The 288358-nt window shown below is 37.5% G+C and overlaps 3 protein-coding genes and 1 pseudogene across 12 annotated transcripts in view; 3 read left to right on the top strand and 1 right to left on the bottom strand.

Moving 5' to 3' along the window:
* Window positions 1–21375: 21375 nt before the first annotated feature.
* LOC114498460 (60S ribosomal protein L4-like) lies at window positions 21376–22690 on the top strand. Its single transcript, XM_036020685.1, is given in 2 exon segments — window positions 21376–21821; window positions 21824–22690. Coding segments are annotated over 2 exon segments (831 nt in total). The 5' UTR covers window positions 21376–21737; the 3' UTR covers window positions 22571–22690.
* Window positions 22691–33905: 11215 nt separating this feature from the next.
* LOC118499521 lies at window positions 33906–34410 on the bottom strand (annotated as a pseudogene).
* A 7073-nt stretch (window positions 34411–41483) lies between these two features.
* On the top strand, window positions 41484–194233 carry DMXL1 (Dmx like 1). Of its 8 annotated transcripts, XM_036020679.1 has the most exons (46): window positions 41484–41614; window positions 62823–62948; window positions 66114–66185; window positions 70619–70697; window positions 76799–76931; window positions 80773–80839; window positions 82460–82638; window positions 86323–86512; window positions 87716–87884; window positions 90716–90928; window positions 93331–93584; window positions 93690–94365; window positions 94451–94572; window positions 97007–97096; window positions 97177–97279; window positions 102860–102979; window positions 103266–103484; window positions 106396–108081; window positions 109346–109453; window positions 115043–115212; window positions 115938–116035; window positions 116980–117145; window positions 118084–118345; window positions 120220–121301; window positions 121766–121957; window positions 124789–124865; window positions 127237–127364; window positions 127824–128069; window positions 128440–128553; window positions 135850–136028; window positions 141443–141579; window positions 142500–142585; window positions 143692–143893; window positions 144902–145019; window positions 148705–148767; window positions 155025–155111; window positions 158502–158623; window positions 159257–159398; window positions 162884–162934; window positions 163181–163241; window positions 166046–166173; window positions 174131–174223; window positions 175813–175904; window positions 177627–177679; window positions 189907–190124; window positions 191893–194233. In XM_036020679.1, the coding sequence occupies exons 1-46, from the start codon at window positions 41528–41530 to the stop codon at window positions 192115–192117; spliced, it is 9285 nt and encodes a 3094-aa protein (XP_035876572.1). In that variant the 5' UTR covers window positions 41484–41527; the 3' UTR covers window positions 192118–194233. The 8 variants fall into 8 exon arrangements, with proteins under 8 accessions (XP_035876572.1, XP_035876573.1, XP_035876574.1 ...); XM_036020680.1 differs by lacking the exon at window positions 162884–162934; XM_036020681.1 differs by lacking the exon at window positions 148705–148767.
* A 14257-nt stretch (window positions 194234–208490) lies between these two features.
* Window positions 208491–288358, top strand: part of TNFAIP8 (TNF alpha induced protein 8) — a 115469-nt gene continuing 35601 nt past the window's right edge. The window contains exon 1 of one of the 3 annotated variants that reach the window (XM_028530416.2): window positions 208491–208621. In XM_028530416.2, coding sequence (XP_028386217.1) covers window position 208621 — 1 coding nt within the window. In that variant the 5' untranslated portion in view covers window positions 208491–208620. Of the gene's footprint in view, window positions 208622–264178; window positions 264882–287232; window positions 287507–288358 lie in introns of those variants that run through there. The other 2 variants (XM_036020686.1, XM_028530407.2) reach the window with 2 other exon arrangements.

The following is a 288358-nucleotide window of genomic DNA, read 5'->3' on the forward strand; positions in this document are numbered from 1 at the left end:
GTGAATTACGTTATTAGTTCTATAACAGGGTGCAGCCAAGAGGGGAGCCCCAAATAGGGATTTGTAATAGGGTCCAGAGACCCTGGAGATAATTGGCTCCACACCACAAGGCCACACCTGCCCAGAATGCTGGCAGCTGTGGCCAATTGTGAGAGGAGCCGGAAATGGGGCTGCAGAGGAAGATTAGCGTTGGGACTTAAACGGAGGCACGGCAGCCATTAGGCATCTCTCTTTTGGGGACCGCGCGTCTGTTTAGGACCACAAGGCTTTGGAAGTGCACCTTTTTGCCACGTGGAGGGTGCTGGAAGGACTGTGTGCATTTGTGGGGAACTTTAGTTTGTGTTGTTTCAAATGAATGACAAATTCCTTTCCTTTTCACTGCTCTCTGGTATGAAGAGACATCTTTCCTCAGGCACGGGCAAAACCAACCCAGATAGGAGGGGAGGAATGCCCTGTAGACTGTAACAGTCTTTGGCGACTCTGGTGGGATTCTAACTGTCCGTGGCAGACCGACCCCCTCAGGTGTGAGAGGGTGCGGCTTCGGAGTTTCCCCAGTCTCGAGAATTTCTCTGCACTCCTGAGGGCATCGGCCACCTCTCACGCCTGGAAAGGTGAAAAGGAAATGAAATGGGGAGGGAGCAGAGGCGTGAAAGTGTTTTGGTTGAAAACTTGGTTTCTGAGAGGGTTTTTTTTTTGTTTTGGGGGTTTGTTTGTTTGGTTTTTTTTTTTTGAATAATGGTGCTGGGAATACCTGGTCTTTATGGCATCTGTATTGTTTTTGCTCTGAACTTTTGCTCGCTTTGTTGGAACTGTAAGAATAGTTCCGCGCCGGTTCCTAAGGGGAGCCCTTTGGGTAGGATCCTAAGGGATTGGGAGAACTACCGGGCTAAGTCGACATCCAAGAATCCCTCGATTGAGCAGTTAATGGTTTATTCTTGTAGTAACATGGTGTGGCCTACTTCTGTTTTGGGTGATGAGCTGAGATGGCCCATGAATGGTTCTTTGAGTTGCTGCATCATTGCTAGATTGAAGCAGTATTGCTAGTGGTGTGAACTGTCCGAAGAGTTGCACTCCCTTAATGTGTTTATTATGTTGCACAACAGCCTTGGGCCAGAGACAGAGAAGCGTGTAATGGTCCAGAAGGGAAAAGTGGCCTCAGAACCCCTCCCTGATAGAACACAGGAAGAGAGGGAGAGGGAGAGAGAGAGAGAGAGAGGGAGAATGAATGAGGAAATAACCCTCATTAATGCTCTGAACGCAGGGAATGGGGGCTCCCAGGCAGGGGGAACTCCAGTGGTGCAGCTGTCTCCCCAAGAGGTGGGGCCCGCCACGACTCCCCCCTCCTTGCAGGTGGGAGATGTCTCCACCATGGATTCGCACCCTCTGTGAGCTGGCTCTGCTCACCAGCCCGTACAACAGGTGGGAGGGCTCTCCTTGGCTCCCGACACCATAGCCGAAGGGCTGTGGCCACCTTCACAGCTGGGCGCAGCTTGTGTTCTGCCCCCACCTTCACAGGTGGGCGGGGCCTGCGCAAGGCCTCTGCCAGGGTGGCATCCCACCCCCAGTGGGTTGGGGTGGGCTCTGGAGTCTTGCTGGAGAACAGAGTACTGGTTTGCTGTTCTGATCTTAGTTGAAATAATTTTAGTTTTTGCCCCCTGAGTATGATGGTAGCTATTGGTTAGTCCTATATGTCCTTTATTATGTTCAGGTATGTTCTCTCTATTCCCACTTTCTGAGTTTTTATCATAAGTGGTGCTAGATTTTATCAAATGCTTCTTGTGCATGTATTCATATGGTCATGTGATTTTTATTTTTCATTTTTCTGTGGTGTATCACATTTAATGATTTGTGAATATTGTACAAGTCTTACATCCCCAGAAAAAGTCCCACTTGTTCATGGAGTATAATCTTTTAATGTATTCAAAAGCATATTTTTAAAAAAACCTTAACTCAATAGCAAAAAAAAATCTAAAAATGGGGAGAACTGGATAGGCATTTTTCCAAGAAGACATACAAATTTAATTTCATTAGGTACATGAAATGGTGCTCAGCATTACTAATCATCTGGGAATGCAAATAAAAATACTGAAATATCACCTTATTCCCATTAGAATGGCTATCATCAAAAGACCAGAAATAACGAATGTTGAGGAGGATGTAGAGAAAAGGGAACCTCTCTGACCTCTTGTTAGGAATGTTGGTAGGATTATAATTGGTACAGCCACATGGAATACACTATGGAGGTTCCTCAAAAGATAAAAATAAATAGAACTACCTTATAACCCAGCAACCCATTTCTGAGTATATATCCAGAGGAAATAAAAACAGGATATTGAAGAGATATTTACACTCTGTGTTTACTGGAGCATTATTCACAATATCGAAGATATAGAAAAAATGTTAATTATTCACCAATGAATGAATTAAAACCAAAAAAATGTGATATATAAATATGTAGATATATATAATATTCCTTTGTTTTTGCATATATGCAGTGTCCAGGAGAAGTAATGCCTGCCTGAGTGTGGTTGGTAGGATAATGATATGGGTATAATAATTCATAGTTTTAATTTGAACATTTCACCTAAAATATCATATGGTATGCTTGAGGGTGATGTTGTTATGTTACAGAATTACATGCTTATGATTTTGTAATAAGAGATTTTGTAATAAAAAGGGTGCATTATTTGTGCCAGACCCTGCATGTGTTATTCAGCCCTGTTAAAAAAAATTATACCTTGCCATTTGGAACATGGACGGAACTTGAGGGCATTATGTTAAGTGAAATAAGCCACACAAATATAGCATGATATCATTTATTTGTGGAATCTAAAAAATAAGAATAATAAATATGTGAAGTGATAGATAAAGTAATTAACTAGATGGGAGAATACTTTCAGAATATTCAGAATCTATGTATATCACACCACCACAATATGCATTTTAAATAAAAGAAATTAAATGAACTTTAAAATTCACTGACTTTCTACTATTGCAATATGATAAAGGAGGCTGCCTTAAATATTCATGTACACATACATATGTGACATGTATATAACTACTATGTGCCATTTTTCAGTAAAGCAACTGTTACAGGAAATGGAATATAAAAAATAGGAAACAGAAAGTGGAGGTGGTTTATAATGGCTTTAATTTTGCTTGACACAAACACTTGCAGACAGCTTCGAATACTATGCATGTGCTAATGATTCCCAAAATTACCACCACTTAAAAAAATCTCTTCTCTTCATTTCAAACTTCATTTTGCTTGTTCCTTAGATCTCAGCCTAAATGTCAATTCCCAGAGTTGTTTTTCCTGAGTCCCAAGGCTAGGTCAGTTTCCTTTAAGGGATGGGCAATCAGCCCACGCTAGCTTATGATATGACATGTATTTTTATATCATAATCTGCACATATGGGTAAATATTCATTCTTGAATAAATAATTATCTCTATGTGCCAGTCACTGTTATAAAGCACTAGGGACACAAAGTGAAAAGCAGTTAAAAACTCTTGCCCTGATGGAGCTTATGCTCTGATGTTCCTGCATCTGCCTTTTCCTCTCTTTAAACTATTCTCAGTTAGGCAGCCAGTGGGATCCTACTAAAACATAAGTCAAATCACAGTACTCCACTGCTCAGCACTGTCCAATGGCTTCCCATCTCACTCACAGAGAAAACAAAAGCACCTACTCAATACCAAAAGGTCTTACATGATCCCAAACCACCCATGGCCCTTTTTCCTCACCTGCTGCTATGCCTCCCATTCACTCCCCTCCAGTCACACTGGCCTTGCTTTTCTTCAAACTCATACACACCAGGCACACTCAGGACCTCTGAACTGGCTATTTCTCTTCCTGATATGCTCCTGCAAATATCCATATGGCTCACTCCCTCAATTCTTTGAGGCCTTTACCCAAAAGGTACCTACTGTCTCTAAAATTTCACCCCCTACCTCTGACATTTGGTATACTCCTCCTTGCCTTTTGTTTTTTTTTCAGTTTTGTCACCTTCTAATGTAGTCTAGAACACTAATTTTTCTTGTTTATTATATATTTTTCTTTTAGGATTTGGATGTTTATCTCTTTATTCCTGATAATGTAAACTGAAAAAAAAATGTTCCACAAAACAATGCTTTCCCTTGCTAAGTGTGCTTTACTCCCATATTTTGTTATTTTTTATTATTAAAATTCAGCCACTACACTGATTTCATGACCTACTCAAGAGTTATGACCAAGTCTATATTACACTGATTTAATGTATGCTCTCATTGTATCCTATCTTTCACAGCATATTTTTTCACCCTCCCTCTTCTCCTCCCCCTCTTCCTTCTCCTCCCCCCCTTCTCCTCCCCTCCTCCTTTCTCCTCCCCTCCTCCTCTTTCTCCCTCCCCCTCCTCCCCTCCTTCTTCTCCTCTCAGTCCTCCTTCTTCCTCCTTCTCTTCCCCTCCTCCTCCTCCTCTTCTCTCCTCCTCCCCTCCTCCTTCTCTTCCCCCTCCTCTTCCTCCTCTCTGTCTCACTGTCTCTTTGTCTGTCTGTCTCTCTCTCTCCTCCCTGACATATTATGAGTCCCATGAGGGATCAGGGCCATCTTACTTACTGCCATATTTCCAGCACCTAGAATAGTAGCAAAAAAGATTGCAAATCATGTGCCAAGTAGAAGTTCAAGCAGAGCAGAAACTGTAAGCAGAAGTTAGCCACCAGGCAGATGAAGAGCAAAACACAAAGGGAAGTTGAAACTATGACCCATGAAAGACAGAGCTATAGTTCACAAGTATCTTTAAAAAAATTTTATTTCTAGAGAGCAGAGAAGGGAGGGAGAAAGAACAAGAGGAACATCAATCAGTTGTCTCTTAAATGCACCCCAATCGAGGACTGCAACCCAGGCATGTGCCCTGACTGGGAATTGAACCAGCAACCTTTTGTTCTCTGGGACAATGCCCAAGCAAACTGAGCTGCATGGGTCAGGGCAGTTCATAGGTATCTTTATAGCAAAGTTCTTTACCTTCTTTCTTAATTAGGGTGAGTTTTTATTTTAGAAACTAATGTTACATAAATAGATGAATGAAATATCTTAAAGAAAACAATTCAAACAGTTCAGTAAGATAAATATTAATAGTTTCTAAATTTAAGATGGGTGTTTATGCATTAATGGAAGACTTACTTTAATACCTGGAGAAGGCCGGAGAGCACGTTTGCTCCAATCAGCCATCATGTCCTTTTACCACCTAGCTGACTTCTTTCTTTGTTCTGCTGCATGGTTCTGCCACACAGAAAGGGCTCCTGATGACCCTTTCCCAGTAAATGGAAAGATCTAGATTGTATTAGGAAGATGTTTTCAAAGCTACATAAAATTTACAGGAGAAACCTCTCTTTGAGTGTCCTCTCTCCCAGGAAGTTTAGGTGAAACAAGAGTGCTCCTCACCTAGGAGAGTGTCTAGGCTGGTAGTTCAGGCCTGCTCAAATGGAGCTACTCTGCATTGGTCTTTTGCATTCTGTCACATTTCAATGCTCCAGACCTCATTTTATGTAAAAGTTATAAAATCCAAGAGTCAAGTTTGACCATTTAGATGGTTCAGTCCAACTCACTAGATTCTACATTGGAGAGAGGAGACAAAATCCCAGATAGAAGTAAAGTATTCCTGCGCTGTTTTTGGTCTTATATACATGGAGTTGATTAAGGGAGGAGTCTCATGTCTCAGGAACTCCAGTCTGCCTATTAGCCCTGGCTTTCAGGAACCCTGACAGCTGTCCTACATGCTGAGGAGTTGCTGCTAAGACAAGTGTTGGTTTCTCCCTCATGACTGAGGGGGTTACATCAGCACTCATAGGAAAGAATAAAGGGAGCTGAGGGACCATGACTTAGCAAATGACTGTAGAAGGAAGTGTCAGTAAATAGTCCAACTAAATTCTGAATAAAAAATCTTTTATAATCTTCGACTTGTAATTCATACAAATCTTTAGTTAATCTTGGATGAAAATATTAGAGATAAATTGGAGGTCTGAACTGAAAGGTATGAGATAAAACTAGACAGTCACAGTTTTTAAGATCGTCATAAAAAATGATAAACATTTTCTTAAACATCTCTCCAGACTAATCTTTATTTATCTTTCATATCTTTTTCCCTTTTAACCATGAGGCAAAGGGAATATCCCAATGGATTTGAGGCCTACATAAGAGAATTGCTGTAAGAGAATTGCTAGAGAAAGGGCCCAATCTAATGTGCCCTCAATTCTAATATGAATCTAATAATATGAATCAAATAGGACTGACACCACAAAGTCATTCTTTTTGAAAACTGCTTTATAAAATGGAAAATTGATTAAGATGAATTTTTGACTCAGAATTAGAACTAAAAGGACTCTTAGAAACCTTAATCTTCTTTATTAAGAAAACTTAATCTTTATAAAGAATTTTTTTAAAAAGATCATTTGCCTAAAGTCACATAGCTAGGTAGTCACAAAACTAAGACTATCCCCCAAGACAGGTAATTCTTGGCCCAATGCATTTTGTGGGATATCTTATTGCCACTCCATTTCAGAAAAGCAAAATCCATGTCTGTTAATACTACATGCCTGAAGCTTTTTACTTCCCAAATTAGAAATCAACCTCCTTTCCCCAAAGAAAAACAAATCTTACATCTTATTAAGAGTGTTAAATTTGACTACTTGATGCATTTATATGACATCTGATTTAGTTATAATAAAAATGTAAAGAAAAATATAAATTATTACTACAAGTAAAAATACCAAAAATTCCACAAGAGAGATAAAATATTTAAAAATCTTTGGCACTTACATAAAAATCTTTACAATTATTATATAACTGATCCGATTTGTGTGGTCAGGGAAATACAGACTATCATAGTTCTTCAAATCATTATAAAATTTTACCTACTTTTTAATTTATTATCTTTCTATTTTTTTGTTTTGTTTTGTTTTTATGTCTTGCTTGATTTCCTTTAGGAATGTCCTGATTACTTTTAGGACTTAGGAGAGTACAGCTTCATCATTCACACTCATGATTTCTTCCATATTCACATACCACCCATTTCAGGATTCAATTGATATTCTTATTTATACTGACTCACTTTTATATTCAATACCTAGTTTACTCTCATCCTAATATATCTATGAGAGAATAAGCTTAATGTGCTAATTATATTTTTCCATATTTAACTATTAACAAAATACAAATGTTTACTACCTAAAATCACCTTTCTATAAACCATACCAGTGGTTTTCACAGTAAGAACACTGAATTAAGAACAGAAATCAGCTTCAAAATCCAATCATGACGTTTTCCTCTGTGAAAATTATTACCAATCTGAACCTCTCTGCCTTTTAATCCACAAAATGATAGAAGCTACCCATTCTACATTCCTTCTTGGTTAATTGTGAAGTTTAAATTGCATAATGACCATAATATTTCATAAGTGCAAAAAAATGTGGAGGAAAAAGAATATTATATAAGACAGTAAATAATTAATAATAGCCATAGAAGTCAACTAATTTCATGCTTCCTATATTTAAATATATAGCCACCTTTTGATCTAAAAGACTATATTTATGAAAGCAAAAATTGGGTATAATATATCCAATCAACAAGAAATATTTGGAGGGAAAAAAGAAAATCCTTTCCATTTGCAGGAACAGAACCATTCTGTTCATTACTCACTGCAACCCAGTAGCTTTTGAAGGCCATCTATAGCAAGCAGTCCAGAAGAAGGCTGAGTGAGCAGTGGGTGAGACTCCAGCCAGTTGTGTAAATTGAAATTGACTTGAATGATAATTACAGAGTCATTAAAAAGCCTTGGGGTTTTTTCTTTTTTTTTTTTTTATAACAGTCATTAAAGCTTAAAAAATGAATCCTTACATTGTCTTGCTACCAGGAGACAGCAGCAGAATTGCTCTCAGCTTCATCCAGAATCACCCTGGGACCCAGCAGTCCCTTGTAATCATTCACATCAGAACATCAAAGGAAACTTTCCAGTCTACACTCAGCTTTCAAGGTCATGTTAGGTATCCTGGAGAAAATGCAACACATCTAGGTTAGCAGGTGCCACAAGGACTAGTATTTATCTCTGGACCTCTTTAACCTGAATATTAAAGTTCAGACAAATGTATCAGAAACTTTGCTACATGCTTTTGCTTATATTAATACATTCAATATCAATCTTGCCGTTTGTGAGAAGCCTAATGTTATCTGGTTCTAAGTTAAGACTGTGCCTTATATCCTAATAAATGTTCAGATTTACCTTCATCTTGAGGTTCTTACTCTATGTTAATCACCACTATAAATTCTAATTGTAATAAATTACAGCTGTAAAAATTATAAAAAGAGAATAGAATTCTTACTAATCCCATGATTATCTATTATAATAGTAAATGCAGAAAAAATATTTAGATTCTCTAACAGTTTGGCTGGGAGATAAATAAGTTTATTATAATTGTCAATTCTCTTAGTGAGAAATTATGATTTTTAAAAAGTTGCAGGTTTGCCCACATGAGCCTGTAACATCATGTAGAAAGGAAATGCTAAAATAAACAATCAGAAAACCACGGTGCGCATATCAAAGCAACAGGAGTCAACTAAAAGAATTCCCACTGGCCAAAGCTGGAACTATGTAAGCCTCAAAATAAAGTAGTTATACGATTATAAGCCAACATACAAAGTAAAAATCCATGAGTCTATACTAATATAAAGAAATGACTGAATAAATAAATAAATGGGGAAGAAGAGACAAATCTCCCATGAAAAAGAATTAACAATAATTTATATAGATACCCCCTCACACACGCAAGGCAAGGGAACATCACTCCCAGCTTCAGGAGTTATGGGAACTCTTTAGTGTGGCCTGTGCGTAGTAACTTACTTCCGATGAGTACAGTAGGTGTGTGGGGGGGGGGGATAACTTTACAGTAGAGAAACCTCACAAATACTACATCAGCCAGAAGATGAACAACAGCATTAACAGTAATATACCAAGAAGATGTAAGTAGCCTTTATATGATGTAATGAAAATGGCACTTTAGCTCTGTGGTCTTCTCCCAGAAACCCACAAACCCATTTGCAAATCATGAAAAACAAAATCACACAAAGCCAAACAGAACAACATCTTACAAACTACTTGACTAGGAGGACTCATCAAAACTGTCAGAGTCATCAAAAATAAGATGTCTCAGAAAGTGTCACAGCCAAAAGGAGCATAAGGATCTATAATGACAAAACGTAATGTGGTATTTTAATAGGATCCTGGGACATTAAAGACATTAGGTAAAACAAAGAAATCTAAGAAAACCATGGGCTTTAATTAACCAATATGGATACATTATTATTAACTGATTTCAACAAATGCACCATAGCAATGTAAGATATTAATAATAGGGGAAACTAGGTATGAGGTAATGGGAACTCTGAGCTATTGTCTCAATATTTCTATAAATCAAAAACTGTTCTAAAAAGTAAAGTGTACTCTTTAAAAAGTTGTCAGTTATTCTAATGAAAGCATATTATTTAAATAACACATCATGCTTTCTGTTTAATAGAAGTAATTTTAAGAGACTGGCACTTATTAATGTTAAAAAGTGTGCTGCAGACAGATTTAATTCTGCTTAACCAAAGTGGAATAAGCAACTGATTTAATTAATTTAATTTATGGTAGGATCTGGATATTGTGTGGATTTTTAAACTTAATTAGGAAAAATTTTTAAATTAAATCCAGTACTGAATGTTTGTTTCTTTCAATTTATTTTATTTACTTAACCTAATAACCAGAGGCATACAGAAGCTATAAAACTTTTCAATGAGATATTTCATTTGGAGGGGAGACAGGTTTCCCCCACATACACATAAATAGGTTAACCAGAATTGATCTACTAATAAAACTAAAACACCTGCTTGATGTTTTATAAAACTATATCTTAAAAATAAGACTTTCTAACCATGTAATTTTCTAGCACCTTTTATATGAGCATTCAAGCACTTCACAAGCACCTTATGGTACACTCACAGTGACATTTCCTAAATCAGAGAAGCAGATGAGTCATGTGACTTTATGCCAGATTCTCCGTGAGTCAGAGGTGGAACTGTTCCCTTGAGTCATTACAGTAATTTTCATTAGAATTATTTAAACAAAAAACATTTGAAATCATAATAAGGAAATGAAAGAGCCATTTTCATATTTATTTGCAACATTAAATTATTTGAGATGAAATTTTGGGGGAGTCAAATACCCAAATATACTGCTAAACTGAATACAAGGATTCTTTTCTCATCTTTAAAAAATTATATATTAATATCTGTTGCATGTATGCTAATCTTAGGGACAAAGAGTTGCCTAAGCCTCTGAGAGCTGAAATCCTATTCCAAGGCCCTTTCTTTCTGTTATTGTGCCTACGTAGGAATAATATTAGAGAAGTCAATAGCTCTCTATTAATTCTGTCACTACTATCTCACTCATCCTAGCTTCTAACATGAGCACCTTATAAGTAAAGTGACTACACTATAGCAGAAAACATAATTATGAAATTTTTGAATGCCATGAACTAAGAATTTCTAACTGCAGAGTTTTCACTGTCCTTTCCTACACTGGTCAAGTTTCTTACGAAACTGGATACCAAAAATAAAACACCAATATTTTGTATACAATTCTGAAATTCTATGAATATTATTTCTCACTTATATCCAAAGACAGGTGGGCCCAGATAAGCTTGTTTTCAACCTACAATGTACAAGCCTGTGCTAGTAAGAGACTGTATTCCAGGTAACCCATTTGAAGCAATATGATTTAAAAAAATTAGTAATAAGTAAAAAATACTTGATCTGAAGCACACTGGAAAAAATATATTAACACAGATGATCCAATAATTCTTGAACTGCTTGACATTGTCACAAGAATCTCTAACCTTGTTGGCGGAGGCCTGAGGGCAACGAGAATTGTTGTGTCAAACAAACAGCAGATTCTAATCAAATTCCTGGTTGCCTGGCTACAGTGCTTAATAAGGAAAAAATAAAAACATTATTTTTATGAGTTAGTATATGTTTTTTTTGTTAGTCTAAACTGATAAAACTATTAAAATAAACTAATATACTAATAAAACCCTGGGACCTTGCCCTAAGTGTTTAATGTAGTTTAGCATAAGGTAAAAGCTAGTAGAATCCCTACTAGTTAGTGAAATAGGGGTAATGCTAAGAAAAACTCAAAAGCCCTTGGTAGAAACTCATGTCCTCGTGGACACATAGCATGTACTCTAAGGAGAATATCTTCACTATAACACCCCTCACAGGGCCCTAATTAGGGGACTACTTAGCAGTGGGACCACACACCTTCCTTCATGATCACCTCATAAATAATTTTCCTTAGAGAAGTCTAACACAGTCCTGAATCAATAAGAAAATCCCAATTTCACCAAATATCTGTTTAACTTAAGTTTCTCTTTAATGAACCCAAACCCATATCCAAGCAAATGATCCATTAAAATAGCAAGGCAGGTAACCTAGTTCAATAATTTTCATTGAGTGGAAAGCCCCACAGAGATATGTTGTTCCCAAACGTGGGTATATCCAACTTTGACTATTTTAGAATCAATCCTGTATGTTGTAACTGCTTATATGGTGGGCTGCAGACCAGAGAAGGACAGGGAAGTGAGGCAAACATGGATAGACAACTGGGCAGCTCTAAGGTTTAAAATTCCAGTGTTGGCAGGAAAGAGAAGTTGGTTGGGCTGAGGACAAGGTTATTGCTAATAACCTTGGGCACTGTGGGATCGGAACTGAAGCCTAACTTGACATTTCCCATCTGACAAGATTAACAACAGCAAAGAATTCCCTAGTAGAGAAGTCTTCCTTTTTTGCTGACACACAAACCCTACAAAAGGGACTGCTTTTTTTTTTTTTTTTAAGGTTGACATCTGGACCTGTAGCAATTGGTTTTCTTTAAAACATTATGCAAATTAATCCCAGCAATGTTGACATTCTATCAAGTTCATTCAAATTGGGGTTTAATTGTACTGAATTTTTCCATTTTTGTGAATTAATTTATAGCAAATGGCAAGCAGAGAAAAAAGACTCCTTTAGGAAAATAACTAAATTTGATGTTTAGGGACTAAACCAGATGTGTCAAAAATGAATATGAGAATATGTCAGGAGAATAACCATAACACAGTGGTTGCCTCCGGGACCTGGGTGGCTGGGAGACAAGGGCAGGAGAGAGCTCATTGTATACTCTTCTGTACCTTTAAAATTTTAAACCATATGACTACTATCTATTCAAAGAAAGAAATATAACTTTTTAGAAATTTGAAATTAATGTTTTCATTAAAATACTAAGAAGGTTGACAACCACATTTCTATTCAGAAAACTCTTATTTTTGAAACAGTAAAATACATGGCAAATGCTATTCTATCTTCCAGGTTAGTGAGCTGTGCTATCTTGGAATCAGAAAGAATGCATTCAATCATGTGCCTTTTGGAGTCAAAGAACAGTACTCTCAAAAGCCAGTTCAACAATTGTATTTCATTGGGTATCATTATACATTATTTAATATACTCTTTAGGACTAAAAATGTATGGCTCTAAACTTAATACTTTTAGCTCCTGTAGATAAAAGGATAAGTTAGTGCATAGAGGGAAAACAGTGTGTTAAATTTCTTTTACTTTTTATGTCTCAGAAGCTTTTGCTGATACCAGGGCTAATGGAAGCATAAATAGTATAACCTATTTCAAATCCAACAATAAAAAAAAATTCCATTTAAGTATATTATTACTACTGATGGGGATAAAATTACTAAATCTATTTATGTCAACAAAGAACTCCTGGAATTATTTCTCTTTAAGCTCATATCATCAGGAAATTGAACAGAGACCCAAAAGAGCAGCCATTAGGGTGGTACATAGAAAGTGAAAAATCATAATAACAATAGCATTTTCCTAGGCCCACTTCTCTGACTTTAGCTCCGTACCAATATGTTGGGAACCACCCTGCCTGGTTTCAGAAGCTGTAATCCCCCATGGCTAAGGCTGAGTGAGCGACCTTTGGACCATAAGCCACTAAGGAGACAAAGCTTATCTCCCTGGCAGGGGGGCTGCTTCTGCTCCTTTTACTTCACCCTGTCAGACCCCCAATGCTTGATTGGTTAGCCAATGACAGCTAAGATTCCTCAAGTGGCGGAATGACCTATGACAGGCACAATCATGGGGAGGCCCCAGGGAAGGACTTGGGGGGCTACAGCAGAAGGGGATGATGGACCCTTGCCCCTCGGCTTTGACACGGCCTGAGTCCTCATTCTGTCTTCAAGAAATCTTCTAATCTCTTGGCTGCCTTACTTCCCCTGCCTGACTTAAGCCTGAAACAATGCCGGTGGTGGGTGCAGCCCTGTGCTGGAAAGGGTGGGTTCCCAAGGGAGATCAGGCTTAAGGAAGAATATGTAAAGTCCTGTGAAACCTGCTTTGTTTAGAATGCTCTCAATTAAATGATAAGGGTCCAAGCAGGAAATGAGTTTGTTTCCCAAAGTTTTATAGCCCTTTAGCTAACAGACCCTGACTCAAAATAGGCCCTCAGAGTTCTTTGTATGTTATCTATTGTTTGATCCTTATTGCCTGACAATGATTAAGGAGCTTTACCTGTATTCCTCTGCAAAATGAACCCAATAAAAGCCCACCGAGGAAAAGGCTCCTGGCCCTTCTCCTTTGAGAGACTGGCCACCTTTCCTCCCCAAGCAGATCATGTCTTGGTAGACTTATTCTCATCCGTGGTGGTCAGAATGGGTGGGGGTGCAGTGGGGAATGGGGTTCTGCCCGCAGGGGATATCCCGTCCTTCCTTCCAGCAGTATATCATCCTAGACAATAGGAGTTCTAAGAACTGTCTTATGGACAGGTAGAAAAATAACCAAACAAACCACATACAGCTAATAAATGATGAGTGCCATAAACAAAGAGCTGCAGACATACACAGAGGTGCAGAGTCTGGTGTATTGTGACTTGGTCGCATTCTGGTGCCACAGCAATATTCTTGACCCATGACAAATGAAGATGAAGTTTGGACTGAGAATTGTGGTAAGGGAAAAGGAATTTGATAAACAAACTATTATAAGTATATGAGTGGATGAATGCAATTCTGCCACCCCTTGGGATTAATGGCAATTTTTTTTCTAAAATATTTTGTTAATTTATTATGGTACTACAATTTTTAAAAATGTTTATTTAAGTGATCCAAGGCAACACTTTGAGTATTTGAAAGCAACTCATAATGTAAAATTAATAGAGTTTGCTTTGGAATGCATTTGAACAAGAGTGGATCTAAAGGTTTACCTTCCTTATTACATTTTGTTTGGGCTGATATTAAAACAAATTTTAACCTATTAAGACAATAATAAGCTTTAAGCAGTGTAAATTGAATAAAGGAAAATGCCAACTAAAATTTTGCCACAGTTAGCTCATAGAGAAGGTAATCCAAACTCCAATACATGGAAGGCATTTATTGGCCACAACTTCTTTTAGCTACTTCTAACAGATTCAGATGAAGACTAGATTAGATACAGCAAGACCTAGTGACAACAAAAATAACCTCCCTCAGCTAAACTGACCAGAACTAGAAAGGTAAAACAAAGCCAAAAATCTCAGAGACTGAGATATGAGGTTCACAGAGAAAAGGAAAACATTCGATGTACTCACAGAGGCATTCATCTAACAGTATTTATATAAGTGCCTACTATGGCCCAAACATAGGACTGTTCTAGAATTATATATATGTATCTAAATCTACAGTGAAAAGCCCCAGTTTTGACCACATTTAAGCTATGATAATGGTAGTTAAAACTAGAAATATCAGAGGGGACTTATTTGCTATTATTTTATTTTAAATAGCAATAATGACCACTAACATTTACTATTAATAACAATGTTCTATTTTTCAGAAACTATGCTAGTCACTTGACTTGCATTAATTCATCTAAACCTAACAACAACTCTGAAGAAAGTACTATTTTTAACAATTTTACAGAAGGGGAAACCTAGGCAAGGACATACAGCAACTGTCGTGACTGACATAAAAGCCCGTGCACTTGTCCTCTGTGCTGTATTAACTTTTGGAATTTTAGCGATGAGGAGATGAGAACTGGTGTTATTTATGTGACTATGATGTGATTCACTTTGGTCTCTTGATGGTAACAGCTCACATAATCTACTTCAATTTAAGTCAACTTCGTCTTCCAAGTTTACCTTTCAGATGAAGCAAATTCCAATTAGGCATATAGTTTGGGCTGTAGAACTAATAATTAATACTAATTTAGCCTTTAGTGCAGTCCAAGTACTGGTCTAATTCATAAGGTAGGTGCTATTTTTGTCATCCCTACTAAAGCCCTAAGGCGTTCAGTTTCCAGTGCTAGAGAGCACCAGAGCCAGGATGCAAACACAGGCAGCTGGGCTCAGAGGCTCTAGGTCACTGCTCTGTGCAGCCCTTCAACTAAAAGTGGCAAATGAGCAAAAAATAATGATGAACCCTGTGCCTTGAAAAGTGAGGGTCATGACAGGGTGCCTTAGAGGACCCAAGAGTTCCATCACTTTTACAGCCCAACATTTCCTCCTTTGCTGCTAACCCTTTGGGGGAGCTACATTTTACGTGAGAGTTAGACATCGAAGTGGAGAGGAATTGCCATACTTACTCAAGTGGCCTGGACACCCACAATATCAACTCCCACTGGTCATTAGCACCACCCACTTTCTAATGGAGCCATTAGTTGTTAAGTTTCACTAAGAGCTTACTATTTGCTGTTTAGGAATAAACACAAAATTCTATAGAGGAGATAAATTTTTTCTTTAATTGCCTGTCAGTTATAGAACATCTGTTCCTCCTAGCTTACTGAATCTATAACCTTGGCTAGGTTCAATGCTCTGTTCTTGTTCATCTTTGAAATGCCTTATTAATGCCTGAGTAGAAAGCACACTATTAATACAAAATATTAATTATACTTATCTTCAGGATTATAAATATAGCTACAGATTTTAACAAGTGATATTGATTAACATTTATTTAGTGCTGCACAATCTTATTTAGAAACAATTGCAATGTCATTTCCATTCCTTAGTTGCAGAAACAGAGTAAGAGTTTGGCAAAGTGACTGACTTAAAGTTACATAGCATATTAGTAGTAGGTATTCCAAGCTTGGATTGTTCTTTGTTCAAATTCGAAATTCTTATACCAATGACAGTCTAACAATAGCAGCAAAAATGTATTGAGTACTTACCATGTACAAGACACTATGCTGAGAACACTAGGTTCAAAATCCAATTGTCTCAACAACCCTGTGAGGCAGTTATTATTATTCCCACTTTGCAGTAGAGAAAATGAAGTCTCAGAGAAGTTAACTCATTTACCCAGATTACATGCTCATTAAATGGCAAAAAATTAGGATCCACACCCTGACCTGACTCCTAGCTAGAACTTGTTTCCATCTAAACTCTGGGGGATGGGAGTATACACATAAAATATTAGACTTACCTAAAATGTTTAAAAGTAAGGGGTTGTAGAAAAAGTTTGCACACATGGTGGCAATGTGCCATGAACAAATAAGTATGTTTATTTTCTTAACTCTCTAAACTTGAGGTCACAAAAAAGAAAAAACAAAGATATGACACATCTCTGTGTCTATCATTGGGGTCTACGTTGCTTATGTTCCAAATAAAGACTAACTAGGTAAAGACACCAAATTGTGCTTCAGCTGGTTTATGGTAATATTTCTCTGCATGTACAAAGTTTACTAGCAACAATGCTGCTTAACAATAATAATTGGGAAACCAGTAGGTGATAGCATGGAATGTTGGGTTTAGGTTATAAACAGGTACTACAAAAATAGAAATGGTACTTGTGGATACACATATACAGATATATACACAGGCACATATACACATCATTATTATTATTGATAATAATACATCACATCAATGTTTCCTCTCTCACATCAATGTTTCCTCTCTCTCTCTCTCTGCCCTCCTTTTTCTCTTTCTAATCAATGCAAACATGTCCTCAGGCAAGGATTTTAAAAAGATATTGTCTATGTCTATAAATTGCTTTGTGTGCTTGAATATCAGAACATCACTGCTCTACCAGTTAAATAACATCTGGTTAAAAGTAGATGCAGTTGCGGAAATGTATGCTTATCCAGAATGAGATTTCAAAAATTTGTAGCAACTGGATTATGGTGGGAGAAAGTATATAAGTACAACTGAACATGTGGCATAATTCTTTCCTTAAAGCTAAGTCGTAGGGCAGTTAAAAAAGTAAGACTATTGATCAGAATCAAGACATTTATAATAGTAAAAATAGAAGCTTTCCAGGTAAAACATTCGATTAAACAAGGATTATACTTTTACCAAATTACCTTTTTTCCTCTATTTTGTTTTACTCGAGGCTGTGAACATGGTATACACATTTCCACAATACATGTATCATCTCTTATTTCTCACTCAACTGCTCTAAGTGACCCAAAATGTTTGCAAGTCCCCAGACTAGCCAAGCTCTTTCATAACCTTTGCTTGGTCTGCTCACTTTGCCTGGGAAGTGCTCACTTTTCCCTTCTCACCCCCATCTTCCAAAGACTTACCTAAGGGGTACATTCTTCTAAGAAACTATTCCATATACATCACTGCTCTCCATCCCTGTTTAAACTGACCCTTTTCTACAAGTGCACCTCTCTACATATTGCCCCATAGGCTACTTCTGTCACAGTACTTCCACCCCTCATTGTCATTTACTAACTGACAGGCCTCTTTCACCCAGCTAGACTGCAATCTCTGTTGAATGCTGGCATTTTATAATAGACTCTTAGAACCTCTTCAAAGATGTATTTTTTTGAGGTATTGTGAAGGCTAGGATCTGAGTTGAGTGCCAGAGCATTTCCTTTAGCCTTTTGTACGAGCTCCTAGTTTTATAATAGCTACCACCTTAGAAAACAACTTTTTAAATTTGCTGACCATTCTTAATTGGGCTTCTCCTGAGGTCAAGAACCCTTTTTGTCTCCAGAGCATTTCAATTTCATGGACTATTCTAAAGGCACAGCAACTATCCCTGTAAACATTAATGCTCTTAGCTAGTAATGAGTTCTAGTAAGCACAGTGAGTTCTTCAGTGTGAGCAGATTTTTCCTTCTGGCAAAGGATTACATTTTAGGGATGAAATGAGTTATTATTGTTTGTTTACAGTGTTATTTTACCTGACATTTTTCTATTTTGGTTTTAAAACATGACCTATCAAAAGCAAGGTTAAGGGAGCTCTCCCTCCTGGAAGCAAGCCCACACCTTCCCACCCCACCAGCCCCCAAATTACCTTTACCTTTCTCTCTTCTAAGCTCCAAAGGTGCTTCTTCTGCCTCTGTAACTTGTTTTCTGAGCCCATTTCTTCTACTGATCACTTCTTCTACCTCTGTGACTTTCTAAATAAATTTCCTCTTATTAAAAAAAGTTAAGTCTGTAGTTTCTAAAGGAATTTCTAATAAATTTATCTAGAACATAGATTCACAAACAGAGGTTTGACAGAAGTTTCGTCTTCTTCAGGTAATGGAAGGATAGTAGCAGGATTTAAAGTATTATAACAATGATCAGAAATATGTAACAGAGAAGGTAATAGGATTTCATAGAAGTTAAGCTTACTTTTGGTGACATGTGATATTTGTTCAGTGAAAATCAAAGATTGTACAGCATGAAGGAACATCAAATTCTTTTTTAATCCTCACCCAAGGACATTTTTTTTTTCATTGTTTTTAGAGAGAGAGAGAAATATCGATGTTAGAGAGAAACATCAACCACTTGCCTCCTGTATATATCCAGACTGGAGACCATTTGCACTTGGACCAGGAATCAAACCCACAACCTAGGTATGTGCCCTGACTGGAAATTGAACCTGCAACCTTTCAATTAGGGACAATGCTCCAATCAGCTGAGCTAAACCAGCCAGGAAGAAACATCAGATTTAAAGGGGACTCCCAAGCAAGTTGCTGATGTCTCCACTGGTTTAGCAACTGGGACTACTGTTAGAAAAACCACAGTGGGAGGCTGTTGAAGAGCTCATTTTAACTTTCAAAAGGCCTGTTCAGATTTAGGTTCCCAAAGAAGAGATTTCATTACCAAGGACTTAGTTAAGTCACATTGCTGCTTCTGACAAACACTGTACAAAGACATTGTTATTTCAAAAGAGTTGGCAATCCATTGCCTGAGAGATAAAGCCAGTGAGGCCCAGGGATCTTAATTGTGTCTTTGTTTCTGGCCTGACAAAATTTTAAATAGCCTATAAGTTTGTAGTCTGTCAGAAGTAAAGGATTTATAAATCCTGTCCTGGCTAATGAACTTTACTTTGATAAAATTATAAAGTCTTTTGAGAAACTTATGACCTTTCTAGACTAATCTTCAAAGTACAACATAAGGTTTGCCTCACTAAAATTCTGGGCATAATTGTCCAGGATAACTGTTGACTTTCCCAGGACGAGGCAACCACGAATTAACTGTTTTGATCTGAAGGAAAATGTCAAACAGTAGAATTTGGGGAGAACTATTAACTTTTCAAAAGAAGGTATCAAACAACAGTTTACATCCTAGAAATTGCCACAGAAATCTCACCTCGTTGTGTCTGGCAACTATAAATTATAACATTCATGGAATCCATATATTGATCCATAGTCAATCCTACTTAACAACACCCCTCTCTTCCAGAGTTAAAATATTTGCTTTAAATCAAACCTCAAAATCTCAATAAATATCCCAACTTTGCCCTTCCCTAGCTGAGACACTATTAACACTGCTGTCATAGCACTCTCTCTTACTGGAGTAAACAATAAAATCAGCTTTGTCTTACCAACAGGTTTAGGTGATTTGACTGAGCCAGCATTCAACAGTCCCTGGAGATTAGGGATTATGTCTTATTTAGTTTTGTGTTTTACAACATCTAATTAAGTATAAGACACTTATAGGACTTTCAGCCAAGATGGAGGCGTAGGTAGACATACTATGCCTCCTCGCACACCCAAGATAGGGACAACAACAATTTAGAAACAGAATAACAACCAGAACTGACAGAAAATTGAACTGTATGGAAGTTGGACAACCAAGAAGTTAAAATAGACCTGTTCATCCAGACCAGTGGGAGGGACGGAGTCAGGCAGCTAGGTACAGGTCATGATGCAGAGAGCAGAGAGCATTGGGACCAGGTGCGTAAGGCATCCGGGGTGTGCAAGACCACAGTGGGTGGACACTGAGTGCGCAAGTGGCAGCTGGCAGACCCCGGCCAAGGGGTGGCAAACAGCAGACCCAGTGAGGCAGGAATTGTGAAGCAGGGCACTGCGAGAAACCCAAGATCACAGCACTGGGAAATAGAGCCTCGGGACATTGATTGAAAACACCTATGGGAGTTGAGGTGCAGGGAAAGACTCCCAGCCTCATAGGAGAGATCCTTCGAAAGTTCCACAGGGTGCACAAGCCCACCCACACAGGAATCGGCACCAGAGGGGCCCAGTTTGCCTGGGAGAAGCGGCAGAAGGGAGTAAGGTCCCATGGAGAGCAGAGCAAGTGCCATTGTTCCCTCTTGGACCCCGCCCCCACATACAATGTCACAACCCAGCGACTGGGGTGCCCCACCCTGGTAAACACCTAAGGCTCCACCCCTCGTCCATAACAGGTGCAGCCAGACCAAAGGGAGAAAAAAAAAGATGGCTTAAACAGGACTGAAAGCCCCTCACTTAGTACTTTTAAGCGACCGAGAGATAGCCAAGCTACCAGATGCACAGTTCAAAGCACTGGTGATCAAGATGCTCACAGAAGGGGAAGAGCAACAGATTGAAAATTTATTTGAACAAATAATAAAGGAGAACTTCCCCATTCTGGCAAAGGAAATAGACTTCTAGGAAGTCCAGGAAGCTCAGAGAGTACCAAAGAAGTTGGACCCAAGAAGGAACACACTAAGGCACATCATAATTACATTAGCCAAGGTACAAATGAAGGAGAGAATCTTAGAAGCAGCAAGAGATAAGTGGACAGCAACCTACAAAGGAGTTCCCATCAGACTGTCAGCTGATTTCTCAAAAGAGACCTTACAGGCAAGAAGGGGCTGGAAAGAAGTATTCCAAGTCATGAAAGGCAAGGACCTACATCCAAGATTACTCTATTCAGCAAAGCTTTCATTTAGAATGGAAGGACAGATAAAGTGCTTCACAGATAAGGTCAAATTAAAGGAGTTCATCATTACCAAGCCTTTATTATATGAAATGTTAAAGGGACTTATCTAAGAAAAAGAAGATGATCAAGAACATGAACAGCAAAATGAAAACAAATTCACAACTATGAACAACTGAACCTAAAAAAGCAAAAACAAACTAAGTAAACAAACTAAGGAATCATCTGGCAAAAATGTCACTTTGCCTGCTGTGTTCAAGGCTCCCATTTGACCAGATATTGTGAACTTTGTTGACACCAACTTGCGCAAAAACAATAGACAGCCCTATCCTGTCAGTGAATTGGCAGGACATCAAACCAGTGCTGAGTCTTGGGGTACTGGTAGAGCTGTGGCTCGAATTCCCAGAGTTTGAGGTGGTGGAACTCATCGTTCTGGCCAGGGTGCTTTTGGAAATATGTGTCGTGGGGGCCACATGTTTGCACCAACCAAATCCTGGCGCCGTTGGCACCGCAGAGTGAACACAACACAGAAATGATACACCATCTGCTCTGCCCTAGCTGCCTCAGCCTTACTGGCACTGGTCATGTCTAAAGGTCATTGTATTGAGGAAGTTCCTAAACTTCCTTTGGTGGTTGAAGATAAAGTTGAAAGCTACAAGAAAACCAAGCTACCAGAAAACAGCTACAAGAGGCTGTTTTGCTTCTTAAGAAGCTTAAGGCTTGGAATGATATCAAAAAGATCTGTGCCTCTCAGAGAATGAGAGCTGGCAAGGGCAAAATGAGAAACCATCATCGTATCCAGCGCAGGGGACCCTGCATCATTTATAATGAGGACAACGGTATCAACAAAGCCTTCAGAAACACTCCTAGAATTACTCTGCTTAATGTAAGCAAACTGAACGTTTTGAAACTTGCTCCTGGTGGGCATGTGGGCCGTTTCTGCATTTGGACTGAAAGTGCTTTCTGCAAGTTAGATGATCTGTATGGCACTTGGCATAAAGCAGCCTCCCTCAAGAGTAACTACAACCTTCCCATGCACAAGATGCTCAATACAGACCTTAGCAGAATCTTAAAAAGTCCGGAGATCCAAAGAGCCCTCGGAGCACCATGCAAGAAGATTCATCGCAGAGTCCTGAAGAAGAATCCGCTGAAAAACCTGAGAATCATGTTGAAGTTAAATCCATATGCAAAGACCATGCACCAGAACACTATTCTTCACCAGGCCAAGAATCACAAGCTCCAGGTGGATAGAGCAGCAGCGGCACTAAAAGCCAAATCAGATGAGCAGGGGGTTCCAGGCAAGAAGCCTGTGGTAGGAAAGAAAGGAAAGAAGGTTGTTGGTGTTAAGAAGCAGAAGAAGCCTGTGGTGGAAAAAGAAAAGGCTGCAGCTACCAAGAAACCAGCAGCTGAGAAGTAGCCTGCAGAAAAGAAACCTACCACAGAAGAAATGAAGCCTGGGGCATAAACTTGTATTTGTTTGTTCTATAACAGTCAAGTCACTATGGACAGCTAGTTTTGAATAAACATGCCAAAGGCAAAAAAAAGGAAAAAAGATAAAAAACGTGTATAGTAAAATGACAGCAAATGCACAATTATTAACAAGCACACCTAAAACAAAAACAAAAAGAAACTAAGCAAACAACTGGAACAGGAACAGACCCACAAAAATGGAGAACACATGGAGGGTTAGCAACAGGGGAGTGGGAGGAGGAAAGAAGGGGAAAAGGTACAGAGAATAAATAGCATAGATGATAGGTAGAAAATAGACAGGGGGAAGGCAAGAATAGTGTGGGAAATGTAGAAGCTAAAGAACTTATGACACATGGAGATGAACTAAAGGGGGGGAATGTGGGTCGGGGAGGGTGTGCAGGGTGGAAGAGAATGAAGGGGGGTAATGGGACAACTGTAATAACATAATCGATAAAATGTATTTTTTAAAAAAGACACTAAATACTTTATATATTGCAAATCAGTATTAGATGAATGAATAAATGATTGTAATATTTTGAACTTGAGAATGTTCAGCAAGTTGGCAATGCTCTTTGTAAGAAGTGATAGCTCTCATGAGGGGTGGGGTGGTATCACTCTCTAGGGAGTTTGTGGGTTAGAGTTGCCAGATTTAGCATGTAAAAATACATAAGGCTGGAGCACAGAGGATTTTTAGGGCAATGAAACTACTCTGTATGATACTGTAATCGTTGATGTGTATCATTACATATTTATCCAAATCCATAAAATGTACAACACCAAGAGGGAAGCCTAATGTAAACTATGGTCTTAGGGTAATAACAATGTGTCAGTGCAGATGTATCAACTGCAAGAAATGTGCCTTTCTAGTAGGAGATACTGATAATGGAGGCAGCTATGTATGGGTAGGGGAAGGAAGTATACGGGGAAATCTCTGTCCCTTCCTCTTAATTTTGCTGCATATCTAAAATAGCTCTAAAAGAATAAAGCCTATTAGCAATACAGGAAGCCCAGTTAAATTTGAGTTTCAGACAAATAACAAATAATTTATTAGTATAAGTATGTCCCATGTAATATTTGGAATGTACTTATAAAAATTATTCTGAAATATTCTCAAATATAATTTGAACTGGTCTTTCTGTACCTGACATCCCTATGTAGAGTAAGTGTAGGATATTTTTGATTAACATATTGTCAAATGGCAGGGGAGTAGGGCCTGTGAGCTCTACTGGCAGGGGCCAGGGACACTTAATGTCTTGAAATTATGGGACAGTCTGATGCGGTGAAGAACTGTCCCCTGTCAAAATGCTGATAGCACCACTTGGGAAAACTGGCAGACTTGTGGGGAGGAAAAACACTTTTTCTCTACCCTCTTATTTGTAGTAAGCAGAGGCCTGCAAATTAAATTGACAAGAGAAAAATTGTCTACTTTCATGCATAAGGGAACCAACAAAGGAAGTGGGTAGCTCGTTAATCAGTTGAAGTTAGAGGTTCGAATATCTGACTTAGCAAGGGAAAGGAGAGGGGAGAAAAGTTTTCCATAGAAAGAATTAATAATCTTTTTAAGAGAGACAAACAGGTTTTAGGAGAATGAGGAAGAGATAAAAAGTGTGTGATAATGTTTGTACTGGTGGTCTTTCTTCTTCAAGGCTATAAAGCTCCCCAGAAAGTGGGGATTTGTGATAGGTTTACTCTTGGCTTCCTTTCTGGGCATAAGAGCTGCCAGAAGAGTGAATTTATAGAAATTTCTTTTCCCCAAAATTTCTGCTTTTAATAAGGAAATCTCCAAGGCAACTTCTTTCTGCATCTGTTGAATCTCAAAGGTCTTCAGCTAAAATAATATTCATACCAACTCTGGGGTTCCAAGTGGGTTGCCGTAGATTCTTAATCATTAATCTGCTTTCTTCTTTAATGTCTTTTCTGTAAAATCTTTGGAAAGAATGTTCTCAATTATAAGGAAAATTTGGTAATAATTTTTGTATTTATTCTTAGAGAGAGGATTGATACAGTAGAAGGAAAACAGAAACTGAAATTTAAATTTTGACTGTGTATAATGGCTTCTGTTTCTATACTATAGAATCTCATCATAATGCATAAAGTGTGCTTTTTAATCAATTCTAGTTACTTTCTTTCAAAATAAAAACACAAGGGTCCAAAGTTATTAAAACTAGAATATATGAATGACATCTCCACTTATTAATGACAGTAAAAAATAAAGCAGTGTGAATCCTGGCCAGCTGGCTCAGTTGGTTGTAATGTCATTTCGTAAACCAAAAGGTCATGGGTTCAATTCCAGGTCCATGCAAATACCTAGGTTGCAGACCAAGGTATTGGAGGTGCATGAGAGAAGCAACCAACTGATATTTCTCTTTCATATGGATGTTTCCCTCTATCCCTTCCCTCTCTAAAATCAATAAGCGTGTTCTCTGGTGAGGATTAAAAAATAGATTAAAAAATAGATTAAAAAATAAACCAGTGTGGTTCTTTTTATCATTTTGTGTAATAAAAAACATACAAAAGATATTCTTTAAGTTTAGAAGTTGCTAATTATGAGTACACCTTCAAAACATGACTTCATTACAGTTTGAATGAAAAACATTCATTCAAACTGTTGTTTTGCCAGTATGATGATTCCCAGGAGGAAGGGGAAGTGGAGGAGGTAGAAGAAGATAAAGGGGGCATAAATGGTGATGGAAGGAGACTTGACCTGGGATGGTAAACACACAATACAATATACAGATGATATATTGTAGAATTATATACCTGAAACCTTGTATAATTCTATTAACCAATCTAACCCCAATAAATTTAATAAAAATATAAATTCAAGCAAAAAAAAAAAACCAGTTGCTTTGCTTTTTTAAGGTTTTGGTGGTTTTTTTTTCTTTTTTTGCTTTTACAAGGATACAAGGTCTAAGAATTAGGTTACAATTCTCCACATATCAGCACTTTTCTTCTTCATCACCTAGAATCATATTTAGTATCTGAAGTGCTTTACTTTAAACCTCTTTGAGAAATATAGGGATGATAAATGTGACCCAATTCAAAATTCAGATGGAAAGGAAAAGAAATACTATTATTAGCAGTGGTTGTTAGAAATACTCACCTAACTTGTTTGAGATAGAAACATCCAGGCTCTTGCCTACTCTGGAGGCAATGAATGATACAGGAGAATTCCAGGAACAGCTAGTACTACAAGAAATCTATAGTCCTCCCAAACTCAGTGGAATTCAAAAACAAAGCTATCTTAATCAGATCTATTTTCATAACATATTTTCATATGCTCATGTTTGGGATTTTGAAATTTTGTCTGCTATTCAAGTATGCTATTTTTTCTCAAAATTTAGTCCTCAGTTTTTAAGCCTTACTTTAGTTTAAATGAAATCTGCTCAAATCAGAAATTGCCCAAGTAAATATTTTTTGGTTTTATTGTCCTTTTCCCCAGTGAATTACTTTAGCAGACAGTTACATAATTTCCAGTCCCCTCTTTTCTTGCCTTTGTTTCTCTAAGGCTTTGTAATGGCAGTTATCCATTTCCCCAGCCTCCCATGATGCTTAGGGGTTTGCGATGTGACCCATTTTTGGCCACTGAAATATAATAGGGAGTTGCTTGGTAGCATCTTAGGAAGACTTTCCTCTTTGGTTAAAAAAAAAAAGTCAAAAGTGAGGAGATTTAAGTTTCCTTTTCCTTCCTGTGTGTTTTCTGGTGAGGAAAATGTGGGGGCCTCTACGTGTGCCCATCAGGAGAAAGTCCACATTTTGTTGCTCCACCATCCTGAAACCATCTTTGTTATATGGCACGATTACATGTCTCCATAACTCAAGCCACTGTTGGTTATATGTGTGTATATAGAGAAAGCCTAAAAATCTAATCCATAATACTATATATGCATTAAAATATTTTGTATGTACATCATGTTTGCATTTGTTAATTTGGAAATACATAGTTATGCTCCATTTGTCTCTTCCCTGGGATGACCACTCTAAAAAGTAGAACAGGTTCTGTGGAATTCTGGAGAAATCTAATATTACAGTGAAAAAGGAAGAGAAGAACATACAGACAATTGCAATCACCAATTATAGAAACATCATTAAGGGAACCCATAATTAGGAACTGCCATGCTAATATAAATGTAACTTTCAAAGTCAATACTTTTCTAATTTTATCCCATCTGTTACACTAGCTCCTTTTTTAAAAAACAACTTTATTAAAACATAATTCACATACTATAAAATTTATACTGTTTCTTTGAAAAGGATTTGGAACCTACTTTGCAGAAAAGATAGACTATCAAGTTTACCCTTTCTCATTCCACCTACACCCTCTATTTCCAAGTTTGTACTCTCTACCCTTGAGATTTTATTCCTTGGTCTTGACTTCATCGATACTCTTTAATGTCTTTCCATTTGTGTAAGGAGCTACCTCTTAGATAGGCCTTTCCAAAGGAGAAATAAGCAGCAGGTTGTGACACAAACGAGGTTAGCAAAACACTGCGGTCAGACAGCAAGAGGTCTGGGCAGGGCAAGACTGCTGACAAGGCTGAAAAAGCAGGGCTTGGCAAGTTTAGGAGACAAGAAGCTTTAAGGTCTCATTCAAAGGTAGCAATCAAGGTCAGAGAAGCAAACTAATTAGACTCCTCAGGCTGGTGGTCTAGAGTAAGTGCTAGAAAGAACTTGTTCTTTGATTTTGCCTAGGGAAACATTGTCCTCCTTAACTATTGTGGACTAGGTTTTCTCTTGTCAGCCCCTCTCCCTGTCAGACCGTTCTGGATATCAGGGGAATTTTAAAATTTCTTAATTATTAAAAAACAAACACATGAAGTGATTTTTAAAAGAAGTATGAAAGGCCCTGGCTGGGTAGCTCAGTTGGTTAGAGCATCCTTCCAAATACGTCGAGGTTGTGGGTTCAATCCTGGGTCAGGGCTCAAAAAAAAAAGCAACCAAGGAATACATAAGTAGATGGAACAACAAATCAATGTTTCTCTCTTTCTCTCTCTTTTTTCCTCTCTCTCTAAAATCAATAAACAAAAATTAAAAACAGAATTATGTAAGGAAAGAAAGAAGGAAAGTAAAAAAAAGGGAAGACGTCTGTTTTTATTTATTTAAAAGCTCTCAGTATCTAAGTCAGATTCAAGGCTTGGCTAGAGAATGGAATCCTTCACAGTGGGATAAATCTTCAGAGCCTTGTAATTTTCTTCATAAATTTTCTCTTTTCAGGACCTGGCTTGAGTACAGGGTAAGGAATAAGTACAAAGGCAAAGACATTGCCCTCTAATGCTTTCTTGTGTCCTTTTCATACATTCCTTAAAGTCAGCAATTGACCTCCTATATCCATAATCCAAAGCTCTCTTCTTGGACTTTAATTCTTTTTACCTTCTGAGTAAAATAGTTTATTTTTATTTTTTCTCAAGAAACATACTTTTTGAAGTTCCTCTATGATTCCCCCTTTAATCAGCAGCCTGTCTCCATTTCCACTTTCTATGAGAAATTTTGAAAGTTTTATCCTCCTCTTTTATAGGATAAAATCTTTTTAGAAAGAATATTAAGCAAATAAACATACCATGTTAGACACCAAACTTCATCATCTATAATAGAAAGTTAGAAACATGTAAAAATATTGTCTTATATATTTTTAATTTCATTTTTGAAAAACAAATGAGGATAAGATTTATTTTTCTCAGGAATATATACAACAAAAGTGACTTTTACATATTCAACAAAAGTTTTTTTTTTAACTACCTCTAGTTCTGATGATTCACAAAGCAGAATGCCCTATGTATTGAAAGTCCATACTGGTTCAGATGGATGAGCTTTAATAAAAGTAGTGCTTACAATCTGGAGCTCTTTCTATGGATGCTTTTGATGCAAGAACTACAATCAAAAGCTTCTGAACCACAAGACTATGGCAGTGTTCTTCTAGAACACAGGAAAAGGAAGGTATTGTGGCCATTTGAATTTCTAGCAGTTTTGGCTACAGAAATAAGGGGTTTTAGAAAGCTGCTTACTGAGTGTCCTTCCTTAAAAGCTACTCCTTTTCTTTAATCTGCTATGTAAAAATTTAAAAAATCAGCTGGTGAAACCAAATTTCATCTATCCTCAACTCTTCTTTCTTCTATTTGTACAGACCCCTGTTAGATGTTTTTCTGTGATATTAATTTTCTTCCTGGTGTCTCTACTTTTATTTTTAAAAAATCCCACTGGCAGCATTTGAGCCCAGTTATGTAAAGTTATGCATAAAGTATTTTTCTTGCCTTTCTCCCATATCTTTTCTTCTCTCCCATTCTGCTCTTCTCTCTGCTAACTCACGTGTTCATATTTTCCAAAGTCAGAAGAAATGGAAATTCCATGCTGGTTGGAGTGTAAGTTATCATGTATTAATCTTATGATCCAAAGTGACAGAAACAAGTTAAAACTCAAACCAAATTAAGCAAACAAGAAAAAGGAGAAGAAAGAGGAAGAGGAGGAGGGGAAGGAGGAGAAGGAGAAGGACGAATGAAAAACAAAATAAAAGTAGGCGGGAATATTTGGGCTCACAATTGGGTATGATGGGCATTACACAGAAACAGACCACGAGTCCAAGTGAGGTTGTCATGGTGTCCTCCTACTTCCTATCAAAAATAAACTTAACTCTGCTTGACTCTCTTCATTCTTACCTAAAACACTCAGGCATCATCTATGTTTAGAGATGATGGTCTTTTCTTTTAAAAATGCAAATGTTCCCTTTTGGCAGAAAAATCCCAGAAAAGAATTCTTATTGACCCAATGAGGATTCATCCCTGAGTCAGCTTCTGTGGCCAGGGAACCTGAAGTGAGGCAGTATGATCTAGCAGTCAAGGGCATGTACTCTGGTGGGATTTTGCAGATTTATGTAAACTAAAAGTAGATTAACCAGGCTGGTAATTCCATTTGAATGGGAACTACCATTGTCATTCTGAAAATTCAGGGTAGACCCCTAGAACCTAAAAACTGACTTGTGAGGGGCAGTACAGGTTCTAGTTGCCCGTGTCTCTTTTCATCTATCATTCTTTAGCAGGCATTTCCATTTTTCTAAGCAAAGAGAAAAAAATAAGGATATATTCTCAACCCACTTACTTCTAAATTTGGGATTATTGTGAGAATTCTTATGATTTGTTTTTAACTTCCAAGAATTACTCCTAGGAGATGCAAGTAGAGCCACACTAAGCCTCAGCAGAAACTTCTGCTTATGTAGTTGGCCATTATTCTCTGTGGTTTACCTTACAAGGTTGTGTGTCTCTCCTAATGGGGTTGTTACTGACAGAATTGTGCTGTTTTCGAATATATATGTTTTGTTATTTAGTTATACATTGGTGATCAAAATGTGTGACTCATTTCATTCTCCTGTCTTTATGCAGAAGTAGCCTCAGCCTACATTGCACACTTAAAGCCATTCAAGTAGCTCTTACATAGATATAGATCGCTTGAAGGGCGCTTGCAATGGTGTTTTAGGCAAAAAAAAAAAAAGAGTTCAGCAGTTTCTTTTGCTGGAAAATTTTATGTTCTGCCTCATCAGTTCACGAATATAAGCATAGTTCCTGATAATCTTTGTTTATAATCTAATTAGGTAAAAATTTCCCCTTGCATACCCCTTTTGTTGCATTTGTTTTTAGAATATATCAGCCTTTTAAAATTATTCCCCATGCTTGAGAAACATTCTCAAAATTTCTGTAAATTAATATACCTCCCTTATCTTTTCTTACCTTTTTGCTAGAGCAGCAATTTTCAACCGGTATGCCCAGCAAGTTTTTAAAACTTGCAATGCCTGACTCTTTAGTCAGGGCCATTGACCTCTTTTCCATTAGATTGTCAAATAAAAAAAAATGACAACAGCCAACACAACAATATAGCCTTCCAGTGCAGATGAGCTAATATTATACATATTATTTTTGTCAAATAAACAAAATAAATTTTTTTGATGTGCCACAGAATTTTAGTACTTAGTTTATGTGTCATTAAGTGAAAAAGGTTGAAAATCACTGAGCTAGAGGGAAGTAGAAGGTTCTGATGATTTCTAAAACCACACTTTGCCTTCCATTTTTAAGACTTTATTTTTTAAGACTTTTAAAAAAAAATATTAGGTTCATAGCAAAATTAGGAGTCAGGAACACAGGTTTCTTAAATACCCCTGCCCTGACACAGGCATAGCCTCCCCATTGTCAACATCCCTCACCACAGCAATACATTTGTTACAACGGATGAAACTTTTGGGTTGGCCAAAAAGTTTGTTTACTTTTTTCCATAAAACAAAAGACGTATTTTATCATTTTCACCAATAACATTATTCATTTGGGTATTTTGAGTATGTTGGCTACCTCCCACTATTGGTTTCTAGTGGGTAGAGGCTAGGGGTGCTGCTAAACATCTTCTGACACATAAGACAACGGCACAGCAAAGATTTATTTGTCAAAAATGTCAGTAGTACCAAGAAACTTTGCAAACCACTTTTGATACATTCAATCAGCCACAGTATCTGCTCCATACACAGCACAAATCTTTTTATCTTTTTGCATTTCAGTTGCGTTTTTACCTTTCTTGAAATAATAAAGCATAATAACATAAAAAATGTTGCATATTTTCTTCCATCTTCAATATTAAAGTGGCTGCACAAAAATCCACCAATTTTGATAATTTTTAAAAAAAATGCATGCTGATATGACAGCTGTCACAATACAATCTAAAAAAAATTTGTTTCACATGAAGTTAAGGACCACTAAGCACTACCGGAGCCATCATATGGAAAAAGACACAATGGACTTTTTGGCCACCCAATACCTTAACACATCTCAATCACCCAAAATCTATAGTTTATATTAGGGTTTAGTCTTGGAATTGCACAATCTATAGGTTCAGACAAATGTATGATGACATGTACCCATCAATAGTATCATGTAGAGTATTTTCATTGCCCTCTTAAAAAGGCTGTGTGCTCCATCAATTTATCTGCAACCCCCAATCCCTGACAGTCACTGATTTTTTTACTGTCTCTATAGTTCTGTATTTTTCTGCATGCCATATAGGTAAAATCATATGGTGTGTAGCCATTTTAGATTGGTTTCTTTCACTTAGTAATATTTAAGTGAATATTTGTTACAATGGACTTACTCGTTTAGGTCCTCCATGACTCATCATGGCTTAATAGCTCATTTCTTTTTAGCACTAAATAATATTCCATTGTCTGGTGTATCAGTTTATTTACCCATTCACCTAATGAAGGGCATCTTGGTTGTTTCCAAGTTTTGGCAGTTATAATAAAGCTGTTGTGAACATCTATGTGCAGGTGTTTGTGTGGATATAAGTTTTCAACTCCTCTAGGTAAATATTGAGGAACATGGTTGCTAGATCATATGGTAAAAGTAAGTTTAGTTTTGTAAGAAACTGCTCAATTGTCTTCAAATGGGACTGTACCATTTTGCATTTTCACCAGCAATAAATTAGATTTCCTGTTGCTCCACATCCTTGTCAGCATTTAGTGTCATTTACTATTATCAATATTCCAGATTTCAGCCGTTCTGATAGATGTGTGGTAGTATCTCTTGTTTTAATTTGCATTTCCTGGATAACATATGATGTGGAACATCTTCTCATATGCTTATTTGCTGTCTGTATATCTTCTTTGATAAGGTTTCTATCAAAGTCTTTGGCCCATTTCCTAACCAATTGTTGGTTTCCATATTGTTTTAAGAGTTATTTGTATGTTTTATATAATGGTCCTTCATCAGATTTGTCTTTGGCAAATATTTACTCCCAGCCTGTGGTCTATCTTCCCATTCCCTTGGCACTGTCTTTCACAGAGTAGAAGTTTTTTATTTAAATGAATCCCAGCTTATCCACTGTTTCTTTCATGACTCATGTCTTTGGTGTTATATTTAAGAAGTTATCTTTAAACCCAAGGTCACCTAGTTTCTCCTCTGTTACCTTTTAGGAGTTGTATAGTTTTGTGTTTTATTTAGGTCTATGATCCATTCTGAGTTAGTTTTATGAAGGGTGTAAAGTCTGTTTCTAGATTATTTTTTTTGACATGTGGATGTGCAGTTTTTTTCAGCACCATTTGTTGAAAAGACTATCTTTGCTCCACTGTCAGACTGCCTTTGCTCCCTTGTCAAATATCAGTTGACTATATTGATGTGAGTCTATTTCTAGGCTCTGCATTCTGTTCCATTGATCTATTTGCCTATTCTTTCACCAATACCATACTGTCTTGAAAACTGTAGCTTTATAATAAGTCTTGAAATTGGGTAGTGTCAGTCTTCCAACTTTGTTCTTCAATATTGTGTTTGCTATTCTGGGTCTTTCACTTTCTTCATAAAGCTTTAGGATCAATTTGTTAATATCAACAAAATTACTCTGGAATTTTGATTGGGATATTCTCTTTTCTTCATTCATGTCCAAGTGTCTATTGCCCACAAGTTGCACCTGACTCAACAAAACTCCTGCTGTTGTCTTCCACATGGCCTCTCCTTCCCATTTCAAAATTACTTCTTTTTTAAAAAATGAAAGTTCTCACATATTTATTACTAAACCAACCTAATAGTGCAGAAGCATAGAAACAAATACTACTTTCCCAATAAAACAAGTTCAACTGTCCAGATAGTAGTGATATTTTCAGAATGATATGGTAAGATGCAGGTGACGTTGAAACAGTATAAATATGTGTGCCATCCCATTTGTAAGATTCCTTGTAGACATAGCTTGGTTCTTCTCGAATGTATCCTTTTGGAGTTGTACCTTATTTTATTACCAGATTCTATCTCAATCCACTGAGGAATGGGAAGATTCTGCTTTTGTTTCTTGGCCAGTAGTTATTTTTCTTTTTCTTAACTGATATTAATAGCATGACTTAAAAACTCTACACTTGATATAATTGTCATGCAAAATACATAGATGAATACTGTCTTTTAAAAATATAAAATAAATAAGCAGAACATGAAAATAGGCAAGTTTCTGTTAAATAAATACAAATGTTTTAAAAAGGAAAGTTTTGCTTTCTATCAGATTTTTTAACTTTTTAAAAAGATTTTATTTTTATTTACTTTTAGAAGAGGAAAATGGAGGGAGAGAGACGGGGAGGAACATCAATGTGTGAGAGAAACATCAGTTGATTGCCTCTCACATGCCCCCAACTGGGGACCTGGCCCAGAACCCAGGCATGTACCCTGACTGGGAATCAAACCAGAGACCTTTTGATTTGCAGGCCAGCACTCAATCCACTGAGCCATACCAGCCAGGGTTCTATATCACGTGAAGAAAGGAAATTATTTAAACAATATTCAAGTTTATTAAACAAATTTTTAAAGTATTATAAAAATGTTTCACTTTCATCAGCTTCAAGGTTTATGTTGCTCTTAAATTTTGCATATAACTGAAATTTTAAATCTGCTAACACCAGCTAAATTGTTTCTACTCTAATTCAAAAGCATCAATTTATTTTTGTATTTTTTCTTTGTTTATCCTTTCTTATGTTTGTTCTTGAGAATGGCTAATGCCATTTAATTGCCAATTTAACAAGGTATCATTAGAGTTGTCATCTGAAAACATGATATCCTTACAAGCATCTTTTAAAGCTTGGAGTTGTTTTTTATGTCTATTTCTTCCTTTATCTCTGCTATTCTACTAGTTTTCTCTGCAAATTTGCTTATCATTTGTTGATCTTCCAAAGTAACATCAACATCTTCTGCAGATGCCTTCATGGGGCTCATATCTTCATGGCCAGTAATTACTTGATCCTGACAATTTGAAAGAAATAGAGTCAACTGCACATACCACAATGGTGGAGAAAAGGAGAAAGAGCAAAATTACATCTTTTGACTTCTACTTCATCCTAATGAAAATTCCAGTAGGCACAAGAAGAGCCTTATCTTGATAAAAGACACAACTGTTTTGTGTGACTTGTAGTTCAAAAACTTCCTTAGATATATTTAACCAAGTGAGTATTTCCCTAATTGGCTGAGTCTCAGGGACTTTTTTGGTTGGAGGTGTTTACTTTACCTATTTTTTAAAAAGGCTGGCCTTTATAGTTTCAGAGTGGGACAAGGTAAGAAGGTGAGCTTTCCTTTGTTGTGAAGAAGAAGAAAACTGTTTTAAAAGATAGTTGTTGTTGTTCTTGTTTTTTCTACCAGAGGATCACTAGAGATGGAATTTAAAGAAGTCAACTCACCTTTCCTGTCTCCTTTTACCTTGCCAGGAGAGGATAAGTGGTAGGTGCTAGTTGTATTCACCTTGGGTTTCAGGGGATTTTGGAAAACACATAGGGCCTGTGCAGCCTAAGAGATCTAAGTTCAAATCCTTGGAGGGTGATCTGACACAAATCTAATATGACCTTGGGCAAGTTATTTAATCTCTTTGAGTCTAAGTTTCTTTATTTGGAAAACAGAGATATTATCCTTATTGTGTTTTGAGATTTAAGTAAGATAAAGAAAATGCCTATTACAGTGTACAGTGGGTGTTTAATAAACAGTAGCTTTTATCAATAACTGCCCTTTACATGCAAACACCTTAAGGGTAGAAAAAGTTCCAGCTGAGTGAGTGTGAGTCAAGAGTATTTAATGACAATTTCCAAATTTTAGAAGTATTGGAATTAATTTTTCCATAGTAACATTATAAATGATGGCTAGGGTCCTGTATCATTGCTTAAACATGTATATAACAGATAATATTCCTGATTAATTTTGCTATAGTGAGATTGCTGTTGGCAGTACAGACAGGCCCTGGGGCAGTCAATGTCTTAGTTGCACAGGGTCCCTCATATTATTTTTATGAGATAAGGAGTTTGGAATGCTTGTGTGAAATTCAGCAACAGAGCCTCCCCCCCACCCCCGGCCCCCGCCATTTCAGCCTTAGTTATGAGAATAGGGACTCCCTTTACTTCTAACCTCCCTCATTTATTAGGTGCTGGCAATGAGGACTGAAGCTTCCATTGGTGGCTCCAGTGGCAGGGCCCTGGGAAGAATAGATTTATGTTGATGTGTTTAGGATGAGGGTGACTGGGAGGAGGGTAGTATAAGGAAATTGGAGAATGAGAAAGAGGCATGATTACTTCTCAATCTGAGCTGGTTTCCTATATGCTTCTTTTCCCTTACAAGGATCTCAGAATTTAGCGTATTTCTTTCTTTACACTGTCACCACCATTGAGTCTTTAATAAAAGTGTCTCTTCCCCTTTAAGCCTAGCACTGAAGAAAGCATAATTTCTTTTTGCCCTGCCAGCCCCAGAAACTGTAGTACTTTGTTTTCTAAGAGATTTTGCTGCTAGGAATAATGCAAAATATACAGAATATTACTTTTTAAAAAAGACTTCCTTTTTAACAGCCAGCCTTCCTCTTTTATTTCTTAGAAATAAAACTAAAGAAACTGAAAAAAAAAACCTAAAGAAAAAATACAAAAGCACATAACCTTTGAGCATTCAAAGGAAATAATGATATTACAGTTCAGGGAATAATTAGATTCAAGAATTCCCTGGGATTCCCGTGTGTGTGTGTTGTGTTAGGAGTTAGATTTGTGGCTCTGGAAAGAAGGTTACAGAAAGAGCATGATGAAAAGCAGAGACCTGTATAGTTAACCTTCTCCTCCATTTCCTTTCCTTACTAATTTTGCCACAAGGTTAGAGTGACACTCAAGTTGAATAAGTCAGGGCTGGATTTAGAATTGGGTAGACCATTGTTAAGAAGAGGTTATGACATTAGGAGGTTATTTATGAGGAGCAGCAGTTTAAAGCAAAGGTATTATCTATAACCACCTCTCTGGGGTAGTTCTTTCAAGGAAACTTTTAAATATATGTAAGTAAAGTTCTGTCATATTCATCTTTGCATTCAGCTATTAGTATCTACTCTGTGCTATAATAAATATTGGGGAATCAGGGATACATACAATAGATATATTAAAGATGCTTGTATAATCATTAATTTAAATGTTTTGCTAATTGAGCTGCCATACAATATAATAACAATTCTTCATAGCAAAAACTATTTCATAGCTCACAAAACAGTAGAGAATCCTTCCTAAAGGTCAAGAATCAGCAATTTTTTTCTCTAAAGGGCCAAATAGTAAATACTTTTGGCTTCCCAGGCTACATGGTCTCTGTTGAAACTACTCAGTTTTGCAATTGTAGTGTGAAAGCAGCCACAGATGCTATGCCTGTTTATGTTCCAATACAATTTTATTAACGAATATGTGAAGTTTGTATAATTTTCATGTATCATTAAATATTATTCTTGTGTTGATTTTTTCAACCATTTAAAAATGTAACCCTTGGTCAGTATGGCTCAATTGGTTGGAGCATTGTCCTGTAGACCAAAAGGTTGTGGGTTTAATTCCTGGCCAGGGCACACACCTAGGTTGCAGGTTTGATCTCTGGTCAGGGTGTGTACAGAAGGCAACCAATCGATGATTTTCTCTCATATCGATGTCTCTCTATACCTCCCCCCAAAAAACAATGAAAAATTTTCTTCAGGTAAGGATAAAAAATTTTTTTAATGTAAAAAAAATCCTTAGTTCAAAGGCTATATAAAACCAGACAGCAGCCTAGAGTTGCAGTGGACGTAATAGATAATTACAAGCATTTAGTTGTTTCATTGAAATAATTCATTCTCCTGTATATCAGAGATAGATGGCTTAATGGGCAATTTAATAAGGTGGTAGAGTATTTCAGACAAGAGGTATCATAATTAATGACAGGGACCTTAAGCAAGACAGGAATCAGGAGGGCCTGTGGGAAGACCTTTCACACTGTTTATCCATAGGGAAAGCCCTGTGGGAAGAGCTCAATTTTTATAACAAAACTTTATGGTCACAACAGCCCCTCTCCTTAACTTCCTTTTTCCCCTCTAATAAGAACTTCCTTCTTGCTCTTTTCTTCTTATGTCTGACTCAGCATGGTTTTATGCACTGTATTGAAATCCTTTCTTTTGCCTGAATAAATTTTTTTGGCTGATGAAATACGTAGTCTACTCTTTGTTGACAGTAGACAGACAAAAGAATGTCCTTGCTTTTCATTAGCTTTTGTAGCCCTGTAGTTTTGGATACAGACTGGGATGGACTCAAGAGCATTTGAGGCAGTCTTAAGCATCCCTGGAAAGTTTGATTTGGACTGAAGTTTGATGCTGTTTGGAAAACCTTAGAAAGAGGAAGTATATATCAAAACATTAGGTTATTTAAGAATAATTATAATAAAATACCTAACATCCATTTAATTCTGACAATGTTCTCATTTATTCCTCATGATAATTATGAAAAAAATCTACTATTCTCACTTTATAGACAAGAAAAGTAAAGCATGGGAGATTAAGTAATTTGAGTAGTTAAGCCAGGATTCTAACTCGGGGAATCCATCTCAAGGCTAAAGACATTTAATACGGTCTAACAGATGTGCAGAGCTGTGTGAATGAAAAAGTCAAGCAAAACGTTGTTGATAATCAGGTTAAACTTACTAATTTTACAGATAAGGAAAAAGAGTCTTAAAATTAATAAGACTTTCCAAGGTTACACAGCAAGATCAGAAGTAGATCTCAGGTTTCCTAACTACTAGGTCGTGTAGTTTCTTTTAGTTTGCTATACTGCATGCCCTTCAAAATAAAAAACTTGGCAGAATGGAATGAGTAAACATTTTGAGCTCTAGAGCTAGAAACAAAATTTACATAAGCCATAGAAAAATCTTGATTTAGCATCTAAAAATATAACACTTAAAGTCACTTTAAATAAAATTGTAATTAATAATTAAAATACAAATTAAACTAAGTATGTTAGAATGTAATAGAATAGTTCTTTTAATCACAAATTAAGGTTTAAGTCCCTCATTTTTATGAAGAGACTGGAATAAATAATAGAATTCATTTACACCTTTCAAATTGAAAAATGGGAGATGGCTCTTAAACTTGTTTTTTAGTAAACTTTTCCTTCAAAACAAAGTAAATGTACATTGCAAAAAAACTTAAGGAAAGCAAAATGAGATAAAATACTAGTACTCCTTCCATCCAGATATTAATGTGAAGGCCCTCCCCCTTTTTCTTTACTGTAACAAAAGTACATAAAATAGATTTGTTACAGAACAAACAAGGGGGGCCTGGGACAATATACTATTATTGAAAAAAAGCCCCCGGGTCCATCATGTCCGCCACCAGAGGAAAGACGTCTCTCAATGCCAGAGATTTGTGAAAAGGAAAGGAAATGTTTATTTAATGCTATACAAACTTAAAGTAGTGACCTAATGTCTTCATCAAAAATCCCAAAGTCCCTTAAAACACCCACAAACAGACACAGTCCTTCCTTCCTTCCCCTTTTGCCCAGTCCAGAGTACCGTATCTCAGGAAAGGAAATAGAAGTCCATGGCTCAGGCAGTCCTCTGGTTCTTCCCAGTTAGAACTCCATCTCGACTGGGAGACCTCCCTGGGTTCCTGGCACCCTCAGCTGAGTCGCCGGGATCTCTGCTAAAATCAGGTGGTGGTTCCCCTTTCTAAAGCTGCGGGGGTCCCTACTCTGGCAAAGGCTCGTGGTCCTCTCTTCCAGGGCCACAGGAGTCCCCATTCAGCCAAAACCCGAGTGCTTCTCCCCCTGCACAATGGCTGCAAGGGGCGGGGGTGGGGGGGGTGGGGGGGGTGGGGTCGCCACTCTGCCAAAGCTGAGTGGCGGTTCTCTGCTAAAGCTGCATGGTGATTCTCTTTCTCAGGGCTGTGGGAGTCTCCACTCCGTCAAGGCCGTGTGGTTCTTCCTCTGCTCAATGGCTGTGATCCTCTTTGCACTTCCACAGCTGCATGGATCTCCCCCTCAACGGCTGCTACATCTGGGTTTAAATCCCCGCGCCAATCTTCCTCTGCAGCCCCATTTCCGACTCCTCCCACACTCAGCTTCACCTGCCAGAACTCATATCCTTCCAACTTTACTGGACTGCCATCATGAGTCTGGGCAGGTGTGGCCCCATGTCCTGGAGTCAGTCTTCTCCAAGCTCCCATGCAGGCGCTGTTACCTCCGGGGACCTGCCCCCCAGTTACATCTTGGTGAGGTAGTTACTTCCATTCCCCTGGCTCAGAGAATGGCCACAGCTATTTAACATATCTAAGCGACCAGCCAAAGGCTATAGATATGTTAAATGACCATACCAGAGGTTAGCTACAAGGCTGTTGCTATGCGAAACAGCTCTCAAAGGCCCTGCTCCATTCGTCCCTTTCCCCAACCCACACCCTGGGGGGGAGGCAGTGAGGACATCCAAAAATCCCCTGGACACCTTGAGTTCTGGACCCCATTTTAAATGCCCATTTGGGGTCCCCCCTCTTGGCTGCACCCTGTAACAGATTGACTAATTTAAAAAAACTACTTTTTTTTTTTAGTTGGAGAGTTCCTATTTACATTCATTCATTTAATATTTACTGAAATGAAATTTGTAAATTGGAACTGGCACTGTGCTGGATACTTGGGGATACAGAGAAGAGCAGGGCACAGTCTGCCCCTAACACAATGTATGGAAGGATACATATAGGGTCTGGCACATATAATGTCCCCCCTTTATTTATTACAGGACCTTTTATTACAAAATCGTAAGCATGTAATTTGTAATGTAACAATATCACTCAAACACACCATATGACATTTTAGGTGTATTGCTCAAATTAAAACTATAAATTATTACACCTATATTATTACCCTACCAACCACACTAAAGTAGGCATTACTTCTGATGGACCCTGTATAAACAAATGTATATCAATAATAATACAAAACTTGTGTCATAATACAAGGAGAGTTGGAATCTCAGTTGTAACTGTGACACTAATCAGAATTTTTAGGTTTTCCAAAACACTCAATGCAGGGCTGACGCAGGATTATTATAGCACGACTTCAAATTTCATGTTTCTGAGAAACTTAGGCGAAACATTTCAGTACTTGTCAAGTGCGTAAATCTTTCAAAATTATCCTTTTCAGCAAGTTAGAAACCCAGGTACCATTAACCCAGGGCAGAGACAATCCAGAGTCGCCTTTACTTGGAGTACTCCTGAGTCGCCTAGAGGAACGGTGCTTCTTGGGATTTGTAGTCTCTCTTAGGACCGAGGACACCACAATTCCATTTCTAATGCACTTCACCCCTTTACATTTTCTGGCGTTAACAGTCAGACTAAGCCCTAACCTAAAGCATGACTTAAAAACTACCATCTCATTCTAGGATCATTACGTTTCTACCAGACTCCCTAAATTCAACAACCAAAAGGACAGAGCGTTCTCAGGCTTCTAAAACATCCGTCTTTCCTCATTAGTGGGAGGAGTCCTAGGGTGGGATGGAGCTCGGGATTGGCCAGCATCTAGAAGTTTTCTTAGCCACTTGCTGATTGGTATACTGTACGGTGGTTAAAAAAAAAAAAAAAAAAAAAAACAGACTCTACCGAAATACTCCACGTTCCTTCGGGAAATCTCGCGATAGTTTGTCCTAAGGAACTTAGAGACGAGTAGTGAGCAGTCAAGGCCTGTAGGGGTGGCGTACGCCCGGGCTGGGAAGGGACGGGTTAGGCGTGGAGGGCAAGCGAGCTGCCTACGCTACTCGGCCTGCGTCAAAATCAGGCACCCAGACCCCAGAAGTGTGTGGAGGGCGCGGCCTTTCAGGCCGTTGAGCCGGCTGGGGTGGAAGTCTCAGAGTCGACCCCAAGCTTCACCTGGGCCTGCGCGGGTTGTGACAGGTGCGCGGACCGGCGTGGCGCTCCGCCTGCCCTCGGGGCCCGCCCCCTCCAGGCCTAGCCAGCCGGGGCTCGGGATGAGCTCCGGGCCCCAGCTGAGCGGCTCCGGCTCTTGGCGCCGCCGCTGTCGGGGTTGCCGCCCCTGAGCGGCCGCCGCCCCTAAGGGAAGGAGGGAGGGAAGCCGCTGCTGATCCTGAGCATGATCGGTCCTTAGTGCCCGTTGCTGGACTAAGGCGCCGACATGAACCTGCACCAAGTGCTGACCGGGGCTGTGAACCCCGGCGACCACTGCTTCTCCGTGGGCAGCGTCGGAGACCAGCATTTCACGGTGAGTAAGGGAGGTTCCCGCGTCGCCCATGGTGTGTCCGCGTCCCTGAGTCAGCCAGGCTCGGCTCTGAATGACGGGCAGAGGCCGAACTCGCGTTGTCGTCTCCTGGGGGTCCCCTAGGTCCTTACAGAGGTCCCCGCCCCCTAGGGTCCAGCGCAGCTGGCCTTGGGGAGGGAAGGGGGCAGAAACCTTTTGGTCTTTCACGTACTTACTGTACAGAGCCTAAACTCGGAAGTTAGAATGTTTTGTGGGGTATTTTAAGTGTTTAGTCTGCCGTCCTTGGGCTTGCCAAAGTCGTTTATACAAAAATCGTTTTGTGTGGGGGGAGGGCGGCGGTAGTGGGGAGCTTTTTATTACCCCACTGCACAGCAAAAATTGTTAACTTTAGAAATAGTTGGGATTGATTTCATTTGTTATTCTAAATTAAGGTCAAGTATCCATGTAGTTAGAAAGAGTGGGTGTCTTCAGTTACCAATTGTTAACAAGTAGCGTGGGTTAAAAATATAGTGAAACAGCAATTTTAATTTATTCAGATTTACTGAGGAATAACTCTAGAAAGAAAAAACGTTTTTCGTAAATAATTTACTCCTGCGGTCCATTGAATTTCATCTGTAACTGTTTAGTATCCTGGGGAACTTACTTATTTTGGACTGCTTACGTCAGTTACTAAAAGTTGTATTACTGTTTTCAGCAAAACTCCTTTTTGCTATGTAGTGATAATTCAAGGTTAAGGTTTATTGAAAGTGATTTGCTTTTTCATTAGTCTTATCCAGATATTGGAGGGAAGAGGGCCCCAAATTTCTGCATACTTACTACTATAATGGAAATTTCTGCCTTAATTATAGTTTTTATAATAACTTCAAACCGTAAGTCAGTATTCACATGATAACCCTATATCTGAACAATGTATTTATAATGCTGACGCTACAACTTGTGTAGCTATTGCTTAGTTATGATTAAAAGTAAAACTAAAGTTTGCATAAACAAGTGAAACAAAGTAAACTGCTTGACAGATACCCAGTTTTTCTTTTTGTCTACTTTAGATTTTCTGTGTGTGTGTGGTCTTTGTCAGTCAGAATAAATAATGGTTATTATTTAACATGGTACAGGCATTTAATTTCTGAATTGTGCTTTTAGGTTTATGCCAACCAAATACTTTGCTTTGAAATAGTCTGTACTTCCCCCGTAGAGTCACATATGCACTTGTCAGCTTGCACTTGACCCTAGCAGTTTTAGAGATTCTAATTCTAAATGTTAACCTGGCCAGAATACTCAGAAGAGTGAACTCGGAGGGCTTCAGTGAGCAACTGTAGTTGTATATGGCTCTCGGCTCTTGCTATTTAGAGGGAGGGAATAGACAGCATCTACCCAAGAAGGTTTTCCCAGGGGAGATCGTAAGATTGTAACATCTATAAAGTTATGTGCTTTCTCCAATGTAAATTCTAAGAACTTGAAGGATCTATGTAAGCAATGAACTTCAAAGCACATCCAATATGCTGGCCTATTTATATACGTAGATAATCCATCTAAAGTGTATATAAAACCTTGATGCATGCCTCCATGTGATTGTCAAGGAGAGGTGAGTTAATGTGCCAAAGCATATAGTCTCCTACACCATCATGCAGCTTGTTGCTCCCTCCTGCTGAATTTTAAAGTCCATTTCCATAGACCAGACTTTGATCTTCTCCCACCAAGCCTACTGAAGATTTCTTCCAGATCTCAGGAAGCATTATAGTAAATAGAGCAAAAATAATTTTTTGTCATTGTTTAGTGTGAAGAGACCCAGTTCTCTGTAGTTTTGGTGGTAGTTCAAGGATTGACAGTCATCTTTTTTCCTTTGCAGCCAATTCATTTCTGACATTAAGTTGGTAGTTCTATTATAAACTAAACTTTTTTTGTCCTCAGTTTCCTGGAATACATATGTGAATATATATATCTTAAATTTACTTCTTTTGGAATTGCCCATTTTTCTTTTACGTTAAGAGCAGAATCTACTGTTTACATCTTGAATTTTATTTTTTAACCACTTTTGATTTTGAATTCTTTTTCTTGGATAGAAAAATAGCAAACATTAATGGTACATGGTTTGTGCACACTAAAAAAAAATCTCTCTAAATTCCAGTTGTACTTAATTTAAGGTAAGGACATGAAGTCTTTTTTCTCCCAGGCCCCTTGTGAAGAATTCTTTTATTCCTCCTGGTATGTTATGCATTCTGTGAACACAGTCTTGTGTTTGTACCTCCCCCTTTGCATATTTGCAGATAACTTATCTGTTTTTGTTTTGAAAGATTACAAGAGTTGAAATCCTGTTTTCCTACAAAGTGTGTCAAGTTTTAAGTTTAAATGAAATTGAATGCCATTTTTTGTGGGGTCTAGAGTTTAAAATATACAATTACTGATATAGTAAGTATATTCAAGAATTAGATACTTTTTTTACTACTTAAACTGGCATTAAACTGTTTTGACTTTGCTCTTAGTATGAAAGCTACTAGTAGTCAGTGACCATATCTCATACTTTCAAAGCACTATTTGCACTTTCATTATATCATTAACCAGCCTTACCTTGTATATGTCTTGCATGATTTCATTGTGAGCATCCAGAACAGCAATTAAAGTACTGATGAGACCTAATACTAGAGTCATTAACCGGATTTGATTTCCAGCCTGGTCCTTTATAGTTAGTTGTATATCTGGGCAGGTAAAAGTGTAAACTTTTTAAATTTCTTTTTTTCTTTTCATTTTGTAGTTTATTTATACTAAGTGTTGAAACTGTTTTGAATGAAATGGAAAGGGAATTAATTTCTAAGAGACAAATAGATTTTTTTACTATTTGACTTCCTGTGTCTACTATGGATTTAAACATCTTTGCTATAGGAGGGAAAGTAAACATGTTATAGGTCCAGGCTCCCTTTTGAATTAGGAAACCTAGTGTTCCCAGCCAAGGTGACCCAGATTAGAAGTCAAGAGACTGACTGCAACTCTCTGGCTGTTGATAGAGAACTGAGGCTTAATTAGCATTCTCCTTCCTCTACTTTCTGTCTTAGTAAGCATCCTCTAGTTTAACTTTTATTCACTCTGGAGCAGTGATTTTCAATATTGTTCATCTCATGGCACACATAAACTAATTACTAAAATTTGGTGGCATACCAAATATATTTTTTGCATGCTCTGACAAAAAATAAGTATAACTTTGATTGGTTTACGGTAGTAGTAGTAGTAGTAGTAGTAGTAATAGCAATTACCTACCTTTCTTACTCCAGAGTGACTTTTTAAAAAATCAAGTGCCTGTGCTTATATATAAGGATTCTGGTACCAAAAATTAACCAATCAGATGCAACTTTAATATGCAACGTGACCAGTATTGCAGCTCTATTATATAACAATGTATTTATTGTTCAAGACAGGGCATTCACACTGGATGGCTATTGTCTAGGCTGTTGGCATTTCTTTGTTTGACAATCTAAAGGAGAAGAGGTCGGTGCCCCTGACTAAATAGTCAGGTATTGCATGTTTTTAAAAAATTATTGCAGAACACTGGTTGAAAATGGCTACTCCAGAGAATCCATTAAAGGTGGAAGGATGGAAAGGTTTTTTTTTTGCAGGGGGACTGTGGATCTTTGTGGGTGGAGAGAATACACTAGGGGAAAGTTTAATACTGTTCACACCTGGAGAAAGAGATTTTTGTGGTATTCATATGCCATTATGAGTATTAAATTAGACTTTGTTTTTAAAATTTGACCTGTTTTAAAATACTTTGTTTTAAATAGAATTAAAGTACCTTTAAGATTATTGAAGTAATACTAATTCTTAACATTGTTTTTAAAAGTGAGAAAAATGTTAATTACAACATACCAAATATAAGTCCTTTATCCAGGAAATATACAAGGAAGAAATTCTTTGGAATATTTACTTGGCACTGTTGGTAAAAACAGGAAATCTAAATGTTTTACAGAAATCCCAGGATTTCCAAGTTAGAATACTGCCTCTTACAATCTTAGATAATTTTTGAAATTTAGAATATTCCAGATGGTCTGCCAAAAGTTAAAATTAAATATCATGTTTTTAGTATATGCTTGCTAGCACACATATGAACTCAGTTTTTCCTGTGCATCTCACTTAAATTATGCATTTAAATGCATAATTAAATTGTGCATTTCACTTGTCAATTTAATTTTAATTGGTTAGCCATAGATTGCTCTGATTATAATCAGAAGCAGCTAGTGTACCAATTAACTTTGAAGACAAAGTAACATGACAGTGTATTGGATAAACCAGTGCTATTCTTACGGTTTTGATAACCTTCCACAATACAGCCAAGGCACCTTGAAGTGGGTTTTTGAGAATAATTTATTAGAAAATCTGTAAAACTAGTTTAGATTTTGTTCTAGAAATATAATGTATTTCTAAGATGTATGCTACATCTTAGGTTTTTATTTAAAACTAGGTAGATGGATGATTTTTATTAAAGAATTTAGTGGCAAATTATTTTAAATTCATGTGTAGCCCATTTTAAATTAAAAGTTTAATTTAATTTACAGGTTGTTTTACCTGTTTTCTTTTTGTGTGTGTGCATGTGCAAGTGTGTACTTCCTTATTACCTCATTATGTCATATAAACTATAGAGACTTGAAATAATACTAATAATTATTAGAGCTACCTGTAACAAAATGTCTATTTCAAGTCATTTTGGATGATACCCAGTTATCATCTGTACCAACTTAGCTCCCCCCCCCAGTTTTATTGATGTATAATTAGCATAAATCATTGTGTAAGCTTAAGATATATAATGTGATGATTTTATATATATGTAGTGAAATTTTTACCACAATAAGGTTGATTAACACATCCTTTACTCACACAATTACTGTTGTGTTGTTGTTATGGTGAGAATATTAAAGGTTTACTCACATAGCAATTTTCAAGTATACAATACAGTATTAACTATAGTCACCATGCACTACATGAGATCTCTGGAGCTTACTCACCTGATAACTGAAAGTTTGTACCCTTTAACCAGTGTGTCCTATTTCCCCCACCCATCACCCCCTGGCAACCACCATTCTGCTTTCTGTTCTAAGAGTACAATGTTTTTTAGTTAGCACAGTGTCCTCAAAGTTGTCACAAAAGACAGGATTTCCTTTTTATAGCCAAATAGTATTTCATTGTATATGTCCATTCATACTTCAGGAACTTAGATTGTTTCTATGTCTTGGCTATTGAGAGTAATTATGCAATGAGTATGGGAATGCAGATGTTTCTTCCAGATAGTGATTTCATCATCTTTGGATGTATACCCAGAAGCAGGATTGCTGGATGATGATAATTTTATATTATTTTCTGAAGAACTGTATTCCATAGAGGCTATTTTAGTTTACATTTCCACCAAGAGGGCACAGGGGTTGCTTTTTCTCAACACCTTCACCAAAACTCATTTTCTCTTGTCTTTTTTACGATAACCCTTTGAACAGGTATTTGAGGTCATAGCTCTTTGTGGTTTTGATTTATGTTTTCCTTATGATTAGTGATGTTGAACATATTTTTATGTATGTATTAGCCATTGTATGTCTTCTTTGGAACAATTTCTATTGAAGTTCTTAGTCCTTTTTTAAATTGGATTATTTGTTTTTGTTTTTTGCTATTGAGTTGTATGAATTCCATAGCTATTTTGAATATTAAGTCCTTGTCAGGTATGATCATTTTCTTTCGCTGTATAGAAGTTTTTTGTTTGATGTAGTCCCATTTGTTTGTTTTTGCTTTTGCTTTCCTTTTTGTGTCAAATAAACAAAAATCATCACTAAGATCAATGTCAGGGAACTTGTTTCCTGTTTTCTTCTAGAAGTTTTATGGTTGCAGTTATTAATGTTCACATCTTTATTTTTAGTTGACTTTTATGTATGATATAAGATAAGGGTTCAATTTCATTCTTTTACATGTGGCTGTCCAGTTTTCCCAACACCATTTATTGAAGAAACTATCCTTTCCCCATGATGTATTCTTGGTGACTTTGTTAATGATTAGTTGGTTATATATGCTTGGGTTTATGTATGAGATTCTGTTTCTTTGTTCTATGTGTCTTTTTATGACAAAACTATACTGTTTCGATTATCATAGTTTTATAATATAATTTGAAATCAAGTAGTATGACGACTCCAGCTTAGTTCTTTTTGCTCAAGATTGTTTTGGCTATTTGGGATATTTTGTGGTTCCATATAAATTTTAGGATATTTTTTTTAATGCCATTGGAATTTTGCTAGGGATTGTGTTCAGTCTGTAGATTGCTTTGGGTAACATAGACATTTTAATAATATTTTTCCAATCCATGAGCACAAAATATTTTTCTGTTTATTTGTGTCATCTTCAGTCTCTTTAATCAGTGTCTTACAGTTTTCAGTGTATAAGATCTTTCACCTTAGTTAAATTTATTTTTAAGTATTTTATTCTTCTTGATGCTATAATGAATTAGATTGCTTGAAAAAAATTTGAATAGTTTGTTAGTATATAAAAATGAAATTTTTTAAATGTTGATTTTGTATCTTGCAACTTTGCTGAATTCACTTAATAGTTTTAACAGTTTTTTGGAGGAGCCTTTAGAGTTTCTTTATATAATATCTTGTTATATGCAAACAGGCACAGTTTTACATCTTTTCAATTTGAATGCCTTTTATTTATTTATTTATTTTAAAATTTTATTTTAATCATTGTTCAAGTGCAGTTTTCTCCTTTTTACTCCCAATCCAGCTTATTTATTTTTCTTGCTTAATTTCTCTGTCTAGGATTTCTAGTAATATATTGAATAGAAGTCATGAGAGTAGGCACACATGTCTTGCTTCTGATCTTAGAAGAAAGGTTTCACAATCTTAGTTGTGAAAGCTTGTTGTATATGGCCTGTTATTTATGCCTTTATTAAATGATCCTTGTATCCCATGGATTAATCCCACTTGATTATGGTGTATGGACTTTTTAATGTGTTTTTACAATCAGTTTGTTAGTATCTTGAAGATTTTTGCATCTTTGTTTATCGGGGATATTGGTTTGTAATTTCTTGTGTTATCTTCGTCTAGCTTTGGTATCCGGGTAATGTTGCCCTTGTAAAATAAATTTGGAAATGTTCCCTCTTCTTCAATTTTTGGGACAAGTTTTGAAGAAGATTGGTGTAAATTCTTCTTTAAATGTGTGGTAGAGTTCACTGATGAAGTTATTTAGTCCTGGACTTTTATTTGTTGGGAGGCTTAGATTACCAATGCAGTTGATATATTATGTTTTCTCTGTTTTAATTTCTAAAAAAGTAAATATTAATAGTAGTAACCTACATAAACTAAAGATTTGGGGTAGAGGGAAGGGAGGATGGTTACCCTTAATACTTTCTTAAGAGTGCAAAGGATTCCTGAGACCACAGAATTTGAGAATCATTGCTTTAGTATTCCATTGTATGATTATACTACAGCTTATGTTGTATATTGCATTGTTGATGGATATTTGAGCTCCTTCTACTTTGGGGCTTTTATGAGTAGATATGAATGTCCCTGTACATGTCTCTTAGTGTGCATTTGGATACATTTCTGTTGATTATAAACTTAGGATTTGTTATGAGGGTTAAATGGGATACCAACAAAAAGCATTTGCCTTGAAACATAATGCCAAGGAGAAAAAAGTAGTCTCAGATGACTGTGGTTTCTGGAAGACAGAAGTACTTTTTAATATTTTTGGAAATAATTATTTAGGTTTTAGATGTTTTTATTACTACATGGAAAATAAATATTTTGAAATAATTTCATGCCTAGAAAATAAAATAAAAATAGTGCAAGGAACACTGTATTCTTATTACCTAGCTTGGCTATTGATAATAATTTAACCCTATTTTCTTTGTCATTTGTGCATACCATATGTGTGTTTGTTCCTACAAAAATTTTTTTCTAAACTATTTGAGGGTGAGTTATATACATCATGACTGTTTACCCTAAATGATTTAGTTTATATTTCATAATATGGATATTAGTCTATATAACTATAGTACAGTTATCAACTTCATAAATTTATATTGATATACTACTTTTATGTAATGTATTATTCATGTTCTGGTTTTGTTAGTTGGTATAACGGTGTCCTCTACAGCATTTCACCTGTTACAGTTCAGGATTTAGTACATGGTCAGGTATAACATTTAGTTATCATGTCTCTTAAGCATTGTTTTTCTGTTCCTTTTTAAAATTTCACTTTGACATTGACATTTGAAGAATATAGTACCTCCCTCTCCCTTTTAAAAAAAACAGCCTTTTCTCATTTTGCATTTGTCTGATGTTTCCTCTTAATTAGAATGAAGTTATTCATTTTTGCCCAAAAATGGGTAATGATGTATCCTTCTCTGGATATTACATTTGGAGGCACATGATTATCTGTCATTAATAATGTCATTTGATATTAATTTTGATGACCCATCAAGGTGTCACCCAGTGTTTCCACTATAAAACTGGTTTGCTTTCCCCCAGTGATAATAAGCAGTGAGTGAAAGATACTTTATGACCACATAGAAGATATCCTCATTCTTATCAAAAATTTCCAAAGAATTAGGCATCCATTGAGGATGATTTTTACCCCATATTTTATTTTTTTAACACGACTATCTTTCTGGCATAACAAGGTGTTCTGGGCTCTCATTATAGCTTCCCTTCCCCAGCCCTGTAATTAGCCTTTTTGTTTTTTTGGAGAACCCTGGTTTCTTTTAGTGGGAATGATATTAAAAACCAAGATTAAAAGGAGATCCAAGATGGCAGAGGAGTGAGTGGAAGCTACACTAACCTCCTCCCAGGACCAATCTGAAAATTTTTTAAAAATTGCCAAGAAATCATCCGGAATAAGCAATGAACAATAGCAAGAGAGAAGTCTTGTAACCATGAACAGACAGAAGACACAGCTTCACCACAACATGACTGGTACAGAGTGCAGAGGAGATGCAAGAGGGCTGACTGGGCTCCCACAGGTGGCAGCTGAAGTGCCAGAGGAATATTTCTGGGGGATTCCCACTGAGAAGTGTGGGGTCAAACCCCAAAGCTGGACTCCCCAGCTGACAGCACCAGAGCCTGAAAAGTACCCAGAACATGTCCAGCTGCAAAAAGTGGCAGGGTTTCTCTCTGCCAGGGTTTCTCATCTCCAGACAGCTGGAGATGCAAAAAGCCTTTTAAAGGGCCAATGAATAAATTTGCATTTGCAGCCACTAACCCTGGGCTCTGGCAAAGGGAGGACAGAGGACTAGAGATACTTGAAGAAAGACTGGGACCAGTGGCTTTGGGGAGAGGACTGAGAGAACAGCCACCAGAACCCTGGTGCTAAGTCATCCCATTCTGCAGAAGCCATCTTGCTTAGGCAGATCACCCCTCTCTGAGTGGCATCAGCTTCCTGTGGGGAAGCAGTAGTCCTGCCCACAGGGGTTACTCTGCCCAACCCTGTGGAGCTTAAGCCTGACTGCTGTTTCTAGAGTAATGATGAACAACTGAAGGAGTCAGCCACAGACAGTAGATCCCTGGTACAGTCGTCCCATGGGTTTTAAAAAACCTGTGATACAGTGAAGCCGCAAATAAGTGAACCGCGATATAGCGAAGGATGGCTGTATATTTCCCTGGTGAGTACCCACATAGTATTTTATATGTTGTTAAAATTACGTAGGTTTAAAAGTGTAGAAAGTGTTTAAGAGCATATGAAGTGTTTATAAGAATGTGGGAAAGGTTAATAAGAGAGCGGGAAAGGTTTATAGGAATGTGGGAAGGGTTTATAAAACTTTAATATACATATATTAAAATGTATATATATGTTATATATTATGTATATTTTATATAATATAAATATTAATAATATATATTATATATATAAAAAATAAAATAAATATAACCCTGCTACTTTGTGGATTTTCACCTATGCAAGGGTCTCTGGGGAGTTTAACATTCATTTCATCAAGCTTGTGTATAATAACTCAATAGATTTTATATTATAGTTTATTTCAAATCTCATATTTTGTTCCTCCCTTCTTTTACCCTCTTTTACCTTCTTATTTTTGTTTCAAATTTTGTTTTCTCACTTGTTACAACTTGTTTCTATTCTGCACTCTTAACTATTTCTACCCCCTCCAGCCTCTCAAAACCATTTTTCCTGTCATTGGTCATCTCACATTCTTTTTTCCGCTCTTAAATACCTGTGTTCTCTCTCCACCTTTATCAAACTTTGCTCATAAGTAGTGCATAAGGTGGTTGTTGTTACACTTTGTCAGTCTTATTTCTACATAGTGACTATCTTTGTATTTCAAATCTCAAATTTCACTGTTTCCCTCTGCTACTCCTTTTTGCCATCCTCCTGCCCTCCCTCCTGCCTTTTTTTGTTTTAAACATTAATTTTTCCCTGTCTTAGCTGGGTTTTCATCCTGTACTTTTAGTATCCCTTCTCCCTCTATCCTCTCAAAATGACTGCTCTTTCCTCTAGACGCCTCTTAAGTTCTTCTTTCTTTGTGTCCTCTTATTCCCGTTGTACCTATATAAATCTTAGCTCATTGGTTATTGATCTCTGTGGTGGAGATTTTTCTGCAATTAGAGCCATATTATTTATTTATATTTATATATGTAGTTGTGATTGTTTTTTCTCTCACTAGATATATACAATTTTTTTCTTTAAATTTCAGTTTTAACCTAATACTACACACTTTTCTTACTCCATTCCAACTTCCATCCTCCCTTTTTTAGTTATGAAGTAAATTTTATTCTCTTCCCCACTTTGCCTTATCTCTATTCCCCACTCATATTATTGCCCTTCCTTCTACCCTCGTAAAATCTTTCTTTCAGTTAGTCATCTCATATTCATTTTTCCTTTCCTGTTACAGTCTTAATCTCTTTTCACCTTTACTAATATTGGCGTGTTGACTCTTGATAGTGTAATTGTGGGTGGAGCATATCTTTGCAGGTGTGGGTCTGTTTCCTGAGCCATTTGGTTTTTGCTCTGGCAGCACCTGTACAACAGTATACAAGATGTGGAGGGCGGAGTGACTCTCAGTCAGCCAGAGGGAAGAGTCCACCAAAGAATGACTCAACAACAACCAAAACCCAATTACAACCACATATAAAAGTCATAAAGGGCAGCACAAGAGCATCAGGCACAGCTGATTCCAGGAGATTGCACCACTGAGTCCCGCAGGTCTCCTACTACAGAAGATCATGCCATGAAGACCGGGAATCAAAGTAGATAAATCTGACAAGCAGGAAAACAATCAAGAAAAGTCACCAAAAATGGAGAGACAAAGAAACAATCCCAAATCAAAAGGAAAGGAGGAATTGTTCAAAGACTATAAAACGAAATTGAGGCAACCAAACTATCAGACATCAAGTTCAAAATAATGGTTATAAGGATGTTTAAGAAGCTCAGTGAGAACCTCAGAGAACTCCAGAAAAGCTTCAAGGAACTTACTGAGAACTACATCAGTGTGAAAAAGGATATAGAAGCTTTAAATAAGAGGCAGGAGGAAATGAAACATACAATATCTGAAATGAAGAACACAGTAGAAGGAATTAAAAGCAGGTTAGATGAAACAGACAATTGAATCAGCAAGCTAGAGCACAAGGTAGAAAAAAATTCCCAGAGCAAAAAAAATGAAAAACAAAAACCCAAAACAAAACCTGAAAGATCTAAGAGATGTTAAGGGAGCTTCAGGACAACACAAAACATGATAATATCTATATAATAGGGATACGAGAAGGAGAAGAAAAGGAGTAAGGGTTAGAAAACTTCTTTGAAAAAGTAATGACAGAAAACTTCCCTAACTTGATGAGAGAAAAAGTCATGCAAGTCCAGGAAGCACAGAGGGTCCCAATCAAGATGAACCCAAAGAGGCCCACTCCAAGACACATCATAATTAAAATGCCAAAATTCAGAGACAAAGAGAGAATGTTAAAAGAAGCAAAGTAGAAATAGTAACATATAAGGGAGCTGTGATAAGGCTAGCAGCTGATTTCTCAACAGAAACACTACAAGCAAGAAGGGAATGGCAAGAACTATTCCAAGTAATGAAAAGCAAAGGCCTGCAACCAAGACTACTCTACCAAGCAAGTCTCTCATTTAATGGAAGGCAAAGATAGAAATTTCTCAGACAAAAGAAGGCTGAAAGAATACACCTCTACCAAACCAGCATTGTAAGACATACTAAAGGGACTGCATTAAGAAGATGAAGAAAAAGAATGAGGGAGAAAGGAACACAGGTACAAAGGGGAAAAATGGCAATGAATAAGTACCCATCAGTAATAACCTAAATGTAAATGGATTAAATGCACCAATCACAAGACATAGGGTACCTGAATGGATAACAAAACATGAGCTGCACATGTGCTGCCTACAAGAAACCCACCTCAGAACAAAAAGACCTAAACAGCCTGAAAGTGAAGGGCTGGAAAAAAAAATATTTCAAGCAAATGAACAGGAAAAAAGCATGTATAGCAATACTTGTATCAGACAAAATAGAGTTCAAAACAAAGGCCATAAAAAGAGACAGAGAAGGTCATTTCATAATACAAGGGAAGAATTCATCAAGAAGACATAAACATCATACATGTACCTAACTTAAGAGCATCTAAATATATAGGGAAATTTTGGAGGATTTCAAGAAATAGACAGTAACACATTTATAGTAGGGGATTTTACCATCCCATTGTCAACAATGGATAGATCTTCCAAATAAGAATCAACAAAGCTATCATGGCATAGATCAAATGGACTTAATTGGTATATACAGAACATTTCACCCCAAAGAAGCAAAATATACATTCATTTCAAATACATATGGAACATTCACAAAGATAGAGCACATGATAGGACACAAAACAAGCCTCAACAAATTCAAGAAAATTGAAATCATATCAAGCGTTTTCTCAGATCCCAATGGCTTGAAAGTAGAAACCAACCCCAAGAAAAAATCTCAAAAACATTGAAATGCATGGAGGCTGAATAGCATGCCATTAAACAATGAATGGGTTAATAATGAGGTCAAGGAAGAAATCAAAAAGTTTCTGGAAACAAATGAACATGAACACACAACAGTCCAAAACTTATGGGACACAGCAAAGGCAGTCCTGAGAGGTAAGCTCATAGTGAGACAGGCCCACCTAAAAAAGATAGAAATATTTCAAATAAACAACCTTACTCTACATCTATAAGAACTGCAGGAGCAACAACAAACCCCAGAGTGAGTAGAAGGAAAGAAATAACAAAGATAGAACAGAATTAAATGACATAGAAACTAAAAGGACAATTCAAAGGATCAATAAATCCAGGGGTTGGTTAGTTAAAACATAAACAAATTCAACAAGTCCTTTAAGCAGACTCACCAAGAAAAAAAGATAGAGGTTTTAAAAAAATAGAGTCAGAAACAAAAGCAGAGAAATTACAACCAGTACCACAGAAACACAAAGGAATGTAAGAAATTACAATGAACAACTATATATGCAAAGAAATTTGACAACCTGGGCAAAATGGACAAATTTCTAGAAAAATATAATCTTCCAAAGCTGAATGAAGAAGAAGCAGAAAGCCTGAACAGACCTAACAGCTGGTGAGATTGAAGCAGTAATAAAAAAAATGGCACACAAAAGCCCTGGAGCAGAGGGTTTCACAGGATAATTTTACAAAACATTTAAGGAAGAGCTAACTCCTATCCTTCTCAGACTATTCTAAAAACATCCAAGAAGAGGGAACACTCCCGAACACTTTTTATGAGGCCAGCATCATCCTAATCCCAAAACCAGATAAAGACACAACAAAGTAAGAAAACTACAGGCCAATATTGTTGATGAACATAAATGCTAAAATCCTCAACAAAATATTGACAAACCACATTAAAAAGATCATATACCATGATTGAGTGGCATTCATCCCCGGGATGCAAGGATGGTACAATATTTGCAAATCAGTAAATATAATATATCACATAAACAAAAGGAAAGTCAAAAATCACATGATCATATCAATAGATGTGGAAAAAGCTTTTGATAAGATACAGCACCCATTTGTGATAAAAACACTCAGCAAATGGGAGTAGAGGGAGAATACCTTACATAATAAAAAGGCCACATACAAGAAACCTATAGCCAACATTATACTGAATGGGCAAAAACTAAAAGCTTTACTCCTGAGACCAAGCATAAGACAAGGGTGTCCACTTTCACCACTTCTATTCAATGTAGCATTGGAAGTTCTAGCCACAATGATCAGACAAGAAAAAGAAATAAAAAGCTTCCAAATTGGAAAGGAGGAAGTAAAACTGTCATTGTTTGCAGATGACATGATAGTGTACATAGAAAACCCTATAGACTCCACCAAAAAATAACTTGACTTAATAAGTGAATTTGGCAAAACAGTGGGATACAAAGTCAGTGTTCAGAAATCAAAGACATTTTTTGTACACCAATAATGAGATATCACAAACAGCAGTTGGGAAATATATGTCATTTACTATGGCAAGAAGAAAAATAAAGTACCTAGGAATAAACTTAACCAAGGAGGTAAAAGACCTGTTCTCAGAAAACTGCACAACACTGAAGAAAGAAATTAAGGAAGACACAAATAAATGGAAGCCTATACTGTGTTCATGGATTGAAAGAATTAACATCATCAGAACATCCATACTACCCAAAGCAATTTATACATTCAACACAATCCCTATTAAAATAACAATGACATATTTCACATATATAGAACAAATATTTTAAAAATGTAGATGGAACCATAAATGACCCCAAATAACCTCAGCCATCTTGATAAAGAAGAACAAAGTAGGAGGGATCACAATACCTGATATCAAACTATGTTACAAGGTCACTGTAATCAAAACAGTATGGTACTGGCATAAGAACAGACACATAGATGAATGGGACAGAATAGAGAGCCCAGAAATAAACCCATTCTCTATGATCAATTAATATTTGACAGATGAGGCAGGAGCATAGACTGGAGTAAAAATAGCCTCTTCAGCAAATTTTGGGAGATCTCGATAGGTACATGCAAAAGAATGAAACTAGACTACCAACTTACATCATACACCAAAATAAACTTAAGTTAGATAAAAGACTTAAATGTAGCCCTGACTGGTGTGGCTCAGCTAATTGAGCACTGGACTGTGAAGCAAAAGGTTGCCAGTTCGATTCCCAGTTGGTACATAACCTGGGTTGCAGGCCAGGTCCCCAGTATGGGGTACATGAGAGGCACCTACACATTGATGTTTCTCTCCTTCTCTTTCTCCCTCCCTTCCTGTCTCAAAATAAATTTTAAAAATCTTAAAAAAAGACAAATAAAAATTGTGACCTCATAAAAGTCCTAGAGGAGAACATAGGCAGGAAAATTTCAGATATTCTGTGCAGCAGTATTTTCACTGATAATGTCCCCTAGGGCAAGGGATATAAAGGAAAGAATAAACAAATGGGACTACATCAAATTAAAAAGCTCCTGCACAGCTAAAGAAAACATTGGCAAAATGGAAAGGGAAAATATATTTGCCATTGATACCTCTTGTAAGGGTTTGATCTCCATAATATATAAGGAACTCTCATGACTCCACACCAGGAAGACAAACAATCTGATTATAAAATGGTAAAGGACCTGAACAGACACTTCTCCAAGGAAGACATACAGAGGGCCCATAGACTTATGAAAGGATGCTCAACATCACTATACATCAGATAAATGTAAATTAAAACTGCAATGAGATACTACCTCATACTGGTCATAATGGCTGTCATTAACAATCAAAAGACAGCAAGTGCTGGCAAGATTGTGGACAAAAGGGAACCCTAGTACACCACTGGTGGGAATGCAGACTGGTGGAGCCACTGTGGAAAACAGTATGGAATTTCCTTGAAAAACTAGAAATGAAACTGCCTTTTGACCCAGCAATTCCACTGCTGGGGTTATACCCTAAGAATCTTGAAATACCAATTCAAAAGAACCTGTGCTACCCCTATGTTCATAGCAGCACAATTTACAGTGGCCAAGTGCTGGAAACAGCCTAAGTGCCTATCAGTAAATGAGTGGATCGGAAAACTATGGTACATTTACACGATAGAATACTACGCAGGAGAAAGAAAGAAGGAACTCCTGTTTGCACAGCAGCATGTATAGAACTGGAGAATATTATGCTAAGTGAAATCAGCCAGGCAGTGAAAGACAAATAGCATGTGATCTTACTTATAAGTAGAACCTAGCCAACAAAACAAACAAGTGAGCAAAAAAGAACCAGAGACGTGGAAATAAAGAACAAACTGACAGTGACCAGAGGAGACGGGAGGGAGACAGATGACAAGGTAAAGAAGGGGAATGGTCAAGTCAAGGAACATGTACAAAGGACCCATGGTCAAGGACAGTGGGGTGGGGATTGTCTTTGGGAACAGGGATTGGACAAGGTCAGGCAGAGGAATGGTGGAAAAGTGAGGACAACTGTAACTGAGCAAAAATAATAAAAAAAACTAGAATCCAAGATCAAGATGCTTGATTTCATTGCTGCTGGAATGTTTCCTCCTGGCCTTTCTTTGGACAGAGTTCACAAATATATACATATATTGTGTGTATGTATATAGCATACATACATAATAAATATATTTACAAACATATGTTTACATGTGTACATGAAAATACAGCAGGTCCCCGAATAATGTCATTTCATTCAGTATCATTTGGTTATGTCGATGAAATGCCATAGAAATACAACTCTTGTTTATGTTAATTAACCTGTAACAAAATTGGTTTCATTATATGGAATTTCACGTAAAGTCTCAGAACTTATCAAGGATGTTAAGTAAGAACTTACTGTACATACATTTTGGAAACCATAATTTTGTATCCATATTTCCAGTTCTAGTCCAGCCTTACATGATTGTATTGTTTATTCTTCCATTTCATATCTGTGTGCTTTCTTATACAATGCAAACTGTGGCGCATTTCTAGAACACACCTAAAAAAGTTTTAAAACTGCATCGTCTGTTCCATTGCAATTTAAAAACTTACAAAAGTAGTTCAGAATTTGTTTGTATTTCTTCACCCTCCCCTGCTTGAGAGATAATAGAAAATATATGTATCAGTATCTGTGCCACCACCACTCCACCCCTCCTCCTGTTTCTAGCACAGAGCTTCTGAAACCCTTGTACATTAGGTGATAAGAACGCTGGAGCATCTTTTGTTCTAATGAGGCAAATGGGTGGGCTCCTGGATGCTTCCTGGATGGTGGATGGACATCAAAAAGACCAAGCCATTATTAAAAGCTTGTAATTTTCAATCCCCGCCTCCCCCCCCCCCCATTTTCCAGAGAGGATAGATGGGCTGAAAATAGAGTTAATGATTGATCATGCCTACATGAGGAAACCTCCATAAAGTTCCAACAGTAAGGGGTTCAGGGAACTTTCAGTTTGGTGAAACATCCATCTACTGGGAGGGTGACATAGCCCAACTCCACAGGGATTGAGGGACTCCTATGCTAGGGACCCTTCCAGACCTTGCCCTGTGTATCTTTATTTGGCTGTTTATTGGTATCTTTTATCATTTAATAAACTGAAAAATGTTACTAAGTGTTTCTCTGAATTCTATGAATTTTTTTAGCAAGTAATCAAGTCCGAGAATGAGATCATGGGAACCTCTGATTTGTAGCCAACTTGGGCAGAAATTGTGGATAATCTGGGGTCTTAATACCTGTGATAAGCATCTGAAGTGGAAGGCAGTCTCAGTTAAGACTGAGTTCTTAACCTGTAGTATCTGACACTAGCTTCTTCCTGCCTTGTTTCCTTAGGTGTGGCTATCGTATTCATTTGAAATGCAGTTAGTTCATTGGTTTCACTTGCCCTCTCATTCTCATTGATTGATTTAATTTTTGAATATGTATGATGTTTATGTTTTCAAAAGTCATAACTGTATTCAGAAATGTTATTCTTTCCTGTATCCCTTCCACTCCATCCTTCTCCACCTATCTTTATTGGTAACAAACTTAATCATTTCCTAGTTTTATCCTTCCTTTTTTTTGTAATAATTAGAAACATGTACTACTCATGTGTTTTCTTATTTAACTTGTTCCTTATACACACACACACACACACACACACACACAAAAGAACATACTATATATGCCCTTTTGTACTTCGGGGGTTTTTTCCACTTAGTATCTCCTAGAAAATACCATTGCCAGTTTATAGATGCCTTCCTTATTCTTTTTACAGCTATATAATATTTCATTGTGGTTATATATCCTAGTTTACTCAACCAGTATTACTTGCAGAGCAGGATTTTTTTTTTGAAGATTTTATTTATTTACTTTTAGGGAGGGAAGGGAGGGAGATAGAGAGAGAGAGAAAGAGAGAGAAACATTAATGTGTGGTTGCTGGGGGCAGAGCAGGATTTTTGGGAGACAGTTACAAATTTTTGACAGTGATTAAGAAATGGAAAAAAATGCAAATATGGTTTGAGTTTTTCATGCATTCCACATCTACTTACCTAATCAAATAAATGTTAAGCATTTAAATTCTATAGTTGAGAAAACCAGAGGATCTTTGTTAAAAGCCCCAAGTTTAATAGTCAAATTGTGAAATGTGGTGTGTGGCTGGTTATATTATTTTCCCCCTATCTCCTCGTTTGTTACCATACATTAGTTATAAGTCTGAGGGAAGAAAGGATTGAATGAGAGATATTCCAGATGAAGATCAATAATTTTCATTGATTTAAAGTTTACCAAAACTAGAGACATCTTTGTACCTTGTAGCACTGTTACTGAGGAAAAGTCAAATGATGATATAAATGACAAAAGTCAAGTGATAATATAATACAGCAGCAGCAAAAGAACAAGGGAAATCCAAAATAGGTAAGTCTTTCACGATCAAGGGTTAATTATATTATCATTTGGCATCTTTCTATATGGCTAAGTGTATTTCTTAGATAATTTTCCATTTTTCAACTCTACAAATGTTTAACACTTGTATTCAACAATAATTTTGTGAGGTACTTCAGGATTAATGTAGACTTAATTCTGGAAAGTTGAGAGTTGTGACTGTTGACAAAAATAATTACAATACAATATCTGAAAATAGGTAGATAATTTCAGGTATAATAAAAGGAAAGCAAAATTATGAGGACTTTTAATATATAGTGAAGAGGAAATATAAGTTGCAAACATTCAAATTTAAAATAATATTTTGGGAAAACTGTGACAATCAGGATTTATCAAAATTTAATACTGAAAAAGTCAGTTTTTAAACTATTAAGATATTTAGAGTATTATGAATGAAAAATTTTCTTGAAATAAATTAGTCTTTTGGGGCTTATTCTTGCTAATAATCTTGTGACAAGTCTCATGATCCTATTGAGGACATGTGTATAGGTGAACAGGCTATCATGAGATATTTTTGTTTGTTTACTGAGCCAATTTTTCCACTTTATGACACTAGTGGAACCAGATTTGATTATCCCTAATTTCTCTTAGGAAAATTCCAGGCAAGCATGGTTAACTAGGGAAGTCTTTGTGGTGCTATGGAGATAACACTAGATCAAGAATCAAGAGATCAGGATCTGAAGCCTACTCTGCCCCTAAGAAGTTATGTCAACCCATTTAGGCATCATTTTCTTGTCTGTAATGTGAGCAGATTTATTTGTATGTTCTCTCAAGACCCTTTTTAATATTTTTTGGTAGTTGTGTACAGGACCATTTTGGGTTGCTGGAAATTAAAGACATACTTTATATATTAGGTATAATACTTTTTACATTAAGTAAGATATATGTGCATGTGCAAAAATGACGAGAAAAAAATTATTGAAACTTCAAGAACTTACAGGGATATAGAAAGTAGTTTGTAATAGATATTTTATTATCAGTGTTAATCTGTATGCTGACCTATAATACATGAATTTTAGGATAGTCATGTACCCTGTAATGGAGGAAACTTCTGTGATCTAAGAAGGTATGGAAAAGAACACAAAAGAATTGGAAAAATTCCGCTCATTGTAAAATTCAAAAAGAGCTCTAAAATACTTGGTGTAACAAGCCTTGAACTACATGCCCTTTTGTTTGGTTATGGTAGCTGTCTTTGTAAAATTAAATAACTTCATTTATTCCATAGGAATTTATAGAACAGGCCCTTCAGTCAGAATTGGGTGCTAGAGCACAGAACAATATAAACTCAAACCCTACCTTTTTGTCTTGGAACTTAATATCCAGTAATAGCAATGGATAATAAAAAATTTATTTACAAATTATGATATATGCTACAAAGAAAAATAAATAGTAATGTAATGGAAAGGAAGGAGGAAAGAGAAAGAGAGGGGTAGGGTGAAGGGGGTGGGGGTCGGGGGTAGGTCAAGAGCTGAGACCTGAATGTTGAAAAGAAACTAGCTAGATAAAGACCAGGCAGATAAAAGGTAGATAAACTGCCTTGAAGTAGAAAAGATTGATATGCCTAAGGAACAGAAAGAAGGGCAACATAGGGCCAGGAGCCAGTTGAGGGGAGGAAAGAGAACCTTGAGAGGATTTGGAGAATTAGGACAGCCATTTAGGGCATTGATCATGGTAAGGATAGTAAGGAGTTGGGATTTCATTCCAAGAAACTATTGAAGTTTAAACAGGAAAAAATAATCACGGTATTTTCAGACTATAAGATGCACCCCCCAAATTTGGGAGGGAAAGGGGGGTGCATCTTATACTCCGAATGTAGCTTGCCTTGCTCACTGTGCGGGGGGCCGTGGTGGAGCAGGGTCACAGGTTATTAACTATTTTACCACATATTTTGCTTCAAAAATTTTTTTTCCTATTTCCCTCCTCTAAAACCTAGGTGTGTCTTATGGTCCGGTGCATCTTATAGTCCTAAGAATACGATCCTTGGTATAATAAACATTTTTAAAAGATCACTTTTGTCTTTGTATGGAAAGAAATTAGAGGGAAGCAACAATGGAAGCAGTCAAACTATTAATAGTGCAGGAAAGAGATGAGCTTGGGGAGAAGGAAGAACTGAACAGAATTGGTATGTTTTTTGCAGATGGGATTGATTGAATTTCCTGATGGGACTGTATATGAGAGAAAAAGGAATATTCTTAATACATATTTTTAAAAAAGAATTCAAAGTTTATCTTTTAAAATGTAATATTTAATGCCAGTATTTTACATGATAAATATTGTCTTGACAGTTTTATCATTTTAGTTCATTTTGTTCCCTTTTGTTTCCAGGCTTACGCATCTGGATGTGACATTGTTATACTGGGAAGTGATTTTGAGAGACTGCAAATAATCCCAGGAGCTAAACATGGAAATATTCAAGTAGGATGTGTAGACTGTTCAATGCAACAAGGCAAGGTTTGTAATCTTACAGTGCGATTTGTTTTGAATATGGTATATGCCAGGATAGTTTCTGAAGTAAATTTCCTATTGAATTAGAGACTTGTTTGTTTTTTTTTCAAGGACAATGTGGCTACAAATTTCTTTGACTCCCTACATGCACAGTAGAGAACAAAATCCCTGATTCTCTTATATGTATCTTTGAGATTTTCAGGAATCCTATTCTTATATAACTTTGAAATAAAGTATAATATTCTCTATGAGTTGACAATGAACTTTAATACTTACTACCTATATAACAAGTATAAAGCTTATTTATTTAAACATTGATTGGATCAAAGGATAGGAATGACAGTAGTTTTCCATCTATTTACAAATAAACAACTGAAGAGAAGTCATTTGTTAGAGTCATTTTTTTGGTCTGCGCACAGATAGTTATCTCCTTGTAACTTCTGGATAAATTTTATACTAAATTGAAGCTAAGCTCTTCTAAAGTCTGTAATTTTTTGTTTATTGCAAGTTTATAAGAAAAATGAAAATTTTTACCTGGACTTCTATTTGCATATGAAAAGTAAAAAGTAACTTCGAAAGCAAAACAGCAACAATGAAAGAAAGGGCATGTGATGCTATATCAGATTAAATACAGTTCTATATAGATCAGAATTGGGAAGGTCATAACTAGTAGGCATCATAGTATGTAGCTTAATATGGCACCTAATAATAGGTGGCCAGACCTATGTATGGCTCCTTAGACACTAAACTAGGATGAACTTTACAAATCTGTTAAATTTTTTTTGCTAGATATTTTAATACTTTGTTTGACTATATGATTCCACCAGAATATTTTGTGTAAGGAACCTAAGTGGACCCAATGCTTTTTGAAAAATCTAATAATTTCTAATAGACCTGACAATCTGAAAAGTTCTTTCTTGGGACCTAGTTTAAAGAAACCCATGGTAAATGAATTTTGACTCTTGCAATCTTTACCTAGTTGTTGATCACTCTTTTGTTACTCCTGGGTCTCCTTTCCTTTAATATAGTTACAAGTGTCTCTCACCTGTCTTTCTTTTGTTCACTCCTTTCATTCTCACTGTACTACAAAATGATATTCATTATGGGATGCCAAAAATTATTGACATTTTTTTTCTTTAAGTTTGTTTGATCTCCTACCTCTGTAGTTCTGTAATCTTTAATACTGTATAAAAACTCACTTGTATTAATACCATCTAGACACATGTAGGGCTGGTTAATATTGGAAATCTAATTTTAATAATTTCCAATATGAGTTATCTTTTTGTGGCTAGATTACATGACAGTTCAAATTAAAATGAAGAAGTTATTTGGTTTTATAGTCATTCTGATAAAAGGCAGTTTTGTTTTTTTTTGCTAATATCAGTAAAATCAAATGATTCCTATGGTATCAGGAAGAAAATTTTGTAGGTTCGAGTATATGGGGGCTTCTGTTTGCCTTTAAGAAGGAAATGCTTCTTGATACTATAGGCATCAGTATGTTATCATTATTGTTTTTTATTTGTAGTACTACCAGATTAATTTTCCTGGGAAAATTCAACTGTATTTATCTTGTATTCACTTGCTTAAAAACATTCCTAGCTTACCATTACCTTGGGAAAGTTCTAATTGTGCACCTTGGTCATGGAGCCCAGTACGACTGGCTCAAATACGCCTTTTTGCCTTCATGTTCCTTATTTTGTTGTAAAGAACACTGTTCTAGCTTGACTGGTGGTCAGTCCCTCCAAACATAAAGTGCACCTTTTAGTCTTTACACTTGTGTTCATTTTATGCCTTATTTCTAAAATTGAATATTTACTGTCCTTTGAAGAAATACTACCTATATTTTAAAGCACAGGTGGCAAACACAAGGTCCGCAGGCCAAATCTGGCCTTCCACCTTGTTTTATTCGACCTGGCACCTTGTTTCTACCTGGCAGCAGCACTGAGCTCTCACTTCACTCTTAAGGAGTAGTTACATTTATATAGTCCTAAAATTGTATTTAGCCCTTTAAAGGCAACTGCAAGGCTGATGTGGCCCCAGTGAAAATGAGTTTGACATCCCCGCTTTAACTAAAGGCCCAAACTAAACACTCCCTCCCAGACGAACTCAGTGCAGATGATTCTGTATCCTAAGAACGCCTCAGAACACTTAATGTATCCATTGAAAGGTGTTTCCCTTATGTATGTTATGTTTTCATTCCTTACCTCCCTTTGTTGATTATATATTCTTATTTTTATCCCTGATTCATTCACTCATTTTATCTATCTTATCTTCTGATATTTGAATGCTCTTCATTTGTGACACACTCAAACTTTAGTAATAGCTACCTAATAAAACAGATCCAGGAAGGGTTATGCTCCATTGGTTTAAATAGTCAATTTTAAACATATTCAAATAAAATGGAATATTAAACACACTCTTCAGAGAGTTCACAAAGTAACATATCTAAGTTTTATTTTTAAAAAGTTAAATATACACTCATAGAATTGTCAGCTTTGAGGACTGATAGCCTAAAAACTGATTTTTTTAAATTCTCATCTGAGGACATGTTTATTGATTTTAGAGAGGGAGGAAGGGGGGTGAATGAGAGACAGAGAGAGAGACATCTGTGTGAGAGAGAAACGTCAGTTGGTTTTCTCTTATATGTTCCCTGACCTGGGATCAAGCCTGTAACTTAGGTATCTACCCTGACCAGGGATCTAACATGCAACCCTTTGGTGCACAGGATGACACTCCAAGCAACTGAGCCACCGCACCAGGGCCAAAAACTGATTTTTAAGTCATGTCAAATTTTATCCTTGACAACTTCCGTGAGAAGGGAATTAACATTTACTATGTGTCTTATAATGATATACTAGGTATTTTACAAATGTTATTTCAATAATCAAAATAATTCTCTTAGGAAGTTAGTATATACATATTATAAATATAGATTGAGAAACTAAGGTTCAGAAAGATTAGCTTGCTAGTTACACAGTTAGTACTGACAGTGTGTATTGGGATTCTGATCCAGACATGGTGGTCTCTAAAACTGACATCCTCAAGTATTGGTGTCTGAAACTGCACATGTGGGCATATTTTAAGTTATACTATTCATTTCTCTTTTGGTCTTTTGATTCATAAGTATGTTAACATATCCATAATTTTTCTTTCTTGTTTTTTTTTTTTAAGATTGCAGCATCCTATGGAAATACTATATCTGTTTTTGAACCAGTTAAATTACTGAAGCAAAAGAAAAATTTGGTCAGTAACTTATTATTTTCTTTTTAAGAACTGAAATTCTTGAGTATTAAAAGATGTTATTTTTTAGAATACAGAAAATCAGTGATCATTAAATAAATCAGTATAAATTATACACTGTAATTAAAGATAAATGTTAAATGCCACTTTTATGTTAAAAATGTTTGAACCTTTCATTGAAATTGAATTAAACTAAATTGTGCTAATGAATTCTCTTGAGATTTTTTATTTTTTTCTGACATTTTTTCTTTTGTATTTGAAGAGTCAACAACTTTAAGTTTGGCAGTTATAATAAAGTTATTGCTAGTGCAAACACCATTGTCTAGTCATATATAGCACTTGATTCACTTTTATGATCTACTTTTATATAGTTTTTCTGCTGTATTTTCTTCTTACACTTAATAGGTTTTAATTGCAGGTCTTAGTATACCTCCAAGACTTTTTTCTTCTTATTATATCATGTAATATAATTGTTAACAGGCCAGTGAATTTTTTAAAATAAAGACATTATATTATATTCAGGAATAGTTCTGAAAGCTGGTTAAAACTATAGTTTATAGATATTGAAGTTATGTAGTAGATTTCTTGGGTGCTTTAATGCTTTTAAGTATGGCAGACAAACCAGGTTATTTTACTCATCTCCACTGAAGATTAAACTAGAAATTTAAACCATATGGAAGAATATCAGTATAGTATAGTCCAAAGAACATTTGTTAGGAGACAAAGGATTGGGGTTTCTCTACTGCTTTTTGAGTATTTATTTCTAAGCAAGAAGCATTATGAGACTCTGCTCAATTTTGAAATTGGTTACTATTTATTCATGCAGCATGGGCTATATTGCAAGGATGACATGTCGGAGATTATGTAGAAATCTGTTAAATATAAAGAATTAAACAGTGTTTTAATAATAGACATGCCTTGATATATCTTTTAATAGTTTTCATTTTTCACTGCACTCATTAGTATCTCACATATTTCCTCTGACTTAGTTTTGCAGCTGTTATTTCCTTCTTCATAAATAAGGCAGCAGAGGCCCAAAAAGAAATGTGACTTGATCCACGAAACAGCTATTGAGCCATAGAACTAAGAGTAAAATCAGCTTTATTGATTCCTAGGTGTGAGCATTCTTTTTTCTGCCTTGTGTTAATGAAAAATATTTTCTCTGGATTGATACTCATTTTTAAATTTTATGGAAGGCGAGTCCATAATTGTCCCCTGATTTTTCTGGTTATATATTACTTAATAAATCCATTATTAGAAGCTCTTGTAGCCTTATGAATTAGCAACCGACAGTACTAAAAATAAATTTTAAAGGTGGTTGCTCCACTAAGAACAATGTATTTCAATAATACTCAATATGTTTGTTAAATGAAATAACTAACTTTAAACAAGTCTGTGTGTTATGTCAAAATGCCTGTATTAGTAAGGGTTGAATTGAGATTTTTTAGTTGCCTATTTATTCTTGTTATATTATATTTTGATATAATAGTGTCAAAAACTCATTAAGACGACTTTGGAGACAGGTTTAAAAAAAGCTTGATAAATAAGGGGAAAACTGGATTAGATGGAAAAATCATAGACTTGGAAGGCACCCAAAATTTGCTATTCCAGGATACAGTTTCAGAGAATCTTTAGATTCTCATAAAAAAGATATTATTTCCATTTCTTTGTACATTCTGGAATATTCTTTTAAGACAGTGGTTCTTCCTCAGAGGTACTTACTGTTCACATTCAGTAGTTGATACATGTGTCCAGTTCCTGCCTGGGGATTTCTGAATCTGTAGGTGTGGGATTGTGTGTAGGCACTTGTACGTCTCCTTCTAGAGAGTGTTCTGATGTGCACTTGATTGGGAGCCATTCCTGCAAGGTGGTGTTTAATATGGAAGCATATTCTTCAGGCTGTCTGTGTCAAAAAATCATCTAGGCTGTTGGTTTAAAGTGCAGATTCCTGTGCCCTGTCCTGACCTTTTGAGGCTGAACCTTTGGATACATGGGCCTTGGAAATTTGAATTTTTTTTTTAAGATTTGATTTATTTATTTTTAAAGAGGGAAGGGAGGGAGATGGAGAGAGAGAGAAACATCAATGTGCAGTTGCTGGGGGTCATGGCCTGCAACCCAGGCATGTACCCTGACTGGGAATCTAACCTGCGACACTTTGGTTCACAGCCCAAGCTCAATCCACTGAGCTACGCCAGCCAGGGCAAAATTTGAATTTTTAATAAACATCCTGGCTACCATACATTCTTGTACTTGCATGTACATACTTGTATGTACAAGTATGAGAATCACTATTTGAGTGTTTTTTAAAAAATATATTTTATTGCCTTGGCTGGCGTAGCTCAGTGGATTGAGCGCGGGCTGGGAACCAAAGTGTCCCAGGTTCGATTCCCAGCCAGGGTACATGCCTGGGTTGCAGGCCATAACCCCCAGCAACCGCACATTGATGTTTCTCTCTCTCTCTCTCTCTCTCTCTCTCTCTCTCTCTCTCTCTCTCTCCCCCTCCCTTCCCTCTCTAAAAATAAATAAATAAAGTCTTTAAAAAATATTAAAAAAATATATTTTATTGATTATGCTATTACAGTTGTTCCATTTTTCCCCTTTTATTCCCCTCTGCCCTGCTCCCACCTGCATCCCCCCCAGTTCATGTCCATGGGTCATACATGTAAGTTCTTTAGCTTCTCCATTTCCCATTCTATTCTTAACCTCCCTCTATTTTGTACCTACTATTTATGCTTCTTATTCCCTGCACCTTTTCCTGCATTCTTCCCCCACCCCTCCCCACTGATAAGTCTCCATGTGATCTCCATTTCTGTCATTCTGTGCCTGTTCTAGTTGTTTACTTTGTTTTTGCTTTTTTAGGTTCAGTTATTGTTAGTTGTGAGTTTGTCATTTTATTCTTCATAGTTTTAGATCTTCTTCTTTTCCTTAGATAAGTCTCTTTAATATTTCATATAATAAAGCCTTGGTGATGATGAACTTCTTTAGCTTGACCTTATCTGGGAAACGCTTTATCTGCCCTTCCATTTTAAATAATAGTTTTGCTGTATAGAGCAATCTTGGATGTAGGTCCTTGCCTTTAATGACTTGGAATACCTCTTTCCAGGCCCTTCTTGCCTGTAAGGTTTCTTTTGAGAAATCAACTGATAGTCTCATGGGAACTCCTTTGTAGGTAATTGTCTCTCCTTTTGTCTTGCTGCTCTTAAGATTTTCTCCTTATCTTTAATCTTGGGTAATGTAATTATGATGTGCCTTGGTGTATTCCTCCTTGGGTCCAACTTCTTTGGGACTCTCTGAGCTTCCGGACTTCCTGGAAGTCTGTTTCCTTTGCCAGATTAGGGAAGTTCTCCTTCATTATTTTTCAAAATAAGTTTTTGATTTCTTGCTCTTCCTCTTCTCCTTCTGGCACCCCTATGATTCGGATGTTGGAATGTTTAAAGTTGTCCTGGTGGTTCCTAAGCCTCTCCTCATGTTTTTGAATTCTTGTGTCTTTGTTCTATTCTGATAGAATGTTTATTTCTTCCTTCTGGTCCAAATCATTGGTTTGAGTCCCGGTTTCCTTCCTGTCACTGTTGGTTCCCTCTACATTTTCCTTTAATTCATTTTTTCATAGCCTTCACATTTTTCCTCTATTTTGTGACCGTACTCAACCATTTCTGTGAATATCCTGATTACCAGTGTTTTGAATTGTGCACCTCATAGGTTGGCTATCTCACATTAAAAGAGTGTTTATGGGTCTCAGTCTAATAAAGGTTAGTGAAATCATCTTAGTAGGCTACAGTCTGAATGTAAAATAAAATGAAATGGAATAGAAAATGTTAGAGTATATCATATGTAATAAGGGTAGGTTACTTATGATTGCAGTTATGTGTATGTTATGTGTATTCTGGGTCACAGTGCAACATATATTTCTTACTGGTTTTCAGGTATAAAAGTTGAAAACTATTCCTTTAAGGAATGAAAAGATTTAAATTACACATTATAACAGGTGTTACATCCTTATTCTGATTTTTCTCACATGCCATATCTCCATTGAGGATAAAACATTAAAAGAGAAGAAAGTCTTAAATAGCAGAGACACAGACATATTTAAAATTAAATATTTGTAACAATAATAATAAAGTAATTTAAAGGTCTGAGGTCAGTAACAGTGTTGTCCAAGGTGGCATATACTTATTGGTTGTTTAAATATAATAAAGACAGACTTTTGGACCTCCAGGAATGGATAGTCTCTCCCTAATCTTTTCCATCATATATTCCTTATTTTTCTGGACAGAGTTGAACATTTTCTCCTTAAAAATGACTGCATGGTCAATTATACCTAAAAAAAATAAATGACTACATATATTATTAACAGTAATAATAATGAACATAATTCATTTGTCAGAAAAAGATACCAATAATAATTTGGATAAATGATCCCTTTTTTTTAATTTTAGGAATTATATAATCAATGGCAGAAAAGTGGTCAGTTTTTTCTGGAATCAATAGCACACAATATAACTTGGGATCCCGCAGGTAAGAATACAAGCAGGATTAACTGCAATAAATATCCCTTTCCTAGGTTATTGTTTTTATTACTTTCATGTATTTCAGTCCGGGTTTGTGTGAGATTGTGGGAAACACAATAATAAAACAGATTGCATTCTTTCATAGCATATGGTGAAATGAAGATGCACTGTAACAGTATCCAGCTGTAGGAGGAATACCTGTTGTTTCAGAAAGGTCATACTAATTCTCTCTGGAGAGTCAAAGTTTAATTGAAGAGAAGCCTTTTGACCTGAGAGTAGATATATTTAATAGTGAGGGTGGGCATAGATGTAGGAGGGAAAAAGAAGTGAATTCTAAGAAGTGTTAATGTATATATGTGCCAGTGATCTATTTCTGCATTTAAAAACCATCCCAAAGCCATTTTTACCAATCTACAACAATGAGCAAAAGCACAAAGAAAAGTGTAAGATAGATTCTAATAGTGATTAGTACTTCATTGAAGCTGGCATATTATAGAAGGCCTTTAAAGCCATGGTAAGGGATTTGAATTTAATTCTTTTTAATTGTCTAAAAATATTGCAGGTTTTTGAAAGTGGCTGGTGACAAGTGGTTTGCAAGAGTGTTCTGGTAGCAGAGAGAAGGGATTAGAGGAAAGCGAAAGAAGATAATAAATATTATATTATTTATAATTATAATTACCTTTTGGAAAGTATGCCTTATAGTAATCTAAATGAGAAATAAGAACTTGTTTTAGTGCCGTTAAGATAATAATAGGTACCTATAATAATAATAGATAATAATAATAGGTAATGAATAATGAAGGAGTACATGAATATGAATGCATTTAGGCAATGGAATTGACATTACTTGACAACCAGATTGTACATGACTTTGCAGATATTTGTGACCACTAGAAGAAGAGTAATATGCAAGAGCTAGAGAGAGTAGAACATAGGTTTTGTTTGGATGTGTGGAATTTGAGATGCTTGAATATGATATAGCAATATCCAGCAGAAAATTAGAAATTTGAATATAGAACAGTGATTTTCAACCTGTTTCATCTCATGGCACACATAAGCTAATTATTAAAATTCTGTGGCCCACCCAAAAAAATACTATATATTTTGCCAATGTCAACAACAAAAAAAATAGGTATAATTTTGATTCATTCACACCGGAAAACTGTTGTGTTGGCTGCTGTCATTTTTTAATTTGACAATCTAAGGGGAAAGAGGTGAGTGCCCCTGACTAAATTGTCAGGTGTTGCATGTTTTAAAAATTCTTATGGCACACCAGTTGAAAATTGCTGATGTAGAATATAGGAAAGATGTTATCTTTGGAACATAGAACCAGAAGTCCACTAGTTTAGATCGATAAAATAATTTACATTTTGAAATAGTTGAGAAAAATGTTAATTTAGAACACAAATTTCAGAATCTTTGGGAATTATTTTATAAGAGAAGAGATTATCTTTGAGATTATTTTTGCAAGAAAACAAGTTCATTTTATTTATTTACTTTTCAATAAGTTTAAATCCTTGGGGAATACAGCATTACACAGATTCTGTGTCTAATGGCCTTATTAGCAGGATAGTTGCTTTGGAAATCTGCTCAAACCATGCCACTGTTTCAATAAGCATGAGTTACCTTTCCGTGGATTACTCTGGTTTTGTTCTGTTTGCCACCAGGTGTCACTGTGTTGTTCTTCGCTTTGTACACAAAAGCACATCCCTTGCATAGACATCTTGAACATAAACACCTTCAAGTTTAAGAGCTGTGTGCACCCTCTGGTTCTGGAGACCCACTTATAGCTGGCAAAAATGTCCTTGGACCTCAGCCTTCTGAACATATTTGTCGCTATAGAAGTCCCCAATAGGCCCTCATAGTTCAGCAGCAGGAATTCCACTTGAGATGATTTTTTTAGAAAATCACACAATGTTTTAAAATGTTTCTTTTCATGAGATTGTAAGATTGATGTTTACTTGCTGGTAACCTACATGTTTATTTTATGCATACAATGAAAAGAGGTCAGATCAGGGTTCAAATTTGGGATTGAATTTTATATACCATATTTTTCAGACTATAAAACACTTTTTAACCACATTTTTTGCTTCAAATTTTTTTTTCCTATTTTCTTCCTCTAAAACCTAAGTGCATCTTATGGTGTGGACCCCAGATGCACTTACGTTTTAGAGGACAAAAGTAGGGGAAAAAATTTTGAAGCAAAAAATGTGGTAAAAAGGTGCATTTTATAGTCCAAAAAGTACAGGTATATCACTTTGTATGTAACTCTATTGTGAACAGGGTGACTTATGTCCCAGTTTATGCTTGTTGTCCTTATATGATTATTAATTGTGTTCCTTCTACTCTCACAAGTGTTCTAGTTGGATAATAAATTACAGTTACTCTGTTGTGGCACTACAGTCTTATAATTATTTGTTTACATGGTTTATCTTATTGATTAGACAAGGGACGAGATTCTATTTTATTCAGTGTTTTATTTAGTTGTCTTTAGGGACTCATATAGTAAGCTCTCAATAAATGTTCATAAATTTGATTATAAGTTTTATGATCATAAACACAGTATTTAAGAGATCAAGAATGGTTAACTCACTTGTAAATTAAGATATCTAATTCACAAAATAGTTTTTTAGTGGCCAGATATGGCAATATATATGAACATATTTGGTAATTGATAAAGTCCTACAGAAATATTGTTAGCAAGTGAACTGGCTACTTGAAGTATCTTATTAACTTCAATAAAAACATTTAATATTTGAATTGAATTTTTTAAGAAACTTTTTTTAATAAAGATTTTATTTATTTATTATTTTATTTTATTTATTTTAGAGAGGGAAGGGAGGGAGAAAGAGAGAGAGAGAGAGAGACACACACACACACATCAATGTGCGGTTGCTGGGGCCCATGGCCTGCAACCCAGGCATGTGCCCTGACTGGGAATCAAACCTGCAATGCTTTGGTTCGCAGCTCATGCTCAATCCACTGAGCTGTGCCAGCCAGGCTGTTTGTTGTTTTTAAGTAATGACATAAGCAGTTGTTTGGAATTTTTGTACCTATGGTCTGTGAGTACTAATATTAGTATTAATGTTAAATTCCTCAAAAATCATCATTACAAAGTAGTATTAAAAGATAATTACTTATTTTTAACATATTTAGTAGCAACTTGACAGCAGCTTATGACCATTATCTTTTTTAACTGTAATTGAGCTAAAATTCACATAAAAGTTTATTTTTTCCTTTTAATATTGGATAGTTTAAAATACAGAATTCGGTTGAGGAACAGATTATAGCTATAATAAATACTTGGGAACTGTTAGTATAATTATTACTTTTGCATATGAAATTTGTAATTATAAAATAATTATACTTATTTTACATGAAATAGTAATACTTGGGGCTTGGTCAGTATTTACATATTTATTTGCTAGGTATTGGGATACAAAGACATTTTTTTCAGATGATACTAATAAACTATAATGTTTTTGTGTTGTCCCTAAACCCACTACTGCATCTTGCTTAAATCATAACATTTTCTGTCATAGGCTTTTTATTATTTTTCCCCTATTTCAGTATTCATACTTCTGCCCTTTGTGTTCAAATCAATATATTTTATACCATATGTTACCTACTTTTGTTTCATTCCATACCTGGGATTAATTATTTTGTATTTAGTTTTAAATTCTTAATCCTTCATGGAATAATTTTATTTTCAGTTTATGTTAAAGAAAACTTGTAAAAATCAAACTCATAAGTACAGAGAACAGTTTGGTGGTTGCCAGAGATGGAGAGTGGGCAAAATAGGTGAGGGTGGTCAAAGGGTAATGACTTCCAGTTGTAAAATAAATAAGCCCTGGGAATGTAATGTATAATACAGTAACTATAGTTAATAATACTGTATTGTATGGTTGCAAGTTGTTAAGAGAGTGTGTCTTAAAAATTCTCATCATAAGGAAAAAATTGGTAACTGTACAGGGTGATGGATGTTAGCTAGATTTACTGCAATGATCATTTCCCATATGTACAAATACAGAATTATTACATTATACACCTGAGACTAATATTATGTAATATACCAATTATATCTCCAAAAAAAGATGATTTGTGTCTATAAGCTAAACAGTGGAATAATAATCCGATTTAAGTGGGACATCTCATTAGTACTTTCTGGGCTGTTTTTATCTGCCTGTGAGGCTTTCCACCTAGATTCTACTATTTATTGAGCTTCTACTAAGTGCCTAGCCTATGCTAAATGTTGGGTTGGCCAAAAAGTTTTTTTTTTTTTTTTCTGGAAGATGGCTGTTGTAGCTCTTAGTTGTCTTTAACTTTATTCAAAACATTTTTGTTACATTGTATCATGATAGCTGTTATATCAATGTATTTTTAAAAAACACAAAATTGGTGAATATTTGTATAGCCATTTTAATATTGAAGATGGAAGAAATGCAACATTTTCATCATATCATGCTTTCTTATTTCAAGATAGGTAAAAACACAACTGAAATGCAAAAAAAATATTTGTGTAATGTATAGAGAGAGTGCTGTGATTGGTCAAATGTGTTACAAGTTGTTTTGCTACGTTTCGTGCTGCAGATTTCTGACTCCATGGTCAGGTAAACTGGCTGAAGTTGATAGTGATGAAATTGAAATATTAATAGAGAGCAGACAGTGTTCCACCATGCGAGAGATAGCCAACATACTCAAAATATCCGGATCAATAAAGTTATTGGTGAAAATGAAAATGTGTCTTATATTTTACAGTAAAAACCATAACAGACTTTTTGGCCAACCCAATAGATTATATATATTATATATAATCCTTACCACAACTCTATACAAATTTTTAATTTTATAGATGAGAAAATTGAGAGTCAAATGCTGCCCAATTAGATCAAATCACATGGCTAATTAAGTGACTTACTTGGGAATTAAAAACAGGGATTTCTGATCTAAAGTCTATATTTTGCCTCAGAACCCCTTTCCTTTTAAAATAGAAGGATGTTTTTAGAGAGGAAGCAATCCATAGTTATTAATTGCCATTGTGAATACTTTATTGGCCAAATTTCATCTCCTCTTTTCTTTGGATGATAGCACAATCTTCTACTCAAGTTATAGAGTTGAAAAATCTATCCTTGAAACCTATTTTGTTTCTGTTTTTTAATTGGTGTTAAGCCTTGAAACGACTGCTTTTCAAATGGCTTTCAAATCCTTACTTCTAACCTTAATATCTGACTCAGATCCCCTGATTTCCCATCAGTATTATTACAGATAGTTAACCAGGTTTCTCTGTCTTACCTTTTCCCTAATTTTCTCCTTTGGTGGAGTTATTTTGTAGAATGGAAATTCATTATTTTCTAGAATGGAAAATATTTCTTTGAGTACTGGAATCTTTGAAAGTACTCATCATATGGTGAAAATTGTGTATTATCTCTCTAGAAAAATGCATACACTATATATACAACTTTTGCATATCTCAGTGAATGGAGGTTCACAGACCTAGTCAAGACTCTGTATTGATACTCCTCCCCCCACTTGTTGAGGCCCCTTATTCTAAAATACATATCCACTTATGTAAACTGTCTCCCCCCACTTAAAACCTTTAATTCCTAAGTGCCTATAACAAACTTCAAAGTCCTTATGAACATCAAAAATGTTTCATAATCGGACCTCAGATTTTTTCCCAACCTTATTTAGATTTCCGGGTCTTTTATGCACCTTATTTCTTATCCACCCCACTTTACAAGTTATTCTTGGGAGTAATTTGAACTTTCATGTCTTCCTGCATCTATTCATAATATTTCTCCATTGGAATGTAATCTCATTATGAAAAAGGACAGTGTTATATTTGTCATTGTATCCTCCATGCCTAGCACAATGTCATTATAAAGATGTTCATTAAATGTTTGTTGAATGAGAGATTATAAGATCTCTTTCCTCCCAAGCTGCTTCAACAAAATTAAAATACGACTTTACGCCCCTTCCCCCAATCTTTGTGTTGTTTGAATTTTTAGGAATTGTTTTATCTTTATAGTGTTACATGAAACTATTGAATATGTAACTCACTAATTAAATACCTAAGTAATAAATGGTGAATAATATATATATTTTTAGGCAATCGTCTTTTAACTGGTTCTAGCTGTTTGCAACTCTGGTCCAATGCTAACTTGGAAAGGCCAACCGAAGATGAAAATCCAAATAAAAAAGATCTTAACTTTGGGGATTGGAGATGCATTTGGCATTGCAAGTAAGCAATTAATTAGAGAATTACATTGATAAACCTGTTCCATGTGGTTCATTATAATGCATTTTAGTTTGTGTAAAGCACACTAACATAAAAAGTATTGATTTTTTAATTTCTGTTATAAGCCTTTTCCTATATACAGAGGATTTACCATTTGCCATGTTCTATATGTTCATTTCTTTTTTAACTTGTTGAATAAAACAACTATGAAAAAAACCCTAAGAAATGTTTAAGGCCTACATGAAGATCATTAAGTAGAACTTGCTAAATTGTACAGAAACACCTTTCATGCTTTTGAATGAAAGCTCTTCTATTGTGAAGAGGTATTTTTTCCTAAGTAACCTATATTTTAAACATAATTTTTGTCAAAATCCCTTTGGAATTTCTACTTTTGAGCATAGTTCTAAACTTCATTTAACAGGTCAAATGTGGGAAAATTCTGAAAGAGAAAAAGAACAAAGACATCTAGTATAGAAAAATGAATTCTAAAGCTACAGCTGATCAAGCAGTTTGTTGTTGATATAAGAACAGACTGGTTAGGATTCAGGAATAGGCCCAGTTACACATGGAGATTCAATAATATAAGATGACATTTCACATTGGTGGGGCAAACTTGCTAGCTCTGGGGGAGAAAATGAAGGTAGAGTCTGTTTCATATCTGGCACCAGAATAAGTGTCAGTGGAAGGAAAAAATGAATTTCTATACAATGAAAAAATATTAGAAGAAAATACAGGTGAATTTTCATATTTTAGAGCTACAATGTCCAGTATGGTAGCAACTAGCCACATATCATTGTTGAGCACTTCTAGACCAAACTGAGATGTGCTGTACATATAAAATACACTGGATTTCAAAAACTTAGCACAAAGAAAAGGATGTAAAATATCCTCTATTTTTATTGTTTATTTGTTGAAATGACAATGTTTTGATACATTAGCTTAAATATAATTAATTTCACCTGTTTCTTTTTACTTTTTAAAGTGTGGCTACTGGGAAATTTAAAATTACACATATATGGACAACATCTGTTATTTATATTCTATTACTATAGAGTCAGGGAAAGACTTTCTAAAGTATGACACCAAAACTAGAAATGGAAAGGAAAGGAAGGGGAGGGAAAGGGAAGGGAAGGCAAGGGAAAAGAAGGGAAAGGAAAAAATGGATAACTTTAAAAAATTTTATGTAAATCAAAAAGACCACAAGGAAAAGAAACAAAAACTTGAGAGGAAATATTTGCAATTTTGGGTTAATGCTTTTTAAAAACTGAGGTCTTAACATTAATTTAAAAAGAACCTATATCTCAATGGTGAACAAAAATAGACAATGAAGAGAAAAAATTTAAACAGTAGTACATATGAATAATAAACACATTAAGAGTTGAGTGATCTTACTTGAAATCAAGAAATGTAAAATGTCCAGAAAGAAGGTGACTAACACCTATTACTAGTGAGTGTTTGGAGAAACAGCTGCTTCTGTATACTGTTAATAAGGGAGTACAATTGGTATTATCTTTCTAGAGAGCAATTTAGAAGTACTAATTGGCAGCCTTAATTTTTTCATACCCTTTAATAGCAATTTTAAGTTTTATTCATTAATTCAACAAATATTTTTTGTGTGCTTATCATGTTCCAAGCAGTGGTAAAAGTGCTTGGGATTTAGCAGTAAACAGATGGGGGGAGATGGACAATAACTGGTAAACTGGTATGACAGGATGTTAAATGCCATTCTTCCTGAGCCAGTTTTATATGAAGCAATGATGAGATACATGTCAGATACCAAAGTGAGAATAACGCAGTCCTGCTATATTTAGAATTTACAAAGGAAATTTCAAAGGAGCTGGTTCCATGTATTTTACACCCCTCAGGTAGATCATGGGTAGAAAAGGGTTAACATATGAAAAGGGGATACGATTTTGCAAAGATAATTCTTTGGAAAGGGCTGTAGCTTTGTTTTAGTCTTTCATAGAAAATTGGGAAGAAGGGAGCAGCAAAGTGTTATATTGCCTTCACTGCAGATCTCTTAAGGAGCTCCCGTGGGTTAAACTGTGAATTTGAAATGTATTTCATTTATTTGGGAGAAAAGAATTTTAAGTTAAATCAAGATCAGAATATACAGTAGTGACTTGGACTAGACATACTAATAATTTATCTGAGCTGATTTGTTTTTTAAGTAAGAAAAGCCATGAAACTAGAAACTGCACAAGTTTTATTTTAGGATTAGTTGAAGACTATGTTAACTATATTTAATAATAGGTCTCTATAACTTAACTAAATAAAGGCAAAAATTTAAAGCTCTAGCTACACATGTAGGTGAAGAGATCGATAAGTACAATAGAGAAAGAGTAAGTAGGATAAGGGGAAGAAGAGTAGATGTAACACTGAGTACAGACCTGGAAGAAGTGAGGCAGAAAACTATGTGTGCCTGTCTCTGGGAGAAGAATGTTGCAGGTAGAGGAAACATTAAGTGCTAAGACTCCTTAGCTTGTGGCTGAAGTAAAGTGAACAAGATGAGGAGTGATAGGGGAAATTATCAAAGTCAGGATTCAGTTTATAGGTTACTGTGAGGCTTTTTCTTTTTCTTCTAAGTGATTTGGGAGTCTGTTAGGATTTTCAGCAGAGTGTTGAGATCTGATTCCCTTTTTAAAAACTGTTTTAGCTGTGCTTTTGAGAAAAGACTGTAGAGGGAACAAGATCAAAATCATGGAGACCAGGCATTTTTAAGGCATCTAAGGACAGACATCCTTAGAACTAACCATATGCATAAAAATGCATGTGCAAGAATACTCATTGCATCATTTTTTTAAGCAGAAAAATGAGAAAACAGCAGTGAGTTATTAAATTATTTCAAATCATTGCATATATGTGTGATAGAATACCATAAGCCAATAAAATAATGCAGATCTACACATACTGATATGCAAAACTATCTATACCATTTTTAAATAAATAAATGTTCACAAAGCAAATTGTAAATATGATATTGGTTTCCATCTCCTCCCCTACACCCTCTCATAGGAAGTAGATGGAGAGGGAAAGTGGACAGAATCCTCTGGAAGTCTGTGTATTAAAACATTAAGAGTGGTTTTGCCTGGGAATCAGTGTCATGGTATCAGTGAAACTATATATGATTTCATTTTCTTACCGATCTGCATTAATATTTTGTTTATTATATTTAAAGTCAGGAAAAGGTTGTATTTGGAATGAACCATGACAATTCATCTTTGGCTTTCTTTACAGATGATTTTAGGATGAATCTATCTAAGCATGAACTTAGGTGAGAAAAGGAAAGCAAGATAGTAAGAGGTGTCTTGAGATCATCATATATGGGTAGCCAGAAGGGAAGGCAATGAAGGGAAGTAAGCCAAAGCTCCTTGGAAAAGAAAAGCAAGTACTCACCAAGCATATAGATGAAGCTGGAAAACTGAGTCCTCAATGGTCATTAAACCACACATAATCTTTAATTAGTCAAATGCCACATTAAAATAGAGTTCATTTAAAAAGTTGATTTGTCCATGAAAGTGTATTTTGGAATACAGATTACCTATGACTCTTGAAATTAGATTTCCAGGTTCTGAGGGAATAAGAACTATGACTCTTGTCATAAGTTTTAAAGACTGACAAGTTGTCCCTTGCGAGATTTTTATGCATGGATATATTTACATAAAAATATATTTAAAGTTTTATATTTTAAAGTTTATATTTATGAGCTTAAAGGCGAATGTGAATCTTGTGTTATCAAGAAGTTTTATTATTTGAAGAAATTGCTGAATATAGTTTAGTTGAGTAATTTTGAATTTTCCCTATTTAATTTTCCTCGAATATTATTCATCTGTTTAATTTACAGAACTGCTTCCCAAATTCATTTAATGAAATTTTCACCAGATGGAGAATTTTTTGCCACTGCTGGGAAGGTAATTTATGAAAATACTATTGCCAAATTGTGTTTATGATTTATTTTGAAATTTCAAAAACATTAATAGGCTTTATCCTTTTATTTAAGTTGAAAATATATTTTTGTTTAAAATGTTAAATAGCAAAAATTGGTATAATATTGTGTTAAAGGGCAGTATGGTATAATTGAAACAGCATAGACTTAAAGGTAACCTGATATAACCTACCCCTTACCAACTTTTTGACATTGGGTAAGTAGTTAACCTTTTTGAGCCTTGGTTTTCTCATGTATAAATTTAGGATAATAATACCTATTTCATGTTGTTTATTATAGGATTAATTTAGATGGTATATGTAAAGTGACTGGTTAGTGTCTTGCATACAGTGTATTATCAATAAACTATTGCTACTATTTATATTATCCTTGAGATGACAGATGTATTATTAAGCTGTATTTAAGGTAAAAGAATTTACAGACTTTCTAGAAGACATTTGCAATCATTTTGTTATTACCTATTGATTTCAACACAGTGTATTTCTTTGAAATTGTTTTATTTTCAGTAATTGGTACACAGAGCAATTAATGCACAACTGAAGTTATTCTCATTGCTCAAAGCCTTCTACAGATTAAGAATGTGAGCTACTCTTTTATATAAGTGTCTCTGGTTATATTTTGCTTGCTTGTTTGTTTGGTTGATTAGATTCCACTTAAAGGTGAGATCATATGGTATTTGTCTTTCACTGCCTGCCTTATTTCACTTAGCATAAATAAAGAACAAACTGACAGTAACCAGAGGGGTTGGGGGAGGGGGATAACGGGACAGAAGGGAAAAGAGTCATCAAGGAACACATAAAGAGCACATGGAGAAAGCTGAAGGCAGGTAGGATTGAGAGTGGGACAGGGGAGAGTGGTGGGGGGGGAGAATGGAGACAGCTGTACTTGAACAACAATAAAAAATAAATAAATTTTTAAAAAAGAATGTGAAATACTCTAAATCCTCAGTGAGGTTTTTTTTTTTTTTTAGGAGAGTAGTGGATTTGTTTATTCTGACTGACTTTACAGGTGGGACTGCAATTACAGCTTCAGAGTAAAAACCTGGCACATTTTAGTCTCCTTTGTTCTTCCTTCCCAAATTAGGAGATGCAATTTTGGTTTTATTTAGATTATTTTATATAGTGGTAGTTGTTAAGTGCTTATTTTCACTGTCAACATTTTCTTTGAACATTAATATGATAATTCATGAAAACTGTCCTTTGTTTTCAGAAGTTATCAGTCTTTTTAAGTCTGCTAGTAGTAATGCTTTCTTATTTGATACTTGGCTAAGTGGAAAAAGAACACTTAACTTCATCTTTCAGCCTTTTCTGAATGACTCTATTTTCCATACTATATGGTAACTAGAACTTCCTTTGAACCAACCCTTGCAAAATACACATATTCGTTCACACACCTTAATTCTCAAAGCATAATTAAGGAATGCTGATAGAAAAGTATTAGATTCAGAGATTTTCTCTGTTTCTCCATGCCAACCCCTTCTTCCATCCTTCTGTTTCTGTGATTGGGGAAAAAAATCTTACATTTGCTATTTAACTTAATCCTTAATTCTCATGTGGATATTTTTCTGCTTTTCCCCCCATCTTAGGATGACTGCCTTTTAAAGGTATGGTATAATGTAGAAAACTGGCGGACAGCTGTTATCTCTCCAGATAAAAGTTCAGAAAAACAATCTCAAGGAGAAATTGACTTTTCTTTTGTGTATCTGGCCCATCCTCGAGCTGTCAATGGATTTTCCTGGCGTAAAACAAGCAAATATATGCCTAGGTCAGTGGATTAGTCTTTTTTCCATGTATTAAGAGAATGTCATGTTTGTGATTTTGACTGCTTTTCCTGTATTGGACCTTTGCCTATGAAGATTCAAGTAATATTAGATGGTCCTTGGTTTGCAAATCTCTGGCCATGGGTCACTTGTGATTGACACTTAAGAGGAGAGCCATATGAAAGAATATTTACTTCCATATCTGATATTTTTAAGTGTCAGAGTTGTGTATCTTTTTTTCTATATTGTGTATCCAATTCTTTTGTGCCTTAATCATTCTCCACATTGTTGCTTGCATGAACTTTCTCATATTTCACTTCCTCATCTTGTGCTTTCTATGTGTATCACCTCTGGTTAAAAAAACAAAAGAACCGTAGCTTTACTGAGAGGACATACCGAGGCCTCAAACATTTCTTTAATTACATCCAGCATTTTAAGGTTCACAGCAAAATTGAAGGGAAGATATAGAGATTTCCCATATACCCTTTGCTCCCACACATGCATAGCCTCCCTTGATGTCAGCATCCTCCACATTAGTTAGAATTTATGAACCTGTATCAACACAGTAGCACCACCTAAAGTCCATAGTTTACATTACAGTTCATTCTTGGTGGTGTGCACTCTATGGGTTTGGACAAACATATAATAGAATGTATCCATTATTCTTATACCTAGATTTTTAAGTTATTTTCCAGTGTAGTAGTTATTCTTCTTACCCCGGCCCTCCAATATAGGAAAGCATAGGCACAGAACGCTAGAGGAACAGTAATAGTTCTGTCCTAGGAGGATGTTATCAGTCTTTGGGCTAAGGAAATTGCTGTAGACAACCTCTATTGTTAGCACAAGCACCCTCAGCTTAGCTTCACTTTGAGAACTATTGCTCTAGTACCTCTGAGAGCATTGCCTACTTATATAAAAATGTGTTTAGAATAGAATGAACTGTGGCACATGTTAACTCTTCTCTTAAAAGTTGTAAATGGCCCCAATAAAAATAGCTGCCATCGCAAACTGTGAACCTTTTACAGTATCTGAAGATTACATCATTTCAAAGGCTGATTTCTTCAGGTACATCCAAGTGTTTTCATTTATTGATAGATTACTAGCATATTTTTTGAAAAGAGGCTTATGAAGTATTGTATCTTTTAACAGAGGATAGACACATCATCTGCTCTTGACCATGTTCACTCAGTGTTGGCAAAAATCGTCACAGGCAGATGTCTTAAACTGGGCCATTACAGATGCCTGGTAACAGCAATGAGGCATACCAGTTTTTTGTTTGTTTGTTTGTTTGTTTGTTTGTTTATACTGCTTGTGTTCATTTGATCTCTTACCGACTAAATTTTGCAGCATAGGGAAATAGAACTAGAGTTTCTGTTAGTTGTGGCATCTTTTAGAAGTCTCCAGAACTTTACTTTCGGATCCATGCTATTTAAGAACCAGCTAATCTCCCTGAGCTCTCTCAGTTTTCACTTTCATTTTACTAACTGCCTACTTCCTGCAAGTGTATAGAGGGAAAGCTGACCCTTTCTCATGAAAATGAGAGAGACCCCATCAAAGACCATTGCTCTTTTTGATATGGCATCTTCACGGGGGTGATACAGGTCGTTTGTTTTTCCCATAAAATTAAGATCCTCAACCAAAATGGCAATGCATTATACAATGGACTGCTAGCTTGAGAGAGAATAATGGGGAATTGTTTGTAAAGCGTATACTTCTTTACTAATTACAAATTGATGAATGTAGAACAGGTTGGAAGATTTGGTTATATCCTCCAGAAACTTCCAAAAGTTAGTTTTAGATAACTAGTTTCAAACTGTTGAGTCTGTTGTTGTTACATCAAAATAGGATGGGTGTTACAGACACTTACCCATCATATGGTTGTCTTCTGAGGTTATACCTTTGTTTTCTTTTGCTTTTTTCTTTCTTTTTTTTTCTTTATTGGCTATCCCTGAGTATGCTATACCATTGAAGAAAGAATAAGACTCTTTGATGAAGAAGTGAGGAAGAAAGATATTGCCAGATAAGTGACTAAAACAGATCAGAGTACTTGTTACATATTCTGCTTATATATTACCTGCCAGCTGTTTACATTGACTGTCCTTAAGGTCTAGTATCCTGAAGAAAGTCACCAGGGACCACCCCCCTTTCAGGATCAAAGCTTGCTCCATGCTTCTGCATTGTGTACCTTTCTTGCTTATTTCATTGCCCTTGCCTAAATTCTTATGCCTCTTCTGATTGCTTGCTGTCTATTTATCCCTCCAGTCTCCTACCTTCTGTTCTTCCTTGGTAAGCCTTTCCATTCTGCCAGTTACTAATTAGAACTATTAATGTTGAACTTTCCATATTTCCTTTTGATGTATGGGTGTTTTCTTTTGTTTCTATTTGCTTACATTTAATCTCATTACCACTGCCTGTGTGTGAATGTTCTAGAGAGAAACAGAGAGGGAAAGGTGATAGGAGAAGGGCATAGAGGACTAGAGAAAAAAGAAGGAGAAAACCTGGAGGAGGAGAGAGAGGCATGAGGATGAGGAAAGGAGAAACTGTGGAAAGGAAAGGAGGCACTTTAGGAAGGGACAAGATGTGAAGGTACTGAAGAAGAGAGGTGGTAAGGGAGGGTAGCCTGGAGAGGAGAAAAAGCTGAGAATTGAGAGAGAGTTCTCAATTCTCTCTCTCAATGGGTAGCAAGGGGATTAAGAGAAATAGAGAAAGAAGGGAAGGAAGAAGGAGGGAGGGAGAGAGAGAGGTGAGACAATAGAAGAGGAAAGCTGAAGGGAAGAGGAACCAAGACAAAACATGCCATTCTCCCTTTCCTTCTTCTTTGTTTACATCCTTTTTTAATCAGGTAGCTGTGTTTAACAAAGTGACTGCTACAGAATATTTTTATTTCTTTTTAAAAAATTTTACTGAGTTACTGGTAGAAGCCTTCTGCTGATTGTTCATTTTTAATCAAATATATTTGAATGTGTCTACTACAGGATTGTGACTTTCTTTTCCTTTTTTATAAATTTGCTGAGTGTCCCAATAATAGGTAGTCTTTGTTGATAGAGTTTCAGCCTTTGAACTCTTGATGCTTATGGAGTTTACTAATATATGTGCAATTGATTTTGCTTTTATTTTGTGGATTACAATACAGTGAATCCATTGAAAATCAAGAATGACTAAGGAAGGAGGTGGCTGTACTTATTTTGTCATGAATTTTCTATTCTTGTACTTCACTGCTTTTGGTATATGTGTTAGGCAAGGAGAGGATAAAAGTACTAGTTAATGTAGCCTGTTAGTGACTAGTGTACATGTGCCTGTATGGGAAGTAAAAATTAAGCATTATGTAATAATTCAAATAGCCATCCACTGAATGTCAGATCTTTTTAATAGATATGGTTTTCTTTTGCTTATTAGCTAAGATATCATATTATGACTTTAGTCTTTGTTGTTTAGTGGTAAGAAGAATCTTAGATTATTGAAACAAGAACTACTGAATTCTAGGCAGAAAAGAAATAGGTTAGCAAGCATTTGATGCAATGAAATAAAATACCCACTCAATTGTAATGGTTTTGACTAAATACATTGCATAAATGTATGTTGATATTTTCTTCATCGATACCTTAGTTATGTGCATTATAGAAACACTGTATAATGTGATACTGTGTGAAGTTTATATTTTTTGCCTCTAAACTCTTTTTATTTCTTAGGACTTCTGTATGTAATGTACTGTTGACTTACTGCAAAGATAATGTGTGTCGTCTTTGGGTAGAGACATTTTTACCAAATGATTGTTTACTATATGGAGGTGACAGCAACCATTGGACCGAACCAATTAATTTAACAAATAATTTCGAGAGAAATGCTTCCAGTAAAGAACGAGTTCAAAACACTTTAGATGTGAGTATTTTAATTAGGTGTTATTTCCTACAAGTTTAAAAACCTGTTGTATGTTGCTTTTTTGTAGCACTGATTCTAATTAATATTAAAAGTCACATGTATAGTTACAAAAATATATATGTCTTAGGAAATCTCAGAAATTTTTTAGTTTCATTTGGTTTAAAAAGTGTTCTTAAGGATTTTGTCTAGAGCAAAAAACTACTTACAGTCATGAAGTTAATTTTAGCTCACCTAATGATAACAAAAGTATGCTTACCCTTATCTTAGCTAAAATAATAAAGTAAATTAAAATCTGAGAAAGCAAAGGTGTAACTGTAAAATTTAGGGTTTTTTTTAGAGCTTGGGATGTTTCATCCTGACTTAATTACATGAATGATTAGTTTGTCAGATTCTGTACTATGGTTGTTATCTTTAGAGCCCCTTTGAACTCGGAGTATTTATTTTACTAAGTAGTGTAGAAAGTAAATTCAGTTTTTGATGTTTGTATTAATTGAACATAGACTAGTAATACAGATTCTTTTTATTATTTTTCTTATACTGAAAACAGGAAGTAATCTAAATTGATTTATCTATGAATGCTTTGTATGATTAAGAATACCTATTTTTCAAGTTAGTACAGTATTGTAATGGTTCGAATATTATTAAATATATAATGCATGGAGACTCAACAACTAGAATCTGATGATTCTTGTCTACTTTTTGACTGTGGGTTCTATATAAACTCTTTTATCATTTGAAAGATGAGAATAACAGTATTTGCAATGTCTGCCTTATGGGTCAAATGAGGTAATCTATGAAAATGCTTTGTAAATTATGAAATACCACCCTAATTTATTATGATAATATTATCCAATACTTCATGGTCATAGGAGGTAAGCTTTGGTTACAAACAGCATACATACATAGACACATCATCATCCACAAACACATTATAAACTTTGCCTTTACGTTCAGGAAATTAATTACTGGAAAATAAATCAAATACAAATTGCGATGTATTGAGTGATAGTTAAGAGTCAGGCAGTTTAAGTTGTTAACTTCTTCTACTTTCAAATTTGCTATACAAAACTGCTGAAAATATTTGTACATATAAACTCATCTAAAATAGAATACCTGTAATGTCTAACAATCATTATTTAACCTATACATATATCTTTGTGACAGCATAGGCATTAGTTTTACTTTGCTGATTCTTTCACACAGGTAAATCTGAGACATTTCCGTAGAGGCCGAAGGAGATCTCTTGCACTTGTAGCACATACCGGATACCTGCCCCATCAGCAGGACCCTCATCAGGTTCACAGGAACACTCCACTGCATGCCAATGCACTTTGCCACTTTCATATTGCAGCCAGCATCAACCCAGCCACAGGTGATAAAGCACTGTTCAAAACATGTTTTTAATTGAGTAGATTGATTTTATAACAAATAAGTTATACTTTTAGTTATAAATAGGTAAAATATTGGAGATGACTTTCTTAGTTAGTTTTTCATGGTAGCCAACTCACTGATTACACAAAGTGAGGTTTTTGTTTATTCGTTTGCTCCTTAAGGCTATGATTTGATTTATGATTTGAGATCTGGATGAGCCATTTAGATTCTTTATTAGTTTATTCTAAAGTGGAGATTTGAGCTAATACTTAACACAGGTTAACATCACAGAGTAGTGCTTCATCATTATTGTGGAATTGTTAAAATAAAACCAGTGTATTTAGTACTTGATCTTTGAAACCATTTCAGAAGTAGAGCAGAAATATTTGGAAGTTATAACTGGAAGAATTAAGAAACCTATTTTTCTAGTCAAATATGTCTGTTAGATTGACAGATCTAGAATATCTGGATGGAAGAATTTAAGTGCTCATCATTTTAGTAAATGGTGACTGCTGGGGGGAGAGAATTAAGGGGACTAACTGGTAATGGAAAAAACTATAATCAAGATTAAGAAAAAAGAATGTGGAAAAAACCCAACTGATCACAGTTGGGGCATTTAAAGTAAAACCTTATACTGTTACTGGGAAAAAAATGAAAAACAGTATTCGCATATGAGTTAATGCCATCTATACAGAAAGTGAAAAGTAAAAGTCAGTTTTCACCTGTATCCTACCCTAGTCCTTCTACCCAGAAGATAAGCACTATTAGATGAGTTTTTATGTATTTGGGGATATTGTTAAGTGTAAATTTAGCATCACCTATTTTCATATAGCACACTGGATTTTGCTGTATTGCATTCTTCAAACAAATATAACGATAAGTATGGTCCATTAGTTACTTGAATAAAAGTGGTAGTGCTCTACTAAAGAGTAGAGATAGTTGTGGTAGGAATGAAGAGTATTTGATGGTTCTCGCAGCTTTTATTTGGTAGGCAACAGTCCCAGCTCTAAAAGTATCCATGAGCCAAGAAAATGTGAAGGGGAGAATATTGATTATTTTTATTTAAACATTATATAGGCTTCAAAAATGCCATTACCTTTATTAAAATATATACGTTGACAGAGATTATAATCCCCAGAGGCAACTCTAAGGTCAGTAGAATAACTTTCAGTCTCTGCTGAGTAAAAGAAAATATTCTGAGAATATAGAAATCCTGAATTCTTACTTTAATGGAAAAGGCTAAGGGATTACAAAAAAGGAAATCCTCAGTTTCAATGTAGCATCTCCTTGACCACCTTTCTAAAAACCTTCTTAGGCCGTAGGTCCCTAAGGAAAATTCCTTTGTGTAGATCAAATCAAAGCAAAATAATATTAGCAGTTAGAATAGACCCTATGGAAAATACCTTTCCCAAAATTAGATCTATTGGATTGACTCTTCTGGATGCTCTGTTTCCTGTTTGAGGACCAGCTCTCAGATTTGGCATCACTTATTTGCCCCATTTATAGAAATAGAAACAGAAGAAGAGCTCTAAGATATTCTCCTGATTCTAGTTCTTATATCCTTTCCATGAAGATTTCTCATTAAAAAAAAAGACTTTAATCAAATTCTTTAAGTACAGTCAGGAGACAGAAGAAATGTGAGATGTTTTTCTTTTCTTCTTCTTCTCTTTTTTTTTTCCTGGAATGCTTCTGCTAAAAGCCAGCATTAGCTCCTCTTTCTTGTGTACTTACTCAACAACTAGGCCTGTTATCCACAAGAGGCATCATTGATCTCTTTTGGGTTGATTGTAAATCAAAAATCAGAAAATCCTACCCAATAGGATTCTTGGGGGCACTCTCTTAATCCCTGGCATTAGTGTTTATCACCTAGAAACAATGGAATTGGCAGCTCAGTCCCTTGAGGATTTTATTGAGTTTTTAGTCTGTGCTAGTATGGGAATCAAAGATAGAGGTAGGAACTGCAGATACAGGGGTGATCAAAACAGGCTTGATCGTTGCTCTCACGAAACATAGAATCAGTGTACTTTCCTTCAATCCATTTCAGCCTTTACTTTTCAGATACCAGCATGAGCTAAATGTAGATGTGATTTAATATGATACACACATTTTCTTGACCTTTATTAGTTAGAGATTGTAGTTTGTCATAAATTACTTTGAATTTACACTTCAATATGCTTACTTTAGCAGTTATATTCAAAGTAATACCAAGGAACTTTTTTTTAAGCTGAGTTGGTTTGTCTTGAATGCCTTTCTTGAATATAAGAAGGGAACCTCAATTTTACTTTCCAACTTTAATCTTGATGCTAATAAATAGTGTCTATCTTAGAATTAGATGGGTAGGTCATTAAAAAAATTAGTATGCCATTCTATTAAGAAAGAAAGTTGTTGCTATTCAGATAAATCACTAGTTCTTTGTCATCATATTGGTGACATTTGCATGGTAGGCCAGATTAAAATACCATAGGTTTCTTATCAAAGTGTATATATAAATTAAGAAGATTTTCCTATTAAGATGTCTACAAATTATAGACATTTCTTATGAGAGTATTTTTTAGAATTAAAGAAAATGTATATAAAATAAATTAGGCTATATGACCTAGAATATATAATTTTAATTCCTTTATAGGTGTTAAATTTACCATTTATGTCTGCTATCATTAATAATAATTGTTGGCAAACATTATGTTGGGAGTCTTATTTATAGGTTAAATAAAATATATTACAGAGGTTTAAGGATAAGTGTAACACTGTAATAAAAATATGAGACCTGGATGTTTTATATGCTAGAATGATAGAAATTTTAACTGTGTTTTTTGTTATTGTTCTTTACAGACATTCCACTTCTTCCTTCTATTACATCTCTAAGTCTAAGTGAAAATGAAGAGAAGAGTGGCCCTTTTGTGGTACACTGGCTAAACAATAAAGAGTTACATTTTACTTTGTCCATGGAAGTCTTTTTACAGCAACTTAGAAAAAGTTTGGAACAGCCATCTTCTGAGGCCAGTGTAGAAGACTCTAATCAGGCAGATGTAAAATCTGATGAAGGTAAAGCTTTAAGAAGGGTACGAAATGTAAAATTTGGTGAAAATAGCAAAGAATTTAGTACCAGGGTAACACTAGTAACTGTCAGAAATAAACTTCAAAATTACAGTGGCATGATACCAATTTGAAATAGCTCATTGAATAATTTATTGTAGATGTTTCTATTCCAGGTAGCTTTCTTCCACATGGTGATTTGGGGATTCAGGATTCTTCATACGTGGGCTTCTTTGGTCAGTCCCTAGGGCCTTGCCCCTTAAAGGACTATCTGTGAACCAGCAGTGTTGACATTACCTGGGAGCTTGTTAGAATACACAATTCAGGTTCTACCCAAAGCTCCTGAACAAGAATCCATAGTTTAATGAAACCCCCAGGTGATTTGTATATATATTAAAGTTAGAGAAGCATTATAGTAGGGCCTTAAACTCTTCTGCATTTAGCCTTAGTCAGGTAGGGAGGGAGGGAGAGGAGAAGGTATAGCTATTTCTTAACTTTGACTTAGAGTTGGCACATACCACTTTCTCCTTTCATTATACGGCACTAGTCACAGGGTCCTTGCAAGTCCTTGACTCGATAGCTAGCCATTCTGTGTTAAGGACTAGGAAGCACAAATTTGTGATGGCCAGCTAGCCATCTCTGCTACAGTTTGTGGTTGATAAGTGTTTTTATTTTTTAAAAGTTTTGTTTTAATTATAAGATTATAAAATTGCTCATTAGGACATGCTCATTAGGAAGAAGAATCAAATGATATAAACAGGTATAAAGTTTCCATATGTTTAAGAAGTGTCCTCCTACATTTATGTTTTTCTATATTCCTGCAACATTGTTTTTAAACTTGGCAGTTCAGTTTTAAACAAAAATTGTATTTTGTAAATTGCTTTTTAAATTCAGTATGGGAACTTTTCAATATCGTTTTTTTTTAAGTTTCTGAGTATTCCATGTCAAGAGAAAACTTTAGCATTTCCTTTATTGATGGGCATTTACATTGATTTAAATTGTTTTTCACTATACTGATAATGGTACAGTGACATATCTTTTCATCTTTGTGTGAATTTTTCTATCACATGGATTCCTAGACATGGAATTGCCAGAGTGTAAATTTTTAAAGTTGTGTTAACTTCTGCCAATTTTTTAATTTAACTTTTTAAATGTTATTTTGTAGTACTTTCAAGTGTATGACGTAGGAACTTCTGCCAAATTGACCTCCAGAAATGCTTTATCGGTTTATCAATTTTTTTCACAGCCTTGCCACTACTGGATATTTTCATTCTATTACCCTTGCCAATAAATATGGGGAGAATGGCATCTTGTTTTACATGGCATGTTCTTGAAGCATATTGAACAGAATTATTTTAATCCTTCTGTGGTTTGCCTTTTTGTGCCCTTTACCTGATTTTCTATTGAATTATTTTTCTTTTTCTTAATGATTTGTATGTCTTGACCAATTTTTAAAATCTGGTCAACAGTCTTAACATTTTTTGAGTCTCTTTTAAGAAAGACTCTCTATTCATAAACAGGAATAGGGCCAGGGTTTTTGAAATAAAGGTTAGAATATACATATTTACCTGTATTAAGTTGTTATGCCAGTTTATTTCATTTTTACTTATTTATTTTTTTAATACTCACCTGAGGATATGTTCACTGATTTTAGAAAGAGGAAGGGAAAAAGAGAAAAACATTGATCGGTTGTCTCCCATACCTGCTCTGACCAGGGATCAAAGCCACAACCTAGATGTGTGCCCTTACCAGGAATTGAACTCACAACCTTTTGGTATGTGGGATGATGCTCCAACCAAGCCATCTTGCCAGAGTGGTACCAGTTTATTTCTGATCACCTGTGTGTTGGAGGAAACCTGGAAATTGGGCTGTTATAAATGTATTTTTTTAAATGATTTCTTTAAAATGTCATATAAGTACATAAGTACTTATATGTTATAAGTAAGTTATAAGTACATAACACCTAGAGAAGAGCTACTATAGCAGACTCAGGTTTTGATAAATCTGATATTATGAAAAAAGTTACATTTCAATAATATATTTTAAAAATTCAGCCTAGAATTATAGCCCCAGTTTCAACTCCTTCTTTTTATCATGAGCAAAACTAAGATTCAGAGAAGTAGTATGTCTCACTTGTGGTACTGAGTTTAGAAACCAGTTTACCTATTTTCCAGTCCAATAATAGCCCTTCTACCTGTAATCCACTGACTCAGTCCTCTAGGCCTTGTGATTATTGTGTTAATTTCAGTGGCCTTATGTTTCTGGAGCAAACTTATTTTTAAAGGAGAGCCTATTTTTTGTTTATGAAAACTATTATGTTTTTCATCTTGAATGCATCTTTAAAGATATTTCTTAATTTATGGTAATAGCTTGATTATATTTACTTGGTTCATGAACCCTTTTACTTACAGAAACGGATGATGGTGTTGATGATCTGAAAATAAATCATGAAAAGAAGGAATTGGGTGGTGATAAAATGGTACCAAACTCAAGTTTTGTACCATTACCATCAGCTGCCATTGATCATCAGATTGAAGTACTTCTCTCTGAATGGAGTAAAAATGCAGACATGCTATTCAGTATTCATCCCATGGATGGCTCTTTGCTGGTTTGGCATGTGGATTGGCTGGATGAATACCAGCCTGGTATGTTTCGACAAGTACAGGTACTTGATTCCCTGGAGAGCTACTTCTTGTTAAACATGGGTACAGTTTTATAATACATCTTTATATAAGTTCATGCATTCTAATCCTCACTTTCTTAATTCTAGGTGTCCTTTGTTTCCAGAATTCCTGTAGCTTTCCCCACAGGTGATGCGAACTCTCTCTGTAAAAGCGTAGTGATGTATGCCTGTACCAAGAATGTTGACTTGGCTATTCAGCAAGGGAAACTAAAGCCTAGCCTCACACGTTCCACATCAATGCTTATCTCTGCTGGTCACAGTAAATCAACTAATAGCTTAAAATTAAGTATTTTTACCCCTAATGTTATGATGATTTCAAAGCACGCCGATGGCTCTCTGAATCAGTGGCTAGTTAGTTTTGCTGAGGAATCTGCATTTTCTACAGTTCTCAGTATTTCGCACAAATCCAGATATTGTGGTCATCGCTTTCATCTTAATGATTTAGCTTGCCATTCAGTGTTACCATTATTGTTGACAACATCACACCATAATGCATTAAGAACACCAGAGGTTGATAGCCAAAAACAACCTTATGATGCTTTCAATACTGAAGATTTGGCAAAACAGAATATGAACACTGTTGACATGGCATTTCAGGATCCCAAATCAGTTTATAGTGAACTAATTCTTTGGAGGGTTGATCCAGTTGGGCCATTGTCTTTTTCTGGAGGTGTTTCTGAGCTTGCCCGGATTAATTCTCTTCATGTTTCCGCATTTTCCAATGTGGCATGGCTGCCTACTCTTATACCCAGTTACTGTCTAGGTAAGCATTCTGAATTTTATTTAATAATTTTAGGTTTTTCTGACATTTTTGCTTAAGGATTTAAATGTTCGTAAATACTTTGTAGGTACATACTGCAACTCTCCTAGTGCATGCTTTGTAGCAAGTGATGGTCAGTATCTGAGATTATATGAAGCAGTTATTGATGCCAAGAAACTTCTAAGTGAGCTTTCCAATCCTGAAATTTCTGTAAGTAAATGTCTTTAATGTAAGCATATTATATGATTTTTAAGTACTTAATTTATACTTCTTGAGCACATTCTAAAATTATGACATATAATTTATAATGTATATTATTTAGTTATTTTTTTCATAACTGCATTGTACCATTACAGTGATTCTAAATTCCTTTAAAAAGAAACCATTTTTTTTATTTATTCTTGTATACAGAATACAAGAAATGTTTCTTGTATACAGAAATATATATTGTCTTACAATATATGTTTCTGTAATAATTTTTGCTCAGAGATAAATGAGGACTAATGGCAGTATAATGTGGAATATATGTTGATTCTTTTGCATTTTTGGAGGGGTAAAAGGAGCTGGACTAACAGGAGTGGAATTTTAATCTTAACCAAGAAAGAAAAAAGCTCTCAGCTTTGTTGTATTATAAGCAGGAGTCCTTTCAAAACTATTGCAAAATTTTTGTCTTGTGACAGGCATTACTTCTTCCTGTGCCCAGCTAATAGCAATCCACCATCTGTATTGTTTCAACAGCTGCTGCAAGCCAGCATTTTCACATTTTTGGTTTTGGTATTTTAAAATATTCCCTGTGTTAACCTTCAGCTATACTGAGCTTCCTGTTTAGGAGATTCAAGGTGTCTCCTCAGCTACCAGTTAATGTTCTTGTTAATGCCCTGCTTACAAAATTGTATGGTTGTCAGTGGTACGCTCCAATCCTGTTTTATTACTAAGTTTTTTAAAATTTTAATGCATGGTTTTACAGAATAGTTTTTTTCAAACCACATATATAGCACTTTAGTAGAAATAATATATTTATTGAGGGCCTTTTCTATTTTTCAGAATTGTTTTAAGTGCTGGAAATTTTGATATGACCAAAACAGACAAAAATCAGAGCTTCTATTCTAGTGAAGGGATATAGAGGGGAAAGGTAAAAATATATTAATAAATATGATGGAGAGCAACAGTGTCACTAAAGTAGTAGGAAGTGCCAGGTAAGGTGCTAGTCAGGGAAAGCCTCACGAAAAAGGTACCACTTGAGTATAGACCTGAAGGAAATGACAGAGCTAGCAATGTGAATGTTTAGAGAAAAAGTGTTATGGGAGAAGAGGCAGGGCAAAAATCCTGAGCCTAGAACATGTTTGGTATGTAAAGGAGCAGCAAGGAGACCATTGTGGTTGGAGCAGAGTAAGTAAGGTGATAGGAAAGTCGTCCAGGATGAGATAGAAAGTTAGCCTGGCCATACCATATAAGGCCTCATTGGTAATTGTGTTAACTTTGGCGTTTACTCTGAATAATGTAGAATCCATTGAAGAAAATGTCAGAGTGATATTATGATCTCACTTAGGTTTTAAAAGGATCACTCTGATTGCTATATTGATTAGACAAGGGAGGAGAAGTAAAATCAGACACATTCAGGAAGCTATTATAGTAATCCTAGAGAGAGTCAAAGGGGCTTAGAATGGTGGCAAATGGTAGTGATAAAGACAATAAGAATTCGTCCAATCTGGATGTGTTTTGAACATTGAATAGTTAATGTTGTACTGAATATGGTGTTTACGTGAGAAAGAGAAGATGATCCCCAAGGTTTGTGGCCAAGCCCTAGGAAAAATAGAATTGCTTCAAGGTGAAATGAGAAGAATGTATAAGAAACACATTTTGTGCAGCAGGTTATACTCAAAAGCTTAGCTTTAGACATGTTAATTTTGAGGTACCTGTTTGACATTTAAGAGATCCAGCAGGCTACTCTCTGGAATTTAGGCAGAGGCTAGTCTAAAGATAAAAGTAGTTGTCATAATTTAAATTTGAATTTGTAGAGCTAGGTGAGATCACTGAGGGAGAGAATGTAGTTGGAAATTAGAGTAATAGAAGGATTGAACCCAGGGGCATTCCATTGTTAAAAGTGGGATGAGTGTTGTGTACAATGGAAGGCAAGTGGAGAAAGTTATTTCAAGGGAGAGGATTGGTCACCAAGATCAAGTGTTAATGATACACCAAGTATGATGAAGATTGAATTTAACAATATGACCTTGACTACAGCAGTCAGGACATAAGTGGCTCAAGAAATCAGCATACATACATAAACAGGATGTCAACTTGAAATCCTTCTCACCTGAAAATTAATGTTGAAAAAGTATTAGTTCTTAGAACAGTTCCTTGAGATTGAAGTCAGTCTTTCGCATTCATGGATATAAAATACTTCTTTCCCCTTAAAATTACCAAGAATTCCTTTTGTTTTTCTGTGCACCAACTGAACTGTAATTCTTACTCATTACTATGTAATTCCTTAGTAAGGTAAAGTCCTAGAATGTTTATATAAAAGAGACTTGAGAACTTATTTAGCCACAAACATATTTATTATTCATTTATTATTCCTGGAATTTCACATTGTTGTTATTATTTTATTGTTTAATAAAGGAGCTATCCGTTTTTTTAAAAACAGAAATATGTTGGTGAAGTGTTTAACATCGTAAGTCAACAGTCAACAGCCAGGCCAGGATGTATTATCGCATTAGATCCCATTACAAAACTTGTAAGTATTATTTTTCTGGCCGCTTAGTATTAGGTAAATAACATATATGTAAACTTATGTTGCTTTTTATTTACATTCAGCAAGGCCGAAAAACCCAGCTGCTTCATGTGTTTCAAGAAGACTTCATTTTAAATAACCTTAAGAAGAAAAGTATAGCAAAGGACAGAATATTATCTGATGAAGGTAAAGATGAATTTTGTATGTAATGAGAAGTAATCTGTATGGTGTGTTAGGCAGTTAATAAAAATAAATTAATATAATATTTCATATAATCTATTTGAAGTTAAAAGTTTTCTGTGTAGGTTTGTGGCATTTTTTACCATAAATACCAGTATCCTTTCTTTTTCTAAGTATATTTTATTAATTATGTTATTATTATGTTATGTTATTATGTTATGTTATTATAGTTGTCCCAATTTTTTTCTTTTCACCACCCTCTACCCGGTACCCCCCTTCCTTCTAGCAATCCACCCCACTTAGTTCACACCCATGGGTCATGCATGTATGTTCTTTGGCTTCTCTATTTCCTTTACTATTCTTAACATCCCCCTGTCTGTTTTGTACCTACCAACTATGCTTCTTAATCCCTGTACCTTTTGCCCAATTCTCCCCCCTCTCCCCCCAGAGCACTGATAACCCTCCATGTGATCTCCATTTCTATGATTCTGTTCTTGTTCTAGTTGTTTGCTTAGTTTTTGTTTTTTAGATTCAGTTGTTGATAGTTGTGAGTTTGTTATCATTTTACTATTCATAGTTTTGATTTTCTTTGTCTTAAGTAAGTCCCTTTACATTTCATATAATAAGGCTTGGTGATGATGAACTCCTTTAGCTTTACCTTGTATGGGAAGCACTTTATCTGTCCTTCCATTCTAAATGATAGCTTTGCTGGATAGAGCAATCTAGATTATAGGTCTCTGCTTTTCATCACTTTGAATACTGCTTGCCAGTCCCTTCTGGCCTGCACAGTTTCTTTTTGAGAAATCATCTAATAGTCTTATGGGAACTCCTTTGTAGGTAACTCTCTTCTTTTCTCTTGCTGCTTTTAAGGTTCTCTCTGTAATCTTTAACCTTTGGCATTTTAATTGTGAAGTGTCTTGGCGTTGTCCTCTTTGGGTCCAACTTGTTTAGGACTTGTTTAGCGCTTCCTGGACTTGTATGTCTATTTCCTCCACCAAATTAGGAGTTTTCTTTCATTATTTTTTCAAATAAGTTTTCAGTTTCTTCCTCTGCCTCTTCTTCCTCTGGCATCCCTATGTTTCAGATGCTGGCACTTTTGGAGATGTCTCAGAGTCATTTTATTGTCTCCTTGTTTTTTTGAATTTTTGTTTCTTCATTCTGTACTGGTTGACTGTTTATTTCACCCTTATGTTCTAAATTGTTGATTTGAACTCCAGCTTTCTTTCCTTCGCTGTTGGTTCCATCATGGATTTTTCTTTATATCATTTAGTGTAGCTTTCATTTCTTCCCTTATGCATTTGCGGTACTCACTGAGTTCTCTGAACACCCTTGTCACCAGTGTTTTGAACTATGCATCCGATAGGTTGGTTATTTCCATTTCACTTAGTTCTTTTCCTTGAGTTTCAATCTGTTCTTTCATTTGGGCCATATATCTTTGTCTCCTTAATTTGGCAGCCTCCCTGTATTTGCATTTGTGTATTGGGTGGAGGTTCTATGACTCTGTCTTGGCATACATATTACATTGTGAGGGGCGAGCCTTAGATATTCACCAGGGTGGGGTAACCTGCTTCACACTTTGTGGCGCTGTATGTGGGGATGGGGTCTGAAAGGGAACAATGTCACTTGCTTGGCTCTCATCCCATTTCCAGTCACTTCCCCCACCTCGATATGCAACTGATGCCCATCTAGTGCCGCGTGCTCACCGGCCGGCAGTGACCTTAGAACACTGTGGATGGCTTGTCAACACGCGAGAAAAACATACACAGGGACAACCAGGTCCTGTGGGGAAGTAGGAACGGAATGGCCACTCTCTCTGGTGGGGAGAGCATGCTGTTCCCCCTCCGGAGAGGCTTTTTATTGGTTTCGTTTGCATAAGAACTCATGTAAAGCTCATTACTCATTGCTAGGAAGTAAGGATCAAACAATAGATAACAAGGAAGTCCTATGAGGGCCTATTTTGAGTCAGGGTCAAAGAGCTGTAAAACTTTGAGGAACAAACTTACTTCTTCCTTGGACCCTTATCATTCAACTGAGAGCATTCTAAACAAAGCAGGTTTCACAGGATCTTACATATTCTTTCTTAGGCTTGATCACCCGGGGAATCCGCCCTTTTCAGCTGCACCACCCTGTCATTGTTTCAGGCTTAGGTGGAGCAAGGGAACTAAGGCAATGAAGAGATAAGGAGATTTTCTCCCAGACGATAAGGACTCAGGCTATGTCACAGCCAAGGAGTGAGGGTCCATCACCCCCTTTTGCTGTAGCCCCCAAAGTCCTTTCTTGGGGGCCTCCCACGTGATCATGCCTGTCTTAGATCGTTCCCCCTTTGGGGAATCTTACCCGTCATTGGCTAACCGACCAAGCACTGGGAATCAGTTATGAATGAAGCAGCACAAGCAGCACTCCTGCCAGGGAGATAAGCTTTTGTCTCCTTGCTGGTTTACAGTCCAAGGTCACTCCCTCAGCCTTAGCCTTGGCGGGGGTTACAGCTTCTGATACCAGGCAGGGCAGTTCCCAACAGTCTAGCTACTTTCCTAGTGCTCGATCCCAGAGTAGATGCATTCACATATGTTCTAGGACCCTGTGGGCCCTTTCACCAGACTCTCCTTGAGAGACCAGTAGTTTCTTCCACTGCCCCAACCCTCACTGGTTTTTACAGCCAGAAGTTATGAGGCTTTACTTTCCCAGCCCTGGAACCCTGAGCTACAAGGTCCTGTAGCTGGGATGGCTCCCTCCCCAAATGTCCCTCCCAGTTTTTATCCACCACAGGTTAATGTAAGACCACCTCTTTCACCAACTGCTGCTGCCTCGCCACCCCTGCCACACTGTGTCCTCTCTGCTCAACTACCCATCTCCACCCCTCCTACTCATCTGGATGAATATTTTTTCTTTATACTTGGTGATCGAACTTCCATACAGTTCAATTCTCTGACAGTTCTGGTTGTATTGTGTTTTGAGATTAGTTGTGATCCTTCTTATGGTTGTGTGAGAAGGTGAAGCATATCTACCTACATTTCCATTTTGGCCAGAAGTCCAATACCAGTGTCTTTTTTTTGTTTCATTTTGTTTTATTGTTGTTCAAGTACAGTTGTCTGCATTTACCCCCATCACTGTTTTTACTCTTAGTCAGGGATTATGAAGTAATTGAAGGAGATCTAGCAATTATTTTTTAAAAAACATAATATAAATGTGCCCTGGCTGGCGTAGCTCAGTGGATTGAGCTTGGGATGCAAACCAAGCATCACAGGTTCGATTCCCAGTCAGGGCACATACCTGGGTTGTAGGCCACAGCCCCCAGCAACCGCACATTAATGTTTCTCTCTCTCTTTCTCCCTCTCTTCCCTCTCTAAAAATAAATAAATAAAATATTTTAAAAAAACAACATATTATAAATGTTTTCTGTCATTAATGTATGAGTGCTCTTTGATGGCTGGGGTCCTTCCCTAACAACCTGGATCATGTGTGCACCTACAATTTTCAGCTTTAAGTTATAATTTAGAAACTAAGTGTCTTAATTCTTTTATAATTAAACAGTTTTTTAAATTATTTAAATGCCTTCACTCAATATTTACTGTTTATTTGAATAAAGGATAACAGAAAAATAAAGCTAAAATCTCTCGGTCATTTTCATTTACAAGGCCAAACCAAACACAAAATGACTTGCCTTAGAAGACAATCATATAGTGTGTACCTGTTGCTTTAAAAGTCAGTTATAAGCTTCAAGTGGTATTAATAACTCCAGTTTTATTTGTTCCAGATTATATTTTTTAATTCCTCTTGTACATTGTTTCTTTATTCTACCTTTTTTCTATTTTCCTTTTCCTTTACGAAGTACTTCTTCGAATTCTGCACTTTTATTTCTCACTGCTTTCACTTAGTCTTCTGTCATTTTCCCTGAGAATTCATGAACTGGACAAAGACATTTCCAGAGCTTTTATAACCTCTGAATATAATGATGGAAAGACGCTAAAAAAGGGAAATAAAGATGTCAAGTACAGGGTAAAGGATTATTTATATCAACAAAATGTTCTTTATTTTCTTTTTTTTATACTAAGGTATTAATAAATATATTAGTATCTTTAACAATCCAACTTTTTGTAAGACTTTTTAGAGAAATTACTGTCCTATGCTTAAGGTTGCATTTTGCTATGATCTTCATCTGTTCTAACATTTTTTTTTCTATGAATCTTTAATTTTTAACTTTTTTTTTAAGACTAAGTATTTCCAAGCCCTGGCTGGCGTAGCTCAGTGGATTGAGCACAGGCTGGGAACCAAAGTGTCCCAGGTTCGATTCCCAGCCAGGGTACATTCCTGGGTTGTAGGCCATAACCCCCAGCAACTGCACATTGATGTTTCTCTCTCTCTCTCTCTCTCTCTCTCTATCTCCCTCCCTTCCCTCTCTAATAAAAAAAAAATTAGTACAAAATAAAAAACCTTTATTTAAAAAAAAAGACTAAGTATTTCCCCTAGTTTTCCTTAAAATATTCAAGGAATTCTCACTTTTACTCAGAAATGATTATTTTTATTACCAGAGTTTCCAGCATATACCCAAGGGGTTATGTTTTCATTTTAGCTTGCTTTAATGTCAAGAAGAGAAGGAACGTTTTACAAATGTTATTATTATTGGGGCATTCTTTCTTGTTAGAAAAATTATTAGAAATAGATTTGTTATTTTTTCTTTTTATAATCCCTGATCTTTCCCTTCCTCTTAATTCTTGTAATTTAAATGCCTGAGTCACCCAAAACACACCACCAAAGTTACCTTTTCATTTAGTCTTTTAAGGTATTTATGGTTATCTTTCCTTCCTAGTGTTCCTTTGAAAACTTTTTTTCTATGCAATTTTAAAAGGATAAAATGATTGCACTCTAATAATAGTTTCTCTCGGATTAATATGGTCTTTGATTTATATATTTTCTGTAATGTAATGTTCTGTATGTAATACATAATTTTCTGCATAATGACAACAATTAAGAATAACTTGGATTAAAATCTAGCATTTTTAAAAAGTTTTTTTCAATCAATAATGACCTACTGATTTTATGATATATTGTAGATGCTTTTTTTGTTTATTTTGAGCAACTTATGTGCTGCTTAAATTATGCAATTATACTAAGAAAAAATTTCCTGAATAATATGTTGGATAATGAATACTTATATATTGGTCCTTAGGTAAACATTGTTAATAAGTCATTTCATTACAGGTCTTATTTATTTCAAAATATGTTTAGCAATACAATTTTCATGATGATATGTTGACTTAAAGTACCTATCACACAGTTCCTATCTGTTCAGAAATTTCTTACTTAATATGACCTAATCTGTGTGACCATTATGTTAGTGATGACTATAATGTGTGATTTTTTAAGCCTATCAATTCAAAATTAAATTTAAGCATAGCATACTTGTTAAGATTTTAAGTTAATACAAATTCATGTGGTAAAGAAGATTCCATTCTATAATTCCACTTTATATTTGGAACTGTAGATATGAATTCAGATTTTTTTTAATTAGTGATTTTAACTTGGAATATTTCATAAGTTGTCTCACTTGTTCATGTTGATAGTGAAAAATATTATTAATATCAACAGGCAGCTCACCTAATGGATTTTCTGAAAAATTCTACCTGATTGTAATAGAGTGCACTCAAGACAACCGTTCATTGTTACACATGTGGAATTTACATTTAAAGTCTACTCCTGTGTTATTGGGTAGGTTGTTTCTTTTTTAACTTTAAGTAGGCTTAAATTAACAAATTATATATGATTAGACAGTTCAGTGTATGTTTCTAAAGCTGTTCTTGTTGAGTGATGATAATACAGTTTATTCAGTTAATTAAAACAGAATGATTTCTGATTTTCTTGTTTTAAAGAATTATTAATATGTTTACTTTTTAATCTGTTATAAAGCAGTTTTGGATTATAAAATATATCAATTATAATGCCTACAAGGTGCCCCCCACTCCCTCCAGTTTGGGTTTTTTCTTATGTTTTATAGATGAAAAAGTAGATGGAAAAATGTCTGAAGCAGTTTGGCAGCCAGAAGAACATTATTCTTCTCCAGAAAAGATCCTATCTCCTTTTGCACAGAAGTATCAGGCTTGCAGAGCAAATCTTCAGAGTACCAGCAAATTGACTCTGTCTTCGGAAATGGTTTATAGCCAAGAGTTGCATTTGCCAGAAGGAGTTGAGATAATAAGCGTTAAGCCATCAGCAGGTTTGTAAATTTTGTGAAAAAAGACTAAGCAAACTTTGTAATCCAGGAGTGTTTATGAGGTATTTAAAAATAGGAGCAACTACCTCTTTTTAAATATACACAGAAGCAGAAATGGAAAGACTATCTTTAAGTACCCTACACTGAAACCTTAAATTTCTCATTGTTTGCAGATTACTTTGACATTTGTCAGTTAGTTATAGTCTTAAATGTTGAGTTCTGAAACAAATTCTCATTATCCTTTTGTGAAAACAAATTGAAAGTTTCTAGGGCAGAGATGGCAATGTGGTTGTATCTTATTTGCCAACTTTGATAACAAAAACTATAGTTCTTAAACATCTCACTCAGTTCTTGAACAATTTGGTTCTTGGCCAAGTTGTTCACCAAAAAAATGTCTCAGTTGTCAAACAAAACTTCAATTCTCAGTGACCTGACAATTCTTTTGACCTGACAATTCTTTCATGTGGATACCTGTATGATCAATCACATGTCTCTCAGGCAACAAAGAAGATTCAGTTTATGAACAAATTGCTTTTTGAAGAATTTTCCAGAACAAAATTAAGTTTGAGAATTGAAGTTCCATTGTGTTGGTTGTGCTGCCTGGAGCCATGTGCTGTGAAGGATTATGAATGTGTGGTTCCTATTATATATTATCTTTATCTCAGGGCAACTGTGCTCAAAATGTGGTCCCCAGACTAGCTCGGCATTACCTGGGAACTTGTTGGAAATAAAAATTCTTGGGCTGCACCCTAGACCTACTGAATCACAATCTCGGGTTTGCTTTACCAAGCTTTCCAGGTGATTCTAATGCACACAAAAGAAAAAGAACCACTGTTCTAGGATATCAAGAAAACCAAGACAAAGTCTATCTTCTCGCTCAATTCTTTTCATAAGTCAAAGTGTGGGTTTTGGTCTTTTCTACTTTTCTCTTTCTCTCTCTCTCTCTCTCTCTCTCTCTCTCTCTCTCTCTCTTTTGACTGATTGTTTTGAATGCTTTTCTAATTGAAGTTAAGCAGGGTATTAACAGTGTTCTGATAACATTTGCATTCTGTTTCTTTGTTTATTTGAATAAAAGAGGCATCAGTGCAAGGAAATTTAAAGTTTGGAAAAGAATGACTCTTGCATTAACACACTTTTAAGAACTATTATCTTTAGCCAGACAGTATGATCTTTACTACTGAATTCCAATTAAAATAATATAGCAAATATAAGAGAAACTGAAAATATTTCTAAAAACAACCCTCTCGTTTAACTTCAGCCCCAGTTGAGTTTGAAAGAAAAAGTTCTTGGGAAAAAGAAAAAATTTGTTTCGCTTGGTGAAACAATAGTAATTGGTATAGTAGTTCTCCCCTTATCCTGAAGGATAAGTTCCAAATCTCCCAGTAGATGCCTGAAACCCAACATAGTACTGAACCCTACATATTACTATGTTTGTTCCTATACATGCATACCTTTTCACTGAAAGGAAGCACTTTGTGGCTTCTTTTTGAATTATCCATATTGCCAACATCACTATTCTTGTGCTTTGGGGCCATTATTAAGTAAAACAAGGGTTACTTGGACACAAGCACTGCGATATCACAGCAACAATCGATCTGATAACTGGGATGGTGGCTGGGTGACTAACAGCCTGGTAGCACACACAGTGTAGGTACAGTGGACAAAGGGATGGTTCATGTTCTAGGCAGGACAGGCCTAGATAGCATGAGATTTCATCACGCTACTCAGTATGACATGCAGTTTAAAATTTATAAATGGTTTATTCATGGAGTTTTTAATTTATCATTTGACTGCTGGCAGTTGAAACCACAGAAAGCAAACTACAGATGAGAGGAGACTACTGTAAATGTTATTTCTTAGTCTTAAGAATTTTTTTTAGTCAAGACTGTCGGGAAGGATAAGCTTTTATTCTCTGTACAGCTCAGAGAATCCAGTGGGCAATGCTAATTGTGTTCATTGCAATATTGCTATATTCCTTGAGAACATTTTTAGGAAAAAGATATTATAATTATGTTGCAATGAGCTTTTAAAATATGATAAATATTCCATATAACATTTCTTATAATTAGTAGCTTATGTTGAATAGCTTAGGACAGGGGTTGGTGAACTATGGACCACCTACTTGTTTTGGAAATAAGTTTGAGTGGAAGGTAGCCACATTAATTTGTTTACTTTTGTGTATGGTTACTTTTGCCCTCTAGTGGCAGAGTTGAGTAATTGCAAAAGAGACCTTATAGTTAGCAAAGCCCAAAATAGTGATTACTATATGGCCCTTTAAGAAAAAATGTGCTACCTCTTGGTTTAGGAAATTAAGCGTATATGGTTACATCAAGCCCAAGAAACGAGTGCCCCACTTAGGATTCTTTTCAGCATTAGGCATATCAAATACACCTCAATCATTGAGGGCCCATTTAGTATTTAGGTAAGCATGGCCTATTCACAAAATTATATTGAAAAATATTAAAGAGAAAGAACCAATGAACGTTGACAAGTTTTTAAAGCTGTGTTGATATCTTTAGTATGAGGTCTGTAATAATAATGTAAAACTAGCAAAGAGTTGTGAGAAGAATATTGGTTGAGAACCAGGATTAGGATTCAGGTTTTCTATTTCTGCCTTAGCCTAGCTGTTTGATTTAGGCATAAGATAACCTAACACATTTTGTTAAGGATCTTTACCTACAAAATGCAGGAATTGAACTAAAGTCTTCCAGAGTTCTTTCAGCTTTAGGTTTTGGTAATACTGACCTTTTTACGTACCTTTTGATGTCATTAAAAGCTTTTTACTGATCTTACTGACCGTTAAACTGTTGTGTTGTTAACAGTTATTCATACAAAAGAGTAAAAACTTTAGTACATAAAAACAGAAATATTTAACCAAATTTGATATTTTGTTAATGGATTATTTTTATTTTAGGTCATCTGAGTTCTTCTTCCATATATCCCATATGCAGTGCTCCCTATTTATTGGCAACTTCATGCTCAGATGAGAAAGTAAGATTCTGGAGATGCAGAGTAACAGATGGAGAATCTGCCACATCAGAAAATGGAAAAATGGATCTTGTATACATTTGGGAGGAGTGGCCATTACTTATTGAAGATGGACTTCAGAACAGTAGTAGTATAACTATACCTGGTAGGCCTGTAGAAGTTAGCTGTGCACACACAAATCGTTTAGCAGTAGCATATAAGCAGCTTGCACCTAATAGTAGATCATCTCAGGACTTTGTGATGCATGTAAGTATTTTTGAATGTGAGTCTACAGGAGGTTCATGTTGGGTCCTTGAACAGACAGTTCATTTAGATGAGTTAAATACAATGTTGGATTCTGGAATTAGTATTGATAGCAATTTGGTGGCCTATAATAAGCAAGAGGTATATTTATCTAGTAAAGAGAGTATAACATCAAACATAAAGCATTTAATTCACTTAGATTGGATGTCTAGAGAAGATGGTTCTCATATTTTGACTATAGGAATTGGATCCAAACTTTTTATGTATGGACCCCTAGCTGGCAAGATACAAGAACAGACTGGTAAGGAAAGCTCCGCATTTCCTTTCTGGGAGAGTACTAAAATTGTTCCACTTTCTAAATTTGTACTGTTACGAAGTGTGGATTTGGTTTCTTCTGTAGAAGGCTTTCCACCTTTTCCCGTTTCTTTATCATGGGTCCGGGATGGCATCCTGGTGGTAGGAATGGATTGTGAGATGCGTGTGTATTCCCAGTGGCAGCCATCTTCTAAACAAGAACCTGTTATAACAGATTCATACAATGGGAGCACTCCATCTATAATAAGTTTAATAAAACAGAGTAACTCATCAAGTTCTGGATTGCATCCTCCAAAGAAAACTCTGACTCGGTCCATGACCAGTCTTGCACAGAAAATCTGTGGAAAGAAAACTGCATTTGATCCTTCTGTGGACATGGAAGATTCAGGTCTTTTTGAAGCAGCTCATGTTCTTTCCCCAACTTTACCTCAGTACCATCCTTTGCAGCTTTTGGAACTCATGGATCTTGGCAAAGTTCGAAGAGCAAAGGCCATCTTGTCACATCTTGTCAAGTGCATTGCTGGAGAAGTTGTGGCTCTTAATGAAGCTGAATCCAATAATGAGCGCCGCCTTAGGTCTCTTACCATCAGTGCCAGTGGAAGCACCACCAGAGACCCCCAGGCATTCAACAAGAGTGAAAATACAGATTATACAGAAATAGATTCTGTTCCTCCACTTCCTTTATATGCCTTACTTGCGGCAGATGATGATAACTCTTACTCATCTTTGGAGAAATCTAGTAATCAGAGTACCTTAAATAACTCAAACCAGTTATCAAAAGAAAGTTATGATGAGCTTTTTCAGAACTCAGCTTTAATCTCTGATGGTAATATGTTAGAAACAGATGAAGAAAATACAAAGCCCAGGATTATTGACCTTTCACAATACAGTCCAACTTACTTTGGTCCTGAGCACGCTCAGGTTCTTTCTGGCCACTTACTTCATTCTAGTTTACCAGGACTCAGCAGGATGGAGCAGATGTCTTTGATGGCCTTAGCAGATACAATTGCAACTACCAGCACTGATATTGGAGAAAGCAGAGACAGAAGCCAAGGTAAAACTAAATTGGGTACAGGATCAGAGGAAAAATTAATGATATTTTGACTTATTCTCACAGAAAATCTAAAATAATTTTTATAAAAATGAAGCACATGAAAGTTTTTAATCATCATTGCTAACTCACAATAGTTTTAACTTGAATACATACTATATATCCCATAAATCATAGTACTTTAAAATAGAATTGAAATAAAAGTTATAAAAAACTTATTATGCCAGTCATACTTAATTTTACTTTATTGTCTGCTTAATAATATTAAAGATCCAGCTGAATCTTTTGAGTTTAGCAAACCTTAATGTTCTTATTAAATAATTACTTTAGATACCTGAAAATATGCTTTCGGCTTTGTTTTCTCTCATGTTGTAATAACTCACTATTGTTTGTTTTTTAAAATATTCAGGATTTTTTTAGAAATTAGTATTATTGTATATTAATGCTACCTATAATAACAAAAATAAGCATAATGAAATTAGGTCTTTTCCTTACCCAGAGAACATTTTTGTCTTCTTAATCTCCTGAGTTACAAACAAATTTGAATGTAGAATTTCCATCAGATCTCAAATAATATCCAAAATTAACAAGTCCAACCAAGGGTACCAGATGGAGGTCAGCAGGGTATACTCCTTGAACTGTGCTTGAAAGGAAAATATGGGGTAAATTTAAGAAAATAATAATAATAATGAAAAATTTAAGAAAAAAGTTGGTCATGAATTGTGATACTTATACTTTAAGAAGTATTACTAGTAGATATTATTTTTGATATAAGTATGTTATAGGTGTTTTTAATTATTGAAAGTAAAAAGCAGGCCTTCCCACTGTGTAACTGTTTCTTTCAGTGTTAGCAGCAAATTATTAAGATGGATATACGACTTGAATCACAATGGGAAATATTATAACATATACCACAAAGAAGGTTAAACTATTTTAAAATTTAGTCACATTTTAATTTAAGTATTTTGCAGATCAGGGAAAGTCCAATGATAAAAAATGTCACATACCCTGAGTTAATTCATTCTCTTATTTATTATTTTCAAAATACTTAACTATACTACTTCTTTCTATAATATATAATTATATAGAAAAAAGGTATATTAGAACTATTTAGAAGGTAACTTTAGTTTCAGAATGTTTTGTCAAAGTATTTGGTGCTGTGACATGTTGCCTTCCAGAACTGTTAGTTTTTACTTGTGTTTTGCAGATGAAATGTTATTTTACAAATAAAAATAAGTAACTACAGTTTTTTTTTCCTGTTTTATAGGTGGAGAAACTCTTGATGAATGTGGGTTAAAATTTCTTTTGGCTGTTCGACTTCATACTTTTCTTACAACTTCCCTTCCAGCTTATCGAGCTCAACTCCTTCACCAAGGTGATTTTGGTAGTAATCTGTTAAAAGAAAGTAAGGCTAGAAGAGAAGAAAGGCTTAAGAACTTTTAACTTTGCTTTTGCTCAGATATGATAATGATGGCAAATTTGACACATTCTAAGTTTTCTTAATTTATTTTTTAAATGTTTATTTCTACTTAATGAAGATGTAGAAATATGAAGCAATTGGGCAATTGGATAGTCCGTTATATTTCAAGTACATCATATATTAATGGGCAGTGAGTGTTATTTCATTCTCTTTAATTTCTTCTTTAGATTTTCTTTTTTCTCCCTTTTGACATTTATGTAAATTCAAATTGTACTCCCAAATTTGAATAACATTTTTGTTACAGAAAAGACACATACTCAATTTTTACTTGTTTTCCAAAAAAGAGTACCCCCAAAACTACTGTTAACACTAATGTGTATTTTAGATATTAGTTTAGATCTTAGTTACTATTATACGAGGTCTGTCCAGAAAAAGTCCAACCATTAATATAACAAGAATGGTTTGTGCAACATTGATGTAGCCTGGCAGCCAAGGATAATGGACTGCAATGCACATGCATGAACAATGACAACTTCTTTGTACTAGTCAGTGGTAGTGGTAGATGCCATTGAGTGAGCATGTTTACTGTGTGGCTATCTCATTCAAAGTGATTGAGCAAGTGGAGCAATGAATCTGCATCAAATTTTGCATTTAGCTTGAACATTTTTCTGAGGAAACTATTCAGATGATTTAGAAGCACACAGCTATGGGCAACTGATGCTTGGCAGTTCCATCATGACAATGCACCCGCTCATGCATCAAGTTTCGTGCAGAGTTTTTTGGTGAAACATCAAATCACCAAGGTGACTCAACCCCCATACAGCCCAGAGCTGGCATCTTGTGACTTCTGGCTTTTCCCCAAATTAACATCACCTTTGAAAGGGAAGAAATTTCAGACCATTGATGAGATTCAGGGAAATATGATGGGGCAGCTGATGGCAATTAGGAAAACTGTGTGAGGCCCCAAGGTCCCTATTTTGAAAGGGACTGAGGCATCATTGTCCTGTATACAATATTTCTTGTATCTTCTTCAAAAAATGTCTCTATTTTTCATATTACTTGGCTGGGTACTTCCTAGACAAACCTTGTCTACTGATAAGACTTTCCAAGTAACAGAAGTATTTTATTTAAGTTTTAGATAACTTAAACAAACAGGATATTTATTGGCTCAGTGCCCAAAAAGCACAAGAGAGACCTGGCTTCTAACATAATTGGCTGTCCAGGTTTGAATATTGTTGTTAGAACTCTATAGGTTAGCCTCTTTTAGTTGGTCTTTGTCTCTTGATCTCTCTTTTTCTTTCTGTGTTTCTCTTTGCTTTCTCCTTTTTTTGAATTCAGCTTTGGAAATATGAAGCTTAAAATTCTAAGTCAAATTCTTTAACTGTTTATGAAAAAATACTTAACTTGGTTTAGAGAAATAGGGTAACAGTCCATTCAAAGCATAGGTCTTTGTAAAAGTTTCTGTTTCTTTATTTTTATAGACTTGGGTATAGTAAGAATTTCAAATTCTTTGGCACTGGATATTAGGTTGAAAATTTCTGTCTATATATGTCAAAGGCATATCCTATAATTAATTATTTACTTCACCCATAGTAATACCAAACAAAATGTACTGTGAAGAGAAAATAGAAACTGAGCAATAAACACCCCATGTGGTGCCAGTAAGTTCAGAGAATTAATGATGTAAATGGTGCTGTATATACATAAAAGTACATTCCTAATATAGTGATATGGGATAATAATAGTATGTGCCAGGTATTATTCTAAATGCTTTAATAATGTTATTTCTTTTAATCCTCACAACAGTATAATAAGGTAGGTTTCGTGATTATTCACATTTTGTAAATGAAAAAATTGGGGAATCAAGAGACAAATTTGCCCAAAGTTACATAATTAATTAGAGATAGAGCTGGAGTTTAATGTAGGAGATTCTGATTCTAGAGTTTTCAGTCTTTTTCTTTTTTAATGTCAGATAAAGTTTATTATATATACTGTATGAGGGACTGATAAAAATATGAAGGATCAATACTTTTTTATGGACAGATAAAATTGCCAAAAGATATAAATAATGAAAAAATACAAGGAATAAAGAAATACTAGGGGACATTCTCTGTCTCACTAATGATTAAGGAAACTGAATTTAAAACAATAACAAGGTAACAGTTCATTCTCACATCAAAAGTAAAAGCAAGAAAGATCCAAAGTAAGCATAATAATTGGTAAACAAATACTTTAGCATTGGTTATAGTAATGAAAATTAAGAAAACCTTTTTAAAAAGCAACATGGGAATATATTTGTTAATCCCACTTTGGAGAAGAAAAACAGCAAGATTTTTAAAACTTTTTTTTTTTATCTGTAGTATGTATTATGAAAAACTAGATATAAATCAAATGCCCCAAAGAGAAGGAATAATTCATTCTGAAAACATTGATATATACATATGGTGGCATATAAAATTGCTAATAAAAATAATGAATTTATGAACAATGTGTATTAATGAAAGAGAAAAACTAAAATAGTATGAAAACTTTTTCATATAAGTTTTTGGAGTCTTAAGTTCTGTTCACCAAGCTATAATGTCTACTTGATGCTTTTTCAATTCCATGGAATTAAATCTACAATACAGATTTTGACCAAAGGAAGATGAGAATCAACTTTGAAAAAAAAATTACACATACCAGTATAGAATAATATTGGGTTGGCCAAAAAATCTGTTTAGGTTTTTTCCATAAAAGACATTTTTTTATTTTCACAAATAACTTTAGTGATTTGGATATTTTGAGTATGTCAGCTCCCTCCTGCTATTGACTTCTAGTGGATAGAGGCCAGGCATGCTGCTAAATGTCTTCCAATGCATAAGACAGCCCCACAGCAAAGAATTATTTGGCCAAAATGGCAGCAATACCAAGAAACTTTGCAAGCCACTTTTGACACACGCAAACAGTCACAGCACCTTCTCTGTACACTGCACAAATCTTTTCTTATATTTCAGTTGCATTTTTACCTTTCTTGAAATAATAAAACATAATATGCTGAAAATGTTATGTATTTTCTTCCATCTTCAATATTAAAATGGCTGCACAAAAATTCACCAATTTAAAGCACAGTGAGGACAGCTGTCACAATACAATCTAACAGAATTGTTTCAAATGAAATTAAAAACAACTTAGCACTACTAGAGCCATCATATGGAAGAAAAGTAAATGAAATTTTTGGCCAACCCAATATGTTGTGTTTTTCATTTTCTAAGAAAAATTCATGAGTAATAAGTACAGAACAAAAATACTCAGCACAGAAGCATTTGCCGTAAGCTTTTTTCCATCTTTTTATATTTTTATATTAGTATATTTTATAAAAAGATTCCCATCTTTTTATATTTATATATATTTTTAATATATTTTATTGATTATGCTATTACACATGTCCCATTTCCCCCCTTACTCCCCTCCACCCTGAATACCCCCTCCCTCCCCCATTTCTCCCCTTTAGTTCATGTCCATGCCTCATACTTGTAAGTTCTTTGGTTTCTACATTTCCCATACTATTCTTACCCTCCCCCTATCTATTTTCAACCTACATTCTATGCTACTTATTCTCTATACCTTTTCCCCCTCTTCCCTCCTCCCACCCCCCTGCTGCTAGCCCTCCATGTGCCCTCCATTTCTGTGGTTCTGTTCCTGTTCTAGTTGTTTGCTTAGTTTCTTTTGGTTTTGTTTTAGGTGTGTTTGTTAATAATTGTCAGTTTGCTGTCATTTTACTGTACATGTTTTTTATCTTAGATAAGTCCCTTTAACATTTCATAAAATAAGGGCTTGGTGATGATGAACTCCTTTAACTTGACCTTATCTGAGAAGCACTTTATCTGTCCTTCCATTCTCAATGAAAGCTTTGCTGGATAGAGCAATCTTGGATGTAGGTCCTTGTCTTTCATGACTTGGAATACTTCTTTCCAGCCCCTTCTTGCCTGTAAGGTCTCTTGAGAAATCAGCTGACAGTCTTATGGGAACTCCTTTGTAGGTAAGTCTCTCCTTTTGTCTTGCTGCTTTTAAGATTCTCTCCTTATCTTTAATCTCGGGTAATGTAATTATGACGTGCCTTGGTGTGTTCCTCCTTGGGTCCAACTTTTTTGGTACTCTTTGAGCTCCCTGGACTTCCTGGAAGTCTATTTCCTTTGCCAGAATGGGAAAGTTCTCCTTTGTTATTTGTTCAAATAACTTTTCCACGTGTTGCTCTTCCTCTTCTCCTTCTGGCACCCTTATGATTCAGATGTTGGAACGTTTAAAGGTGTCCTGGAGGTTCCTAAGCCTCTCCTCATTTTTTTTGAATTCTTGTTTTTTCATTCTTTCCTGATTGGATGTTTCTTCCTTCTGGTCCATGCTGTTGATTTGAGTCCCAGTTTCCTTCCCATCATTTTTGGTTCCCTGTACATTTTCTTTTATTTCACTTATCATAGCCTTCATTTTTTCATCTAATTTGTGACCAAATTTAACCAATTCTGTGAGCATCCTGATTACCAGTGTTTTGAACTGTGCATCTGATAGGCTGGCTACCTCTTCATCGCTTAGTTGGATTTTATCTAGAGCTTTGATCTCTTCTTTCATTTGGGCCATTTGTTTTGTCTTCATGCACCTGTTACATATGAGGAGCGGAGCCTTAGGTGTTCACCTGGGTGGGGTAACCCACATCGCTGTGTTGTGATGCTGTATGCAGGGGAGGGGTCCAAGAGAGAACAGTGATGCTTGCTCCGCTCTTTGTCAGATTTCAGTGAGTTCCCCTGCTTCCCACAAGCAAATTGGTCCCCTCTGGTGCTGATTCCTGGGTGGGCTTATGTACGTTCTAGGACCCTGTGGGTCTCTCCAATGAACTCTCCTTTGAGGCTGGGAGTTTCTCTCAGCACCGCAACCCCCACTGCTGTTTTCAGTCAGTGGTTTGAGGCTTTATTTCCCCTAGCTGGGAATCTGGGTTGTGAGGTCTGTCTCGCTCCCCAGTTTCTCCTTGTTTATCTGTGTGAGAATGTCTGAGCTGCCTTGTATGCTGGGCCCCTCCACAATCCACTGCCTTGCTGGGTCAGCCAACTACAGCTTTGTCACAAGCCCTCTCATCCCGGCTGCACTACTCTGCCCCTCCTACCAATCTGAATGAATGTGTCTACTTTAACTCCTTGGTTGTTGGACTTCCATACAGTTCAATTTTCTGTCAGTACTGGTTGTTTCTTGTTTTTAAATTGTGGTTGTCCTTCTTTTGATTGTATGACGAGGCACAGTATGTCTACCTATGCCTCCATCTTGGCTGGAAGTCTGTATATTTGTATATTTTAATTATAGAAAATATATGTTCACTGTAGAGCTTATTGACATGATAGAATTGTTTAGAGACAAAAAAAAAAACCCTATTCCCTGTAGCCCTAACCACTTAATTACAACTTTTTGCATTACATATACAATTTAGACATTTTTATTGCAAATATAGAACCTATATTTCTGATAATCATTGTATAATCATGTTTATATTTCTTATCAACATTATATTTTACATTTCTTCAGGTCTGTCTACCAGTCATTTTGCCTGGGCATTTCACTCAGTAGCACAAGAAGAACTGTTGAACATGCTGCCAACAATGCAGAAAGATAGTCCCACTTGGTCTGAGCTGAGAGCTATGGGTGTGGGGTGGTGGGTCCGGAGTACCCATGTCTTACGCAAATGCATAGAAAAGGTAAGTATTTTATGTTGGTATAAAAAATGTATTATATTTCTCGATATTTCTTTAAATGACCTTCCATATTTCCTTTCCTTTTACCCTTTTTTTGATGCAGTAAAATGATTTTAATAGTCTTTATATTTGAAAATATATTTTTATAATTATAGTCTTTTTTATTTTAAAAAATTTTATTCATTTCTTTTTAGAGATGGGAAGGAAGAGAGAAAGAACGCAAACATCAATGTGTGGTTCCTTCTCGACTGCCCCCTACTGGGGACCTGGCCTGTAACCCAGGCATGTGCCCTAACTGGGAATTGAATTGCTGACCCTTTGGTTCACAGGCCAGCAGTCAAGCCACTGAGCCACACCAGCCAGGGCATGTTAATATAATATTTTAAAATGTATATTCTAATTCTTACTGGTAGTTGGTATATTTGCTTAGTAGTATATGTCTGATTTTTACAAAATAATACATATACATGTTTAGAAAAAATAAAACAATACAGAAGAGCTTGTAATGAAAAATATAGTCCTGTTCTCACTTCTCTGTATCATTTGAGGCTACTACCAAAAATTACTTTTGTAATTGCTAAATATATGTATACGAGTTTATATGCATATTTTTAAAAGTCATTGAACATTTAAACAGATCATGTATGCTGGTCTTGTATATGAGGGGAACTTTTTGTTTACTTTAAAATGATTTCTGTGAAATTTTGACCAATATTTTCTAATTATAGGTAGCCAAAGCTGCCTTTTATAGAAAGAATGATCCTTTAGATGCTGCCATTTTTTATCTTGCAATGAAAAAGAAAGCTGTGATTTGGGGATTATATAGGTAAGTGAGAAAACTCTACTTTAAAAGGAAAAACTTTTTTAAGGAGTAAATGTATGAAGTAAAGATTTGTTATTCTGGTTAGTGTGATTCATGTAGATTCTCAGTTATTTTTGTATTCAGGAGGGATTTCATAGGGAAGAAGCCCAGGCGTTTTCCAGAGAAGAAGATCTTGATGAGGTCATTTTAGTTTGTTTCCTGGTTATATCAGTCCAGAAAAATATTATTTTGCTTATTTTAAGAACTTATTGTGATATTCTGTGGAACAAAGAACTAAACCAGAAATTTGCTTTTGAAGTGAGAAAAATGAATTGATGGAGTATGGAATAGGTATCTACCCTGTGTCCCATAAGAGACTGTGGACCTCTCCTCCTGTGGACCCAGACACCATAATTGAGCTTGGGTCACTTAGAATTTTTCTCTTTCATTTGTCCCTTCTAAGATTTAGCTAAGTCTTTGTTTTGGGATTCTTTTCAGATGAATCTATAGGAACAGCAGCCTTTGGGGGAAAATTATCGTACCAGTCAGTTTTGTAAGAGACTAGATCTTTTAGGATTGTTTTGAATCAGGATAGATTCTTTAGATTTTGATCATCTAAGTGTCATCCTTAGATGGCCAGTGGAGGTAAAGGTGATTGATGGGGTTTAAACGGAGAAGTAGCACAGAAGTTAATATAAATTATACATTTCACTGGATTTAAAAGTAATTTCTCTTAGTGCTGCTAATATAGTTTTCTTAGTAGTTTGAAAGAATTTTTTCAGTAATCTCTGAAATATATATGAAAAACTTAATGTTTATCATGAATGTTCTTTGCTCAGAATAGATGTTATAGTAACTTTTGAATTGTGAAATGTTTCTTTTGAGTCTTTAAGTGGCCAGCTTTATAAAATCGGTTCTGATGTAGAAACATGGCGTTCCAAAATTTTTTGCCTTTTGTTTCCTTATAGATCCCAAAAAGACACCAAGATGACACAGTTTTTTGGACACAATTTTGAAGATGAGAGGTGGCGTAAAGCTGCTTTAAAGAATGCTTTTTCTTTGTTAGGCAAACAGAGATTTGAACATTCTGCAGCATTTTTTCTTTTAGCTGGTTGCCTCAGAGATGCAATTGAGGTAATGAAACCTTTTTTAAAGTGACCATTTTATCCTTCAGCTCTTTATCTAAGGCTTAAATTTTAATTTTTTTATCTTAACTTAAGTCTAGTGGAAATAACACAAGGCTACATACCTAAAGTAATTGATAATATATAATAATAACTTCAACAATTTTGTTGGTAGAGATAAGTAGTTTATCTGACTCTTAAGAATATTCATGGCCAGGTTAAAAAAAAGTTTGTGTCCTATCAAGTAAAATATATTTGAATCTATATGTATTTTGCTCTCTCTTAGTTGAAGAACCTTAGCAAATTTTTAACTGATGATTTCTCAGTAAACTTTAAAAAAATTTTCTCAGAGTTTCATACCAACAAACAACTTTTTTAAATTTGGAAACACTATAGGCTGCTGAGGTGGATGGGGAAGAATAAAAATACAAAAATAAAATAAAATATATCACTTAAACTGATGCTATTAAGAATTATTCAGTATTTCTTCATTATGCCAATTCCTTTTTTTAAATTTATTTATTTTTTAGGGAGAAAGGGGAAGTTAGGGGGAAAGAAAGAGAAAAGGGGAGAGAGAGAGGGAGATTTGTTGCTCCACCTATTCATGCATTCATTGGTTGATTCTTGTATGTGCCCTGACCAAGGATTGAACCTGCAACCTTGGTGCATTAGGATGATACTCCAACGAACTGAGTTACCCAGTCAGAGCCTAGGCCAGTTCTTTTTGCAAACATATTTAGTACTGGTAGATAGATTTGTAAGTTATTAACACAAATGCTGTCAAGTTGACTTGCTAAAATAAGCAGTATGTTTTCTCTTATCATCCTTGTTCACTAGTTTCAAATATTGATAAAGCCTTGTGTTCATCTAGTTATTAGTGAGTCAACTGAGTTTCTCTTAAGTGAAAAGTAATCCTTATTTATAAACAATATTTCTTTTTTTTGGAAGGTGTGTCTTGAGAAACTAAATGATGTTCAGTTGGCTCTTGTAATAGCAAGACTCTATGACTCTGAATTTGATAAATCTGCAACATATAAGTCTGTTTTACGTAAAAAAGTTTTGGGAATTGTTTCTCCTGTTAATGAACTCAATTCATTGAACATCAATATGCATTATGATCCTTTTCTTCGGAGTATGGCATATTGGATTTTGGAAGACTATAGTAGTGCTCTGGAAACACTAATAAAGCAACCTATCAGAGAGGAGGATGGTAAGCTGCACTTTTAGGATGTTAATGATAAAGAGTTTTATTAGTATCTGCTGGATACAGAATATACTTGTAGGGTACTAAGGGTAATACAAAGCAAGTTGAAGACATAGTCTGAGACATTATGTTTTAGTTGGGGACAAAGAGTTATGCATCTCTTTTTGGTTGTTTTTCAGGGTGTTTTTTATTCTATTTCAGAAAAATAAATCCTTTGAAAATCAAGGACTTTGGGGTTTTTTGATTTTATGAAATTGATATACTCAACATAAATAGATAAACATTTAAATACAAATGTTTTAAAGAAAATATTGATATAAAGTGAGTTTATCTTAGTTGGAAGTTAGCATGTTAATAAATTTTATAGTTTTTATAGTAAAAATGTATTTATTGTAAAGAAAGTTGATGTATGTGGCATGATTAAAAATCTCAAGCTAGGGACAACTGTAATAGAATAACAATAAAAAATAAAGATAAAGTGGTATATTTTTACAAAAAAGAACTTAACTAAATTCTTGACTGTCTTGTTCATGAGATGAGTGAAATAAAGAATTGTTTAATGTTCCCTTTGAGTCTACTTCCACTTTTTGTTTTAGAAATCCTTTCTGCTAAAGCTTTTCTAGAGGTTAGTATAAAATGGAATTAAAAGTGATGGGACATGTTCTTCAAATATTTTTCCAGAGGTAGAATCAAATTGCATATGTATAATAGCTGGTATAGTAGGTGTCATATCATTTTGAGTACTAATTCAAAAAGGCTCTAGTTCATAGCTTTTCATATAGCATCATTTAATTAGGAAGTATCATGTGTCTTATTATGAGAAAACCATTACTTAGTTGTTCTAGTCCCCTAGCCATGTGATCTGTAGATTTCCAAACTGTCCTCTGTATAATGAAGGGGAAAAATAAAAGGCCTTTTCCACTCTCTTATTTTATACCTAAACATACTTATTTCAAAAATGTATTTTGATTTGGGGTTAATACATGATCACATACTATTAGAGCCAATTAAACCTTTATTCTAGAAGAAAAATACAAAGGATATTAGTGGTTTGGATGAGGATAATAGGAGTAGAGGCAGAGAAGCAGTTGTGTTACAGTTGACTACATGGGACAGGATTGGATATAGAATGTAAAGGGAATAAGAATCAAAGATAATTCCTGAGTTTTTAGCTTGAGCAATGGATAAATGATATATGTAAGCCTGGGAGCAGGTTTGGGGGAATGTTGCTTTTTAGATAGAGAGATTCCTCTGGTAAGGTCACCTTAGAGCAGAGATCTAATTGAAATAAGCAAGTAATCAATGTAAATATCTGGATAAAGAGTGGTTTAGGCCAAAGGCTCACTAAATAAAAAGGCTCTGAGGGTAGAATATGTACATGTAAGTGTAAACATAATGTAGGCCTGTGGATATAGTAATCTAGATTTACAGGGGTGAACTTGGGACAAGTGACAGAAATATGCAAGTTATTAGCATATAATGATATTTAAAGCCATGGGACTGTATGAGTTCACAGAATGAGTGTTGATAGGAAAGAAGTCAAGCATTGAACTCTAGGATACTCTGTATTTAAAGGTAGAGAAGATGAGGAAAATCTAGAAAAGCAGATTGGGAAGGAGTGTCCAGGAAAGTAGGAGAAAAAGAACTGAGTGTGTAAGTGAATGTTTTAAATTATCTTAGATTCTTACCTGAAAATATGTGAAGTCAGCATATAACCTTTGTCTTCTTACTGTGTTAAAACACTTTGATTACAAATGTGTTTGTGTCTGTTCAGTGCACTATATATTAGTATGGTCTGTTAATAAAATTTTGTCAAAAGATGGACCAGACAGATAACTCTTGAAAACTTTTTTTGGCTCCCAAAATGCATTTACTTTCAGATCAAGTCATGCTGTCAGCCTGTAATCCTGCAGTTTTTAATTTCTACAATTATCTAAGAACACATCCTCTTTTGCTGAGACGTCATTTTGGATCATCTGATGCATTTTCCACACATGTGAGTTTAACAGGAAAAAGTGGACTGGCAGGAACAATTAATTTAAGTGAAAGAAGATTATTTTTTACTACTGCCACTGCTCATTTAAAAGCTGGCTGCCCCATGTTGGCTTTGGAAGTATTATCAAAGATACCAAAAGTTATCAAGAAAACAAAACCTTTTTGTAGAACATCTAGTTTTCTGGACACTAGTAAAGACTGTTCTCCTACTTCTCCATTCAAATTGGATGCAAGGGAAGATAAGTCTTCTGCTATTGATTGGTCACAGTCACTCATGAATGGTTTTGCATCTTCTTCAGAGGGTTCCTCAGAGAAGCAATCAAACTCCACTCTTTCTTTTGACTGGAGCCAACCAAGTGTTGTATTTCAGGATGACTCTTTAGAATTAAAATGGGACAGTGATAATGATGAAGAAAATGAGACTCTCCCTATTTCAATGAGAGAACTAAAACCTTTAAAGAAAAAAATAGATGAAACAAGTTCTAATTACACAGACTCTCTCAGCACACTTGATGAAAATGACATTTTAAGTCCATCAGAAGATATAATTGCAGTTCAATTAAAATTTAGAGCATGTTTAAAGATTCTCACAGGAGAACTTCGTACTTTGTCCACTGGCTATGAAATAGATGGTGGAAAATTGCGTTACCAGCTGTACCACTGGCTTGAAAAAGAGGTGATAGCTCTTCAGAAGATTTGTGACTATTGTTCAGATGCTGAAGAATTACAGTCTGCATTTGATGCAAATGGAGATGAATTGGGAATAAATGAAGATGCTGAAGATTTGCCTCACCAAACAAAAGTGAAACAACTGAGAGAAAATTTTCAGGAAAAAAGACAGTGGCTTTTGAAGTATCAGTCACTCTTGAGAATGTTTCTTAGTTACTGCATACTTCATGGATCCCATGGTGGGGGTCTTGCGTCTGTGAGAATGGAATTGATTTTGCTTTTACAAGAATCTCAGCAGGTATGTAATTTATATGATAGCCAGTCAAAATAGTACATGTATAAAAATGTTTTTGCTAATGGTTTTTTGGTTTTAAATACTAAGATTGTTGATTTTCTTCTTTATGGTAGTTTTACTGAATGCTCCTTTTCATGTGGTACTTCATACTGTGAATTTGTCAAGTGTGCATGTATTGCAGTTTAAGGACAATTTTATATTAGACCCTATGATATACTGAATTCATACTTCATATTATATGAATGCCTTATGAGGTGACAAACTTCTTATGATAAGGGTATTGTCCCATCATTTTTCAATATAATTACTGGAATGTTGACCTCATCACGTCCCTTCTAACTCTAAAAAATTTGTTAGGTTTTTAATTTTTAGTTGCTTTTAAGTTTTTTGAAGAAAACCCTGAGTTACATAAGTAATGGGTTATATCTATAAATGGTTGGTTAACCTTTTTTTCCTTTGTTTTTAAGGAAACATCAGAACCAATATTTCCTAGCCCTCTTTCAGAACAAACCTCAGTACCTCTCCTCTTTGCTTGTACTGCCAGTGCCAAAACAGTAGTTGCCAATCCATTATTGCACCTTGGTAATCTAACACATGATATTCTACATGCTGTAATAAACTTTGATTCACCACCCCATCCTGATATCCAAAGCAATAAAGTAAGTATGCTTGGTTGCAGTCTTTTAATTTACCTGTATACTATAATAAAACTAAAAGATAAGTGCTGTGATTCTTAAAAATAATTTAAACATCAGACTATACATAGTGATTGTTAACATTTTTAGGTTTATATTTATTTGATCAAAGAAAACTTTGGTTTTAGGACAGGCTTATCTTGTGTTCCTTATACCCAATAGAGTACTTCAGTTTTTAATCCAATGATAGTTATTAAGTCTTATTTAGCAATTTTATTAAGAGTAGTTAGTATATATGCAGATACTTGAGTAATTTTTTTAGTGGCACAGTTAGCCAAAAAGCTGATTGTTTTTTAGAGATAGAAACTTAATATCTTGGTATAAAGTTACAAACATGTATGTAAAGTTTCTCTTTGTTAATATTAAAAATCACATATTTTCAGGATAATGTGAAGCGTTTTGCCCCAGTCATTCCTCTGGGCTAGGCAGTGATTCACAATTCTGGCTACAGCAGAATCACCTGCTGTGCTTGTTAAATGTTTGGATTGTTTAATTCACTTCAGACTTATTGAATCAGTCTGTGAGAGTCTCAAGAATATGTATTAAGAATTTCCTCAAGTGACTGATGTAAAACCAATCATATAATTATCTAAATCAGCCATATTATCTTCCCATGCATCACTACTCCACTTTATGTGCCATTAACATCACATTTCTTATTTCATCTTTACTCTGCAAACATAATGAAATCCTTTCAAGTATGACCCATTTTGATTATTTTTGTATCTGTCTTTTTTCCCCCTCATAGTCTGTCATTTGTTTCTCTCCCACCTCACAGGCTATGACATCACGCCAGTTTGATTTTCTGCTTTGCCTAGTGGTGGCCTCTCATACAGTTTTACCTTCTTGTGAAACCTTAACCCTTATAATTTAATTTTACCACTTCTTTTTCTGTACTGTTCTGTAGTATAAATGTCCACATTGCATATTTTATAGTTAGGAATTTATTTCCTTTAGATTGAGCTCATTTTGGCCAAACTCTATTCCATATTTAACTTTAATGATAAGCATGCCCCTTGTGCATCAGTTAGCTTTTGATGCTTAAGAACCACCCTGAAATACTAGTAGCCTAAAATGCCATCATTTATTTTGCACATGAGTCTGTGGGTTGGCTCATCATTTCTTTTGGTTTGGGTCAGCTGGGCTGATATCTGGATATTTTCATTTGTCTTTGGTCACCTGAAAGGTTGACTGGATTCTGGATGATCTAGGACAACCTCAGTTATGTTTCTGATGGTTGGCAGACTTTGCAGGGTTGACAGAGAATCTGAGTCAGATGTGTCTCATCCTCCAACAGGCAAGCCTAGAGCATAGTTGGCGTTCTCTAGAGAAACAGAACCAGTAGAGGGTGTGTGTGTGTGTGTGTGTGTGTGTGTGTAAAGAGTTTTAGGATAAGCAATTGGCTCACATAATTATGGAGGCTAAGAAGTCCCAAGATCTGCAGCTGGCAAGCTGGAAACCCAAGAGCGCCGATCATGTAGTTCCAGTCCAAGTCTGAAGTCCTGAGAACCAAGATATCTGGCATTATAAATTCCAGTTGAAAGCTAGCAGGCTTGGGACCCAAGCAGAGTTCTAATTCAAAGGCAGGAAAGACCCATGTCCCAGCTCACTGCAACCAGGCAGAGGTTCCTTCATACATGACCTTTTTGTTCTATTCAGGTCTTCAGTTGTTTGGATGAGACCTACTCACATCTATTAGTGTTCCAATTCAATGTTAATCTCATCCAAAATCACCTTAACTGATGCACCCAGAATAATGTTTGACCAAATGTCTGGACACCTCAAGGGCCAGTCAAATTGACACATGAAATTAACAATCACATCTAGGTTATTTCACATCATGGTTGCAGGAGTTTAAAAAGCAGCAAGAGTAGGATTTGCGAGTCCTTTTGAGGACCAAGTTCAGAATTTACACATGACTTCTATTGTATCCTCTTGGTCAAAACAAACTATTACAAGTCCAGCCTGAATTTAATCAATAAGTGGGGAAATGACTTGATTGGAGAAGCTGGAAAATATTCTGATCACTTTTGCGATCTTCCATCCATGGTCTTTTCTGTTTTCATTTTAGATGATGATATTCTTAATTTTAACTCATATTACATGTCTTACTGATAATTGAAGTAGAAATAGCAATGAGATTTTAATGTATCATTCCTCATTTTTATCAACACAAAAGACTGTTATACTTCATAATTAGATCAAGTGCCTAGTTTTTTAATAGTCTTAGTCTACTTTCTTACCTAGGTTATACTTCTCCTTTATCATCAGATCTACTTCTGTTATTTAGAACCTCTTCCCCAATACAAATATTTGCCTTTATTTGCTGTCTTACATACCTTCTTTCTCTAAAATTTTACTCTTTTTAAATTGTTTGTTTTCTGTAATAACTAGAGTATGTGGTAGCATATTCTTCAATGACCTGTTCATAGGTGAACTATCTTTTATCAGGTTGTGCTTTTTTGTATTTTGTTTGAGGAGGAAGCAGGTTGAACCTTTAGGGTTAGCTTTTAATACATGGTTCATACACTTACTGAGTAGCTAACATGTGTTCCCATTTACTCCAGATACAGAAATTAGGTAGCATGTGTGTGTTTTATAATTTCTGCCAAAAGCCTCAGCATTTTTTATCTGTAGTGAGACCTCAGAAGGTAGGAAGGAGTATTAAGGGAAAAAAATGAAATAGTTTGGAAGAGTAAAATTGTTTTTTCATTGTTTTTAAAATGCTGATTATGTTAGGTTTTGAAAAAAAAATTACATTATATACTTAAAATAATTTTGTTTTTTTTTTCCAGGTGTATGTAATGCATACTTTAGCAGCCTCACTTTCTGCTTGTATATATCAGTGCCTTTGTGGTAGTCATAACTACAGGTAAATATCTTTGTGAAATTTAAGAATGCTTGCAGTAAACTGATGAGGTTTCAGAATATTTATGCTCTTGCTTTGGAAAAACTGTAATACAGCAGTACATTTTAAATAATGCAAAAAGCATATGGCTGCAGTGTTGAATACTTTTATTCATCTTGAAATTTTAACCAATGCCTTTATGGCAAATGAATCCCAAGTAAACTCTTGTCAGTATAACTTATTTAGCAGCCTTTTATTAATCAGTGCCTAATGCACTGAGATAAGTTCTCTTTCCTTAAGGTCAGTCTAGTTAGAAATAAGCGTGAACTGATAAATGATATATAACATGCCATAGTACTTAAATGATAAGTAGCATAATATGATGGATAGTAAAAGGTTTAGGAGCACGGAGGAGAGAGTGATGGACTTGGAACTGAAAAAAATTTTACAGAGAAGTTGATGTTTTTTCTCTTTCATAAGGTTGCAACTGTAATTCATGTAGGCTTTTAAAAAAATACTGTTTAACACTCTGGGATCTTTCTATGTCTTTCTTTAGTTCTTTGAAATTCTCTGACTTTATTTCTTCAAATATTTTATCTTCCTTCTATTTCTTTTCCTATTAGATATTAGAACTTATGGGCCTCTTGTATTTTTGTTTTACTTTTCCTCTCATATGTTCTTTATCTTCCTTTTTGCTTCATATCAGGAGAAATCCTAGCTTCCTTTTCTGGACACTAAATCATTCTTCAGCAGTTTCCTGTCTTTTATTAAGCCTAAGTTTGTTTTAGAAATTCTGTTTTTCATTTTTAAGATCTCTGTTGATTTTAATAGCCCAATTTTTTATATAACTTATTCTCTTTATTTCTTGATTTTTTAAAAAAAAATCTATCTGAATATCAAGTACTTTTCTTAATGTTCTGCTAAATCTGCTTCCTCAGGTGCAGATGTTTCACTGAATTTGTTTTCTCTTACATGATGTCGGCCTTCCTTGGTGTTGATTTTTTATTGTCTGTCTATCTCATGTGTTTGCATTTTCCCATGGGTAGCCTAAGCTTACTAATCTGGTTATATATTCCTAAGTTTGCTTCAAATTGATTTTTTCGACCCTGGTCCTTCAAGATTTCATTTTCTTGTTATTGAGTGTGACTTTACTTTCATCAACATATTTTTCTCTCTCTTATCATATCCATTTACTGTAATGGGTTTTTTTTATTGTTTCTCTTCCATGTTGAAACTGGAAAGTAAAGCAAGAGAAACTATTTACAAATGCATCAAAATGCTATCACTAATAAATAGCACTTGCCGATTAAAACAGGTTTAAACTATTAAATGTGCTATATTTAAACATTATATTCCTTTACTTAACATATGATAATAGAAATTTATGATGTGTTAAAAATATTATGTACCATTTTCAGTTATATTTCATAGTTTATATAAAGCCATAAATTATTTGTTAATTTATCTGTTTAGTTTTAGATTAAGGTACCATTTACTTGGAGAAGCTTACCCTGAATTCCCAAATTATGTGAAATGCTCCTGTCTTTTGCTTTCATGGCACTGTATGTATAGGTTTTGCCTTTAAAAACATCTGAAAAAATTATTTGTGTCTGATTTCCCCACCAGGCTATAAATTTCGTGAGAGACACAAACCATGTTTTTTATTATTTGCCTGAAACCTAGTGCATACACTTGATTCAGCCTACCCTGATGTAGGGTAGTGTAGCCATGAAACTTCAAATTAAACTTAAAATGATTTTGTTTTCAACCAGATAACCTTGCTTTAAGAGTGATATATAAGCTTACTACTTGTGATCAATAGTAATTCAGTTTTCTCATTGGTACATATTGTATGTCTTTCACTATGTAAATATACTTAAAAGCTACTATATGTGTTTTGATTTAGAAAGTTTGTGTGTTGACAATTAAAGGACACTTTGTTTTAATATAGCATTAGACTATAGAGTATAACGTAGATGTAATAGCAGTATAGCTAACAAACAAAAATTTGTATTTAAGGTACCCTAGGAGTTAGATCTAAAACATGGAATATTATGCCATGGCTGGTGTGGCTCAGTGGATTGAGCACCCACCCGTGAACTTAAAGGTAGCCAGTTTGATTCCCAGTCAGAGCACATGTCTGGATTGCAGGCCGGGTCCCCGGTTGGGGGTGTGGGAGAGGCAACTGATCCATGTCAATGTCTCGCACATCAATGTTTCCCTGCCTCTCCTTCTCCCTCCCTCCCCCACTCTCTAAAAATAAATAAATAAAATCTTAAATAAAACATGAAATATTATGTGAAATTGATTTTTAGATTATTGCATATTATTTATTATATTGTCATTATTGTAAGTCATTATCGTTTATTGTTATTTAAATGTTTTCTTCTCTTAGTTCATTTCAAACGAATCAGTTTACTGGAATGGTGTATCAGACAGTACTACTTCCCCATCGACATTCTTTGAAAACAGGAAGCTTAGATGAAGCAATAACTCCCAATACATCACCAGCTCAGTGGCCAGGTATAAATAAATAGTTTATATGTGTATGAGTTTTTCTTAACTTGAATTTAATCAGATGAAGAAAAAGTAGGTTTGTTTGGGTTTTGCTCTATGATAATCATGTTAAATATTATTAGAATTGATATCAGTTCAGTGTTCCCCACTCATTACAAATTATGTAGCTACTTAACTTTAGTATTTCCTTCATTATTATATTAAAATAACTCAAATGTTCTGTTATATCACTTTTTATATCTGTCAGATTTGAATTAGATTACAGATTTTCAGTGTTTCTCTAAATTGAACAAATAGCTCAGATGTCATACATTAACTATAATAACCTCTACTAGTCTGTGAATATAGAGAAGAAAATATTTCAATCCTGATGCAATAAAGTTTTTTTAAAGATTAGAAAATGTAGTTAATTTCCTACTTGTTAAGTTTATTGTCAATGGTATCTATGTTTGTTTTTTGTTTTAGGAATAACTTCTCTAATTCGACTTTTGAATTCTTCTGGTGAGGAAGCCCAATCAGGGCTTACAATTTTGCTCTGTGAGATTCTGACAGCAGTGTATCTCAGTCTCTTCATCCATGGCTTGGCAACACATTCTAGTAATGAACTATTTCGGATTGTGGCACATCCTCTAAATGAAAAAATGTGGTCTGCTGTGTTTGGAGGTGCACATGTTTCCAGCAAAGAACAGACACATGCAAAGTCATTACCTGGTTAGTTTTTAATCTGTTTTATCTTCTTTTTAAAAAACAAACACTGAGGCTTCATTTATTCATTTGAATGGTAACTTTATCAAATGTAATTATATTTTAATTTATTTTTAGGAAGACCTTGATACAGACCATTTTCTTAAATCCTAAACAAATAGTTTTATGGTGAAAATGCAGTGTAAAGTTTCTGGTGCAGTTTCAAATTTGAAGATACACATGTACCTAGTTATGTGCCCTGATGGGGATCTAATTAGAACTATCATTTGTAGTTTTCTTTAATCTTTCACTATTGAGATTTTTATTTGTTGAAATATGCTGTAACATTGGTTTTTGTTCTGTCCCAAATACAGATTCTCTCTTCTTTCTTTGGCAGGAAGGCACTTTGCTATGCCTACCCCCCACCAAGTAGTGGTATTCTCCATGGAATGTGTGAGCTTTTCCAAAGCTCTTTCAACCTTCAGTTCTTATAGCCCTCCCAGTCTTGCAGGCAAGATACTAGCTTTAGAAATAGGCTTTTACAGTTCAGCTTGCTTTGTGTTGATTTGGAGGGGTTGGGGTACAGTGGGCCAGTTTTGTTTTGTTTGGCACTTGTTATAGAAAATTGATAATTTATTTTAAGCAAGCCATAGTTTTGATTTAAAACAATGATTAGTATTTTAGAAAATCATCTCTCTGTTTTTATTCTTCTTTTAAATTTTTTATTATGATGTTTCCTGTCTCTTAGATTTTAATATATTGTTAATTTGTTGAAATAAAGAAGTGTCACTGCTAATCAGGGCAAATCAAACTATGGCTTGAAATGACTGGAAGAAAATTTCAAATGAGGCTGCTTCATGTTCTGTGTATTATGATTCTGGTCATTAGGGGTTTTGGATTTCTAAGTGTTCATAATACCATGAAATGTAAATATTTTAAACAATTTTATCCCCTTTTCTAAATGCCCTAATACTAAAAATAATATGTGTTTATTTAAAGATGAAAACACCAAGCTTTCTTGACCTGAAAAGAATCTTTATGATCCTTTCTACCTTTCTTTTAAGCTTTTTAAATAATTTATTAGCTCATAAGTGGTAATCTTGCTTATAAAATTATTAAAATATTCTAATTTATATAACATTTCTTTTCTAATTTTTAAAGAGTAATTTTCTATGCTTTATTTTTTATATGGATAAAAAAAGGAAATGACTACAAATTCTAGCAGAATGAAATTTATACCTCTATTAAGATTAGTATTAAATAATTGGTAATTTTTTTTTTGCGCTGTTTTTAATGTGTTCTAAGAATAGCATTTGTTAAGACTGATCTTATTAATGTGAAATGTTAAAAAGGGATAAATTCTTATTATGGAATATTCACATACCTATAAGAATTAAAAACACATTCTTAATGAGTAGTCAGTAGGTCTCATTCCAACCATTTTTGCTGAGCATAGGTATATAAAGAACCCGACTCAAAGTCCAGGTTGTCCTTTGTTTAACCACTCAGATTTAGTTGTTTCCAGACAGAAATACCATTATATAAATTATCTTTAAGTATGCTCCCTTATACATACTATCATAATCCTTATCCCACCAATTTTTGAATCCTAAATAAAGTGACCAAAAATTATCTGCCCCTATATGTTTTAACCTTTTGGTTTGGAACATGGTAGCCAATTAATATAGAATATTTAAAACATGGTTCACTTAGTGGTTGAGCTGGTTGTAGGGACATCTAAGTTATTTGATGCTCATCTCTTTTTAAGAACCCAGAAACTATTCTGAATACAAACAATAACTAAAGGAGCATTTACAGAAGACATGAATTATATGATTCATCAATTTGCTAACCAGAAAATAGGACTACACTCACTGAATGATGAAGCCAAAGGTCTGATAGTTCCAAAGCTGATCTAGTTTGAGAAAGAGCAGGTAGAAAGAGACAGAGAGAGAGAAGGAGGGAGGGAGGGAGAAGGAGGTAGGGAGGAGGAGAGAGAGAGAAACAGAAACAGAAAAAAGAAACAGGAAAAAGAGAGGAACAAGTAAAGACAGTAGATAGTGAAGGCAGTTAGCGTAATTAGAAGCAGCAGTCCTGTGAAGCAGATCTGCTGACAGTTGTAGAGACAAAATCTGAGAACAGAAAGTCAACCAAGACAAGAAACAAGGGTAGGAGTGGCTTTCAAGATCAGGCAGAGTTCTCAAATCTCACTTTTTGAAAGCAATGTTATGTTCTGAAAGCTTACCGACTAAAATAGCACAACAGTCTAATAAATTTTAGGTTGTAAGTAAGCAGCCCTGCATGTTTGAATTACTGCTAAACATAACTATAATGTCCCAAGAATCTAATTGCACATGTATTCAGTATATATTGTTGATCAAGGATATAAAATAATGTTTCAGAAAAGTTGATCTGAATGCAGCCAACATTAATACATATTTTTTTTAGTTTTTACTATTTAAATTTGGCCAAAGGAAAACTGACTAATCTAGAGTATTTCATTTTTCTGACAACCTAATCAGTGTCAACGTATTGTATATTAAAGATTAAATACTTGCGTGGAACCCCTAAAAATCTTTTAGAAAGTATTGTCATAAACATAGTACTTTGAGAGGAATTTAAAAGTCACTGTTTCCTTGTTCTGGTATAAATTCTCATTTTAATTTTCTTTGAAATAATGGTCTAATGAACTAAATTATGTCTCTCTCTACATTTTTATTATATAGTCAACATAATAATTCTTTTAGCAACATAAAATTTAACTATGACTTAAGGTTTGTAATACAAGAAAAAAATAGATTTTTATTAGATGTTAGCTTGGCATATCAGAATTCTTAACAAACATGTTAATGTACATAAATCATTAATTTATTTTTAATTAAATTTAATTTGCATTTGTGAACTCCCCATTAAATGTAAATGAAGGATTTATTATTTTCTAATTAATTAAAAATTTAGAGCAGGTGAATGTTCATGGAGTTCTGAATTATTTTATTATTATGATTAATTTTTAAAGTAGACCAACAAAGCAATAGGAATTTTCAAAAAAGTACCTTTTTTCTGTTAACAGTTAGAAATCCATACTTTTGCTTTTCATTGCATATTACATTGCAAATTAAAATATTTTAAGAGATTTTATTGCATCTTGTGATAATATTTGCAGTTATAAGAACTGTGAATTTTTATCTTGATAAATTTACAGTAATGATTTTTTATGTCTCCAAATAGAGAATGAAATATAAAATGAGTATTTGTGGTAAGCATGTCTTTTTGTTTAACTATGAGAATGCTAATGATGTTCTAGACATTTTAAAGTATATTTTTGGCATTTGATTATTTATGTTAAACATAGATCAGACTATTCAGATGTTTTTCTTTTTCCTTTTTAATCTTGTATAAAAGTTCTGTATTCAGTATTTAATGATTATACATATCATTGCTATTATTCCTTTAACAAACTAGCAAACTTTCTTAACCAGAAAACGTAAGACATCAGCATATTTAAAATATAAAACAAAATCAACTATTTAAAATATAGTTGAATATACCAAATACTTAATTATCTGCTATACTGCAAAATAACTAGTTTTACTGGAAAAGGGAGTACATTTTTGGTTAGAGTCCTTTGACAGACTTCATTGAAGACCACATAATAAAAACTTTAAAGTTTAAAAACCATTATATTCATTTCATAACTACTAGGGAAAGCAAATTTTTATATAATAAGGGTATAGAAAGCATAGAAGATAAAAGGAACACTAAGAAATGCACATGTGTAAAATTTACAGATAAATATCCTTTTATGAAACATCTCAGCTCTCACCAAGACTCCATCACTATTTCTGAGACTAAGCATGTGATCTCTGTGCCCAGCCCCATTTCTGATATTTCTAAAAGTGCTAAACTAAATGCTGCAATGAAATAGCTTTAATGTATTTTCTTTATTGTAATTTTGTGGTTAAAACATAAAATATACTGTCTTAACCATTTGTGTACAGCTCAATAGTGATAAATACATTTACATTGTTGTGAAATAAATCTCCAGAACTTTTTCATTTTACAAATTTGAAAATTATACGCATTATATAACACCTTCCCCTTTTTATTTTCCCCCATCCCCTGGTAACCACCATTCTACTTTCTGTTTCCATGAGTTTGACTGCTTTCGATACCTCATATGAGGGAGTCTTAAGTATTTGGTTTTTTGTGACTCTTGTTTCATCTCGCATAATGTCCTCAAGGTTCATCTGTGTTGTATCATGTGACAAGATTTCCTTCCTTTTTACACCTGAGTAATATTTCCTTGTGTGTGTGTGTGTGTGTGTGTGTGTGTGTGTATTGCATTCATATTTTTAGTAAGTCTGTTGAGTTTGGGCTGAAATCTTACAGATCCATACTGTAGCCGGCAGGGTGATTGAAAAGTAATACTCTAGGGCAGCTACCTATCCATGAAACATGCTTGAGCAAACTCCCACTATGTATATATTTTTAATAAATAACATATACTATTTATGATACAGATATTAAACATTGACAATTTTTACTTTCTTCTTCCTCTTCCCTCCTCTTTTCTCTCTCTCAGCCCTTTTCCTTCTTCCTTCCCCTGTACCTTCTCCTTTCCCTGCACCCCCTTCCCTTTCTTCTCTACTGCTCCTCTGTTCCTTTCTCTCTCCCCTTTTGTATAACCATTTGTGTACAGTTCAGTAGTGATAAGTACATTCACATTGTTGTGAAACCCCTTTTCTCCTCCTTTTTTCCTTCCCCCATCTAGGGCAACCTAGTTACGTGCCCTGATGGGGATCAAACCTGCAGTGTTTTCTTATATAGGACAGTGCTCCAACCAACTGAGCCACCTGGCCAGGGCTATTGTGTCCGGTTTAAAATGGTTCAGAATATAAATTTTCTTTTATTTATTCATTCATTCATTCATTCATTCATTCCTCACCTTGGATATATTTATTGACTTTGAAGAGAGAGAGAGAGAAACATCAATCAGTTGCCTCCTGTACACACCCCTATCAGGGATCAAACTCATAATCTAGGTACATGCCCTGACCTGAGATCAAACCAGCAACCTTTTGGTGTAAGGGACCATGCTCCAACCAACTGAGCCACCTGGCCAGGGCTGTTGTGTCTGATTGAAAATGATAAACTGAAAAAAATAAGTGTTAACTTTTTAGCCCTTCTCTTATGTTTTAATTTTAATGAAAGCAGTAGAAGTGTGTGGTAACAGATCCAGCAGTACAGAAGAACTTAGTGATAAAAACAACACTGTCTTTCTCACTCCTTTGTACCTCCCATGTCCTTTCCTTATGTGTAGCCTCAACCACTCTCTATTCTGTTTTGAGTTCTTTAGGGTGTTACTTCCATAATTCTAAGAAAACCACTTCAAAACATGCTAGGGATGAGGATACAGCTTTTTACAGGGGAAGGAAGGTATATTTGCATGTTCAGTCCATAATCTTGACATGGAAGCCCATTTTTAAAAAATACATTCTGTGAATCCCAAGCAGCTAAGAAATTTATTTTTTAATTCATGTCAATACATAATTCTGTCTTTTTTCCCATATATACCTCAGTTTTTCTTTACCTACCTTCTTACTTATTCATGCTCCTTATATAGTCCATAAGCTCTATATCTCAAGTTCCTTTTCATTTCTTCCTAATTCTGATTTTTTATTTTATTAATAGTAAAGTACCCATTTACCCCATTAATATTGGAACAGTAAAATCATTTTTTACCCAAGGAGTAGCAGAAGTTTTTGATGTTTAATTAGTAGCATTTTCAAATGGCTATCCATTTGAGTATCCAGTGAGTATCCAATAGCTAAATAATCACTACTGCTGCCCCTAAGCTTCATGACCACTCTAACTCTATGTGATTTAAGCATAAAATTATCTTAGGTCTTGCTGCAATTTGAGGGAGAAGAGGAAGCATCTACCCTAATGAAAAATTATAGATCATTTTTTTGCTGTAAGGTACCACTCAGATACTTTGATTGACAGCATTTCAAGTAATGTAATAGTCAGTACTGTGCACCCGTTTGCCATCCCCCCCATTGTCCTTGTTTATCAATAGTGTTTTTATAAATAGGTTTATAATTCTGACATTGGGTCTGTAATTTTACATATTTTCCCCAAGTGTGGTTAATCTCTTATTTTCATGTCATGTGTCTGAGTTCACAGACTATACTTTCAAATGATTTCTCACTTTAAAAACCCTCTGATGTTTTGCTGTAAAAACTACATTTTTATGACATAGCAATCTAGACAAAATTATATTAATTTAGCATTGTTTACAAGTTTTCTTTTTCAGAGATCTCCAAGCTTTTATGAAACCTACTAATAATCTAAAAACAAAGCCAAAATAGTAGTGTTAAAGCCAAATGATAAATTTATCTTAAACCATAACATTAATTATTTGAAAGGTAAAAAAAATACCTTAAGATTATGAATATTCTACATAATGAGAATTTGGAAAAACCACTGTTTAAGTTTTAGAACATATGTAAATGTATGCAACAAGTATATTGGAAATGTGATTGTTGGTTATCAATTACTAGTAAGAACAAAGAAAAAATTAACACATTTAATTTGACAATTCCTTTTAAAATCTTTTTGAAAGATTATTTAATAATCATACCACTTTTTAACAAACTCTTAGGATACTAATTTTGCTCAGTTTAATTGCCTTTTTCTGAAATAACTAAATTTTTCTGTTAATCTCAGCTTGGCTATTGCTTGATACAATGCATGAGCATGGTGTTTATGCAGGCTGAGTAGCTTCAAATAATCAAAATTTATTACAGCATAATTATTGCATTCATTTGGGAGGTAAGTAAATTCTTATTGAAACCACTGAAGGAGAATATTGGTGTGCCTTAACGTGCAGATGTTTGCCTGTCAGACCATGCCTATGTCTGGGACCCTTGATTCTCTACTGGTGATTTGTATCCTGTGATTTGGTGTTACTTAAAGATTTGTATAACTTGTTTTTATATGCTAATACCCTTAATATTCTAAAGTAAAATACTAAAAGAATACTGTTAAATGTTTAGAAGTTAAAACAACAAAGATTATATTTTCTATGTCTTTGTTATCCCATTGACTAGAAAATTCCATCTTGAACCTATTTCTAAAAGTCTAAATCAGTTTAATTAAGTATTTATATGTTTGAAATTTTTTTATATTTTCAGTGAAAATGTAGTTTTGTATGTAGCTAAAAGACCAGTGGTTACTGAAGAATCTCATGAGTTATTGCCTTTAACTAACATTGACTCCATGATATTCTTTTTTTTATTAAGATTTTATTTATTCAACCCAGAGAAAGGGAAAGTTGGGGTAAAAGACAGGGAGAGAAAGATTGATATAAGAGAGAAACATCCATCCATTGTCCCACACATGCCCCAGCTGATACCAGATCTGCACCCCAAGTATGTGCCCCCATCAGGAACCAGCGACCCTTTGCTTTGTGGGACAACGCCCAACCGAGCCACACCAGTCAGGGCTTCATCATGATATTCTTAAAAAGCAAAATAGAACAATGTAGATAATTTTCTATCATGGTCTTAAGTAAATTGTGGGCTCATTTATAAGCAGATATTACATTTTATAAGTCAACATTTAGAGAGTGAGATAAAAGCAGAGATAGCTGTACAAGGTCATTTTTGTCTCACTCTACTGATTTTTTCCTTACTATCATAAGATTCTCAGTTATGTGTGTGTTTTTTTTTATTTGTAGTTAGCCTTAGATCTTATACAATGAAAATTGTACTTATTTAATAATACTTTACTTTGTTATTACTAGTTTCTTCACTAGTGGAAGAAGGAGAGAAACAGACTAAACTATTTAAGCCGTCAAAAATGTCTGGCAGAGAATCTGTCCCACCAACCTCTTCTTCACCACCAGCAAGCCAGGAGTCACTGACAGTCAAAGAGGAGTTCATCCCACCTGAGCTCAGCATCTGGGACTATTTCATAGCCAAGGTAATAAAAGTGCTGTCCAGATCAATATTTATCTGTTAAATGGAGATGAAAGTGTTTAAAATAAATATAATTATTGGTGCTTCCAAATATTTTCCCACCCTGGTTAAGAAAGTTTCCGTTTTATCTACATTGGTTAAGTTTTAATATTTTCCCACCATTGGAAAGTTTCCGTTTTATCTACATCTGTTTATCTACATGGTTTTGGCTACGTTACCAAAAAACATACCTTAAAATAGTTTGTCTATATTTCCAACCAGTTTTTAAGAGCGTTCTTTGATAAATTATGATTTTTGCATTTTAAATAAAGTTCTTATTAAGATGAAAAGATAAATTGGTCAGCACCTTAATGCCAGTGTGCAATACCTGTTAGTAATTAAGGAATCAAGACTGTAAGAAGTTCATGTGCCATCTATATTCTTATTCCTTTTCTGTACTACAGGCAGTACTACATTGTTCCAATATATACAAATTTCATTTACCACTTTTAATTAAATAACATCAGTCTCTCATCAACATGGTTCAAGTTTGAATTTATCACAGTATGTTAAATATGAATAATTGCATAAAGTACAGAGTTCCCTGCTAGCTTTTCAGTTCACAGATTACAATGAAAATTAACAGATGCGCTTCATGATTAGAGACTAATCACAGTAGTTCTTCCAAAGCCTGACAGTGATTGGTCATTTAGTGCCTGTTATTCAGTTCGTAGCCGTCAGAAAAAGGGGTGGTATCCTGCCTCCTTGTCTCCCAGGATAGACACAAGTGACATTTTATAAAATTGGATAATTAGAAAAAGGAATTGGCTAACACTGATAAAGGTGCACAAAAACAATTGAAAAGTGAAAGTACTGGAAGTGAAATTCAAATCAAATGTAAAGTTATAGAAAAATTAGCTTCGATTCCCAGTCAGGGTACATACCTGGGTTGCAGGCCATGACCCCCAGCAACCACACATTGATGTTTCTCTCTCTCTCTCTATCTCTCTCCCTTCCCTCTCTAAAAATAAATAAGTAAATTTAAAAAAAAAAAAAAAGAAAAGAAAAATTAGCTAGCTTTGGGATTATTGACATTGCTGTCATTCAAGAGACTGTAGATGTGCAGCCAGGGCAATCTAGCGAAGGCCAACTTATCAACATAAATGAGGAAAGCATGACAAAAGGATAAAGATAGTGATATTAGAAGAAAAAAAAACTTCCCATTAAAGGAACTCTGGGTCATATTTCACAACATTGAAAGCACAGAGCATAAGATGTTAGAAGCTGATACAGACTTAGATAGGAGTATGCCAATTTGCCAAGGATTAGAAAAGATGCTTGCTTTGTGTCCTAAATTATACAGTTAGAAGGTGGCAAGTGCTATTCAAAGTCCTCGATGAATTTTTTACAAAAAATAAGACACTTTAATTCTCCATATTTCTAATACTTTAATTACAGTGTACAAAATAAATACTACCTCTATTATATTCTAATTTCCCTAGCTGACTGTGAGAGTTTCTGTTACCTTGACAAATATTTTAAGTCACAGAACATTTGTAACTTTCTGTTGATTGTTAAGATTGCTTTGCATGGCTTCAGCTTACATAGTCATTTTACATTCCTGCATTACATGTAAACAAGAACTGCCTGCATATATCTCTTTCTCCTGTGATCAGCCAAATTCTTCAAATCCTCAGCCTCTGTACATTCTCCTTACTGCCTTGAATTAATTGACACCTCACTATTTTCTCTTGACATCCATGCCCCTGGCCTGTTAAGCAGCTGCTTTTATTTTTCTTGTATCTTACATGCTTCAGTGTAATGAAGGGCATTTGAATTTCTTCTTTCCTCGTTGCCTTTTGCAGAATCATTTATTCATTGAACAAATGTTTCCTAGCACTTTATTTATATGGGAATATCTTTATTTTACCTTCATTTATGAAGCATAGATTTGCTGGATGCAAGAGTCTTGATTAGCAAGTTTTTCTTATCCCTGGATCTTGTTAAATTTCTGATTGGTCTGCTCTTGCCCCAATCTGTATCATAGCATCAGGACAGTTGAGATGTTAGCCTTCCCTAATTGTTTACTACTAAAATATCTGTTGTTTTTGATAGTGTCACTGGGCATTGAATTTTTATTAAAGTCAGTCTCCTCCAGCCAAGAAGCAGAGTTCTTAGTCCTCACAGACTGCCCTTCTGGCCCTAGTAGAAAAATTGTACCACAGAGTGTCAGGAGTGGGGATGAGGGTTACCCCTGGCTGAAATGCCAGATTCTTACTATTTTACCAAAGATTGAGTAGATTTTTCCTGAAAATTGCTTTATGTGTTACATGCATTTGGTCAATTTCTAATGTCTTTAAATTCTTTTTGACAATTTTGTGCAGTTTTAGTATTGCTTTTTGGGAGAGGACTTACCAACCTCCTCACTCAGCTGTTCCAGAAGTTCTGTCCTCCCTAGTGTGTTTCTTTACTAGGCATCCCAAGACACAAGATTTTATAACTTTTCAAATTTCCCACATCTCTTCCACTCTCACTCTTAACTGATGACCTCATCTCTTAAGTTATTAAAAAAATAAAATCAAACCTCTTTTATCGTGCTACTAATGAAGCTATAAATATATTTCCTCCCATCTTATTCTTTCCTCCTGTTATTATGAAGAGTCCATCCTATCAAAGACTCCAGTTCTGTTCTGAATCCCATCCTTTTCTTCTCTATTCTTTGCTATGACTTCAGTTTTCTCCTCTTTATTGGCTTCTTCCAGCGGTATAGAAATATGCTTTCCTGTTTTGACCCCAAAATTTTACAGCTGTTAACCCATTTTCCTGTTTCCTATTCTTACTCAACTTTTTAAAACTATATGCAGCAGTCCCCATGTCTACATCCACACACATGTTCCAAATCCCCCTTCCCCAACACACATACACACACACACACACACACAGTTGAAAATTCATGTACAACTGTAGCCAGCCTTCTGCATATGCAGATTTCCAACCGTAGATTGAAAATACAGTTGACCTTGAACAACACAGGTTTGAACTATGTGAATCTACTAAAAATCCCATGTAAGTGAATTCACATAGTTCAAACCCATATTTTCAGGGTCAATGGCATGTGCTATGTTTTTTCTAATACATACATAACTATGATAAAGTTTAATTTATAAATTAGGCACAGTAAGAGATTAACAACAATAACAATAAAATAGAACAATTATAATGACAGTAAACTGTAATAGTTACGTGAAAGTGGTATCTCTCTCTCAAAATATCTAATTGTACTGTACTCACCCTTCTTGTGATGAGATGAGATGATACAATGCTTACGTGATAAGATAAAGTGAGATGAATGACATAGGTGTTTGGCTACTATAGGGTTACTTGAACATAAATACTGCAATACTACAATTGTCTATCTGATAACCAAGATGGCTACCATGTGACTAATTGGCAGGTAACATTTACGGCATAGACACACTGGACAAAGGGATGATACATGTCTTGGGGAGGATAGTGGGACAATGCAAGATTTTATAATGCTACCCAAAGCAACATGCATTTTAAAACTTAGGAATTGTTTATTTCTGTAATTTTTCATTTGATATTTTTGAACTGCAGTTGATCACATACAATTTGAAACCAAGGGAAGCAAAACCATGGAAAAGGGGGTACTACATTTTTTTTATTACCTTAGATCCATTTTATATTTACCTGTTGTATGACATCTGACACAACTACCCTGCTGTAACTGCTGTTGTTGAGATTCAGGTGGCTCCCATGTCAAATATAACAGAAACTTCTTGATCATGTTATATGACCTTTTAGCAATATTCAGTACATGTGACCATTTCCTTATTCTTGAAATACTTAAACTCTTATTCTCTGATGCTAGTCTCTTCTAGTTTTTTCCCTAATCTTACTGTTTATTCCTTCATAGTCTCTATTCTTCATTCTTTTTCTACCTTACCTGTGAATCTTGAGCTTAAAGATTTGGGTTTTGGTATCTATTTTTTCTAACACCACCTCTCTCACAACCAGAGTCCTCTTATTTTAGTAAATTGCATCTTTTTACTTATAGTTGGTCAATCCAGAAAGCCAGAAATCATCTTTTTCCTATATTTCCCTTGCTCTCCAGATTTATCAGCAAACATATCAATACTTTTCCCAAAATATATTGTGAATCTGTTGTTCCTCTTCATCTCCATCACTAACACCTGAATGTAGACTGACAATTCTTGCCTTAGTTACCGATGTCTCCATTTCTACTCTTGCATTTGACTTTTCTCTCGTAAATTAGTGGTAATAGTAATATTCTTAAGATATAAATCTCAATACCTGTCCTCTACTTAAAAATCATTGGTGGCATTCTGTTACACTCTGTATACTGTGACCTATAAAAGCCCTTCCTGACCTGTTATCTCCCATTCTCTTTCTACCTTTATCCCAACACATCCTGTTATTTTTTTATACCAAATTTTTCCCCATTTTAAAACCTTTCTGCATACTATTTCCATTGCCTAAAATTCTTTTCTTCCCTTTTGTCTTTATTTCTTCCCTATTTTTCTTGCCATTTACGTCTCACTTAAATGCCACTTTTCAGAGTCCTTTCATGATCAGCTTATCTCAATTTTTGTTAATATTCTCTATCCTAATATCTTCTTTCCTTTCTAGCACAATTTGCCTATTTTTCTCATTAAAATGTCAGCTCTATGAAGGCAATGACTATGTACATGTCTTAAAATTTTTTATATCAACTATGCTTTTTACTTATGTTTTAAATCTTTTTAATTTTACTTATTTTTAGAGAGGGAAAGGGAGTGAGAAAGAGAGGAGAGAAACATCAATATGTGGTTGGCTCTTGTGCACCCCCTACTGGGGACCTGGCCCAAAACCCAGGCATGTTCTCTAGACTGGGAATCGAACTGGCAAACCCTTTGGTTCCCAGGCCAGCACTCAGTCCTCTGAGAAACACCAGTGAGGGCTCAAGTATGCTTTTTTTTTTTTAAAGATTTTATTTATTTATTTTTAGAGAGGGAAGGGAGGGAGATAGAGAGAGAGAGAGAGAAACATCAATGTGCAGTTGCTGGGGGTTATGGCCTGGAACCCAGGCATGTACCCTGGCTGGGAATTGAACCTGCGACACTTTGGTTCACAGCCCGTGCTCAATCCACTGAGCTACGCCAGTCAGGGCTCAAGTATGCTTTTTAACACAATAGATACTTGATAAATTTTTTGATGAATGGATGAATAAGTGAGGGAATTGTATAAAGTGATGTCAAAAGCATAGAATGTCAAAAAAAACAAGCAGCAGCCAATTTCTGGTTTTACTTCTTATAACGAAGTATACTATAATGGGATAAATTGCTAATATTGGACTATGTAATTAAATGGATTAAATCAGAAAGTTGAATGATAAATTCTGTAACTTTTTCATTTTAGCCCTTTCTACCTCCTTCCCTAAGTAGAGGAGAATATGATTCAGAGGAAAGTCTGGACAGTGATGACGACAATGATGATGACCATGTTTTAGATTCCGATTTCCATCTCCAAGAGCATTCTAATTCAAATTCATACAGGTATGGAATACTTTATTTTAAGCTTTTTTTAAAATCATGTTATATATGATGTTTTTTTAGAATAACACATGTGAAATTAGAGGCTTGGGACTTAAAACATACTATAATTTAGACTTCTTTAGATGAAATTGGTAAATTCCTTTACTTAACTATAATTCCACAGTTAATTTTTTTTATTTTCCATGAATGGATGACCTATACTTTTTATCTGTCCTCACAAATACTGTGATCAGATTATTCCTTGATTTTTACACCCTGATATAAATAAACCCTACTGTTTCAGCCTGGAAAATAATGTTTTTTCCATAAAACACTAGTATTCTAACATCATTAATTAATGTTTCAAAAGTGACTTCCACATATGATAAAAATCATAAATGTTTAAGGTGCTCACCCTCAGTGAGCATTATTCTTACATGTAGGAGTGATGGTATATTTGTTATCTTGCTTTTATTAGTATGTTGATTATATCTGTAAAGGTATATTTGAGATAAAACAGAAATATTAAGACATGGTCTGTTAGTGGTATGATAGAAGAATATAAATTTTTAAGGACCTACATCCAAGATTACTCTATCCAGCAAAGCTATCATTTAGAATGGAAGGGCAGATAAAGTGCCTCCCAGATAAGGTCAAGTTAAAGGAGTTCATCATCACCAAGACATTATTATATGAATGTTAAAGGGACTTATCTAAGAAAGAGAAGAAGGTCAAAACTATGAACAGTAAAATGACAGTCTTTTGATATTGTAGATAATGCATATGTGAGTAGCTGCATGCATATTTTTTTGTTTGGTTTTTTGGATGTATATATTTTGGGTAAGTTACTAGTAGTAGAGTCATTGGATCAGAGAGTGGTGGTGGTATACTCTTCTAAATCCCTAAATAAATATTTAACAGGTCTGTTGCTTTGTTTTTAGTTGGTCATTGATGCGCTTGGCAATGGTGCAGTTGGTGCTCAACAATTTGAAGACTTTCTATCCCTTTGCAGGTCATGATCTTGCAGGTAATTTAATGTGAATTGGTAGTCATTGCTTTTGATTTACTATTTTGTATTTTTTTCAAATAATGGAGAAAAGTCTAATAACTTCCTGTGATAGAAGATAGGTTTCTGTTAACCAAACTATATGTCTGTAAATAATATGTATCATATTGTTAGGTGCTCTTAGGAGGACAATATCCGAGAAAGCAGGGGATGTGAACCTGAAATGATTGACTGTATTGAGACTGTATTTACAGCTATAGCCGAGGTATTGAGAGATTTTATAGTGATAGACACATAGAAAACTAAGTAAATGCAAAAACTTAGTGATTATTAACTCCAAGGGAGGAAAAGCTTGTACAGAAAACAAAAGTGCATGATAGTATACCAGGTGATTCAGCTGTCATCTGTATTTAAATATAAATATTAAAAAGTAAAGATTAAAATACCAATGTAACTAAAAATTATGTTCTTATATTAGAATGATGGAGAGAGGAGTTTATTCTCATATTCCATAGTAGTATATCAGAAGATCAATTCTAAAATCAAGAATCACAGTACAAGCATGTTTAGGTTTTTGTAGGTAAATAGGAGGAATCACTGAAATTTGAGGGTGGGGTTAGGATTCAAGAGTATGGAAGTGTAGAACTGGAAAGTAATGAGTTTCACAGTATTATGTAACATTTTTAAGCTTTTGTGTATTATTTTATTTTCTAAGCAAACCTTAATTATATGCCATGCAGAAATTGGACTGATACAAAGGTTTAAAGCAATTAATTTTCTTCCCAGACATACTTTTATAATATTCGGGTACTTTTTTTCATGTTAAAGTCAAAAGCAGTGATTGACATAGCAGTCATTTAAATCATGTCATAAATATTATTCCAAGTACTAGTATTAAAGCTCTAATGTAATTTCAACTTAGATGCCCTTTTTTTTCTTTAGTCCTTGGCTACCTAATTATGTTGAAATGTTACAGAGATTTATGACAGTCCTTTGTTAGTTCTCTAGATTTCTATGCCTGCCTCTCTTCACATCTCCTCTGCCAAAATGTGTGTTAATATCTCAGTCATACTTATACAATTTACTGCAGAAGATAAATGCAGGTCAATTTTATTTTCTTGTTTTAGAGCTTCCTGTTTGTTCACCACTTTGTCACGCAGTTTTAAAAACTCTTCAATGTTGGGAGCAAGTTCTTCTCCGACGACTTGAAATCCATGGTGGGCCACCTCAAAACTATATTGCAAGTCATATTTCTGAAGATAGTTCGTCTGCAGGTCCTGCAATTCTCCGCCACAAAGCTTTGCTGGAACCTACAAATACTCCTTTCAAGTAGGTTTTCCTTTGGATACTGTTTTTTTAACTACATCAGAGTATTTTCTGGTAGTATTTAAACTAAAAAAAATTAAGTCCTTTTGTGTTTAATTTGCTGTTCTAAGCTTGTATCTGTCACTTTGTGTGATGCATATTATAGTCCAAAAGTTTGCAAACATTTCCTGCAAAAGTCCAAATAAGTAAATATTTTAGGCTTTGGAGACCTTATTAATCCTTGTGGCAACTATTCAACCTTGCCATTGTAGAGTGAAAGCAACTATAGACAATAAGTAGTAATTGAATGGGCTTGGCTGTGATCTGATAATCTTATTTTCAAAAATGAAAAGCAGACTGGTTTTTACTACAACCCATTCTCTCATTCAGTGCTGTTCAAAATAGCCAGTTAGCAAATAAATTTGCTGTTTGAGGAGTAAAGTGTTTGCACTAAAAAGTAAAACAGCACAGTGCTTGCTTCATCAAAGTCTTGCTATAAAAAATATTAACTGAACTCAACAATGTATTAGTTACTTAATAACATAGTTCATTTACAGTTTTTTCATAAGCTCTTACCTCATGCACTTCAGTGACTGACTTCTTGGACTGGTACGTGTTCATAGATAACACTTGGAATAGCTCTGCTTGTAGATCTCTTCTAGGGAGCATAATTATTATATTCCTAGGTTAAAGGTCAGCAAACTGCCTCCTCTGGGGCTAAATTCACCTCTCATTCTACATTATAAAGTTTTATTGAATGCCAGCTACAACCTTTCATTTTAATATCATCTCTGGCTCCTTTTCCACCTCATTGGCAGAGTTGAGTAACTGTATGAGAGACCATCTGGCCTACAAAACATATAATATTTAGTATGCAGTCCTTTAAGAAAAAGTTTGCTGATTGAGGCCCTAAATGATCTGGTCTAATTCTAGTTAATTATTATTATAAGCATTTATATAATACCAAGGAAGTGTGGTCAAGTTAATCAGAAATCTCTGGAGTGTATAATTAAATATACTGTCTCTCTGTAGATCCAAACATCACCTGGCGCTGTCTGTAAAGAGACTTTGGCAGTACTTGGTGAAACAAGAAGAAATTCAGGAAACCTTTATCCGAAATATATTCACAAAGAAAAGGTGTCTAAATGAGGTTCGTATAAGTTAAATCCTGTTTATTATTTTATTATTGAAGTCTTTTGTATTATATAACCATAAAATAAGTTGCTTTTTATAGACTCATTTTTTGTCATAAGCATATCTTATGCAGTTAATGTATAGAAAAGTGATTGAAAAGGAAACAGAGGGTCAGTATTTTCTTAAATCTATTTAAAGTAACTAATTCAGATGTATTTGGGACTTTTTTTCCCCAAAAGGTGTTGTTTCCTGTTTTGAGCTCTCATGATCACCAGTTTAAGAGAAAAAGTAGAAAGTTCCCATGATTTTCATGTAACAGTTAAAAGAAGTTTACCTTAGTTTAATTGACATTAGGTTTATATACTGAAAACATGTCAAATATGTACATTTTCTTTTTATCCTATTGATTATGCATCTTAATTAAATTTTGCAAACTCTATAGTAATACTGTAACTGGCTGATTACACCTTGATATTATAATTATAATGATTATTTTTCTCAGTTCATTGCTACTAAAAAGATTCAGTTTGATGATATGGGCAAGTTGCACCTGAACGTAAATTAACATTTTGTTTTCTTCGTTGAGACAATTGTGCTATTAAAAAATATCAGGTAAACTAAATAGTGGATTTAGTGATACAGTTAATTCCTTCTCATGGACCAGTAACAAAGTTCAGAACTGGCTACTGGTCTGTAGATAAGATTTTGAGATGCACTGAGGTAGTCTGACAGCAAGGTTTGTACAGGTTTTGATGTGAAAGGAAAAAAAGGAAGGTATTTCTGTTGGGTAAATTAGGAAATAGAATCTTTTCTTAATAGACAAGTTAGTACAGACCAGCCTCATTGAAAAAAAAAGGAAAATCTAACCTCATCGAAAAAAAAGGAAAAAATCTAACCTCATTTAAAAAAAGGATAATTACATATATTTCATTCTCTCAATTTAAACACTAATTTATAAGAGGCAATTGCACATGCTCTTAATTAGTATTTGCCTGTTTATGTAAATATATTTGATTACCCAAGCAAGGAAACAATATATAGTGTTTTTCCTAACTTTGAAGACTATTGACATGTATACTTTAGTATAACATTGACATCTAAGCAAATAATAAATACAATAGATACGATACAAATGGAAGTATTTCTATATAACCATAAGTAATATATATCTTATTTAGTAAATGAAGTACCATTAAAACAGTTTAAGCAAATTTTTGATAAGTAAAATTATAAAAATGAATAAGAGTGTCAAACTATTTAATATATGTTTACTGGTGAGGTGATATTACTTATTTTAAATATATCTTTGTCTCAAATAATTTATTACAAGTTAAAGCATTCTGACAATAATGTATAAAGCACTGCTGCATTGCTCTGTATAAAAAGCATGTGAGCTCTGACTGGTGTTGCTCAGTTTGTTGAATGGCCTCCTGCAAAGCAAAAGGTTGCTGGTTCAATTCCAGGTCAGGGTACATGCCTGGGTTGCAGGCCCAGTCCCTGCCTGGGGTGCATGCAAAAGACAACCAGTCGATGTTTCTGTCATACATTGATGTTAAAAAATTTTACTGTGCTTGTTACTTCTTTGGTTTCTCTAATGTACCTTGTTATATAAATATACACATTTGGCAAAACAAGTACTAAGTTATTTGTTTAAAAAACATTGTCATATTTGATTAATATAGTTGTAAAAATAAGACACTTCTCTATCTCTAATATATTTAGTGTATTTGGGAAATGAAATAGTTCTCAAAACAAACAAAAGACTATTGTACAACTAGATTGTTTAGTTAGAATTCAGAGAGTAGAATGACATAATGAAGCCAGAATAAGTAAGGTAGAAGATAAACAAGTAAAGTTATTTTTGTATTATAATTATTTTAATCAAATGCAATAATATGAATGTTGGACTAAAAACTTGATAGTAAGCTAAATACAGGGTCTAGCACAAATGATGCCATTTTTTTATTATAAATTTTTTTATTACAAAATCATAAGCATGTAATTCTGTAACAACAGTATCACACTCAAGCACACCATATGACATTTTAGGTGAAATGTTCAAGTTAAAAATTATTACACCCATATTATTACCTTACCAACCACACTCAAGCAGGTTTTACTTCTGCTGGATCCTGTACTTTCTCTATATTTTATTTTATTTAATCTTCAAAATGAGTAAAATAAATTTTATTTTGCAATGTTTTAACTAGTACATTTAACTTATTTAAAAACTTGACATGGTTAATGGTAGTTATTAGAAATGCTATGTTACCACTTAGTTGTTTTATTCTTGAGGTGATACTTTTTAAAGGTAGGGACATTTTGATAAAGGGAATATAAAAAGGAAAATTTTCTATAGTAAAACATAGATTGGATAGAACAAAATATGAACTTTATAGAATTGGTATAAAATTATTTAATCTTTACTGGAAAGTTGACTAGCCTATTTTTGTTATTAACAATATTACCTGCATTCCCTTTTTTAAAAAATAAAATAATGATTATACTTAAATAGTTAAGTTCAAATCACTCTGATTTTTCAGACGATTAGGAAATAGATACATGATAAGTCCTGTATTTTGAATGGGAGATGATGGAGAATATTTTCAAAGTGCTGCTGTTTTCTTTATGCTTTATAAAATATTTGAAAATGAAATTTTCTTCATCTGATGTTAAAATTCTGGTGTATCTTCAGATCTTTCTTTTCCTACATAATGTAGTTTACCAGTACATGCACCTTTAAAATAGAAGGTCTTTCCTATCTGTATTTATTTGGAAATTAAGTAAAGATAGCTGCAAACAGACTACATCTGAATCATTCCTGACCAAAAACAAAAACAAAAACAAAAAAATGCTTGGCAGCTCTCATCTTGTCCCTAATTTCTTTTTCTGTTTTCTTTCATTTTCTGAGAAAAACTGAAAGTTTGAACCAGCTCTTGCTCTAACTAGTGCTAATATCCCTTTTTACGAAGCATGTGTACCTGAAACACAATTTTATTAAGCAGTGTCATACCTATAAATTAATTTTAAAAAAGAGAGACTCTACACTTTTAAATCACAACTTTACAGTATAGTATTAATATGTTTACGGATACACATATACTAAATTAATAAAGAATAAGTATACTTTTATTCACAAATAAAAAGAAGAAGCATGTGTGCCTCTAAACAGTTTATTGAGTATTTCTGGCTAAATTAAGACAAGGAGAGAATTAGAAACCTAGTAGTCAAATTGTTTTAATCAGGAGGTTTTCATGAGGAATGAGATATCATAATTGAGACAAGACATAGTACTGTGTGAGAGAACAATGACTTTAATTTTCGGTTGAGGGCACTCTGGCACCAGTAGCTCTGAAATTTGTAATATAAAGTACTGGAAACAAGCACAGTCTTGCTTTAATGTCAACATTTCAAAGTAAGTTCAATGAGTAAAATTTTCTTAGGAGATAGAATAAAATTTATAGTGGTTGTTAATGCATTCTAAGGGTTTAAGTTTTTCCTAGCCCCTTACCTCTAACCATTTACCCCACACATTCTTTTAAGATGTATGAAATTTAAAAAATAATAACTCCTTGTTGCTCAGTCCAATGTTGCTTTCTAGTAAATTGGGTTAAAAATTAATTTTAAAAAACACCCCAAGTATTTTGCATGTTATATCTCGTCTTTACTCTTTGTCATGTGATTATTCTTTCTTGATGAAGTCATTAGAGGACAACTGTGAAACCATCAAAAATTCTGTGATGGAGAAGCCAAACATCAATAAGGTACAAAAGCCTCATTCAACTGAAATTAGAAATTGCATTCTTTAACGAGAAAAACAAAGTGTTTGTATTTAATTTTGGATCATACTTTGTTTTTAATGCAATTAAATTACTATTCCCTCAATTTATTTTTCTTTTATTTTTACAAATTAAAATTGCAATCATAACATTATTTCTATTTTATTAATAAGAGAATGCAATTTTAAAAGGAGTTGAATGTATCCTGTTTTGGCTACAGATTTTTCTGAGTACATACAGCTAAAGTTCTTAATAAAATGTAATTACAATAGTCATTATGGAGTTATAGTAGTAGTATTCTGTTTTTGCAAGTATCATTTTTGAAGTTAAAAATATTTCATTTTAATTTCTTAAAACATATCAAATATTATTATATAGCATTTATTTTACTGATAAGAAATAGAATATGGTACCTTGCCTTATGTATAGTAAATACTCATAGTAATAGAGAATAATGGCACAAAGGATGAGAATTTACACAACCATAAAATAACCACCAAATGTTCTATGATCATACATTCAAATACAGCTTTTATTAGATTGATATATGATTCATGTGTTTCACATTTGGATTTTTAAGACCATCTCAACAGAGTAAGTTTTAGGGGAAAAAATTCTCAAAGGGTGAGGGGATTAGCCAAAGAACATACTTGAAGGACACATGGACATGGACAATGGTGTGGGGATTGACTGTGGAAGTTGGGGGCAGACTAGGTGGAGGGAAGTGAAAGGGGAAAAATGGGACATCTGTAATAGCACAAACAATAAAACATAAAATGAAAAAAAATTTTTTTAGCTCTGTGAAACCCACCTCATATTCTTTCCCAAATATTTGGTAAAATAGGAGAATTCTATAAAATGAATAAAAAAGACTGATTTGATGTCAAATGTTTATTATAACCAAAACCTTTTCAAAATAAATATATGCAGTCTATACTTGGGAAATTTCTAATGACCTCTGGGATTTTCATGAGAATATAAATCAAACTTTTAATTAGTTAACAATATTCTTTGCCTTTACTAATCACTAATTACTACAGTCTATGCATTATCATGAATCTTTATCCAAAGATTTTTCTTTTGACTCTGTTTATAAAATTTTAATTAGAATGTTGTATTGCTATAGTCATCATACGACATTAGAAGTAGTATGATGTCAGTCATTGTGTTTTGTTAACATTATAACCTTTTTTTGGTCAGAGTTTTTCAAGCCACGCGTGACTATTTTATTTTAAGATTATATTTTTTCTTTTTTTTAAGATTTTATTTATTTTTAGAGAGGGAAGGGAGGGAGGGAGGGAGAAGGGGGGAGAGAGAGAGAGAGAGAGAGAAACATCAATGTGAAGTTGCTGGGGGTCATGGCCTGCAACCCAGGCATGTACCCTGACTGGGAATTGAACCTGTGACACTTTGGTTCGCAGCCCGCGCTCAATCCACTGAGCTACGCCAGCCAGGGCTGACAATTTTATTTTAAACAGCTTTATTATCTATACCTGACTTAAAATAACTGTACGCATTTATCAAAGTAGAGTTTGATTAATTTTCACATATGTGTACATGGATAAGGCCATCAGCACAATCAGGATAATTAATATAACTGCCTTGGCCAGGTATCTCAGTTGGCTGGAACATCGTCCCAATACACCAGATTGTGAGTTTGATCCCTGATTGGGGCACATAGAAGAAGCAACCAAGGAATGCATGGATGGGCAGAGGGGCAAGTTACTGTTTCTATCCCTGTCTCTCTCTCACTCCCTCTTTCTCAAATCAATCAATTTTTTAAAAGATAATTAATATATCCCTTACCCCCAAAACTTTAATTTTTCCCTTGCTTTTTCTCCTCTCACCTTTGTCCTTTTTCTCTCTAGGCAACTACCAATTTGTTTCCTGATGTTATAGTTTGCATTTGCTGGAATTTTTATAAATGAAATTATACAATATGTATTTCTTTTCTTTGTACTTTCTCAATATAATTTTCTTGAGATTCTTCCATATTGTATTTTTCAGTATTTTATTGCTGATGTGTGTTCATTGTATGGCTATACCAGAATTTGTTGATTCATTGACCTGTTGATGAATGCTTAAGCTATTTCTATTTTGGAGTTATTTCAAATAAGACTGCTTAGAATATTCATGCATAAGTCTCTTTCTCTTGTGTAAATGCCTAGGGGTGGGACAGTTGGATCATATTCTAGGTGCATGGTTAACATTTTAAGAAACTGCTCAAGTATTTTCCAGGGTGGTAGAAACATTTTACATTCCCAGCAGCAGGGTATGAAATCTCAGTTGCTTCATATCCTCACTGATGCTTGGTATGGTCATCAACCTTTTATTTTAGCCATTCTTGTAGGTGTGTAGTAGTAGTTCATTGTGGTTTTTGATTTGTATCAAGAATCAGATCATGTACTTAATTGCCTTTTGTATAACTTTTTTGTTGAAGTATCTTTTCAGATTTGTATATATTTATTAGGTTGTATGTTTTCTTAATTGAGTTTTAACAGTTTGTTATATATTCTAAATACAAATCCTTTATACATGATAAGCAATTTGCATATATTTTCTCCTAGTCATTTGCTTGTTTTTCATTCTCTACATTTTTTTTTAACTACAGAAGTTCTTAGCTGAAACATTGGACCTCATCAAAATTCATTCTGTATATGGATTTTCTTTTCGATGTCCTATCTAAGAAATCTTTGCCAAACCTAAAGTCACAAAGATTTTCTTCTACTCTGCTCTGATATTTTATAATTTTAGTTTTACAATTAGATCTGTTACCCACTTTGAGTTAATTTTTGTATGATGCAAAGTATGGATCACAGTTACTCTTTTAATTGTGGGTGTATCAATTATTCCAATACTATTTGTTGAAAACACTAATTTTCACTGAATTGCCTTTTCCTTTAAAAAAATCAATTGACATATATGTGTAAGTTTATTGCTGGATCCTATTTTGGACCATTGATCTATTTGTTTTATCTTTATGCTAATACCCCATTGTGTTATTGTACTAGCTGGAACTTCTAGTCTAATGTTAAATAGAAACAGTGAAAGCAGACACTCTTATCTTGGGAGAAGACATTCAGTTTTTTGTCATTAAGTAACATGTCATCTATAGGGTTGTTATTAAATACCTTTTATAAGGTTAAGGAAGTTTCTTTCTCTTCCTAACTTATTAAAAGTTTTTAAACAGGAAGGGATGTTGGGTTTTGTCAAGTGTTTTATTTTTTGTTTGTTTTTTTTTGCTACTATAGTCTTGCACAATTTAACAACAGAGATATCGTGTGAGAAATGCATCATTATGCAATTTCGTCACTGAATGAACATCATAGTGTACTTAACACAAACCTCAAAAATATAGCCGACTACATACCCAGGCTCGCTCTATGATATAGCCTATTGCTCTGTAGGGGGAGAAAAATAACTTTCTCTCTATACTTCTGGCTTCTTGGCTGAGGTATCCCTGTAATAAAAGACAGATTAACAGGAGAAAAACAAACAAAAGTTTAATAACTTGTATACTTCTGTATACATGCAAGAGACCAAGGAAAACTGAGTAACTTGTCCTAATGGCGGAAGCCACCACCTTAAATATCATTCAGCTGAAGACAAAAGATATTGGGGGTGGGCGAGTTAGTTATAGGAGGTTACCAGGATGCACATGCAGATTTAAGTCTTTGTCTTCTGTGTTGATAAGAATTTCTAGAGACAAGGTCATCACCCTCTTTCTGATACAGCTAGGGAGAAACTTACTAATAGGGATTTTCCTTGAAAATGTAAATATCTTTTACAAAGGATAACTTCTACTTGAGTTTTAGAGCTCCTCCTGAGTCTACTGTTTCTTAAAATTAATCAACCTAAAACATTTTTTATGCCCAAAAGACATATTTTGGGGTGGCAAATTCTGTTACCCTACAACTTTTAGACTACAAACCTGTGCAGCCTGTTACTTCTCTTTGGATTATCTCATGGCTTAAATATCATCCATAGTCTGATAACTCTTAAATCTCACTATCCCCATTTATTTCCTAAACTCCAGACTTGCATATATAATCTAATAGTTACCTCCCCTGAATGTCAAAACAGAATTTTCTGTCTTCCCCTAATCTCAACCCAAACCCACTCTTTCCTTCACTTTTGTCTCAGTAAATGGTACCCTCACTCACCCAGTTACCTACCAGGTTTGAAAACAGGGAGTTAATCTTGCTTCATCTCTTTTATTTATACTGCAGTCTCAGTCCATTTAACAAAATTCACCCTAATTCCAACCATTTGTCATTCCACCATTCCTGCTGCCCAAATCAAATCTACCATTACCTCTGACTTCAGTTACTGTACCAGCCTCTTAATGGTTTCCTGAGAACCGTTCACACATGCCTTCCTTACATTTTGCCTTAACAACACCAGAACTATTAAGTCCCTCCACAGGCTTTCTAGCCCTAAAAATGAAATTTGAACTCTTTATCATGGATTCTAAGACCCTCTCCAAACTAAACCCTGCCTACTTCTCTAATCTCATCTCCTAACACTTATGGTTGTTCTCAAAATTAAGTATGCATGACCTCTTGAGATGCTAAACACCATTCCTACCCCTATCCACCCACCAGTTGACTCTCACACAGGCCATCTTGGGCCCAGGCTATTAAACAATGTTTTAGTAAATACAGATGAGAGGACACGAATATATTCCCACATTGAAGAAGTTTCTTTAAATTTCATGCCTGCAAGATCTTTCACCCCAGTGAGTGTCAAGTCTGAAGACGCTCTGAAGGTGAAACTGTTTTGTCCACCCCCCCATTATTAATATATCCCTCTATTTCATGGAAATATAATTTTCTGTTTTTTTAATTTATTCAAAACCCAGTGGTGGACACTTAGTGGGCTTTATATACCAGGCAGAAAGGTGACTAAGTTGAAATTTTTCATAAAATTAAAGAATCTTATTCTTTATATTCTTATTGGTTGATGGACCTCAGCAGAGCAAAGACTTTCCTTAAAAAAGAAGTTAGCCCTCAAATAAAACAAAATATTTAGCAAACTGCAATTCCCTTATGTTTGTAATCAAATTGCATTTTAGATCAGAAAATATTGCACATTTTTACATCCAGTAACTATGAGTTGTTTGCATAGAGCTCTTTTGGTTTGGTTACTTATAATTCTCTTTCAACTTTGCAATTATATTGTCTTATCAGTTGCCATTTTTGAGAATACTGCTAACCCTACTCAGTTCTGTGGTCAAGTAACGGATGGGCAATTGGTGATATTTTACCTAAATTTTGCAGGAAGTAAATTCATTGTATTCTAATTTCAGATCATTAATTCTGTATTTCATAGTAAGTTGTGAACCATTTTATAGTAATTCATTTTAAAGATTGAAGGTTAGGGAGGGAAAAATAAAATGAAATTATCCTCCATTCAGCAACATTCCCAACTCTTAATAATTTCTTCCTCCTTTTCCCAGAGGTGATAAAAATTTATGTAAATATTTTAGTAAATGCTGATTTTATACAGCACTCTCTCCTGAGTTCAAAAGTATTATGTATACCTCTGTGGTTAGCATAAGGTCCAATATATCTCTCTTATCTAAAGTACATTGAATTATAGTCTACTCAGCTACTAAAATGATTTCTGACTTGGGCAGACCACTCTGCCTTTTGTGGTTTCAAGTTTTTCTTTTTTAAATTAAATGTTATTTTAGATCGGGACTCAGTAAACTATATTCAGCAGGCCGTATCCAACCGGTTCTTGTACAGGCTGTGAGCTAAGAATGGCCTTTATATTGTTATAAAGGTTGTTTTAAAAAAAAAAAGAATATGTAGCAGTGACACATGGTCCACAAAACCTAAAATATTTATCATCTAATCTTTTAATATTTATACAACATTATCAAAGGATTATAATACTAAGAAATGTGGTCAACAAGTGCTACTTTAATAGTTGAACTGTTTTGATCCTTTAAAGTTAATTCATTACAACTTGGGAACATAAGCAATTAATGAAGTTGTATTTGTATGTTATACATGTTAACTATCTTATGTGAAAAAGCAAGTTTGAAAAAATTAACTTCCCCTTATAAAAGAAATTTTGTTTGGGGGATAATGACCATGTAACATAGTACCTTTGCATTTGAAATAACTAAAGAGTTTCTGAAAATAATTATGCAAGTATTAAATGACAGGTTGTATATAATAATATTTCTATTACTAAAATCACTGTATTTTTATATTTTCTTTTTCTCCATTTAGATAGAAGCAGATTTGGGATATCCTGGAGGTAAAGCAAGAATTATTCATAAGGAATCTGATATCATTACAGCCTTTGCTGTTAATAAAGTAAGTACAGGCACTTTTCTTCAAGTATTAAGTACTTATAGTTGGAGAGTGTTTCCTGTTCTGTCCGTTGTTTGGTATCAGTATTTCTTTTTCCCCAAACTGCTTCCCACTCCTAAAATTGCAATCTGAATAAATTCTTTATTTTATAAAATGATTATATTGTTTGATAATTTTTTGTTTCAAATATATAGCAGATAAAATGTTTTATTACTATACAGAGAGAAGTATCAAGCATTTACATACGCGATATAGCCTTTAGAGTTTCTGCAACACATTAATAAGGGTTACCCTAATAAAACATTTTTTATTTTCTTTATTTGAACATGTTGAATATGGGTCTTAATATGAGATAAAATTTAAGCTTATGTGACTCAGAGAAATTCTCCCTCTTTGACTTACAGCTGTAATAGCTTCCCAACTATAGCGTTTACTTTATATTCCTTAGCCTTCTACTCAACATCTTCCTTAGCGCTACTCACAGAAGAGGTAGCCTTGTGTTCAGTGAGTTGTCCTAGGTTAAAATTTCTTAATCATTTTCCTCCTCTACTTACCTGTTTGCTTTACTGTAGAGTTTATAGTGATTTCTAGAAGTTCTTGCTTCGTTTTATTTTCATTAACTTAAAGGATATATATGAGGTGTGTCCAGAAAGTATCCAGCCATGTAATAACAAAAAATAGAGGCATTTATTTAAGAAGATACAAGATATAAGACACCGTACATGACGCCTCAGTCCCCCTCAAAGTTATGACCTTATTGAAGAAATCTGGTCCATTGGTAGTGGTTTGAATCAAGTCATTAGCAACTGTAGCACGATGTTCCTTTTGTTCTGGTAGAAGTCGCGGAATGAGTTTTGCTGCAATATATTTCATGCCAAGATCCTGCATCAAAATCTTGGACACAGCAGTTTTTGGAATCCCCAGATCAGCTTCCAGTTCTCACACCATCAGTCCCGGATCTTTGTGGATTGCAACCCGTACACGTTCAACATTCTCAGGTGTTCTGCTTGTTGTAGGCTTTCCAGACATGGGTCACTTTCAACAGACTCTTGACCATCTTTGAAGTGTTTGTGTCACCCTTTTATTTTTGCTGCACTCATTGCATCGTCCCTGAAAGCCTTTTAAAAATGATTAAGACAAATTTCAACCTCTAGGTTCTGCAGAGGAATGTTCAAATTTAATGCAAAATTTGATGCAGATTTGTTGCTCTAGTTCCATCATTTTGAGTGTGACAGCCACACAGTACACATACTCACTCACCAGCTTCTACAGCCCCCACTCACTAGTACAGTGAAGTTGTCATTGTTCATGCATGTGCATTTCCAGTCCACTCTCCCTGGCTGCCAGGTGACATCAATGTCTTGCAGACCATTCTTGTTATGTTAACAATGGCTGGACGTTTTCCAGATCAACCTCTTATATTCTTTCTCATGTATTTGTAATCTAAAAACAAGTTTTAAATATTAGTTAGATGTATATCCTATGGCATCCATTCAACAATCTTTTCCCCAGTAGGTTCTCTATCTTTCTGTGCTATGTATCTCTTTTCTTTGATTTCTCCTAGATAGTTCCTTTGTCATTCTATCATATCTTTTTTTAATTTAATTTTATTTTAATTGTTGTTCAAGTAGTTTTCTGCCCTTTACCCGCATCCCAGCCCACCTCCCTATCCCTCCCCATCTCCCTCCCATCTCCACCCCTCCCTTGTTATTATACATGTGTCCTTTATACTAGTTCCTTCAAATCTTTACCCCCTTCCCCTGAAATTCCCTATCTTTTTAGGAATCATTTGTCTCATTTCCCTCATAGACGTCTTCCCCTGAACAATGACTAGTTCTTGTCAAGACAGGCACGTTTGGAAGCAGGCTGTAACCGGGCAGTTCTCATGTTGTAATATGGTATATACATGTCAAATACAAATACAAAATTATTGTCTGCACCCAGTAAGTGCCTTCCTTCTCCTGAAGGAAATATGATTTTAAATGTTCTGTGCTATAAAACAAACTAGAATTTTGTTTGTTGTGGGATGTATGTGAGCAACTAGTAATGCATAATCATCTACATATATAGAGTCTCCCATTTAGTGTGTAATAATGTACCTGTTTAATTTTTATTCCTCCAGTTTGTTACATTTGTAGCTGATAAATAATACCTTTTGCTTTACATTGCATTATTTAAAAATGCCAAAGAGATTGAACTTTCCCCATTTGTTTAGTTGTGAATTATGTGTCAAAAACTGTGAAGGATCTAAGATATTCCCTTGCATATAAGCTAGCAAGTTAGCTTTCACAGTTTAATGGATGCTGTTAAAAGGTACAAGGCTCCTGGACCAGAAACAAAGGATAGTTTAATTCTAGTAGCAAAAACAATAGCCATGTATCTATTTTTGCTCTGGTTCCTAAGCTATAATTCCCAAGTGACAAAGCGAGGGTCAGATGATACCTGCACAGAAAGTGGTTTGCATTGTAGGAGAGAAACACTGAGTTTAGGGAACCCAAATCTTTTCCAATGATAGTAAGCATACCTGCCCTTTGTTTTGGAGGGAGAGACTATAGCTATATCAGAGTCCTAGATATAATGCTATGGAATAAAGGGCAGTCAGTGACTCACTGTCAAGATATATAGAAGAGACTCAGGAAGAATTATCTCCCAGCAGTCTAGTTACATCCTTTTTTCATTTACATCTGGGGTCTCAGGTTTTTTTCTAATTAGTTTGTATTAGCATTTTACATAATTACATAATCCTGTTTTCTCTTTGTGGTCAGTATCTTTCCAGTTTCTGGTTTAGAGATGTACATTTTTGACTCACATATTTAATCGGACCAACTTTTCGTTTATGATCTTTTTTGGCATACTTCTACCATCCATCCTTTCCCTGTCCCTAACACTTTATGATTTTTTCCCAGATTCTGCTTTTCTTACCTAAGATTGAAAGGCTTTAGGTGAAAGTGATATTACGGTATCTTATTTGAATAATTCACCACACTTTCATTACTTTGGTGTTCCTTGTCTCCCTCATCTTTCTCTACCTTCCAGGATTCCTGTCTTCATCATCTCTCTCCTCAGTTCTAAACTATGTAAACCTTGAAGAGATTGTACCATTCTAGTAATACTAGAGAGGCAGTGCTAGAAGAAATAAAGTAGAACATCTATTACCAGTTATAGCTAGCTTTTTGTTGGATGTTCTTGAATTCTTAGAACAAAAACATATCTCCAAGCTCAAGCTGATGATTGTTACACTCAGAATTTAATTTTTTAAATAATTCATTTGTAAGGATGCTATATATTCTGTTACTGTCTCTTGAGGCTGTTTTGTAGTTTTCTTTTTCAAAAGTAGCTCATATACATCTTGTGCTATATTATTGAAAAATTACCATATGATTTCTTTTTCAGGCAAATAGAAACTGCATAGCAATTGCTTCAAGCCATGATGTCCAAGAACTGGATGTTTCTGGAATTCTGGCTACACAGATCTATACTTGGGTAGATGATGATATAGAAATGGAAACCAAAGGGTATCCTTATACTTTGTTTCTATTCAGTAACATTACAATTTGAATGATGATTCCATAGGACTTATAACTTTAAAAAGATTTTTTAAAGGAATATTTCTAGATTATAAGTGGAAGCTGACATGCTAAAGAGTAAAGAAGGGGGTGTTAGGAGCTCTAAAGGAGGTAACTGAGGCTTGAAAGAATAAGTGAAGGAATCTGAAATTATTTGCCTATGAAGTTGTTGTCTATGAGTTTGGAGATAAGAGCTGAAAACAATTTTATTTATTTATTTATTTATTTATTTATGTATTTATTTATTTTTTAATCCTCACCCGAGGACATTATTTTTTCATTGCTTTTAGAGAGAAGATGGGGGGGAGAGAAAGAGAAATGTCAGTGCGAGAGAGAAACATGGATTGGCCATCATCTCTAACATCCCCACTCAGGGATCAAACCTGTGCCTGAGTATGTGCCCTGACCAGGAATGGAACCCATGACCTTTCAGTCCACAGGACAATGCTCCAACCAACTGAGCCATCAGCCAGGCCAAAAAACAATTGATTTTGAAGGAAAACTAAGTCATATGTTAGAGCTTCCCATTATATAGAAGGAAAAAAATGGTTTGCTTTCATTCTGATGGGCATTCCTTTGTAGGTCAGAAGATTTCTTGGTTATACATGCTCCTGATGATTTAACCACTGTGCAAGGTACCACCCCATATACACATAGCAGTCCTGGTACTCCAATCAACATGCCATGGCTCGGTAGTACACAGACTGGCAGAGGAGCATCTGTGGTATGTAAAGCTAAAAATATTTGTATATAAATATCCAATTTTTCCCTCTAGCTTAATAAAGGATGTTTTAATCAATGTGATCTAGAAATTCTTAACTTTTTCATAAGTCATACATGCTATGAATTGTAAATTTTGATTATGAGGAATATGTTTTCATTTTTAAAAGATAAAAAATATTTTTTAAGATTCTTTTTTCTGAAGATTTCATTTATTTCTTTTTAGAGAGAGGGGAAGAGAGGGAGAAGGAGAGGGAGAGAAACATGAATGTGTGGCTGCCTCTTGCATGCCCCCTACTGGAGACCTAGCACACAACCCAGGCATGTGCCCTGAGTGGGGATCAAACCCGTGACCCTTTTATTCACAGGCCAGCACTTAATCCACTGAGGCACACCAGCCAGGGCAAATATGTTAAATAAATATTTAAAAGGCAAAGAGCTGTATTTTAAGTAATAATTATTTGGAACTTACGGGTCCAAATCAGCAAGGTATGCTCTGTGGGTTAAATTCTACCCACCACTTGTTTTTGTATAGATAACATACTAAGAATGGTGTTTACATTTTTCAAGTTGTTGAAAAAAAATCAAAAGAAAAATGTTATTTCATGACACATGACAATTACATGAAATTCAAATTTTAGTATCTATAAATAAAGTTTTATTGGAATATAGCCATAGTCACTAGCTCATATTTTGCCTATGAATGCTTTCATGCTGCAATAGCAGAATTAAGTATCTGAGACAGAGACTGCAGCCTATAAAGCCCAAAACATTTATTATCTGGTCCTTTACAAAAAAGTTTGCTAACCCTTAATCTAGATAATATTTTTAATAAATATCCACTGGCAAGTATGTTATATTAATATGCATCCATATTAAGTATAACTTTTTTAATGCTGAGGCAAATATATTACTCTTTAACAAATGAAAAAAAATATAATTGTGTTAAATTTAAGCAAAGTATAAGATGCAGATGAGCTGAAACAGAACTTTTCTGTAGTAGTAGAAGATCTTCTTGAGCCCTGATTACCAAAGATGTCACCCAGGTTAAATCTCCACAAGATTCCTTTATTGATACTTAGGGTAGTGGAATTGATAAATAGAATCGAAGAAACCCAGCACCTTAATTCTCTCAGTGGCTTTCTAGGTGGTAGAGTTTTTGTTTTTGTTTTTCAGTTCCAAAAAGAAAAATTTTTTCATTAATTAGTAAGGATAGTTATTTAAATATAGGCTTAATCATATCTAATTAATAATATCTGATATTATTTTAATAATATCTGATATTTAATATTACTCTTAATAATATCTGATAATATTTTATTCTGGATGCCATCCCTTTATTGCTCATACCACCTTATTCTTTGAGATGTCTGTAATAGCTGGTATAACTACTATTTATTCTTTAGATGAGCTTGAGATCCACAGAGGTTAAGTGATTTAATTCAGATGACTATCTCAAATTTGAGATAGAGCTTGTATTAGAGCCCTCCACTCCTTTTAGCTGATTGATTTCAGATAGTAATGTTTTAAAATTAAAAGAATTTTTTTTATCCTCACCCAAGGACATTTTTCATTGCTTTGAAAGAGGATGAGAGAAACATCAATGCAAGAGCGAAACATCAATCAGCTCGCTTCTTGTATATGCCCTGACTGGGAATTGAACCTGCAACCTGGGTATATGTCCTAATCAGGAATTGAACCCATAACCTTTTGGTCTATAGGATGATGCTCCAACCAACTGAGCCATACTGGCCAGGGCAATTGAATTTGAAAAGTCATTTAGCAATTATTGAAATGAGTGACCTAGTCATTAATAGTTATTTTTTTCAATTGACATCTGTTAAAATTCATTTGTAAAACCTACTGATATTATCACCGTTTACAGGGAAACTTAAATATATGAAATATATGAAGAGAAATAATAGGCACTTTTTTTCCAACTCAAGTTTCTGAGAACACAGTACGGTTCTTCCTGTAACACCTTCCTTTGCTGATCTTTCTGCCTCTACACTTGCTTCCTCTGTTCTGTACACAACAACCAGAGTTGCTGCTTTCCAAAGCATCATTCAGGCTGTCACTCCCCTGCTTAACACTTTCAGATTTTTCAGTATTGCTTGAGAAAAAAACAAGTCCTAAATGTGGCCTAGAGGCCTCTGGCAGCCTCAACTCCCTTCATCGCACACCTGATTCTCTTTGCTCTACTTACAGTGGCCTTTTTTCTGTCACTGGAACACACCAAGCTCATTGCCATGTCAGAGCTGTGCCTTGCATTCTGCTTAAAATGCTCTTTTTTCTGGTGTACCTTTCAGATCTTAATTCAAATTCCCATAGATTTCCCCTGCTTACTTAGTGAAGGCATCTGCCCCTCCCTACTCTATTTACAGTCACCCTGTAATTTTATCATCTTTGTAGACTTTATCAGTTTTGAAATTATCTGTTTTTTGGATACCTTTTTTAATACCCTCTGGAATGTAAGCTCTTTGAGAGGTTGCTTTATGCCTGCCTTATACACTGATGATCTCTAATTAAAATGGCATTTAGCATATAGTAGGTGCTCAGAAAATATTTTATACTCCAAAGAATTATAATACAGAAATAACCATTTTCATTCCTCTTGGGACTGAATTTTTTTCCTATTTAAAGAAGGACATAGTTTTCATTGAGGTCATTGTGATTTGTAAACATAAGTATTTGTATTTCCTCACTCCCTATTCAAAAAGACACCGATATAATACAGACTTTTTAATATGGATCTTCTCAAATAATTAATGACTTTTTTCCCTTATGTTTTACATCTACTTTCATAAACTTTTTTAAAGTTGTGTTTCTGTAGTTTTTTTCTTATCATTTTCCTTTGATAATCTAGTCAAAAAATATCATTTAGGAAAAAGGTAAAAGAAAGAACAGGAATCTTCAGGCTTTTCTCTAAGAGGAAGATAAGATTTAAACATGAAATTTACTAAACAAAACAGCAGGTTTTCACTTTTTGTGGAGAATCGATAAAATATTTTCTTAATTCCATTGTTTTATTGAATAACGAATACTAACAAAAAAAGAACACTTGTTATAACTAACTTCTGCTTTATTGGCATATTATCTATATCTCTTTATCTTTTAGCGTTTCTATACCTCAGCAGATCTGCTGGATAATCTCTTCTCTCCTAAACAAATCCCCACTTTCCTCACTACAGTCTAATTGAACAATTTAAAATGAAAAACAAAAATAGCAACAAGTGTACATGAGACTAATGCTATAAACGGTAAAATACAGCTATAGTTATGATTCTGTATAAATTAAAATGATCTCTTTATTTTCACATACAAATTTCTCTTTTATATGGCAGGCTTTATAAATCATTCAAAACATGATTTACAGATGGGTAAATAAACAGTTCCAAATTATCAATTAAAAATTTATACAATTTTCTGTTTACCTCTTTTTTTGTTTTCACATGCTTCTGCCTGTCTTTATTACCTTATACTGTTCAGGATTATTTCAATAAGTTTAATGGGATCAGAAAAGAATTGGCAAGAAAGGAGGTAAGACTAAATACTCAAGGTGAATTTGTTCCTAGAGGCTAGTCAGTGATGCAGAAAATGTATGTACATTTGTGTGTGAGAGCTGAGCTATTAAAGTTAATTTCTCTTAGCATGTTTACTATTTTTACCACTTGAAATTATGGAATCACATATAAATAAATAAATGTTATTTGAATTTCCTGTCACAAGCAAAAAAAAATTTAATACTACTATTGTACCTAAAAGAGTGATTTTCCTTGTTAACAGATGATTAAGAAAGCGATTAATAATGTCAGAAGAATGACTTCTCATCCCACTCTTCCTTATTGTAAGTTGATAATTATTTGCCATTATTTTAAGTAATTTAAATGAAGCTTTTAGTTTAAATCAAAAGATAGTCAACATTTATTTTACTTTTTTGTAGAGTAAGATCTTCATTTCAAATATGGATTAAAAAAAATAAATTTTCCTAAATTAATAGAGAAGCCTAATATAATATAGTAACTTTTTAGCATTTTGACTACATATTTTTAAGTCAGCACATTTTACTTTTGAACATTTCTTGACTCTTTACAAAATGTTAAGTTGTAGTTGATCATTTTCTTCAATAGATCACTGCCATCTTTTATTACAAAAATCAGATCCATATCTTGGTCATTTATTACTTCATCATAAGAAGTTTTTGTATTTTATTAAAATTATGTCTATTTTTTAGCTGACACACTAATAGTAAATATAGGAGATAGTTAAGTTCCTCTAAGGCAGGGTATATTTATTTTGAGTTAATGTTTCTAGGAATCTCAAAAGTTTTTCTTCCTTTAACAAAGAATTTAATGGGGAGTTTCTTGGAAGTATTAAAGCAGAGAAAAAATAACAAAATTTAAAAATTAACTGGTGAGTTGGAATCAATATTCCTATTGGGGTGTGAGCATTCTAAGTTGTTTATAATAATTTTTAAGTTGTCCTACCACTCAGTAACAAAAGCATGTTCATTAAGAAGTATTCATGACCCTTCAATTTAATAACCTATAACAATTTTACTACCTTTTTTGAGAGATATTCTGATATAATGTAATTAACAAAACCAATATTCTTTTCAATTATTATTTTTAATCATAAGCATCTATTATCAGAATTGTACACCAGTGTTCAATAAAAGAATTCAAGAGAATCATATATTTAAAATGAAGAGAGCAATTTCTATTATTTATACTAGAGAAATACAATATAAAAAATTAGTCTGTTTTTACTACTTTGAATGTATTCAACACTAGAAATATGTTTTCTATCCATAGTCTAATGTGAAGTGAAAACTAAGAATCAGTCACGAAGCACAGAGAGCAAGGAGTCAAATGTGTTTTATATACAAAGCTTAAATAATGTTACTCCCACAGCAAAAAACATTTGGCATTGTATGTAAATCTATCCCACCTGTATGCACTAGGGTTTGGAAGTGTCCTTAGGTTTAGAAGTGACTTGGTTTCTCATCTCCATAGCATGCTCTGACAGGTGACTAGTTTATAGGAAATATTCTCTACCTCAATCTCATAAATTTGAATAAAGAGATTCCTAGTTTTGAAGGCAATTTATGGACATATTTTTAGTCATTAGCTAACATCAGATCATTTCCATGGTTGCATAAGTACTTTCTTCAGAGAAGTACTGTAACTGACAGATTAAGAGACTTGAAAAATTAAAAGCCAATTAATCACTGGATTTATTTCAGTCTATCTTTTCATGCCGTGAACAAGTCCACAGATAGTGATTTAGTTCAACAATAAACACTTTTCATGTGGAAATACTATAAGAGAGAATTTTTTAAAAAATTTTACTCAGAATTTTCAGATACGTCATAATAGTTTATTCCTTTGGAGTAGATTTTTAAAACATCCTAGTCACTAGAAACCACCACTTTTTGACTTCTAATCTGTGGAAAATTTTAAAAGTTAAGCAAATGGGTTGGATTAAAATAGAAATGGGAATCTTAAAAGGACTTCCTTTTTAAAAGTATTAACTTATTAAGGTTTTTCTCTTTATAGCTAACTCATGTCTTACCACTTTGATATAATACTCTTCAGTTGCTAATAAGGGATATTTGCTCAGACAGCCTGATTATGGGAGCCTTTATCTTGTTCTTTAAAATCTTAGTTTCAAAGGCTTTAATAAAGTATTTCATTTTATATGTGAGATACTAATAATTGGGGACTTTTCTCAAATAATTAAAACAGGAATAATATTAGAAAAATTTGAGTGGTTTTTAAACACAACTAACCCAGTTTAATTTTTTGAATAAGCACAGCTAGACTACCTTAGAGCTAACATTCTTGTCTCAAGAATTATACCTACTAGTGTTAAAACATTTCAAAACCAATTGAAGTCCATTTCTTTTAAATAATTGATAGGGAATAAGGAAACTTGACTCATATATGACTAGTAATGTGCTAGATCTTTATATACATCAACAAAATTTCTCATGACCTGTATACCTTATAAATGCTGATAATTATGCTTAACATAAATTAAGTCCAAAAGTGTCATTATTCTCTCTCTACAGGAAGGAAATAGGCTCAGGGAGATTAAAATAAGTTTTCTAGTATCATACAATTAGTAAATGGTGAAGAATTAGTAGTTATTTAGCTTGTTCATATTTTTCAATGAAACAAATAACCTATTTGAGATGTCAAGTCAATCAGAATAACTCTTAGAAATGTATTAAATCATGACATTCAAGGCCTTCTACAGTATTTTTGTTCCAGAAAAAAATGTATAAATTTAAATTTTTAATAGTATGACTGATAAGAATTAGCTCTTTAGTAATCCCAAGAATTTAAATGGTTAAGAGCTACTTATTAAAGGCAATAAAAACTTTACTGTGATAATTTCAAAAGAAAATAAAATTTATAGAGGTCTGATTTAATTGTGTGAATATATGTTCTCAATCACATAAAAGTATACCATATAACTATGTTTTTAAGATTAAGAGTATTCAAGTAAAATTTCATACAAAGATAAATTCATGTACATTGACAATGATTCATTTCTTAGTTGTTTCTTTCATAAAGATTTTCACATTGGATTAAAAAAATAAATTTTCAAAGATTCTTTTGTAATTTTTCCCCTTCTACAATGTAGATCTGACAGGAGCTCAAGATGGAAGTGTCAGAATGTTTGAATGGGGCCACTCTCAACAGATAACCTGCTTTCGATCTGGCGGCAATTCAAGAGTTACAAGAATGAGATTTAACTACCAGGGAAATAAGGTAATGTATAAAAATACAGATGGGAAAATGGTTTGATTATGTTGGAGGTTTATATATAAAACTGGTTTGGGTTTCTGAAGACAACAACTCAGTGAGCTCATGGTAAACCATTAATCTATATGAATTTTTATTAATTCTCCAAGACCACTTAAATTCATTAGGATCTCCCTGGAAAAACATTGTATAGCTGTCTATTAGAATTCACTTAAATGATACTTAAGGACCCAATGATGATAGGAGCATGTTATATTACACATTTTTGATTAAACACTTTGTTTTTCCACTGGAACCTACTCAAAGTATGGTCAAATACCAGGTAGCAAGGAACATCTCAGAACTTCTTACAAATGCAGATTATTGACTCTTATTTCAGACCTGCTGAATCACTACCTGCATTTTAAGCATACCTTAAAGTTTTGAGAAACACTGCTCTGGAACCAGGTCACTGTTTTGTAAATAAAGTATTTTTTGGAACACAGCTACTCCTTTCATTATTTGCTTTCCATGATTACACTTTTCCACTATAATACCACAGTTCAAGAGAACAAAGTCTTTATAATTGGCAAGCCTCAAATATTTACTATATGGTTTTCAAAGAAAAAGTTTGTCAACCCTGTGTTACAACATCTTAATGTTTTCACTTCCCATGATCCTACTTTCCTCAAACTGCCTCTCTCTGTTCCTCATATTACACTAGCACTTTATTTTTTAAATCATTTTTTATTTTTCAATTACAGTTGACATGCAATATTATATTAGTTTCAGGTGTGCACTCCAGTGTTTAGACATTATATAACTTACTAAGTGGTCATCCTGATAAATCTCACACCCATCTGACACACAGATACCAGAATATTGTTGTAGACTACCTGTGCTATACTGTACATCCTATGACTATTCTGTAACAACCAATTTGTACTTCTTAGCCCCTTCACCTTTTTCACTCATCCTTAGAACACCCCACCCATCTGGCAACCATCAAAACATTCTCTGTATCTATGAGTCTGTTTCTGTTCTGCTTGTTTGTTTATTTTTTTAGGTTCAGTTGTGAATAGGTATTTATTTATTTATTGCCATTTTATTCACATATTTTGTCTTTTTTCTTCTTCTCTTAAAGAAGACCCTTAACATTTAATGTAATACAGATTTGGGGGTGAACTCTTTTTGCTTTTTCTTAAAAAGAATTTTTCCATTCTAAATGATATCTTTGCTGAATAGAATAATCCTTGATTGTAGGTCCTTACTTTTTATCACTTTGAATATTTCTTACCAATCCCTTGTGGCCTGCAAAGATTCTATCGAGAAATCATCTGACAGTCTTACCAGAACTCCCTTGTAGGTAATTAACTGCTTTTCTCTTGCTGCTTTTAAGATTCTTTCTTTCTCTTTAACTTTTTGCATTTTAATTATGATGTGTCTTTGTGTGATCCTCTTTGGGGTTCATCTTGTTTGGGACTCTGCACTTTCTGCACTTTCCCAGGTTAGGAAAATTTTTTCAAATAGGTTTTGAATTTCTTGTTCTCTTAAGTCTCCTTCTGGTACCCTAATGATACAAATGTTGGTAGGCTTGAAGTTGTCTCAGAGGTTCCTTACCCTGTACTTTTTTTTTTTTGGATTGTTATTTTGTTGCTCTGATTGGGTGTTTTTGCTTCCTTATATTTCAAATCACTGGCTTGATTTTCTCCTTTATCTATTCTATTGTTCATTCCCTGTAAATTATTCTTCATTCAGTTACTATATTTGTTACTTCTAACTGGTTCTTTTTTATGGTTTCCATGTCCTTTTTTATGCTTTTGAAGTTTTTCTCTGTTCATCTACTCTTCCCGTAAGTTCATTGAGAATTCTTATAACCAGTGTGTTGAACTCTGCATCTAGAAGATCATTTGTCTCTATTTTGTTTAATTCTTTTTTCTGGAGTTTTGTTCTGCTTTTTAATTTGGGACATTATTTATTTTGTCATTTTGGGAGCCTCCCTGTGTCTGTTTCTGCATATTAGGCAGAGCTGCTGTGTCTCCTGGGCTCAGTAGAGTAGTCTAATGTAGTAGATGTCCTGTAGGGTTCACTGGCACAGCCTTCGTGTTCACCTGAGCTGGGCACTTCAGGTGTGCCTCACTGGGTGGGCTGTGTATACCCTCCTGTTATAGAGGTTTAATTGCTGTTGACACATCAATGGGAGGTAGTTACCCCCAAGGCTACAAGGATTGGTTTTGACCACTGTGGAGTATCAGCTTTGCAGGGGCCCACACCATGGAGCAGGACTTACCTCAGTGGGCTCTGGTGCTTGCTGAGTTCACCCTTTGAGTGTAAGTTTGTGTACTGCCCTTTAAGAGAAACACCTGCAACTCCAGCAGCCCTCAGTCTCACTGAGTCACAATTTCTGCTGGTATCTGCAGTCAGAAATTACAGGGACTTCTATTCTATACATAGAAACCCTGGGATGGAGACTGGATTCCTTGCCTCTCAGGGGGGACCTCCAAACCAAGATATCCATCTAGAACTTTATCTGTCACACATGGGTGTGGGACCAGATCAGTCCGTGTCTCCACCTCTTCTGCCTATCTTAATGTGGTTTCCTCTTTGTATCCTTTGTTTTAGGACTTTCACTCAGCTAGATTTCAGGTAGTTCTAAATGATGATTTTATAGTTGAGTTGTAATTTTTTTTCTTACAGAGAAATGTCAATTTGTTGTTCCACTTACTTAATGCATTCGTTGGTTGCTTTTTGTATGTGCCCTGAATGGGGATCAAACCTGCAACCTTGGTGAATGGGGACAATACTCTAACCAAATAAGCTGCCCAGCCAGAGCTTTAGTTGTAATTTTGATGTGATCATGGAAGGATGCAAGTACCACATTTACCTATACCTCTGTCTTGACCAGAAGCTCACTAGCACTTTAAAAAACTGTTAAAGGAGAAATCAGCCTGTTAATTGTTTTCAGGGCCGTGGTTCATCAAGAACACTCACCCAGACCCTAGATAATAATACATCTTGCCTTTCCTTTTCCCTCAACCTTCAAATCTGCAACCCTTCTCATGTGCTACTTTTATCAGTGTGAGCTGCAACCTTTTTGTCTACCACATTTACCACATGGCTTTGTTGCCATTTCACAAAATTCAATGATAATATTTTTATGTAATTATGAAACAAAATTTTGAGATCATATAATTTCTTCATACCAGTTAGCAATGTTCGTTGCTCTTTAATGGGATATTAAGGGGATTTAACCTAGAAGCCTTTAGAATTCTACAGTGTGTTTAGTTGTATAACCCATCAATATTCATTATGTGCTCATGCTTTTCCACTTTGGTTGCGAATACCATATTGTTCCAAACTAATTCTGTACCTCAACTCTTATTTCTCTAATGCATCCTTCATATTGCTAACAAAGTTATATAACCAATAATATAGTTACATAAATGTACTATATATGAGATCATATTATTGTTTTCAAGAACTTTTCAAGAATCCTCATTATATTTATCTAGAAGCCAAAGTTCTTTAGCATAGCATTTAAGACCTTCAATTTAAATTATCTTACAGATTTAACACTCATTATAACCTTCCACATAGGATATTTTAAGGCACAATCAGTTACTCTTTATTACCTGCCCAAGTATTTTTGACAGGCAGTCAACTTACTGCTAATTCACCTTAGCATGATGGGGCAAAATACTACAACACCTAATAAGCGTGTTATCTTTTTTAATATGGAAGCCCAGGAGAGTAAATGGAATAGATGATCCATACCGTAGCACAGTAATGGTGATCAATTTGTCAGTTTTTTTTTAGAAGATGGACTTGTTTTTTTTTTTTTTTTAAAGATTTTATTTATTTATTTTTAGAAAGAGAAGGGAAGGAGATAGAGAGAGAGACAGAGAAGCTTCAATGTGCGGTTGCTGGGGGTTATAGCCTGCAACCCAGGCATGTACCCTGGCTGGGAATCGAACCTGGGACACTTTGGTTCCCAGCCCGAGCTCCATCCACTGAGCTATGCCAGCCAGGAATTTGTCAGTTTTGAATAAAAAATGGGCTGCTAAAGTCATTGAGCATTGAAAAAAAACTAAGCTTAAAAAGGGGCATTAAACAAAATAAATGACTGTGAAGAACAATTTCTTAGATCCAGGAACATATTACATTCTAAAACAAGAACAGTCTGCTATAAAACAAAGTCAGTAGAAGAGAAGAATTCTTGGAAATTAAAAACATATGATCTCAACTTCCGGCAAGATGGAGGCATAGGTGAATGCACCGTACCTCCACGCACAACCAAGATTAGAACAACAACAATTTAGAGGCAGAATAACACCCAGAACTGACAGAGAATTTATCTGAATGGCAGTCGGACAACCAAGAAGTTGAAGTAGACCTTTCATCCAGACTGGTAGGAGGGGCGGAGAGGAGCAGCTGGGCGTGGGTCAAAGTGCACGGAGAACTGGGAGAACTGGGCGCATAAAACAACCAGGAGTGCATAAGGCATCCAGGGTGCGCAAGAACGCAGCAGGTGGACTCTGAGTACCAAGCAGCAGCTGGCGGACCCAGTGAGGCGGCGAGTGTGGACCAGGGCAGAGTGCGCAACCCAGGACCCCAGAGAAGGGACTGAGGTCCCAGTAGAACGGAGCTACCGCCATTGTTCCCTCCCACCCCTGCCCCCACATACAACGTCACAATCTAGTGACTGGGGTGCCCAGCCCTGGTGAACGCCTAAGGCTCCACCCCTCACCATAACTGGAGCGACCAGACCAAAAAAAAAAAAAGAGAGAGAGAGAGACATGTCTCAAACAGAAAAACAGATCAATGCCCCAGGACTCATCCTATTGAGCGACCAACAGATAGCCAATCTGTCAGATGCACAGTTCAAAACACTGGTGATCAGGAAGCTCACAGAATTGGTTGATTTTGGGTGCAAATTAGATGAAAAAATGCAGGTTACCATAAAAGAGATGAAGGATGATACACGGAGAACCAATAGTGATGGGAAGGAAACTGGGACTCAAAACAATAGAGTGGACCAGAAGGAAGAAAAAAACAACCAAACAAGAAAGAATGAAGAAATAAGAATTCAAAAAAATGAGGAGAAGCTTAGGAACCTCCAGGACATCTTTAAACGTTCCAACCTCCAAATTATAGGGGCACCAGAAGAGAAGAGGAAAAGCAACAGATTGAACACATATTTGAACAAATAATAAAGGAGAACTTCCCCATTCTGGCAAAGGAAATAGACTTCCAAGAAATCCAAGAAGCTCAGAGAGCCCCAAAGAAGTTGGACCCAAGAAGAAACACACCAAGGCACATCATAATTACATTAGCCAAGGTAAAAATGAAGGGGAGAATCCTAGAAGCAGCAAGAGATAAGGGGACAGTAACCTACAAAGGAGTTCCTATCAGACTGTCAGCTGATTTCTCAAAAGAGACCTTACAGGCAAGAAGCGGTTGAAAAGAAATATTCCAAGTCATGAAAGACAAGGACCTATATTCCAGATTACTCTATCCAGCAAAGCTTTCATTTAGAATGGAAAGGCAGATAAAGTGTGTCCTAGACAAGGTAAAGTTGAAGGAGTTCATCATCACCAACCCCTTATTTTATGAAATGCTAAAGGGACTTATCTAAGAAAAGAAGATAAAGAAAAAAACATGTATAGTAAAAGGACAGCAAACTCACAATTATTAACAATCACACCTAAAACAAAACCAAAAGAAACTAAGCAAACAACTAGAACAGGAACAGAACCACAGAAATGGAGATCACATGGAGGGTTAGCAGCAGGGGAGTGGGAGGAGGAGAGAGGGAGGAAAGGAACAGAGAATAAGTAGCATAGATTGTAGGTTGAAAATAGATAGGGGGAGGGTAAGAATAGTATGGGAAATGTAGAAGCTAAGGAACTTATAAGTGTGACACATGGACATGACTAAAGGGGGGGATATGGGTGGGAGAGGGTGTACAGGGTAGATGGGAGTGAAGGGGGAAAATGGGACAACTGTAATAGCATAATCAATAAAATATATTTTTAAAAAAAGTACGATGTCTAAAATTGGGTTATTGGATCATTTCAAGGGCTAAATAGTAGAATGGAAATAGTTGAAAATCAGGTTTTTGATTGAGAAATAAAAATTAGGAAATTACCCCATGATAAAAAATAACCCAAAAGTAAAAGACTATATTCAGCAAAATTTATAAAAGACACTTAAAAGATATTTCAGAAGAAGACAAAAAATGATGGAAGAGACATATTATATTCAAAGGAATAATAAAATAAAGATTTTCCCAAGGCAAAGTAAAAATAGAATTTTAGAAAAGGAAGGGCTTGTCAAATACTACAAGTATCGAGAAACAACACATACATGCCTAGACATATCCTGATTATTTAATTTTTGTTTTATTTTAAATTCAAAGATAAAGAGAGCTTTTAGGACAGAGTAGGACTAACAATAGTTACCTAACCCCCCCCACCCCTTCCAAAATTAATGGCATTGGCCCACCGTAAGAAACAGGTTATAAATAGACAGTAAGACAATATTTACAGAATTCTAATGGATGAAGAATTAGAACTATGAGTCAATGTACATGTATAGAGACTTAACACATACCATACACCCTTTCTGAAAAATTTACCTTGATCTACTCCAAAAAACAGGGTAAATCACAAAAAGGATAGACCCTGGAAAAATAACTATAAAAAATATAGTAAACAGTTGGTTAATATTTCTAATATTAACCCTATCAATGAAATTTTTAAAGTCAGCGTAATAGAGAAGTACACAAAGAACCTGAGCAACCAATTGTTAAATTATGCATGGTCAATAATTTTTACTAATGATTGAAGGAATGCAAATTAAAATGAGCCTTTTTTCTGTAAATTGAAAAATTGTTTAAATTTTAGTAATATGCAGTGTTGATTAATGTGTAAGAAAAGTGGGTGTATAAATTTAATATTGCCTCTTAGGATTTAATTTTATCTTCACATAACAGTTTTAAAGGATGCCTTTTGACAGTGCTTTCCTATTTCTAGATGTGTATCCTACATAAATACTCAAAAGTATATGTACAAGAATATTAAAAGCAGTACTTTTTATAGTAGGGAAAATTGGAAACTGTCTACAAAGGGGAAATATTAAAAAGTTATAATAGAACTATATAGTATAATACTAAACAGTACATGAATGAGGTAGATTTATATATACCAATGTGGAAAGATGGCTATAGCTAAAAAATGTAATTGTGGAACTGTATTTATTATTATTCTAATTTTTTAAAAAATTCTGTACATGTGAATGTTTAAATATTCATAGAACAAATATCTAAGGGAACCCATCAAATTGTTAATTGTTGTTAGATCTGGAAATGGGAGAGAGCAAGAATCTAAATTAGATGTTTGTTTTTTTGTATATACCTTATATTCATGTGTATTATTTTTATAATCTAAAGAAAAAAATTGTTAAGTTATACTCATCATTTAAGATCTGTATTATATAATCCCTTACTGGAGTTTTTGACATTTTCCCTATCAAATTGGCCTAAGTTCCCATAGTGGAATTCTTTTACTATGATAATCTTTGTTTCATTTTACTCTCTACTGTTGTTTCCATGTTTTTCTCATGCATATTCTAGTAGTTCTCATTTCTTTCTCAAAATGAACAATTTTCTATCTTATACACGCTAAAACTTTGTCATATAGCTTAATATAAATCCAGGATCCTGTTTTTTGAGTACTTATAGAGAATATACAGACTGTGCTCTTGATTAGTATAATCAAATGGATATTTGATGTTTGTTTTCTTTATGTCTACCCTTCAACTTTTTTAAGCAGTACCTAAATTTTTTCTGGATGTATAGATGAAGTTAAAAGTCAGACAATGTATTAATCATGTTTAAGAATCAAAATACAGGATCAAAATAAGGGTAAGGGTAAATATGTGCTTTTATATTGGTATTAAACATTTAAATATTTTTTTCTCTAAGTTTGGAATAGTTGATGCTGATGGATATTTAAGTTTGTATCAAACAAACTGGAAATGTTGTCCAGTTACTGGAAGCATGCCTAAGCCATACCTGGTAAGCCAAGAATTCCTAACTTTAAAATTTTATGAATTTTTATTTTAAAGACACCAAGAATACATATCAGAGGCAAGAAATATTAAAGCCAAAAAATTTAATCCATCTAGTCCTATATATTCAATCAGTTTACTATAAGCTCCTGTCCTTGTATTACATGAAAATTATTCTGTGAAGTATAAAAATTTCAGGTAAGCTGTAAAATTAACCTGTTTAGAACCAACATGGTATCTCCAGAGACCCATGCCATCTGTGGGTTACTCAGGCCCTTTTCCAGCATTACTAAGCTGCAGTGGGTATTATACCTAAAAAGAATGATCAACAGACCAGTTCATCTGGTTGCTTTTTGCAGTTATCCCTGGTGAACAAAGTAGAAAGCATATTCTATAGCTAGTACTATTATTTTCTTGCTTATCTCTTTAAAAAAATTGATACACCTCTATTCAGGACTACACAGGGTTAATGAACATTCTACAGCTTCATAGAGCACTGAATTTATATACAATACATTCTTTAGTGAAGCTCTTTATAGCACTAAGCTATATCTATCAAGAAAAAGTAAAGAATGTGGCTTAAGGTCCTGGTAATTCACCCAAAGTTAAATGCCAGAATATAGTACTAATCTAAGTGAAAACAACCAAGGGAGGGTTGATGGGGTACCTTGAAAGAATATTTATTTTTCCTCATATTCTTTATTAAGCAAAGAGATTGAAATATACAAGTTTCTGTTCCCCAAGGGACTGTTCCCTTTTTTGATTTATAAGGAGATAAATTGGATTAAAATGTACTTTATTGATTTCAGGAGATTAAAGTAGATTTTGTTTGTTTTAAGGGCATATTATCTAGTCCACCTCCAATAATGATCGAGGGAAATGGGGAAGTGACTCAGAGGAGCAATCTAAATTTGATGATATTGACATCTTTAAAAACTCATTTTTTTATTGAGGAGAAACATCTGAACAAACATCACTTGGAAGACTTTATAATTGACTAACCCTGTCATAATATTTTAAATTCTTATTTGATGAAATATTGAAAAGCATAAATTTTTAAATTTTGTTGACTATTAGTAATATGTTTTTATTCACATATATGAAAAAGTATTTAAAAGTTTAAATATTTCTGAAAATAAATAATTTTGCCTGAGAATCTAAAAATTATAGTTTCCATCTTCTAAGACAAAAATTTTCACAAATATTCCAAGGAAAATATTTAGAGTTTAACCTCCTTTTGTTTCTCTTTGAACTTTTGGTTGAACAATAGCAAATGACCTCCTAAATAAAGGTCACAATATAGGCAACTTATTTAAATGGTTCAGGAAAAGCTGTGTGTGTGTGTGTGTGTGTGTGTGTGTAAGTGTATTAATGAAAGAGAGGCTAAAGCAAATGTGGCAAATGTTTAAAAAATAGGTGGATCTGGGTAAAGGGTGTGTGTGAGTTCTCTGTATTAGCCCTGAAACTTTTCTCAAGTTCAGGAGGAAAAATGACACAAAGTAAGCCACAAATTATGCAGTCATTTTTTGATTAATACATCTACCTGGTTATAAAATTGTTAATAGCATTAACATTTGTTGTCTATAACCATTACAGACCTGGCAGTGTCATAACAAAACAGCCAATGATTTTGTCTTCATTAGTTCCTCCTCCCTAATAGCTACAGCTGGTCTTTCAACTGACAATAGGTAAGAGACTATAATTGAAATTGAAGTGTGTATATGTATAGCTGATCTTTATTTTTAATTGCTTTATGTCTTTATGTCTCAAGAAAATGTTCATAATCATGCCTTTAAATGTTTTTATTATAAAAATGATTTCTTTGGGCATTTTTAGTGTTCTAAGTATAAATTTAAGGCTATTCAGGTCCATTAAAAATAAAAAGCAGGTGGAACAGGGTAAATGGAATCAAATACATGGTGATGAAAGGAGACTTTACTTTGCATGAACATACAATGCATATACAGATGTTGTATTATAGAATTGTATACTTGAAACTTACATAATTTTAAGCAATGTCACTCCAATAAATTTAACAAAATTCAAAAATGTTTTGAAAAAATCCATTTCTTTTATATTTTTAATATTCTAATGTTAAGACTTTAGTGTAGGAAATAAGATTTGATTGTTGGTGGAATTAATTTTTTTCCATATTATTCCCTATGTGTTAGTAAAGCCCGAGGCACAAAAAAAAAAACCTATTAGTTGTTGGCCGTGCTATTTAGTTAATCCTCACTAGGGCTCTATTAGGTAGATCAGTGATTTTCAACCTTTTTCATCTCATGGCACACATAATCTAATTAATAAAATTCTGTGGCACACCAAAAATATATTTTTTGATCACCTGATAGAAAAGGTATAATTTTGATTGATTTAAAAAATAATAATAGTAAATACCTACCCTTTTTGCTCTAAAGTGACTTGTTTAAAAAATCAGGTACCTATACTTGTATATAAGGATTTCTCTTACCAATAATTAACCAGACACAACCTTATTATGCAGTGTGAACAATAAGGCACCTCTATTATATGACCTATATATATTTAAGGTTCAAAACAAGGCATTCACATCTGTGGCTATTTTAGTGTTTGCTGTTTCATATTTTTATTTGACAAGATAAGGGAAAAGAAGTCAATGCCCCTGACTAAATAGTCAGGTGTTGCATTTTTAAAAAATTCTTGTGGCACACCAGTGTACCACTCTACACTGGTTAAAATCACTGTTTCACAAAAAGAAACCCAGAAAGACTTATTAGGTATACAGTAGCTAATAAGCAGTAGCCTGTTGCCATCCCCTCAAAAATCTTAAATATGCAAGAAAATGTCTTCTCCTGCCTCCATCTCCACACCCCCCCTTTTGATTTCTCTCATATAGCTGAGTTATGAGACCAAGGCCAACTGAGTTTACTGAGCTTTTATATTTATCTATAAGGTGTCACTTTGCCCTAGATATGGGAGTGTAGGAATGTGGATTTTCAATCCATCTTCCATAGAAATTGTTACATATATTGTTGCCTCCTTTGCAACTCACAGAAAGGAGTAAAAGCTGCTCCCATTCATAATAGAAATAAGTTTTCTTCATACTCCAAAAAATTAAGTATATCCTGTTATTTGTGTATGGCAGTCTGTTAGAGAATCAATGAGTATAAAAAGTTGCTTCCATATTCAGGCTTCATATAGTATCATTGTAACTATACATGTTAACCTGAAGTTACTCAATTTTATGAGCCAGTAGTTTTTAAATTTTGTTTAAAATTAATCAAACATAAATATATTGGTTACGTGTATTGGGTGCTTTTATAAATTTAAGAACTTTCTGTAAGAGCAAGTTTCAAATGTTATGTAACTATATGAGACATATTTTTTATTCTATTAACTGTGTACTCAGGGGTAATCTTTTTTTTTTCCAGAAACATATGTTTGTGGGATACTCTTGTAGCACCTGCCAATAGTTTAGTTCATGGTAAGTTTTGAAGCATTTTATAATTTTGAAAGTCAAGAAATTAATAAACTAAGAATTATTTTTATAAATATGTTTTATTGACATATTTTTTAATAAATGTCATACCACAAGGTTTACTTTGCCTATAGTGGCATCGTTTGGAAGCAGAAAAATGCAATATACATAACTGACTCTTCACTGTACCTTGATGGGGGATAGTAGAGCATAAATAATGTGAAAATAATTTGTCTTTACTTTGGATCTGATAGTTAAAAGTCATCATTGTGAACATCAATATTGCCTAATATTATGTCTTCACTTGCCACTCCTATTTAACTAACATTGTACTGAAAGTTTTAGCTGATGCGATAAGACAAAAGGAAATAAAAGATGTACAGATTGAAAGAGTAGAAATAAAAATGTCTTTATTCACAGGTGAAACAATTGTATAGGAAATCCCTAAGAATCTACAAAAACACTTTCTGGAACTAATGTGCAAGTATAGCAGAGTCACAGGATACATGATCAGTATACTACAGTCAGTTGCTTTCCCAAATACCAGCAGTGAACAATTAGAATTTGAAATTTAAAAAAATACTACTATTTATAATAGCATCTAAAATAATGAAATGTTGAAGCATAAATCTAACAAAATATATAGCATCTATTGAGGAAAACTACATAAAAGACAAAAGAAATCAAAGATCTAAATAAATGGACAGATATTCCACATCCACAGATTGGAAGACTTGATATAGTTTAGTTGTCAGTTCCTCCCAACTTCACTGATTCAATACAATCCTAATCAAAATTCCAGCAAGCCATTCTGCAGATATCAACAAATTGGTTCTAAAGTTAATAGAAAGAAGCAACAGATTGAGAATACTGAATGCTGAAGAAAAACAAACTGGGAAGACTCACACTACCTGATTTAAGGACTTACTGTAAAGCTACAGTAATTAAGACATTGTGGTATTGGGTTAAGAATAGACACAGATTATGGAACAGGATACAGGCACACCTTAGTGATATGTGGGTTTGGTTTTAGACCATCACAATAAAGTAAATATTGCAATACAGGCATAGATCATTGTATTGCCCATCACTTTTTTTGTACCTCAGAGGTGTTGCATTTTTTTACAGAATAAAGGCAAGATCCTCCATCAGTACAAAGATTACCCCTCTTTTTTTTCTTTTTTTTTTTGTAATATTCACTTATTGAAGTTGTCTTGAACTGAACTGTAATACCTCTGGGGTATGACTGTAAAGTGAGTCACACAGATTTTTTGGTTTTCTGATGCCTATAAAAGTTATGTTTATACTATATTGTAATCTTTTTACTAACAATTGCTCTGTGGCATGTGATGCTGTTTGATAGTATTTTGTATACAGTAGAACTTCTTTCAGATTTGCAGTCAGTCCTCTTAAACCCTGCTTCTCCTCTGTTAACTAAGTTTGTGTAATATTCTAAATCCTTTGTTGTCATATCAATAATCTTCACAGCATTTTCACCGGGAGTAGATTCCATCTCAAGAGACAGCTTTTCTTTGCACATCCATAAGAAGCAACTCATCATGAGATTACAAATTTTATCATGAGATTACAGCAGTTCAGTCACATCTGCAGGCTCCACTTTTAAATCTAGATCTGTTGCAGTTACTGTCTCCACTGAACTCTCATGACCGTCAAAGTCATCCACGAGAGCTGGAATCAACATCTTCCAGACTCCTATTAATATTGGTATTTTGACCTCTTCCCATGAATCACAAAGTTCTTACTGGTATCTAGAATGGTGAATCCTTTCCAAAGGGTTTTCAATTTTTATTTTGCTCAGATTCATCATAGGAGTCACTATCTATAGCATCTGTAGCCTTATCAAATGTATTTCTTAACTAATAAGACTTGAAAGTCAAAATTACTTCTTGAACCATGGGTTTCAGAATGAATGTTGAATTAGCAGGTGGGGAAATATTAGTCTTGTACATCTCCGTCAGAGCTCTTGGGTGACCACATGCATTGTCAGTGAGCAGTAATTTGAAAAAAGTCTTTTTTCTGTGCAGTAGGTCTCAACAGTGCACTTAAAATAGTCAGCGAATCACATTGTAAACAGATACGCTGTCATCTAGGCTTTGTTGTTCCTTTTGTAGAGCATAGGCAGAGCTGATTTAGCATAATTCTTAAGGGCTCTAGGTTTTTTTGAGTGGTAGATAAGCACTAACTTCAACTTAAAGTCAGCAGCTGTATTACCCCCATCCCCAAAAGAGTCAGCCCATCCTTTAACAATTCGAAGTCAGGCATTGACTTTCTAGCTATGAAAATCCTAGATGGCATCTTCTTCCAATATAAGGCTATTTTGTTTACACTGAAATGCTATCCTTTAGTGTAACCAACTTCCTTAATTATCTTAACTAGATCTCCTGGATAACTTGCTATAAACTTGCTGTGGCTTGTCCAGCAGCATGTGCTGCTTCACCTTGTACTTTTAAATTATGGAGACGGTATCTTTCCTTTCACCTCGTGAAACAGCCTCTGCTAACTCCAAACGTTGCTTCTGCAGTGTCCTCACCTCTTTCAGCCTTCATAGAATTGGAGAGTATTAGAGCCTTTCTCTGGATTAGTCTTTGACCTAAGTGAATGTTGTGGCTAGATATATCTATACCACTAAAACTTTCTCCATATCAATAATAAAGGCATTTTACTTTCTTATCATTCGTGTGTTCACTGGAGTAGCACTTTTAATTTTCTTAAACAACTTTTCCTTTGCATTCACACCTTGGCTAACTAGTGCAAGAAACCTAGCTTTCCGCCTGTCTCAGCTTTTGACATGCCATCCTCACTAAGCTTAATCATTTCTAGCTTTTATTTAAAAAAATTATTTTTAGAGAGACAAGACGGGAGGGAGAAAGAGAGGGTTGCACCAATGTGTGGTTGCCTCTCATTCGCCTCCTACTGGGAATCTGGCCCACAACCCAGGTATGCACCCTGACTGGGAATTGAACCAGGGACCCTTTGGTTTCAGGCCAGCACTCAGTCCACTGAACCATACCAGCCAGGGCTCATTTCTAGCTTTTGATTTAAACTGAGAGACAGGAGCCTCTTCCTTTCACTGGAATTCTGAAGATGCCATTGTAGGGTTATTAATTAGCATAATTTCAGTATTATTGTATCTCAGGAAATAGGGAGGCCCAAGGAGAGGGAAAGAGATAGGGGGACAGCCAGTGAGAATACATACAACATTAAGTTCACCATCATAGGGCACAATTCATGGCAGCCCAAAACAATTAATTATAGTAACACCAAAAATCACAGATCACAGATTGCCATAACAGGTATAATAATAATGAAAAACTTGAAATACTGAAGGAACTATCAATTCTCTCACTTTGTGACAGAGACACAAAGTGAACAATTGTTGGAAAAATGGCACCAACAGACCTCATTGCAAGGTTGCCACAAACCTTAAATGTGTTAAGAAAAAAAAAAAGTATTTGTGAAGTGCAATAAAGCAGAGCAATAAAGCAAGGTGTTCCTACAGAGAGCCCAGTAATAGACCCACACATATATAGTAGATTGATTGTTAATAAAGACACAAAGACAATTCAGTGGAGACAGTTTTTCAACAAATAGTGCAATAGTCATTGGATGTTAATATATAGAAAAATTAACCTCACCTCTTTCATGAAAATTAACTCAAAATGGATCATAGAGCTATACATACAATACAAAACTACAAAACTTCTAGGATAAAATGTAGGAGAGAATCCAGATGACCTTAGATTTCATGATAAGTTTTTAGAAAAAACACCAAAGACATAACTCATGAAAGGCACACTATATTCAAGATTTTAAAACTTATCCACTTACCAATATTTGAATGACAAACATGTGAAATGATGATCAACATCAATAGTCATAGGGAAATGCAAACTAAATTCACCGTAAGATGAGTTTAGTTTGAAATGGCCAAACTAAAATTTTGGCCACACTGAAATGGCCAAAATTAAGAGTCTATGATACCAAGTATTGGCGAAGATGCTAAAGAACTGGAATACTCATAATTTATTGACAGATGTATAAAATGGCAAAGTCACTTTAGAAAACTGGTAGTTTCTGACAAAGTTAAACATACACCTAGTATGAACCAGCAATGTATATTCTTACACACATACCCAAGAGAAATGAAAACACATGCCCACAAAAAGATTTGTATTGAAATGTTCTTAGCAGCTTTATTTATAATAACCAAACTTAGAAACAATACAAATGTCCAACAGGAAACTGGTATATATACAATGTAGAATACAGTTTGGTTTTTAAAAGACTTACCTGATATATGTGACAATATGGGTTAACTGCTAAAACATGTTGAAGAGAAAAAAGCCAGGCACAAAACAGTACATACTGTAAAATTCCACTTACGTCAAGTTCAAGGACAGGCAAAACTAATCAGATAAAGATCAGAGTAGTGATTACCTTTGTGGGAGAGGAAGATTGACGACAAAGAGTTATAAGGGAACTTTCTAGGGTAATGAAAACAGTTTATGTCTTGGTATAAGTATCCATTTGTCAAAGCTCATCAAGGATGTATACTTAGTTTCTACATTTTATGCTATTTAAGTTATATCTCAAAATGCTGGTAAAATTCAAAAAATCCATGCCTATAATTAGATTTATTTAGATTCTAATGATAATAATTAAATTTTATTGAATACTTACTATATGCTAGGTACTATGCATACCGTGAATACATTAATGAATTTAACACCCATCCCTCCCCTCTGGCAACCACCAGTTCTCTCTTTGCATCTATGAATCTTCAATTTTGGGTATTCATTAATTTTGTTCTTTAGGTTCCACATACGGTATTTTTCTTTCTTTGACTGACTTAATGTTATTGAACATAATGATGCTTTTGCAAATGGTAAGGTTTTGTTTTTTATGGCCAAGTAGTCCATTATATATATATGTCACCACTTTTTTATCCACTCATCTGTTGATGGGCACTTAGACATTTGGATCGCTTGCAAATCTTGGCTGTTGTTTACAACACTACGATGAACATAGGGGGTGCATATACTCTTTTGAATTAGCATCTCAGGTATTTTCAGATATATTCCCAGAAGTGGAATCACTGGGTCATGAATCAGTTCCATTTATAATTTTTTGAGGTAACTTCATATGGGTTTCTGTAATGGCTACACCAGTCCGCATCCCCGTCAATAGTGCACAGGGCTTTCCTTTTCTCCACATCCTCACCAGCACTTATTCTTTGTTGATTTATTGATGGTAGCCTTTCTGACAGGTGTGAGGCGGTATCTCATTGTGTTTTAATTTCTATTTCTCTGATGATTAGTGACATTGAGCATTTTTTATATGTCTATTGACCTTCTTTATGTCCTATTTGGCGAAGTGTCTATTCAGGATCTCTGTCCATTTATAAATTAGATTGTTTGTTTATGGTGGGGGGGGGTTAGGTGTTGAGTTGTGTAAGTCCTTTATAAATTTTGGTAGTAACCCTTTATCAGATGTATCATTGGCAGATATGATCTCCCATTCAGTGGGTTTTCTTTTCATTTTGTTGGTGGTTTTCCTAGTTGTGCTAAAACTTTTTAGTTTGATGTGATCTCATTTGTTTGTTTTCTTTTGTTTCCCTTACCTGAGAAGGTATGTTGGAAAAAAAAATTGCTACAAGGAATTTGCAAGATTTCCCTGCCTATGTTTTCTCCCAGGATTTTTATGGTTTCCAGTCTAACATTTAAGTTTTTAATCCATTTTGAGTTTATTCTTGTGTATGGTATAAAAAGGTGATCTAGTTTCATTTTTTTGCATGTTATCTGTCCAATTTTTTCAACCCCATTTATTGAACAGACTATCATTGTATGTTCTTGCCTCCTTTGTCAAATATTAATAGACTATAAAGGTATGGGTTTGTTTCTGAGCTCTCTATTCTGTTCCATTGATCTATATGTTTGTTTTTATGTCAGTACCATGCTAACTTGATTACTATGGCCTTGTACTATAGTTTGATATCTGGTAGTGTGATTCCTGCAACTTTATTCTTCTTTCTTAAGATTGATATGGATATTCTCGGTCTTTTGTGGGTCTATATAAATTTTTGGAATATTTGTTTCTTTGAAATACACCATTGGTATCTTGATGGGAACTGCATTGAATCTATAGATTGCTTTGGGTAGTGTGGACATTTTAGCGATCTTAATTCTTCCTATCCATGAACATGGAATATGCTTCCACTTATTTGCTCCCTTGTAGATAACTTTCTCTTGCTGCTTTTAAGATTCTTTCTTTGGCCCTGGCTGCTGTGGCACAGTAAATCAAGCGCCAGACTGCTAAGCAAAGTGTCCCTGGTTCGATTCCTAGTCAGGGCACATGCCTGGGTTGTGCGCCAGGTCCCCAGTAGGGTGCACATGAGAGGCAACCACACATTAATGTTTCTCTCTTTCTCCCTCCCTTCCCCCCTCTCTAAAAATAAATAAAATCTTTTAAAAAAATTCTTTGTCTTTAACCTTTGCCATTTTAATTGTGATATATCTTGGTTCAGGCCTCTTTGTGCTCATCTTGATTGGGACTCTCTGCACTTCCTGGACCTGTGTGTCTTTCACCAAGTTAGGGAAATTTTCAGCCATTATTTCTTCAAATAGGTTCTTGATTCCTTGATCTCTGTCTTCTCTTTCTGGTACTTCTATGATATGAATGTCATGGCACTTCATATTGTCCCAGAAACCCGTTAGACTATCTTCCTTTTTTTTTTTTTTAATATTTTTTATTTGTGTTGCTCTGATTGGGTGTTTTCTGCAACCTTGCCTTCAAAATTGCTGACTGACCCTCTGCTTCACCTAGCCTAATATCTATTTCTTCTAGTATGTTCTTCATTTCTAATATTATATATTTCATTCTGACTGTTTCTTTTATTGTTTATTTGTCCTTTTTCATGCTGGTAAAGTCCTCACTAAGTTCTTTGAGCACCTTCATAACCATTGTTTTGAACTGTGTATCTAGTAGTTTGCTTGCCCTCATTTTATTTAGTTCTTTTTCTGGAACCTGTTTCTTTGTCTCCCCATTTTGGCTCCCTCTCTGTATTTGTTTTGTGTATTAGGTAGATCTGCTATGCCTTGGTATGGTAGCCTTTTGTAGTCGGAGTCTTGTAGGTTTCAGAGTTGCAGTCTCCCTAATCACCTGAGCTAGGTGGTTCAGGAATGTCCCTTGTGTGGTTAGATCAGTGATCCTATTGAGCCTTGATTGTTGTTGGTCCTTCTGTGGGTGGGGTTACCCCACTCTAGGCTATGAGAAATGAAATTCTTCCCTCCCCCCAGTACACTGTATGAGTTGCTACGCAGGGCTGGTACCACAAAACTGAATTTGCCCCAACAGGGGCTGGTGTCTGCTGAGCTCTCCCCTTTGTTTGTGCCACTGTGGAGCTACTTAGGTCATGCTCTGATGTGGTCTGAACCACTGGTTGTTTTGGTTCTGAGATCCCTTGGGTGGGAATCTAGTGTCACTCAATATCAGGCACTGCCAATACCAAGCCCTGGACTACCTGTATGGAGTTATAAAGTGATCCACAATTTGTTGCTGCCTCTGCTGAGACTGGGTGTGCATGGGAGGGGCCTAGCTGTATACCAAGGCCGGTTTCTACCAGCTCGGAGCCCTGGTGATAGGTCAGCAAAAGGCCAAAGGCTGCCTGAGATCTGCCTTCTCCTGTAAGCTACCTGTTAGGCTCAGTTACTGAAAGAGCATCTGGCAGTACCTGAGTTCCTTGAGGGAGGCTCTCGGTGAATCAACAGGTAGAGGCAAGTGATGTTTGCCTTATTGATACAGATTCAAACTCAGTACCATAGCTGGGTTTGGGGCCACTTAGCAACAGTCTCAGAGTACACCAAAGTCAGCCACCACCTGCCATGTGCTAATGGACCTTTGCGGTGGGGTTCGATCTCAGATTCATCAGGGTCAGGCTAGCAGTGTTCCTCAGGCCCATATAGACCAAGGTTTGGCCTTATGCAGGCAAGGCTTTGCAAAGGACTGCTAGTCTGTTGTGTGCATGAGAAATGGCCCTGCCTAAGAGCTACATAGCTCAATTTTCCCCAGAATTTGTCTGGACCTAATGGAGAGTCATCTGCACAGGAGACCAGTCTGGCCATGGCTAGCTCATACTACTACAGAGCACAAACTCAGCAGAGCGGGGACATCAGGAGTCCAGAGGGTGGGGCTAACGCGTCTTTCCTGATGGGGCTAGTGGCTCTCCCATGAGGTTTGGGGTGCTGCCACTTTAGCCATTGGGGGAGTGGCAGAATGGGGAAGGCTGTGCGCTGCTACTTAGTGGGACTACTGTGGCCGCTCCAGTGGCCAGGCCTCAGAGGGGCTACAAAAGCTGGCAGGGCAAGTGATCTGGGCTATTGCTGGGAGGGACTGCTGTGGCTGCTCCAGCAGGGCATTCTGGCTGGCTCTCAGAGGGACCACTATAGCTGCAGGGGTATGGGGGCGTCTTGGTGTTATGTTACTGGTCCCCAGTGGGCAGTGAAGAGAAATGGTCTCTGCCTCACAGCCGTTCAACTTTTGTCTCTAATTATTATTGAGTTTGCCCTTACAATCCCTTCTAGAGTGTCTATACAACAGGCTCAGGCAGCAGACTCCTTCACAGGGCTTGAGCTCAGGTGGGGCATCCAGGGGGCCAGGAGAGTAGGACTGTGCATTCCCCATAGGCCGATGCAGATTGGAGGGGCCCCAAGAAAGATAGTGTCTGTGAGCAGTGTGGGAGAGAAACTCAACACAGGGACCCTGGTGGCTGACCCTTCAGCTCTCTTGCCAAAGCCATACAGCTCAGACTGTCCTAGCAAGACTCTAGTTAATGTTTTCAGCTGCCCTCCCTCTGCTAGAGCCCAGGACAAATGGCTGCGAAGGAGATTTTGAGTTTTGGCCCTTTAAGGGAACACCTGGGTCTCCCTGGTGGACAGAATCTCTGCGGAGTCTTACAGCCAGGTGTTAGGTGCACACCTCTCCTGGGCTCTATTGCTGTGGGCTGAGACCCAGTGTGGGGTTGAGTTGACATGGTCCTTAGGTGGGGGACCTCGGCAGAGCTGATATGTCCCTCCAGATTCTGAGCTTCTCCACATGGGAGCAGGGCCGGCCCTTTTTGCTTCTCTGCCCTTCCTACCAGTCTTGATATGGCTTCTATAAATCCTTGGTTGTAAAACCTCTGTTTACCTGGTCTTCAGTTTATTATTCAGATTGATTGTTCTTTAATTTAGTTCTTTAATTCCAGTTCATAGTTGGGAGGAGGTGAGTGTAACTTCTACCTACTCTGCCACCATCTTCTGCTATCTAAGGTATACATTTAAACCCAGACAAAAACCAGAACTCAGACCTTGGCATTCTAACTCTTGACTTTTCATCATTATGCCATATTGTCTTTGAGCTATATACAGATTTCTTTTCCCTAAGATTTGTTAGGCTAGATTATTTTTCAAAGAAAAATATTAATTGTAATTTCATATTTCTGATACTTATATAGATGTGTCTTCAGGTCTACTAACTTTTTTTGCAATGTTTAATCTGCTTATAATACCCATCCATTTTATTTTTTATTCAAACATTCTAGTTTTTAATGTATAGACTTTTAAGTAGGGTCTTTTTTTATATTTTTTATTTCTCTATTTAATATGCTCACTCTTTCAATCAGCTTTTTGAACATATGGAATGTAGTTAAACAATGACTTTTAATTCCCTGATTTGATCATCTGTGTCATTTGTGGGTTAGTTTCAATTGATTTGACAAATTTTCTTCTATGGATTCTATTGTCCTGTTTTTTTTTTTTTTTTTTTTTTTTTTAGGGTTGTCAGCTTTTCTTTATTTTTCTTTTTTTTAAATATATTTTATTGATTATGCTATTACAGTTGTCCCATTTCCCCCCTTCTCTCCCCTCCACCCTGTACCCCCTCTCCCACCCACGTTCCCCTCCCCTTTAGTTCATGTCCATGTGTCATACTTATGAGTTCTTTAGCTTCTACATTTCCCGTACTATTCTTGCCCTCCCCCTATCTATTTTCAACCTACATTCTATGCTACTTATTCTCTATACCTTTTCCCCCTCTTCCCTCCTCCCACCCCCCTGCTGCTAGCCCTCCATGTGCCCTCCATTTCTGTGGTTCTGTTCCTATTCTAGTTGTTTACTTAGTTTCTTTTGGTTTTGCTTTAGGTGTGGTTGTTAATAATTGTGAGTTTGCTGTCCTTTTACTATACATGTCTTTTCTTTATCTTCTTTTCTTAGATAAGTCCCTTTAGCATTTCATAAAATAAGGGCTTGGTGATGATGAACTTCTTTAATTTGACCTTATCTGAGAAGCACTTTATCTGCCCTTCCATTCTAAATGAGAGCTTTGCTGGATAGAGCAATCTGGGATGTAGGTCCATGTCTTTCATGACTTGGAATATTTCTTTCCAGCCCCTTCTTGCCTGTAAGGTCTCTTTGGAGAATTCAGCTGACAGTCTGATGGGAACTCCTTTGTAGGTTACTGTCCCCTTATCTCTTGCTGCTTCTAGGATTCTCTCCTTCGTTTTTATCTTGGCTAATGTAATTATGATGTGTCTTGGTGTGTTTCTTCTTGGGTCCAACTTCTTTGGGGCTCTCTGAGCTTCTTGGATTTCTTGGAAGACTGTTTGTTCCCTTTGCCAGATTGGGGAAGTTCTCCTTTATTATTTGTTCAAATAACTTTTCCACTTGTTGCTCTTCCCCTTCTGGTACCCCTATAATTCAGATGTTGGAACGCTTAAAGGTGTCCTGGATGCTCTTAAGCTTTTCCTCGATTTTTTGAATTCTTATTTCATCATGCTTTCCTGCTTGGTTGATTCTGTCTTCCTTCTGGACCACTGTATTGTTTTGAGACTCAGATTCCTTCCTTTCACTATTGGCTCTCCTCCGCGTATCTTCCTGCATCTCTTTTATGGTAACCTGCATCCTTTCATCTAAATTACGCCCAAAAATCAACCAATCCCGTGAGCTTTCTGATCACCAGTGTTTTGAACTGTGCATCTGATAGATTGGCTATTTCTTAGTCACTCAAAAGGATGAGTCCTGGGGGACTGATCTGCTCTGTTGGAAACATGTCTTATATCTTTCCCTGTCTCTCCTTTTTTTTTTTTTTTTTTTGGTCTGGTCGCTCTTGTTATGGTGGGGGGGGCGGAGCCTTAGGTGTTCACCGGGGCTGGGCACCCCAGTCGCTAGATTGTGACGTTATATGTGGGGGTGGGAGCGGGGACGGGAGGGAACAATGGCGGTAGTTCCGTTCTCCTGGGCTCAGACCCTTCTCTGGGCTCCTGGGCTGCAAGCTCTGCCCTGGTCCACAATCACTGCCTCACTGGGTCAGCCAGCCGCAGCTTGCGTACTCAGGGATCACCGCTGCGTTCTTGTGCCCCGATGGCTGTCGCGCTGATTTTGCACCAAATTTTCCCTGAACTCCGCTCACTGCCGACCTGTGCCAGCCCTGCGCCCGCCTGGCTCGTCGTCTCCTACCAGTCTGGATGTACGGGTCTACTTCAACTTCTTGGCTGTCCAACTTCCATTCAGATAAATCCTCTGTCAGTTCTGAGTGTTATTGTCTGTAAATTATTGTTGTTCTATTCTTGGTTGTGCAAGGAGGTACGGTGCGTCCACCTATTCCTCCATCTTGCCGGAAGTCCCGTCCTGCTTCTTTATATGCCTGGTAGTTTTTTATTAGAGGCCAGGATTTTACTTTATTAAGTTCTAGTTATTTTTGTATTCTGTAAATATTTTTGTGCTTTGTTCTGGAGCTAACTTACCTGGAAACAGTTGGATTTGGGAGTCCTTTGTTAACAGGACCAAAGCAGCATTTGCTATAGGGCTAATTTTGCCCTACTACTGAGATAAAACCCTTCTGAGTATTTATCCTGTGCCTGGTGAATTGAGGTTTTCCACTGTGGCTAATGGGGACAGGAACCCAGATAATTTGTTTCCTCTTCCTTGTGCCCTGGCTAGAAAACACTCCATGGGCAGTAAGCTAGGCACTTGTGTGGCTCACACAGTTTGTTTCAAATCTTGGAGAGATCATTCTTCATTGCCAGTGTCCCAAACCATTGTTTCCTATATATCACTTGTTTTATTTTTTTTGTTACAGGAAGAAGGGTAAATCTGTTCTAGCATTCCACCTTGGAAAAGAGACATAAGTGTGTATCTTATACTATTATATGATTTTTACTTTTTTTTTTTAACTTTCAGCTTTTATGTGCCATGATAGTGGAGCTACTGTTTTAGCATATGCTCCAAAACATCAGCTACTAATATCATGTGGCAGAAAAGGTTTTACATGTGTGTTTGACCTTCAGCAACGACAACAGAGGCAACTTTTCCAGAGTCATGATTCTCCTGTTAAAGCCATTGCTATTGATCCAACTGAAGAGTACTTTGTTACAGGATCTGCTGAAGGCAACATAAAGGTAAACACAGTAATGCCACAGTATCTACAAAATGAAAAGAAATCTTCAGAAATCCTAGGTCTTTAATCATATTGATGACATCAGTCTATTTAAATAACAGAAATATTAACAACTCCTAAGTAGTCAACCATATTAACTAAAAAGATTTAATGTCTTCTAATGAATGAAATAATAATTAACTTGAAAATTGTCTATTTTTCCACTGTTTTTCAAATATGTTTAATGTGTGCAAAAGAACTAGACTTTCTGTGGATATAAACATATTTCAAATGTTACAATTAGTTTTGACTGCATGTTAGGAGTTACTGAATTCAATTTCAAGTATTGTGAGATATACTGACATATTTCCTATGCCATTATTTTTTTAATTTATAGCAATAGCATGCAGTCTCTCGGTGCCTGATTCAAGAATTGTAAATGTACCTGGGTAGGCCCTGCCTATAACAGTCCTTCTCAAACTCCACTGTATTTAGAATGTAGAGGTCATTTAATATGTTAAGCAGTTTATTAAAAATGTACTCCATTTCAAAAATACTGTTGCTAGGTCCCACCCCCAAAACAGTAAGTCCAGAGTTCAGAAATGCACTCTGTGCATTTTTATAACACATACCTAGTATTATAAAACACTACGTTTTGATGGAGAGACCTCTGGCCATACTTGGAAAGATATGCAGAAATAGTCAGTTTAGACTAGTCCCTAAATTATTCCTATTGTCAGCAGCCTCCTGGAGGAGTCTAATTTCACAGAATTCATTAATGTAAGCACTAGAGAGGCTATTTAGTGCAAATATTGGACTACTTTGTTAAAATGGTGTATTGTTTTCATAATTCTCAGCCAGAAGAAATTAACTAGAATTATAGAATTTTGAAAGGCTTTTCTTAAAATCAAATATGTACACCAACTTCCATACAAAATTCTTTTCTTCAGTTTAAAGCTAATTTCTTATTTGAACTGCCCTCAGTTTTGGCAGTTCATACTGTGTTTTAGATTAGTTCTTTAGTTGGTACTTTGAGTTTTATTATTTAATCAAGTAAAAAAAAATTATCTTTATACAAGTCACAGTATACAAGTCACAGTTTAACAATGATGCCTAGAATAGTAGGAATTAATTTATTTCTTGGGTAAAATAAATATTTTTAATGTGATCTAAAAATTCAAGAAATAAATTGGTTTCCTTAAGTGAAAATGCTTATAAATTACTTTAAGAACAGACACATTTATTTTGGCAGGGGCTAAAAATAGAAAATTTCTATTTAATTAAGAATACTGAAGTTGTAATAATTAACTTTATCGTGCAGTTGGAACATAATTTGCCTTGTCTGCAGGCCTCTAGGTGTCTCTTTTCAGTGGTTCTGACCCCATGGTGGGTATTTTGTATGATAGAGACAAGATTACTTCATTACAGAACTACACAGCAAAAGCTTTGCTGAGAGATAAGAAATCTGTATTACAGTCCCTATTATATTATGTTTTCGTAGCATTGTACACTTAATGTCCTCGTACCTAAATTTTCTCCTCTCCAATGCAGAGTTTAAAATACCCTCCCCTCCTCTCTTGATGGATTTGGAAGAATGTAATAATATGAAAGTGAGTTAGAAAATTGCAACACCATATACAGGATCAAGATATTAGGCCTAGATAGGTTTTTCTCCATCTTTGTTTTAGAAATTCCTTACTTGCACAGGAGGACAGGCCTAATATTACATTTGGACTTTTAAAGTAATTCTTAACCCCAATTTTTTAAATTTTGTTTTTAATGTCTTTTAGATTTGGAGTCTCTCTACCTTTAGTCTTCTTCACACTTTTATCAGTGAACATGCTCGGCAATCCATTTTCAGAAATATCGGAACTGGAGTGATGCAAATTGAGACAGGGCCAGCAAACCATATTTTTTCATGTGGAGCTGATGGAACAATGAAAATGAGAATACTGCCGGATCAGTTTAGCCCATTAAATGAAGTGTTGAAAAATGATGTGAAGTTCATGCTGTAACATTTTGACAATAAGATCTATAATTTATCGCCTAGTCCATAAAGTGGCCAACAGATATAATGTACGTTGATTACTTGCTATGCTACAAATAAGCTAATGCTTTCTTATTTTCAAGTTTATTTTATGGAGCTTTGCCCTTGATGCACTGATGCCTTAAAAATTAACAAGGTCATTCAGATTTAGACTATATTGCCCAAAGTAGAATGTCTAGGTAATGCTTTAATATTACATATTTATACTATGTTGTAGTGAGTATGTCATGGTGTCAAAGGAGTTTTGTGTTCTTAATGGTTGATAAATTTTTCTGCAGATACCTCTGCATGAATTTCTTTCACAGTAAAAAATACCTTTTTATGTAAAAGCAGTTGCACATCCATCATCACTTAATTCACCACACTCTCAGTTCTGTTTTCAAACTTATACATATCAGTCTCTTCCTTAACTAATGATATATTGATACTTGGTTAAGAATCAAAAAAATAATGAACATCTTCATTAAACTGTCATTGGGACTTCAGTGATAAATGAGCCAAGTAGCTTATTATGTAAATTTTCAAGTTTCCCTCCTGGAGCCCAAGTGTGGGTATGTATATATGTGTGGTTATGTGTATATATGTAATATATCTTACACATCTTATTTGAACTTACTTTGCGTATATATGAGAAAACTACATGTTATTTCATGTGTTTTTGTGCCATAATAACTACTGCCACCAGAAACACTTTTTTTGCTGCTGGTTTTTCATGTTCTTTCTTTTATTATTATTATTACTGATTTTAAAGAGCAGGGGAAGGGTAAGAAAGAGAGAAACATCGATTTGTTGTTCCATATATTTATTCATTCATTGGTTGATGATTGTATGTGCCCTGACTAGAGATCGAACCCGCAACCTTGGCACATGGGGACAGCACTTTATCCACCTGAGCACCTGGGCAGAGCTCATGTTCTCTTTTTCTTTTGAATTCCCATCTTAATTTTTTCACATAAGTTTCAGGAAGACCTCCAAGATTATTATTTTAAAGATTACATTGAGTCAGCTGACTCTTAGCAGGCAGTAACAATTTCATGTTGGCATATATGAGACACTTAAAAGTAAGTTTATAAATTTATGAAAGGATTTTTTGAGCATCAAACAAACATTTTACTTAAACTGTATTTTATTTTTTTAGGTGCTTTTAGTCTCAAAGTTCTGAAAACCTAACAGCAGTGTTTTTAAAAACAATTGTGAAACAGTCAAATTAAATAGAATAGTATTTACAAATGTAAAATACCTGCCAGATCTACCATTAATAGAAAATAAACTGAACCTTATATTTTATTATTTTGCCAAATATATTATTTTATTATAAAATATGACCAAAATATTAAAAATACACAGTGCTTTTAACTTAAATGCGCTTACCCTATTTCTCTCTGTGTTTTGCTATACCTTTTCTGACTCAGAACTATAGGAAACTTGATAAATACTTGATTTTAACCAAGAAGAGGGGCAGATGTAACTAAGTGTTTAAGGGACAATTATATGCTATTTAGCTTAAATATATTTTGTTAATAGGAATTGAAGAACATTTTTATGTAACAATATGAACAACTGTTATCTTGGAGATTAAAGAATTGAATAAAGCAAAGAAATGAAGGGCTGGTAAAATGAATTTTGTAATATCCTCAGGATACTTTTATCTTAAAAGTATATTGTTAAAGATTTTGTAAATTGTACTCATTATTTTAAATGTGTTAAGCAAGTTGCAGTGGAAACACTGTCATTATGTAGAGAGTTCATGAGCATATATAACCTGTACTATGAATTGTGCAATAACAACATGTGACTCTTCTACCATGGAGAAGTCTGTGACAGCACTGCAAACAATACCATTGTTTGACGTAGTTAAGCTTAAGTTATTTTTCAGTGATTTCTTTACAAATCAAGATCCAAAAGGCTTTAAACACTTTTAACGAGATAGAAATTTATTATTATGCTTATTAGAAAAAAAGCATTATGGATAAATGATTATGCATTTTAATTGAGGGTTTGTATGAATAATAAATTATGTAAGCCCATATGTAATTACACCCAAAGTCATATTTTAAATAAACAATCATGCAGTGACTTTTTTTTAGCATGCTATTGTGTTAAATAATATTTATGCCACTTTAGTTGATTTAAAGTACATGTCACATTTTAAAATGGAGTATTTCTGTATTTGAATTGGTTAATGTAAGAAGGATTGAATAATTTTTCCAGATACCCTGTTCTTTTCTACATCTCTTTAACTTAATTGGATAAGCATTATTCAAAAAAAAGGTGAGAATAAAAATAGTAGGAATATATTTAAATATAAATGATGTAAATATATGTAAAGTTTCATTCTCGTTAATGGAGTGAATACATCAAAGTACATTTTTTAAATTGTGCATTTTATGAGAATGTGGCTTTGTAATGACAGGACAAATCACATTTCAAGTCTCATTTTCTGAAACATAGGTATTTTTTCTTACATAGAATCATGGGACAATCAACTCCATCCTCCTTTCTTGCTGTCTTGCCCAAATTTATTTCTTCTTCTTTTTTTAAATTGCTTAAAAAACATGGTGGGAATTTCTCACACTAGTCTCAATGATCAGAACACAATACAAAGATACCCACTTAAAAATCCTTATACAACCTTAGGGGGTGATGTTTTAACAGGCATATTTTACTAAACAAAAAATTAAAATGTCATCTGGCAGGAGACTACAGCCAAAATTAAAAGAACAGATAGACTAGAAATATTTGCATAATAATAGAAAAAGCATTAATGTCTCTGTATACAAAAAGAACTTTAAAATGGTAAACAGGTTATTGGAGAAATCAAATAATTCACAGAACAGGACATGAAAAAGTCAGCAAGCACAAAGTATGGTTAAAAAAGTGTTTTTTCCAGAGGCAGCCATATGATACCACTTGGCATCTGTCAGACTGATATCAAGTCAAACAGTGACAACGTCAATTTTGGTGAAGATGCAAGGAGATGGGCACAAGAAAACATCGTTGGCAGCACTGAACTACCACAAAGTTACCTATCCATACTGAGCAACCCTACTTTTGAGAAGTTATCCTATAAAGATAGAAGCACTCTCACACAAAAGTATATGTACACAAATGTGTATTGAAATATCTTTTGAAGAAAAAACCCCAGAAATCTAAATGTTAATAGATAAATGCTTGAACAAATTGTGGTGCATCCATACAATGGAATATTCTATCATTTATTCTCTAAAAAATGTTAGATTTGTATCTGCTTATCTGAAAAGAGGTTGATGAGAGAAATTGAAATTCCAAAGTAAAAGGTATAACATCCCATTGTTTGGTGGAAACATAGAAATATGTATAAAAACATACACACAAAACAAAATTTTAACATGGGAGTAGGGAAGAAAGAGATACCGTATTTTTCGGACTATAAGATGCACTACCCCCACCCCCTGCAATTTGGGAGGAATAATGGTTGTTAATGCTGCTGTTGAGCTCTGTTTACATTTACATTGGTGAAATATTATGTTATTTATGTTATGAAATATTTTACCACATTTTTTGCTTCAAAATTTTTTTTCCTATTCTCCTCCTCTGAAACCAAGGCATATCTTATGGTCCGAAAAATACAGGTAATATGTCTCCAAACTCCTTTAAACCCCATTCAATGACATGATACCAAATATTGTTGTATGTGTATTGGTGAAAGAAAATACGTTGTATTTTTAATAGGGCCTAATAACTTTGGGAACTGCTCTGTTGAGTAAAATTGTCAGGAATACTTTTTCTGAATTGCTGGGATGTGTTTAATGCTTGATAATTATTTAAGTAAGAAAGGTTACCCTTTGGAATACTTGGAAAAAGTTGAACATAGATTACTTAAATGTACCCGTCAGTCTTTTTAGAAATGTCTATAGTTTTTGCTACAGTTATTTTTAAAACTAAATCTGTTTTTGAGTTTTTCATGATTTTTCTTACCTTTGCTTGCTTGGTATTTTCTGTATGTATGTGTCCTGTCATTTAGGGAGATAATGCTGAGTTCGTCTATCACATTGTTTCACAAGGCTTCTTGGAAGGGGAAAAATGTCTTTTGTCCTTCCACTGCAAATACAGATGTATGGTAGAGACAATTGGTGTGGCAACCCCTTTCACAGTGGAAATGCTTTGCTCGTCTACAACTGATTGTCTAGTTAATATTAGTATAGGTATTACTTATATAACAGGATTTAAGCAGTATAGTGCATTGGCCTGGGATATGTGTTAAATAAGTTTCTAAACCTGTATTCCCACATACAAGACACTTTCTAAAACTCCAATATTTTCATCTTATCACTCCATCCAGGCCAGGCTTGATCCCCAGAATTCTATCATCTAAATCAAGTATGTATATTGTGCCTTGAATGAAGTTCCTCAAGTATAGTCTAAAGACCTATGAGCTAAGTTATGTGCCTTCCACACACCAAATATACAGTGATGAGATGACGATAAGGTAGCTAGCTATCTCCCATTCTAAAGGGGGGAAAATTAGAGTCACATAGTAGTCCCTAGTCTACAGAGATTCTGAAATTTATTTATTTTTATTTTAATCATTGTTCAAGTAAAGTTTTCTCCCTTTTACTCCCAATCCAGCCCACCCACAAGATTCTGAAATTTATCAGGGCACATATCACCAGTTCCTTGAGTAATCCTTTTCCCTGGAAGTAATTCTCCACAATGGGCTATCCACTGGCCTGGTTTTTCTACTTGAGTCATCCTTCCTTTTCCATAAAGGTGGCCACCTTTATTTTTAACTAAGTACTGTTCTCAGCCCATTTCCTCACCAGAGAAGTTTGAGGGTTCAAAGACCTCTACATTTTATACTATCTCTATGCATTATGGTTAAATCTGAAAAAAAAGGGCTTTTAAAAGCCTGGGTTTCATATATATGAAATTATAATCCACTTATTAGACAAAAGCCACACCCATTTTTTTTTTTTTTCTGAAGCTCTTCTGTACCTTGGGCCACCTATGAGACTGCTGTGGTATAGAAATTTTTTAGGAATGGTATTACAAAAGGCCTACATGACACATCCTTAATCTGAGATTTTAACAAAAGGACTTAACAACCACAACCTTGGCCATGCCTTGACTCAGACCATTTGTAATCCATAATACTGAATTTTTTTTTTTTTAGTTAATGAGGCCGCTTCTGGTCAAGATGGAGGCATAGGTAGATACACTTTGCCTCATTGCACAACCATAAGAAGGAATACAGCTAACATAAAAATGGAAAACACCGAGAGCTGCCAGGAAAATACCCAGAACTGTACGGAAGTCTGACAACAGAGGATTTAAAGAAGCTATATGCATCCAGATGGGTAGGAGGGGTAGAGATGGGGCATCTGAGGTGGAAACAGATGACTCAGTGTGGCAGCTGAGAGCTGGAGGCAGAGAGTCAGTGAGGCAGCAGCAGCCAGTAGATTGGGCAGCCCCTGCCCATGTGGTGGATAAAAGTCAAGGAAACACCTTATGAGTGAACAAGCCCAGCCACAGGCCAGACTGCACACCCGAAGGCTCCAGCACTGGGAAAGAGCTTCATAACCTCTGGCTGTAAACCCAGTGGGGAATAGGTGGCAGAAGAAACTGCAAATTCCTCAGTACAGCAGGGAACAAATGCAAACCCACTCTGGGAACCTCAACCAGGACAACAGCTAGGGCGCCAGTTGCACACGGGAAGTGAGTGAAGTGACTGGAAATGGGGCAAGGGTCAGGCAAGTCCCCAGAAGTCAGCCAGCAGCAGCTTTGTCCCATTTGATCCCTTCTCCACACATGGACCCAGAGTTGCCCCACCCTGGCAAATGCCCGAGCCTCTGCACCATATGATTTAACAGGTGCACTAAAACAGAATCAAAGTGGCTCTACCTAGTACACAGGGAGGCAGCTGAAATCAGGAGACAAAGAAATATGGCCCAAATGAAGGAACAGAACAGAACCTCAGAAAAAGAACTAAGTGAAATGGAGATGGCCAACCTATCAGATGCAGAGTTCAAAACACTGGTGATCAGACACTCGAAGATCTCATTGATAAGACAAAAGCATAAGAGAATAAACGAAGGCTCTACTAAGGGAAATAAAGAAAAATCTACAGGGAACCAACATTGAAGGGAAGGAAGCTGGGATTCAAATTAATGATCTGGAATGTGAGAAATAAACATTCAACCAGAACCAAGTGAAGAAATAAGAATTCAAAAAAATGAGAATTTAAGAAGATTCTGGGATATCTCCAAAAGAGCCAACATCCAAATCATAGGGGTGCCAGAAGGGGAAGAAGAAGAGCAAGAAACTGAAAACTTATTTGAACAAATAATGAAGAAAAATTTCCCTAATCTGGCAAGGGAAATAGACTTCCAGGAAGTCCAGGAAGCCCAAAGAGACCCAAACAAGATGAACCCAAAGAGGACCACACCAAGACACCTCATAATTAAAATACCAAAGGTTAAAGATAAAGAGAATCAAAAGCAGTGAGAGAGAATAGTTACTTACAAAGGAGTTCCCATAAAACTATCAGCTGATTTCTCAAAAGAAACCTTGCAGGCAAGAAGGGGCTGGAAGGAAATATTCAAAGTCATGAAAAGCCAGGACCTGCAACCAAGATTACTCTATTCAGCAAAGCTTTCATTTAGAATGGAAGGACAGATAAAGTGTGCCCTAGACAAGGTAAAGTTGAAGGAGTTCATCATCACCAAACCCTTATTATATGAGATGTTAAAGGGACTTATTTAGGAAAAAGAAGAATATTAAATAACTATCAACAATTGAATCTAAAAATCAAAAGCAAAAACAAACTAAGCAAACAACAAGGAACAGGATTAAAATCATACATATGGAGGTCATTTGGACGGTTACCAGCTGGGAGGGGGAAGGGGAAGAATGGGAGAACAGTATAGGGATTTAGAAGCATAACTGATAGGTACAGAATAGACAGGGTGATGTTAAGAACAGTATGGGCAATGGAGAAGCCAAAGAACTTACATGTACAACCCATGGACATGAACTAAGGCTAGGGGATCACAGAAGGGAAGAGGGGAACCAGGCAGAGGGTATAGGGAACCAATCAGCATAGAAATGGTGAATGTAGCCCATACTGACCTGGAAAACCAATCAATGCAAGGGGGCACACAGGAACCAGGTGTGCAGATGAGCTTTCCCATAGGGAATCAGGGCTGCATTGTTCCTAGGCTGCTATGAGACTTGCCTTTGCTAAAACTCCTTCACCTTGAGCTAAGACTGAAGATATTTAATGTATATCTCTGAAGCAACTCCCTAAAGTCTGTGCTAAGACGTCCCAAGGATGAAATGTAACCAAATCAATCATTTTTATAGTTCCCTCGCATTTGTAACTTTATCTCCTTTTTTGTTATCTGTAAGAAGTAATCACTTAACTAAATCTAGAAGTCATGAGAACCTTCTTTGAGAACCTTCTTTGATGTAACGCAACTGGAAACCAATAAAAGCCTGTCCAGGCAAGGGTCGACACACTCGCCTCTTGAGAGAGTAGCCGTGCCATCCCTTTTTCTCTACAGGACTCAGTGTGTACCTCATCCACAACACACTGACTCCAGAGGACCGGAGTCTGCATCAAAAGGGGAGCAAAGGGGGGAAATTGGGATAACTGTAATAGTATAATCAATAAAATATATTTTAAAAGAATTCATGAGGCCATTGTTAGGTGGAGGGAAAGAGACAGATCCATGTGTGCACACAGAAAATTCATACATGGAAGGAAATAGCACACCAACTCCTTACCCTGAGTATTAGTAATTAGAAAGAAGTAAGACTATTGAAGACTTCCGGCCAAAATGGAGGCATAGGTAGACACACTGTGCCTCCTTGCACAACGAAAATAAGGACAACAACAATTCAGAAACAAGATAATAACCAGAACTGACAGAAAATGGAACTGTATGGAAGTCGGACTACCAAGGAGTTAAAATAGACTCATTCATCCAGACTGGTAGGAAGGGGAGAGTTGGGCAGCCTGGCAGGTAGGGGTCGCATCACAAAAAGCGGTGGCACCAGGCGTGCAAGACCGCAGGAGGCAGACCCTGGGTGTGCAGGTGGCGACTGGCAGACACCAAGCCTGGGGTGGCAATGGGCAGACCCAGCGAGGCAGCGATGTGAAGTGAGGCGCTATAGCTGGCTGACCCTGAGGTCCCAGGGTTCCAACACAGGGATATAGAGCCTCTGGGCACTGATTGAGAACACCTGTGGGGGTTGAGGTGCAAGGAGAGACTCCCAGCCTCAAAGGATAGTTCATGGGAGAAACCCATGGAGCCCTAGAACATACACAAGCCCACCCATATGGGAATCAGCACCATAAGGGCTCAGTTTGCTTGGGGAAAGGGGCAGAAGGGACTGAGATTCGACGAAGAGAGGAGCAAGTGCCATTGTTCCCTCTTGGACCCCTTCCCCACATACAGCGTCACAACCCAGCAACTGGGTTGCCCCACCCTGGTGAACACCTAAGCCTCTGCTCTCATATGTAACAGGTGCGACAAGATAAGACAAAAAAAAAAAAAAATGGCCCAAATGGAAGAACAGATCAAAGCTCCACAGCAAATACAACTAAGCAACCAAGAGATAGCCAACTTATCAGATGCACAATTCAAGGCACTGGTGATCAGGATGCTCACAGAGTTGGTTGAATTTGGTCACAAATTAGATGAAAAAATGAAGGCTACACTAAGTGAAATGAAGGAAAATGCACAGGCAACCCATAGCGATGGGAAGAAAACTGGGACTCAAATCAATGGAGTGGACCAGAAGGAAGAAAGAAACAACCAAACAGAAAAAGAATGAAGAAATAAGAATTCAAAAAAATGAGGAGAGGCTTAGGAACCTCTGGGACAACTTGAAACATTCTAATATCCAAATTATAGGGGTGTCAGGAGAAGAACAACAGCAAGAAATTAAAACTTATTTGAACAAATAATGAAGGAAAAGTTCCCCAATCTGGCAAAGGAAATAGACTTCCAGGAAGCCCAGAGAGTCCCAAAGAAGTTGGACCCAAGGAGGAATACACTAAGGCACATCATAATTACATTAGCCAAGGTAAAAATGAAGGAGAGAATCCTAGAAGCAGCAAGAGACAAGGAGATAGTAACCTACAAAGGAGTTCCCATCAGACTGTCAGCTGATTTCTCAAAAGAAATCCTGCAGGCAAGAAGGGGCTGGAAAGAAGTATTCCAAGTCATGAAAGACAAGAACATCCAAGATTGTTCTATCCAGCAAAGCTTTCATTTAGAATGGAAGGGCAGATAAAGTGTGTCCTAGACAAGGTAAAGTTGAAGGAGTTCATCATCACCAACCCCTTATTTTATGAAATGTTAAAGGGACTTATCTAAGAAAAAGAAGATAAAAAACATGTATAATAAAATGACAGCAAACTCACAATTATTAACACACCTAAAACAAAAACAAAAACTAAGTAAACAACTAGAACAGGAACAGAACCACAGAAATGGAAATCACATGGTGAGTTCTCAACAGGGGAGTGGGAGGAGGAAAGGGGGAAAAAGTACAGAGACTAAGTAGCATAGATGGTTGGTAGAAAATAGACAGGAGGAGGGCAAGAATAGTATGGGAAATGTAGAAGCTAAAGAACTTATGACACATGGACATGAACTAAAGAGGGGGATGTGGGTGAGAGAGGGTGTGCAGGTTGAGGGGAATGAAGGGGGGAATGGGACAACTATAATAGCATAATCAATAAAATATATTTAAAAAAGAAATAAAATAAAAAAGAAAAGAAGTAAGGCTATTGGAGGAGGACAACATGGGAATCAGAACCCACTAGGTAAGAGTGCTTTGCTCTGAGCATTCCAGTACTAAGATGGGAGCCTTGCTAAAAATCAAGTAAAACTTTGCCAACTTGGACTAGTGTTTCATGGATGTAAGTACACAAAGGCCCTCTATCAATAGAACTAGGGATATAGGGCACATTTATAGAAAAACATGTTCAGAGTAAAATTGTGCGGCTAAAGACAAAACAGAAAACAAAATTAGCCTTTGTAGTATTTGGGATAAAGCTCAAGGGAGATTTGAGATACTAAAAAAATAGTTCAGGTGAGGAAGAACCCACAGAGACAGAATCCAGTGACAAATCACAAAAATAAGAGTTATAGCTAGGGGCAGTGCTGTAATTTCTATAGAGAATGGCTTAAGAGGTGAACATCTAGAAACATGCAGAGAACGTGGTTACATGGGTAGGGTGTCTGACAGAATTGGCTAAGATTGTAGATAATGTCACCCTTTGATATAGACAGTAGTTCTAGTAAGCTTTCTTAGGGAGAGATGTACTTTACTATGTTATCATAGGTGTTAAGGAGTTCTGGATGAAAAGTGAAAAAATATGATAAAGATATAATTGTCAGTGATGTGCAATAGGCATGAATAGGGGTTGCAGTCTATGGAAGTAATAGGAAAATATCATTAATCCTAAATTTTGATTTTTATTCTATCCCTGAGTTTCTAGTTTGTAGAAGATTAAACAAACTCCACCCTACCCAAACTGCATCTTGACTTCTATTAGGAAAAATACCTATACTTTTTACCTTGCTCATATGGTTACTTTAAGGACAAGATTATATGTAATGATACTCCTAATAGAAATAGGACTGGAAAGAGAGTTGGACAATCATATGTTGGAGGGTGTTGAACTTACAGTTATGTTTTGCATCAGGCATTTTCACTGATACACTCCCATGAAAATGTAGGTAAAGCACAAAAAACACTAGATATTTCTGTGGGTGGTATTTAAGGTGCACATCCTCACATCTGTGCTTTTAGCCTACTGGAAAATGTTGGGGCAGCACAGACGGAACTGAAGACTATTATACTAAGTGAAATGAGCCAGTCGGTGAAAGACAAATATAATGGTCTCACTTATAAGAGGAATCTAATGAACAAAACAAACTAATGAGCTATATAGAACCAGAGGCACAGAATCATGGAACAGACTGACAGCTGTAAAAGGGGATGGGGGAGGCAAGGACTGATTGAAAGAAGGTGAAAAGATTAGTCAAAGAATATGTATGAAGGTCCCATAGTCATGGACAATCGTGTGGGGATTGACTGTGGAAATGGGGGTGGGCTGGGTGTAGGGGGGGGCAAAGTGAGAAAATTGGTACAACTGAAATTGCATAAGCAATTTTTTTTTAAAGAACATGCTAGACCCTATCTTTCTCTCTTCATACTGCCTGGAGTGCCCTTTTCTCTTCTTGGCAAACTCAAGTTCATCCTTTTTGTGAGATCAGGGAACGTGATTCACTTTCACCCTCCTTCCGGAGGGTTTGTGCATACATTTTTAATGCACGTATTGTGGTGTTGTGTAGTGTTTTCGATCTGCTGTTGGGAATCAGCATATGTGGAGGGCTGACCAGTACTTACATGTGGATTTTCCAACAGTGTGGGAGTACTGTGTCCCTAACCCCCTGTTGTTCAAGGGTCAAATGTAATTATTTCCTTACACTAAAAAAGAGGAGGCTGTTACTGAATAAGCAGAGTAGAAGCTTGAAAAAAGAGAAGAGAGAAAAGAGAAAACGGGCTCAGAAGATTTCTTGAAACTTTATAACTTTGTCTAAAATTAGTTCCTATACCTTCAGCTGGGCAGAAGGAAAATAGGCATGCACAGAAGTATTTTTGGCATGCAGCTGTAGTTCCAGCTATCTCTACTTCATCTGATTTACAGGCTTTGAGGGTATTGTTTTGGGGGTTTTATTTGGTCTGAGAGGATTTATTAATCTAGATGTAGCTGCAATTATTTTAAAATATATTTAGTCATTGAATAATGGACTGATTATTAGGAACTTTTTAGATTCCAATGCATTTTTTATGACCCCAACTTGGAAATATGCAAGAGCTAGTTCGAAAATAAAATGATCCAAGTACTTATTGGCCCAAGTAAGATAAGTTAATTATATTGTAAATTTCTAAATACTATCATACTATGAAATAAGGTGGAGTCCCATGTTCTTTACCAAAGTTAAAGGGAAGAAAGACAAGTAGTCCTTTGATGACAGTGATGCAAGTTGCCTGAGAGTGTAGAGGCCCCTTCCCAGCCCCCAGGAGTAAGTACTGAGGCAATGGCTACTCTGCATTGTTTCTACTATCAGCATCTGTAGTCTCTCAGGTCTGGATGGCCCTAGGAAGGTGAATGGTGGTAGCGGAAAGTGGTAGGTAGGGTCCCTGGAGAATTTAAATTTTATATTATTTTTAATTTTAGCATTTTTATGTTTTGTGGGGAAATACAGAAATTGAGAGGTTCAAGATAAAAGAGGAGAGGTATTTAATAGAATGCAGCCCCTGTAGACAGAAGAGAGGCTCAGGGAGGACCCAGAGGACTGGTGAGTGAGCATGCTCTGATCCGCTGGGATGTGAGGAACTAAATGAGTGTGGATACAGATGGCATTTTTGGTAGCTGGGGCAGGAAGTCAAGAAAACTCTCCTAATCTGTACATTTTTTATGAAATAGGATGTGAGGTTGTGTATCAAGAGCAGGAAGTGTGATGGGTGGGAAAGGTGTCGCGAAGAAAGGGGTAAAAATTGAACCCCCTCTTCCTTTTCATCATGACGCAGAAGGATATACAGGCCACATGAAGACTTGACTGAGATTAGAGGTCATGAATCTGTAGAGCATTAAGTTTCACATTTTTGTTTCTTCTTAAGTAGCCCATATGAAAAATGTGGATGGCTAGAAAGATTTTCAGGTGCATAAAAGGGAACGACAATGGGGTAAAGGAATAGGAGGCATTAGTGAGTGACGGAAATGCTGTTTCTCAAGGTTAGGCTGAAGAGGGAAGGAAGCTGAATAGGAGAAATGCAAGTCTACATGAGATAAAGGAAGAGTGTGGGGGCCAGGGATGAGAGGCTGTAGCCAGGGTGTGCAATGTTAGATGTAAAGTTTATAGAATATCTATGAAGATAAAGGTGGAAGGGGCTCTGGGGACTGCTGCTGCAGGGTGCAGCTGGGGACGAGGGCGACTGAAATGAAGCGATGGTGAAAGTTACTGAGGCTGAGGTTGCAGACACCATGACATCTTGGCTGATGCTCACAGCAGTCATGTAGATGGGGCTCCTCCCGCCTCACACAGAAGTCAGGTCTAATTAAAGCTTTGTACTTTGTCCAAAATCATCCAGCTTACACAGGGCAGAGTCACTACTAGAACTTCAGTTAGTGGTGACAAATGTCACTGTTCATAGGCATTCAGGGATTGTTTCTAATTATTTGGGGGTGGGGGAGGTTGGGAGGGTACAAATGCTTTTAATCCTAATTTAGGTGCATCACTGCAGACTGAACAATTATTTAGAAAGTACTTGCCTCTGTCCCTACCAAAACTGGGAAGCACCAACAAAGACTGAGTCTGCTAATCCAGAAATGCAGTAAATTGACCTAGATAACTCCTCCTCTCATCTCTGTTGAAAATAAGCAAAGGAAACTTCATTTAAAATGGAATCATGAAGCTTTGAAGGGGAACCTCTCATGAACTGCCACCCAGACCCCAAACAGGAAAACATACCACAGCAGGAGGAAGAATTCTCCTAGGCCAGCAAAACACTTCCACCTTTGTCAATATTCATTTACCTGAACCTCTTTGGCTTGTTGCCTGTCATCCTAGCCAATGAAAAAATGCTACACTCAGCCAATGAGAAGATTGAACTCTTGGGAAAAGCCCCCCACACACACTTTCTTCTGCCCCCCCATCCCCTTATAAAACAAGTCTTTCTCTGTTCTTCAGACTTGTTTGTGGTTCACCATACTTTTATTGTCCCAAGCTGCAGTTCTTCTGATATTCCCAAATAAACCCATTTTACTGGTAAAATAACTTCGTTGTTTTTTAGTTGTTTTTTTTTGTTTGTCTGTTTTTTGTTAAGGTCAACACATTCCATATCCTGTTAATCTTTGGGGTCTAAATCTTGAATTCATCTTTCTACCTACTTAGTTTAGGCCCTCAGCATCTGTATTCTTTCCCTATTACTGCTCCACCATTTGAAGGGTTAAAAAAACACAAACCTATTATTTTACAGTTCTGTAAGTCAGAAGTTCAGGTGGGTCTCACCAGGATAAAATCAAATGTCAGTAGAGCTGAGTTCCTTTCTGGAGGATCTAATGAGAGGATCCATTTCCTTGTTCAATGGCAGAATTTAGTTCTGTGCGGTTGTAAGAATGGGATACCCATTTTTTTGTTGTTGTTGGCTGTGGCCCATGCCTAGCTTTTAGAGGCCACCCACCTTCCTTGGCTCCTGATCCAGGTTGGGTTCCTCTCATACTTTCAATGTCTCTGACCTACTGCTCTTCTACTTTATGGGACTGGTATGATTAGATTAGATCCACCCAAATAATCCAAGATAATCTCCCCATCTCAATGTCTCTAATCTCAACCACATCTGCTAAGGCATTTTCGCCTTGTAAGTTAACATATTTCTAGGTTCCAAGGATTAGGCGGTGGACATCTTTCTAGGAGTCGTTATTTTGGCTAGCACTGTATCCTGTCAAAATTTATGACAGAGAGCTTAGTCAAGACAGAACAATTAGGAGGGCCTATGAGAGATGCTGCCACACCCTGTGTCAGTACAGATAGCCCAATGGGAAGACCTCTGTGCTTACAACAGAGCACTATGGTTTTAACAGCCCCTCCCTTTAAGTTTCTTTTTTCCCCTCTGTAAAAGAGTTTCTTGCTGCTTCTTGCTTTTTCTGTTTGCACATGGCTTGCCTTGTCTGCACATATGCATAGGATTGCAGTCCTTTCTCCCCTGCCCCAAGACAGCCATGCACTACACAGTCCTATTTCAGTCAACACCCCACCACAGATATGACGGTGGTCCCCCAAGATTACAATGAAGGTGAAAAATTCCTGTGCCTAGCGACTTCACAGCACAACTCATTACACAAATATGTATCATCATGTTCCAACTGCCTACAGTATTCAGTGCAGTAACATGCTGCATAGGTTTGTACCCTACAAGCTCTAGGGGAATAGAATTTATCACCCCAAAATATTTCTCCTTGGCATATTGATTATTTCAGGCTGGTTAATTTTAAGAAATAGCAGACATGAAAGAACCTCTGAAAACCAAGTAGAAGTTACACTTTGTAAAAGACATTTACTCATGTAAGGCAAATCCCATTTGCAAGGGTGTCTCCCTGGCTGTACCAGGAAGAGTGGGCACCGTCCTGTGTCTAGACAGTCTTATCGATGCAGAAGACAACAGGGTTACAGTGTTATCATCATTTGCTGTCCTTTTTCTGGTAACATCCCATAACTGACTCCTCGACTCCCAACATATTCTTTTGTCTTCAGCTGAAGATGGTAGTTAAGGTAATGGTTTCATCCATTTTAAGTTTACTCAGTTTTCCTAGGTTCCTTCCATGTATCTAGGACATACACATGTTATTAAACAATTTTTGTTCCTCCCTGTTAATCTGTCTTTTATTACAGGGATGTGTCAACCAACAACCCAAAAGGGTAGAGCAAAAATTACCCACCCCACCTTCCATCCACAGAGCAATAGGCTATACCATGCAGATGAGGTGTGTGAGGCACGTAGCAAGCTATACCATCTAGGTTTGTCTAAGTACAGGCTATGATGTTCCCACATAGACAAAACCACTTAACTATGCGTTTTTTAGGCTGTATCCCTGTTGTTAAGCAGCACATGACTCTAAATCTTTTTTGGTGACAGAATACCTAGTCAATTTTTGTTTATGGTTAACAGTCCCAACTTGACATATTTTAATAACTCCATAAGTAAGTTTCATGGCTCTGGCATTCTGTTTTCAAATTAACCTTTCTAGAACAACATTTGATGTGTCTCCCATGTTTAAGATCCTTTGGTTAATTTGACCCTTTCCACTAACCAAGGGTCAAATTAATATTCTTCAGCTCCTATAGGAAGAAAATACTCGGATTTAGTATTCTATTTTTTTATTTTTTTGCTTCATTCCAATCTCCACTCCACTTCTTCCTTAACCTCTCTTAATGCTTGAAAAATGTCTCAGTAGACTAGGAGGTTCGTATCTGATTTATACAACTGAAGAAACTGAGAGGACAGAAAGGTAACATCTTCCCTGCGTATGTCCCCAGTCCGTCCCGACCCCTCGCGCCCAGGGATCTAGTTCAGCAGTCAGGGTCTGGTCTTCAGGGCGCATCCAGCCGCCTCGGGATTCTCGCCGGTCCTGGCGCTTCAGGCAGGCTCCGCCCCGTTCCCCGCCCCGGCCGCCAAGCTCCGCCCCCCAGCCCCGCCCCCGGCCTCCTCCAGGCCCCGCCTCTAGCTCCTCCTCTCCCTCCCCATCTCGCCCCGGCCCCTGACTTCTATTCTCCCGCCCGCCGGGTCCCGCGCCTCGGCAGATCGGTCCTCGGGAGCCGGCGAGCGTTCGAGCGACTGGGGAACTCCGTCCGCGCCGTCAGACCGCCCAGCTCTCCTCTGTCCCGGCGCCGCCGCGCCCCTTCTTCCGAGTAAGTGCTTCCCTGGCGCGGGGTCCCGCACGCACCCTCGCGGGTCTTTCCCGGCCGCTCGGTTGCGGTCGGCTAGTGGGGGCGCTTTTCGCCCACCGAGAGTTTTGAGAGTGAGTGTGAGTGAGTGTGTGTGGTACTTGTGAGCGAGCGTGTGTAGGTGTATGTGCAGGCACTCACAGCCTGGAAATTCCCCGGAGTTTTACCCTGTTCACGAGTCGCAGCGACGGTCGGCTAGGAGCCCCTACCGACTCGGGCCGACCCCTTAACTTGCACGCCCAGCCGCGAGCCCCCACGCGGTGCCTGCCTGCCTGCCTTCCTTCTGGGGACGCGGCCCCCGCTATGTGTCACGCCCTCCTGGTAACAGCCCCGGTGCGGTCGAAAGGGACTGCCCAGGTTATCAGGGTGCCCCAGATTGCAGAGCGAGATGCTGGCCTGAGATTGTAATCCAACCCTGCATTGTAAAACTGGCAGGAACTAGAGTTTTGCCTTGAGATCAACCGGTGGAGACTTCCATTTGAAGAAGAAAGTTGTGTGTGCGCACAGTATGCCACTCGAGCTCTCAGCACCTGATGCAAGAACACCTGATGAGAGCCCTCGGACTCAGGGTGGCTGGTAGGCACTTTCAAGACCAGGCTGATCAACCTCGCTTGGACACCTAACGGATATTTATTGATTCAGTGACACCATATCTTGAAAGCTAACTGATTTCCTACAACACAGGACTACATAGAAAGAGCTCCTTCTCTGAGGGAATCATGGAAGGAAGGAGACAGTTAGTTGAGTGCCCAGTATTGAAACAACAAAATCCTTGAGTTACTTAAGACTGATAATTCTATCCCTCCAAAAGTTATTTTTATTGGGGGCTAAATACTGTCTCAAGGTAGGGCCTCTTTTAACATTTTTTAAAAGTTAAATCAATAGCTTTAATTGAGAGCAATAGTGTACTTGAATCCATTAATGAAATGATTCCCTGGTTGCTGAGATCCCATCCGATTCTAATAGTCTCTGAATTCTTCTAGCTCTCGGTTTCTTCCTGCTGTGGTCTTTCTGTAGAGCAGAGATACCCAGAAAATCTCCCCACTTTCTTGATAAGAATCCTTTTAAGGGATGCTGGTAGGGAAATAGCATTTATTTATTCATTGTAGTGTAAGGGTAACAAGAATTCTGTGGCGAAAGGAAGTAACCCTAACAGAGTAACCTTTAAGTGGCCATTGTGCATTGGCATATAAAAGTTCGAGTTCTTAAATTACTTTAAGTGCTGCTTACTTATCGCAGCAGATATTTTTATCCTGGTCTGAATCCTGTTACACAAAAGTGTTTCCACAGAGTTTCAACTAAGGAAACATTATGGTTTGAAATGTAAACATATGACTCCATCTCTTTAAGGAAAGAAATAATTATCACACTTAATTAAACACCTGGAAACATTTATTGCCACCTTCTAATTAGATCTGTCATGGGAAGTTAAGTCAGCAAGCTGTTCTTAATACTGTAGCTGGTAACACAGTTACCTTTTTTGTAGGTTTTTTGGGCACCTGTTCCCTGTCCATACACATTAATTGGCTCCCCAAGCCCTTGCCCATCTTTTAAGGATTACCTGTAATTTGAATAAATAGAGGTTAGGGAAGTGGACTACCACTTACCTCCATGTAAAATGAGTATCTTAGATTTTGAATGTTTTGTATTAAGCTTTTGCATACAGAGGTAGGTTTTATCAGCCATTATATTCATTTAGATTATCTGATCATTTAAGAATCATTAATAATGCATTAATTTAAGATGATTCCCCCAAAAGTGTAGTGATCCTCCACAAATTGGCTTTTAAATTTTTTTCTTAAAGGGAGACTTCTATTGTACTGATGTTCTTGGATGTTTAAGTTTAATTAGAAAGGGGGTGGTGTGAGCTGGAAAATCTCATCTTTGGTGTCTCTTAATTTTCTGTGTCTGACTTTATTGCTAGCTATAATCTTCATCAGTGTAGTCAGGTGTTGTGAGGACAGGCTGTTCTGGTATCCCAACAGGATGGCGGAAACTGAGGGTGAACACCCACATCGAAAGGACCAGGAACAGAGTATTTTATGAGGCCTGTTCTCTGCAGTTCTTCCTTCTGCTGAAAGTGGAGGAAAGGGTGTGTAGAGAGAAATAATTGCATCCAAACAGTACTCATTAGGAAATGCCATGTTGGGGGAGGAGCAGATTTCTAGGTGGTTTCTGGCTTGGAGAACTTCAAATTGCTGATCCTTGAAGTGGAGTCTGCCACAGTGGTGGGCACTACAGAGGTCTTGCAGTTAATTGATCCAATTAATACTTTTTTGCTTGGGATAGCCCCTTAAAAGTGATACATTTCCTTCTTGGAAATGCCCTTTGTACTAATCAGAATTGAGCTTTCCTTCTGCTCCATGCAGAATGGGTCATGTACGCACTCTCCATTTTTGTTTGATACACATTGGAGGAACTGAACGTGAGGTAGGCTCCAGAAGGCAGGGGAAGGTCAGTGATAACAATAAGCACCACTTGTTTGCTCTCGGAGGAGGCAGGGAGCATTCCTGCAACCCCAGTACCAGAGGAACTGACTTGGGCAGTGGGCTCATGTACAGGGGCCAACCTGGATAAAAAGTAGGCACCTTACCCCAATTTGGCATTCACAGAGAGAATTAGCTCTGCCACAGAAGTTAAGGGAAGGCACTGTGCAACGCCAGATTCTTTTACCATCTTGCCCCTCCTTATACTGCCCACATCCTGTGTTTAATATCAAATGCACACAGTAAGAAGTCAACAAACACTGCGAATGAGCTTTTAACACACCAAATTTTATGTTTCCTTGTGAGTAACAATTTCAGCTCTTCCTTCTCTGGCTTTGATGACTTTGGCCCTGGGGTCTGAGCTGACTGCTGTTTCTAGACTTTTGTCCATCAGTGGTACCAGTAGCTGAAAATGAATGATTCATTGAGAGAGAGAAAAAATAGCAGTGAACTTTGTTGCAAAATGTAAATGAAGTCAAACAGTATCCAGTGGAGGTTAGTTTGCAGTCTACATTTTGGCAGTAAGAGGAGGAAATGACCTAGAAGTAGAGCGTAGATAATTCTAGAATGTGAGAGGTAAGAGGCACCTTAGAAACCATCTAGCCTGTGAATCTTAGACCATAAAGTCTGCCATTATACAAGATGGGAGGTATGTACCCTCAGTGTACCTTACGGAAGCACGCACCATTCATTCATGCGGCAGACGGTGACTGAACTACTGTGTGCAAGGCACTGCAAAACCCTCTCATGTTCACGGGAAGGCATGCGATCCGAGAGGACTGGTGACTTGCAGAAAAATGTTTGTTTGTAACAATGGGTCCCTGATGGTAAACTGATAGTGGCAAAACTGGGTTCAGAATTCTATGTTTCATGGTAAAAAGTAAAGGCACTTCCTTAGGGCAGCAGAAGAACCATGTTTCAGTTTTTTTTTTTTTTCACAATCCTAAGAAACTGAAATGAGCACTTTTCTTCTGATGTCTGTTTCAAGTAGCCTGTGTTATAACTGCATTAAACCTAATTCCACAGGCTTTTGTTTTCTTGGCCTTTTATGTCAAGTATAGAAGTTACCTGAGAAACTTGTTTTAAAAAGTCACAGGTTCCACAATAATCAGATAATACCTACCCATCCTTTTCAAGAGCAGTTGCTTTTTCTCTAAAAGCAAGTATTTATGGTTCAGAACCAGCTGCAAAGCTGGATGGATGTTAACAAATATGTTTTCCTAGGGTTGTGCTTTTTAATATAGAACAAGAAGAATTATAGACCAACATGACTTTATTTCCCTCACAGTGGCTGAGGGCCAGGCACACAGCAATCTTCCCCACCGAGAGGAATAAAAGGGTGAGGTGCTAGGAATGGGCCTCCGCTGAAGCACTCCACGCTGACTTACAAACAAATCCAGATTTATTTACTTACAGACAAGGGAATTAAGTCCAAAATCCCACTTGTTGTAGTTGTCTTAAACATTGGGAATAAAGACAACTTTTAGTTTAGCCAAAAAGATGGTTGGTTCACATGACTACTGGAATTAGCTGTTCGTGTCTCAGCCACCACTGGCTGTGTGACTTTGGACAATCTACCTAAGCTCTCTGAGCCTGTTTCCCTGCCTCCCTGTGCCGCCCCACCCCGCGGCCCCTCCCCCAAGAAACTGGGGAAGTATTTGCATCATAGGATTGTTGCATGGATAAAACCAGAATGTTCTCCTGTTGTCCAATGTGCAGAAGGCATCCAACAAGTGGTAGGCTTTTTGAATTGGCCAAATCTTTCTCATTTCAAAAGGATGGTGTTTGTACTGAGCCATAGTGGTGTAGAGAGGGACAGCGGCAACTTATACTTTATGTGCTTTTAGCATGAACTTCTTTCCCTTCTAACGATGCCAGAAGAGCCAGAGAATTGAGTGAATATAGAAGTTTCAGTGATTCCCAGATGCAGTCACATGATTATATAGGGAAATCTTGCTGCTGCTCCAGCTACAGAGAAATGAGCCAGAGTAGGCAGTGCATGCGGGTTTTAGGTGTCTGAGGGTGAAAAATAGCACGACACCAGTAAGCCTCCCTGTGTATATGACCCATTACAGTTAAGTTGTGAGCAGTGGTTTGGTCTTTCACTGCTGGAGGCCCTTTTTTCAAACCGGTAATGAGTGAAACCATATTATTTAAGACAGACAGGAAGATGTCTCAGTTGCCCTTGGTGTTGCAAAGGGACTCGGGCTAGCATGTCCTCAGGGGAAATTGTGTGAGTTCTGGAGGTGGAGGGCAGGGGCACATCTGTGGGGTTACCCACTGGGGCAAGCTTTTCTGAGGACCCAGCACTCTACAGAGCACATGTTACACATGAATATTTGAAAGGAGCCAAAAAGTAACAAATACTTTCTCAAAGCCTAGCTCTTACTGCTTCAAACCAAATTTATTTAGTTCAAGCCTTCTCCACTTTCAGCTGTTATTTTATTTATTTTAAAAAAATGAGTTTCTGATGACTGTCAGCCAAAGTGAGGGAGGCAGAGATTGTGGCGTGTGCTAGTGGAGACCTAACTGTCCTCCATCCTTCCCTGTCTGAGCTGGTGGGGCTCAGGCCCTCACACATTTGCTGGTACAACAAGGGAATTCCGCTGAAATGCCACAGTAGTCTTCTGAGAAAAACTGTAGCACGCTGCTGGCAACAGATTGCAAAGTTCAAAACAAACTTTCATAATTCAGACCTTTAAAAAATAAGTCCAGTGCCTGATTTTACTGCTCTGTTATCAGGAAACAACTGCTATTTTTCATTCTTCTCTTTAAAAAGATGAGGTAGTTTTCTGGGAAATGGCTGGTGTTTGCTTAAGTACTATCACCACCCTAGAAGTGCAAAGCAGTCTGGATTTAGTGATTGAACTTCATTCTTCCTTGGTGTAGGCAGAGGCCCCCAGTGACTCATGAGTGTACACTTGGGAGAGGTAAATGAGCTCACCTCCCCGAGCATCCAGTGATGGCCTGTGTTGCGCACATTTAGCCATTTTGCTCCTTTGCTTTTTTATGGCCTGGAATGATAGCGCCTGAAAGAATGACTACTGTTACTGCCAGGGTGACAGACTGTGTGTCAACAGGGAGCCTGCCGAGGAAGCAGGGCATCCCTGCCCTGTGTGCCTCTGGTGGCATGGTTTGAGAACATTGTCGTCTGGTCAGCCACAAAGGTGATAGGACAAATGAAACTTGGAACTTGTCCAGTGTGCTGCTGTATTTTAGCACTCATCTGGGGAAACAGCTCCCAACTTGACTATATGACAAAATCAACTGGGAATCTTGGTACAAAAGGTACAGATTCCTGGGCCATACCTACTGCAGCATCACAAAGGCCGTGCCTGGGAATCTGTATTTTAACAAGGTTCCCTCAGTGGTTGATGCAACCGATTGAAAACCCCTAGCCTGGGAGACTAGTTTTCATGTATTGTTGTACAAAGATTATTCAGGCAGTAGATATCTTGTGGGTTTTTTTCTTTTTCCTTTTTTTTGGGGGGGGGGGGCAGTGGAAAGAAAAATCTCTTGAAAGTATGGAGTAGCTTTAAAAGCTTTCAAGTTTAAAGAAGACTGCAGTAAACACCTATGCACCCGTTCTGAGAAATAATAAAGTGGTTTTTCAAGTAGGTCCTCACTGGGTTGAAAAATAGTGTCCAACAACTAGGTCAAGAACAAAAAATGACACCCCAGTCAACAGTTCTGAGAAGCAGAGACATTGGGAAATCTGCTCAGCATTCACTAATTGAAGATCTGGAACTGGAGTCACTGGCAATGCTGACGCCATCGAGCACGCCTGCTGACTTGACTACGTCTCACATTTCGCGTAGATCACTGACCTGGCATGGCTGTCCTTTTTTTCAGGAGCCCCACGTGTTAGGAGAAGTCCCAGGCCCGAGACCCTGAGTTGCCAAGTGTCCTGTTTTCCCTACCCCAGGCCTAACCCCCAGTGTGGAGGTCCTGGCACCTCCAAGAATCGATCCTGTTCTCAGACCACCCTCTCATTTTATAATGATGGGCAATGGGAGAATGGAGAACAGGTTGTTTTCTCTTTGAACCTTTCTTTTCGTAACTTCTTCCTTCCTTCTCCTTCTCCCCCTGCTTTAGTGTTTACATTTGAATTGTACTAGTACTTGAGATTGTCTTCCCTATTTCTGAATTCTGGTCAGTTTTCAAGTTATCACTCTAATAAATTCCATTCATATAGAGATAATGAATAATAAAGTCTGCTACTGATGACACATACATAGGACTAATCTTAGTAGTCACTATTTTTTCCTCTCAGTTTAAATATTTGACCAGGGACTAACAAGTATGAAATTGGAGTCATTTGAGTCTTGCCTCAGTCTTCTTGTCTGTCCATCCCTCCTCCAGGTTTGCTGCCTGAATCCAGAGCATCATGGGCCTTCCAGCCTCACAACTCGGAAAAAGGGGCAGATGAAGGAGATTGGGTGATAACTTGTGGAGACAGGCGGCAGGGGCAGAGGATTAATCATTTCTGTCTTCCTCATGCATACCTGGATTCTGATTCCCTATAAGCACATCCACTCCTAATTTTACTCCTGAATCAACCTTTTGTAAGTTCTGTTCCCCTTTGTGGTTGCCTTACCTTTTGTATATTCATGACAATAAATAGTATGCTATGTCTCTGTAATAGTGTGTTGGGACTGCCTTTACAAAATATCACAGACTAGGTGGCTCGTAAACAATGAAAATTTATTTCTTACAGTTCTGGAAGCTGGAAGGCCAAGATCAAGGTATCGGCAGGTTGAGTTTCTCCTGAGGCTGCTCTCTATGGCTGGCAGACAGCCACCTTCTTGTTTCCTCATGTGGTCTTTCCTCTGTGTGCTCTGGGTGTTTCTTTTAATAAGGACACCAATCACACTGGATTAGAGCCCCACCCTTATGACCTCATTTAACTTTATTTAGCTCTTTGAAGGACCCATCTCCAGTCACATTATGGGTTATGGCTTCAACACATGAATTTGGGGTAGGGGACAGAATTATCTCAATGACAAACTCCTTTGTAATGGGTATTACCAATAGTACTCTTTTTTTGTCAATGGTTTACATCTACATACATGTTCAGAAATCGTGGTTTTTATTTTCTTTAACTTTAAACAATTATTTTTTGAAGAAATTAAAACTTGAGGAAAAGTTTTTCATATTTATCCACTTAGTTACCAAAACTGGGGGCCCTTCATTCTTGAGGGTAGGCCCAGCAGGTATTTTTTGACCTTCAGCCTAAAAAACTTCCTTTAATATTTCTTATAGCTTAGAGCTGCTGGCAACAAATTCTCTCAGCTCTTTTTTTTTTTAATTCAATCTCAACATGGCTTCTCCCTTATATCCTTAGTGGTAGGACTTCTGTTCAGTTAGTCTTCAGATGGTTCTCTGGGTTGGTTGTCCTACAGTTTGGTTGTAATTTGGATGTTCCACAGCATCCACCTACTTTACCGTCTTGACCCTCTCCCAGCTTCTTCTATGTGTGTATGGATGTGTGTCCCTGGTGTCTGTGTGTCCAAATCTGTTCTTATAGGGACACCAGTCAGATTGCATTAGAGCCCATCCTAATGGCCTCATTTCAGTGGAATCACCTCTCTAAAGACCCTATCTCTACATACGGTCTCATATAAAGGAACTGAGGGGTGGGGCCTCAACATATTAACTCTGGAGGATCAGTATTCAGCCCGAAACAATTAGGATGCTTTAGATATCAGTTTAGACTTCCAGGTAAGAGACTACACAACTAACAGTGGTTTAAATAGTAAACACACTAAATTATCTTACATGAAGGGTAGTCTGGGGTTGATTTGATCCAAAGTTGAATCAGTGACTCAGACAATGTCATCAGGGACCAGGTTCTTTTCATTTTCCTATTCTCCAATTCTTAGCATGTTAGCATTTTTACTACAGACTTTCTGCCTCACAGGCAGAAAATGGTTTCCTCAGCAATGGCTATCTTACATTCCCCACTGCCTCATCCAAGGGCAGGAAGTGCCTATGGACGTGTAGGAGAGGGGTGGGACACAGAGAGGGCAACAGAAAGCTGTTCTCTTGTGGCATCTATCTCTTTTCATCAGGGGATAACATCTTTCCTGCAGCTCCCTCAGGCCTCATTGGCAAGAACTGAGTCACAGCTGCAAGGGAAGCCGTGCAAGTGCACAGTGGGTGCTGACAGATCCTCCACAGTGGGAGCAGCTCTGCCATTAGGAAGAAGGGATAGAGGCGTGATTATCGGGCAGATTAACATTTGCACTCTCTAGACCCAGCTCCTGTGCCCTACCTAACTGAGGCCATCACTATTACTGATGTAATAATCCTAGGTTTATTGGAATGAAATCTAACTAATCTAACATGGTGGGTAGTTGGGAGAAAACCAAAACAAAGATGTGGAAACTGTTGAATATTACATATACTTAATTACTACTAACAGTGATTTTTTTAATGTTGAGGGTTTATAAAAATATCACTGCATACTTTGGATGTCTTCATCCTGCATCCAAACCTGGAAGATGTCCATTAAATAGGGTGTTCTTTATGTTTCTGGAAATGTTCACAACCTCAGTGACAGTAATTGTGACAAATGCTGATTGAGTTCTTATAATGAGCAAGTGCTTCATACACATTACATTTCATCTTCATAAGGGATTTATGAGAAAGGTATTATTGTTAATCCACATGTACAGATAAGGGACTGTGGTTTGGGAGGTTAAATAACCTGCCACAGATGCCAAGCTGGGACTCACACCTGGCAGCTCAGGTGCCTTGCCTCCAATGCTCTGAACTGCTGTGGAGTTTGAGCCTCAGTAAAGTGCTACAAACTCCGTTATTTTGTGTGAATTCCCAAAGGCTGTGACCTCTCCAATAGTCAGGGTCTACCTCATATCTTGTAGTAGATTATATTTTTCAGATTTTGTTATTTTCAGTAGTAGAAACATGAACCACAGGGGGGTGCCCAGCTTACGGTCACTTACCTGGTGACCTTCAACAAGTCACCAGTCTCTTCTGCCAGATGCAGAGTGTCCCAGCCCTTAGGGCCTGTCATTCATGAACCTGTTTCCATCTTCAGATTGTACCAGAAATCCTGTTGTTGTTGTTGTTTTTACTACGGTTACTCATAATTTGCATGGGAAGCTGTAGGGGAGTACGGGGGTTAAATTCCATGTCTAATTCTGGGCATCGGACGCTGCCTGAGTCTGGAATGTTGAATGCTTGCTACAACTTTGAGTTCAGTGACTAATGTCATGTCTCCGAGGACCCAGCAGCCTCCTGCAATTCCAGTAGGCATCCAAGAAGTTGTTCTGCATTTCTGAATTGAGATTGCCTTTGAGACACTTTGGAGCACATCACATGTTATAAACTTTAAAAATTAATTTAAGATATTATAATGCAAATTTAATTAAAACAATACAGGTGAAATAATTTGCCTTAAACATGAGAAGTTTGTTGAGAAGTTTTTCCTAAGACCCCAGTTCCCAGCTGATATGCTGCTGGGCCCCTTTCGCTCTTCCACACCTTGCAGTCTTTCCATCATTTGGGCTTTACTGTGCTGACACCTAGACCTTAACACTTTAAAAAAACCCTTTTTATTGTAAAATAAAGCACAAACACCCAAACTACCCACACAAACCAAATGCCCACTCTGGTGAGTTATTATAAGGTAATCACTCATATAACAATCACTCAGGCCAAGAAATAGAACTTTGCCACTGACCCCGAAAGCACCACCAGTGGTTCCCAACCACATGTCTCTCCACGTCTCTCCCAAAGTGAGTGCCATCCCGACTTCTGTAGTAATCAGTTCCTCACATCTCTGTATGATTTCATCACCCAAGTGAGCAGACTGACCCACTGTAGTTGTCTTACTCATTTCTTAAAAATTTGTCTTTTAAATCTCTTTTAATCTACAGATTCCCTTAGTATCCTCCCCTTATAAAAAATATGATTTTTCTATTGGCAGACGTTAGCTATTTGATCTGTAGAGTTTCCTACAGTCCTGATACCAAGAAAGAGGCACATTCATGGTGCACTTCAACTTGATCCTTTGCCCTCTATTTCCTGATCTGGGTCCAGAGGCTTAATCAGACTCAGGTTTAATCCCTTCGGCAAGATTACAGGTGCTGTTCCATCCTTTCATGGGGGGCACATGATGTCTGGTTTTTCCACTCCGTTTTGGCATTAGCAACTGTGGTTCCTCATTGTCTAGATCTGTTAATTCATTAGGAATTACAGAATGGTGATATTCTAATTTGACTATTTTTATTTTATTTATTAGCTGGAATAATTTATAAGGATAGACTCCCCTTTAATCTGCTATTTGATTACTCCATGGTACAGTTCACACAAAAAACAGGATGAATGCTTGACTCTTTCCTTTAATTTGTCCAGTTTTCAAGGATTTGTTGTCTGTTATTCTCAGAAAGTGACTACTTGGTTTTTATAAATTGATATTACTTTGGAATTAAATATATTTGATGAGTTTCAATCCATTGAAATTTAATTTTTACTAAGACTAAAATAGTTCCATCTTTGACCAGGGGGAGCCTCTTCTGATTAGCTCCTGAGTCCTCTGACATGACCTAAATAATATTTTATAGCTTTTCTGCTGTCTAGTATGGTAAGGTGACTTAGGCTCGTCTTGTACCTGGAATCAAGCATTTCTTCAATAATCTCTGGTTTCCTTTAATGAGAATAGTATTTTTGGATGTCTATCCAGACACTAGGGATGTTTGTACACCAGAATGGTCATTGTTTCTAGGCCTTTTCACTGGTTAGGGCTGGGAATATACATACACACACATACATGCATTTATGTACAACATATAAAGACATAAGACATTGTGCATTCTTATAGATATTTCCAAGCCAAGTTCAAGACTGAGGGGTTTTTTTTGTTTGTTTAACCTCTTCTATATGACATTTACATTTCCTTTCTTTTACACTTAGAGTTCTAGTTTTTAGTCACAGGAGAGATAAATTATTTGATTGGACTGTATTCAACATACAGCAGTTTCCTTATTTCAACAGGTAGCTCCATATGACTGCTTATTACCAGTTCTCATATCAGTGTTCTTAGCCACTTCGATTGAAGTTCTTTCTGCAGTAGATTCCTTAGGTAAGGCTCATGGGAACAATATCCCCTAATATTCTGATAACACTTTGTCTGTGATGCTTTATTATAGGTCAATTTTGTTGGATATAACAACCTTTGCCCACATTTTCTTTCCTTGCGAATCTTAAATGTTACTCCATTTTCTTCTGACAAGATATTGTCAAAAAGCCTGATTATGATAATCTAATTTTCTTTCCCTATGACCTACTCTTTTAGCACTTTTGAGAGCATCTATCTATTTCCTTCAGTTTGCTATCTACCTACATTCCAGTACAGTGATTAGTGAACTATTATGTTATCAGGTCCAAGTTTATGACCTGGCCAACCATGGTGCCAAATAATCTCTCCCTCCTGTTAATTCAAAATAAGCCATTTACTCTCAGTACCTAAAGCTTTTCACCTTTGTAACCTCAGCTGTACCTTGTAAAGCATATAACATTAGCACTAAGTATATATGTGTTTATGAAATGAACGATGTGAAAGGATGTGGGTTTTTTCTTTTCCGTTTTAGCCTGTCAGAACCTACCCTCCCCCTTTGGTTCCTTTCCTCCATTCAGTGACTTTAATTCAGACACGGCTGTGCTCGCTGAGGCAGGCTGTCCACTCCGCAGAGGTGTGTGTGTTGCACCCATTGCTTGCTGGTTGTTCCTGTACTCAGAGTGTCAGGCTGTCAGACAATGTTGTCATGTTCCTGGGCTTCCAGGGCCCGCACACTAGGAACCCCTTCCTCACAGAGTGTCTGGCTCTGCACCAAATGCCACCATGCTTTCCATGCCTGGTGACTTCCCTGGTGTGGGTTTTAGGTAGGGCTCATGGAAGCAAATGACCTCTCATTGTGAGTTTCAAGGCCCAGGCCCCTGGCATGTGGGGCCCAGTCCCTGCCCATCCGATTGTGCTGGGGCACCATCTGTCCTTTCCTTTCTTGGCTGACCTTTTTGCTTTTCACTTTTAACCACTAGAACCCCTGGCAGGATATCAGACTGGGAGGCTAGGCTAAGATGTGATCCCTAATACATTTTGTTTAACATACACACCGTGTTTTGTTTTTCAATTTTAAATGCCAATCTGTGATGCATACATGCCAGTTTGGCCCAAGCCCCTGCTGCTCGCTGTTGTAGTACCCCGGTCATTTATCTGCCTGCCTCCTGTAGACAGTGGGGATTGTGACCCCGACACAAGCTCTCCTGTCTCTCGGCACATTTGTTACATGGGCAAGACCTTGGGCTGCCTGACTTTGTGGCTGGCTTGCGCTAGTCCTGCAGCACCCTGGCCCTGGTTCTCCTTGTTTGGTCCTCGTCTGTGGGCCTTGCAGACTTCCATTCCCATCCCCTTTAGCATCTCAGTGTCATGAAATTAGCAGAAAAAAAAGAAAGGAAAAAACAAAAACAACGTTATGATACATAGTTTTTAAAAACATTAATCCTACAAAAGCAATGGTATGATAATCCAGAGATAATGGAACGGCGGCTCTTCCCCAGTTGACTGAATGCTAAAGGGATCTCTTATTTCAGGAATGCAGAAGAAATAGTGACGCTTTATAGCCTTGACCACACCAGGGACATCTTGCAAGTAACAGAGAGTTGGTGATAGGGAAAAGCCACCATGACATGAGAAATATCTGATGGGCCCACTGCTCTGTTCCTGGTCAGTGCCCTTGAGATGAGGGCTGTAGAGTCAGACTTTCCATGCCTGTGGCTGAGTCCATGGGAGGCAGATCACTGGCCTGTCCCACCCAAGTGCGTTTTTCCCCAGACCTAGCGTTTCCACTTTCCATTGAAATAGTCCTGGGCATGCCTCTTCGCTCCAAGATTCTCCACAAATAAGAACTCATGTAAAAATGTAACCCTTTTCTATTCTGCTTTTATTAATTCAACAGAAGTTATGCTGAAGACTTTTTCTTCTTTTCCTTATCCCAGCTGCCTTTTGCCTTTTTGCCTTTTGTCTCTCGTTGGCTCCTGTGTGAGCCAGCTGTGGTAGTGAGGCTCAATATTCATGGAGCACTTCCTGTGCTCCATCAATATTGGAAGCACATTGGGTATGCTTTCATAAGGCCCTGGGTGTTCTTTCCCCAGTGCCAACGGGAATGGAATTGGGACAGAATACACTCCTGGCCAGGTAGTTTCCACCACAGGAAAATGCTGGGAGCACCCGGGCCTTAGGGGGCAGCGTGGTAGTAGGTCCAAGTGGACTGACTTGGGTGAGGGGAGGGGGGGTGGCAAAACTGGGAGGGGGGCAAAAGTGTACAGCACCCAGTATTCACAGGCAGTATCCCATGCAGTTTCTAACCAGGTCCCACCCTGCTTACCTTCTCAGAGCAGCAGCGATCCAGCATGTTCAGGGTGGTATGGCCATAGAGGGGCAAAGGGGCCTCCAGGAGCCTCAAGAGCATGTGCTTCCTCTCCAGGCCACTAGCTCCTAGGTTGCCCCATGAGGGCACCCTCACGTGTATGCGTTCCACTCACCTCTCTGTGATGCTATGCCTTAGCATTCCAACTGCCCCTCCCCCACCTCATCAGGTTCCAGTGGGCAGGAGGGAGGGCAACCTCACAGAAGGTGTAGTTTCGTTTCTAGCAAAAACCGCTGGTGCCCCTCCCAAATTGGGAAGGCGGGGCTCCCAATACTTGCGCTGAGGGAGTGGGGAATGAATGGGCATTGCACTTAGATGTTTATGTATATTGCCAAATCCTAGGTTCTATCCATTATTATTCCCATTTCAAAGATGAGGAAACTGACACCATGAGAGTGTGCTTCCACAAGATCAGAAGCATAGCTAATAGTCACATACCTTGGTTCTTAACCATATTACGGTTTACTTCCTCATGTGGAAACATAGAGTTCACCTAGCCAGCTGGCAGGGGTTTGTCCTAGGTCAGTAGCAGAGCTGGACCCCAGAACTTGGAGGATGGAGCTATGTACTCTATGATGTTTAGATCTTGAGCAGACTCTTCTCAGGAGCTCTTTGAGATCCCTGAGTTAGACTCTGCAGCATGAATGGGAGAGGGAGTGGGGACTTAGGCAAGTATGGCTCAGACTCACAGCCTGGAGTAGTCCCAGGTTTAAAAGTCCCATTGTCAGAGCTGCAGACAACTTGACAGCTCCCTGTCTCACTGATAACAAGTCAGCAGTGTTAGCTAACATCTCAACAAGGGGCAAAAGGCAGGCGAAACTTATTTTGAAATTTGCTAGCCATTCTAGTAGTGAATTTGGTGGAGAAAGAAGTTAAAGTAAGGTTTTTTAATTTCTTACTATCTATGCTGTCTTTACATATATTCTCAGGTGGTCTTTTAAGCACTGTTACTCCTATTCAGGAGAATATTATAGACAAATTTTTCTTACGTGGTCTTTCTAAAATAATTAAGAAAAAATGCAGATGCTATTTGGTTATGTGTAATCGGAAAAGCTCTGGATAGGCAGGGGAAAGGTGGAGGGACTGGCTGTGTGATCTTGCTGAGATATTCAACCCTTTAGGTCATGCCAGATCTAAGCAATGGAAAGTATAGATTAGAAGATCTCTAATCCCTCTGGCTCTGAAACTCTGTGGTTCTGATTGTTATCACCTGCACATTTAGTTGTCATTTTAAGCATGGAAATTAGGGAGGCTGAAGCCACAGGTAGAGCAAGCGTGGCAATGCCTGGGGTCCTCTGGAATGCATGTTGTCTGCCCCGGTGTGGAATGAGGAATTCTGTACCAGCAGCTCAGGGTGGGAAGCCAGGACTCAGGCCCTGAGTTTTTCCAGGAGGCTCCAAGGATATAACATGAGATAAAACGCCTGTGAGAAATTTATTTTTAGATTATCTTTGTGTTCCTCTTCATTGCTTAGATAAGTGATTGTTAATTATAGTAACACGAGGAAATTTGCTAAATTATGTTTCACACACGAGAGCCTATCTGTGACTCTCCAAGAGGCTGATACAAAGGAGTACAGGCGAATTCAAGTTGGAGTAAAAAGAGTTCATTGCAATGTTGTTTTTAAGAATAAACAAAACAACTTAAATATGAATCAGCAGCTTAAATACATCATGCCCCTTCCTTGAAGTGAAACATGATGCAGCTTTAGAACAAGGTGGCTCTCTGTGCACTGATATTGAAAGGTCTCCTGGAGAGATTAAGTAAAACGCTAAAATAATGACCCATTATGTTTAAAAACGTATTATACATTTGAGTGCATAAGCATTTTTTTAGAAGCATGAGCAATATACTATGAATAGTGGAACTGTGGGTTGGAAGAGGGGAAAGGAAGTTTAACTTTTCATTTTATACTAGAGTGGTTACATTTCATAATCAAAATACACTTGGTAAGGGAGAGAATTTAAATTTCAGTTGAGTTTTTGAGGCATTTTAATACTTCCTTAGAAAAGTCTGTATGGACAAAGCATGCTAAGCAAAGCAAGATGTTGTCTGTAACAGTTTAGGCTCTGAACATTAGGTAACACCCCCATTCCACCTCCAGCCTTTACTATATACTCTTTTTAACACACGGCTGTCCAGTTACTGTGTCCCTCCAATCCCAAAGTGTCATTAGCTCCCAATGTCTATCTCAAACAACACAAAGAGCAGTATGGCACAGCAGCAGAGCGCGGGCCTGCTGGTTTGTCACCCATGCATTCAGGCAGTATTTTGAGGGCCCGCTGAGCACCAGGCACAATGCTACCTCAGGGATGTGTGGATGAATGACACACTTTTCAGAGACTGTATCTACCTCTCACTTGTAAGACAAGTTCTCAGGATTAAATGCAACAGCAAATGCAAGGCTCCTTGCCCAGGCCCCAAAAGATAATATTTGCTCACTTGCCCCACCCTTCTCTACGTGGTCAAGTCAAGGTCAGATCCCCATTACTCTTCCGCATGTTTCCATTGGTTCTCATTCCTAACCTGTGCATAGGTCTAGATCACACCCTACTCTTCCCTGATTTTGTCTTTAAGGGATAAACCCCCTATCCTAAAATGCCCATCATTTCTCTTTCCTAGACAGAATTAGACTATCTTTTCAGGATCTGGTTTAGATGTTGCCTCCTCCGTGCAACCTTTTCTGGTTCTATTCTTTACCAGGAAAAAAAATCTGAAAGTAATCACTTCCTCTTAAGAATTTGCATAGCTTCTTCTGCCCTCCTATCTTCATGTGGAATCTATCATTTATGGCATTTTACCTTAGTTTGCAGCTCTCTGCACTCCTGGCCCCACTGCAGTATCTTCCCAAGGGCAGTAACTAAGTTTTGTTCATCTCTAGAACTCATCTCTTTACCCATGTTCTCAGAAATACGTATTAGTGAATGACTCTATTTTTGTGATTTGCCCAAATATCTTTTGTACTTTCATTAAAAGGATCATTTTAGTTTGAAACAAAAAAAAAAAGGAAATTTAAAAAGATCCACTGCTAGTAACAGATTAAGCAGAGTTTCCTGTAGGAGAAAGAAACTTGGAAATTGTGGCACTGCTGTCCTTAAAGAATTGTGAGGAAGTGACATGATGGCATCTATCTAGGGTGGCCCAGGCAAGTCACCACCCTTTACATGAGTAACCAGCTCAGAAGTCCTTGTCTGATGAAGTAAGATCTTATCCTGATAATTTAATGAAAGCAAACAAACCACACCTACTATTAAGATAATCACAGCAGAAGTAAAGGAAATTTAGAAAGAAAAAAACATAAAGTTATTGGTATATGTGAGAAAACAGCTTTGTATTTCTTATTACTTTCCATCCTTACCCATAGTTATATATTATAGCTGTGACCATAGTATATACATAATGCAGTATTCTGCTTTTTCTTTTTAAAGTATATTTTATTGATTATGCTATTATAGTTGTTCTAATTTTTTCCCCTTTGAATCTCTCTGCCTGGTACTCCCCTTCCTCCAGCAACCTCCTCCCTTAATTCATGTCCATGAGTCATGCATGTAAGTTCCCTGACTTCTCCATCTCCTGTAGTATTCCTAACCTCCCCCTGTCTATTTTGTACCTACCAATTATGTTTCTTATTACCTGTACTATTTCCCCCATTCTCTCTTTCCCCCTCTCCACTGATAACCCTCCACATGATCTCTATATCTATGATTCTACTCTTGTTCTAGTCATTTGCTTAGTTTGTTTTTGTTTTTTAGATTCAGTTGTTGATAGTTTTGAGTGTGTTTTCATTTTACTGTTCATAGTTTTATCTTCTTTTTCCTAAATAAGTCCCTTTAACATTTGATATAATAAGGGCTTGGTGATGATTAACTCCTTTAGCTATACCTTGTCTGGGAAGCACTTTATCTGTCCTCCCATTCTAAATGATAGCTTTGCTGGATAGAGTAATCTTGGTTGTAGATCCCTTCTTTTCATGACTTTGAATACTGCTTGCCAGTCCCTTCTTGCCTATAAGGTTTCTTTTGAGAAATTAGCTGATAGTCTTATGGGAACTCCTTTGTAGGTAACTCTCTTTTCTCTTGCTGCTTTTCAGATTCTTTATCTTTAAACTTTGGCATTTTAATTATGATCTGACTTGGTGTTGTCTTCTTTGGGTCCAACTTGTTTAGGACTCTCTGTGCTTCCTGGACTTGTATGTCTATTTTCTCCACCAAATTAGGAAGTTCTCCTTCATTATTTGTTTAAATAAGTTTTTGATTTCTTGCTCTTCCTCTTCTTCTAGTATTCTTATGATTTGGATGTTGGCACTTTTGGAGATGTCCCAGAATTTTATTGTCTCTTTGTTTTTTGGAATTCTTGTTTCTTCATTCTGTACTAGTTGACTGTTTATTTCTTCCTTATGTTCTAAATCATTGATTTGAATTCCAGCTTCCTTCCCTTCACTGTTGGTTCCCTGTGGATATTTATTTCACTTAGTATAACCTTCATTTCTTCCCTCATGCTTTTGCTGTATTCAATGAGATCTTTGAGTGTTGTGACCACCAGTGTTTTGAACTCTGCATCTGATAGGTTGGCTATCTCCACATCACTTAGTTCTTTTTCTGGAGTTTTGATCTGCTCTTTCATTTGGGCCATATTTCTTTGTCTCCTCAATTTGGCAACTTCCCTGTGTTTGTTTCTGTGTATTGGGTAGACATTGCTTGCCTCCCTGTCTTGGTACAGCTGTTACAATATAAGAGGCAGAGCCTCAGGTATTTATCATGGCAGGGCAGGTCTGCTTCCTGCTTTGTGGCACTGTATGTGGTAGAGAGGTTGGAGAGGAAAAAATGCTGCTTGTTCGGCACTAGTCCCATTTTCAGTCACTTCACCCACTTCCCACATGTGACTGGCGCCTCTCTAGCTGTTGCCCTGGTGGTGGTTCCCAGAGTGGGTGGGTTTGCATGTCCTAGGACCATGGGGTCCCTTAAACAGACTCTTCTGAGAGACTGGCTGTTTCTTCCGACACCCTAACCCCCACTGGTTTTTACAGCCAGAAGTTATAAGGTTTTATTTTCCTAGTGCTGGAATCCTGGGCTGCATTGTCTGACCTGGGGCTGGGATCGCTCATTCCTCAGATGACCCTCCCAGTTTTATCTGCCACATGTGAATGTGGGACTGCCTATTCTGGTTGTGCAGCTGCGTGGCCTCGTTGCCGCCCTGCTGCTGCCACACTGAGACTTCTCTACTCCCACTCCTCATCTCTGCCTCTGCTGCCCATCTGGATGAATATTTCTTCTTTAACTCCTTGGTTGTCAGACTTCTATACAATTGGATTTTCTTGCATTTCTGGTTGTTTTTTTTTTTTATGTTGAGGTTAGTTGTGATCATTTTTATGGTTGTGCAAAGAAGTGAAGCATGTCTACCTATGCCTCCATCTTGGCCAGAAGTCTACTTTTTTCTTAACATTATTCAGTTGAATGTTGCCTTTCTTGAGCAAGAAATGGGAACTATAAAACAAAGATGTCGCCTGAGGGAATTTCAGCATTATAGATTTGTGGCTTTTTAAAATTTTTTTACTTATAGCATTGTACATTTTTAAAAGACCAGATCTTATTCTGATATTACCATAATGTATTGGATCAAAATATTAACAAAATATTAACTTGATTGAAGTTCGCAGCACAATCAATGAGATTAAGATCGTGAGCCACTTGGAAGTGTTTTCTTGAATGAAACACACATCTTTAAGCAGTTAGACAGTGTTTGCCCAAGCAATGGTTCTTTATTTACAAAGTCTTGTTGGGAGCAGCTGGAAGACAGCTTTCTTTTATCAGCAGGTTTGTATAATTAGCCTCAAGTTGTTTACTAATGATTCCAGGTCTCCAACACTAATAGGATCAAATAATTTTATACAGAAAAATCAATTCCTAGTCTCCTTTTTCAGAAGAAACTAATCTGAATGGTGCCTAATGCAATGAGGTGTGTTTAACATATGGAAACCATTAGGCTCAATACCAGAATCTCTTTGAAGTTTCTGGATATAGTCTGCAGAGACAGAGAAGGGCATTTAAAACTAGACTTCACAGAATTCTGAGAAGCACTACATACTTACTCTTGGAACTCTTCTTACTTTGGCCCTCAGCTAAGCTTACTAGATTTTTACTCCCTTTGTTCACTTGAAGTCACATTCACCCCTTTTCACAATGAGAACCAACTGTCTGCTAACATGTTTTGTAGCTTTCTTATATAGAGGTTCTTGATTATCTTGCTACTTCTGTCATCGGTCTGAGTCATTAATACAAATGTTGATTCAAGGTAGATTTACCTTCTGGCCAAGGTACGCATTAGGAATTAGTATATTTTATAATCATCGTATTCTACTATACTTACTGTGTATAATCTCTTAATAATTTAGCATAGGATGATGATCACATTTCTTTGTGTTTCCTAGAGGGGTAACTGCATCTTTGTGTGGTATCTGCCATTTGGTCTATAAAAGGACCCATGAAAGATTGCTCCTGTTTTGTTCTGTTTTCATCTATAGCTTAAAGAAAGGTATTCAGTCTTATTGGTCACCCAGCTACTGTGAGTCCCAAGAAGACCTATTATTGGAAGGACTCTGTTAAGACCATGTCAACATAAGAAATGTCCAAACCTGTACAGAATAAGAGTATTTGAGCAAAACTGATGACATCTGCCTAAGAGCAAGATCTCAAATGCTCCTGAGAATAACAGTTGTGCAGCTTCTTCTATGTATTTGAAATGGAAGATGCATAAAGAAGATTACATGGAGGTGGGAGAAAGCATGTGCTCTCTTGAAGGTAGTTATGGCTTATTTCAAAGGTGTGTTAACCTAGATACACAGAAACAATTGGCAGGGCTTGCTCAAGGCAACAATAAGCCTTTTACTAAAGAAGTTATGTGCCTGCGGAGTGACTACCCACCTCGACCTGCCCCGTTAGGAATTTATGATGCCCTTTATTTATCCACAGCTGTAACAGTCCTGAATTCCAAGGAGGACCTGCACTGGGCTGTAATTCTCTTAAATATTGGAAGATTAAAAAGAAATGTCACTTGGAAATGTATGAAATGCCTTCTGTTCCTAGGACAGGGGTCAGAGTGCCTGCAGTAGGAATTCTGTCAGGTTTAGGCTGCTTCGACATGGTTGACTGACAGCAAACCCTTGCTGCTTATTATTACGGCCAGTCACTCCCTCCCGTCCATCCCTGACTTCTGCCCTGTCATCTAGTTCTCACCTGTGACACTGTTAAGTTGCTCTTGCCTTGGGTAAGTTAGGAATGTGAGGGTGGGAGGCAAGTCCTGGGGCAGGAGTGAGACAGGTCACTTTGTATTTCTGGCAGTAGTTCCTAAAAAGCCAGGGCTGGGATCAGAATCCAAACTACCAGCTGCTACTTCTTTTACACTGCTACCAAGCTTGTGAGGTAAAAATAAAAAAGTAAAACAAATTTAAAATGATGGAATCAACCAGAACGTATATAAACTCAGCCCAAGGCACAACTTCACCAATAGTGTCATGTAGTTTTTATTTTCTTTTGTCATTCAGTCAATCAACTATTGATTAATAAGTGTCTTACTAAAGCATGCAGAGCATTGAAAAATGGCAAAGATGGTCCCTGCCCTCTGGGAAATGTTAATCTCGTTCTAAGAAAAAGTTAGGAGGCAAATGATTGGGTGGGTGTTCATTCAATTGCCACAGAACAAATTGCCCTAAAATTTAGCAGCTGAAAACAAGAATAAACATCTATTACACACAGTTTCTGTGGGTCAGGAATTTGGGAGTAGCTTAGCTGGGTGATTCTAACTTGGGTTCTTTCATGAGATTAGAGTCAGGGAGTTAGCCAGCTCTGCAGACACCTGAAGGTTTTTCTGGGCCTTTTTGTTTTGTTGTTGTTGTTTGTTTGTTTGTTTGTTTCTTTCTTTCTTTCTTTTTCCTGAAGATCCAGTTCCACGCAGGTTCACTGACATAGCTGGCAAGTCGGTGCTGACTCTGAGCAGAGGCCTCAGTTCCTCACTATGTAGGCTTCTCCCTAGGTTATATTCCCATAGAGTGACTGACCCTAAAGAGCACAGAGTGGATGCCTCAGATGTCTTTTATGAGCAAGCCTTGGAAGTCACATACCAGCACTTCCACAGTACCCCGCTGGTTACCTAGGTTGCCCTGGTTGAGAAGACTGCACAAGGGAGTGAACGCCAGGAAGTGAGAGTCACTGGGGAGCATCGTGGAAACTGGCTGTCTCAAGGGGCAAAGATCATGTGTAGTAATGAGAAAAACAGTGTTGCGGTGCTTCCGGGAAGGAGGTGGAATATAAAACTGATAGATTTTCAGTAGCTGAGGTTGTGGCAAAGGGTGTTGAAAAGGACAGGGCATCAGGAGCAAAGAGGGTTGACAGTGACGAGGTATGTTTGGTTGGAGCAAATCCTGGCAAGGTGACTGGGGCTGAGGCCTGTGAGGTCTGAGTTTGGACTTTCTTTGATTGTTAATGATGAGTCACGGAAGGTTTTTGAGCAAGCAACATAATCATTGGCATGTTTTAGCGTTAGTCTGTGTGTGAGCTTGAGGGTTTTAGTGTCCTTAATACCCAGCCTCCCCCCTTTATTTCCCAGCATGATCCAGGTTGTCACTCTCTAATCTCTAGAATTCTCTAACACTTCTGCCAATGCCCCTTGATCACATACCACTTTGTACTGTTTAACTTTTCATGTTTTTGTCTTATCATAAGTAGATTCCAAGGGCCATAAAGGCCATGTCTGTATCCATTTCTGTTTCCCCTGCTGTGCCTAGCTCACTGTGTGCTCAATAAATATTTGCTAAGTGATTGGATCATAGCAGCCAATTACTGTGTGTGTAGCCACTGTTTCTGGCCTGCATTGCATAACTTACAGTCAAACATTTTTCAAAAGAGAGAGCCATTGCAGTAGATTTGATTTATATAGGTGGAAAAGTTTTGCACACTTGGCATTTGACAAAATATTTATAGGAAACTTGGAACAATAATTTTATTTATAAAAACCCACGGATTATTTTTAGTTTCAAAGAGAGCTCCTATTTTGGCTAAATTAAGCAGATGGAGTAATAAGTAAGTGGAGTGAAGTAAGGGCCACTTGCCTCTTTGAATAGTGAGGAGCAGCCTCTTTCATGTACATATAAGACATTAATGGAATAAAACTTATGTTTAGGATTCAGGGCAGGGTTTTTGTCTTCCTCTGCCTTGCTTAGTTTGAATGAAATGATTGTTGTTCATGTCTTTTCATTGCCAAGTAAGTATTTTACCATAGTTTCATGAAAGTTGAAGACTTCTGGTTTCAAGCTAGCAAAGACAGTTTTCTGAAAATCCCCCCTCCATAAGCAACTAAAAAAGCAAAACAGCAGGAATGCAGACTATATCTTCATAATCTGGGATACGTCTGTCATCCTGAGCAATATAGAACTTAAAGACAGAAAGCAGATGAAGTGATTGCAAATGCGTTTGCAGAGAGAAGGGGGCCAAGAATGAAATACCTGCAGGGGATGAAGGGAAAGGACCAGAAGCAACTGATGTGCTCACAGAATCTCAGGAAGGCTCAGACGTGAGAGTTCCCAGGTTCCACAGAGGGCAGGCAGAGGGCCTTAGGATGAGAGTGGGGGCAGGGTGAGAGTCAGCAGGAGGTGACTGGGATGACTAAGGAGGGAAGTTCCTTGGTAGCAGCTCTGGCACAGAGAGTGCAGCTCGTCCAGAATGGAGAATGGCCAACAGGGTTCTGGGAGGGATGAAACTAAAAAAAAAGAAGAAGAAGAAGAAGAAGGAGGAATGGGCAGTTGTGGGTTTGAATTCTTTCTGTCACCAGTGAACTGTTGCTATGAGCAAGTCAGGTAATGTCTTTGGGCTTCAGTTTCCTCATTTGCTAAATAAGAGGTTGGAAGATATGATGATGGGTCCATTCAGACTCTGATAGTTTGTGATCTATTGGCTAACAAGGCAATAAAACCCCCAGCAGTTCCACTCTTAGGTGTCTACCTCAGAGAAATGAAAACATATCCACAAAAATACTCCTACGCAAATAGTCATAGAAGCATTATACATAAAAGCCCAAATGGAAACAGCCCAAATGGCTATTTGTTGCTGGATGATAACAAAATATTATATCTTGATACACTAGAATACTATTCAATGATAAAAAAGAAGTACTGTATCTACTACAACATGGATGAACCTGAGAAACATGCTAGGTGAAAGAAACCAGAAACAAAACACTGTATATGGTATGATTGATTCCCTTTTATGTAACATCCAGAAAAGGCAGATTTATAGTCAAAAAGTAGATTAATGGTTGCCTGAAGCCGAGGTGAGAATGGAGATTGACTGCAGACAGGCGCTCTGTGGCTGATAAAATGTTCTAAAACCGGATTGTGGTGATAGTTGCACAGCACTCTGAGTTACCAAAAATTATTACATTGCACAGTTACAGGTGTAAATTATACCCAATAAAGCTGTAAAAAGGGAAGGGTAACCAACTAGGGGTAAGGGATGGAGAGTTGCAAGTGGAACAAGAATAGCAATTATGGTGATAATTTTTGAAGGTGGGTAGTAGATAATGAAGGCTCGGCATACTCATCTTCTCTTTTGTGTTTGAAATTTTACATCATTTAAAGTTTAAATTATAAGGATAAAGAAAAATGGCAATTATAAGCCTATTACTGTGTGGAGGTCAGATAACACAACTTATGTTTTACCTTTTGTAGTGGAGAACATTCAAGACACTCTTGAGATACAATTTAACCCTCATTTACACCAAATCTACAGTATATGAAGTCACTTATTATGTGTTAGCTTTTCCCAGTCTCTCATAAGGCACTTGAGAAAATTGTGATGATTACATCATCAGAAAGAAAGCTAAGTTTTGATCAGCATGTTCTGTTTAAGTAAGTGTGATACATTTTAGAAAGTATGAAATTAAAATAAGTTTTAGTGCTTTATAGGGAAACCCTCAATCTTAGAAAAGTAGACCATCTAAAACAATGTCATTTCTATTAGCTCTGAAGAGCTGGGATTTTTTACACTTGAAGCTTAGAAGCCATATTTCATCCCAGATGCAGTCTATTGTCAAAAGTGAATAGAAGAGTAATCATTATTTTCCTTGCTTACTGTATTCTTTTACAAGGATCTGTTTTCAAACCTCACATCAACATTCTAAAGAAAGTAGTTTTTTGTCCCCATTTTACAGTGAGGAAAGCCGAGGCACAGGGAGGCTGAATAATTTGCCTGAAATGAAGCACTGGTAATGTTAATGCTGGTGCCCTTATCAATTTTATTCTCCTGGTTGTATTGGAACGTATTTTCTACCAGAGGCCTTTCTTCCACAAACCTCAGTCTAACCTATGTGATATGCTTCCTCTACGGAATCCACATGAGAAAGAGGGGGTGGTGGTGTTCTGGGGAGGGGAGCTGCAGGAGTCAAGGCCCGGGAAAGGCAGTGACCATCTGCAAGGTGCAGCCAGTTTTGGGCTGCCTCGTGATAAAAACATTACAAATGGGCCCCAAGCATTGTTTTGAAGATCATGGAGACAGCTGAATTCAGAATCCTTATTGGACAGCAGAATTACTATACTTTCTAACTGGTCTTCCAGCTTTCAGTCCATTCTTGGACTTGCCACCTACTTGAGTTGCATCTTTGTGTAACTATCACCAGTGGTCCTGCATCGTGTACAGATTGAAATCTGACCTCCTTAGTTGGTGTTCAGAGCTCCTCATGTTTTGCTTCATGCAAAATATGTCTTTCTCTCCTACCTCCTGAAATTTCCCACTGGGCACCCTATCCTCATGTCATCTGGAACACTACACAGTTCCTGTCTCTCTGTGGGTTGGTTTGTTCCTATTGATTGGGATTCCCTGGTGCCCCTTCTCTATTGGACCAGCTTCTGTTCAGCCTTAAAAACCCCAGTGAAATGTCACCTCCTGTGGGAAGTCTTCTCTGATCCCCTCTCAGCAGTACCAGCTGCTTCTCCACTTTCTAGTACCTCGATCATACGTGATTTTGTCAGTTATTTATGTGCCCCAGCTCCTTCAGGCGGGAGCCCTGGGAGTCCCATCTCGGTGTCTCATTGCCCAGCTTTGTTTCTGGGATGTAGTAGACTGTCGTGGAATGTGGGTGAAATGAATTTTACCACAGAACTCTGATTTATAATTTTTAACAAATTATTAACAAATTTTTAACAAATTAACAAATTTTGTTAATCGTTATTTTTAACAAATTGTCTTTATGTGGAAAAGGAATGGGAATGACCTGGAAGTATTAAGGCATATATTCATAAGGTACTATAAATGTAGTCCAATTTCGTGTGGTCTCAATAGCTCATCCAATTGTTTTGTTTTGGGGAAGGTGTGGGAAAAAGCATCCAAAAACTCGAGAGGGGCGAGATAGGTGTTCCTAGGTAGGAATATTCCAGTTGAACTTCAGGAAAGAAGACACCACTTAGATTATTGAAATATTTTTGGTTGTTTCAGTCTCCTTTTTTTTTTTTTTTTTTTTTTTTTAGCAAAATAAGAGAAAGGAAGGATTGGTTGTTAACTCACTAAATACAGGACCAAAATCATAGCACCAAATTTGGTGACCTATTTGGGGTATGACTGGCCAGTGCATTGAACTGGAGCTTCAAACTACCTACTGTGAGTTCAGGTCATTTAGTTCTAACCTGTAGCTTTTCTGTAAATACCTACTGGTATTTTATGAACTAGAAGATCCCTGTACTCTCAGAGAAAAATGCAAAAGGCTAACATCCCAGGGGAGATAATCCAGAAATACTGTCATTCTTTTGTTAGAGAAAATAATTTCTAGAGGACACTAAATAGTTTTTTCCTCCTTTCCTTCTAGTATGTTTTCTACTAGCCACTGGGTAACTGTTAAAAATAAAAATTCACCCTCCTTCGGGAAGGGTGGGCTGAAAATGACTTCTTTTCTGTTGAGAATTGGTTTTGCAGAACTGTCACATCTTTCTATGTCAAGTGGGACACCGCCTGGTTTTCCATAGTCCTGCCCCCCTTATTTTTCCCATAGTCTTTTAGTGGACGTTTTATGAGCTCATCTGGAGTGTGTTGTTCACCTGACCATCTTTTCAGGAGAGTCAGCTGAATCAGTGCATTGATTTCCATTCTAATTAACATTTAAAGCATATGATCTGAGATGGCTCACCTACAGAACCAAAAAAAGATTCAAAACAGCAAAGCAGAGCAACTCTCTTGTCAAATGCTGGGGAGATAAGAGGAAAAGAAAATATTCCTTGATTTTCTCTCTGCCCTAATTTTGCATCAGCATTGAAGGAAAGATCCCTCCTAACTGGAATTTCCCACTTCTGGGTGGAGATATGATATTGCAAGTTGTACTTTGAGCCATTAAAACTATAATTTCTGCCTTCATTCACTTGATTTATTATATTTTAGAAGTTGGCTTGGAAAGACCCACCTGTCATATCTGCCATTCTCTTCTCTGCTTCTTTTGTCTGAGAAAAAGTGACTCTTGTGCCCTAGAGTCTGACAGAGCAGAAACCACAAACTAGGAAATTGGGGAACTGGGGCCTGGCTTCCCCATGGATTCCTTTAGGGGAACCGCTCTGCAGCCAGAATAAACATTCCAGTCTGGTTAGAGATAACGTCTCCGTTTTCCAGTGTCCACACCAATGAGATCATTAAGGATATGCTCACTTTAATGAGTGTTGTGTTTTATTTAAAGTGCGTGTTGTCTGAGAGAAAATGCTTAGAATTTGGAAGCTAGAGGATTAGGTTCCAGTTAGTGTTTTGCTGCTGACAACGTGTTACACAGAAACCACTTGGCCTCCTTCCTCCCCTCCTCCTTGCTGCTGTGTGCCCTGGGCTGGGCCCAGTTAGATATACCTGTGCCTCTTGTGGGTCACCACAACTGTGTTTCCTGATTAAATCTCAGGGCCCTCAAACATTGGAGACAGGCTTTCCCTTCCACCCTCATGGGGTGTCAGTGGGTGAAGTAAATGCAAAGCATCGTATAATGGCAGAGAAACCAGAAGGATCAAACGCTTGCATCAGACAAATAAAACAGAAAGGGAAAACAAGTTGAGTTCAAGGAGAAATTTCATGCAATGTGTGCTAAGGAATAAGAGTAACCATGGCAATCACAGAAACAGAAGGGGAGGAAGGGGAGCTCTCCCCTGCAGTGGCATGTGCATTCATCAGGTGGTCGCCCTTCCCGCAAGGCAAGTCCTTGCCCATCACATTGTTTGTGTGAACCCTGTAGGGAGAGTAAAGAGTAAATACAAACCAACTCCAGTGCATTTCCAACACCTTGCGCAATCACTTCCCACCATTGTCAGGGAGTGAAATACTTCACCTAAGTAAATTTACCAGGTAAGTGGTTTCTAAGTATCAGGATTTCAACCAGTTTGAATGGAAATTTTCTCAAGCTTTGTCTCTGAGTCTTCCGAGTATAAATGGAGAGACTGCCCTCTCTGGGTCTTCCTCCCAAGGGCTCGAGTGAGCTTCCAAGAGACAACTATCACCTTGTCATTCCTCAACTTGAAATTCTCAAGAGTGTTCCTGCTGCTTTCAGAATCAAGTTCACTCCAACTCCTTAACCTAAGATATGAAAGGCCTTGTTATCTGGTTCCAGTCCAACTTTCCAGCCTCATTTCCTTTCGCTCTTCCAAAGGCGCTCTGTGCTCCAAACTGCTAGTCGAATCTAAACTTTCCACGTATCACTCCTCCTGCTTGCAGTGCCTAAACTTCTGCATTTGGCTGCTTCCTCTGAACTCAGGCTTTTAGATGCTCCCAAACATACCCTCCTCCCCTATAGTCCCTGGTGCCCCCATATAAATTAGATGCTGCTCCTCTGGATTCCTCCAGGGTACTTCTCCATGACTAAGTATACTGCCACCCCCACTAACAATAATCGTAACTGCTAGCATTTGCTGATACTAGGCTCTTTCCTAAGGGTTTTATTTGCATTAACTCATTTAATTCTCACAGCAACACTGTGCAATAAATACTATTATTAGCTCCATTTTAAGGACAAGTAGACTGAGTCACGGGACATTGTACAACTCACGTAAAGTTTTGCTACCACTATTTGGTATAAGCGGGGTTTGGTGCCAGGCATGTTGGCTCCACAACCTGAATCACTGCGCCCACTGCTGACAGGCAGCAGGAACTGGACCCGGTGAGGGCACTCAGTGGGCATGCTGGGTTGAAGGGGACAAATAGACGAGTGGATACAGTGGTACACCGTGAGCTTACTGAGGCCAGCTGGTCTGAAACAAGGGCCATACTCATTTGGCATTTAAAAGTCTTCTGTTTAACTTGACTACTTCCTCAGAGTTGGTTGTCAGTTTCTAATGTGATCGATATTACTCTTACCTTGAATAAGGGAAAGAGCTTGTAGGGATGTGGGTAGAGTGTTGACTACTACAGAAGACAGTGGTGATGACCTTCTGGAAACATCTGGCCATCAGTGACCCACAGGGAAACCTGAACGCTTTCCCTGCTGTGATTCACGGTGCAACCCTAGGCAAAGTCCTTAAAACCTGCACTTCAGTTATATCCTGCCTCATATTACAAATCTTATTACTGTCTTGTTGGAATGTGAAATCAAAAACCATAATGACATAAACTCACTTCTCTGTGATGAACTATCCCCTTTTCCCCAGGGGATAATTTCCTTTTAACAAACTGATACTGTCCTTCCAGAAATTATTTTAAATTATCATCTGTGTCTGCCTTGTACACAGGTTTCCCTTTTGGATGCATCAGGAATCAAATGAAAACATCTCTGTTTAATACAATTGATTTAAGTGGTACATTTTGCTAAACTCTATTCCTGTGTTTGAAGCTTCATTGCACTGGAATAGAAAAATTCCATGGGAATGGTGAGGTGAAAATTACCTTTGGGAGAGCATGTCATTAAATCATGTATTAGTAAGTCAATGTTATATGCCTTCAATAACAACATAAAGAGAAAAATAATGCCACATTGCTTACAGGGAGGAGGGAGATAAGCTTAAATCTTCAAACTCCAAACAACAGAAGAGCCATTTGAAGAGCAAGTTTTGGTGCTGTGGACTCCCGGGTACAGCCTCACCCAATGAGCAGAATCTAAATAAGCTGGTTTGCAAAAGAAAATGTTTAGTGGAATTAACCCATGTTCAATAAAACACCTCAAAACTTAAGAAAGAATATGGGGTTAAGTAAAACAAATAAAACACTTTTCCTTCCCCTAAGTTACAGTTTAAAAGTAGCTTTCTGGAATTTTTCTATGCCTATTCAAGCATGTACATTCTTTATACACACACACACATTTAAGCATGTATATACACACAAATAGGACCGTATTAGTATATTTCATGGATTCTTATGGATACACATAATTTTACAGATATGAAGTTATAAAGAGATGTGAGTTCATAGTGGATAAAATACAGAATGTTACTCTTTTAGGACTCACTTTTCTCCCCACACATTCATATTTCAAACATCAGTCTGTATCACCAGTGAAAGAGACCTACCTTATTCTTTCTACTTCATTGTATTCAATACTCCAAATCTGTATGCAAATACGTGTTCATATTCCAAGTTCATGAGTGTGTATCATGGTTTGTTTAAGAATTCCCTTAATTGTTGAACTTTCATGATTTTTAGAGGTTTTTGTATTTCAGGTAATGCCACAGTAAACATTCTTGTTTATATGTCACCACATATACTTATAAGGCAGATTTCTAGAAGTGGAATTACTGGGTCAAAAGGTATGCACACAGTACATTTTTTTGGTGCCCCTTCTATAAGACTCCTCCTCACTTCTGTGTTTTCATTGTTGAGAAGGAACCAAACACAGATGACCAGCTTCTTCCAGCAGCCCTTACAGAGAAAGACTCTGGAAAGGTGGACAGACACATTAAATTAAGCATCTGTATTTACCCATTCATGCCACAGTCTTTCCATTCTAAGATACATTTTTTTTTCCATTCTGCCTTGAGGATGTATGCAGGTGATGTCACAGTCTTTCCTCCAAAACCCTTGCTGTTAAATTGTGGATCTTATAAACAATGGCATTTGAAACTGAGAAAACATACAATACAATGTATTTTAGTAAGTGTGTGTCTAAGTCCTTCCAAGCCTTATTTGGGAAGTATTCTTATTCTAATTTAATAATTAAATAGAGTTTTAACTATTTTCCCATCAAAGCAAGTTTCAGAAACAGGTCAGAGATTAGCAGACAGTTTATCAGCAGTTACTCCTCTGTTTTGGGGTCTGCACATGTAATTTGAAAGCGAACCTTCATTTGCTAAAGAGCCTCATTTCAAGGAGAAATCAAGTCACAAGCAGCACCTTGAGAAATACTGTTGCTATGTCACTCTGAATTACAGAATTTACAAGCTGATTCCAACCCACTTAGCGTACAGAGAAGGAAACTTGTAGCTCAACATGTGGTATTTTGTGCATCTTGCCCAACTGAGAATTGACATTAAAATAATATTAAGTGAGTATTGCAGAGGCACTACTGCACTCACGAAGCAATAGCTTTGCTGCAGCTGACAGCATTTCCGCATCCTGCTGCTGTTCCAGCCATCTTTCCCTTGACCACTCTTAGGGTTTAGGGTCACCTGCATCATCTCCCAGCGGCTTGGTGTTGGCAAATCTGGCCTCTCACATCTGTTTCTCCTGTTTAATTAGGTTTGAAATCAAACCACCACTCTTCTTCCACCTTTATTTTTCAGTTGCCCAGCTGGTGTGCAGTACATCATACAGGCCACGCTCTCCTGACTCTTGGCACCAACAGGCTTCCATTACATCAGGGACGGCCTTGGGAGTAGGTCTTAAGCAGTCGGCACTTAATAAATATTCTTGGCTGTGTTAGCTAGCTTTTTTGGTCTTTCTGCAGACTGTTCAAAAAGCGCGCTGGCAGGGTGTCTGAGCCTGGGTGCCCTCTATACCCCACAGAAGTTGACTCCCTTTCTTCTCAGTTATCTGTCCCATCCCAGTCCCATAGGCAGAGAAGCAAAAGCAGTTGTGCATGTGTGTGATAAAATTGTTAAACTGTTCTTGTTAACTGTCAGCTGGTCTCGAAGGAGACAGTTATTTTACATTTTTCAGTTGCTTTTTGTGAAATACAAAGATCAAAGTCCTTTTCTGCAGTTTCCTCCTCTGCTCAAACCACAACTTCCTTCCTATGTATTAAAAGCTTCTGCAACACATTAGTATTCTAGTCTACTTTCTCACCATGAGTGGCAAGTAGTAATTTTATTGGACCGAGATGAAATGTGCCCACTTCATCCCTGGGTGCCTCTGAGTCTCGGAATGGACACCCATATAAGACATTTACAGGGCTACATTTAGAAGCACATTGTGGTTTTGTTTCTTAAAGGAAAAAAGCCTTTGTGGAGGTGCTCCTCAGTAGTTCTCAACTCCTTCTGCTGAGGGACCATTGTTCTCAGAATCTGAGGGAAGTTTGGGTGGGGGCAGGGGCGTGAGGCGTGGTAACCAAGGACAGCTGTGGTTCACTCGGTACATTCTCTGAAAGTGGTTCCCTTTCAACAGTTATTTAAATGATATGTTAACAAGATGGTTCTTGAGACTAATGAAAAGATAACAGTAGAGGGAATCAGTAATACAAGGGTAGTAGTACTACAGGGATTGCAGCATCAGCGTTTGTGCTGTGGGAGATGCAAAGTGGCAGTACCTCAGTCTCAGGACAAAAGGCACGACACTCAGTCTCAAGACACTGTGAGAGCCCCAAAGCCCACCAGGGATGCTAGGGGTCAGAGGGCTTTAAGTAGGACAGTTCTGCTCTCTGGCTTGATAGGAGTTGTGTGTGGGCCCGAGAAGCCTAGGGTGGACCGTTACCTGAATTTGAGCTCTAGTGCTTCCCAAGGGTGAAGCCTTGGCCACTCAAGTTACTTCATTTTCTTAAGCTGAAGTAAATTTGAAGTTTTCCCACTGAAAGTAGGGAGAAATAAAACCAGGCCCACAGGGTTGTGGGAAGCCTACCTGGGATAACCTGAATGAAACACCTGGCACATAGTGGGATTTCAGCAAGTGGCTATTCTTTCTGTCTTCCTCTGTTAGTCTTTGATTTCTCTTGTGGGGAAAGTTTCCTTCCCAAGGAGATGGATTGTAGAAGAACAGAAATCATTAACAGCACTGAGGGTGATTGTATCTCAGAACTCAGGTGCCTCTGCAGAGGTAGGAAGTAGCTGTTACTTTTCAGTGCCACCCACACATAAGATGCCGCTGGGGGCAGCAAGACTGGTGCCCACTCTGGTGGACACTGCACAAAGGCTGGGAAGTCCGAGGAGCCATCCTGGGAGGGCCCAGAGGCTAGGAAGCCCTGTGCTCACTTAGAGAAGTTGAACCTCCCCCAGGGCAGTAATTCCTGCAGAGGGCACTGTCTGCTGGGCCAGGCTCAAGGCTATAGTCCAGGGCTGTCCACCAAAGGAATTCTGGACAGCTCTCCACAGTGGAGGGAAGAAAGGTCTCAGTAAACTTGGAGAGGAGAGAGAACCAAACTTGATCAGGGCCCATGCCTAGTCTGTAAGGCTTGATGAAAACACTTTGAAAACGGGAATTCACTCTTCCCCTCCTTCTTTTCCTCTTCCTTCTCTGTTCCCCAAGATCCACCTAAGAGTCTTTCAGCAAAAACGTTACACTCCAAGGACTTAAATATTCTTAGCTTGGTTTGGTGTTCATTTTAAAAGGAACAGAAAGGGGGAAATGGAAACATGAATTTTGAAAGGTAAAATGAAAATTAGGAGCCTAATGAAAGAATCTTTTTATGTTAATGGGATGGGGAAATACAGTGATTAGCAAAAGTGGAGTGAAATTAGTACGAAGTGCTAATGAAGGGACCTTGTGGGCCTTCACTCAAGGAGAACAAAGCTCTGGTTTGTGGAGTTTGAGTGTTAAGCAAAGGAATAAAATATCCACAGACCCCTGTGGTTCTCTTGAGGTTCAGCAGAATGTTACTCCTGTTGTTGCTTCTCCAGGGTGATTGCAAAGTACGGAACTGGCTTCTTCGTGGCACAGTGTTTCTTCACCCAGTTTCCACCGTACCCTTAAAGAACCAGCCCTCCCCTCTGTGTCATGGTATGGACTATTGAAAATAGCACTAGTTAATAACCTTGTAATTATGACTCAGAATCAATAGGAACTGAATGCTTATGGAGAATATTTTCAGTGGGAACCCAGGCATCACATTTAACAGAGGGAAACTCTTAGGTAACTACAGAGCAGCACCAGGTCTGTGTGCTTTGAATGGGTATCATTTTTCATGCCTATTATCTGATAGGCAGGGTTTGATCAGGCCCAGGGTTGGAGGGAAGTGGGCAAACAGAGGTGTTCTCAATCTCACACACTGGTGATAAGATTGCAAACTGGCAACTTATGTATTATGATTTAAAACACATGTGCCCTTGACCAAGCCATTTAATTTCTAGGGATTTATTCTTAGGTAATAATTGGACACATGCGAGAATGTGTATGCTCAGGTGTATTCCTAGGATAGCCACTGCAATATTATATGTAATAGAAAAAAAACTGGGCACGGCCTAAATGTTCATCAAACTTCAGCAAACCTAGTTTAACTAGGGTTCACTTAGTTGGGGTGCTGCCACGTGACGAGCTAGTACTAAACCATGGCTGAGAGAAAAAGGAGCTGTAGATTGACTTTGAAAGATGTTAGCAATACATTATTAAATTCCAAACTAACGTGTATAATATGATCTTTTTTAAGTAACAGGGAAGGAAGTGCAGCTAGGGGTAGGCATGCTTATTTGGCATTTAAACTTTGAAGAGGGGGCTGGGGGAAACAGGTGTGAGGTGGTGTCTCATGCAGTTGTGATTTGCATTTTCCTAATGATTAGTAATGTTGAGCATGCTTTCATGTAAGTGCTAGCTATTTACATATGTTCTGTAGAAAAAGATCTATTCAATTTCTTTGCCTATTTTTAAACCAAATTTTTTTTCTTGCTATTGTGTTGCATGAGTTCCTTACATAGTCTGGCTATCAATCCCTTGTCAGATATATGGTTTGCAAAGTTTTCTCCCACTCCGTAGATTGCTTTTTCATTTTGTTGATCATTTCTTTTGTTGTTCAGAGCTTTTTAGTTTGATGTAATTTGCTTTTTTGTTTTTGCTTTTGTTCTTGTGCTTCTGGTGCCCTGTTAAGTGTTCTTGGCTCCCTTGGCAATGTTAGTTGACTGTATATGTGTGGGTTTATTTCTGGGCCCTCAGTTCTGTTCCATTGGTTTATGTGTCTGTTTTTATGCCAATATTATATATTTTGATTATTGTAGGTTTTTAATGTAGTTTGAAATCAGGAAGACAATGCCTCCAGCTTTGTTTTCTTAGAATTGCTTGGTAGTTCCATATGAATTTTTCTATATATGTAAAAAATGGCATTGGAATCTTGACAAGGACTGCATGGGAACTGTAGATGCCTTTGGGTAGTATGGACATTTTAACAAAGTTAATTCTCCCAATCCACAGAAAACATGGTGTCCTTCCATTTATTTGTGTCTTCAAATTCATAAATGTCTTCTAGTTTTCAGTATATAGATCCTTCACCTCCTTGTTCCTAAATATTTTATTTTTTTATACTATTTAAAGGGGACTGTTTTCTCTGTTTCTTTTTCAGATAATTCCTTGTTACTGTACAGAAACACAACTGATTTTTATGTGTTGACTTTGTTTTCTGCAAATTTACTGAAGTTGTTTAAAATTTCTAACAGTTTTTTTGGTAGAGTCTTTAGGATTTTCTGTATTATAAGCTCATATCGTCTGCAGAGATATGTATGCTTCTTTTTTCCCCCAAAGATTTTATTTATTTATTGTTAGAGGGGGGGAAGGGAGGGAGAAGGAGGAGGAGACAAACATCAATGTGTGGTTGCCTGCTCATGCACCCCCTCCTGGGGGACCTGACCCAAAACCCAGGCATGTGCCCTGACTGGGAATCGAACCAGCAACCCTTTGGTTCGCAGGCTGACAGTCAGTCCACTGAGCCACACCAGCCAAAGAAGCGTGCATGGTTCTTTGACATTTTGAGATTGTATATTATGGAGTAGCCTTGCATGAGTGGTTTTAGTTGGTTCATATAAATACAACATGATCCTTGTGCTTAAGAAGGGCATATACCCTGTCTGGGGAGACAAGGCTCAAGCACATGAGATATTTTCATGTACCTAGCTTAGCTTGTAAACTAAGTGTTAAATTATGTCATTGACTGATTTGTTTTGCCAACAAATATGTACTAAGCATTTGGTGTGAAGTCTGGGATTGTAGCAAAAACAAAATTAAGTTAGTTTTCCACACTGTAGACAGCGTAATTTCTTCAAACGCAATTAGCATACAATATATAGAGGCAATATAGCATAGTGGTTAAGAATGACCTGTGTCTGTTCTGTTCATCCACGAATCTCCAGCAAGTGGGACAGGGCCTGTCTGATGGAACCATTCAGTAATACCTGTGGACTGAGTAAATGGTCACAGAAGTAGCCCATGCCCTCTGGGAACTTCCAAACCACTGGTAAAATCCACTTTTCCCATCATCCCTAGGACATTCCTCTGCCTGTCCTTCATAAACACAGCAGGTTTCTTTGACAGTGCTAGGTTAAGTCAAGTAAAGGAGTACTCCGCACTGCAGGAGCTCTCATTTTGATTCAGGGAGGGTGCTGGGTACAGCACATAGCGTTTACTAAACTCATTTGAAATGCATGTGTATGGGTCTGGCATCTTTGGGAAAGGTTGGTTTGGCCGTAAAAAGTCAGAAGGAAGACTCCAGGAGTACAGGGAGTGTCAGCTTTCGTACTTAGTAGTCTCTCTCTAACAGCTAAAGCAATACTTGGCACTGCTTAATAAAATTTGGGGGAGGAAGGAGAGTACCCCAGATCCAATGATCAGAGTGGCTCAGCAGACTAGTTATGCCTTAGACTTACTTTTTAATATGTATGTATACATACATATTTATGTATGTGTGTATATGTGTATATGTGTGTGTATGCATGTGTGTGTATGGCCTGGCACAAATAACACCCCTTTTTAATTACAAAATCTTGTATTACAAAATCATAAGCATGTAATTCTCTAACATAACAATATCATACTCAAGTACACCATATGACATTTTAGGTGAAATGTTCAAATTAAAACTATAAATTATTATACCCACGTTATTACCCTGCCAACCACACGCAAGCAGGTGTTACTTCTGCTGCTCCATGTATATGAAATAAATGAATGCAATAAGGGATTCAAAGTGAGGGGGTGGGTCTTGATTCAGACGTGGAGAATGGGACTCTCAGAGCCAGGTCATAGAGGCTGGTGTGAGCAGAGTGTGTCTGTGCAAGACAGTGGAAATTGGGTAGATTAGAACTGTGAGATTTTATAGTGGGAAATAGTAAGGAGAGTACTAGATGGTTAATATAGGATCTGAGTAAAAGGAGTCTTCAGAATTGGTCAGAAGAATTGGGGCCATCAGAACAAGGGAACTTGCAGATTTTTGAGCAGAAGAAGGACAACTTGAAAGCGGCATTGAAAGATCTGACATCTGTGTGCAAGATGGGTTAGAATTAAGTGAGCTGGACTGAGCCAGCTCAGAGGCATTTGCAAATCCAAGAGTGAAAAATGAGAGTCCTCAAGGAAAATAGAGCATTAGGGAGAGACTTGAAAGAAGAGTCGTAACGCATCATGAGTATGAGTCAAATCTGAACTCCAGGATTAACTGAAGGCAGGTAAAGCGTGCCCTGTGGTCTCCATGGCGGTGTCTGGAATGAAATTTGCATATCCTGTACCCTTTCTACGTCTGGGAAATTTTCTTCTAACCTAGCATTGCTAACGCAAATCAGTGAGAGCTTGAGACATTTGCAGTTGGTGGAGTTCAAGTCACTGATGTGGATTCTTGCAGAACCAGGGAGGTCACATTACATGATGGTTAGGAGCATGAGCTTTGGTGCCAGAGAGAAATGGGTCCACCTTCTGGCTTTGCCTTAGATAAGTTTGTTTGTTTGTTTCTTTTTTTTAAAAGAGTTTATTTATTTTTAGAGAGGGGAAGGGAGGGAGACAGAGAAGGAGAGAAACATTGATGTGTGGCTGCCTCCCATGTGCCCCCTACAGGGGGCCTGGCCTGCAACCCAGGCATGTGCCCTGACTGGGAATTGAACTGCTGACCCTTTGGGTCACAGGCCAGCCCTCAATCCACTGAGCCACACCAGCCAGGGCTGGATAAGTTTCTTAAACTGCCTGAGCCTCAAAAATGTTGTCTTTCAAGTGGCGACACTAATGTATCTCCTTTACAGTGCTGCCAGGAGTCAGTGAGAGCATGCATATATGGTGCTTAGCAAAATACTGTATGTATCACATGACTCAGTACAAGTTGCTGATTATTGTTGTTCCTGAACTAAGAGAAGTGTCTCCGTCATGTGTGAATGTGTGTGTGTGCCTACTTGCTTTTTTCCTAATTAAAGAAACAGCAATCAATCAATCTGTTAGCATAACTAATAGGCTGCCACATGGTTGGTGAGGAAGCCATAGCCAGAGACTAGCACATAGGGGAATGGTGCCCTCAGGGGCAGTGCCCGGCCATTCTCTGCTAAAGTTGGAAGTATGCCCTGTGTTGCTGAGCAGACTGAGGAAGCCGGCAGAGGATGCCAAGGTGTAATGGGCAGAGGGGAAGAATATTGGCTGCTCATGGCCATGGAGCTTTTGTACAGGTGTCAAGCTTTGCTGTCAACACCAGGTAGGTCCCTGGTAATGTCATCTACTGGAGGTGGACCCCCCAGGAAGGGCTTTACTTCCCTTCCCTCGTGGGCTTTCTGCGTGTCTTCCCAGCCCACTGCTTGTTTGTTTGTTGTTTTGAATGAACTCAGCATTTGTCCCAGGCTGGTTTAGTGGCGCTCATTAAAGAGATGGCAGCTCCAAAGTCATCATCATGGTCGAGCTGGCATTTTCACCCTGGGAGGAAATAGGTCTGTTTTCCCATCTGAGAAACTTGGTTTCTAAATATTCCAAACCGTGGAGTTTTAAGATGCAGTGTTAAGATTCAAGTAGGTAAATCTTTATGCTCTAGTTCCTGTCTAGCCAAAAGGGAAAAAGAAAACATTTGCAGATCAGAGCTACAGTTCACCCTCCTCTTGTCTTCTGCTTTTTCTGTTTACTGTAATCATGTAGATTCCAGTACTAAGATAAGTAATACTCTAATTTGGTGGAATGACTTGCCTTTTTGTGCCATCTTATATTGATTCAATGACTTACTAGATATCATTAATATACTATAACGCAGAGAATCTTACACTTGGCTGCATGTTAGAATCTTCGGGCTTCAAAAACATCAGGTGCCTAGGACCTTGCCCAATAGAGTTAAGTCAAAAATCTCTGGGTGATGAGACTTGGAATCAGCACTTTTCTTTCTTTCCTTTTTTTTTACATTGCATGAAAACTTTTACATTTTTTAATATATTTCATTGATTATGCTATTACAGTTGTCCCATTCCCCCTCCCCCTTTTTCCCCTCCACCCTGCACACCCCCTCCCACATACATTTCCCCCCTTTAGTTCATGTCCATGTATCATACTTATAAGTTCTTGGCTTCTACATTTCCCATACTATTCTTAACCTCCCCCTATGCTACTTATTCTCTGTACCTTTTCCCCCTCTCTCCTCCTACCGCTCCGAATTAGTATTTTCCAAAATCCCTCAAAGTGCTTCCAGTATGTAGCCAAGAACCAGTGTCCTAGAACAGTGGCTCTCAACCTGTGGTGATTTGGTACCCCCTTCACCCCCTCTCAGGGGACATTTCTCAATATCTGCAGACATTTTTGTGTCACCACTAGCTGAGCGGTGTGCTACTGGCATCTAGTGGGTAGAAGCCAGAGATGCTGTTGAACAACCAGCTGTGCACAGGACAGCTTCACCATAACAAATACAATTATCGGGCTCCAAGTGTCATAGTACTAGGTTGAAAAACAATGTTCTAGAATAATCAGGCCTAAGAAATGAGATATGCCAGAGCAGTGTAGATGCCCACCGTGAGGAACTCATAGCATGTAGAATTTTTTGCTCTGCCAGCAAGATGAGAGGGAAGTGGCTCAGTACTCTACCCTTTGGTTACTTCTTTTCTGCCCTCTCGGTGGTCCTGGCCTGTCCTTGTAGCTGGTGCACATCATGGCTCTGATTTGGGGGACAGAATCTCTTTCTGTGGTACCATAAGTTTCCTGCACTTGAATGACTTGGAAGAAGACTAAAGATAAGAAAATTAAGCCCATAGAAATTAACCAAAATAAATAATTTTAAAACAAGCTTTTGAGTTGCTTATTTTCTTACATAAAATTAGGGAGAACCATTTGAAAGTGATTTTACATGGGCTCTAAGTAATATGATTTTATCTGCTTTGGAGAGTTCTTTCTCTTCTTGTCCATTAGAGAAGAGCAGACTAGGAAAGGCATTTTTTATTTTAGCTCTGTACAATTTTCTTTCATTTCCAGACCATCAGAAATACTTTTATAGCAGGTTAACTGTAACCCATATATTTATTATTTATATAATTAGTGTCATGTATTTTATCTCCCTCCAGCATGACATACATAAAAGATCTTTGCTGTAAGTAAGTTGTCTTTTTCCTGTGGACACTGTCAACTTTAAAGTGTTTAATTGAGGTGGTGAATTATAATATTAAATATAAATATAATATAACATATTAAATATACTCAAAACTGTTTGTTTCCAAAAATCTGATGAAAATGGGTAGTTACAACTTTCGAAGTTCTCCGAGTTCACTAATCTTATGCAGGTGGTTGATTGCCAATTCTTTTTTTTTTATTGTTCCTTTCAAGGGATTTTAAAGAGATTTCAAGTGGCACTTTTAATGTTCTACATCAGCCTTTCATACTAGAATTAAATTCATGTATATAAATTTGGGGTTATGCCTGTAATCGTTTTTTCAGTTGTCTCCTTCATTTTTTATTTTTTATTTTTTTGTTATTATGTGAGTCCTTTGCCTCTGGTGCAATGGAGTTTATTTATTCAGTGTGAATTTCAGGGCCTACTATGTGTATTTTGCCTTAATAGCTATATTAGCTTAAAAAATTGTTTGTGTGGTTTGAGGCACTAAGCCAATTCTCTTGCATTCTGGGTACCTTTTACACCCAGTGGTTGGAATGTTTTAAATTAAGACTGGACGAATAACAGCTTATGTAAAATTTGGCATGAATACTCCAAACTTCTGTGTTGGAATACATATCCTGTTTCTTTATTGAGTTTTAGCAATGATTCCATAATCCAAAGGATACTTTAATTTTTATCTAAGTCTGGTTTTTGTAGCTGTGCTTTTAACTTAATTTATAATTACACTTAAAAATAGTTTTCTTTGGATATGTAAACATTCAGGCTTTTCTTCCAACTTTGCAGTTTTGTTGCATGAAGTTTGCAGAAAATTAATCCAAGTTTAGGAGACTCTTTCCTAAAAATTTGATTGTCATGAGAACCATTACAGGGTGTGCTCAATACATGGTCAGATATTCTCCTGAGTCTGAGAGTGCACACGTGTGTGTGCGTGCATGTGTGTGCGTGTGGTGAGGTGAGGAGGATTGTTCTCTGCTGGGGCTGGTGGGCAGGATGAGAAGGAAGACAATTAAATCAGTGCTGAAAAACTGAATGGATCAAGCCTGGACTTTGAAGTAGAAATAACCTGGAACCATTCTGATTTCTTAGGAACCAGGGTTATTGTGGGTTGTTTGATATTGGTGTGACTTTTTTCCAAAATGTTTGTCTATGCCTTCATCACACTAAAGAACAGCTAGGTGAATTGGTGGCCCCTGTCTAGGTATTTCCTAGAATCGGGACCTGTTTATATACACATGCAAAGAGAACTGATTTGGGAGTTCTGGACTAACAGGGTGGAGCAAGAGTTAATAGTTTCCAAATGTTTGAAAGACACGGAGAGGGACTAGCTATGTTCTCTGTCCTGAAGGCACAGAACCGGAGCCAGTGGATTGAAATACAGGAAAACGGACTCTGGCTCAGTCCAAGGAGTGTCCAATGAGATCATAAACTGTGGGCTGGTGACAGAAAGGGGGTGGAGAGAGTGAAGAGGTGTGGGGGCTCTCTTCTAATGTAAGTTTTCAGGAGGACTACAAATGGGAGGACCACAATTGGACATGGGATTCCTGCAGTGTCCTGGAAGTAGACATTGGATTAGGTCAGCAATTTTCAACCAGTGTTAAAAATGACAGCAGCCAACACAATAGCTGTCTGGTGTGGATGAATCAAAATTGTACCTATTTTTTTGGTCAGATCGGCAAAAAAATATATTTTTTGGTGTGCGGTGGAATTTTAGTAATTAGTTTATATATGCCACAAGATAAAAAAAAGGTTGAAAATGCTAGATTAGTTGGACATTGGACATTGAACTTGACATTGGACTAAGTTCCATTCCTGCCTAGTCATTTTGCGATTTTGAGGACATATTACATCCCCTGAAAAGTGGAGACACCTGGCATTCGAAGGGCAATCCAGATCCATTAGTTCGGGCTCCCTGAGGGCTTGCTGTCTTCAGTCTCTGCAAGTCCTCCTGCAGTTGCACCCCCTGTTACAATACCAGTGTCTTTCTCCATGCAGGGGCGTCCTCATCAACATCAAAACATGCCTTGTTATTACCTGTCTTAAAAAGCAAATGACAAACCAGATTCATCCATCCAAAGAAGCCTTCCAGCTCTACGCCCACTGCTCTCCTCCATTCTGGCGGACTCTCTAAGGAGCTGTCTCTGCCCGCATCCCACCCTGCTCACTGCCCTTCCTCATCCCTCCACTCCCCAAAACAGTCTCTGTCAAAGTCACCAGAGACCTCCATTCTAACAGATGCATGAGCTCCCCTCTCCTCCTCCTACTCAGGTTTAGCAGCGTTCTGCACAGTTCATCCTTCCCTCTTCTTAAAACGCTTTCTTGGTGTGGCTTCAAGGGTATCACACCCACTTTTCCCCACGTGCCATCTGTAACTCCTGCTGGACTCTTCTACTGAGGTGACTGAGGGCCCAGTCCTGGCCTTCTTCTCCCCACTCTTAATTTGAGTTTAATTAATTCAGAATCTCTGAAGATTCATGGACATCAGTTTGTTTTTTGTTACATGAGGATACTAATGTGCAGCCAGGATTGGTGATCCGGTGATTTCACCTAAGCTCACAGAATAACTACCAAATGCTAGCACATGACTCCGAAATTAAAGTATGTAACACATCTTTTCCACACTCCAGACCTGACTGTTCTGTTGTTTATTTTAATTCCCTGTAGGAATAGGCATTTTAATTTCTACCTCACCCTCCCAACCTGCTCCTTCAGCCTGGGTCTGCTTTTCTCAATCTACACATTTATATATATTTCTCAGCTTAAAAGCCTAGATGGCATCTTGTGTCTTCATTCCCTTGGCAGTCCACAGCTCATCCAATAGCGAGTCTTGTCCACTGTCCTTCTAAATATTGCTATCTCACATCTTTCCACTTCTACTACCACCATTTCTCTTCTCAAGAACCTGGTAGCTTCTTTGCTCGTGCCTGTCCCCCTTGCCACTTCTGCTCATGTTGTCAGAGTGCTCTTACAAAACCCATCAGACCATGTCGCTTCCTTGCTTCAAACTCTCCTGTCCCCTCCCATGGTGACTAATAAAGTCCGCCTTTCTTACCATGAGTGAAAGGACCCCCTTGACATGGCCCTGGCCCAACTCTACGACTTCATCTCTTACACCTCCAGCTTTCCCACTCCTCCTAGACCACACTGACTGTCTTGCTGTGCCTGAAACATGCCAACCTGGCTCCTACCCCAGAGCCTTTGCACCACCCCTCCTTCTGCCTGGAAGGCCCTTCCCCCTGGCATGTCCCTTGGCTCTCTTCCTCTTTTCAGCTTTCTGCTCAGATGTCACCCCAGGAGAAGGCCCCTCCAAACTGCTCCCTTTTCTTACAGTGCTCCCTTTTCTTTCTCTTTCTCACTCCTTCTCTCCCTCTCCCTCCCCCACCTCCCTTCCTCTCTCTCCTCAAATCAATAAAAACACGTCTTCACTAAGGAAAGGTTGCTTTTTCTTAGAACTCTGGGTTCTCTGCTTTTCTCTCTCCCCTTCCACCCTCACATAGCATTTATCTCTGTTTGATATCCTGTTGTCTGGCTGTTTTACTAGAACCTCGTCACTGCTCTGTTCCCTGCACTGTTAACAATGCCATACATCACAGATACCAATAATAACAGAGTGCCACTCCTTGAGGCCTGATCCCAGAACCTCATATTTTGTCACTTCTGTGGACGTTGGTCCCGTTTCCAGCCCCTCAGCAAACCCTGCTGCCCTAGCCAGGATCTACTGCTAAGCTTCTCTCAGAACATAGTCTCTTATCGTCCTGCCTCCCATTTGACCCCTGCCTGATCACGGATTACTTCAGAAATACAGAGGCATGGGAAGAAGTAGAACAGCATCTGGCCTTCTAGTGATTGCTGGATGGGCACCTTCCAGTTCTCTCTTGACTGCTTAGTGCGAGTCCATACTGCTCCTGCTTTCTGCACAGATTATCCTTGACAGTCCAGTCTCTAGGTTTTCTTCTTCCTTTTCTCTGTACCTTCTCAGTCACCTTCTTCTTTTTTGCCCCTCCATTAAATGTTGGTATTTCTGTCCTGGCCAGATGACTTGGCTGGTTGGAGCATTGTCTCATACACCATAAGGTTGCATGTTCAATTCCCAGTCTGGGTGCATACAGGAGACAACCAATCAATGTTTCTCTTTTGCACCGATGTCTGTCTGTCTGTCTGTCTCTCTCTATCTCATTCTTTCTCTCCCTCTCCCTCCCCCACCTCCCTTCCTCTCTCTCCTCAAATCAATAAAAACATGTCCTCACTAAGGAAAGGTTGCTTTTTCTTAGAACTCTGGGTTCTCTGCTTTTCTCTCTCCTTTGGTGATCCTATCCATTCCCAGGGCTTCACATTCTCACATGGCAATGAGTTCCAAACTTATAGTTCAAGTCTGACCTCTTGTCAAAATTCTAGACCTGTATGTCCATCTGTAAAGTGTTCATCAGTACTTGGAAAGCTGACAAGTGACTCAAATTCAATATGCAGTCAGCTAAAGTTAACTTCTCTCCCAGTTTTCCCCTCAGTAAGTGATCCCGTTGGTCATCCAGAAACCCAGAAGGCTTCTTTCTCTACCTCAGTCCTGTACCCAATCAATTGCCAGTATTATCACTTCTCCCATGAAATGGCTAGAGAATCTATATACTGCTTGTCATGGTTTTCTGCCACCAGCTATGACCAAGACACCACCACCATGCCTTACCTACATTACATCAAGGACAGTTCCTGTGCCACATGCCCCTTATTCCCACCCCCTCTCCAGTCTGCCTTTCTGTGCTGCTGCTGGTCTTTATAAGATATCTACCTGATTGTTATCCTCTGGTTAAGATGTCTTATTGAAGTTTTGATAAAATCTAAACTTTAAACAGGGCTTATAAGATTTTTAACAGCCTATTCTCAAACTGATTGTACTTGTTGGAGTCTCCTGGAACTCTCTGTCCTCCTCACTTCATACGCCCACCACACCGTCTTAAGGCATCACATGCTACCTCTGGCCCCCTTGTTTATTAAACCTAGGGGCCCCCGTCGGCCACAGTAAGGCCCAATAGATATGTGTTGAATGAATGTGGGCAGGCAGTGGCCCTGGATTGTAATGGTCAGTGTCCTCAAATTCTGATTTAATTTGCCTGAAAAATGTAAAGGCCTCCAAAGTCGAAACTTTCTGTTCTGTGGTGTGGTCCTGTGTGTTATGTTTTTCTCAGCTCTGTAGTTGCCAGGGGCTTAGTAAAAACGAAACTGAAAGAAGTGTGTGGGATTCTGCTAGCAATCACTTTCAATCTGTGCTAGCTGAGTGGCCTCTGAATTCTGAGCTCAGGAGGCTGCCAGACAGGGCTTGGAACCAAACGACCAGTGTGACCCAGAGGAGAGCAGGGAGGCAAGCTGGCGGCAGGGGCCTCTGCCGGGAATGTCTTCAACGTGGCCATGTGTAAGCCAGATCCAAGTGTCTGAGACCTGTTGTGACTTGTCTGAACTGCTCATGAAATTGTCAAACCTGTTTAGGCAGAAGGCTTGAACACAAGAGTGTGTTTGGGTCTTGAGCAGTAAATCTTACTTAAAAGAAATATACAAAAACGTAATCAGCTGTTGGTCTCAGTTATAATGAATCTAAAGAACAATAGGGAAAGCTTTTTCCTTTAGAAGATCCAGGTCAGAATGTAAATGTCACGCCCAGGGCTGCGAGATTCTGGGTGAGGTTTGCCAGCCTCCCACCTCCCAGACGCCTATCTGCCATGCCTTCCCAACAGGGGTCAGAGGGGCCGCACAGTCAGTGCTGAGTCAGGAGGAAAAGCAAGAAAGGAATGACACACTTCCTGCCCTAACTCCTAGGGAGTTTTTATGGTTTTTCTGTTTTGCTTTGAAGATTCCCTAAAAAGTCAGAAGACTGCCCTGGCCACCTCTTGATCAGCAGCCTCAATTTATTTTTGTGATCTCACATGATGTACACACTGCTATACATTCTTGTGACTCACAGATTTCTCAAAATCTTTTTCTTGCTACAAAAGTATATATAGTATATTTATCAACTACAATTTGAGAAAGAAAGAAAGAAAGAAAGAAAGAAAAAGAAAGAAAGAAAGAAAGAAAGAAAGAAAGAAAGAAAGAAAGAAAGAAAAAGAAAGAAAGAGAAAGAAAGAGAGAAAGAAAGAAAGGGAGAAAGGGAGAAAGAAATTTCTTAATTTCACCACCCAGGGAAAACAAAACAAAACATTGTGCATATATCACACCAGGACTTTATTTGTATGCTTGTAATTTTTCCTCTATAAAAATTATATACTACTTACTATAATTTCTTTGCTTTTATATGTTGCTTTGTAGCTTTTGTGAGGCATTCTTGTGTTATTAACTACTCCACAGGTCATTTTAAAAGACTGTTCTGCATGTCCCTAGATAGATGTGCCGCAGTTCACTGAACCAATCTCCCATTTGGATCGTTCGGCTGTTATGTTTCCACCGTTGGCATAACAACACACAACTCCCTTGAACTACAGCTGTCTGCACTTGTCTCTGTTTCATTGGATGTATTCTTAGAAGTGGTTCAAAGAACATGTGGAGTTTGGAGGTTTTGATCTTGATTGCCACTTTGCCTTCCAGACATTTTACCTATTTTACCTTCCCACCATATAATACACACTTCTTACCGTGTCCTATATGGTCCTTTCCTGTTCTGGTCTTTGCTTAATTCCCAACTCCTTCTCGTACCCTTCTTCCCTGTGCTTCCAGCACTGCAGCCACATCGCCCTTTTTCTGCTCCTTTCCCTGGAGCGTGTCTAAGCTTGTTCTGTCTCAGGCTGGAGCGCCTGCTCTGCCTCTGGCTTCAGTGCCACCTCTGCCAGAGCGGTCTCCCTCCGAAACCCCTGTTCCTGTCCTTCCTATCAGCTCTCATGATCTGTCCTGTATTTATTTCTGTGTTTAGTTGTCTGCCATCCCTTTCTCCCTGAATGTCAGTTTTGTGGGACAGGAGACCTCATGTTTTATTTTCCGCCATGTCCCCAGCATGTAAGTTGGTGCCTCCCATGCAGTAGGTACTGGATAAATGTAGGCTGATTTTGTTGAATGAGAGAACTCACCTAGGGACATGCAGTGTAATGTGTATAGCACTGCTGTCCCTTAGAGTAAAACATGCTAAATGCTATAAGAAAGCTTCCAAGTGACAGAGGGAGACAGAGGTGTGGGAGCTGGCATCTGGCTACAGGCGTCATGATGAGCCTTGTGCGAGCTGAGCCTTGGGAGACTGGCCATGTTTTGTAGCTGATGGTGGTCGGAAGGACCTGCAGGGCAAAGGAAGGCGAGTGAGCAGAGGCCCAGAGGTGGGCCGGCAGGACTGAGACCACCTTAAATCCCATGCAGTCGGGAAGCATCACATATTCCTCATCAGAGTGACATGGTGAAGTGCGGACTGGACTGGAAAGTACTTTTTAAACTTAATTCTCAGCACAGGTGGTGATGTGCTGGTGATAGACCTGTGCTTTGGGAAGATGCACTACCAGCGCAACTGAGCGCAAGGAGCGGTAAACACAGGAGGCGGATGGAGCTGGAGTGGGACTGGAGCGAGGGGATGGGGTGCTGGGCATCACATTGCAGAGGTGGGGAAATAGGAGAACTTGGTGGCTGGGGGGAGGCAGGGTTCTGGGACAGGGTTGGGGAATGAGGCTCATGACACTGAGGTGTCAAATCTGAGTGGCCGATGGGAAGGTGAGATATGGAGCCCCAGAAGAGAGGCTGTTTGGGGTCAGGAAATGTATGAGTTTGGTATCAGCCTGTCCTTTGCTGTACAAAGAGCGTTTTCTTGATTAAACTAGCCCGTGTGACCTCCTTTGTCCCGAAGGGCCCCAAGATGGGGGACTTGGGCTCCCGTGGCCCCCTGCTCATCTGTAAGAGTAGCGCAGCTTAGTGGGGAGGGAATGCAGGGCTCTGACACCTCTCCAGGGGACGAGAGGTGGTTTGCTGGCAATGCCTGCTCCCCTGTCACAGGTAGAAGGAGATTGTTTGATGTCAGCCTGTCCTGATGTAAATTTGTTCCATTGTTGGGCTGAGGAGGATGGGGCAGAGGACAGGTGCTGACTGGTGGGTACAGGAGCAGGGGGGCACTGGGTGCCCACAGGTAAGACGAAGAAGGTGGGTGGCATGTTGCCCTTCTACAAATGGTCAGGACTGCTATGTGTTTTTCCTGGGGTTGGGCAGGGGGGTGGGTCAAAGAAAAACTTTACTCAAGACATGGTGTAATTTTTTCTTGCTCTTGAAATTTAAATTTTCTGGGAGTTGCGTTTTCAAATTCTAGTTTGAAAATAACTACGTGGGTAAAATGACAAAAATGACAAAGTCTGTGTCCTCTAAAGAGGGAAGGAGAGTAGAACTGCTTTGCTGGCCCTCTCTGGAAAGCTGTCTTTTCAAGAAACCACCTTCTGCTACCATTAAAGCAAAGGGTTTGACAGAATATAAATGAAAATGAGGACAGGAGAGCACAGATAAGGAGCCAGCAGTACTTGGTGGATGGGTGACCCTCCAGACCAAGAGAAGAACTAGTGATGACAGTGTGGCAGGGTGGTGATAGAATCCAGAGAGGTTAGACAGAAAAGTCATCAGATTTGGCAGTGGAGAGAGTGTGAGGAATTCAGCTTGGGAAATATCATATGTTGCATATTAACTGGAAATTCTAGAAATTTATGGAGACATTTACTCTGAATTGGAGAGTTTTTCTTGGCAAATTGAGACTTTAATTAGTTTAATATTTTATTACGAGGGATCATGTTCAATTTCACATGAAAGTTTGCGATGGAAGAATGCTATAAAATGTCAAGACTCTGTTTATACTCAGGTCCGGAGAAACTAGACCACATTTGTGCACCAGCACACATACTGCATCAGATGCTCGGTGTTTCTTTGCTTTGTAAATGCTGATTTAGTGTTTTCATTGGTGGTGTAAGTGTGAAGAGAGAGTTGAGCCTGCGTCAGACAAGGCAGACATAAAAGCCCGTTCTGAAGTCCTGAGCCCCGGCTCTCACCGCAGCTGCGAGTTCAAGCAGCCAGCTCAGTGACTTGGGCCCGCCTTCAGCCTCGCTGGGCTGCCTCGTCCTCCTTGCTGTGAAATGAGGTTAGATGATATCAGAGGTCTTGCCAATGCTGAAGTTAGGCGATTCTAAGAGAGAAAAGAGAAAGACACCCTTTATTTGTTTGTTCGTTGTGTCATACTTTGTAAAATGTATACCTAAAACACAGAAACACTTACTATATGGTAGAAAGGTCTGCCTTCCCGTGCACACTTCCTTTCTGTGCAGCCTGTTGGGGGAGGCCATGAGTGACAGCTGAAATGATGACAGACTTGAGAAGAACTGCACCCCAGACCTGCCCTTGACACCTTGACGCCAGCGCTGGACCCCAGCAGCTCTGTTCACACGGTTTAACTGACTGCTCTGCTGGGCCTTGAGGGGGAGGTTGCCAGGTGTCCTTTTTATTTTCCAGATGGTTCCACATGTGTGCTTTCTGTCCACTAAACCAAGGACATGTTCATGATATGAAGAGAAAAAAAGCCAACAGATTTAGAGACATACCTACATTCGTATCCTGGCATTGTACTGAACAGGTATATTAAATTTATGGTGCTCAGTTTGCTCACCTGTAACCAGAGGGCAATAGAGCCCAGCTCCTACAGTTTTGATGAGAACTGAGCAAGTAAGGGAAGCGCCATGCACACTGCCCGGGTTCCAGCAGGTGCTCAGCCAGTGGAACTTCCCCACCCTTGTCTAGGCATGAACAATGCACTTTTCTGCCAGTGTGAGTCCTCCTTGGGTGAGAGAGAGGGAAAGCCTGACCATCCGCCCTGTCTGTGATAATATCTGTAAAAGGCTTCGGAGCACCTTGCCAATCTCATGCAGTCCCCTGGAATGATTTCCCCTCAGCCTGTCTTCTTTCCCACTTCACCAATGAGTGCTCATTCCTTGAAGAAGAGGAAAGGGACAGAGAGAAGCTGAATCAGGAGGAGGCTCTTGTTGGACCATGGTTTTAAGGAGGTCTTTAAAGGAGTTAAGGTGGCTGAGAACGATGCAGAAGTGGAGGGTGCAGAGACAATGGATGGGGAATGGCGGGGAGTGGGGTTGAACAGAAAGAAAATACCACTACTCTTGGCAGCCACCAAGCCTTGCTCTAGGGACTACAGAGTATCATGGGAATGCCAAAGCACAAAGGTCAACATGTTTTGTAGATGTTTCCAGTTCTGTCTCTGAGGCTATAGAATCAGATGAAATAAACAAACGAAGGAATCTTTTTCATGCAGGCACATTTTATTATTCTTGAGCTGATTTTGTTGAATGCGTTGCCGATAAGGATGTGGGCGTCTGCAAAAAAAAATGTTTTTCTTGGGGTATGCAATAAGCAGTGGACGAAACTAGGCCAGAGAGAAAGTGTGCACTGTAGAGATTATTTTGGGAGGGGAGGGCCTAGGTCTTCTGGCTTCTCTTCCCAGCCTGGCCTCACTTTGCAGAGCCCTGCTGAATATGCTGCTTAACCTCTTCTGCTCTGTCAGTGTCTTTGGAAATTGGGATTACAACCCACTTTCATCGGGTGTGGAGACAGTGAAATGATTTAAGTGATAGCACCTTGCTCAGAGATGCCTAGATAACGTGGAGATAGCATGCTCAGGAAGAGGAGGATTTAGTTTTCTAAGAGCCACTGTCATGTGGTTGCAGATAGGTGGAAAGGAAATATCAGACTTCCCTAGTGAAGCTTTGAGTGCCTCCATCTGAGTCCATGCCAGTTGTACTCCCCGGAGCCACCCTGCTGCAGAAAAAGATGGAGAGCCACGTGTATCCCTGAACACAAGCTGCCTTAACAAAGCTGGATCTGGACAGATTCCTACATCAGTGGGCCACCAGGAGGGGCTTCTAGGCCTAGAATCCCTGCTGCCTCCTTTCCCCTCTCTGCCTCAGAGCACAGGGTGATGCCGCTGCCTTGTGCCACCATCCCAACTGTTGATCCTTGCAGCTCCTGAGAGGGTCCTAATTTGCAAGTCCCTGGGAAGCACAGAAGAACTGTATTCAGGACTTCTGGCCAAGATGGAGGCATAGGTAGACGCACTGTGCCTCCTTGCACAACCAAAACTAAGGGCAACAAAAATTTAGAAACAAAAAAACATCCAGAACAGAGAGAAATGAATTGAATGAAAGTCTGACAACCATTCATCCAGATCTGTAAGGAAGAGCGGAGTCGGAGGCCTATGGAGAGGGGTCGAGGGGTCCTGGCATGAAAAAGCAGTGGCTGGCAGACGCGGGGGCACAGGGCGCAGACGGCAGTTGGCGGACCCCAGAAGCGCAGGGGCAGCTGATGGACCCTGCGGCAGACCCTGGGTGTGGGAGGCAACGAGCAGACCCAGTGAGGGGCACAAGGCAGCTGGCTGTCTACGGTCACACATTCACGGGCAGATAAACTAGGCAAAAACGGGCAGCAACACAGACTGAGCAACCCAGGGACCCAGCGCCAGGAAACAAAGTCTAAAAGCACTGATTAAAAACACCTGTGGGGGTTGAGGCCAGGAGAATCAGCCTCACAGGAGAGCTCCTTGGGGAGACCCACAGAGTCCTAGAAAGTACACAAGCCCACCTGCCCGGGAGCCAGCACCAGAAGGGCCCAATCTGCTTGTGAGAAGCAGCAAAGGGTACTGAAGTCCTAGAGAGAGCAGAGCAGGTGCCATTGTTCCTTCTCAGATCCTGCCCCCCACCCCCACATACAATGTCACAACCCAGCTACTGAGGTGCCCCGCCCTGGTGAACACTTAAGGCCCCACCCCTCATATGCAACGGGCACGACCAGACCAAAGGGGGGGGGGGGCAGGGAAAGATGGCTCAAACAGAATTAAAAGCCCCTCGGCCAGTACTTTTAAGCAAATGAAACATTGCCAACCTATCAGATGCACATTTCAAAGCACTGGTGATCAGGATGCTCACAGAATTGGTTGATTTTGGTCACAAACTAGATGAACAAATGAAGGCTACAATAAGTGAAACGAAGAAAAATGCACACGGAACCAATAGTGATGGAAAGAAAACCGGGTTTCAAATCAATGGAATGGACCAGAAGGAAGAAAGGTACAACAAAACAGAAAAGAATGAAGAAACAAGAATTCAAAAAAATGAGGAGAAGCTTAGGAACCTCCAGGACATCTTTAAACATTCCAACATCTGAATTATAGGGGTACCAGAAGGAGAAGAGGAAAAACAACAAGTGGAAAAGTTATTTCAACAAATAATAAAGGAGAACTTCCCCAATCTGGCAAGGGAAATAGACTTACAGGAAGTCCAGGAAGCTCAGAGAGTACCAAAGAGTTTGGACCCAAGGAGGAACATGCCAAGGCACATCATAATTACATTAGCCAAGGTAAAAATGAAGGAGAGAATTCTAGAAGCAGCAAGAGATAAGGGGACAGTTATCTACAAAGGAGTTCCCATCAGAATGTCAGCTGATTTCTCAAAAGAGACCTTGCAGGCAAGAAGGGGCTAGAAAGAAGTATTCCAAGTCATGAAAGGCAAGGACAGACAACCAAGATTGCTCTATCCAGCAAAGCTTTCATTGAGCATGGAAGGGCAGATAAAGTGCTTCTCAGATAAGGCCAAGTTAAAGGAGTTCATCATCACCAAGCCCTCATTGTATGAAATGTTAAAGGGACTTATCTAAGAAAAAGAAGATAAAAAATATGAACAGTAAAAAACAGAAATCAAACTCACAGTTAGTAACAACCACACCTAAAACAAAAACAAACTAAGCAAACAACTAGAACAGGAACAGAACCATAGAAATGGAGATCACATGGACACATGGAGGGTTAGCAACAGTGAAGTGGGAGGAAGAGAGCGGGGGGAAAGGTGTAGAGAATACGTAGCATAGACAATAGTTAGAAAATAGACAGGGGGAGGGCAACAATAGTATGGGAAATGTAGAAGCTAAAGAACTTATGACACGTGGGCATGAACTAAAAGGGGGCAATGTGGGTGGGAGAGGGTGTGCAGGGTGGAGGGGAGTGAAGGGGTGGTAATGGGACAACTGTAATAGCATAATCAATAAAATATATGTAAAAAAATAAATTTAAAAAAAGAACTGTATTCATATCTACAAAGGCAATTGAAGAAAGTTAGATATTTTTTTACAGAAGGGTGTTCTGTGAGTTTTGACCGTGCCACATATCTTCCTGATCTTTAGCCCCGACTGTGGTTCTTCTTTCTTCCCAAATGAAGTAGGATGACCAGAATACATAACTACAACTATTGGGGTTTCTTAAGACAGTGAACTTTGAGTAAATCTAAGCATGTAAGACCTGGACAGGATGTCTTTAAGGAAATGGGTCCCCTGCCCATCCAGATGTGTTGCTTTTTACTCTCCTATTGTTGGAGAGCTCTCTGCAAAATCAGGAATTGGTCCTGCAGGGTGTGGAGGTGCCCAGCTGATACAGAGGGCTATAGTGCTTGCAGGCTTCTGTGCCCTTGCCTGGTGTCAGTAATGTGCTGATGCCTCCCTGACTGTGCCTGGAGCATGTGTGAGGGCACTGCCACTGTTGGCAGTTGTTTTTATGTGATGCCGTATGACTTCCTCCAGTCTTCGCTTCCCACAGCTTCACTGTGCTGCGCCTTCTTCTATCTGTAGTGAGTGGACAGAGTGATTTCCGAAGGCTCCTAGCCATGCAGCTACCACTTGGGCCACATTTTAAGGAAATGAGAGATGCCAGTCCCTCTGTTTAGATGTAGCATTTCTGCTTTTTACACTTTGTAATTTACCCTCAAAATTGCCACTGTGTCAGGGAACTGACTACTACTTGGGAACTACTTGTGATTTAGAAACCTGCTCTTCCAGCCCCAGCCCATGTGGCTCAGTTGAATGAGTGTCCTCCCACAAACCAAAAGGTTGTCGGTTTGATTCCAGGTCAGGACATATGCCAGGGTTTCAGGTTCGGTCCCCAGTCAGGGTACATATGAAAGGCAACCAACTGATGGTTTTCACATCAATGTTTTCCTCCCTCTCCTTCTTCCTCCCTTCCCCTCTCAAAAATCAAAAATAATAAAATTAAAAAACAAAAAGAAAAGAAACCTGCCCTCCCAGGAGGAGTATTCTCTTGGTATCTTCTTTGACCCTTAGTCCCTGATGAATACGTAGCATTAAGGGGCCAGCCAGAATTTGGGAAGATAACACAAAGAAATGCAAAAGGATGAATTCCAAACTTAGTCACATGACAATGTAGGCTAAGAAAAACAAGAAATGTATAATATGTGTATACATTGGTGTTGATTCTGTGTCTCTTTCAGCCTCCTCTCTGAAATACTTAGTGGAAGGTATTAATGCAGGTCAACAGCAAGGTTCGTTGCCATTTGAGTGCTCTCTGCATTTGCTTCACATGTTCTCTTTGCATTCTGATTGCAGTTCTCTGAGGTAGATGAGGTTATTCTCATTTACAGAGAATAAAATTGCTGGGAGATGTCAAGAAGTGTACAAGTCTACAAAACCAGGAAGCGGCGCCACTGGCTCGTCAGCCACACCTACTAGATCCTAGAGCACTTGACTGTTGCATTTCACTTGCTATCTGTTTTTTCTTTTTTTGCTGAGTACCTGTTAGATTCAAGACAAAGTGTTATTGCTTCAAGAGCATAAAAATAAAATCAAGAAACTTAGTTAGCAGGTAGTAGAATATAGGTAGATGAGTCACCAAAAATAATATAAGGACAACTGTGATTAGGTACCCAGAAAGTGTTACCAAGAAAACTCCAGTGATCGCCTGGGGATCCGCAGAAAGAGGCTTTGCAGAGGTGGTGCACTTGAAGTGTGCCAGGCAGAACTGGCAGAGTCTCTGTGGTGGGGATAAGAGGGGAAGGACTTGTGGGTGGTGCTGATGGTCAAAGCGCGAGTAAATAAACAAGCTTCTGAAGGACTGTTGGTGTATATGCACGTATTTGTGTATTCATATGTACACATTGTGTGTGTCTGGATATAGTCATGTGCACATTTTTAATAAAAACCTTATATTCTCTTCAGAAGCAAGAGACTAATGATTTTAAGTAGAACATTGCCCAAACTTTTCTTTAGTTTTCCGGAGAACGAGAACACCTCCAAGCAGTACTTAACTATGAATACATGTTCATGTTTATACTGGCCGGGTAGGAATGAGGTGTTTTTTGATTTTCTTTTTTCCAGGCATCTATGATTGGTGCTGCTCCCTTTTTTAAAGTATGCGCTCCTCTTTTCTAGCATGTTGAAACATTAGACTTCCTGTTTCTGCTTGACTTTGAAAATATCTCCTGTTCGCCTCTCACAGATAATCCCCGCGTTTCTGTGTAGCCGTAGTTTACAGGTAGCAAGTGCAGGCAGCAACCAGTCCATCCCCATTGGGATGTGGAGACCTCTCTGGATTCAAAATTAAAGGCTACCTAATGCATTCCACTACAGGTGACGAAACCCAGCTCCCAGAATAACAAGCAAGACAACTTTCAAAGTGACTGTTGTTGACCAGTGTCTCTGTGCATTTGTTTGGAAAGCTCATGGTAGATTTTTCAAAAGGACAGTATAGATTCTTTTGAATTATTCTCAAGGAGGACTGACTCTTCCTGAAGGTGATACAGATGCCAGATGCCATAGAGAACATACCAGCAAGGGTGGCTGTGCATTTTCTTCCCGTCTGTGTGACTCTGCCAAGACTCTGAAGCTGTCCTGATCGATACGGGGAGAAAATGCTGAAACTAGGTGAGTTAAAACTGCCCTCAGACTAACCTGGGTGTAAGGTCCATGTTGGAATCCGGTGGAATGTTCAGATGACTAAGTAACCTGGTGTTGCTGTCTACGAGGGAATGACTTCTGGTCGCAGCTTTAAAGTGGTTGTGTTAAACAAATCACGGCTTTTCTTTCACTGTGACTCTGGGTGTGGAGAACTGGCATTTTGCTGAGGGAGGCTTTCACCCACTACTGTGGGTGAAAAAATAGCATCTAAATTTGCATGTAGACAGTTTCATTTGGAGACAAATGAAGGCTTGAAGTGTTTCAGAAATGGGGCTCCGAAAAGATTGGATAGCTTTTTCACTTAAAGTTTCTTGTTTTCACAATTTCCATGAGCTTTATTGAGTCTAAGACATCTCTGATGCCCAGTGGTCTGGTAGTGGCAGCGACACCATGGGGCGGCCTGCGAACGCACAGGTGTTTATTTCTGTTCTCCCAGTGTGTAGGGGTCTGTCAGAACCTCCCTGCTGCCACTTCCTCTAACAGCCAATACGCAATTTTATCCCATAGGTAAGCCCTTTTGTACTTTCAAAATACACTTTAGGCTTATTTTCAGCTTATTTAATGCTTCTACAAGTAGATTTAATTTTATTTTTAAGGTAAATTGAAAAAGCTTTTGAAGGTTTAAATAAAGAGAGAATTTTCAGTAGTTCTTAAATTTATATTTATATTTACACATTTTTTTCAAGTTTATACATAAATTTTGTTGGAATTTATTTAGAATTTTTCTGCTCAGAGAACTTTGTGGAGCCCAACTTGAATGCTAGGGAGGAACTAAAAAATTGGAAGACATAGGTGGGTGCTAATATATGTAGTTTCTTGGCTCATTAATTGACAGCTTGGCAGCTAATGCGATTTCCTAGGGCCACGACTTCTTCTGTTACGTGGTATGTGGTCACTGGCACATCATTTATGTCACGTGTACATTTGCCTACCAGATGCCCAGAGCTGTGCATGTGATTCTCTGTCAGCTTTCTTTGTATATATGTATATAGGCATATTCTATCCAGTATATAGAAGTGGTCGCATGTCTGTGACTATATATCATGGCATATATAAAGTTGGTATCAGAGCCAGGTTTGGTTGGGAAGGTTTTATGGAAGAAGTGAGCTTTGGGTAGAGTTCCAAAGGGAGGGTAAGTAACATACTTTGGCAGAAAGAAGAACATATATAACTTTTCCAAGGCTGGAGTGATTAAGGCAAACACACTCATGAGTAGGCATGAAGCATTTAAAGCACATTATAAATTACTGGTTGAAAATAGCCAGGCTAAAGGTGAAGAGGCAAGGGGATGCATGTAGAAGGAAGAGGAGGGGTGTGCGGGAGCTCCTCTATTCTGGGTCGCTGGCAAACTTCACCCTTGGACAGCAGCACCCTGACCATCTAGTGGAACTGGCCCAAATGCATGTGGGAGCATCACCCACCTCCTCTCACTTCAGGTTGAATTAATAGTGTGTTTTCTTGGTGGTAGGGGAGCTTAGATGAAGAATTAGAAAAAGGAAACGGATGTGACTATGTTCTCCAAAGTGACATTAATTTTGCCTTAGGGGAAAAGTAGGGGTGAATACAATATATATTTAAATATATATTGTAGAGTAATATGTTTATCAAATATAATGAATTCCCCATAGAAACATATTTATCAAATATTAAGAATTTCCTATAGACAACCTGTGGAGGCTGTGGTACTGCTGAGAGTACAGGGTGTCTGTGGCCTTTCGGCACAGGGCATGGAGCCCGCCAGAAGTTCTGCAGCAGAACAAAAGCATATCACATCTGATCCTGGGATGGCTTGTTGTTTCATGTGGTTATGGAGTTCCTACTGGTACAGTGGTGAAGGAGAGCCCTTGACCATAGATTTCACAGCCCACAGACCTCACAGCTGGAAGAAACTATAAAGAGCTATGCTTGCTCTCCCTTCTAGCCACCCATGCATACATCCATTCACCAAAACTTAACTGAGTTCCTGTCCTCTTCCCAGTACCAGGGAAACACCAGCGAACAAAGCAGATAGAAGTTCCTGCCCTTGGAGAGTCAACCTTCTAGAATAAGAAAAACAAATAAGTAAAACATTCAGACATAGAGAAGGGAAACTAGATGAATGGAAAACAAAGCTAAGTATTTATAGTAGGTACAGCTTTTAAAACAAGGTAATAAGCCTTTTCCTATGGCATACTTTTCTAGCTACCTCAGGCCCTTGGCACCTATATCCTTGATTGTTTTTTTTTTATCCATTCTGGATTAAAAAATAAATAAATATGAAAAGCAATATGCAGTGATACTCTGTACTTGTCGGCTTCAGAACTCGTCAAACCTGGTACTTGTCGCATTTTGATGAGAAAAAATGTATCAGCACTGGGCGTTTGCTTGCCACTCATTGCACTTGCTAGAACTTGTATGAGTCATGACCCCTCCCCACAAGAGGAAATGCTTTCTCAATCGTCGCTTGCTTGCCACTCATCAGAATGGATTAATGATAAGTACTGAGGTACCACTGCACGTATAGGGATAGATTGATTGATTGATTGATTGGTATAGATAGAGTACATGGGTTACTACTAAGTGATATGGAGGGGAATTTTTTTTTTTAAGTTGAAACCGGGGATGAGGATTGTTGTGAGTTTGTGTAGTCAGGGAGGATTTGCAACTGTGTGTCCTCACTGAGGATGTGATATTAGATTCATATGAAAGATACAAAGAAGCCAGACCTGTGACTACCCTGGGGAAGAACAGTCTGGGCAGAAGGTGAACAGATGCAGAGACCCTGAGGTGGGAATGGGCGTGGTATCCCAGAAAAGGCCAGGGGGCTGATAACGGTTGGGGAGAGGAGCCAGACAGATGGTGAGGAACCAGAATAGGGGGCACCTTGTGGGCAGTTATAATGAATTTGACTTTTACCGGACAAGAGATGAGAAGCCATTTGGTCTAGTTTAAACTACTCATTTTATAAATTAAATTTAGGACATAGAAATCAAGTCGGGTGTCCATGGTTATTCAGCGTCATAGTGCCAGAACTGCGATGAGAACCTGCCTCTGATCCAGCATTCTGCCTACCACCCTGTGTGCTTGGATGGGACGTGTGACCATGTGCAGGCCCAGACTTCCAAGTGCAGTGGCCTAGAGAAAGCTGAGTGCTGGGGGCTCCTCCAGCAGTGGTTTCAGCCTGTTCCTTTGGGTCGTTCCCCCAGAGTGTGCTACCCACCTATAGAGGACCCACAGCAAACATGAGAAAGGATCAGAACTCTTATCTCAGAGGAGTCCTCTGCCAAATGCTGCCTTCCTTAGTTTTGACATGGAGACAAATCGTTTTGGTTTTCCAAGAATTATAATCTTATAAACCCTAGAATCTACAATCTCATAAAGCCTCCCTGCATTCATATATTTTTTTAAGCCTTGCCTGAGGATATGTTTATTGACTTGAGAAAGAGAGAGAGAGAAACAGAGAAACATCAATGTGAAAGAGAAATATCTACGGGTTGCCTCCTGTATGCGCCCCAACCAAGGACCGAACCCTCAACCTAGGTATGTGCCCTGACCGGGATTCAAACCTGCAATCTTTTGGTGTGTGGACGATGCTCCAACCAACTGAGCTACCTGGCAGGGTCCTACATTCATTTTTAAGTTACTTGGATGTAGTTAACACAAGAGTGACTGAGTGCTATCCAGTACAGCTTGGCCTGGGCAATTTTTGCCCAACATTTTTTGTCTTCTTTACTGTGAAGGAAGGCCTTTTTCCTTTCTTTCCACCTCCTTTAGATCTTATGACTGCTGTCCTCTGGACACAGGCCAGATTTTTTAATTTTGCTCTCCATTGGAGGTCAGGCTAGTGCTAAGTATAGAGGAAAATGCCCTTGTGCTGTCACCTGTGTCATCTCCTCTTTTTTAATCACCCATAGTCAGTATTCTGTGGACAAAGTAACACGAGGTATTTGCACAAGGTCGTCCCATGTTGTAGAGAGAACTAACTCATCTCTGACTCTCTTGCCCCTCCCTCCCATTATAGGTAGTATGAGATTTACATTATCATCTTAATTTGCATTTACATTAGTTTGTGTGATACTTTTTCTTGTGTTTTTTTGTTGTTGTTGTTTTTTGATCAACCAAGGTAATTCCTTATGTTAATTTTTGCACATTGTGTACAAGTGAGCTCTGAAGTCCCACTACCTCACACCGTTGGGGTCATCATTGATTGGTATCCTTTGGCATCAGCACTTTCAGTAGTTAGTTCTTTGTCTACCCCTAGAGCATGAGGGCAAAGACCCCCGTGGTCCTTTGGCTCTTTAGGAGAGTTTTCCTAGCTGGCTTTGGTGAGAACCTGAAAAGGAGTGCTTGCTGGAGGAAATTCCACTATCAAAACTGAGGACAACAAAGCAAATGCAGAAATGCTGTTATTTATGTGGTGGTTGCTGTGAGCAGCAAGTAGGCCTTCAGAAAACTTGTCAAGAAGCATTTCTTCATTTCTAGCGTATGAAAAAGTATTTGCTGCATGTGGGTAGTGGAGATTGAGAGAGTTCAGTTAAAGGTGCCTGCAAAGACAGCCTAAAAAAAACGCTGACCGATTTTTGCAGCTTCCAAAAGTGATTCTTCTGGAATTCAGTGTTTCGGTGGTAAGACTGCAGAGTGGAAGCCAGAAATGCAATGAGCTACATGCTGTGTGCCTTTGTAAAAGTAGCCCTGAGTGGACTCTGAGCATATCCTAAGGCAAAAAGCTGGCCTGACACTACTAGACAAGTGCTGTCCACCCCAGCTCCCATCCCCCACCCCCCCAAGACACTGCCCTGTCTCTGCTAGCTACCTAATAAGTTCCTACCCTTCACCAAATGTGCCCCTCAGTGCCTTACCACACCCTTGGCTCCTGGGACAAAGCTCAGGGCGGGTCTGACCTGGCTCCTGGCCTTTGGTTCCACATTAGGGTCTGGAGTTTTTACACACCCTTTCCTACCTTATAAGTCTTGCCCTTTCTGCCCCCTGTCAGGAAGGCAGCCACTCCTTTGTGGCAAGGGTGTCCCTACACAGGGTCCATCAGGAAGCCCCATCCAGGGTGGTGGGGCAGCACCATGCTGGGAGTGGGGGAGGAAGCCCAGGAACTGGAATCCTGTATCTCAGGCTCCTCCCTGTCTGTGTATGGAGCTTTCTCAGCATCCCAGCCTGGGCTCTGCTGCCGGTTACCACTGCCATCGACAGGCAAGACTTGGCCTTGTAAGAGGGACTCCCAGACTGCGCTCTGGCCTTTGTTAGGCAGCAAGCTCAAGGAAATGGAAGAGAATGGGCTAGTCATGTGGTAAAGCTGCATTAGAAGTCCATGTTGGCTGCACAGGATATTATGTCAGTTATGACTCCTATTATTCAAGAAAGAGAAACCCAGTGTAGACTGGCTCATACACAAGAGAATGTTTTATTAACTTACATAACTAGAATGAGTTTTGATTTAGCAGTTCAGTGATGTCAAAAATGCATTTTCTTTCCAATCTGCCTTCCATGCTTGAAGTTCATGCTCAGCTAGCTTCTCTCACGGTGGTCAAATGTCTACAGCAATTCTAACTTCATATCTCCAACACACTGCCCGAGGGAGAGTGAGAACTGGCTTCTGGTGGCTCTATCACAGGAGTGAGTGACCTTTTCTAGAAGTCCCCAGCAGATTTCTGGTGTTTTGTTAACTCAGATAGGGCCATGTGCTCAACCTTAAGCCAGTTTATTGGCTGTGGAATGTGCTGTGTTGACTGGCTTGGGCTTGGATTGCCTGAACCAGTCGCTACATGGTGAGGGGGATGGAGTTACTGTGACTGAGTTAAAATGGTCAGGGCTGAACCTGAGAGCTGGGGTAGGGGTAGTTCCCTCTCACACAGCACCTTTCTAAGGAGGAGGGATGGAAGTGATGTCAAGTGTGCCATGATGTCTACCACACAGGCTTCCTTTCACTGGGCTTTTTTTCTCTGTTGCTTCTCATTTGGTGATTGGCTATGATATAATACTGTGAATAGAGCCCTGCATATTGGATACCACCCCCCAGAGAGTGACATGGATGCTATCAGGGAGACCAAGGACACAGTCTGTAGGAACCACAGCACTGCAGATGAGAACGGGAAATTCTCAGAGGTCCATAAAGCATCCCCAAGGCACCTTGGACCTGGTCTGGACAGCGCTGAGCAATGAGAATAAAAACTAGGGAAAATTAATTACAGGCAACCTTCAACCTGTGGTAATTATAAATCCCCACAAAACACTGAAGTCCAATATAATTTTTCTTTTAAAACAGTGTAGTAAGACCATGTGTCCTTGTAAAGGATGCTCTCATCTTTTATAGATGTGAATTTAATGGCCATATTTGATTAGTTTATCTTTTTAAAATTGATATTACCAGGTTCAGGCTAATGTAAAGACTTTGAAATTGTACACAAATAAACAAAATAGGGGCAGTCATATGGGGTTTGTTTTCGTCTACTCCAGATGGGACTTCTAGGAGAATGTCTAAGGCAGGCAAAGGGATTGGGCACATTCAGAGAGCTCTTGGAGAGTGAGAAACATGGTGATGCAAAAGGAACCACTTGGTCATGAATACGTTGGAGCAAAAGAGACAAAGTTTATCTTTGTAGGTGAAGTTCATGACTGGGTACAGGATTGCAAAATCCACAGCCTTGTCTACAGCCAGTCAATATCCCTTGCTGTGTCTCTGAGGATAATATGTGCACATAGGAGCCCTTTATTATTAGTGGGCTTTGACTGAAACCCTAACCATGACCTTGAGTGAGCTAGACTGCCCATGTGCCAGAAATCAAGTTCAGGATTGCTGGACTACACTACAAAAGGACGTGGTGCCTAAACGCATGCTATGTCTCAGGACGGCTGGTTGCCGAGAGGATACCTCCACTGTGGAGGTTTTGGACATCTAAGTTCTTGTCACTGTTAAGACACTTGTATGACAAAACTTTGAGCATGGTCTATCAACTTGCTGGGCCTGGTTTCTCATTTGTGAACAAGTTTGAGGAACGAGGAGGTGGGGTGAGAGGACCTCAAAAGCTGTCTTTGAGCACTAGCTTTCTGATTGGGTTCTGTGTGGGGTGTGATAGGAACTGTTATGAAGAACTGAGATGGAGTTGAGGTAGGGAATTAAATCCTCTGTGCCAGGGCATAGAGAAGACAGGTGATGGCACGGTGTTAGTACTGCATGCTGCAGATGTCTTACACAGCAACCAAGTGGCTGGACTGGCTGAGTGCCGGGTATGAATTGCTCCGAGTGTTGTCCTTTGGACGCTACAGATGCTGCAGTATAATCACAGCTTACTGAATCATAGAGTTGTTTCCTTTGCCGAGCACAGCTTGGATTGGGTACTGGCTTCCAGGCTTATGTTCTGCGACATCCAGATGTCAGGGATCTTGTGGGATCAGTGTACATGAGGCGAGATTAGAGGGTGACTTTGGCAGATACTTCTGTTAAAAGGCCATTTCAAAGCCATGGTCGCCTGGCTTATCCTGAGACTGACGAGCCGCACTGGTGCTGTTGGTTTCCTCTTGTTAATAGTGATTACTGGTGGTATTGCACACTCTTGTGCTTTATCGTTTTCCAGTGATCCTATTGCTCAATAATCCACTTTATATTCTACTCTGAAACATTTCACACTGGAGCTCTACCTTAGTAGGAAAAAAGTTATTTGTTTGTTTTTAAAATCAGTTTATATAAACCAGTCGCCCCAAACTCAGTTGTCTGCAAGAACCAGGCGAGAAATATGAATGTGTAAACAGTGTTTTGTATGATCAATTGGAACTCGAGAGGCCTGTGACCAGCTTGCAGAGAACAGGTCCCATCTAAAGGCATTAAAGCTAAGGTGAAACACCAAACTTGCCTGGCCAAGACAGCTGTGAGAGCCGGATTCAGACCCATGGTTACCAATTTGTGATTTTTGGGCTGTACAAGCCAACTAACTTCAGGTATCCTTGGTATGTTTGTTCAACTTGAGAGATGCCAGATTTTATGGATGTGAGCCTTTTATAATTTTGTTTTTATATCAGATTTTTGCTTTTACTTTAGATTACAAGACTGACTATTGTTGGAATGAGTAGTAAAAACCATAATTTTTACCCATGAATTGGACATACTTCAAATGAAATAATGTCTTCATAAAAGTCATTTCTTTGGTTTGTGGCCATTGGAGGCTGAATCAATTTAGAGAAGCAGAGATGGAAATCTCAGTCAAAACAGTTCTGAGTATTTCACATCATTTAAAAAAATTGCATCACTGAAGATAAAGAACTCCAAGCATTTGAAACTTATACCTCGACCCTGCAAGCTGTCTGCTGAGTATATACACTCCTTATTGCCTTTTCTTGGCATTAACAGGGGTGGAGTTAATGACCGGGTGGAATCAGGAGTGGCACAAGCTTATGTTCACTGTTTTACCAACCTTCCACCCTCCCTGCACTTCCACCTGGGATGCACCATGAGTGAACAAAGAAACCAATGAATTCATTTATTCTTAGATGTCATTCACCCAGGACTTTCCTCCAAGGGATCCTTGTATTTTTAAAAGAACCTGATGGTAAAACAGGAAATAGGGCAAAGTTTAGCCTAAAGTACCACCTCTCTAATGATAGTATTTTCTGTCATGCCAAGAGGATGATTTGAGACTTGGGAGCCTCCCAGGCACCTCACAGATAACACTTTGTGTTGCCCTGCTGCAGGTAAGACCTGCTGGACCAGCAGCAGCCACTGAGCATGGACTGGGGCTTGACTTCATTTTTTTTAAAATTTACATTATTCAAACTCGTATCAGAGCCCACACAAATTCTTGCAAATGTGTTTTGTAAGAGATTGATGGCACTCAGCTTCCCCGTGCCTGGTGCTGGCCAGTGGGAGAATTCTGGGAATTTAAATATTCCTTCAGCAAAGTGAGTGAAAGCTGGGCTAAAACTGTGTTCTTTTCATAGTGCTTTGTCTTCAGAGTGCTCTCAACTTGTTCTTTTCAATGAGACTTCATAAACAAATAGTCCACCAGTCCTTTCTCTCCATCCTTAACACCAGTTTATTCTGCAACCCTTTGCAATTTGGCTTCTATCGCCCGCCAGTCAGTTATGCTACTAAATTGTCTTCCTCAAAGCTTTCCAGTGGCCACCTGATCATCATATTTATTGGCCTTTACTTGTAGCTTTTCTTTCTGACTGGTTATTTTGTTACCTGTGGACCATTACACATGCTGCTAGCTCTACCTAGAACCATTCTCCCTTCTTTCCTTCCTCATCTCCTCTTCCTTGGCTAATTCCTGTCCTTCAAGTCTTAGCTTAGATGTCATTGCTTTCAGGAAACTTTCCTTGATGACTCCTTCTCCCAGGTTTGATTCAGGTACTATCTTATGAGCTTTTGTAGCACTCCACACTTTTCTGCTGTTGCACTTACCATACATACTATATTTTAATCAGTGCCTTGCCTTCTCCCTCACTGTACTATGGATTCTGTGAAGAGAGGTACCACAGTGGTTTCATCTACACTATGTGCCTTATACCTGTGCATGGCAGATGCTCGATCAATGTTTGTAGAATGAAGAACTACATAAATGAAGATGACATCTGAGCAGTCACATGTACAGCTCCCTGTAGAGCAGGCAGTGAACCCATTTTCCTCCATTAACCTTCGATTCTTCCTAGGTCCCTTGGACCTCCAATTAGAAGATGGAGAAGTGTTGTCAGATACTGTCAGTAAAAAATGGCATCTGGCCCTGAGGAAGAAGACAGCTGTCAGGAAATCCTGGTTATTCACATGTAGCCATTTCATGACTAGGGAGTAACTCTTGGCATTGCTTATATTAAACAGTGACAGTATTTGTGATGAAACCAAAGGAGAGGGTGAGTTCTAAGGGTTCTGAGCACCAATAGAGTGGCAAACTCTATGTGGCAAACACATTGTTTAGGAGGCCAAGCAAATGGGTGGTAATGATTTTTTCACTGTTATGGAGAAAGAACTTGAACATACCTGATTGGCAACTGTAGAGGAGGAGGGACTAAGGGAGAAACTGATAAGTGTTGTGTAGATATAAACTATATAGACAGTACTGTACTTTCTGGGCTGTGTGAGGAATTTCCAAGGTAATTTAACTATATTCAATTTCACTTTAATAATTTTAGAACCTAATGTTCCTTCTGTCACCTCTGAAAACATGACTCTCCTATATTAAGGGTATTGCATCCATTCTGTAGATCTATACATTGAGACAGGCTTTCTAGAGCATTTAAGAAACATATGAGATCTTGATCTCGTGCATCTTCTTGCCTCTTGAAATTGGGTAGAAATCATTGACAGGCTGTAATGACAATGAGAAAGCACAACGTTATTAGGCAGGGTTCAGTGAGCAAAAAGTAGGTTCATATTTCTATTATAGAATAGTGTGGTTAACAACAATAGTTCGTCCAAGAAAAAAAAAAGTATGTTTCATAGCCTTTGTTTAGTGAAGAGGAGATATTCTACACAATCTATTTTAGAAATATTTTCCTGAAGAACTGCAGTTTTATAGAAGCGACAGCACTTTCTCTGGTTATGTGGGCAACCGGTCTGATAGAAGAGGCTCAGCGTACACCCGCACTGGCAGTTCCGCTCGGACTTCAGACTCACACATGTGAGGTAGGCCTTCCCTCTTGCCACAGCTGTTCCTCCTCTGGACCTCCCTTTTTTTTTTTTTATTAATGTCCAGCTCCTTTTTTCTCCAAATCAGCCAGGCTCAGAGCCCTTGTACCGGCTTGTGCTATCTGATCTCTTACTGCTCCCTATCCCTCTTGGAGCAAATGGCATAGTTGCCTTGAAATATAATTATTTGTGCTCTGCTAAATTAGAGACAACATAGTATAGATAAAAATAGCAATGGGATGAGGTCAAAGGACCCACATTCTAGTCTCAGTTCATATTCAGTCTGATCTAAGTGACCTTGGGCCCGCCACTTAATTTCTCTGAGGATGTGGATCCTCCCCAGAAGCAAATGGAGCCAATAATACCCAAAAGTCCTTCCCGACGGGACTGGTATGAGGATCGCTGGCCACATGTGTAACAGCACCTCCAGAGCTAGAACATACTGCCTCACTGAGATGTAGTAAAAGCAGAGAGAAGGTCTGCTGTGTGCCTTTCGTAATACCTAGCACATCGTAGGTACTTGATAAATTACACTTATTCTCGCTGGCAGTATTAAGAGAGCTTAATTCAGACACATAAATTGTTTGGTTCTCCCTGGTTGCTGGTTCAGAGTTTGGGGCTACGTCCCACTGGCCCAGGCTTCCCCTGGTCCAGATAACAGGGTTTGAGGGACAACCAAGTGTTGCCTTTTTTACATTCACAGCTTAAGTTCATCCATTAAGAAAACATATGACAAGTTAATTATATATTGTACAATGATGGATCCCAGAGTGGCTTTAAAACAGCATATTTTAAATGCAGTAGCGTCTGAGGGGAAGCTTGCTCCTAAGAGGCTTGTTTAAAAGAATGTTTATCGCCTGACAGAAGTTCATGCCTTGAGTTAAGATGTGTTTGGAATTCCCATCTGGGGTTTATTAGTAGGTACGTATATTCCTGTGGCCCAGTGCTGGATGTTTGTTCTTAATGTAAAGGAGACGAAGCTCCCACTCTGAGGATGGTGAGGTTGCTTCAAGTGGGCAGCTGCTGCTGGTACCTTGCCGGCCTTGGAAATTCCAAAAACGAATTCTGTTCACTTTGTCTTATTAATGGTGCCTAGGACAACGGTGGTGGGTTTGCTGTGATAAAGATAAGTGCAGTCCATTAGTTGAAGCCTGGACTCAAGTGGCTTCCACTGGGGTGCTCGAGTTTGCTCAGCACTGTGTTTATGAAGATGGTAAAGGAAGTGCGTCCATTCTGTGCATGTTGTAAAACAGAAGGGCCGCAGCTGTCAGAACTATTTTCTTCTTGGCTCCTTTTTCTGATAGAGTGTTTTGGTAAACCTGGTAGATTTATGGACGGGTGCAGATGACCAGCATCAGCTTCCCAGATGCAATGCTGTATTTCTTTTCTTGTTCTCATTCTTTGAAGATAAGAGATATTTATATATGTGGTTCCTTGTAGTGTGCTTTTTGGGTCAGGGCAGATTAAGTTTATTCTTATGTTGTCATACTTCAATATTATGAAATAATTAAATGATGAGTTATTTAGTTATGTATTGCCTTCAAAGTGTCCAGCATGTGTTCTACTCTCTAAAAACATGGGGGAAAGACCCACAAGGTATAATCTTGTGTTTTAAATAGCTTACAAATCCACCTCAGAAGACAACTAGCATCAAACTGATCAAGTTTTAGTAGAGTAGATGTTCACCGTGGAAGTCTAAGCTCACTACAGGCCTCCATAGGGGAGCTGAGACCTGAAAGGCTTTGGGGGGGGGAGGCGGGGACAGAAAGAGTAGACCAGCAGCAGCTGCTCTCACAGTGCAGCTACACAAGGGGTTATGATTCTTCGTAAGGTTTGTTTCGAGCAATTTCCAGTTAATGAAAAGGATTATTAAAATTTCTGAAGATTACTTACTTTTCAAATCATTCACATCCATGTTCGAAGGTGCGCACTCTTAAGTTTTTCTCCCGTAGTGTCCTTCACACTCCCTTGCATCGCTGTTGCTTTCTTCGGGAGAGACAGGTTGGTGCTTCAGCTGGCATCCTCAGTGCCTCACCCACAGCCCGGTGATCTCTGCTGCCTACATGGGTACAGGGACTAGGGTGGCCAGCAGTTGTGGTAGGTATGGATTATATTTCTAGCCTTGGCGGGCACTGGAATTTTCAACCCATGGTCTCACTTAAAAGAATGTGTGTAGGTGTCTGTCTTGACCTTTAGGGATAAGGATACTCCTAGACAGGGTGAGCCTAAAGAACCATCCAAGCAGACCAGTCCTAATGGTAGCTGGAAATATGCAGACTGGAGCAAAGGTTCCCAAACATTCTTTGCTCCTGCCTGTTATTGTTTTCAAGTCATTTCAAGGACAAAAGAAATACCTGAAAGTTTCATTTATTAAATGCTTAGGTCCAAATAACTTCATAACTAATTATCTACTCATACCTTTGTGACCACGTAAAAAAAGAATACAAACAAATTTAAAAAGATAATGTTTGCACTTCATTCTTCTCCACAGTTGCTCACTGATGGAATGGCTGCACCTGTTGGGCCTTGCATGCGTCAGTCAGGCTCCAGTCAGGGGACCAACCACATGATGATTTGGACAGGGATGTTTAAAATAAAGGAACACTAACTAGCAAAACAGTATAGTGGTTCCTCAAACAATTAAAAATAAAATCACCATGTGATCTAGTAATTCCACTCCTGGGAATATATCTAAAAAAAATGGAAAGCAAAGATTCATACAGGCTTTCGTGCACCGTGTTCATGGCAGCATGACTCACCAGAGCCAAAAGTAGAAGCAATCCAGGTGTCCACCGACGGAGTGGTGGACAAACCAAATGTGGGCCATACAGGAGATGGAATATCATTCAGGAACATCAGCCTTAAATATTTCGGGAAAAAATCCTGACATGTGCTACAACATAGATGAACCTTGGGGGCATTGTGTTATGTGAGATAAGCCAGTCACAAAAAAAGCATACTCTGTAATTCCAGTTACATGAGGTACCTATGGCAGCCAAATTAAGAGACAGAAAGTAGATTGGTGGTTGCCAGTGACTTGGGGGGAGGAGAGAACTGGGAGTTGGTGTTGAATGGGTCCAAAGTTTCAGTTTTGCAAAATCAAAGGCTTTGTGAAAATGGGTGGTGGTAAGAATTGCACAACCATGTAAATGCATATCATACTACTAAACCATACCCTTAAAAATGATTGAGATGGTAAATTTTTGCACTATGGATTCTACTACAATTAAAAATTATAATAAAGAACGCAAACTATTTTTTAAAAAGGAGATATTAACTTTGATGAGGACTGATCTTTAGAAGTAAAGAGCATTCTAAAGAATAGAGGAATAGCAAATAGAAGGAGCAGTCACTTTCCCCAGGTTTGAGATAGAGCACCAAGCACGAGCTCCCCTCTCTTCCATGCAGACCTTGCCAGAGCGGGGATGGCTGGCTCCTTGAATGTCAGAGAAGTCACTGCGGTGTTGTGCTGGTAGATCTTGCTGGAAATCTACCCTCCAGGATGCTGTGGAAATCTCTTTCTGGGAGGTTTCTCAGTGGAGGCCCTGTGCTAAAAAAACGCCTATGGGGGTGTCAGCAGAAGTTGCTGGGGGCTGGGCAGTGCTGAGCACCAGGCACAGCAGGAAGCAGTTGCTGAGGAAGGTGCCAGGTACTGCAGGCGGCACGTGTGCATGTAGAAGTTTGCAGCAAGACCACTCCAGAACCAGGAAGGAAAAGTTCTTCCTGTAACATCTCCACACTTCATTTTGCTGACAAAGCTTAGAGTTGAATCTTCTGGTAAAAGAAAAAAATATATTTAAAGTCCCATCTTGATTTTCTCACAGCAGATAATGAAGGTTGAATTTGGAGGTGTGAGGCAATACATTGATTATTGATCACCTCACAACTTCTCAAACCTCGAAATTAGGGATTCCACCACCTTAATTTGCTGTTCTGCATTACTTTTCCCAAAATATTTGCAACCACTGACAACCTAGATTTGCAAAGAAATGTCATCCAAAGAAATGTAGTGCTATCTAATATTATACCATACGTGAGCTTGAATTAGTAGTTCATGTAGTGTCTGGGAGATGTTGAATAAACCTATGTTTCCCTCGAAATTACAATATACTGCAACACCCCTGTGAGTTTGCAGTAGTGTCCTGAGGCACCACGGCAAAAAGTTTTGGGATCTTACGTCTAAAATCGTGCATCCCTTTCAGCATTTCTGACCACACCACTCTAAGATATGAGAATCTAAGATGCTGATTTAGTTAAGAGTACAGAAGAGTGAGGTGTAAAGTGAAAATTGTGTGGGATCAATATTATTTTTGAAGACCTCTTAAGAATTACCAGACTGGAGAATAACATACCACCTTCCAGTAAATACAAGACTTACTGTATCAATGTTTCCGTTAGCATTAGAACAGGTTGCTGTTTCTTTGGGACAGGATGAAATAGTCGGCTTGTCTTGAGAGGCACTGTGATCTGAAAAAAATAACAGTCTTAAATGCAGCACTCACCCTCCGTGCTCCAGATGCCTATAATGTGAGCGGCAGCACAAGACGCGCAAGTGAGGGAGGGCCCGGCACATCCCCAGCTCCGTCTCCTGCTTCCTCCGAGGCATGAAATCCTCAGTGGGAACACTGGCAGATGCACCACTTAGATGGTCGCTCTTCTCTCTCTTCCTGTTTTGGGCTGATTGTACGTGGTTGAATTTGCGAAAGTTAAATGTCATATGATGGGACTTTGCTATTGAAATAGATTTTAGATTAAGAAATTGGTGGTTTTTAGCCATCTTCTATTTTTACTAGGAAATCAGTGGGCTTAATAAGACCTTTTTTTAGGGAAGTGAGCAGGCACACTATTCATATTAGCAATTGCCCAGAAAATACATTCATTTTGGTGATGTCTACAACTTTGTGAATCTTAGCTATTACTGATTTCTATTGCTCTTCTTTCAGGAGAAACTGGATAACTTAAGTTTTATAACCTGACCCCTAATGGAAAAAAATGCCCTTTTTATGGCCCATGCCTTTCTGGGCTACCTGCAAAACAGTCCATCCCCCAGTCCCGCTTGGATAAGTTCTGCTTTGGTTCACAGATTCACCACCTGCTGAGTTTGTCTGTTGAGTTTCAGCCTTGGCTGCTTTTACCTGGCAGGGCTCACCATCCTGTCTCCTCGCCTCCCAGTCTTCTTGCCTCTTAAACAGTGACTAGTTGGCACAAAGGTTAACTTTACAGAGATCCGACCCAAGTCAGAAACTCAGTGTAAAAATCAAATTAGGACAACTTGGAGTACATTAGGCTTTCAAACAGATCTCAGACCAGGAACCTATGGTCCGAACTCCACATGTGGAGCACCACTTTGTTTCTTTGAACAGAATTTTAAATTCTGTTCAGAAACCTGAGTAACGCTCTTAACTGCTCAGGTGCAATCCAGTAGGGCCCATTACCCAGCCTGTGTGTTGGCATCATTTTCTACCCCTTTGAGTTTGCACACGGGAGAGAAAAGTGACTGTCCCTGCTGCCACCTCCACCAGAACTGTCTGCTTCTGGGTTCTTCACAGTAATCAGTAACAGATGTGTGGCTGGCACTGCAAAGTTGTGTAGCTGTCTCACATTGCATTCCACTGCAATCTGCTAGCCAACAGCAGAGGGTCTTTACTAGGCCATTGAAAAAGAAAATTTTGTTTAAAACGTATGTTTATTTTATCCCCAAATTATTTCAGTGCTGTAAGGAGTAAAGGCAATGCTTAGTTAGTTTGGCAATCACTGCCCTCAAACTTGAATTTCAGTTCATTATGAGGAGGAATTTTCTAATGAAGAGAAGGGAGGTGGGCCTGTCTCTTAAAGGAGTGAGTCTTTGTGCATAGAGGTAGTCAAGGAGATTTGGATGAAGACTGAGTGCCTGTGATATGCCTAGGAGATCTCCTCACCAGTCAGTTTAGAGGATTAGAATAAATGACCTCTAAGGTTACTTCTAAGCCTGAGTTTCTGCAGCTATGTTGGTTGATCACTTTTTCCTCCTGCTGCTTTTCTGAAGGAAAGCCAGGGATTTGTAGGTCAGATGTGATACTGCCTGGGCCCGGTCTCTGCCCATGAATACCTTCTGCAGCCCCTCTCATGCTATGCCCATGTCGACCTCATTAACCTGAACACAGTAAAGAAGTTCAGTCCTTTCATTTTTCCTTTTTGTTGTTGGACCATGCCATAAAATTGCCGCACCTATCTCAAATAGTATCTGTAAGGCCAGCCCCAAATAGATGCTCCACAGCCTAAAGCAATCTGGCCTTACTCACGAAAAGTATTTGGAAAAGTGATGAAGGGGGACTTGATAATTTTCAGTGTTTAATCACATTCTCGACTCATTTCATTATAGTTACTGCTCTGTTAAATAAGTGGCATTACCCCCATTTTACAGATGTGCAAACAGAGCTCAGAGAGGTGAAATGATTTGCCTGCTTTTAGAAGAAAAATGAGAGAAGAATGGATAGGAAAAACAAAAGGGAACATCCTTGGGCAAATGAGGCAGTCCTTACCGGGCTTGTGGAGGCCCAGGTCTCCCTAATTAAGGGGTGTTCTTCTGACAGCTTCACATCAGACAGGTTAATTAGGGTCCCGACCCAACTCTTAATTAAAAAAAAGATTTATAGTTTCCTGTACCTGAATAAATGGAAGCTGTTGGATTTATAGCTTATTGAAAGCATTGAATATCAGGAATAGAATAACTAACCTGCGGCTGTGAACAGAGCATTTGAACGCAGTGATTGTAGCAGTCTGGGCCGGAACTACAGCAGCTCCAGCTCTTTGGAGACCGCCCAATATGGCACACTTTGCGTTATTCTTGTACAAAATAAAGGACTTGAATTTTACATGAGTGGTTTAATAGAGTGAGAAAGTCTGGATAGAGGAGACAGAAGGCCGAGACTGACTGCATTTACTGTAATCTAAAGAACATTATTACTTAGTTATGTGACCTTGAGCAAATCATAGCCTCCCTTTCTTTAATTACATGTCTGTAAAATGGGTATGGTGACCCAAGGGAGCTAATTGGGAAGTCTGAATGAAGCCTATATGAATGGAAGGCATTATTGTTAAGTATTATAAAAGAAAGACCACATGTCCTAAATTCTTCAGATAATATTTTCAGACCTGATTTTGAGTTGTGAGAGTGTGTGTGTGTGTGTGTGTGTGTGTTTAATCATCTATTAAAAACTTTTTAGTCAGGAAGATTTCTTAGGAGAGACATAAAAGCAAACACTGAAAGCTCGGGAAACAACTGCATCCCAGATAAATTGTGGTCCCCATGTGCGTGCTCACCTTGAATGTCACTTCTTCCTGTCCCTCAGAATTCTGCACTCACACTCAGAGCATTAGTGAGCATGGAAGATTTGCTGAAGATGTCACTGAGGAGAGGGTTTACCTACAACAAACTTCGAACCACCGGGCAGGGCCCTGGAGGCAGCTTTCTCCCTCTCCCATCTCCACACTCAGTGTTCTTCTGTGACTCACAGCAGTTCTGCCCCATATTCCGCCAGCCCCAGACTCCCCAACCTTAACCCAGCACCCAGCAATTCGTAGTCATAAGATCTCTCAAGGCACAGGGCATGGCTCCTGAGAAGGCGCATAAGTAACCTCTGCTGCCATTTGAGTGTCCCCTTCTCTAATTCTGGTAAGTAAATCTTAAGACAAGGAGAGTAAGATCACCTGGGCCAGGTAGGGGCTGTGGGGAGACACCCCCTCAGTCCCGCCTTTGTTTTGGAAGCTTAAGTGCAACAGAGTGTCTGAGGAGGATGAGAAAGATGCACAGCCTGCCACCCCAACTAGGTGAGACCGAGAACACAGATCTTTTCCACAGTGAGGAGAGAGACTGAAAGCAAACTTTATATATAGATTATGGAAGTCTTAAGCCTTTCAAAAGTATAGATATAAACTGTCATTTTTTGCAGATGACATATATTGAGAACCCTAAAGATTCCACCAAGAAACTACTAGAACTGAGAAATCAATAAAGTAACAGTATACAAAATTAATATAGAGAAATCAGTTGCATTTTCTATTCCAATAATGAACTATCAGAAAGGCAAATTAAGAAAATAACTCCATTTCCAATTGCTTCAAAAAGAATAAAATACCTAGGAATAAATCTAGGCAAGGATGTAAAAGAGGACCTGCACTTAGAAAGTTATCAAACATATAGACATAATGCAAGAAAAGTTGAGGAAAGCCTCAAAGTCAAATAGAAGAAAGCTACTTTTCATACCAAGTATAAACAATGCTAATGTACACATTCAGTCTCTTACCAGCAAGGTAGTAATAAAATGTGGATGACATGGCTGTTTTTGTGACCTGGGGTTCTTAATGACCTAGAAGCTATAGGTATGTATTATAACTCACAGAGATGCTCAGTATTTTTCACTGCAGGGAATGTATACCATTCCTGAATGTGAGCAGAGGATGTAATTCCTCCTGAATAAACTGCACCTTCTCTTCCCAGCCCTGCTGGTCTTCTCATTTGTGTGTCTGGAAACTTGCTGACCTCCCCCGTTCTCAACAGACATCTGGGCCTCTGTAAGTAAAAGGCCCAAAAGCCCAGATATTTTTTAACAGATTTTTTTAGGTACAATTTAAGAGGAGATTTTTCTGTTGCTCTGTGATAAAGTTCAGGTTAGATGTGTTAGCAATAAACCTTCCTTAGAACCAAGGTGACAGGGAAGGTTGAGTTTTTTGTCTGTAGTCAAAATTACCAAAATTATGCCAGTAAGCTCCACATAAGCCAGCCTCTTTTTTCCTGTGACACATGTAAATATTTGATAATGACTGGCTGAAAAAAAATTAGAATCTTAGCCAGCATTTTAACTCTCCCATCTTGACACAGAAGGTGGGAAATTCATTATTAGACTCCAGTAGGAGTTCAACATAGTATTTAAAAGAAGTATGGTATTAAATGAGAAATGTTGCTAACTTAGTTGCTATTTTGTATCAGGTTGTCTATAATAGGTTGTTGGTATGACTTCCAAGCATATTTCAAGTCACACTAAGAGATGTTGGAGTGTTTCTTAAACATACAAGAGTGAACAGGCTCCACCTGCAGGAGATAAATCATTATGATGTACTATAGCATCATTCACTAGGACTAAAAGGTAACTAATCCCCTTTTGAATAAATGCAGTGCAAAATCAAGAGGAAGTGACTGACATAGTACATATCTGGAAGCCCCAGAGAACCAGCTGCCCTTTGTCACCATTTTGCAGGGTGGGCATGGGGCAATGTCGTGCCAGGGCAGATGGAGAGCTTTGAGGTTATGCAGGTGACTGAGGAGCATCCTTATCCACATAAGATTTTAAAAAATAAGCTGAGCAGTCCTTGCACTTCAGCTAGATCAGGACATTAAGTTTCTCTGCAGCTTTCTGAGGATCATGGTGAATGTTCAAAGATGACCCGAGCTGCTGAGATGACTCTAAATTGAATTTCAAGGCTGGCATAGCAGTGTTTGAACTGTTCGTTCAGCAGTTGTTCTTCTTGGCTAACCTGAGCAGGGCTGAAGGCCTTTTTGTGAACCCTGTGGAAAAACAAGTAGGACATTAAGGGCATGTATTTTGATACACCTTATGTGGGTTTTACATAATGGGACTTGCGGAAGGACATTTAATAAGTAATTCTTTGGGGGACACTTGCTGAAAGAAGAGGGTAAAAGTGAGGTCTGCCTGTGGCAGATGGGGCCTGGAATTCGGGTTATCTGATTTTGCATAATCATCACCTAGAAAAGGTGTTGCATCTTTCTCCAGTTACAGATGCATGGGAGCTATCTTATCCATGCAGTGCGCAGCCCTGGTGAGATCCTGCCGGGCTTCTGGTGGATAGCTGGGCTGCTGTGAGGGAGGGCGAGGACAGATGGTGGTGGGGGGCTCCAAGAATGTCCTTTCCTTGAACAGAACGGGAAAGGTCACTTCTGACTGGTGAGGGAGCATTTCTCTGGATTCAGAATGATCCTCCTGTCTCCTCCATACACCTGAGGTTACTGGGTAGAGGTACATGTCTTAGCAGGTCCTACCCCCGGACGTGCCGCCGAGGGAACACACAGTGCACCGCAGCTTTCAGAAGGGTGCAGCCTGTTACCCTTCTTGTGGTGAGGTCAGTTTCCGGGAGGCTCTACAACACTGATATCTTCCAGATGTTTCTCCCCTCCTCTCCTCTCCTACTAGCTATGTCTTCCTCTCATCATTGTTCCCTTTCGGCACGACATTGAGATCAAATTCTGTTTGGGGTCTTAGGCATGTTAGAGTCATTCAGCAGTTGGAAGGGATTTAATATCTAGGCCTCATAGTAATATTTATAATAGCCTTCACTGCTTGTGAATAGCGGAAACACCTTTTTCTTCTGTTCAAACCCATTATTGAAATAAAGCCCAAGTATATATTACAAAAATTTACTGTTAATGGTGTGATAGTTTGTACTGATGGGCATTGTACTTCATGGTTTTCAAATCACTTTTTGTTTATATTACCTTATTTAATACCAAACATAAATCTGTGAGGTAAATAATACTATTTTTATCCTCATTTTCCAATTGAGAAGAGGGAAGCTCAGAGAGGTTATGTAATTTGCTTAAGGTCATACAAATAATAAATGGCAGAACTAAATCTTAATTCAGACTCTTTAAATCCCTATCTTCCATATGTCCTTTTTATTAAGTTTATCATGGTGCCTTTCCTCTCGGGCACCCTCCCCAGATATAAAAATGGGAAATGAGGACAAAGAAAGCAGCTGGAAAATAAATTTGTTAAGAGAATATAACATTTCTCACAGTTTCCTAATCAGTCTTTTGAGTGTATTACTTGAGGACTTTGTGCCTCAGATTGGCAATAAAACTAGTGCTCCTGGAAACCTCTCGAGACGGGTATTTCATGGCAGCTCTTGTCCCCACTTCTCCGAAGTACAAGCAAAGGCTTTACAAAGCTAAAATGCCTTCCTCTCAGCCAACTGTAGGAGGCTGCGGCGGCCAGGGGGCAGAACTGAGGTTGGTTCTCAAGGCTCTTCAGCCTCCTTGCTCTATCAGCATTTTACATACCCCACCCTGCCTTTGGCATTTTGAAGGAATTTATCCTGGGTTGCTGCGAGGAGCTGGGGAGGGAATGGCGCTCTCCCTCTGAGGATGGCCCTTTGGAGTAACTGCAGGGCAGTTAGCACATCCAGTAGAGTGCTCGCCCCAGTTACACAGAATGAGTAAGCCGCCTTGTCTGCTTTTCTCATGCAAAGGTAAGGGGTGGAGGCTCTCCCCACTTTCTTCAAAAGGCCCTCCTCTTGGGCTTGTGAAGCAGGTCGTTCCAGTCACATAGACCAATATCCACGTTACTTTTCCTGAAAAAAAAAAAAAAAGTATAAAACCGAGCCGCTTTAAGTCCATAATTTTTGGCGTATAAGACCCCCAACATAAGGAAAGTTAAATGGGCGTCAAAATGTAACCCAAAGATTCAGAAGTATTTCTTTTACAGCCAGTGCATTTACTATTTCTGCAGCACATGCTGAAATGAGCCCCTTTTTCCCTTTATGGCACATGTATTTCACTGGCCTAGCCTGTCTCGGTTACATTTGCCTGCGGCACCCCTCTGCCGTCCTCTCCCAGAGTCAGGCTGTGGTCTGGACCTCCTCCCCACCTGCGTGTGCCCCTGGCCCGTCCCACCCGCCCCACCAACTCTGCCAGGTTGCCTCCACCCTGGGACGCGCTCCTGCGCTCGCCCGGGGGCGGACTCCGGCCGCCCAGCTGAGACGCGATTCGTCACTCTTGCAGAACTTTCCCCCTTAAAATCCTGCACAGAACCAGCCCTCCCTCCCCGGGGAGGTTTTGATTTTAGTGGCTTTCCTTCCTTTTATTTTCCATCGTGTTTGGGTTTTGGCCTTGGATAGAACTTGTGGCGGGTCCAAGTGCAATTTCAGAGGTAATCGCCCCAGAAGGCGGGTGACCCTGACACCATGCACTCCGAAGCAGAAGAATCCAAGGAAGGTATGATTTTGATTTCTTTGGGACCGGCCAAGTTTTGCGGTGGAATGTGGAGGAAGGGCGTAGTAGGGGAGCGGATGAAAGTATTATAGTGAGCAGCGGGTATTTTGTTCGCTTTCCCTGATGCCTCGTGGCTCTATTGGACCTGCATCTGCCGAATCCTGTGCATGGGTGGGAGGAAGAGTCAGACCTAGCTCAGCCAGCCCGCTACAGTCTGCTTTTCAGATTTCTCTGGAAACTGAAGGGCCCCAGTAGTGCCCCCCGAGAATGCAAAATAAATGTGCTTGGAAAAGCACTGCCTGCTTCGGGACAGCCCACAGCCGGGTCCCCTGGTAGAGTCGAGGGTCTCTTGAAAAGGGCTTCAGAAGTTGGAAACGCTGTGCGTTTCAGGCCAAAAGGGGAAGCTGAGGGAGGGGGAGAAGTGAAAGCTATTTGGGGAATATTTTTTTTTCCTTGCTGGCTTTTCAGCAGCGAATTCATTTTGTTGGGGGCTGAGGAGATATGACTGGAGCCTTGTGCAGCTTGAAACTGAGGAGAGTTTGTTTCTAACTTTGTCTGTTTCTAACTTTGCCAAAGCAAAGGGTTTCATTTACTCCTAACAGAGAACGGGTGACAAGGCTGGAAAAGCTCCAACCAAAACACAATTATACGCTGGTGTTAGTACGTGGAGTTTATTTGTGTGTGAGTGTTTGTATGCTATGTTTCCTGAAGCTTTGTGTATACAAAAGTACTCTTGTACGTGGGGGTGGCAGTAGGGATAGTTGGGCAAAATCAGAGAGTAAGGGCTTACCGTGTTCAAGATCGTGAAATTTCTTTTCTTTTCAAGTAGCCTCTTGGCCAACTGGTAAATTTCAA

This window comes from Phyllostomus discolor, chromosome 3 (genome assembly GCF_004126475.2).
Source record: "Phyllostomus discolor isolate MPI-MPIP mPhyDis1 chromosome 3, mPhyDis1.pri.v3, whole genome shotgun sequence".
Taxonomy (NCBI): Eukaryota; Metazoa; Chordata; class Mammalia; order Chiroptera; family Phyllostomidae; genus Phyllostomus; species Phyllostomus discolor.

Coding starts and splice junctions, on each gene's coding strand:
- DMXL1 (XM_036020679.1), top strand. CDS start 41,528: ATGAACCTGCACCAAGTGCTGACCGGGGCTGTGAACCCCGGCGACCAC. Junction 102,980..103,265: donor GTCTACTCCTGTGTTATTGG/GTAGGTTGTTTC, acceptor TATGTTTTATAG/ATGAAAAAGTAGATGGAAAA. Junction 148,768..155,024: donor AGAAGCCAAACATCAATAAG/GTACAAAAGCCT, acceptor TTCTCCATTTAG/ATAGAAGCAGATTTGGGATA.